This window comes from Martes martes (genome assembly GCF_963455335.1).
Source record: "Martes martes genome assembly, chromosome: 7".
Classification (NCBI taxonomy): Eukaryota; Metazoa; Chordata; class Mammalia; order Carnivora; family Mustelidae; genus Martes; species Martes martes.
The window spans coordinates 21,936,940-22,225,297 of record NC_137894.1 but is presented as its reverse complement, the minus strand read 5'-3'; positions in this window follow the sequence as shown (position 1 = coordinate 22,225,297).

The window sequence follows — 288,358 nt, the reverse complement described above, 5'->3', positions numbered from 1 at the left end:
GAGGGACTAAAACACAACCCCCCCCCAACAAACAAACAAACAAACCCAACAGTCACCATCCGATGATTAAAAAAAAAAAAAGAACAAAAGTGTATTTGAAAATAGAACTGGATATTTTTCTCTCAGATGGTTTTTGGACACATTCAGATAGATATCTTTTCAGTCACTTGCTTAAAATTTAGTGCATAGCATTATCAGATTATATGTCAGAGCAAAACAAAACCTTAACAATCCCCTCCACAAATATTGGAAGCCAGGCAAACCTAAATACCCATTTTCCAGAAACACAATTCAAATAGAAATATAAAGTGGTATTACACAAGCGAGATTGTAGTATTACATTTGAATGAGTAAGGGATAAGTGTTTACAATGAAAGTTGTAAGATCCCTACATCTGTCTGTAAATTTAAGTAAGTAGCTGCATGTATGTTATGTATGTTACATTTTTTTTTTACTTCTTAATGATGTTAAATTAATTTATAAAATCCCTTAAAGAAGTTCTATTCAAATTGGCTTAGGGTAATGAGTGTTTATATAAATTGAGTATTCCTCCAATTTTCAGAAATATAAAATGAATCAAATATATTTATGTGAACTTTAGTTGAGATAAACATTGGTAAACAAAGCTAGGTTTCAAAACATTTGGTCAAATAAAAATAGGTATGTCTTAGCATTATCACTATGAAATAAAATGCACATATAAAATTTCTTTCTACCTGAATTTAGTAATCAGCCAAGCTCATATTATCTCTAATAAGGTTTTAAGATTATGAAGCTATAAATCCAACTTTAAAAATGTACATTAAATAAGGTACTTGATGCATGGCAAACATAGTAGTAAATCAAAAAGAAAAAAAAAATAAGCATCATGTTTAAATTTCTAGGGTAATTTCTCCTGTGTTGTTGTCAACAGCACATTAAAAAGATTATCCACCATGACCAGGTGGGATTCATCCCTGGGTTACAAGGATGGTTCAACATTCGCAAATCAATCAATGTGATAGAACAAATCAATAAGAGAAGAGAGAAGAACCACATGGTCCTTTCAATTAATGCAGAAAAAGAATTTGACAAAATCCAGCATCTGTTCCTGATTAAAAAACTTCAAAGTATAGGGATAGAGGGAACATTCCTGAACCTCATCAAATCTATCTATGAAAGACCCACAGCAAATATCATTCTCAATGCGAAAAAGTTTGCAGCCTTCCCTTTGAGATCAGGAACACGACAAGGATGCCCACTCTCACCACTCTTGTTCAACATAGTATTAGAAGTCCTAGCAACAGCAATCAGACAACAAAGAGAAATAAAAGGTATCCAAATTGGCAAGGAAGAAGTCAAACTCTCTCTCTTCGCAGATGACATGATTCTTTATATGGAAAACCCAAAAGACTCCACCCCCAAACTACTAGAACTCATACAGCAATTCAGTAACATGGCAGGATACAAAGTCCATGTCCAGAAATCAGTGGCTTTCTTATACACTAACAATGAAAATACAGAAAGGCAAATTAGAGAATCTATTCCATTTACTATAACATCAAGAACCATAAGATACCTCGGAATAAACCTCACCAAAGAGGTGAAGGATCTGTACTCGAGGAACTACAGAACACTCATAAAAGAAATTGAAGAAGATACAAAAAGATGGAAGACCATTCCATGCTCTTGGATCGGAAGAATAAACATTGTTAAAATGTCTATACTGCTTAGAGCAATCTACACTTTTAATGCCATTCTGATCAAAATTCCACCGGTATTTTTCAAAGAGCTGGAGCAAATAATCCTAAAATTTGTATGGAATCAGAAGAGACCCCAAATTGCTAAGGAAATGTTGAAAAACAAAAATAAAACTGGCGCATCACGTTACCTAATTTCAAGCTTTACTACAAAGCTGTGATCACCAAGACAGCATGGTACTGGCATAAAAACAGACACATGGACCAGTGGAACAGAGTAGAGAGCCCAGATATGGACCCTCAACTCTATGGTCAAATAATCTTCGACAAAACAGGAAAAAATATCCAGTGGAAAAAAGACAGTCTCTTCAATAAATGGTACTGGGAAAACTGGACAACTGTATGTAGAAGAATGAAACTTGACCATTCTCTTACACCGTACACAAAGACAAACTTGAAATGCTGTTGATGTTGTTGTTTAATGCTTGCTTAATTTGTCAACAGGAACAATAACTCAAGATAATGACTACATTTTTTTGTTTAGCTCATGAAATTTTCATGACCTATTGACAAAAACAAGTGGATTAAAACAGATGTGAGTGGGATACAAGTTTATAGATGAACTTTTCTACAATGGTTATGTTTCACAATATGTCTAGTTAAAAATATTTTCAAAGCACATTTGGTGACTTAAAACCTGAAACCATACTAAGTTAAGGTAAATGTTGGATATTTAATAAATATCTAGATGAGTTCCAAATACAATAAAGTATTTAAATATTAATAATTAAAAATAAGTTTGTTTACTTTTGACATTTTATGTTATACAATATAGAGAAGCTAAATAAATGTATATGAGTCTGTTAATAAAGGTGAGATTTGTTCAATAAAAAGGCACATATCCCTAGGAAATATTGCAATGGTGTGTTCATAAATTTGCCACAAAAAAAACAGTATGTGGCAGACAGTTTTACAAACTGCTTTCTTTTTTTTTAAAGATTTTTATTTATTTATTTGACTGACAGAGATCACAAGTAGGCAGAGAGGCAGGCAGAGAGAGAGGAGGGAGCAGGCCCCCCGCCGAGCAGAGAGCCTGATGTGGGGCTCGATCCCAGGACCCTGGGATCATGACCTGAGCTGAAAGCAGAGGCTTTAACCCACTGAGCCACCCAGGTGCCCCCAAACTGCTTTCTTTAGGGGAGCCTAGTGGCTCAGTTGGTTAAGCAACTGCCTTTGGCCCGGGTCATGATCCTGGAGCCCTGGGATAGAGTCCCACATTGGGATCCCTGCTCTCCTTCTGACCTGTCCCCTCTCATGCAGTCTCTCTCTCAAATAAGTAAAATCTTCAAAACAAAAACAAACAAACAAAGAAAAAACCTGCTTCCTTTGTATGTTTCAATGTAACAGATGACTACTAGTTAAAAGTTGAATCAGTATTTGTAAATGGCATTACTAGGATTAACAATGATAAAGAAAATGTCTATGCAAAGGAAGTAAAGTTACTTTTTGATAATGAAAGTTATGAATGGTGTGATTTTGTTAAGGATAAAAGAGAATAAAGTTATCCTAATGTGGAATTATTGATTATTCCAGTATGAGAAAGATGAAAGGAGTAAGATAAAAATCAAATGCACATTTAAAAAACAGTTGCAGAATGCCTGTTGGAAAGTAGTATTGGAAAAGGAATCTTCTCTTGTGCAGTCAAAGTTGGCAATGATTAGATGGATATATTTTAAATTGTTTTGGGTTTCTTTTTACCTTTAATAGTATATTCTGATGAAAAATCACAATATAGTTCTCTCCCAAGGAAAACAACACAGTTCTCCTAGATTACTGATTATTTTGTTAATGGAAATTATGAAAATATTTCTCTTTAATTTTTATATTCTTTTTGTGAAACCAAGATTTTTGTATAAAAACAATTTCCTGTGCTTCAACTGGTCTTTATCAGGCCTTTGATTCCTTTAAAAAGGTTTATCTCAGGGTGCCTGGGTGGCTCAGTGAGTTAAAGCCTCTGCCTTTGGCTCAGGTCATGATCCCAGGGTCCTGGGATCGAGCCCTGCATCAGGCTCTCTGCTCAGCGGGGAGCCTGCTTCCTCCTCTCTCTCTCTGCCTGCTTCTCTGCCTACTTGTGATCTCTGTCTGTCAAATAAATTAAAAAATTTAAAAAAAAAGGTTTATCTCCTCAAAAGTTAAAAAAAATCAATTTTTAAAACTACATATCTTTATATTTTTGCCTTTGAAATCTTTTGTTACTTTGCTTAAATAGGTAACTATACTTTCACAGTAATCCCATTTAGTCATGGGTTCAGATATTTTGACAGGTATTGACAATTTCCCAAAATCAATTTTAATGTAGCATTTTTGCCCTCAAACAAGCAATGAAATTTCCCATAGGGTCCCTGTAAAATCCCAGAGGATTTGTCTCTCACCTGGAAAAAGGGAATGCTAACTAATGATGTTTATTTTGTACACAAATTACATGGGGAACATTGTCAAATAAAGTGCTGATAAACCTTCATAGGTTACATATGTGTCGCTTTATATTACTAAGACAGGCATTACAGAAATTATAATAATTTCTTTTTTATGTACAAAAGTGTTTTTTATTATTTATTTATTTATTTGTTTGTTTGTTTATTTATTATTTTATTTTATTTTTTCAGTGTTCCAAGATCCATTGTTTATGCACCACACCCAATTCTCCATGCAAAAGTGCCTTCCTTAATACCCACTACCAGGCTCACCTAACTCCCATCTCCTCCCTTCTAAAGCCCTCAGTTTGTTTCTCAGAGTACACAGTCTGTCATGGTTCATCTCTCCCTCCTATTTCCCCCAATGCACTTTTCCATTCCTTCTCCTAATGTCTTCCATGTTATTCCTTATGCTCCACAAATAAGTGCAACCATATGATATTTGACTCTCTCTGCTTGACTTATTTCACTCAGCATAATCTCCTCCAGTCCCGTCGATGTTGATTCAAAAGTTGGGTATTCATCATTTTTGATGGAGGCATAATATTCCATTGTATATGTGGACCATCAGAATAACATCAGATCTGTCTACAGACACCTGGCAAGCCAGAAAGGGCTGGCAAGACATATTCAGGGCACTAAATGAGATGAACATGCAGCCAAGAATACTTTTTCCAACAAGGATGACATTCAAAAATGGATGGAGAGATAAAGAGCTTCCAAGACCGGCAAAGAAAGAGTATGTGACCACCCACCAGCGCTACAAGAAATATTGAGGGGGGTTCTTTGAAAGGAGTGACATAGAATAGAATTTTACATAGACAATCTATAGAAACAAGGACTTCACAAGCAACATGATGTTGATAAAAACGTATCTTTCAATAATCACTCTCAACGTGAATGGACTAAATGCTCCCATAATACAGCACATGGTTGCAGACTGGATAAAACAACAGGACCCATCCCTATGCTGTCTACAAGAGACCCATTTTAAATCTAAGGATACATCCAGACTGGAAGTGAAGGGATGGAGAAGCATCTTTCATGACAATGGGCCCCAAAAGAAGGTGGGGATAGCGATTCTCACATCAGATAAATTAGATTTTAAATTAAAGACTGTAGTCAGAGATAAAGAAGGACACTACATCATCCTTAGAGGGTCTATTCACCAAGAAGATCTAACAATTATAAATATCTATGCCCCCAATCTGGGAGCAGTCAACAACATAAGACAACTGTTAATGAAGATAAAGAGTCATATTGATATGGATACATTAATAGTAGGGGATCATAACACACAACTCTCAGTAATAGATCATCCAAGCAGAAAATCAATAAAGAAACAAGAGCATTTAATGACACACTGGATCAGATGGACCTCCTAGATATATACAGAACTTTCCACCCTAAACACCAGAATACTCATTCTTCTTGAGTGCACATGGAAATTTCTCCAGAATAGATCACATACTGGGTCACAAATCAGGGCTGAACTGATACCACAAGATTGAGATTATTCCCTGCGTATTCTCAGACCACAATGCTTTGAAACTGGAACTCTACCACAAGAAAAAGATTGGAAGGAATTCAAACACTTGGAAACTAAAGACCACCCTGCTTAAGAATGTTTGAATCAAAGAGAAACTCAAAATCAAAGGGGAACTTAAACAATTCATGGAAACCAATGAGAATGAAGTGACTTCAGTCCAAAACCTGTGGGATACAGCAAAGGCAGTCCTGAGGGGAAAATGCATAGCCATCCAAGTCTCACTCTAAAAAAATTGAAAAATCCTGAATATACCAGTTCTCTTTACACCTTAAAGGACTGGAAAATGAACAACTAATTAAGCCAACCCCATGCACAAGAAGGAAAATAATCAAGATTAAAGCAGAGATCAATGAGTTAGAAACTGGAGATAAAACAGAACATATCAACGAAACTAGAAGCTGGTTCTTTGAAGACTATCATTCAGAATGGGAGAGATAAAGAGTTCCCAAGACTAACGAAAACTAGAGGAGTTCATGACCACTAAACCTCCCTGCAAGAAATATTATCTGAGTGGAAAGGAGAGACCAAAAGTGATAGTATAGAGAACAGAAACACAGAAGCAGTAAAAATGGATATTTATCTAAAGAATCAGTCAAGGAAATCACAAAATAAAAGCCTATAAAATATAACCATATATACCTAAAACATGGAGAGAAGATCAGAAAATGGGTTCAAACTTAAATAACTATCAAATTAATCTAGACGGGTACAAGCAGAAACGGTTTTGTTCAAACCAAGTGGTAACCATATGTCAAAAACCACTGAAAATATGCAAAGAATAAAGAAGAAAAAATTGGGGGCACCTGGGTGGCTCAGTTGGTTAAGCAACTGCCTTCTGCTCAGGTCATGATCCTGGAGTCCCAGGATCAAGTCCCACATCAGGCCCTCTGCCCCTCGCCCCTTCCATTCTCTCTCTCTCTCTCAAATAAATAAAATCTTTAAAAAAAAGAAGAAGAAAAAGTGCAAACATATCATTAACGAAAATCAGCAAAACATGAAACAGAGAAAGGCAAAAAAGGGTGAGGAAAACTTTCAGAAACAACCATTAAACAAATAATAAAACAAAAATAAATACATATCTATCCATAATTATTTTGAATGTAAATGGACTAAATGCTTCAATCAAAAGAAAGAGGATGACAGAATGGATTAAATAATCATCTAATGAACCCTAAAAGAGATGCATTTCAGACTTAACAACACCTGAACATTGAAAATGGGGGGACAGAGAAACATCTATCATGAAAATGGATGTGAAAAGAAATCTGGAGTAGAAATATTTATATAGGACAAAATAGACTTTAAAACAAAGATTGTAACAGGAGGAAAAGGACAATATATAATAATAAAGGGGACAATTGAACAAGGAGATATAACAATTATAAATATTTAAGCATCCAACATAGGAACACCATGTGTAAAACAGTTCATAACATAAAGAATATAATGGGGAGTAATACAATAATAGTAGGAGACTTTTAACATTCCAAGTACATCAATGGACAGATCATCTAAACACAAAATCAACAAGGAAATGATGCCTTTGAAGGACACACTGGAACAGATAGATTTAACAGACTGAAACTAAAAATCAACTATAAGAAAAAAAATGGAATGACCACAGAAACATGGAAGTTTAGCAACATGTTACTAAGCAATGAATGGGTCGATCAGTAAATAAAAGAAAGAAAAAAAGTTCATGTGAGTAAATGAAAATGAAACCACAATGGTCCAAAATCTTTGGGATGCAGCAAAAGTGGTCCTAGGAAATTGGAAGGGGAGATGAACCATGAGAGACTATGGACTCTGAAAAACAACCTGAGGGTTTTGAAGGGGCGGGGGGTGGGAGGTTAGGGGAGCCAGGTGGTGGGTATTATGGAGGGCATGTATTGCATGGAGCACTGGGTGTGGTGTATAAACAATGAATTCTGTTACACTGAACAGAAAGAAATAAAAAAAAAAAAGTGGTCCTAGGAAGGACATTTAAAGCAATACAGGCCTACCTCAAGAAGCAAGAAAAACCTTAAGCAAATTAACTTTACACATATTAGAGTTAGAAAATGAGCAACATACAGAACCTAAAACCATCTGCCGGAAGGAAATAGTAAATATTAGAGCAGAACTAAAAATTATAGAAAACAACAACAACAACAACAACAATAACAATAGAACAGATCAATGAACCAGGAACTGATCTTTTGGAAAATTAAAAAAAAAAAATGATAAACCTGTAACCTGACTTGCCACAAAAAGAGAAAAGACCCAAATAAAATCACAAATGAGAGAGGAGATATAACAACCAATGCCACAGAAATTTACAAAATTATAGAGATTATTATGAAAAACTATATGCCAAAAATGAGGCAACATAGAAAAAAACAGATTAATTCCTAGAAGCATATAAAATACCAAAATTGAAACTGGAAGAAAAAGAAAACTTGAATAGAATGTTGACAGGCAAAAAAAAAAATAATAATAAATAAATTAAATAAATCAGTAAACAAAAACCTCTCACCAAGACAGTTTAAAAATGTGAAATCTGCCAAACAGTAAAAGAAGAGTTAATACCTATTCTTTTCTTTTTTTAAAGATTTTATTTCTTTATCTGACAGAGAGAGAGATCTCAAGTAAGCAAGAGGCAGGCAGAGAGAAGGGGGGAAGCAGGCTTCCTGCTGAGCAGAGAGCCTGATGTGATGCGGAGCTTGATCCCAGGACCCTGAGATCATGACCTGAGCTGAAGGCAGAGGTTTAACCCACTGAGCCACCGAAGCACCCCAATAACTATTCTTTTCAAAATAGTCAAAAAAATGGAAAAGGGAGGAAAACATCCAAATTCATTCTATGAGGCCAGCATTACTCAAATAGCAAAACCAGGTAAAGATACCACTAAAAAAGAGATCTACAGGCCAATATCCCTGATGAACACAGATGCAAAAATCCTCAACAAAATACAAGCAAATAGATCCAACAATACATTTAAAAAAATCATTCGCTCCCCAAAAAGTGTGATTTATTCCTGGGCTGCAAGGGTCATTCAAAATTCACAATCTGGGTGCCTGGGTGATGCAGTGCATTAAGCCCCTGTCTTGGGCTCAGGTTATGGTCTCAGGGTCCTGATATCAAGCCCCACGTCTGGCTCTCTGCTCAGCAGGGAGTCTGCTTCCCCCTCTCTTTCTGCCTACCTCTCTGCCTACTTGTGATATCTCTCTGTCAAATAAATAAACAAAATCTTTTTAAAAAATTCACAAATCAATCAATGTAATACATCAATAAGAAAAAGGGTAAGAACTACATGATCATTTCAATAGATGCAGAAAAAAAATTTGACAAAGTACAACATCCATTTATAATATAAACCCTCAACAAAGTACCTTCAAAGGTAACATATTTCAACCAAACAAAGGCCATCTATGAAAAACCCAGAAGTAACATCATCCTAATGGGGAAAATCTGAGAGCTTTCCCTCTATGGTCAGGAAAAAATCAAACAAACAAACAAACAAACAAACAAATACAAGGATGCCTACACTCACCAGTTCTTTTTTTTCTTTTTCTTTTTTTTAAATTAACATATAATGTATTATTTGCCCAGGGGTACAGGTCTGTGAACCGTCAGGCTTACACACTTAACAGCACTCACCATAGCACATACCACCCCAATGTCCATAACCCAACTACCCTCTCCATACCCTCCTTCCCCCAGCAACCCTCAGTTTGTTTTGTGAGATTGAGTCTCTTACGGTTTGTCTCCCTCCCTATTCCATCTTGTTTCATTTTTCCTTCCCTACCCCTCAAGCCCTCTGCTTTTCCTCTTAAGTTCCTCATATCAGGGAGATCATATGATAATTGTCTTTCTCTGATTGACTTACTTCACTCAGCATAATACCCTCTAGTTCCATCCATGTCATTGCAAATGGAAAGATTTCATTTCTTTTGATGGCTGCATAGTATTCCGTTGTGTGTGTGTGTGTGTGTGTGTGTGTGTGTGTGTGTGTGTGTGTGTATCACTTCTTTATCCATTCATCTGTTGATGGAGATCTAGGTTCTTTCCATAGTTTGGCTATTGTGGACATTGCTGCTATAAACATCCGGGTACATGTGCCCCTTCAGATCACTACATTTGTATCTTTAGGGTAAATACTGAGTAGTGCAGTTGCTGGATCATAGGGTAGCTCTATTTTCTCTATTTTTTGAAGAACCTCCATGCTGTTTTCCAGAGTGGCTGCACGAACTTGCATTCCCACCAACAGTGTAGGAGAATTCCCCTTTCTCTGCATCCCTGCCAACATCTGTCGCTTCCTGACTTGTTAAGTTTAGCCATTCTGACTGGTGTGAGGTGGTATCTCATTGTGGTTTTGATCTGTATTTCCCTGATGCCGAGTGATGTGGAGCACTTTTTCATGTGTCTGTTGGCCATCTGGATGTCTTCTTAGCAGAAGTATCTATGTGGCGCCTGGGTGACACAGTCATTAAGCATCTGCCTTTGGCTCAGGTCATGATCCCGGGGTCCTGGGATCAAGCCCTGTATTGGGCTCCCTGCTTGGTGGAAGACCTGCTTCTCCCTCTCCCACTCCCCCTGCTTGTGTTCCCTCTCTCGCTGTCTTTTGACAGCTTTCTTTTGATGTCCATTAGCATGGTAAATTGTTTCCTCCCCCCTCATTTTAAATCTGAAGGTGTCTTTGAGTCTAAAATGAGTTTCATGTAGACAGCATATTAATGTTTTTTTTTTTTAATCCATTCTGATACCCTGTGTCTTTTGGTTGGGGCATGTAGCCCATTTACATTCAGGGTAACTATTGAAAGATAATAATTTAGTGCCATTGTGTTGCCTGTAAGGTGACTGTTACTGTATATTGTCTCTGTTCCTTTCTGGTCTACTACTTTTAGGCTCTCTCTTTGCTTAGAGGACCCCTTTTAATATTTCCTGTAGGGCTGTTTTGGTATTCACAATTTTTTTTTAGTTTTTGTTTGTCAGGGAAGCTTTTTATCTCTCCTTCTATTTTCAATAGCCTACCTGGATATAGTATTCTTGGCTGCATGTTTTTCTCATTTAGTGCTCTGCATATATCATGCCAATTCTTTCTGGCCTGCCAGGTCTCTGTGGCTATGTCTGCTGCCAATCTCCAATTTCTACCATTGTATGTTACAGAATTCTCCTGAGCTGCTTTCAAGATTTTCTCTTTGTCATTAAGACTTCTAAGTTTTACTATTAGATGAGGGGGTGTGGACCTATTTTTATTGATTTTGAGGGGGGGTTCTCTGTGCCTCCTGGATTTTGATGCTTGTTCCCCTTGCCATATTAGGGAAATTCTCTACTATAATTCACTCCAATATACCTTCTGCCACCCTCTCTGTTTCTTCTTCTTCTGGAATCTCAATTATTCTAATGTTGTTTCATTTTATGGTATCACTTATCTCTCAAATTCTCCCCTCATGGTCCAGTAGTTGTTTGTCTCTCTCTTGTTCAGCTTCCTTATTCTCTGCCATTTGGTCTTCTATATCACTAATTCTCTCTTCTCCCTCATTTATCTTAGCATTAAGAGCCTCCATTTTTTTATTGCACTTCATTAATAGCTTTATTGATTTCAGCTTGGTTAGATTTTACTTCTTTTATTTCTCCAGAAAAGGATTTTATTTCTCCAGAAATAAGCCCAGCTAACACCTTGATAATCGTTATTCTGAACTCTAGATCTGACATATTACCAATGTCCGTATTGATTAGGTCCCTAGCCTTCAGTACTGTCTCTTGTTCATGTGTGTGTGTGTGTGTGTGTGTTCAGTTTTTCTGCCTTGTCATTTCATCCAGAAAAGAATATATGAACAAGAGAATAAAATACTAAAAGAAAATGTATGCCTAGAAAAATGTACACTAACCAAATCAGAAGAGACCCTAAATTGGGGGTAGAAGAAAGGAGGTAAAAAAGAAATTTAAGTATATATATACTTAAGTGTATATATATATATGTATATATAATATATAATATATATATATACATATATACATATATATTTAGACTGCTGAATAGAACAAAGCCACCCACAGGATTTTGGGTGTATTTTGGTGTCTTAGAAGAAATTACCTCCCAAAATTTTAAAGAAAGAAAAGCTTATATATATCCAAAAATAAGGGTAAACATGATGAAGGGATGGGATATGATCGTAAAGATGAAAATTTAAAAAAAAATCTAAAAAAGGAATTGATAAATTGGTTGGAAAAAGAAAGAAAAGAAAAAGGTGGAGTGAATTTGCTCAGGCTGAAGACTAGAACAAAGCCCTGTGCTAGGTTTAGGGTATATTTTGATCTATTAGAAGAAATTGTATCCCAAATTTTTTTTAGAAAAACGAAAACCCCTATATGTAGACAAAAAGAAAGTTAGATACATTGAAGGATAAAATATGACTATAATAATGGAGGTTTAAAAATATTTTTTAAGAAAGTTATTGTTAAGATGCACTAGTTAAAAAACGTTAAAAGAGGAAAGAGGAAAGGTTAAAAAATTAGAGTAAGAAAAAATAAAATTAAAAAAAAATTAATTAACTTTGCAAGACTAAAGAATCATGGGGGAAAAGTCATGAATTCCATGCTTTGCTTTCCCCTAACTCTGGAATTCCGTTGTTCTCCTTGAATAGTGAGCTTGGTCTTGGCTGGATGTTCTTGCTGATCTTCTCGGGGAGAGGTCTGTTGATTTTCAAATTTCTTTGCCTGAGGCAGAATTGTACCATCTTTGCCTTGGGCTAAGTAATCTGCTTGGGTTTGCTCTGGGGAGTTTTGTTCACTGAACGCTTTCTTTAGAGCTCTGGAGGACAGGAATGAAAATGGTGGCCTCCCAATCTCTGACCTGGAGGAGCCGAGAGCTCAGGGCCCTACTCCTCAGTGTGCCCTTGGAGAAAAGCAGTCAATCACTCCCATCTCCCTGGTCTCTGGCTGCTCTCTGAGGTCACCTGGCCTGTGGCTGAGAATTTCAATCTCTAGCATACAGCCCCATTTGGAGTTTCCAAACAAACAATTTCCTGCCGTGCTCCTCTCCCAGTGGAGGAAGGTGGGTGCCCCACGATATGCCACTTGTGGGTTCCCTGCTCAAAGAGCAGTGGTCCAACTGTGCTGCAGATCACAGTTTAAGGTAACCCCAAGTTGAGAGCTCACGCCTCAACTCCTTCTCTGTAATCAGCTTCCCTGCTCTGATATCTGCAAGCTCTGCTACACTCAGACATCCCCAATCCTTCTGTGACCCTGCGGGACCTGAGACCAACTGTCCCTAGAAGGGCTCCACCCCTGCTTGGCCTCTGGAGCAATGTCTCTCAGTGGAGCAGACTTCTAAAAGTTTGGATTTTGTGCTCCATTGCTCCACTACTTGCCAGGAGCTTGTCCCTCCCCCCATGGTCTATCTTCCCATCACTTCGGATTCTCTTCTCCGCACATCCTACCTTTTAGAAGTGGTTGATTTTCTGTTTCTAGAATTGCTGCTCTTCTTCTCTTCGATCTCCTGTTGGGTTTGTAAGTATTTGAAATGGTTTGATAACTACCTAGCAGAACTCCTGTGATCTGATGTCATCTCAGTCTGCTACTCCTCTGCCATCTTGACTCTTCCCCCACCCAGACTCCACACTCACCAGTTTTATTTAACATAGTACTGTAGTACTGGAAGCCCCACCCACAGTGATTAAACAACAACAATAACAAATAAAGGCATCCAAATTGGTGCAAAAGAAGAAAACCTTTCATTATTTGAAGATGACATGATACTTTATATAGAAAATTCAAATGAATTAATAAAAAACATGCTAGAACTGATACACAAAGCTAAATAAAAGGCAAAGTTCATAATCGGTGAAGGTATTTGCAAATGACATATCCAATAAAAGCTTAATATCCAAAATATATAAAGAACAGACAAAACTGAACACCCCAAAACAAATAATCCTATTAAAAATGGAGAGAAGACATGAACAGACATTTCTCCAGGGAAGATAGATGACCAACAGACACATGAAAAGATGCTCAGTGTCTCTTGTAATCAGGGAAATGCAAATCAAAATGACAGTGCATTATCACCTCAGACCTGGTAGACTAGATGAGATGAAAATCCCAAGAAATGACAAGTGTTGGTGAGAATTTGGAGAAAAAGGAATCTGCTTGCTCTGTTGATGAGAATGAAACTGATGTAGCCACTGTAGAAAGAACTATGGAATTTCTTCAAAAATTTAAAAATAGAACTATCCTACCATCCTTCTATTACACTACTGAGAATTTACCCAAAGACTACCCCCCCAAAAAAATAACTAATTTAAAGGTTCAAAGGGATTCCTGAACCCTTATGTTTATAGCAGCATTATTTATAATAGTCAGGATATGGAAGCAGTCTAAGTGTCCACTGATTGATGCATGGAAAAAAAGACTTGGAGAATATTACTCAGCCATAAAAAAATGAAATCTTGCCATTTGCAATGATATTGATGGAGCTAGAAAGTCCAATAGAAAGTGAAATGAGTCAGTCAGAGAAAGACAAATACCATATGATTTCACTCATATATATAATTTAAGAAACAAAAAAAATTAGCAAAGATAAATGAGAGAAAGAGACAAACCAAAATATAGATGCTTAACTATAGAGAACATACTGATGGTTCCTAGAGGGGAAATGGTTTGGGGGATGGGTTAAATAGGTGATGGAGATTAAGGATTGCAACACCAGGTGTTGTATGGAATTGCTGAATCACTATATTTTACACATGAAACTAAGATGTCACTATGTTAACTAACTGGAATTAAACTAAAACCTTGAGAAAAAAAAAACTCTGATGAGGTCTGCCTTTGTTGAGCATTCACATAGGAAACAAAATCATGTTCTTTTGCCCACTGAGAGAGGTCCATCCGCAAATCTCCTCTTCGAGTTTATGTCACCAATTTTCCAACCATTTTCCTTTCAACTGTATGACCACTAAGCTAAAACATTGGTCCCAGCTCATAAATCAATACTTAATCATGCTTCTGGTCATTTCTACTTCTAGGAAAAGTGAACAACCGGGTTTACTGCGCCACATTCTTCCCACTGGAAAGTGTTCTCTTCACTATTGTTCATAAAAGATTTCCCAAAAGGGGCTGTGTGTTTAAAGCTTTCCACTCTTAGAGCCTACCTATGGTGCATAACCCACCACTAAACCAGGCCTATATCTATATTATCTACATCTATATCATATATCTGTATCTATCTATATCCATATCATCTATTTATATCTAAACAGCACCCATCAGCTGATTGAAGAAATTTCTCCTTGAGGCCATAAGTATTGGTTAGGAATGAGAAGGCAGTGTAGTAGAAGTAAGGGGGATAAGCATTTTGTCACTTCTTCCTATGACTTGTGTCCTCAGGGAGAGCTAGAGCCCAATCATGTAAATACCACTTTATTTTATTTTTTAATTTAAATTCAATTAGCCAAAGTATACTACATCTTTAGTTTTTGATACAATGTTCAATGATTCATTAGTTGCCTACAATGCCCAGGGCTCATCACATTATATTCCCTTCTTAATATCACTTTAAGTTCAAGTTTCAGTTTTGCAGTGCATAACCAATTTTATGATTTGCGGAATCCCATAATATCTACTATAGGCAGTTCTGATCACATGGTAATTTAGAGGCATGTGTCTAGTATTCAATCTCTTGTAGTTCCAGGAGCATGCCAAAAATTGTTTTTTTTCATGAGTAGAGTAGCTATTTGCGGATGATATCAGGATCTTGCTCCAATATCCTAAAATCCAGTTTTGTAATTTATTTATAAGGGCTGCCAAAGACTCCAAAGAATATCCCTGACAATAAAACTTTTAGAATGGCTCTGTTGGACTATATGGTACAAATGACAAAACACCCAGCACAAGAGTCTGGACCCATTTCAGCCTTTCTTTCATTCTGGAACCCATGCAAAATTGGAGCTTATTGGATCATTCAGCAAATGGACAGGAGCCACACCCAAATTAAGTTATCTCATATAACTAAAGAGGCCTACTGGGCATTGTACAACTTTGTTGGTTGTAGGAGGGGTCAGATTAAAATAAATAAAAATTTTTAAAAAGTTGGGCCATATTAAGAAACAAATATTCTCAGGGAAGATGGTAGAGTAAGAGGACACTAAACTCATCTTGTCCCACAGATACAACTATATAACACACACATCAGTGTAAATAATGCATAAAATGTCCCAATGACTGGCATAACAATATCCACAACTAAATGTAGAGAAGAGGACCACATTGAAAAGGATAGGAAGAGAGAAGATACAGTGGGGAACTAAATGGACCATGGGAAGGTCGGTGAGAGGGAAGGATCTACAGGCAAGGAGAAGGGAGAGAAACAGACTATCACACCAATTTGTCAAAGGAAATGTGCTTCCCCATAATATTTGACTTTGAAAACCAGATGTCCATCGACAGATGATGGCTCTAGAAGATGTGTTGTGTATATATATATTCTACAATGGACTATTCAGCCATCATAAAGAATGAAATCTTGCCATTTGCAGTGGCGTGTATATAACTAGAGGGTATTATGCTAAGTGAAATAAGTCATTCAGAGAAAAGATAAATACCATATGATTTCACTCATATGTAGAGAAACAAAACAGATGAACATAGAATAAGGGAAAGAAAAATAAAATAAGATTGAAAATTGAGAGAGATGCAAATCACAAGAGATGCTGAACTCCAGGAAATAAACTGAAGTTTGCTGGAAGGGAGGTGGGTGAAGGGATGGGTAATTGGGTGATGGACATTAAGGAAGGCACTTGAAGTAATGGCACTGGGTATTTGCAACTAATGAATCACTACATTTACCTCTGGTGAAAGAAAAAGAAAGAAAGGAAGGAAGGAAGGAAGAGGGAAAAGAAAGAAAAGAAAAGAAAAGAAAAGAAAAAAGAAAACCAGAAAGGCCAATTTCATGAGTTCTTGCAATCTGTGGGACTAAAAGCTTAGAATTTAAAAAATTATCAGGCTCAGGGCGCCTGGGTGGCTCAGAGGGTTAAACCTCTGCCTTTGGCTCAGGTCATGGTCTCAGGGTCCTGGGATCGAGCCCCGCATTGGGCTCTCTACTCAGTGGGGAGCCTGCTTCCCCCTCTTTCTCTGCCTGCCTCTCTGCCTACTTGTGATTTCTCTCTCGGTGTCAAATAAATAAATAAATAAATAAAATCTTAAAAAAAATTATCAGGCTCAATGATGGGAGAGCCAGGTTGGTGATAGGAAACTGAATCCCCATCCATTAAAAGGCAGTACAACAAACAGCCTAGAGAGATTCAGCATAAGAGCAGCAGTTTGAAAAATACCTGGGGTAGAGGAAGAGATATTTACCTATTTCAGAGCATATAACTCAGGAGCAGATTTCTTGGAGTCTCCTTCAGGAACAAAGGAGTTGGCAGGTGCTGTTTCCCTCTCCCACCCAGCAATATAAACCCACTGTGCTTAAATTTGCTACCCTCATTGCTTACAGTGCATCCCCCACACTAACCCATCTACTCCTCTTGTTATCCCTACCCCCTACTCCACTCCCCACTCCCACAACCCCTCCAGCCAGGCTTACTTCAGACCCAGCACCAACCCTGATACAAAATGTACCAACACCATGACCCCCATTTCTCAAGCCCTCAGTCCCAGTGGCAGTAATAACAGATATTATCTAGAAAATGACTGGCAATGCAAAACATGCTAAAAGCATCATCCCTGGCCCCGCATGTCTTGCAGATCTGCACAGACCAGTCTAGGTCCTAGTAGCAGTGACACATTCCTTCTCTCAGAGGTCATGTGCAAAAGTTGCACCACTCCAAAGTGATTCCTGCTCTGGGGAGAGGTAAAGATTACTACACACACCAGTCAGATGGCAGTCCCATCAGTGGGCTAGGGGCACACAGCTGGTATAATTGCAGGCCCCACTCACCAATGAAAGCTTCTCAGGGGACAACAGAAAATGCCCTGTACTTTGATGCTACTGTATCTCTGGCAAATATTTGGTCTGACTCAACAGAAGCCCAAGATGGTCCAAGATTGGTCCACTAACAACACAGGAACCAAGAACTGTCCACAAAAGGTATGGAAAACCATGGGAACAATAGGACTGAAGGAAAAAATGGCTTACCACAACAGCAAGGAGCACTCGACATACATAGAAACTTCACTTTAGTGCCAGGTTCCAGTGACCAGGGGACACTGCAGTGCAATGCAGGACACTATAGGACCTCTTCTTCATAAGGCTAGTAAGACATAAGACATAGCTGAATTTCCTAACACAGAGAAACTGACACAAAATGAGAAGGCAGAGGAATATGCTTGGAATGAAAGAACAAAAATCACAGCAATAAACCTAAGCAAACCAAAGTTAAGCAACATTCCTGATAGAGAATTGAAAGTAATGGTCATAAACATATTCAGTGGACTTGAAAAAAGAATGGAGGACATCAGTAAGACCCTTAACAGAGAGATTTAGAAATTAGAGATGAAGCAAACAATAAAGTAAAAAAAAAAAAAAAGACAACAACAACAAAACACTAGATGGAATACATAGCAAAGTAGGGAAAGCAAAGGAACAGCAACCTGGAAGACAGAATGGTTGGGAAAAATATGCAAAATGAAAATAGACTTATAGACCTCAGTGACTTCAGAAGGCACAACATTCACATTATAAGGCTCACAATAGAAGGAAAGAGAGGAGGCAGAAATAAAAATAAATAAATAAATAAATAACTGGGGTGCCTGGGTGCTCAGTCAGTTGGAGGTCTAACTCTTGGTTTCAGCTCAGGTAATGATCACAGGGTCCTGAGATCAAGCCCCACATTAGGTTCTGTGCTCAGTGGAGTGTTTGTTTCAAGAATCTCTCTCTCTATCCCTCCCTCACTTGTGTTCTCTCTCTCTCTCTCTCAAATAAATAAATCTAAAAAAAATTAACTGAAAATTTTCCTAAAAGTGGGGAAGGAAACAGAAATTAAGACCTAGGAGACACAGAGCCCACCCTCCCCCCCAAAAAAAAATCAAGTCAAGGAACTCCACACTGAGACACATAGTAATTAAAATGGAAAAATGTGGTGATAAAGAGATAATTTTAAAAGCAGCAAAAGGGGGGGTGCCTCGATGGCACCATTGGTTAAACATCTGACTCTCGGTTTTGGCTCAGGTCATGATCTCAGGATCTTGAGATGGAGCCCTATGTCAGGCTCAATATTCACCAGGGACACTGCTTGAGACTTTCTCCCCCTCCCTCTGTCCCCCACCATGCACACTCTCATTCTCTCTCTAAAATAAATAAATAAAATATTTTTTAATGAAAAGAAAAAAAAACCTAAAAGCAGCAAAAGGAAACAGTTAAAAACAAAGGGAACACTACAAAGATATGAGCAGATTCTTCAGCAGACATTCCAAAGGGGATGGCATAATATATTTAATGAAGGATAGTTGAAAGAAAAGCAGGCAGGAACAAGGGGCCCCCACCCTAAGAAGAAGATACCCTTAATAGGATTTTACACTACCCTGGAAGGGCCCTCCACCCTTTCCTGTGTGAACTATCTGATAGGTAGAATGAGGTCATGGACAAAAACCTGATTGGGTGACAGGCACCTTGAGTGTTAATCAGATTAAATCAGTCTGTAACATTCTCATAGACCCTCCTAGACTTAGAAACTCTGGTGGAAGCTCCCTGTTCAGCAGGGTGTCTTCTTCTCCCTCTCATTCTCCCTCTGCCCTTCTCCCTCTGCCCTTTCCCTTGCTAATGCTCACTCGCCCTTTCTTTCTCAAGTAAATAAATAAATAAAATCTTTTTAACAATAAATAAAATGCCTATACTACTCAAAGCAATCTATACATTCACAGCAATCCCTATCAAAATACAACCAGCTTTTTTCAGAACTAGAACAAACAATCCTAAAACTCGTATGGAAACCCAAAATAACCTGAGTAGCCAAAGCAATCTTGAAAAAGAAAAGCTAAGCTGGAGGCATCACAATTCTGGACTTCAAGTTATATTACAAAATAGTAGTTATCAATACAGTATGGTACTGGCACAGAAAGAGATACATAGATCATTGAAACAGAATAGAAGACCCAATAATAATCCCACAACTATTTCACCAACATAGCTTTGACAAAGGAGGAAACGATATCTTATGGGAAAAGGAGAGTGTCTTCAATGAGTGTTGTTGGGAAAACTGGACAGCAACATGCAAAAGAAAGAAACTGGACTACTTCTTATACCATCCACAGAAATAAATTTTAAATCAATGAAAGACCTAAATATAAGACAGGAAACCATCAAAATTCTAGAGCAGAACATAGGCAGTAACCACTTTGACATTGGCTGTAGCAATTTATTTCTAGTTATGTTTGCTAGGGCAAGGGAAACAAAACCAAAAATAAACATTTGGGACTTAATAAAGATAAAAAGCTTCTGCACAGCCAAGGAGCAAATCAACAAAATTAAAGAGTAGCCTTCAGAATCAGAGCAGATATTTGCAAGTAGACATATCTAACAAAGGTTTAGTATCCAAAATACATACAGAACTTATAAAACTCAGGAACCCAAAAATGAATAATCCTGGTAAAAAGTGGGCAGAAGATATGAATGGACATTTCTTCAAAGAAGGCATACAAGTGGCTAAGAGGCACATGAAAACTTTGTCAACATGACTCATAATCAGAGAAATACAAATGAAAACTACAATGAGAGATCACTTCACACCAGTCAGAATGGCTTAAATTAACACAGGAAACAACAGGTGTGGATATGAATGCAGAAAAGGGGGAACTCTCTTACACTGTTGATGCGAATGCAAATTGTGCAGTTTTGGAAACTGTGCAGTCTAGAAAACAGTATGGAGATTCCCCAAAAAGTTTATATGAGAATTACCCTATGACCCAGCAATTGCACTACTAGGAATTTACCCAAAGGATACCAAAATACTGATTTAAAGTAATAGATGCACCCCGATGTTGATAGCAACATTTTCAACTATAGTCAAATTATGGAAGCAGCCCAAGTGTCCATCAATATGGAAGATGTGGTGTGTGTGTGTGTATGTGTATATATATGCATATAAATATACCCATACATGATGAAATATTACTCTGCCATAAAAAGAATGAAATATTGCTATTTGCAAAGATATGGATGAAGCTAGAGTGTATTATGTTAAGTGAAATAAGTCAGAGAAAGATAAATACCACATGGTTTCACTCACATGTGGAATTTAAGAAATGAAACAGAACATAGTGGGGGAAAGAAAGGCAAACCAGAAAACTGACTCTTAACTACAGAGAACAAACTGAGGGTTACTGGAAGGGATGTGGGCAGGGATATGGGTTAAATGGGTGATAGGTATTAAGGAGGGCACTTGTTTTGAGCAATGGGTTTGTATATAAGTGATGAATCACTAATTTTATACCTGAAAGTAATATTACATTGTATGCTAACTAACTGGAGTTTAAACAAAAACTTGAAAAAGACAGTATATTAAAAAAAAAAAAACTTTTTTACAATGAAGGAAAGAATCAACAAAACTAAAAGACCACCTATGGAATGGGAGAATATATTTACAAATAACATATATGATAAAGGGTTAGTATCCAAAATAAATAAGGAACTGATTGAACTCTACACCCCCCAAAACAAATAATCCAATCTAAAAATGGGCAGAAGACATGAACAGACATTTTTTTTAAGGAAAAGACACATGAAAAGATGCTCAACATCACTCATCATCAGGGAAATGCAAATCAGAACTACAATGCAGTATCACCTTATGTGTGTTAGAAAGATTAAAATCAAAATCCCATGAAACATCAAGTATTGGTAAGGGAGAGGATAAAAAAGAACCCCTTGCACTCTTGGTGGGAATGTAAATATGTATAGCCATTGTGGATAACAACATGGACATTTTTAAATAATTAAAAAATAGAAATACTGTTATGATCCAGTGATTATAATCACTTCTTAAATTAGTATTAATACATTCTCTTTCTTACAGATCCAAGAAGAAGATGGCAGAAGAATAGGGAAACTGTCTCATCAGATCATTTGAATTCAGCAAGATATCTATCTAATCATTCTGAACACCTGTGAATTCAACCTGAGACCTAGGAAAATAATTGCTGCAATTCTACAGATAGAAAACAAACACTTTTTGCAAGGTAGGAAGTGCAAAAATGTGAATCTGAGGAGATATATCTGAAAATAAGCTGCCAGGGGGAGAGAACCTCTGTAAACCAGCTGTTGAAAATTGATACAGCAGCAAAGTGCAAAATCCACCTTTTAAAATCTGCTCCTGTAAGGCACATCCCTGTCTGAAAACTGCTCAAGTGGTGAAGCAGGGCAGACTCCTACGTGGGACATTGTTGTCTCAAGTTCCACAAGGTCACAGAAAGAATGGGGGTGCCTGAGTGCAGCAGAGTTCCCAAGCATTCGAACAGGTAAGTCTGCTACAATTAGCAAGCCAAGGAGTGGCGTCTCAGCTAGACATTGCCATAAAGCACAAACTATGGCAAGATCAGGCTACTGTTCTCCAAGCTGGGGCCCAGCAAGTAACAACCACTGAGACACCCTGCTCCTTCCCCCGGGGGGAGCAGCACAGGTGCATGCAGAATTGGGCAACTGCTCCTGGAGCAGGGCCCAGCAAGTGGGAGGGCTGAATTGGTGTGGGTGTGCACAGCAGGAATCTGCAAAGCTTGGGACACACAAAAGGGATTGACTACTTTTCCCTGAGGGTATATTGAAGAGTGGGGACAGTGATCATTCAGCTTCAAGGCTGGAGGTCAGGGCACTGCAATTTTTGTTTATTTATTTTTAATCCTCTAAATTTCCACAAAAAATTTTCAGGGAATAGAAGCCACACAGAGTAACCCGAAGCAGTCTACACTGAGTCTGGCCCCCTGACAAGGGGTTGTGCAACTCCACTGAGGCAAATATACCTGAGAATTGGTGCAACAATCTTCTCCTCTAGAAGATAAGCAGGAATACAGGACAAATATCAAGTTTATGAATCACACAGAAGCGAAAAATTCCTGCACTAGTAGAAAATAGTGTATAGAATTAGAAGTTTTCGGGGCGCCTGGGTGACTCCGTGGGTTAAAGCCTCTGCTTTCAGCTCCGGTCATGATCCCATAGTCCTGGGATCGAGCCCCACGTCAGGCTCTCTGCTCGGCGGGGAGCCTGCTTCCCCCTCTCTCTCTGCCTGCTTCTCTGCCTACTTGTGATCTCTGTCAAATAAATAAATAAAATCTTAAAAAAAAAGAATTAGAAGTTTTCTTTCATGAGTCTTTAGTCTTTCAGTTTAAAGTTTTCTTTTTCTTTTGTTTCCTTCTCAACTAGTTTCTTATTTTATCAACTCTTTTTTAAGTTTATGCTTGAATTTTTTAGTTTTAATTAAATTTAATTAAAATAGATTGCTCTAGGCAGTATAGATATTTTAAAAATGTTTATTCTTCTGATCGAAGAGCATGGAATGGTCTTCCATCTTTTTGTATCTTCTTCAATTTCTTTTATGAGTGTTCTGTAGTTCCTCGAGTACAGATCCTTCACCTCTTTGGTTAGGTTTATTCCGAAGTATCTTATGGCTCTTGGTGCTATAGTAAATGGAATCAATTCTCTAATTTGCCTTTCTGTATTTTCATTGTTAGTGTATAAGAAAGCCACTGATTTCTGTACACTGACTTTGTATCCTGCCACGTTACTGAATTGCTGTATGAGTTCTAGAAGTTTGGGGGTGGAGTCTTTTGGGTTTTCCATATAAAGAATCATGTCATCTGCGAAGAGAGAGAGTTTGACTTCTTCCTTGCCAATTTGGATATCTTTTATTTCTCTTCGTTGTCTGATTGCTGTTGCTAGGACTTCTAATACTATGTTGAAAAAGAGTGGGGAGAGTGGGCATCCTTGTCCTGTTCCTGATCTCAACGGGAAGGCTGCAAGCTTTTTCCCATTGAGGATATTTGCTGTGGGTCTTTCATAGATAGATTTGATGAAGTTCAGGAATGTTCCCTCTATCCCTATACTTTGAAGCGTTTTAATCAGGAATGGATGCTGGATTTTGTCAAAATTTAATTTGCATTTTATAGACATAATCTTCATTTATTAGCTTCCTTTTACTGTATTCAATTTAGTTATAAGAAAAAGGAAGAAAAACATATACATATACATAGTAAAGAAAGAAAAATATAAATGTATATGTTATGTATATGTACATGTGTGTGTATGTATATGTTTTTCTTTCTTCACAGATCTCTTTCTTTACGATGTGCAGATTTAGTGTCTTCTAACAAACAGACCTAAATACACCCAAGACCAAGTGGATCACCTTGTTTTGTCCACATCTGAGATTATATTCTCTTTTTTTCTCCTGTGTTGTTGTTGTTGTTGTTGTTGTTGTTTTGGTTTCTGGCCTCTCTGGATTTCTCTAGTGTTCATTTCACTGCAGTCTTGGTTGATATTTTAGATTTTTTTCTCCCAGTTGTCTATTCTTCTCTGTCAAAATGACTAGAAAGAGAAACTCACAATAAAAGGAATAACCAGAGATAATAATCTCTGCCATAGATCTAATTGATATGGATATGTTAACTGTTGCCTCTAGAATTTAGAATCTATTATAAAGTTAATAGCTGGACCTAAAAAAAAAAAAACCATAAAAGGCAGTAAAGAATGCCCTAGTGCAGAAATAAAATGTAATCAGGGTGAAATTAAAAATGCCTTAACTGAGATGCAGTCTAAAATTGTATGGAGCACTGGGTGTGGTGCATAAACAATGAATTCTGGAACACTGAAAAGAAATTAAAAAAATAAATAAAAATTTTAAAAAGTCTGATAGAAAACCAATAAAATTAGAATAAAATAAAGTGTATGTTCTAACAGCTAGTGTGAATGAGGGGAAAGAGTCAGTGACATAGAAGACAAAATGATGGAATGGAAGGAAGTTGAGGAAAATCACACTAAACACATCCATATTGAAATCAATAGTGGTGAACAAATTATGCTAATGAACATCAAAAGAAAGCTGGTGTAGCAATCCTTATATCAGATAAACTAGATTTTAAACTAAAGACAATAGTAAGGGATGAAGAAGGACGCTGTATCATACTTACAGGGTCTATCTATGAAGAAGATCTAACAATTATAAATATTTATGATCCTATCTTAGGAATAGCCAGTTATAGAAATCTATTAATAACAAAAGTAAAGAAACACATTGATAATGATACAATTATAATAAAGGACTTTAGCACCCCACTCACATACAGGTCACATATCAGGTCTCAAATGGTATCAAAAGATTGGGATCATTCTCTGCACATTTTCAGACCAATATGTTTTGAAACTTGAACTCAATCTAAAGGAGAAATTTGGAAGGAAATCAAATAGGGGGAGATTAAGGGCCATCTAAAGAATGAATTGGCCAACGTGGAAATTAAAGAAGAATTTTTTTTTAAAAAATCATGGAAACATTTTGAGTTTATCTTTGTGTATGGTGTAAGGGAATGGTCGAGTTTCATTCTTCTACATATAGCTGTCCAGTTTTCCCAGCACCATTTATTGAAGAGACTGTCTTTTTTCCACTGGATATTTTTTTCCTGTTTTGCCGAAGATTATTTGGCCATAGAGTTGAGGGTCCATATCTGGCCTCTCTACTCTGTTCCACTGGTCTGTGTGTCTGTTTTTATGCTAGTACCATGCTGTCTTGGTGATCACATCTTTGTAGTAAAGCTTGAAATCAGGTAACATATTTTTTGTTTGTTTGTTTGTTTTTCAACATTTCCTTAGCGATTTGGGGTCTCTTCTGATTCCATACAAATTTTAGGATTATTTGCTACAGCTCTTTGAAAAATACCAGTGGAATTTTGATCGGAATGGTATTAAAAGTATAGATTGCTCTAGGCAGTATAGACATTTTAACAATGTTTATTCTTCTGATCCAAGAGCATGGAATGGTCTTCCATCTTTTTGTATCTTCTTCAATTTCTTTTATGAGTGTTCTGTAGTTCCTCGAGTACAGATCCTTCACCTCTTTGGTTAGGTTTATTCCGAGGTATCTTATGGTTCTTGGTGCTATAGTAAATGGAATCGATTCTCTAATTTGCCTTTCTGTATTTTCATTGTTAGTGTATAAGAAAGCCACTGATTTCTGTACATTGACTTTGTATCCTGCCACGTTACTGAATTGCTGTATGAGTTCTAGAAGTTTGGGGGTGGAATCTTTTGGGTTTTCCATATAAAGAATCATGCCATCTGTGAAGAGAGAGAGTTTGACTTCTTCCTTGTCAATTTGGATACTAAAAGACCTCAATGTGAGACAGGAATCCATCAGAATCCTAGAGGAGAACATAGGCAGTAACATCTTTGATATCAGCCACAGCAAATTCTTTCAAGATATGTCTCCAAAGGTGATGGAAACGAAAGTGAAAATGAACTTTTGGGACTTCATCAAGATCAAAAGTTTCTGCACAATGAAGGAAACAGTCAATAAATCAAAGAGGCAACCCACGGAATGGGAGAAGATATTTGCAAAGGACAGTACAGACAAAAGGTTGATGTCCAGGATCTATAAAGAACTCCTCAAACTCAACATACACAAAACAGACAATCATATTTAAAAATGGGTAGAAGATATGAACAGACACTTCTCCAAGGAAGACATACAAATGGCAAACAGACACATGAAAAAAATGTTCATCATCACTAGCCATCAGGGAGATTCAAATTAAAATCACATTGAGTTACCACCTTACACCAGTTAGAATGGCCAAAATTAGCAAGACAGGAAACAACGTGTGTTAGAGAGGATATGGAGAAAGGCAACCCTCTTACACTGCTAGTGGGAATGCAAGTTGGTGCAGCCACTTTGGAAAACAGTGTGGAGATTCCTCGAGAAATTAAAAATAGAGCTACCCTATGACCCTGCAATTACACCACTGGGTATTTACCCCAAAGATACAGATGTAGTGAAAAGAAGGATCATATGTACCCCAATGTTTATAGCAGCAATGGTCATGGTTGCCAAACTGTGGAAAGAACCAAGATGCCCTTCAACGGATGAATGGATAAGGAAGATGTGGTCCATATACACTATGGAGTATTATGCCTCCATCAGAAAGGACGAATACCCAACTTTTGTAGCAACATGGACAGGACTGGAAGAGATTATGCTGAGTGAAATAAGTCAAGCAGAGAGAGTCACATATCATATGGTTTCACTTATTTGTGGAGCATAACAAATAATATGAAGGACAAGGGTAGATGGAGAGGAGAAGGGAGTTGAGGGAAATTGGAAGGGGAGGTGAACCATGAGAGACTATGGACTTTGAAAAACAACCTGAGGGTTTTGAAGGGGCAGGGGGTGGGAGGTTGGGGGAATCAGGTGGTGGGTATTAGGAAGGGCATGAATTGCATGGAGCACTGGGTGTGGTGAAAAAACAATAAATACTGTTACACTGAAAAGAAATAAAAAAACATGAAAACAAATGGAAATTAAAACAAACAAACAAACAAAAAACAGTTCAGAACTTTGGGATGTAGTGAAGGGAGTCCTTAGAGGGAATTACATAGTACAAACTTTTCCCAAGAAATTAGAAAAGCCTCAAATAGAGAAGATAAACTTACACCTAAAGGAGCTGAAGAAAGATGAGCAAATAAAGGCTAAACCAAGCAGGAGCAGAGGAATAATAAAGATTAGAGCAGAAATCAATGAAATAGAGATCAAAAGAAGAGTAGACATATCAACAAAACTAGCAACTGGTTCTTTGAAATAATTAATAAGATTGATAAGCCACTAGCCAGATTTATCAAAAAGAAAAGAGAAAGGAACCTACTTAATGAAGTGATGAATGAAAGGGGAGATAGCAAGACCAACACTGAAGAAATACAAAAAATTATAACAACATATTATGAGGAACTATAGGCCAACAAATAAGGCAATCTGGGAGAAATGGATGCATTCCTAGAAACTTATAAAGTACCAAAATTGAAACAGGAAGAAAGAGAAAACCTGAATAAACCCATAATCAGCAAGGAAATTGAAGCAGTAATCAAAAATCTCGCAACAGAGAGCGTAGGAGTCAAGATGGCAGAGGAGTAGCAGGCTGAGATGACACAAGGTAGCAAAATATCAGCTAGACAGTTTACGAAACCATTCGGAACACCTACAAGTCCAACAGGAGATCAAAGAGAAGAAGAGCAGCAATTCTAGAAACAGAAAGTCAACCACTTTCAAAAGGTAGGACCTGTTGAAAAGTGAATCCAAAGTGATGGGAAGATAGACTGCAGGGGGAGGGGCCAGCTTCCGGCAAGTGGTGGAGCAAAGGAGCACAAAGTCAGAACTTTTAAAAGTCTGTTCCACTGAAGGATATTGCTCCAGAGGCTAAACGGGGGTGAAGCCCATGTGGCGACAGTATGGTCTCAGGTCAAGCGGGGTCACAGAAGGATCAGGGGTGTCTGAGTGTCAAAGAGCTTGAAGGTATTAGAGTGGGGAAGCCAGCTACAGAGACAGAGCTGAGGAGTGAGCTCTCAACTCAGGGTTACCTTAAACTGTGATCTGTGGCAGAGTCAGACCACTGCTCTTTGAACAGGGACCCCACAAGTTCCAGGGAGACTCCCCTGGAAGAGTGCAGGGATCTGTTGGGTTTGAGACTCCAGGCAGGTCATGTGCCAGAGACAGAGAAGCTTGGTCACAGGCTGGGTGAACTCAGAGTGCGGCCAGAGGCCAGGGAGATGGGAGTGATTGAGTGCTTTTCTCCGAGGGCACACTGAGGAGTGGGCCCGAGCTCTCAACTCCTCCAGGCTGGAGATTGGGAGGCTACCATTTTCATTCCCATCCTCCAGAACTCTATGGAAAGCATTCAGGAAACAAAAGCTCCTGAAAGCGAACCCAAGCAGATTACTTAGTCCAGCCCCGGTAAGGGTGGTGTAATTCCACCTTGGGAAAAGACACTTGAGAATCACTACAACAGGCCCCTCCCCCAGAAGATCAGCAAGAAATCCAACCAAGAACAAGTTCACCTACCAAGGAGAACAGTGGAATTCCAGAGGAGGAGAAAGCAAAGTATGGAATTCATGGCTTTCTCTTCATGATTCTTTAGTCTTGCAAAGTTAATGCATTTTAAAATTTTTTTCTTATGCTTTTTTTTTTAACTTTTACTCTTTCCTCTTTTAACGTTGTTTAACTAGTTTATCTTAACAATACCTTTCATTAAAAAAATCTTTCTGAACCTTCATTATTATTTTTTGTATACACATAGGGTTTTTTCTTCTAAAAAAATTTGGGATACAACTTCTTGTAATAGATCAAAATATACTCTAAATCTAGCACAGGGCTTTGTTCTAGTCTCCAGGCTGAGCAAATTCTCTCCACTTTCTTTTTCTATATTCTCCAAACCAACTTATCAACTCATTTTTTAGAAATTAAAAAAAATCATCTTTATAGTCATATTCCACCCCTTCATCATGTTTACCCTTATACCTAATACCTTACCTTATACCTAATACCTAATATCTATATCTATATAAATATAGATATAGATATATAAATATACACATATATTTCATTCTTTAAAATTTTTGGGTGTAGTTTCTTCTAAGAGACCAAAATACTCCCAAAATTAAGTGGGTAACTCTGTTCTATTCACCAATCTAACATATATATTTTCTTTTTTATATTTTTTTCTTTCTTTTTTTTCTAAACTTCTTTTTACCCCCTCTCTGCCCCCATGATTTGGGGTCTCTTCTGAATTGGTTAAGACACATTTTCTTAGGGTCTTTGCCACCCTTTTACTATTTTATTCTCTCTTTCATATATTCTTATCTGGATAAAATGACAAGGTGGAAAAACTCACCATAAAAAAAAAAAAGACAAGAGGCGGTACTGAAGGCTAGGGACCTAATCAATACAGACATTGGTAATATGTCAGATCTAGAGTTCAGAATGACAATTCTCAAGGTGCTAGCTGGGTTGAAAAAGACATGGAAGATATTAGAGAAACACTGTCTGGAGAAATAAAAGCCATTTCTGGAGAAACAAAGGAACTAAAGTCTAAAGAAGCTGAAATCAAAAAAGCTATTAATGAGGTGCAATAAAAAAAAGGAGGCTCTTACTGCTAGGATAAATGAGGCAGAAGAGAGAATTAGTGATATAGAAGACGAAATGACAGAGAATAAAGAAGCTGAGCAAAAGAGAGACAACTACTGGATGACGAGGGGAGAATTTGAGAGATAAGTGATATTATAAGATGAAACAACATTAGAATAATTGGGATTCCAGAAGAAGAAGAAAGAGAGAGAGGGGCAGAAGGTATATTAGAGAACATTATTGTAGAGAATTTCCCTAATATGGCAAAGAGAACAAGCATCAAAATCCCGGAGGTGCAGAGAACCCCCCTCAAAATCAATAAAAATGGGTCCACACCCCCTCATCTAGTAATAAAATTTACAAGTCTTAGTGACAAAAAGAAAATTCTGAAAGCAGCCTGGGACAAGAAGTCTGTAACGTAACATACAATGGTAAAAATATTAGATTGGCAGCAGGCTTATTCACAGAGACCTGGCAGACCAGAAAGAATCGGCATGATATATTCAGAGCACTAAATGAGAAAAACATGCAGCCAAGAATACTATATCCAGCTAGGCTATCATTGAAAATAGAAGGAGAGATAAAAACCTTCCCAGACAAACAAAAATTAAAAGAATTTGTAAACACCAAACCAGCTCTACAGGAAATATTGAAAGGGGTCCTCTAAACAAAGAGAGAGCCTAAAAGTAGTAGATCAGAAAGGAACAGAGATGATATACAGTAATAGTCACCTTACAGGCAATACAATGGCACTAAATTCATATCTCTCAATAGTTACCCTGAATGTAAATGGCCTAAATGCCTCAATCAAAAGACGCAGGGTATCAGAATGGATAAAAAAAAAAAAAAACCCATCAATATGCTGTATACAAGAAACTCATTTGAGACCCAAAAACACCTCCAGATTTAAAGTGAAGAGGTGGAAAACAATTTACCATGATAATGGACATCAAAACAAACAAACAAACAAACAAACAGGAGTGGCAATCCTTAGATCAATTAGATTTTAAGTCAAATGCTATAGTAAGAGATGAGGAAGGACACTATATCATACTCAAAGGGTCTGTCCAACAAGAATATCTAATAATTTTAAATATCTATGCTGCTAACATGGGAGCAGCCAACTATATAAACCAATTAATTAAAAAAATCAAAGAAACACATCAACAATAATACAATAATAGTAGGGGATGTTAACACCCCCCTCGCTGAAATGGACAGATCATGCAAGCAAAAGATCAACAAGGAAATAAAGGCCTTAAATGACACACTGGACCAGATGGACATCACAGATATATTCAGAACATTCCATCCCAAAGCAACAGAATACACATTCTTCTCTAGTGCACATGGAACATCCTCCAGAATAGATCACATACTGGGTCATAAATCAGGTCTCAACCAGTATCAAAAGGTTGGTATCATTCCCTGCATATTTTCAGACCACAATGTTCTGAAGCTAGAACTCAATCACAAGAGGAAATTTGGAAAGAACGCAAATACATGGAGACTAAAGAGCATCCTTCTAAAGAATGAATGGGTCAGCCAGAAAATTAAAGAAGAACTGAAAAAATTCACAGAAACAAATGATAATGAAAACACAATGGTTCAAAATCTGTGGGACACAGCAAAGGCAGTCCTGAGAGGAAAATATATAGCAATACAAGTCTTTCTCAAGAAACAAGAAAGGTCTCAAATACACAACCTAGCCCTACACCTAAAGGAGTTGGAGAAAGAACAACAAAGAAAGCCTTAACCCAGCAGGAGAAGAAAAATAATAAAGATCAAAGCAGAAATCAATGAAATAGACACCAAAAATACAATAGAACAAATCAATGAAACTAGGAGCTGATTCTTTGAAAGAATTAATAAGATTGATAAGTCCCTGGCCAGACTTATCAAAAAGAAAAGAGAAAGGACCCAAATACATAAAATCATGAACAAAAGAGGAGAGATCACAACTCACACCAAAGAAATATAAACAATTATAAGAACATGTTAAGAGTAACTATAAGCCAGCAAATTTGACAATCTGGAAGAAATGATACATTCTTAGAGACCTATAAACTACCAAAACTGAACCAGGAAGAAATAGTAAACCTGAACATACCCATAACCAGTAAGTAGATTGAAGCAGTCATCAAAAATATCCCAACAAATAAGAGCCCAGGGCCAGACAGCTTCCCAGGGGAATTCTACCAAACATTTAAAGAAGAATTAATACATATTCTTCTGAAACTGATCAAAAAATTGAAATGGAAGGAAAACTTCCAAATTCATTTTATGAGTCCAGCATTACCCTGATCCTAAAACCAGACAAAGATCCAATCAAAAAAGAGAATTACAGACCAATATCCTTGATGAACACAGATGTGAATATTCTCAACAAAATACTAGCCAACAGGATCCAACAGTACATTAAAAGGATTCTTCACCACGTCCAAGTGGGATTTATCCAAGGACTACAAGGTTGTTTCAACATCTGCAAATTAGTCAATGTAATACAATACATTAATAAAAGAAAGAACAAGAACCATATGATACTCTTGCTAGATGCTGAAAAAGCTTTTGACAAAGTACAGCATCCTTTCCTGATCAACACTCTTCAAAGTGTAGGGATAGAAGGCACATACCTCAATATCATCAAAGCCATCTATGAAAAACCCACTGAAAATATCATTCTCAATGGAGAAAAACTGAGAGCTTTTCCACTAAGGTCAGGAACTCGGCAGGGATGTCCATTATCACCACTGCTATTCAATATAGTACTAGAAGTCCTAGCCTCAGCAATTAGACAAAAAAGGAAATTAAAGGCATCAGAATCACCAAAGAAGAAGTGAAACTATCACTCTTTGCAGATGATATGACATTATATGTGGAAAACCCAAAAGACTGCACTCTAAATCTGCTAGAACTTGTATAGGAATTCAGTAAAGTGTCAGGATATAAAATCAATGCACAGATTATCGGTTGCATTTCTTTACACCAACAATAGGATAGAAGAAAGAGAAATTAAGGAGTCAATCCCATTTACAATTGCACCCAAAACCATAAGATACCTAGGAATAAACCTAACCAAACAGGCAAAGAATCTATACTCATAAAACTATAAAGCACTCATGAAAGAAATTGAGGGAGACACAAAGAAATGGAAAAAAATGTTCTATGTTCATGGATTGGAAGAACACATATTGTGAAAATATCTATGCTACTTAAAGTAATCTACACATTTAATGCAATCCCTATCAAAGTCCCATCCATTTTTTCCCTAAAATTTATACAGAATCAGAAAAGACCTCAAATAGTCAGAGGAATATTGAAAAAGAAAGCCAAAGTTGGTGGCATCAGAATTCCAGACTTCAAGCTCTATTACAAAGCTGTCATCATCAAGTCAGTTGGTACTGGCATAAAAACAGACACATAGATCAATGGAACAGAATAAAGAACCCAGAAATAGACCCTCAACTCTATGGTCAATTAATCTTCGACAAAGCAGGAAAGAATGTCCAATGGAAAAAAGACAGCCTGTTCAACAAATGGTTTTGGGAAAATTGGACAGCCACATGCAGAAAAGTGAAACTGGACCATTTCCTTACACCACACACGAAAATAGACTCAAAATGGATGAAGGACCTCAATGTGAGAAAGTAATCCATCAAAAGGCTTGAGGAGAACACAGGCAGCAAACTCTTCGACCTCAGCCGCAGCAAATTCTTCCTAGGAACATCACCAAAGGCAAGAGAAACAAGGGCAAAAATGAACTAGTGGATTTCATCAAGATCAAAAGATTTTGCACAGCAAAGGAAACAGTTAACAAAACCAGAAGACAACTAACAGAATGGGAGAAGATATTTGCAAACAACATATCAGATAAAGGACTAGTATCCAAAATCTATAAAGAACTTATCAAACTCAACACCCAAAGAACAAATAATCCAATCAAGAAATGGGCAGAAGATATGAACAGACGTTTCTGCAAAGAAGACGTCCAGATGGCCAACAGACACATGAAAAAGTGCTCCACATCACTCGGCATCAGGGAAATACAAATCAAAACCACAATGAGATAACACCTCACACCAGTCAGAATGACTAAAATTGACAAGTGAGGAAATGACAGATGTTGGCAGGGATGTGGAGAAAGTGAACCCTCCTACACTGTTGGTGGGAATGCAAGCTGGTGCAACCACTCTGGAAAACAGCATGGAAGTTCCTCAAAAAGTTGAAAATAGAGCTACCCTATGGCCTGGCAATTGCACTACTGGGTATTTACCCTAACAATACACATGCAGTGATCCGAAGGGGCACGTGCACCTGAATGTTTATAGCAGCAATGTCCACAGTAGCCAAACTTTGGAAAGAACCTAGATCTCCATCAACAGATGAATGGATAAAGAGGAAGTGATTATATATATATATATATATACATATATATATGTATATATATGTGTATACATATACATATATATACACATATATATACATATATATATGTGTATATATATATATACTATGCAGCCATCAAAAGAAATGAAATCTTGACATTTCCAGTGACGTGGATGGAACTAGAGGGTATTATGCTTAGCGAAATAAGTCAAGCAGAGAAAGACAATTATCATATGATCTCCCTGATATGAGGAAGTTGAGAGGCAACGTGAGGAGTTTGGAGGTAGGAAAAGGATAAATGAAACAAGATGGGATCAGGAGGGAGACAAACCTAAGAGACTCTTAATATCACAAAACAAACTGAGTGTTGTCGGGGGAAGTTGATAGGAAGACGGTGGTGGGGTTATAAACACTGGTGAAGGTATGTGCTATGGTGAGTGCTGTGAAGTGTGTAAACCTGGAGATTCACAGACTTGTACCCCTGAGGCTAATAATACATTATATATTAATAAAAAATTAAAAAAAAAACTATTAAAAATATCTCCCAACAGACAAGATTCTAGGGCCAGATGACCTCCCAGAGGAATTCTACCAAATATTTATTTATTTACTTACTTACTTACTCACTTTTAAGGAATTTATTTATTTATTTGACAGAGAGAGAGAGAGATCACAAGTAAGCAGAGAGGCAGGCGGCGGGGGGGAAGCAGGCTCCCCACTGAGCAGAAAGCCTGAGGGGCTCTCTTTTGGTTGAGGGGCTCAGTCCCAGGACCCTGAGACCATGACCTGAGCCAAAAGCAGGGGCTTAACCCACTGAGCCACCCAGACACCCCTCTACAAAACATTTAAAGAAGAATTTATACTTATTCTTCTGAAGAGGTTTCAAAAAAATACTAATGGAACAAATGCTTCTAAACTCACTCTATGAGTCCAATATCACCTTGATCCACAAACCAGAAAAAGACCCCATCGAAAAGGAGATTTACAAAGCACTATCCCTTATGAACACAGATGACAAAATTCTCACCAGGATCCTAAACAATAGGATCCAACACTATACTAAAAGGATTATTCTCCACGACCAAGGGGGATTTGTTTCTGTGCTGCAAGGTTATTCAACACTCACAAATCAATCAGTGTGATACATTAATAAAAGAAAGGTCAAGAAGCATATGATTGTCTCAATTGATACAGAAAAATCAATTGACAAAATACAGTATTCTTTCTTGATTAAAACATTCTGCAGTGTAGAGTTAAGAGGGAGCGTACCTCAATATCATAAAAGCTATCTATGAAAAGCCCACAGCTAATATAATTTTCAATGTGAAAAAACTGACAACTTTTTTTCTTAGGTCAGGAATATGATGGGGATGCCTACTCTCACTACTGTTGGCCAACCTAGCATTAGAAGTCCTAGCCTCAGCATTCAGACAACAAACGAAATAAAAGGCATTCAAAATGGAAAAGAAGAAATTAAACTCTATTTTTAAATGATATATGTGTAAAACCCAAAAGACTCCACACCAAAATTGCTAGAACACATATAGGAATTTAGCTATGTGGCAGGATATAAAATCAAGGCAGAGTTCACTGCATTTTTATACACTAACAATGAGACAGATGAAAGATAAATTAAGTAATTGATCCCATTTACAACTGCACCCACCAAAAACCCTAAGATACATAGAAATACACCTAACAAAAAAGGTAAATAATCTGTACTCTAAAAACTACAGAAAACTTATGAAAGAAACTGAGGAAGACACAAAGAAATGAACAAAAAAAAAACAGTCCATGCTCATGGATTTGAAGAACACATGTTATTAAAATGTCTGTGCTATCCAGAGCAATCTACACATTTAATGCAATCCCTATGAATATACCCTTGACATTTTTCATAGAGCTGGAACAAGCAATCCTAAAATTTATATGCAACCAAAAAAGACCCCAAATAGCCAGAGGGATGTTGAAAAAGAAAACCAAAGCTGGTGGTATTACAGTGCTGATCTACAAGCTATATTACAGAGCTGTAATCATCAAGGCAGTATGGTACTGGCAAAAAAACGGACACAGAGATCAAGGGAACCCAGAGAGGGATCCTCAATTCTATGGTCAACTAATCCTCCCTAAGCAGTAAAGGACATCCAATGGAAAAAAAAAAATTTCTTCAAGAAATGGGGCTGGAAAAATTGGACAGCCACGTGTAGAAAATGAAACTGAACCTTTTTCTTGCACCATACCCAAAGATAAACTCAAAATGCACGAAAGACCTAAATGTGAGATAGAAATCGATCAAAATCCTAGAGGAGAACAAAGGAAGCAAACTCTTTGACTTTGGCCACATCAACTTCTTACTAGTCTTGTCTCGAAAGGAAGGTAAACAAATGCAAAAATGAACTATTGGGGCTTCATCAAGATAAAAAGTTTCTGCACAGCAAAAGAAATAGTTAACAAAACTAAAAGTCAACATGTGAGAGAAGATATTTGCAAATGATTTATCAGATAAAGAGCTTATATCCAAGATCTATAATGGACTTAGCAAACTCAACACCAAAAAAAAAAAAAAAAATCCAGTCAAGAAATGGACAGAAGACATGAGGAGACATTTCTCCAAAGAATTCCAAATGGCCAAGAAACCCATGAAAAATTGCTCCACTTCACTTGGCATGAGGGAAATGCAAATCAAAACCACAGTTATATACCACCTCACACCAGTCAGAATGGCTAAAATTAACAAAGCAGAATATAACAAATGTTGGCGAGGATGTGGAGAAAAGGGAGACCTCATACACTGTTGTTGGGAATGCAAGTTGGTACATACACTCTGGATAATGGTATGGAGATTCTGCAAGAAGCTAAAAATAGAGCTACCTTGACCCAGCAATTTTACTGCTATGTATTTACCCCAAACTTACAAATGTAGTGATCTGTTGGGGTACCTACACCCCAATATTAATAGCAGCAATGTCCACAATATCCAAATTTGGAAAGAGTCAAGATGTCCATTGACTGATGGATATATATATCTATATATCTATATATATGATGCCCATTGACTGATGGACATCTGTATATATATATAATTTACACACACACACACACACATATACACATATATATGTGTGTGTGTGTTTGTGTGTGTATACACACACACAATAGAATATTACTCAGATATGAAAAAGGATGAATACTTATCCTTACATCGATGTGGATGAAACTGGGGGGGTACTTTTACTTTAAGGTTTTATTTATGTATTTGACAGAGAGAGAGACAGTGAGAGATGGAACACAAGCTGGGGGAGTGGGAGAGGAAGAAGCAGGCTTCCTGCTGAGCAGAGAGCTTGATTCAGGGCTTGATCCCAGGACACTGGGATCATGACCTGAGCCGGAGGCAGATGCTTAATGACTGAGACACCCAGGCGCCCCGGGAACTGGAGAGTATTATGCTGAGTAAAATAAGTCAATCGAAGAAAGACAATTATCATAAAGTTTCACTCATGCAGATTGTAAGAGACAGTGCAGAGGATTCTTGGAGAAGGGAGGGAAAACTGAATAGGAAGTCATCAGAGAGAGAGAACAGTCTCGAGACACTCTTAAATATAGGAAACAAACTGAGGGTTGTTGGAGTGGATTAATTGGGGGGAGTGGATTAATTGGGTGATGGGCATTAAGGAAGGCACATGCTGTGATAAGCACTCGGAGTTATATGCAACTGATGAATTACTGAACTCTACATCTGAAACTAAGTATGCACCATAATGATGTTTTGAATTTATTTTTATTTTTATCATGTTATGCTAGTCAGCGTACAGTACATCATTAGTTTTTGATGAAGTGTACCATTTATTGAACTTAAATTAAAAAAAATAAATAGAGAAAAAATTTAATCCACCTGTGTACCTTCACACCAAATAGAAGTGTTGAATATGGATAAGGTGGTAATCATCACCCTTTCCTCTTGAATCTCCTGATTACGGCAAGTATCTCTGCAGTCCCTAATGTAATGTTTGGTATTTCTTTTGATTTACTGTCTTCCTGTTACCAGTAATTCTTTTTTTATTTCATTTTATTTTATTTTATTTCATTTCTTTTCTGTGTTCCAGCATTCATTGTTTACACACCACACCCAGTGCTCCATGCATTACATGCCCTCCATAATACCCACCACTAGGCTCACCCAACCCTCCACTCACTCCCCTCCAAAATGTTGTTTGTTTCTCAGGGTCCACAATCTCTCATGGTTTGTATCCCCCTCCAATTTCTCCCAATTCACTTCTCTGCCCCATCTTCCAATGTCCTGCATGTTATTCCTTATGCTCCACAAGTGAGTGAAACCATATGATACTTGATTCTCTCTGCTTGACTTATATCACTCAGAATAATTTATTCCAGTCCCATCTATGTTGATACAAAAGTCGGGTATTCATCCTTTATCTCCTTTATCCATTCATCTGTTGAAGGGCATCTTGGTTCTTTCCACAGTTTGGTGACTGTAGCCATTGCTGTAATGAGCATTGGGATACAGATGGCCCTTCTTTTCACTACATCTGTATCTTTGGGGTAAATACCCAGTGGTGTAATTGCAGGGTCATAGGGTAGCTCTATTTTTAATTTCTTAAGTTATCTCCACTCAGTTTTACAAAGTGGCTGCACCAACTTGCATTCCCACCAACAGTGTAAGAGGGTTCTCCTTTCTCCACATCCTCTCCAACACATGTTGTTTACTGTCTTGTTAATTTTGGCCATTCTAACTGGTGGAAGGTGGTATCTCAATATGCTTTTTATTTGAATCTCCCCGGTGGCTAGTGGTGATGAACATTTTTTGCATGTGTCTGTTAGCCATTTGGATGTCTTCTTTGGAGAACTGTTTGTTCATGTCTTCTGCCCATTTTTTGACCAATTATCTGTTTTGTGTGTGTTGAGTTTGAGGAGTTCTTTAGAGATCTTGGATATCAGCCCTTTGTCTGCACTGTCAGTTGTGAATATCTTCTCCCATTCTGTGGGTTGCCTCCTTGTTTTGTTGAATGTTTCCTTTGCTGTGCAGAAACTTTTGATCTTGATGAAGTCCCAAAAATTCATTTTTCCTTTTCTTTCCTTTGTCTTTGGAGAAGTTTCTTGAAAGAAGTTGCTGTGGCTGATATTGAAGAGGTTACTGCCTACATTCTTCTGTAGGATTCTGATGGATTCCTGCCTCACATTGAGGTCTTTTATCCATTTCGAATTTATCTTTGTGTATGGTGTAAGAGAATGGTTGAGTTTCATTCTTCTACACATAGCTGTCCAATTTCCCCAGCACCATTTATTGAAGAGACTGTCTTTTTTCCACTATATATTTTTTCCTGCTTTGTCGAAGATTATTTGACCATAGTGTTGAGAGTCCATATCTGGGCTCTCTACTCTGTTCCACTGGTCTATGTGTTTGTTTTTATGCCAGTACCTCGCTGTCTTGGTGATCACAGCTTTGTAGTAAAGATTGAAGACAGGCAACTTGATACCCCCAGTTTTGTTTTTCTTTTCCAACATTTCCTTAGAAATGCGGGGTCTCTTCTGGTTCCATACAAATTTTAGGATTGTTTGTTCCAGTTCCTTGAAGAATGCTGGTGGAATTTTGATTGCAAAAGCATTGAAAGTATAGACTGCTCTGGGCAGTACAGACATTTTAACAATGTTTATTCTTCTGATCCATTAGCATGGACTTGTCTTCCATCTTTTTGTGTCTTCTTCAATTTCTTTCATAATTGTTCTGTAGTTCCTCGAGTACAAATCCTTTACCTCTTTGGTTAGGTTAATTCCTAGGTATCTTATGGTTTATGGTGCTATAGTAAATGGAATTGATTCTCTAATTTCCCTTTCTGTATTTTCATTGTTAGTGTATAAGAAAGCCACTGATTTCTGTACATTGATTTTGTATCCTGCCACATTACTGAATTGCTGTATGAATTCTAGTAGTTTTGGGTTGGAGTCTTTTGGGGTTTCCCATATAAAGCATCATGTCACCTGCAAAGAGAGAGAGTTTGACTTCTTCATTGCCAATTTGAATACATTTTATTTTTTTTGTTGTCTGTTTTCTGTTGCTAGGACTTCTAGCACTATGTTGAACAAGAGTGGCGAGAGTGGGCATCCTTGTTGTGTTCCTGATCTCAAAGGGAAGGCTGTCAGTTTTTCCCCATTGAGGATGATATTCGCTGTGGGATTTTCATAGATAGATTTTATGAAGTTGAGGAATGTTCCCTCTATCCCTATCCTTTGAATCGTTTTATTCAGGAACGGATGCTGTATCTTGTCAAATGCTTTTTCTGCATCAATTGAGAGGACCATGTGGTTCTTCTCTCTTCTTTTATTGATTTGTTTTATCACATTGATTGATTTGTGAATGTTGAACCAACCATGCACCCCAGGGATAAATCCCACCCGGTCATGGTAGATAATCTTTTTAATGTATTCTTGGATCCTATTATCTAGGATCTTGTTGAGAATCTTAGCATCCATATTCATCAGGGATACTGCTCTGAAATTCTCCTTTTTTTAGTGGGGTCTTTGCCTGGTTTGGGGATCAGGGTAATGCTGGCTTCATAAAAATACTCTGAAGGTTTTCCTTCTGTTTCTATTTCTTGAAACAGCTTCAGGATAATAGGTATTATTTCTTCTTTGCATGTTGGGTAGAATTCTCCAGGGAATCCATCAGGTCCTCGGTTCTTGTTTTGTTGTTGTTGTTGGGAGGTTTTTGATCACTGTTTCAATCTTGTTACTAGATATTGGTCTATTCAGGTTGTCAATTTCTTCCTGATTCAGTTTTAGAAGTTTATAAGTTTCCAGGAATGCATCCATTTCGTCTAGATTGCTTGACTTATTGGCATATAACTGTTGATAATAAATTCTGATGATTGTTTCTAGTTTCTTGTTGTTAGTCATGATTTCTCCCTTTTCATTCATAATTTTATTATTTTGGGTCCTCCCTCTTTTCTTTTGGATTAGTTTGGGCAATGGTTTATTGACCTTACTGATTCTTTAAAAAAAAAATGCTTCTTTCATTGATGTTTTCTACTGTATCTCTAGATTCTATCTCATTGATCTCTGCTTTAATTTTGATTATTTACCCTTTTGTGTGTGTGGTTGGCTTAATTTGTTGTTGATTTTCCAGTTCTTCAAGTATAAAGTTAGCTGGTGTACTCATGATTTTTCCATTTTTTTAGGGAGGTTTGGATGGCTATGTATTTCCCTCTTGGTACTGCCTTTGCTGTATCCCATAGGTTTTGGACTGAAGTCACTTTATTCTCATTGATTTCCATGAATTGTTTGAGTTCTTTTTTGGTTCACTGGTTGATCCAAACATTCTTAAGCTGGGTGGTCTTTCGTTTCCATGTGTTTGAATTCCTTCCAAACTTTTTCTTGTGGTTGAGTTCCAGTTTCAAGGCATTATGGTCTGAGAAAATGCAGGAAATAATATCAATCTTTTGGTATCGGTTGAACCCCGATTTTTGACCCAGTTTGTGGTCTATTCTGGAGAAGGTTCCATGTGCACTAGAGAAGAATGTGTGTTCTGTTGTTTTAGGGTGGAATGTTCTGTATATATATATCTATGAGGCCCATCTGGTCTAATGTGTCATTCAATGCTCTTGTTTTTTTATTGATTTTCTGCTTGGATGTTCATCTATTACTGAGAGTGGCATGTTAAGATCCACTACTATTAATGTATTCATATCAATATGACTCTTTATCTTGATTAACAATTATCTTATGTAGTTGGCTGTCCCCATTTGGGGGGCATAAATATTTATAATTGTTAGATCTTCTTGGTGGATAGACCCTTTAAGAATGATGTAGTGTCCTTCTGTATCTCTGACTACAGTCTTCAGTTTACAATCTAATTTATATTATGTGAGAATTGCTACACCCACTTTTATTTTTAGTCCCATTGGCATGAAAGATGATCCTCCATCCCTTCACTTTCAGTCTGGAATAATACTTAGGTTCCAAACCTAAGTATGGGTTGTAGACAACCATATGGACAGGTCCTGTTTTATCCAATTTGCAACCCTGTGCCATTTTATGGGAGCATTTAGGCTGTTCACATTGAGAATAATTTTTGAAAAATCCTTTGTATTGACATCATGCTGCCTGTGAAGTCCTTGTTTTTATAGATGGTCTCTGTAAATTTCTGTTCATTGACACTCTTGGGTTCTTTCTTCTTCTATAGAACCCTCCTTAATATTTCCTGTAGTGCCAGCTTGGTGGTCACATACTCTTTTAAATCTTGCCAGACTTGGAAACTGTTTATCTCTCTATCCACTTTGAATGTCAGCCTTGCTGGATAAAGTATCCTTGGCTGCATGTTCTTCTCATTTAGTGCCCTGAATATGTCTTGCCAGTCCTTCTAGCTTGCCAGGTTTCTGTGGACAGGTCTGACTTTATTCTGACAGACCTTCCACTGTATGTAAGGAATATCTTCCCCCTAGCTGCTCTCAAGAGCCCCTGTCTAAAATTATTATTCATCAATTTCACAATGAGGTGTCTCAAGGTCTTTCTAGATTCTATGGTCTTGGGGGGAGATCTTTCTGTCTCTAGGACATGAATGTTGGTCCCATTCCCCAGACTGGAAAAATTTTCATGGAGAATTTATTCAGCTATATCCTCTAGTTTTCTTCCTTTCTATTCCCCCTCAGAGATCCCAATAATTCTGATGTTGGAACATTTCATGGTGTCATTTATTTCCCTAATTCTGTTTTCATGTCTCCTAAGCTGTCTGTTCCAGGCCTCCTCCTGATCCTTTTTCTCTATCATTTTATCCTATGGATAACTAATTCTATCTTCTGCCTCAGTTACCCTAGCTGTTAGAGAATTTAAATTAGATTGGATCTCATTGATAGCATTTTTAACTTCTTCCCAGGTGGCTTTCACTTCTGCCCTAATCGATTCCATGTTTTCATTTATGGTTTTCTCCAGCCTAGCCACTGCCTGGATAATTGTTACCCTGAATTCCCTTTCTGACATACTGTTTTTGTCCATATACAATGGCTCTGATGGTGAGGGCACAGTCTCTGAATTTTTCCTCTGTTGGGCATTCCTCCTTCTAGTAATTTTGGGGAGAGGTGGTTGAGGGAATGAGTAGCTGAATATATCAACTGTGATCCAGACAAGTTGCACCCTGGAATGCTTCTGAGCTATCAGAAGTTTCCACCAAAAAGAAAGAAAAAAGAAAAAAAAAAGGAGAGAGAGAGAAAGAGAGAGAGAGAAAAGAGAGAGAGAAGACCCAGCCAGAATGGGCCCCAAAGGTAAGGTTTATAAGGTATATAAACAAAAATAGACAAACGAAAAGACCAAAAAAAAAGTAAATGACAAGGAAAAAAAAAAAGAATCCAACCCAAATGAATCCCAAGTATAAGATTTATATAATACCATAACAGAAAGAAATACAGAGAAACACTGACAAAAGAAAAAGATCAGAGGGTGGTTATAAATCCTCAGTGTTGGGGAAGAAGGTTATTTTGATTCTTCCTGGGTGCATCTTGATATCTTTGTTAAAGGACTCAATTTTCCAGAGATAAAGGAAGATTAAAACTGGCTTATATAAAGGGGCATTATTGTTTAGGGAAAGAGGATAATTTGAAGTTTATATCTATATGTATATTAAAAAATAGAAAAGCAGGGGCATCTGGGTGGCTCAGTGGGTTAAAGTCTCTGCCTTCAGCTCAGGTCATGATCTCAGGGTCCTGGGATCGAGCCCCACATCAGGCTCTCCGCTCAGCGGGGAGCCTGCTTCCCTTCCTCTCTCTCTGCCTACCTCTCTACCTACTTGTGATCTCTGTCTGTCAAATGAATAAATAAAATCTTTAAAAAATAGAAAAGCAAAGGAAAAATGCAGGTATATGTATGAAAAAAAAGTTCAATTTAAAAGGTTAATATGGAATTTGTTGTATCGAACCTCTCGTGGTAATGGTATATGGATTAAAAACATTAAAAAGAATGAGAATATTGAGAACCAATTTAAAAATTCAAGTTGTATCTACAATATATACAGATTTTAGGGCAATACAGGGAGCTTAATATCTTCTTTTCCCCTGCTATTGGGACTTTACAGTTTTATGGGGACCCTGTGGTGGTTGTCCTCTAGTTTTTTTTTGGCTGGCTTTCTAGGGGAGGGTCCTGATGAGTTGTTTTTCAGTCAGTCTTGCTTAGGTTGAATCTTCCTGTTCCCTATCAAGGGGCTGGACTCTGTTGAAACCGGTTTTTCAGGGGTTTGTTCTCTGAAGTTTTTTGCTCTTTGGTGGCTTTTTGTGGCTTTTTGGAGGTTTAGTAGAAAGAAAACTGTGCCCAGACCTCCGTCTCAGAAAGAAGCCTCAGTCTGTTCCCCTCTGGGTGGTCCCGAACACACAGACTCCCTCTCTGCAAAATCTGCTGAGCCATCAACCTCACACAGGCAGTATATGCCCCCAGCCACCCTCTCAGGGGTGGTGCAAATTGCTCCTGCTTGTCTCTGCACCCTCGTGCTACTAAAATTGTGAGCAATATTGGTCCAGGGAGCCTGCTTCCAGTGGCTGCCTTTGCCAGGACTACATTCTCAAGCCCAGGCTGGGAGTGTTCAGACTCTTGGCCAGTCCTAGCATCCACAGGCTAGCGCCCGCACAGACCACTCTCAGGCGTGTGTGGGGAGCAGGCAAATTCAGCCCCCAGTCACGCAGTGTGTGTGCAGAGTGCAAAAGGCTTTGGTTCTAGAGAATGCCAGCTGGCACACACATCAGTCTCCCTCACATTTGGAGGGTGCCTAGCCCTGCGCTGGTGCAAGCCACAAAATGCCAGCAGCTCAGGGATCAGGGTATGGAGGCTTTGCTGCACTCTCTCTGGCACTGGTGGTCTCTGGCAGTGGCCATCCTGGGTCCCTGGGCTTAGGCTCGTGCCCATGACTGCTTGATTCCACCAGTTGGCCCTTAAGACCTTTTGCCCTTTTTGAGTGCTTTTAACCAGACTCGAAGTTAATGTTGGTCCCCAATCACAGGGCACTCTCACATTGGGGTAGTACTCTCCAAAGGATCACTTCCAGTGCCCCCCCTTCTGTTTATTCTCTGATATCAGTCCGATTCCCACTCGCTTTACCTCTTGACTGACATCTTCTGCCCCCTATAGAGATCCATAGGATCCTGAGATCCTATATCTCTGGCTGATTTCATGGATGTTCAGAGTGTTCTGGTAGATAATTAGCTCACTTTACGGGATTGGTTGAAGCAGGGTCTCTTACTTCTCCGCCATCTCCCCCCCTCTCCCTAGTTAGCAGTAATTCTAATGGATATCCTGTGGCTTTTCCCTGAAAATAACCATAGGTCAGGAAACAAACACGTTAATTCTTCCAGCTGCTAAGTATTCTACTCCAATTATGCATCCTTGAACTGGATTCAGGATAGGTTTAGTGACCTACTAGATTTACTCTGAGATATATCTGTGCTAAAACAACATAAAATCCTATAAACTTCATGCTCAGTGAATTACCACAGTGACATTTTGGCTTTCTTGGAAACAATGTCAGTTCAGAGCCAGTGCCTATCATTGAAAGACCTGATACATATCCTTCTGTCAATGCACAGTTACCTAGTAAAAAGCAGTAGGTCAATTTGGGGAAGTCTGTAAGAAACTATGAGTAACGGTATAAATTTTTGTTTTTGGATCCTTCCTCAAGGAGACTCGGTTTCCTGTTTACTCAAGTTTTGGGTCTGAAAACTTTTTAAGTTCAGGATTGATGGAAGAACTGAGACTCATTTTTATAATTCAATCAGGCTTTTCTCTCTTGACTTAGAGCTTACATGCTTAATCAAATCAAGGAAGAATTTAGTAAGCTTCCAGTCTTTTTCACTTCAATGAGCATTGTAATTACCCAACTCTAGTGGTATGTATGTGTCCAAACATTTGGATTTCTATAATAATTCTGATGTACACTAAAATAACTACACCCACCTTGACTTTCAAATAAGTGGAATCTAATTATTACCAGTGCATTTATATTTTCAAAATGAGTGGCTGTGGTTCCCATGGTGAGTTCTGGTCTACAGAGAAGATGAAACATGGAGCTCTGTAAGGATGCTGGAGTTCCATTCCCAAGTTAATATTTTCAAGTATGGTGAAAAATGTGTCTTTACCTGCTGCCCCAGCCCCAGAGTGGATGTGTAGGTCTAATATAATGTATCCACTTTAACATTCCAATCTCCCTAATCTTTTTAATATTTTTCTCTATTTTAAACCATGAGAGGTTAGGCATTTCCATTTTACTTAAGATGGATCAACTTTTGAGCCATGTTTCATCAATCACCTGACAAACTTGAAGGGCACATTCTAACTACCTGTGATGAAGGGTAGTTGGAAGAAAGGCAGGCCAGGACAAGGGCCCCTACCCTTAAGAGTAAACCACCCTTGGGGCACCTGGGTGGCTCAGTGGATTAAAGCCTCTGCCTTCAGCTCAGGTCATGGTCTCAGGGTCCTGGGATCGAGCCCTGCATGAGGCTCTCTGCTCAGCGGGGAGCCAGCTTCCTCCTCTCCCTGCCTGCCTCTCTGACTACTTGTAATCACTGTCTATCAAATAAATAAATGAAATCTTAAAAAAAAGAGTAAACCACCCTTAAAGTGATTTTACACCACCCAGAAAGGAGCCCTCTACCCTTTCCCATGTGATACATAGATGACAGAAACCTGATTGCATGGCAGGTGCAGGGAGGGTTAATCAGATTAACCATCAAGCCCACAAAAACCCCTAGACTTAGAAACTCCAGAGGCAACCCTCTTGGATCCCCTCCTTCTTCAGAAGCTTTGTACTATGACTCAATAAACTTTATTATTGCTCAATAAACTTTGCTTTGCTGCCCACCACTCTTCATCAGGTCTATCTCTTCATTATTAAAAGTGGCATGACCAAGAACTTCAGGCACAAAAGGAAAAGAAATCCTACAATAATAAGAAATATGGAGGAAATACCCATGACAATTACTGTTATCATCTCTGTAACTGGTCACCCAGTCATCTCTGGATTTGTAAGTACTTTTCTCTACTATGAGTTTTGTATTTCCTTTGACTCAGCAGCATCTCAGCTAATTCTGGTCCTTTACCTGACCCAAATTTTTAATTCCTAAAGCTTCTGGACCATTACTAGTCCTGTTTGTATTATTTGATTTGTTTTACATTGATCTTATTCTTAACTCATTCAAATATTAAGATAATGTCTAAATGATAGTCTGTATCCTAGACATATTCTTCCTCACCTCCATCATACAGCAGTAGTTGAATTTTATTTACTTCAGTAATAACACAGATTCTTTGATTCACCACACACTGGGCTCCTAAACTTTGCCCTAGACACAACTATCCATTGTAAAATCCTTAGCTAAGTCAGTTTAGCAAAAGTCTTTCTTTCTTCACATCTGATTACTGTCAATGTCTAATCACGTTTCTTATCCTTGACCTCGACCAGGTGGTGTCTGATCAGCCTGGCCTATCTTCTGTAAGAATCCTGTGAGTAGATTAGTCAAAAATTACATTAGCCTCGATGTTTCTTCTTAGTAATTTTTCATTCTCTGACATCTACCAGTCTTCATTGCTAAAAACTTCCACTTGCTCCTGACATACTTGGAATTGAACCCAATTCTATAACTAGGTCTCTTTTCCTCTATTGCAATAGTGTTGACTAGTATGTTTAATAAATGTCCACTCCCTCAGGACCATAACTGTGTACTTTTGAAACCTTTGCCTTCACTCCTATTTGATCAAGGATCCAATTGTGACTCTGACTTGAAAAACTGTTCCAAAAATGTCCCTTAAAGCTGATAGGGAAAATTTTGTTTCTAAAAATTTAGATTACAATGAGAAGATATTTTAGAGTCCCAAAGAGAGACTATTAGAGTGCTAAGTTTCTCTGGAAGATTCTAGGTGAGAGTCCACAGCAAGCACCTGTTTAAGAAGAAGGTTAGAGTGCCAAGCTAAAAGAAACTAAGTCAAAAGTCCCAAATGTCTCTTTTCTTACTCAAAGGTATCAATGATTAGGGACATGGGAGCTACTCAGTGTACTTAGAACCCTCTTCTTGAACCTTTGCTGAAAATATGTTTCACTAACTCTGCTTCCATGCTTGTTACCATGATTTTATGATTTTAAGGAAAATTTGGAACTTTAATGGCTTTTGAGGGAAATTTAATATCTATCCAAACTGGCTTCTCTAAAACTTCTTCCTTCTCATCACAGCTCTTCCTGTTTTCTCCCTTTACTGCTTTGGATATTACCTCCAGTTTCCTTGAATTGTTTGATACTGTCCCCTTTGGGCCCCCACCTCCACCATACCTCTGTTTAGTTTGCCACACTTTTCCCTGCCCACTTCAGCCCCTCAGCTCCTTAAATCAATTTGAGCTTTAGGTCTCCTACCTTTCCTTGAGGGATTTCAAAGGGCTAAGGCCCCCCAAAAGCAATAGCCTGTGGCTGAAAAGTGATCAAAAGGCTACTTTGAACAGAACTGGATGTTTTGTCCAATGTGATAGGTTTTGGAGACACCCAGAGAGCAGCTAAAAATCCTGTCAGCCACCAACGTTAAGTTGAGTCCAGAGACTTCATCAGATTATATATCAGAGCAAAAGAACATCTTAAAGGTCTCCTCTATAAATATTAATAAACAGGTAGCCATTCTTTGTGTCATGTCAGAACAATTTAGATGAAAAAGTCAAGTGGAGATTAACCAGTTTGATGATATCACTATATTTTACTGACACAAAGTTTTAGAATTAAAGCTGTAAGATCTCTGCATGCTTATATACATTTGTGTATGTGTATGTGTAATATGTACAGGTGATATATTTCTACTTATGGATGATATCACCAAATTACTTTATAAAATCCCATAAAGGAGTTCTGCTCACATAAGCTTAGAAATAAAATAGTCGGGGCACCTGGGTGGCTCAGTGGGTTAAGCCTCTGACTTCAGCTCGGGTCATGATCTCAGGGTCCTGGGATCGAGTCCCGCATCGGGCTCTCTGCTGGGCAGGGAGTCTGCTTCCTCCTCTCTCTCTCTCTGCCTGCCTCTCTGCCTACTTTTGTTCTCTCTCTGTCAAATAAATAAATATATATATATATATATATATATATATATATATATAAAAAGAAATAAAACAGTCCTTCTTTAAGTATTCCTAAATGTATATGAAATTTTATTTTATTTTTTGAAGAATAGTTTCTTTTTTTAAAATTATGTTCACTTAGTATAGTATGTACATATAGCACATCTTTAGTTTTTGACGTAGTGTTCAACGATTCATTAGTTGTCTATAACATCCAGTGCTCATCACAGCATGTGCCCTCCTTGATACCCATCAACCAGCACCCCCTCCCTTCTGTAACTCTCAGTTCGTTTCCCAGAATCCAGAATTTCTCATGGTTTGCCTCCCACTCTTATCTGAGGACCATAGGGGAAAGGAGGGAAAACTGAATGGGGAGAAATATATGAATTTTTTTTTAAATTTTATCCATTTATTTGACAGAGAGAAAGATCACAAGTAGGCAGAGAGGCAGGCAGAGAGAGAGGAGGGGAAGCAGGCTCCCTGCTGAGCAGAGAGCCTGATGCGGGGCTCGATCCCAGGACCCTGAGATCATGACCTGAGCTGAAGGCAGAGGTTTAACCCACTGAGCCACCCAGGTGTCCCAAGAAATATATGAAGTTTTAAAATGAATTTCTTTTTTAAAGTTCCTATTACCTGGAATAATCCTTGATAGATAAAACTAGATTTTAAAATCATTGGTGAAATAAAGAAGACATCACTTCAGAGTTGTCAGCATCAAATATAATGCAGCCACACAATTTCTTTCTATGTAGTTTTACTAGTCAAACTTAAGTCTAAATTATCCACACTAGATGTTTAGGATTATCACACTATAAATCCATCTTAAAAACAAATGTACAATACGGGCGCCCGGGTGGCTCAGTGGGTTAAGCCTCTGCCTTTGGCTCAGGTCATGATCTCAGGGTCCTGGGATAGAGCCCCGCATCGGGCTCTCTGCTCAGCAGGGAACCTGGTTCTCCCCTCTCTCTCTGCCTGCCCCTCTGCCTACTTGTGATCTCTCTCTCTGTCAAATAAATAAATAAAATCTTAAAAAGACACAAAAAAACCAAAAAAAACACAAATGTACAATAAAATGAGTTGCTTGATAATATAAAAAATAGAAGATATAGAGGGGGAGAAGCTGGGAAGATGGAAGAGTGAGAGGATTCTAAGCTCATTTTGAACGACAGATACAACTAAATAACATTCACATTAGTGTAAATAGCCCAGAAAAATGACCCAATGACTTACAGAAGAAACTCCATAACTAAATGTAGAGAAGAAGCCACATTGAAAAGCATAGGAAGGGTCCTAAATGGACCCAAAGGACTGTCCAAAATAGGGAAAGGAGGGATCTACAAGTGTGGAGAGAGAGGTCACAATCAGACTCTAACATCTGGGAGCCCACACAGGGAAGACAAATTCCCATAACATTTGGCCTTGAAAACCACAGGGGCTGAATTTTTTTTATTTTTTACAATCAGGAGAACTTAAAATCTGGAATTTTCAAAATCAGAAGTTTATGCTCTGGAACCCCATGAGTGTGAGAGGAAACTGACTCCCCACCCTTAAAGGAATACACTAAAAAACAGCCTACAGAAATACAGCATTAAAGCAGCAGAATCTTGAAAAACACCCTGGGCATATAGGAGGAAAAGTTGTTTACTAATCTCAGAATGTGTCCTGGAGGGACAGATTCTTTGGGACACACCTCTAGGAACAAAGGAAATGACAGGAAACATTTTCCACCCTTGCCCCCCAGTATTTTTTAAATTTAATTTATTTTTTTCAGTGTTTCAAGATTCATTGTTTATGCACCACACCATGCAACACGTGCCCTCCTTAATACCCACCACCAGGATCACCCATCCCCCCAACACCCTCCCCTCCAAAAATGTCAGTTGGTTTCATAGAGTCCACAGTCTCTCATGCTTTGTCTCCTCCTCCAATTTACCCAATCCACTTTTCCTTTCCTTCTCCTAATGTCCTCCATGTTATTCCTTATGTTCCACAATTAAGTGAAACCATATGATAATTGACTTTCTCTGCTTGACTTATTTCACTCAGCATAATCTCTTCCAGTCCCATGTTGATACAAAAGTTGGGTATTCATCCTTCCTGATGGCTGTGTAATATTCTGTTGTATACCAGGACCATATCTTCTTTATCCATTCATCTGTTGAAAGGTATCTTGGCTCTTTCCACAGTTTGGCGATCACAGCCATTGCTGCTATGAACATTGGTGGGCATATGGCTCTTCTTTTCAATACATCTGTATCTTTGGGGTGAATGTCAAGTAGTGCAATTGCTGGGCCATAGGGTAGCTCTATTTTTAATCTTTTGAGGAACCTCCACACTGTTTTCCAAAATGGCTGTACCAACTTGCATTCCCACCAACAGTGTAAGAAGCCAGAAGAATTTAACTGATACATTCAGAATATTCCATCTTAAAACAACAGAATACACATTCTTTTCACATGCACATGGGATGTTTTCCAGAATAGATCACAAAGTAGTCCACAAAACAAGTCTCAATGGATTAAAAAAATTTAAATCTTGCCACACATCTTCTCTGACCACAACAGTATGAAACAAAAAATCAAGCACAAGACAAAATCTGGGAAGACCACAAGTATATAGAGGTTACATAATGCTACTAAACAATAAATAGGTCAACCAAGAAATCAAAACAAAAAATTAAAAAAAAATTATGTAGTGACAAATGAAAAGTGAAAACACAATGATCCAAAATCATTGTGATGTAGCCAAAGTGCTTCTAAGCAATTTTTTTTAGCAACACAGACCTACCTAAAGAGCAAGAAAAACCTGAAATACGCAACCTAACCTTACATCTAAATAAAAGAACTAGAAAAGGAAGAACAGAAACAATCTCAAACTAGCAGAAGGAGGGAAATAATGAAGATTAGAGCATAAATAAATGAAATAGAACCTTAAAATACAATGGAACAGATTAATGAAACCAGGAGATGATTCTTTGAAAATACTAACAAAACTGATAAACCTTTAACCAGACTCATGAAAAAAAAAAGACTCAAATAAAATAAGAAATAAAAGAGGAGAAATAACAATAAACACCAATGAAATACAAACAATTATAAGAGAATATTATAAAAAATAATATGCCTACAGATTGGACAACCTGGAAGAAATAAATACATTTCTAGAAAAATATAGCTCCCCCAAACTGACACAGAAAGAAATAGTAAATTTGAACAGATCAATTATCTGCAATAAAAGTGGGTCAGTAATCAAAAAACTCCCAACAAACAAAGCCCATGATCAGACAGTTCACAGTTAAATTTTACTTAGCATTTAGAGTTAATACCTATTTTTCACAAACTATCCCCCCCCCAAAAAAAAATGGGATTCCTTCCAACTTCATTCTATGAGGCCAGGATTGCCCAGGATGCAATCAACGAAAATCTATACCTAGAATCAGTCTCTACTCCAATAAGGATAAAATTCTACCCCTTTCACAATAGAAACATTACAATGTAATTAACATGCTAGCAAGGTGTCTGAAAACACTCTGAAATGTGCTATATGAGGGACTCAGTGTTGCTATCCACTTATGGCTGATAAGACACCCAATATTGTTGAGTAGAAGTGCATGTCAATAAGCACATTCATAGCCTCCATTCCTGCCACCATGGTCTCACTGTTGATGAACCCACTGGGGAATAACAGCTGTGGTACAGAAAGAGGCTTACCAGTATCCACAGAATGTTTCCTTATATATACTTGATTATTGAAATCTTTCACTGCTGAAGTCAACACTTGGTAAGCATTCACATGTACACAAATATCTTAAATTTTCTCCTATTGAGATGTTTATCCACATACCTCTTCTCCAAATTTAATTGTCACCAATTTTCCAATCATATTCCTTTTAAGTCCCTGACCATCAAACCAAACGATTGATTACAGCCTAGAACTACTATGTAATCACACTTTAGGTCATTTCTCTTTCAAATAATATGAGCAACACAGTTGCTGTCTAAACTTCTGAACATTGGGATGATTTCCTTACTCCACTGTCTTTCAACAATGTCCTAGAGAGGGTATGTAGGACTGCAGTTCTCCACTTTCAGGTGATGTCTCCATGTGGTGCAGAACCATTTGTAAAATGGACCCACATCATTTTTACTCTGTCCACTAACTGTAGGAAACTCCACATTTTGGGATAGGTGTTGACTGTAGAGAGAAGAAAGTATAGCAGGAATATGAACAATGAGTCTTTGGGCCAATTCCTTATGTATCTTCTGCCTTCATGGCCTGTTCAGACTTAATTACGTATATGCCATTTCCACTCAATGTAGTATTTCTGTGGATGCCCAACTCTAAGAAATATTAGATAACCCTCAGTTCATGACAGGCAGCTCCAGTCATATGGTGATTTAGTGGCCTATGGAAAAGCACTCAGTAACTGATATAGCCCAGTAGCAAGATAAGAGTTGTTTTTCAAAAGGATTTTATCTTAGGCTAATAGTAGCACCTTGCTCTAAAATTATTAATCCCTGTGCTGTGATTCACCTATAGAGACTGCCAAAATCCTCAAAAATCATCTCTGTGAATGAGTGGAACTCAAGAAATATTAAATATGCTGGGTTATTGGCAGAACAGCTTACACAGCACATTGGAACTGTTGCAAAGTTTTCTTTCATTCTGGGCCAGATGAAAATAGTAGCTTCCTATTCCCTGGGTATATGGAATGAGCTAACACAGCCAAATGAGGTATATGTTTCTTCTAAAATCCAAAGATGTCCACTAAACACTGTGCCTCCTTCTTGGTTTTAGGAGGGACCAGATACAATTTACCCTTCATTTAAAAAAAGAATGTATCTGTGTAAACACCACATTTTTGGATCCCTAGAAATTTTCACAGAGGTAGAAGGCTCCTGAAGTTTAGTTGTATTTTTCCCTGCTCTCTGATATACACAAGCCTTACCACCGAGCTGAGAGTAGCTACTATTTCCTCTCACTAAGTCCTGTAGGGATAATGTCATCAATGAAATGAACCAGTACAATATTTTGTGGTAGAGAAAGGTGATCAACAACCTGCAAACAGAGAGTTGATATATCTTTAAGGTAGAACAGGGAAGATACATGGCTTGCTTTGTCAACTATAAGGAAACTGTTTCTGGTAGGGATTGTGATGGTGCATGCAGAAAAAGACATTTGTAAAAGTTGGGTATTCATCCTTTCTAATGGAGGCATATTACTCCCTTGTAGATATGGACCATATCTTCTTTATCCATTCATCTGTTGAAGGGTATCTTGGCTCTTTCCACAGTTTGGTGACTGTGGCCATTGCTGCTATGAACTTTCATATCTACATGGATGGGATTGGGGGAGATTATGCTGAGTGAAATAAGTCAAGCTGAGAGAGTCAATTATCATATGGTTTCACTTGCTTGTGGAGCATAAGGAATAACACGGAGAACATTGGGAGAAGGAGAGAAGTGAGTTGGGAGAAACTGGAGGGGGAGATGAACCGTGAGAGACTGTGGACTCTGAGAAACAAACTGAGGATTTTGGAGGGGAATGTGGTGGTGGAGTTGGGTAAGTCTGGTGGTGGGTATTAAGGAGGGCATGTATTGCATGGAGCACTGGGTGTGGTGCATAAAAAATGGATCTTGGAACACTGAAAAAGAATAAAATAAGATTATGATATTAAAAAAAAGAAAGTGAACACATAGTGGGAAACAAAAACAAACAAAAACAAAAGAAAGAAAAGAAGAAGAAGAAAAAAAAAAACTTTGCCAGATTAACAGCTACATACCTGGTACTAGGTTAAGTGTGAATTTGCTATATAAATAAAATACTCCTGGTACAGCCGCTGCAGTTAGAGTCATTCTTATGTTCATCTTTCAATAATCAATTGTCATTTATTTTCAATATATCTGTCTTCTGCCCAAGTCAAATAGAAGATTTGAAAGGGGGGACTTTTAGACATTGGCCTCTAAAGTCTGTTTTAGTTGTAAAGCTCTTAGAACATATCTAATTTGATGTACATCGTTCACAAATACAAATCCCAGCCAAAGCTTTAGTAATATAAACAATGTTTCCAACTATCACCTATTACAATAAGAATTATTTTATTGATGAAAATAACTATTTTTCCATAAATATGAGAATAATCACTGAGTTTTATATTCTGGAGGGACCAACTAGAAGGCCTGAAATTTTCCTTTTCAGTGGAGTCTTTGCCTGGTTTTGGGATCAGGGTAATGCTGGCTTCATAGAAAGAGTCTGGAAGTTTTCCTTCTTTTTCTATTTTTTTGTTTCTATATCCTTGGTGTTAGTCGTGATCTCTCACGTTCCATTCATAATTTTATTAATTTGGGCCTTATCTCTTTTCTTTTGTATTAGTTTGGCCAGTGGTTTTTCGATCTTATTGATTCTTTCAAAAAACCAGCTTCTATTTTTTTAATGTGTTCTATTTTATTTCTAGTTTCTATCTCATTGATCTCTGCTCTAATCTTATTTTCCTTCTTGTGTGAGGGTTTGGCTTAATTTATTGATTTTCCAATTCTTTAAGGTGAAAAGAGAGCTGGTGTATTCTGGATTTTTCAAATTTTTTTTGAGGGAGGCTTGGATGGCTATGTATTTCCCCCTTAGGAGTGTCTTTGCTGTATCCCAGGGGTTTTAGACCGAAGTGTCTTCATTCTCATTGTTTTTCATGAATTGTTTAAGTTCTTCTTTGATTTCCTGGTTGATTCCAACATTCTCACGCAGGGTTGTCTTCAGTTTCCAAGTGTTTGAGTTCCTTCCAAACTTTTTCTTGTGGTTGAGTTCCAGTTTCAAATTGTGGTCTGAGAATATGCAGGAAATAATCTTAATCTTTTGGTATCAATTGAGCCCTGATTTGTGACTCAGTATGTGGTCTCTTCTGGAGAATTCCATGTGAACTCAAGAAGAATGAGTATTCTGTTGTTTTAGGGTGGAATGTTCTATATACATCTAGGAGGTCAATATAGTGGAGGTCCAATGTGTCATTCAATGCTCTTGTTTCTTTCTTGATTTTCTGTTTGGATGATCTGTCTATTACTGAGAGTGGCATGTTAAGATCCCCTACTATTAATGTATTCACATCAATATGACTCTTTGTCTTGATTAACAATAGTCTTATGTAGTTGATTGCTCCATTATTGGGGGCATCAATATTTACAATTGTTAGATCTTCATGGTGGGTAGACCCTTTAAGAATGATGTAGTGTCCTTCTTAAGCTCTGACTGCAGTCTTTAGTTTAAAATCTAATTTATCTGATATGAGAATCATTACCCCAACTTCCTTTTGAGGTCCATTGGCATGAAAGATGATTCCCCATCCCTTCAGTTTCAGTCTGGATCTATCTTTAGTTTCCAAATGGGTCTCTTGTAGACAGCATATGGACGGGTCCTGTCATTTTATCCAATCTGCAATCCTGTGCTGTTTTATGGGAGTACTTAGACCATTCAGATTGAAAGTGATTATTGAAAGATACGTTTTTATTGTAATCATGTTGCCTCTGAAGTCCTTGTTTCTATAGATTGTCTCTAAATTTCTGTTGTATGTCACTCTTGGATCATACACTTCTGGATCTCTAAGGGGACAGAAGACATCAGTGGAGAGGTAAAGTGGATTGGGCACGCTCGGACTGATATTGGAGGGTAAACATAAGGGGTAGGGACCCACTGGAAAGTAATACACCAATATGAAAGTGTCCTGTGATTGGGGACCAACATTAACTTGGGGTCTGGTTAAAAGCACTCAAAAAGAGCAAAAGATCTTAAGGGGCAACCAGTGGAATCAGGCTGTCAAGGGCAGGGGCGTAAGGCCATGGACCCAGGACAGCCACCACCGGTGACCACCCATGCCAGAGAGAGTGTGGCAGATCCTCAATTCCTGGTTCCAGAACCCCCAGGGTTGTGTGGCTTGCACCACCGCTGGCTGGGCTCACTCCCAACCCCACATGAGGGAGTCTGATGTGGGTGCCAATCTACACTCTCTAGAGCTACAGCCTTTTGCACTCTGTGTGCAGCACATGACCTGGGTTTGACCAACTCTCCCCTGCTCCTGAGAAAGCTCCATGGGGATGCTAGCTGGCAGTCTCTAGGACCAGCAGAGGGTCTGAACGCTACCAGCCCAGGCCTGAAGAAACTCAGCACAATCTCTGGTTGGGACCCCTTGGTGGCAACATGTGCAACCATGAGGTCTGGACCCCAGAAAGCAGTCCCAGCAGAGGCAGCCACTGAAAGTGGGCTCCCTGGAACAATATCGCTTATGGTCTTAGTGGCATAGTGAGGCGACAAGCGGGTACTTCAGCGACCCCTGAGACAGTGGCTAGGGATGTGCACTGCATGCTGCATGGAGGTTGCAAGGTTTAGCTGAGTTTGGAGAGGGGGATTCTGTGTGTTCTGGACCACCCAGAGGGGAACAGACTGAGGCTGCTGTCTGAGGTGGAGGTCTGGGTACAGTTTGCTTTCCACTAAACCTCCAAAAAAATTGCAAAAAGCCACCAAAGAACAAAAAAGCTCCAGAGAACAAAAGCCTGAAAAACAGGTTTCCACAGAACCCAGCCCCTTGATGGGGCAGGAGGACTCAACCTAAGCAAACAAGACTGACTGAAAAATAATGCAGCTGGCCCCTCCCCAAGAAGGCAAGGCAAAAGAACGAGAGGACAACCATCACAGGGTTCCCATAAAACTGTAAAACCCCAGTATCAGAGGAAAACAATATATTAAGCTCCCTGTATTCCCCTAAAACCTGTATATTTCATAGATACAACTTTTATTTTTAGTTTGTCTCACTGTTCTTGTTCTTTTTAATGTTTTTAACCTACTTACCATTACAACTAGAGGTTTAATGCAATATATTCCATATATTGGAATATATTCCATATATTCCATAATAGCCTTTTAACTTGAACTTGAACTTTTTTCATACATATACCTGTGTTATTCTTTTTCTTTTATATATATATAAAAGTGTTTTGTAAATAGGGGTAGTATTGATTAGGGAAAGAGGATTACCTTGAAGAATATATATATATATATATATAAGCATATATATATATATATAAGCATATATATATAAGCATATATAAGCATATATGCATATATATAAGCATATATAAGCATATATATATACACACATACACATATATAAATATACACATATATATATAATATTCAAGGATTACCTTGAAGTTTGCATATATATATATATAATATATTCAATATATATATTATATTATATATATAATTATTATATATATTATATATATATTTTTATATAGAATATAATATTATATATTCAATATATATATAATATAATATAATATAATATATTTTATATATTATATAATATATATATTTTATATATTATATTATATTATATATAATATATATTGAATATAATATATATATATGTAAGCTTCAAGGTAATCCTTGAATATTTTATATATATATATATATATATATATATATATGCAAGCTTCAAGGTAATCCTTGAATATTTTTTTATATATACACATATATATTATATATATATTATATAACATATATAATTATTATATATATTATATATATTTTATATATAATATAATATTATATATTCAGTATATATATTATATTATATATAATATATATTGAATATAATATATATATATATGCAAGCTTCAAGGTAATCCTTGAATATTTTTTATATATATATATATGCAAGCTTCAAGGTAATCCTTGAATATTATATATATGTGTATATTTATATATGTGTATGTGTGTGTGTATATATATATATATATATATATATATATATATGTAAGCTTCAAGGTAATCCTCTTTCCCTAATCAATACTACCCCTATTTACAAACCACTTTTAATCTCCCTTTATCTCTGGAATGTTGAGTCCTTTATTTTTTTTTTTTTTATAATTAATTTTTTTTAATTTATTTTTATTTTGACAGAGAGATCACAAGTAGGCAGAGAGGAAGGCAGAGAGAGGGGGGGAAAGCAGGCTCCCCGCAGAGCAGAGAGCCCGATGCGGGGCTCGATCCCAGGACCCTGGGATCATGACCTGAGCTGAAGGCAGAGGCTTTAACCCACTGAGCCACCCAGGTGCCCCTGTTGAGTCCTTTAAAAAAGATATTGAGATACACCCAGAATCAAAATAACCTTCCTTGCCCACAATGAAGATTTATAACCATCCTCCCATCTTTTTCTTCTGTCAGTATTTCTGTGTATTTGTTTTGTTCTGGTATTATATAAATCTTATCCTTGGGATTCATTTTGGCTGGGTTCTTTTTGTCTCTTGTCATTTACTTTTGTTGGTCTTTTTGTTTGTCTGTTTTTGTTTGTACACCTTATAAATCCCACCTTTGGGGCCCATTCTGGCTGGGTCTTCTCTCTCTCTCTCTCTCTCTCTCTCTCTCCTCTCTCTCTCTCTCTGTCTCTTTCTATTTCTTTTTTCTTTGTTTTTGGTGGTGACTTCCGATTGCTCAGAAGTGTTCCAGGATGTACCTTGCCTGGATCATGGTTGATATATTCAGCTATACATCCCCTCAAATGCTTCTCACCAAAATGACTAGAAGGATGAACACCCAACAGAGGAATAATTCAGAGATGGTACCCTCTCCATTAGAATTATTGGGTATGGACATAAACTGTATGTCAGAAAGGGAATTCAGTTTAACAATTATCCTGGCAATGGCTAGTTGGAGAAAACTCTTACTGACAACATAGAATCTCTAAGGGCAGAAGTGAAACTCACCCAGGAAGGAGTTAAAAATGCTATTAGTGAGATCCAATCTAATCTAAATACTGTAACAGCTAGTGTAACCAAGGCAGAAGATAGAATTAGTGATCTAGAGGACAAACTGACAGAGAAAAAGGACAAGGAGGAGGCATGGAAGAAACAGCTTAGAAGCCACGAAAACAGAATTAAGGAAATAAATGATGACATGAAATGTTCCAACGTCAGAAGTATTGGGATCTCTGAGGGGGTGGAGAAAGAGAAAAGGCTAGGAGATATAATTGAACAAATTTCAATGAAAATTTCCCAATCTGGGAAATGGAACCAGCGTTCATGCCTAGAGGCAGAAAAAACATCCCCCAACATCAACGAAACTAGAACGACCTCGCGACCCTTGAATGTGAGACTGACAAATCATAATTTTAGACAAGAGCTCCTGAGGGCAGCTAGGGGGAAGAGTTACCTTTCGGACAGAGGAAGTTGCTTCAGAATAACATCAGAACCATCCACAGAAACCTGGCAAGCCAGAAATGGTTGTCAAGACATATTCAAGACACTAAATGAGAAGAACATGCAGCCAAGAATACTTTATCCAGCAAGGCTGACATTCAAAATGGATGGAGAGATAAAGAGCTTCTAAGACCGGCAAAGTTTAAAAGAATATATGAACACCAAGCTGGCTCTACAAGAAATATTAAGGGGGGTTCCATAAAAGAAGAAAGAGACCAAGTAGAAGGAAAAGGTATTTGTTTCATATTTGTTTACAAAACTATACTTTACCAAATCATTGTGTGTTACACATAGCTTAACTTAAGTTTTCATAGAAAGGTAACATGGGGGATAAGGAAGGAACCTTCATTTTATCTGGTCTCTGGAAATCAGTTAGTTATGAAATAATTCCAAACACATGCAAAATCAACTGGAGATCTGAGAAAAGACTTAATACAATTTCATAAATAGAAAAGTCACTGGTTTTTGCAAAGTAGGAGGTGCAGAAACATAAACCCAAGGCAATATATTGAAGATAAATCACGTTGGAGAGGCAACCTCCATAAGCCAGGTACCATAAAATGTGATAAGCATCAGGGCACAAAATTGGTACTTTAAGACGCTTGCCTGAGAGGTGCTTGGGAGGTGAAGCAGGACAGAATCCCAGGTGGGACAAAATCGTCTCAGGATCCCCAGGGGCATAAAAAGAACCAGGAGATCCCTGAGTGCAGCAGCAATGGAGCAGGGAAGCTGGTTGCAAAAAGAGACCAAGCACTGGTTTTCTTCTTGATGTTGCCAAGAAATGCTACACAATCAGTCTACTGCTGTCTGAGCAGGGGGCCAATAAAAGGCAGAACTGCAGCAAGGCCCCCTCCCTCTGCTGGCAGAAGTGGCATGGGTGTATACCCCAAGAGTCTGTAAAGTTTGGAAATTTGAAATAAGATTATGTTCCTGAGATAAAAATGTTCTGTCACAGGTTGGGTGAACACAGAGTCTGGACAGAGACAGGGAGACAAGAGTGATTGAATGCTTTTCTGACAGGACTCATTGAAGAATGGGGGCCATGAACTTTTAGTTCTAGGGCTAGAGATTGAGGCACTAGCATCTTCAACCTTCAAACTGGCTTCAGAGAAGCTTACACTTAGCCTGGCACCATAGCAAGGGGGCTGAAATTCCACACAGGCCATGACACCTGAAAATCAACACAACAGTTCCCTCTCCCAGAAGACTAGCGGAAAGTTCTGCCTAAACTAAGGTTACTGATCGTACAGAAATATAAAACTCCAGCCCTTGGGGGAAGAAGTATATAATACCCTTGCCATGTTCCTGTTCTCAAAGGGAAGGCTGTCAGCTTTTCCCCATTGAGGATGATATTTGCTGTGTTTTTTTCATAGATAGAAGCAAGATGCCCTTCAACGCATGAATGGATAAAGAAGATATGGTCCATACATACTGTGGAGTATTATGCCTCCATCAGAAAGGATGAATACCCAACTTTTGTATCAACATGGACAGGACTGGAAGAGATTATGCTAAGTGATATAAGTCAAGCATAGAGAGTCAATTATCATATGGTTTCACTTATTTGTGGAGAGTAAGGACTAACACGGAGGACATGGGGAGATGGAGAGAAGTGAGTTGGGTGAAATTGGAGGGGGAGATGAACCATGAGAGACTGTGGACTCTGAGAAACAAACTGAGGGTTTTGGAGGGGAGGGGGTGGGGGTTGGGTAAGCCTGGTGGTGGGTATTAAGGAAGGCACGTATTGCATGGAGCACTGGGTGTGGTGCATAAACAATGTATGTGGAGCACTGAAAAGAAAATAAAAATAAAAAAAGAAGTATACAGCATGAGTGTTTTTTTTTCTTATTATTCTTTAGTCATACAGTTTTATGTTTTATTTTCCTTTCTCAGCTATTTTCTCATTGTATCAATTATTTAACTCTTTTCAAATTTTCATATATATATCTTTGGCTTTCACTTATTGTATTCAACTTCTTTTTGTATATATGTAAGTTTTTTGTATTTTTTTTACCTGTTTTGTGATCTAGTTTCCTCTAATAAACAGAACACTATACATCCAGTAGTTTAGTGTTCTGTTCAACTTCTTGTTTGATTTTATTCTTATTTTTTTTATTTTCTTTCTTTTTTCTTTTTTTTTTATTTTGGTTTTTGTTCTTTTCTGATTTATGTAGTGTGTATTTTTTTCTGGTGTCACATTGTTATTTTTGTATTTTCTCTCTTTTTCTCCTACTCTCTTCTGGACATAATGACAAGATAGAATAACTCACCCTCCAAAACAGAACAAGAGGCAGTACTCACTAACAGGGATTTAATCAATATGGATATAAGTAAGATGTCAGAACTACAATTCAAAACAATGATTATAAAGATACTAGCTGGGCTTGAAAAAGTGTAGAAGACAAGAGAATCCCTTATGGGATAAATAAAAGAACAAAAATCTAATCAGGTAAAACAAAGGCTATTAGTGGGATGTGATAAAAAAACGGAGGCTATAACTGCTAGCATAAATAAGGCATAAGTTAAAGTCAATGATACAGAAGACAAAATGATGGAAAATAAGGAAGCTGAGAAAAAGAGAGATAAACAACTACTGGATCGTGAGGGGGGGATTTAGAGATCAGCCATACCAAAAAGCAAAACAATATTAGAATAACTGGGGACCCAAAGGAAGAAGAAAGAGGGAAATGGGCAGAATGTATATTTGAGCATTGGGTATTATATGCAACTGATGAATCATTGAACACTACATCTGAAACTAATGATGTACTATATGTTGGCTAATTGAATTGAAATTTTAAAAAAGAACATATATTTGACAAATTATAGCTGAGAACCTAATCTGGGGAAGAAAAGAGGCATTCAAATCCAGGAGGCACAGAGAATGCCCCTCAAAATCAGAAAAGGACAACATCTCGACATATAACAGTGAAGCTTGCAACTTCAGAGAGAAAGAAAATGCTGAAAGCAGCTTGGGACAGGTCCTTAACCTACAAGGGCAGAAACAAGACTTGAAGAAGACCTGCCCACAGAGACCTGGCAAGCCAGAAAAGACTGGTATGATATACTCAAGGTGCTAAATGACAAAAATATGAAGCCAAGAATACTTTACCTGGCAAGGCTGCCATTCAGAATAGAAGGAGAGATAAAGAGCTTCCAGGACAAACAGAAAGTAAAAGAATTTGTGATCACTAACCTAGTCCTTCAAGAAATAGTAAAGGGGATACTTTAAGTGAGGAGAAGGTGGTCCTAAGAGGTTAAGTATATACTAACACAAGCCTTTCTCAGTAAACAAGAAACGTCTCAAATATACAACCTAACCTTACACCTAAAGGGTCTGGAGAAAAAACAGCAAATAAAATCTAACTCCAGCAGAAGAAAAATAACAAAAAATTAGATCAGAAATCAATGAAATAGAAACCAAAATAATAGGAGACCATATCAACAAAACTATGAACTTGTTTGTTGAAAGAATTAATTAGATATATAAACCCCTAGCCAGATTTATTAAGAGAGAGAGAGAGAGAGAGAGAAGACACAAATAAATTATAAATGAAAAAGGAGAGATCAAAACTAACATTGAAAAAAAAATGAACAATTATAAGAATATATTATGAGCAAGCATATGCCAAAAAATAAGGCAATGTGGGAAAAACGGATACATTCCTAGAAATTTATAAGCTACCAAAACTGAATCAGGAAGAAAGGTAAAACCTGAACAGACCCATAACCAAGAGGGACTTTGAAGTAGTAATCAAAAATCTCCCAACAAACAGGATTCCAGGGCCAGATGACCTCCCAGGAGAATTCTGCCAAACACTTAAAGAAAAACTAATACTTACTCTTCTGAAGCTGTTTCAAAAAAATAGAAATGGGACAAATACTTCTAAACTCATTATACGAAGCCAACAACACCTTGATCCCAAAATCAGACAAAAACCCCACCAAAAAGAAGAATTACAGAACACTATCCCTGATGAACATAGATGCCAAAATTCTCACCAGGATACTAACCAACAGGATCCAGCAGTATACTAAAAGGATTGTTCACTATGACCAAGTTGGATTTATTTCTGGATTGCAAGGGTGATTCAACATTCACCAATCAATCAACATGATACATTAATAAAAGAAAGGAAAAATACCATATGATCCTCTCAATTGATGCGGAAAAAGCATTTGACAAAATACAACAACATTTCCTGATTAAAACTCTCTGCAGTATAAAGATAGAGGTAACAAATCTCAATATCATAAAAGCCATCTATGAAAAGCTCACCGTGAATATCATTCTCAAGAGGGAAAAACTGAAAGCTTTCCCCCTAAGGTCAGGAATATGACAGGGATGTACCCTCTCACCACTGTTGTTCAACATAGTATTAGAAGTCCTAAACTCAGCAATCAGACAACAGAAAGAAATAAAAGACATCCAAACTGGCAAAGAAGTCAAACTCTCACTCTATACAAATGACATGATTCTCTACATGGAAAACCCAAAAAACTTAAACCAAAATTTCTTGATCTCATAGAGGAATCTAGCAAAGTGGAAGGATATAAAATATATGCACAGGAACCAGCTGTATCTCACTAACAATGAGACAGAAGAAAGAAATTAAGGAGTCAATCCAATTTATAATTGCACCAAAAATCACAAGACCTAGGAATAAACCTAACCAAAAAAGGAAAGGATCTATACTCTGAAAGACACATCTTCAGAGGCAAACAAAAGTAAGAATGAACTAATGAGACTTCAAGATAAAACGCTTATGCATAGCAAAGGAAACCATTGTCAAAACTAAAAAAAAAAAATAATAATCTATGTAATGGGACAATATATTTGCACATGTTTTGTCAGATTAAGAGCTAGTATCCAAAATCTATAAAGAACTTGTCAAACTCAACACTCAAAAGACAATCCAGTAAAGAAATGGGCAGAAGACATGAATAGACATTTCTCCAGGGAAGGCAAACAAATGGTCAACTGACACATGAAATACTGCTCAACATCACTAGGCACCGGGGAAATGCAAATCAAATCCACAATAAGATACCATCTCATACCAGTCAGAATGGCTAAAGTTAACAACTCACAAACAATGGATATTGGGGAAGATGTGGAGAAATGGGACCCTCTTAAGCATGGTGGGAATGCAAACTGGTACAGCCACCATCGAAAACAGTATGGACATTCCTCAAGAAGTTAAAAAAGAGTTACCCTATGACCCAGGAATTGAACTCTTCGGTATTTATCCAAAGGATAAATGGTGATTTGAAGGGACACATTCACCCCAATGTTTCTAATAGCAATGTCCACAAAAGCCAAAATATAGAACGAGCCCAGGTGTCTATGAACAGATGAAATACAAAAAAAAAGTATGGTATATGTATACAATGGAATATTACTCAGCCATAAAGAAAAAAAATCAAGTCTTGTCATTTGCAACGATGTGGATGGAACTACAGGGTATTATGCTAAGGAAAATCAGTCAGTCAGGGAAAAAAAATACCGTATGATTTCACTTACATGTGGATCTTAAGAAACAAAACAGATGGCATAGGAGTTAGGGAGGAAAAATAAGATGAAATCAGAGAGATCTTAACACTAGGAAACAAACTGAGGATTGCTGGAGGGGAGTAAGGTGGAGGGTCGGGTAACTGGATCATGGGCACTAAGGAGGAGATGTAACCTAAAGAGCACTGGTTGCTATATGCCACTGTAGAAAAACATGTTAAGCAAACATTTTGTCTTATTTGGAAATAATCTAGATGTTAATGAATATCTATTATTCATGTTAACTTAGTGTAACAGTATATCTCTAAGGTTTCAGGTTACCAATAAAATTAGAGGAGGAAGTGTAAGATGGTGGAATTAGGGCCACCTGGGTGGCTCAGTGGGTTAAGCCTCTGACTTCAGCTCAGGTCATGGTCTCAGGGTCCTGGGATTGAGCTCCACATCAGGCTCTCTGCTCAGTGGGGAGCCTGCTTCGCCCCCTCTCTCTGCCTGCCTCTCTGCCTACTTGTGATCTCTCTGTCAAATAAATAAATAAATAAAATCTTTTTTAAAAAGATGGTGGAATTACAGGGGTGTCTTGAGCTTGCCTTTTCCCTCAAACACAGCTAGATTAACATCAAATCATTCTGAACGAGTAGGAAACTGATCTGGGGATAAGAAAACACTCTGCCGAATTGGGAGAGGACTATAGGGCTGATATGAAGTTCAGAGCTGTCAGTTGAGGGGGAGAAAAGCCATGTTGCCCCAAGGGGATGGGGCCCTTTTCACAGGACAATGTCAGGGAAAGAGGGAGAGATCAGGAAAGCGTGGTGTGTAGGTCTGACACAATAAGACATGGTCGGGGGAATCCCCTGGGTCACACTGGGAGAGATAGCTCCCCTTCCTGGAGTACATTTGGAAGAGGTTACTTTGCCTTTTCAAGGACAATGACCAGAAGGCACTGAGCAGCTGTTCAGCAGCAGGTGACAGAGGAGTGCTGAGGGCAGATAATGTGTTTGAAGCTTTTCCCTATGCATCACAATACTCTAGCCACTGTGTGCTTGTTGTGTGAATTTTGGGGAGGTAGAACAGTGCTAGGTGTACTGTGAGGCTTTCCTCCCAAGGAGGCGAATGGGTCTACACCTTGCCTGGCCTTCTAAGATTTATAATTTTGAGTCCTAGCTACTGGCCAGAGATAAAACACAGGAGAACTGTGACCCTGGGTATGTCAACAGCCAGGCACAGACTGGTTGAGGGAAGTAATCTGACAGCAGCCTAGGACACAGGAGAGGAGACTGTTTACCTTTCTGTGAGAGCCTCCTGAACAGTGGTGGCTGTGAGCTCCCCTCCCTGGGGAATGAGAGGGCACAGTGACGCCATCTTCCACCCACCCCACCCCCCAGGACAATAGTACTTCAGAGAGAAACACAGTGCTTCCAGTGGAGGGTAGAGTCACACCAAACCCTGCCTCCCTCCAAGGGGAGTAACCCCTATCCCCAACCCTCAACCTAGCAGGGGCATCTTTGCAAGAGCAGATCTGGATGTGAGCAAGAACAGTGGGCCTCTCCCTCAGAAGACCAACATGAGGCCCCCAGCATGTACCAAGTGTACTGATCATAGACAGCTCCAAAACATCAGCTTCAGTTGTGGTGGAAATAGGATGAAGCTTCCTTCCCATCACCTTTTTCCTTTTTCCTTGGTAACAGACTTATATATATTTTTTATTGGTTGGTTGCTTTGTTTCCCTTGTTTTTTGTTTTTGTTTTTAATCAGGCTTCCTTTTTTCCCCCTCCTTTCTATCTTATTCTTTGGAAACAGGCATATAGTTTTTTGGTATATCTGTTTGTTTGCTTTTTTGTTCCTTTTCCTTTCTATTTTCTTGGATCAGACTTTTTTTTTTTTAAATCAGGCTTATCTTAAACAAATCAAAGCACACCCAGTTAAAGTTCCAAACTCTCTTCACTGGAAGTGAGGATGAACTTTGCAGAGGACTAAACTGTGAGAAAGAGCAGTCAAAAATAACAGCAGGGGCACCTGGGTGGTTCAGTGGGTTATGCCTCTGCCTTCGGCTCAGGTCATGATCTCAGGGTTCTGGGATCAAGCCCCACATTGGGCTCTCTGCTCAGCAGTGAGCCTGCTTCCCCCACTCTCTCTGCCTGCCTCTCTGCCTACTTGTGATCTCTCCCTCTCTTCCTCTGTCAAATAAATACATACAATCTAAAAAAAAAAAAAACCAAGAAACAAAAATACAAAACATTAACAGCAGAGTGCACACAGCAAACACCAGAAATACCACCTGAAGTGCCAGTCCCTGATCAGTGTATGAACCCTTCTTAATATAGCATTACTCTCAAGAGCAGGAAACCTAACAAGTTTTTGTATGAAAATACGGAGGAATTCTCCCTAAAAGAAAGATCAAGAAGAAATCACAGCCAGAGATTTGCTCAAAACAGATATAAGCAATACATCTGAACAAGGATTTAGAGAAACAGTCATGAGAATACTAGCTGGTGGGGTGCCTGGGTGGCTCAGTGGGTTAAAGCCTCTGCCTTTGGCTCAGGTCATGATCCCAGGGTCCTGGGATCAAGCCCCACATCGGGCTCTCTGCTCAGCAGGGAGTCTGCTTCCCTTCCTCTCTCTGCCTGCCTCTCTGCCTACTTGTGATCTCTGTCTGTCAAATAAATAAATAAATAATCTTAAAAAAATAAAAAAAAAGAATACTAGCTGGGCTTGAAAGAAGTGTAGAAGACAACAGAGAAACCCTGGCTGCAGAGATAAAAAGCCTAAAAACCAGTCAGGTCAAAATAAATACTGCTAGAACTGAGATGCAAAACTGGCTGGATGTAATCAAAATGAGGATGGAAGGAACAGAGAATCAAACAGGTGATATACAAGTCACCAAAAAAGTTTGACAAACTATTATTAAGTAGATATTTTATGAATCATAATTATTGGTGAAAAATTCACTTATAAATTTTATCACACCTCTGTTTAATTCACTTGTACTTACCAATCATGTACAAATTGATCACAAAACTTTTTGAAGTAAATAAATCTAGTCACCACCCTAAGTTATTTTTCTTGTTGACAAATTAGGCATATGTAAAAATTACAAAAAAATAAACATTTAAACATATGGTTCTGATATCTTTATTTTTTTAAAAATTACCACTGTTTTTCACATGCATTATAAAATTCATTTTTATTGTACATTTCATTCTTAGTTTGGATTTATAGATTTATAATCTTAAACATATAGTAGAAATAATGAAAGGGTTTTTGACTACTAAACTTAGAAAAAAATATGTCTGCATTATATGCAATGCTGACAACTCTGAAAACAAGTTTCTGTTTTATCAAGTATTTTAAAAACTAGTTTTAACAGAGACTATCTCAGATCATGTAAACTTAAAAACATTACATTAGTTTATATATTGCTGAGAATTTTAAGAACACTTAATATAGGGGTGCCTGGGTGGCTCAGTGGGTTAAGCCTCTGCCTTCAGCTCAGATCATGATCTCAGGGTCCTAGGATCAAGCCCCACATCAGGCTCTGTGCTCAGCAGGGAGCCTGCTTCCTCCTCCTCTCATTCTCTCTCTGTCTGCCTCTCTGCCTACTTGTGATCCCTGTCTGTCAAATAAGTAAATAAAATCTTAAAAAAATAATAAAAAAGAAAACAATATATAGTAGAGCTCATTTATTTCTAACCAATTTGAATAGACTCTTTTAAGAGATGTTATAAATTAACCTGGAAATACTTTTTGGAGGTAGAAAAATGCCATGTATTCATAAAATACTTGAATAAATACCTAAATGTATATAAACAGACAGATATAAACAGATATTTTATACACTTCTATTTTTTTTAGTTAAGTTCAATTTAATTACCATATACATTATTATTAGTTTCAGAGTTAGAATTTACTGATTTGTCAGTTGCATACAACAGCCAGTGCTCATTACTTCAAATGCCCTCCTTAATGCCCATCACCCAATTACCCCACCCACCCTCTCCCCTCCCACCCTCTCCCCTCCAGCAACCCTCAGTTTGTTTCCTATAGGTAAATAGTCTCTTATGGTTTGCTTCCCTCTCTGTCTTCTTCTTGTTTTATTTTTCCTTTCCCTATGTTCAGCTGTTTTGTTTCTTAAATTGCACATATGAGCAAGATCATATGGTATTTGTCTTTCTCTGACTAACTTATTTTGCTTACCATAATACCCTCTAGTTTCATCTTATTCTAAAATTTTATCCATGACTCACTACAGCATAGTAACACTAACTTGTTTCATCTCTACTTTATATATTTATCTGAACTGCATTTCTGGCAAATGGAACAAGTAAAGATTACCTATTCACCAATATTTATGGAGGAGACATTTAAGATTTATTTTTCCCTGACATGTAACCTGAAGGAGGCTGTGGACCAAATTTTAAGCTAGTGATGTGGGAGACTTCTATTACCTCTCTGGAGATCTTCAAAACCAAACTGAGTGGACAAAACGTTCAGTTCTGTTCCAAATAGTTTTTGTTGTGTCTTCAGCCTCACTTGGTTGTTTCTGGAGGTCTTTAGTCCCTTGAGAGTCCTTGATAAAGAGGAGAGAACCTAAAATTCAAGTGATGTTAGGGAGATGAGGTGGTGAAGTGTGAGGGAAAAAGTCTGGCAAGCTGAACAGTGGGATAGTGGAGGTAGGGATTTGAAGGGGGACATATCAAAGGATTTAAGGGAACTGGAGGTAAGACACAAAGCAGTAAAAGGAGGAAACAGGAACAGAGGTGATGGGAACAGAAAGAAACCAGTTTGGGAAGACATTAAATTTCCCCCCAAAATAACTGAATTTCTGAATTGCCTTTAGTAAAACCAAGCCAACCAGAAATGAATTAAACAACACTGGCAAAGCACTATCTCACCAGGTGTTCAAGAAAAGGTTTCAGTCTGCTGAGAAACTCCTAAGTTCTTAGCTAATGGAAACTTTATACTTATGAACATAGAGTTTGGGGCTCCAATACAGCTTATGCTTCCCTATCTTCTATAAACAGAGAAACCTAACATTCTACCACAGCCTGTCATTCACTGGGACTCTAACCTACCTTCTAGAGTATACTCAATTCTTAAAAGTCAACATCTGTCCCTACCTGTTAAAGGGGACATTTGTCTGAGCCAGTGGTTTAGGTGTGAAACTCACAAGTGGATCCCTGATCAGTCAGTCAGGAGTGAAGACAAAGGCTTCAAAGGTGCATACTGAGGGTACTGGGGGAGTAGTCTGGGCTCTAATGATGAAACCAATCCTATCCAAGTCACAGCATGGTAACACTCAAAGAAAAAAAATAGATGACAACTACAGCAGGGGCAAGTAGGAATCTATAGCAAGGAACTTTTTGGAAGTCAATGAATGGAAAATTCTAAGGGGAAAATTAATGGAAAAGGAGTTTCTGGCTAAATTGACCTAATGGTATTCTTGCTGAAGATAAGGCAGTCTTATTAGATATCACCTGGTAGATGGTGGAAGATGAGAAACCTGATGGATACTGAGAGATCAGATATGGACGATGAAAGACCCTTGTGAAACTGATGAATTAGGGTTCTTGCTAAGATTTTTATAAGCAAGTATCCATATGGGCCTAGGAAAAACTTCAGGAGCCTGACTATAGTTTAACCAAGCAAATAATCTTAGTTGATATCAAAAAGGGAGTTTAACAGTTATTCCACAGTGGACATAAGTAAGAGTATGTCTGGAATACAGAACAGATCTTTTTTTTTTTAAGATTTTTATTTATTTATTTGACAGACAGAGATCACAAGTAGGCAGAGAGGCAGGCAGAGAGAGAGGAGGAAGTGGGCTCCCTGAGGAGCAGAGATCCCGATGTGGGGCTTGATCCCAGGACCCTGGGATAATGACCTGAGCCAGAGGCAGAGGCTTTAATCCACTGAGCCACCCAGGTGCCCCTGGAATACAGAACAGATCTTAAGAGTTTTCATGGATACCATGCCTTGTGATTAACGTCAATGGAAAACTACAATAACCTTATCCAAGCAACACTTGCAATGTATCAGCTTCTTCAGGAATAAAAGATGGGTCCACCTTATTTGTTAATGAACCATAATCAGCTGAGGAGCTTGCTGAAGCAAAGAAAATATAGAATTTTTAGGGGGAAAGGCAGTTATAAATACCAGCTTTAATTAAGTAACCAGTTACAGAAACAAGGGCTACAACTGTCATGAGTATTTCCTCCTTATGTTTATTTGAATATTTTTGCATATATATATATATATATGGTAAATATAATGTTATATATATATAGTATCAAGTAAATGTGTGTATATATATATATTTATATACATATATAAAGTAAATATCTTTGTTTTCTATGCTTTCTTATTTCCTTATCATGTAACATGAAATGTACTGGATTTATTTATTTTTTTTAAGATTTTATTTATTTATTAGACACACAGAGAGAGATCACAAGTAGGCAGAGAGGCAGGCAGAGAGAGAGGAGGAAGCAGGCTCCCCGCCGAATAGAGAGCCCGATGTGGGGCTCAATCCCAGGACCCTGAGATCATGACCTGAGCCGAAGGCAGAGGCTTAACCCACTGAGCTACCCAGGCTCCCGAAATGTACTGGATTTATATCATAGTAAGTATTGTTAATTTTGCACCACACTACTTGTTCCTAGATATCAAAGAGTGATCTTTACACTAGGACTTTACCTCTTCTTTTGGGGAGGAGTTAGTGTGTTTTTGTGTTTCTGTTTGTATGACGGATGGTTTTACAATGCTAGGCAGAATTATAACCTTGTTATTTCCTTTATATGGAGATTTATTATTATTATTATTATTATTATTATGGAGATTTATTATAGTTTAAGGCAATGCTTCTAGGCATCAAGTTGGCAAGGGGAGGGCTGTGAAGATTAATGTTATGTGTCAACCTTACTGGGTTATCCAGATACCTCATACATTATTCCTCTGTGTGTCTGTGAAAGTGTTTCTTCAAGGGATTAGCATTTGAATCAGGAGACTGAAATAGACCAAAAAGGCTGAGGAAGGGCAAATTCCCTCTCTTCTTGAGTTGGATGTATGCCTTTTCTTGCCCCAGGACATCAGAGTCCTTGGGTTTTTTTGGACACTGAGCTTTCACCAATGCCCCTTGGGTTCTCTGTTCTTTCATATTGGAATAAATTACACTAGTTATCCTGGTTCTCCAGCTCCTGATGGCAGATTGTGGGATGTCCTGATCTCCATAATTGCATAGATATTTACCTTTTTTTTCCATTTTCTTTTCTTTTCTTTTCAGTGTTCCAGTATTCATTGTTTATGCACCACACCCAGTGCTCCACGCAATACATGTCCTCCATAATACCCATAACCAGGCTCACCCAACCCCCCAACTGCCTCCCCTCCAACACCCTTTTATTTATATGTTGATATCTATATAACCTATATCTGTACCTTTTATTAGTCCTGTTTCTCTTGAAAACTGAATATTATATTTCACTGTAAAATGAAATGTTATATATTTCACAAGAGTAACAATAAAATATTCCAAATGTAAATCTCAACCTGAAATAAAAAAAAAAAACCTCTTCCAACAGTGAGAAGGCTCTTTTCTCTTAAGTAATCGAGGGTATGATAAAAGAAACATGCAGCCTGGGATATTATCTTGAATAAGTCACAGACATAATCTTTGTTTTATAAGTAGTTTACTCAAAGGTAAAAAAAAAAAATCTCCTATGAAGTTCAGACCAGTAATCTCAGAAACTTAATCATTTTAACAGAGAGAAAATAAAACTTTCAGTTTGTATCAATACATTATTGGACTCGTTTTAAAATGGATTTTATAGAGGGGGCAGCTAAAGTGGTGGTATAGTAAGAGGACCCTAGACTTGTCTCATCCTTTGAACATGCTCATTAAGTATCATATTATTCGGAATAATAAAGAAATAACCTGAGGACTGATGTAACAAACTGCACAACTAGAAGGAGAGAAGAAGTCACACTGAGGAAAGTAAGAAGCACAGAGATGTAGTTGCTGGGAGAAACATATCACAGGTGCTGCAGAGTGGAGGGAGCCCTGGTCATGGAGAAAGGTGAGAGGGAGTGGAACACACAGGGATAAGCACAAGGAGAACACTTCTCCAAGGCCATTGGTTGGGAAAATGAGAGGGGCTGATTTTTGTGAGTTTTTGCAACCAGCAGGGCTCAAAGATTGACATTTTAGAGGTCAGCAGGCTTGGCTGGAATAGAGACCTGAGGGCACTGCCCTACTCCTGGAGAGAGGGCACACAAGCAACCCTGGGACAGAGGGCACAATTTGAGGATAGCCTAAAGTATATGAGGGAGACACTGCTCTTCTTAGAGTGCATCTATGAGAAGTGGCATTGCCTTTCCAGGGACAAAAGAGTAATCAGGTGGCATTTCCCTCCTGTGTCTCTCAGCATAGGCACAGATACTTAGGTTAGCAAACTCAGGTCAGCTTAGGTCTGCAAAATCAGACACTGACTGTTTAGTCTGCTTTGCTCCAAAATCCATACCCATGGGCAACTGTAACTGGTGTACAGAAGTTACTGGTGTAACTGCCCTTCTTGGTAAAACTTGCATCAGTTTCAACATAGTGAGACCCTCTGACAGAAGGCAGCACAGGTCCCCCTACGCCAGGTCCTTGGGTTTGAAGTTTTAAAAGTCAGTAAGATTATCTGTGATAGAGTCCAAAGTGAACTGCACTGCTGCAGGCAGGCGAACAACCTGGAAAGAGATAGCATGAAAACAGTGATCTGAAAAATGCCTGGGATTCATGAGAGGAAATAATTTACTCTTCTGGGAGTGTTTCCCTGAGACCTGCAAGCATGGAAACCCCTCTCCATGAATAAAGAAGTGGGGTGGTACAATTTCCTTCCCCTGCACCTCTGCATAAACCAACTTTAGTAAGCAGCACAGTGCCAACACTGGCTGCATAATCTGCTTACATCCAGTCCTGCCCTCTGGTGCTCTGTTGGTACTGCTTTTAATGGGCTAATGTTCATAAGGCCCAGCACATAAGGGCCTCTCTCCAGACAGCCAGCAGAAACCTCTGCATGCACCACATCTCCCAACAATAGACTTCTGCAAGACTTCAGTTCTAATGGAAGTAGCATCAGGTCTCATTTAACAAGCCGACCAGACCATGCCTGGTTAAAACTCACCTCACTCTGCCTAAGGTCCAAACACTTCCCAGTGCAGGCAAGGACAGCCTCTGCAGACAATTGACCTGAAGCATAAAGCAGCCAAAACACAGTAGCAGAGTGTATGCAACACACACCAGAGACACTCTCTGAAGTGCCAGGCCCAGGACACTATATGACTTCTTCTTCATAAAACCATTATGCTTAGGAACAGGAAACACAACAGGCTTTTCTAACACAGAAAAGAAGACAGAGACCCACATAAAATGAAAAGGCAAAGAAATTCACCCCAAAATAAAGAACAAGAGAAGGTCACAGTCAGAGATCAAGTCAAAACAGATGTAAGTAATATGTCTGATGGAGAATTTAAAGCAACAAACATAAGGATACTAGCTGGGTTTAAGAAAAGCATGGAAGACATCAGGCAGACCCTTAACACAGAGGTAAAAGAGTTAAAAATCAGAAATGAAAAAAAAATGCAATAACTGAGATTTGAAACCATTGCATATAATGATCGCATGGATAGAAGAAGCAGTGAAACAAATAAGTGATATAGAAGATAGAATAATGGGAAGAAATCAGAAAGGGAGACAAACCATGAGAGACTCTGGACTCTGGGAAATAAACTGAGGGTTACAGAAGGGAGGGGTGGAGGAATGGGGTAACCAGGTGATGGGTACTAAGGAGGTCACGTGTTGTGATGAGCACTCGATGTTATAAGCAAGTAATGAATTAAACACACACACACACACACACACACACACACACACAGAGAGAATAACAGAAAATAATGAAGCTAAAGAAAAGAAAGAAAGAAGGATGGATCACAAGAGTAGACTTAGGGAACTCAGTGACTCTGTAAAGCATAACACTTGTATCATAGGAAGGGAGAGAAGAGAGAGAGGAAGAATAGAGAGAGAAAAGAGGAAAGAAGGTTTATGTGAATAAATAATAGATGGCAACTTCCCTAATATGGGAAAGGAAACAGAAATTAAATCCAGGAGGTACAGAGAACTCCCACCAAAATCCACAAAAGCAGATCCATACCAACTTATATTGTAATTAAATTTGGAAAATATGGGATAAAGAAAAAAAATCCTAAAAGCAGCAAGACAAAAAAGAAGTCCCTAACTTACAAAGGAAGACCCATAGGGCTACCTATACATCTCTTCACAGAAACATGGCAGTCCAGAATGGAATGGCAAGGCATATTTAACATGCTGAATACTGAAGACAAGAGTACTTTCTCCAGCAGAACTACCATTCAGAATAGAAGGAGAGATGAAGAGTTTCCAGACAAACAAAACCTAAAGGAGTTTGTGACCACTAAACCAGCCCTGCAAGAAATATTAATGGAGACTCTTGGAGTGGAAAGGAGATACAAAAAGTGACAAAGACTAGAAAAGAATACAGAAAATCTCCAAAAACATCAACAAAACAAAAAACAAAATGACACTAATTACATAGATATATATATATATATATATATCTATCAATAATTACTCTGAATGTTAGTGGACTAAATACTCCAATCAAAAGACATAAACCAAATGAATAAAAAATAAGAGTCATTTATGTTTCCTACAAAAGTCTCAATTTAAACCTAAAGACACCTGCAGACTGAAAGTGAAGATGGAGAAATATGTATATGCAAATGTCTTTCAAAAGAAAGCCAAAGTAGCTAAATGTAGACAAACTATGTTTTTCTCTCTTTTTTTCCCCCCAGGTTTTTAATTTAAATTCTAGTTAGTTAACCTATATGGCAAAATTGTTTCAGGTATAGAATTTGGTGATGTATCACTTACATATAACTTCCAGTGTTCATCACAAGTGCACTCCTTAATGGCCATCGCCCATTTAGCCCATCCTCTCAACCACCAGACTCCAGAAACCCTTAGTGTGTTCTCTGTAGTTAAGAATCTCTTTTGGTTTTGCTCCTTCTCTCTTTTTTTCTTCTTTCCCAAATGCTTATCTGTTTTGTTTCTTTGATTCCATATATGAGTGAAATCATATGGTATTTGTCTTTTTCTAACTGACTTATTCCACTTAGCGTAATACACTCTAGCTCCATCCATGCCATTGCAAATGGTAATATTTCATTCTTTTTCATAACTGAGTATTATTCCACTACCCCCCAACTTCTTTATCCACTCATCAGTTGAAGAATGTTTGCATTCTTTCAATAGTTTGGCTATTTTTGATACCACTGCTATAAACATTTGGGTGCATGTACCCCTTTGAATGTATTATTTTTTTTTTTTTTGTATCCTTAGTAGTACAATTGCTGGGTCATAGGGTAGTTCTATTTTTAACTTTTTTAAAAAGATGATTTATTTCACAGAGAAAGTGGGAGAGAGAGAACACACACACAGAGGGGAGGGGCAGAGGGAGAAAGAGTCTTAAGCAGACTCTGCACTGAACAAGGAGCCAGATGCAAGTCTTGATCTCATGATCCTGAGATCACAAAATGAGCTGAAACCAAGAGTCATTTACTCAACTGACTGTGCCACCCTGGATCAGACTGTCTTAACACTTATCAGAACATTTAATCCTGAAGCAACAAAATACACATTCCTTTCAAGTTCACCTGGGACAGTCTACAGAACTGATCACATACTAGGTCACTAATATGGCCTAAACAAGTACAAAAAAGATTGAAATAAGACTATGCATATTTTCTTGCCACAATACTATGAAACTTGAAGTCAATCATGAGAAAAAAATTGGAAATACCACAAATAGAGGGACGTTAAACAACATGCTACTAAACAATAAATGGGTCGACAGAAACTTAAAGAAGGATTTTTTTTTAATTGAAAAATCAATTGCAAGTATCTTCTCCCATTCCGTGGGTTGCCTCTTTGTTTTGTTGACAGTTTCCTTCGCTGTGCAGAAGCTTTTGATCTTGATGAAGTTCCAAAGTTCATTTTTGCTTTTGTTTCCATCGCCTTTGGAGACTTATCTTGAAATAAGTTGCTGTGGCTGATATCAAAGAGATTACTGCCTATGTTCTCCTCTAGGATTCTGATGAATTCCTGTCTTACATTGAGGTCTTTTATCCATTTCGAGTTTATCTTTGTGTACAGTGTAAGAGAATGGTCGAGTTTCATTCTTCCACATATAGCTGTCCAGTTTTCCCAGCACCATTTATTGAAGAGACTATCTTTTTTCCACTGGATATTTTTTCCTGTTTTGTCAAAGATTATTTGACCATAGAGTTGAGGGTCCATATCTGGGCTCTCTACTCTGTTCCACTGGTCTATGTGTCTGTTTTTATGCCAGTACCTCACTCTCTTGGTGATCACAGCTTTGTAGTAAAGCTTGAAATCAGGTAACGTGATGCCGCCCGTTATATTTTTGTTTTTCAACATTGCCTTAGCAATTTGGGGTCTCTTCTGATTCCATACAAATTTTAGGATTATTTGCTCCAGCTCTTTGAAAAATACCGGTGGAATTTTGATCAGAATGGCATTAAAAGTATAGATTGCTCTAGGCAGTATAGACATTTTAACAATGTTTATTCTTCCGATCCAAGAGCATGGAATGGTCTCCCATCTTTTTGTGTCTTTTTCAATTTCTTTTATGAGTGTTCTGTAGTTCCTCGAGTACAGATCCTTAACCTCTTTGGTTAGGTTTATTCTGAGGTATCTTACGGTTCTTGGTGCTATAGTAAATGGATATTTGAAAATGACAGTACAGACAAAAGGTTGATATCCAGGATCTATAAAGAACTCCTCAAACTCAACACATACAAAAACAGACAATCATATTAAAAAATGGGCAGAAGATATGAACAGACACTTCTCCAATGAAGACATACAAATGACTATGAGACACATGAAAAATGTTCATCATCACTAGCCATCAGGGAGATTCAAATCAAAACCACATTGAGATACCACCTTACACCAGTTAGAATGGCCAAAATTAGCAAGACAGGAAACAACGTGTGTTGGAGAGGATGTGGAGAAGGGAACCCTCTTACACTGTTGGTGGGTATGCAAGTTGGTGCAGCCACTTTGGAGAACAGTGTGGAGATTCCTCAAGAAATTAAAAATAGAGCTTCCCTATGACCCTACAATTGCACTACTGGGTATTTTCCCCAAAGATACAGATGTAGTGAAAAGAAGGGTCATCTGTACCCCAATGTTTATAGCAGCAAAGGCGATGGTCGCCAAGCCGTGGAAAGAACGAAGATGCCCTTCAACGGATGAATGGATAAGGAAGATGTGGTCCATATACACTATGGAGTATTATGCCTCCATCAGAAACGACAAATATCCAACTTTGGTATCAACATGGATGGGACTGGAAGAGATTATGCTGAGTGAAATAAGTCAAGCAGAGAGAGTCAATTATCATATGGTTTCACTTATTTGTGGAGCATAACAAATAATATAGAGGACAAGGGTAGATGGAGAGGAGAAGGGAGTTGAGGGAAATTGGAAGGGGAGGTGAACCATGAGAGACTATGGACTCTGAAAAACAACCTGAGGGTTTTGAAGGGGCAGGGGGGTGGGAGGTTGGGGGAACCAGGTGGTGGGTATTAGGGAGGGCACAGATTGCATGGAGCACTGGGTGTGGTGAAAAAAACAATGAATACTGTTATGCTGAAAAGAAATAAAAAATTAAAAAAAAAACAATAAATAAAAAAATAAAAAAAATTGAAAAATCAAAATGAAAACACAATAGTCCAAAACATCTGGGATTTAGCAAATGTATTCTTAGGAGGGAAGTGTATATAAATATAGTATACCTGAAAAATCAAGAAAAATCTGAGAGGGAGCAGTCAAGATGGCGGAGAAGTAGCAGGCTGAGACAACATTGGGTAGCAGGAGATCAGCTAGATAGCTTATCTAACCATTGTGAACACCTACAAAACCAACGGGAAATCAAAGAGAAGAAGAGCAACAATTTTAGAAACAGAAAATCGATCACTTTCTGAAAGGTAGGACCTGCGGAGAAGTGAATCCAAAGCGACGGGAAGATAGACCCCGGGGGGAGGGCCCGGCTCCCAGCAAGCTGCAGAGCAACGGAGCACAAAATCGGGACTTTTAAAAGTCTTCTCCACTGGGAGACATCGCTCCAGAGGCTAAACCGGGGGGAAACCCAGGTGGGGTCAGCATAACCCCAGGTCCCGCGGGGTCACAGAAGGACCGGGGGTGTCTGAGTGCCACAGAGTTTGCAGGTATTAGAGCAGGGAGGCCGGCTACAGTGACAAAGCCGAGGAGTGAGCTCTCAGCCTGGGGTTACCTTGTGCCAGTCGCAGGCTGGGTGGTCTCGGAGCGTGGCCAGAGGCCATGGAGACAGAAGCGACTGGGCACTTTTCTCCAGGTTCCAGCAATTGACTGCTTTCCTCAAGGCGTGACCGCAGGCCAGAGAGGCGGGGCGGTTGGGCGCTTTTCTCTGAGGGCACACTGAGGAGCGGAACCCCAAGCTCTCGGCTCTTCCTGGTGGAGAGATTGGGAGGCCGCCATCTTCATTCCCATCCTCCAGAACTCTACGGACAGCGCTCAGGGAACAAAAGCTCCCGAAAGCGAACCCGAGCAGATTACTTAGCCCGGCCCCTGGCAAGGGTGGTGCAATTCCGCCTGCGGCAAAGACACTTGAGAATCACTACAACAGGCCCCTCCCCCAGAAAATCAACAAGAAACCCATCCAAAACCAACTTCACTCACCAAGAACAGCGGAATTCCACAGCAGGAGAAATCAAATCTTATCTGGACAAAATGACAAGGCAGAAAAACTCACCTCAAAAAAAAGAACAAGAGGCTGTACCAAAGGCTGGAGACCTAATCAATACAGACATTGGTAACACGACAGATCTAGAGTTCAGAATGACAATTCTCAAGGTTCTAGCTGGGCTCGAAAAAGGCATAGAAGATATTAGAGAAACCCTCTCTGGAGAGATAAAAGCCCTTTCTGGAGAAATAAAAGAGCTAAAATCTAACCAAGTTGAAATAAAAAAAGCTATTAATGAGGTGCAATCAAAAATGGAAGCTCTCACTGCTAGGATAAATGAGGCAGAAGAAAGAATTAGTGACATAGAATACCAAATGACAGAGAATAAAGAAGTTGAGCAAAAGAGAGACAAACAAATACTGGACCACGAGGAGAGAATTCGAGAGATAAGCGACACCACAAGACGACACAACATTAGAATAATTGGGATTCCAGAAGAAGAAGAAAGAGAGAGGGGAGCAGAAGGTATATTGGAGGCAATTATTGGAGAGAATTTCCCTAATATGGCAAAGGGAACAAACATCAAAATCCAGGAGATGCTAAGAACGCCCCTCAAAATCAATAAAAATAGGTCCACACCTCGTCACCTGATAGTAAAATTTACAAGTCTTAGTGACAAAGAGAAAATCCTAAAAGCAGCCTGGGAAAAGAAGTCTGTAACATACAAGGGTAAAAACATTAGATTGGCAGCAGACCTATCCACAGAGACCTGGCAGGCCAGAAAGAACTAGCATGATATATTCAGAGCACTAAATGAGAAAAACATGCAGCCAAGAATACTATATCCGGCTAGGCTATCATTGAAAATAGAAGGAGAGATAAAAAGCTTCCAGGACAAACAAAAGCTGAAAGAATTTGCAAACACCAAACCAGCTCTACAGGAAATATGGAAAGGGGTCCTCTAAGCAAAGAGAGACCCTAAAAGTAGTAGATCAGAAAGAAACAGAGACAATATACAGTAACAGTCACCTTACAGGCAATACAATGGCACTAAATTCATATCTCTCCATAGTTACGCTGAATGTTAATGGGCTAAATGCCCCAATCAAAAGACACAGGGTATCAGAATGGATAAAAAACCAAAACCCATCAATATGCTGCCTACAAGAAACTCATTTTAGACCCGAAGACACCTCCAGATTTAAAGTGAGGGGCTGGAAAACAATGTACCATGCTAATGGACATCAGAAGAAAGCTGGGGTGGTAATCCTTATATCAGATCAATTAGATTTTAAGCCAAAGACTATAATAAGAGTTGAGGAAGGACACTATATCATACTCAAAGGGTCTGTCCAACAAGAAGACCTAACAATCTTAAATATCTATGCCCCTAACATGGGAGCAGCCAACTATATAAACCAATTAATAACACAATCAAAGAAATACATCAGCAGTAATACAATAATAGCAGGGGAGTTTAACACTCCCCTCACTGAAATGGACAGATCATCTAAGCAAAAGATCAACAAGGAAATAAAGGCCTTAAATGACACACTGGACCAGATGGACATCACAGATATATTCAGAACATTCCATCCCAAAGCAACAGAATATACATTGTTCTCTAGTGCACATGGAACATTCTCCAGAATAGACCACATCCTCGGTCATAAATCAGGTCTCAATCTGTACCAAAAGATTGAGATCATTCCCTGCATATTTTCAGACCACAATGCTCTGAAGCTAGAACTCAATCACAAGAGGAAATTTGGAAAGAACGCAAATACATGGGGACTAAACAGCATCCTTCTAAAAAATGAATGGGTCAACCAGGAAATTAAAGAAGAATTGAAAAAATTCACAGAAACAAATGATAATGAAAACACAACGGTTCAAAATCTGTGGGACACAGCAAAGGCAGTCCTGAGAGGAAAATATATAGCAATACAAGCCTTTCTCAAGAAACAAGAAAGGTCTCAAATACACAACCTAGCCCTACACCTTAAGGAGTTGGAGAAAGAACAACAAAGAAAGCCTTAACCCAACAGGAGAAGAGAAATCATAAAGATCAGAGCAGAAATCAATGAAATAGAAACTAAAAAAAAAAACAATAGAACAAATCAACAAAACTAGGAGCTGGTTCTTTGAAAGAATTAATAAAATTGACAAACCCCTGGCCAGACTTATCAAAAAGAAAAGAGAAAGGACCCAAATAAATAAAATCATGAATGAAAGAGGAGAGATCACAACCAACACCAAAGAAATACAAACAATTATAAGAACATACTACGAGCAACTCCACGCCAACAAATTTGACAATCTGGAAGAAATGGATACATTTCTAGAGACATATAAACTACCACAACTGAACCAGGAAGAAATAGATAACCTGAACAGACCCATAACCAGTAAGGAGATTGAAACAGTCATCAAAAATCTCCAAACAAACAAAAGTCCAGGACCAGACGGCTTCCCAGGGGAATTCTACCAAACATTTAAAGAAGAATTAATTCCTATTCTCCTGAAACTGTTCCAAAAAATAGAAATGGAAGGAAAACTTCCAAACTCATTCTATGAGGCCAGCATCACCTTGATCCCAAAACCAGACAAGGATCCCACCAAAAAAGAGAATTACAGACCAATATCCTTGATGAACACAGATGCGAAAATTCTCACCAAAATACTGGCCAATAGGATCCAACAGTACATTAAAAGGATTATTCACCAGGACCAAGTGGGATTTATTCCAGGGCTGTAAGTTTGGTTCAACATCCGCAAATCCATCAATGTGATACAATACATTAATAAAAGAAAGAGTAAGAACCATATGGTACTCTCAATAGATGCTGAAAAAGCATTTGACAAAGTGCAGCATCCCTTCCTGATTAAAACTCTTCAAAGTGTAGGGATAGAAGGCACATACCTCAATATTATCAAAGCCATCTATGAAAAACCCACCGCAAATATCATTCTCAATGGAGAAAAACTGAAAGCTTTTCTGCTAAGGTCAGGAACACGACAGGGATGTCCGTTATCAGCACTGCTATTCGACATAGTACTAGAAATCCTAGCCTCAGCAATCAGACAACAAACAGAAATTAAAGGCATCCAAATTGGCAAAGAAGAAGTCAAACTATCACTCTTTGCAGATGATATGATACTATATGTGGAAAACCCAAAAGCCTCCACTCCAAAACTGCTAGAACTTATACAGGAATTCAGTAAAGTGTCAGGATATAAAGTCAATCCACAGAAAACAGTCGCATTTCTTTACACTAACAACAAGACAGAAGAAAGAGAAATTGAGGAGTCAGTCCCATTTACAATCGCACCCAAAACCATAAGATACCTAGGAATAAATCTAACCAAAGAGGCAAAGAATCTATACTCAGAAAACTATAAAGCACTCATGAAAGAAATTGTGGAAGACACAAAGAAATGGAAAAATGTCCCATGCTCATGGATTGGAAGAACAAATATTGTGAAAATGTCTATTCTACCTAAAGCAACCTACACATTTAATGCAATCCCTATCAAAATCCCATCCATTTTTTAAAGAAATAGAACAAATAATCCTAAAATTTATATGGAACCAGAGAAGATCTCGAATAGGCAAAGGAATATTGAAAAAGAAAGCCAAAGTTGGTGGCATCACAATTCCAGAGTTCAAGCTCTATTAAATAGCTGTCATCATCAAGACAGTATGGTACTGGCACAAAAACAGACATATAGATCAATGGAACAGAATAGAGAGTCCAGAAATAGACCCTCAACTCTATGGTCAACTAATCTTTGACAAAGCAGGAAAGAATATCCAATGGAAAAAAGACAGCCTCTTCAACAAATGGTGCTGGGAAAATTTGACAGCCACATGCAGAAAAATGAAATTGGACTATTTCCTTACACCACACATGAAAATAGACTCAAAATGGATGAAGGACCTCAATGTGAGAAAGGAATCTATCCAAATCCTTGAGGAGAATGCAGGCAGCAACCTCTTTGACCTCAACCACAGCAACTTCTTCCTAGGAACATTGCCAAAGGCAACTGAAGCAAGGGCAAAAATGAACTATTGGGATTTCATCAAGATCAAAAGCTTTTGCAAAGCAAAGGAAACAGTTAACAAAACCAAAAGACAACTGACAGAATGGGAGAAGATATTTGCAAACGACATATCAGATAAAGGGCTAGTATCCAAAATCTATAAAGAGCTTATCAAACTCAATACCCAAAGAACAAATAATCCAGTCAAGAAATGGGAAGAGGACATGAACAGACATTTCTGCAAAGAAGACATCCAGATGGCTGACAGACACATGAAAAAATGCTCCACATCACTCGGCATCAGGGAAATACAAATCAAAACCACAATGAGATACCACCCCATGCCAGTCAGAACGGCTAAAAATAACAAGTCAGGAAATGACAGATGCTGGCGAGGATGCGGAGAGAGGGGAACCCTCCTACACTGCTGGTGGGAATGCAAGCTGGTGCAACCACTCTGGAAAACAGTGTGGAGGTTCCTCAAAAAACTGAAAATAGAGCTACCCTATGACCCAGCAATTGCACTACTGGGTATTTATCCTAAAGATACAAACGTGGTGCTCCAAAGGGGCATGTGCACCCGAATGTTTATAGCAGCAATGTCCACAATAGCCAAACTGTGGAAAGAACCTAGATGTCCATCAACAGATGAATGGATAAAGAAGAGGTGGTATATATACACAATGGAATACTATGCAGCCATCAAAAGACATGAAATCTTGCCATTTGTGACGACGTGGATGGAACTAGAGGGTATCATGCTTAGCGAAATAAGTCAATCGGAGAAAGACAACTATCATATGATCTCTTTGATATGAGGATGTGGAGATGCAATGCGGGAGGGTTGGGGGGAGGTAGGAAAATAAAAAATGAAAAGATGGTATTGGGAGGGAGACAAACCATAAAAGACTCGATCTCAAGAAACAGACTGAGGGTTGCTGGGGGGAGGGGGGACGGGAGAGGGTGGTGGGGAAATGGACATCGGGGAGGGTATGTGCTATGATGAGTGCTGTGAAATGTGTAAACCTGGCGATTCACACACCTGTACTCCTGGGGATAAAAATACATTATATGTTTATTTAAAAAAAAAAAGAAAAAGAAAAATCTGAAATGAACAACCTAATCTTATACCTAATGGAGTTAGAAGAACAACAAACAAAACCTAAAGCCAGCAGAAGAAAGGGGAACCTGGGTGACTCAGTCATTAAGCATCTGACTTCGGCTCAGGTCATGATCCCAGAGTCCTGGGATCGAGTCCTGCATTGGGCTCTCTGCTCAGCAGGAAGCCTGATTCTCCCTCTCGCACTACCCCTGTTTGTGTTCCCTCTCTCACTGTCTCTCTTTCTGTCAAATAATAAATAAAATCTTAAAAAAAGAAGAAAGAAAATAATAAAGATCAAAGCTGAAATAAAAGATAAAGTAACTAAGAAAACAGTGGAACAGATCAATGAAACCAGGAACTGGTTTGTTGAAAAAAATAATAAAATTGATAACCCCCTATCCAGACATAAAAAAAGAAAAGGAAATGGACCCAAATAAATAAAATAACAAATGATAGAGGAGAAATAATAACCAACAGCACAGAAAACAAAAAAAAATTATCCATTTGTCTGTTGAAGGGCACCTTGGCTCTTTCCACAATTTGGCGACCATGGCCATTTCTGCTATGAACATTGGGGTACATATAGCCCTTCTTTTCACTATATCTGTAAATCTGGGGTAAATACAAATGTCCAGGAGACACATGAAAAAATGTTCATCATCATTAGCCATCAGGGAAATTCAAATTAAAAAAAACACATTGAGGGCACCTGGGTGGCTCAGTGGTTAGGCCATTGCCTTCGGCTCAGGTCATGATCTCAGGGTCCTGGGATTGAGTCCCACATCAGGCTCTCTGCTCGGTGGGGAGCCTGCTCCCCCCCCACCACCTACTTGTGATCTCTCTGTGTCAAATAAATAAAATCTTAAAACAAAACAAAACAAAACATTGAGATACCACCTTACACCACTTGGAATGGCAAAAATTACCAAGGAAAAAAACAACAAATGTTGGATAGGCTGTGGAGAAAGGAGAACCCTCTTACACTGTTGGTGGGAATGCAGGTTGGTGCGGCCACTTTGGAAAACAGTGTGGAGGTTCCTTAAGAAATTAAAAATAAAGCTATCCTATGACCCAGCAATTACACTACTGGATATTTACCCCAAAGATACAGATGTAGTGAAAAGAACTGCCATATGCACCCCAACGTTCATAGCAGCAATGTCCACAGTAGCTAAACTGTGGAAAGAGCCACAATGCCCTTCAATGGATGAATGGATACAGAAGATGTGGTAGATATATAAAATGGAATATTACTCAGCCATCAGAAAGGATGAATACCCAACTTTTGCATCAACATGGATGGTACTGGAGATTATGCTGAGTGAAATAAGTCAAGAAGAGAAAGTCAATTATATGGTTTCATTTACCTGTGGAACTTAACGAATAACACGGAGGACATTAAGAGAAGGAATGGAAAAGTGAATTGGGGTAAATTGGAGGGGGAGATGAACCATGAGAGATTGTGGACTCCAAGAAACCAACAGGGTTTTAGAGAGTGGGGGAGCCTGGTGGTGCGCATTAAAGAGGGCATGTATTGCATGGAGCTCTGAGTGTTATACATAAACAATAAATCTTGGAACACTACATCAAAACCTAATGATGTGCTGCATGGTGCCTAACGTAACACAATAAAAATAATGAAAACAAAAAGGCAAATGGAATCCAACATTAAAATAAAATTAAAAGAATCATTCTCCACAGCCATGTGGAATATATTCCTGGACTGCAAATGTTGTCAATATTTGTAAATTAATCAACATTATATGCCATGTTAGTAAAAGGAAGGATAACATCTATGTGATCCTCTCAATAGATGCAGGAAAAACAAAACGAAACAAAACATTTGACAAGGTACAGCATCCATTCTTATAAAAACCCTCCACAAAGTAGGTTTACAGGAAACATACCTGAACATCATAAAGGACATATACAAAAGACCCATCATTCTCAATGGGGGGAAACTGAGAACTTCTCCCTTATGTGCAGGAACAAGAAAAGGATGTTCACTCTCATCATTGTTATTTAATTAGTAGTGGAAGTCTTAACCTCAGCATTCAGACAACAAGAAGAGATAAAGTGTAGCCAAATAAACAAGGAAGAATCCAAACTCCTTATTTGCAGATGACATGATACTGTATATACAAAACCAGAAAGACTCCATTAAAGAATTGCTATAAGTGATATACAAACTCAGTAAAGCCACATGATACAAAATCAATGTACATAATCTGTACACCAGTAATAAAGAAGCAGAACAAGAAATCAAGCAATCAGTCAATTTGCCATTGCACAAAAACCATAAAATACCTAGGAATAAACCTAATCTAAGAGGTAAAATATCTGTACTCTGCAAATTATAGAGCACATATTAAAAAATTGAAGATGACACCAAAAAATGGAAAAAAAATCCATGCCTATGGATTAGAAGAACAAACATAGTTAAAATGTCTATGCTACCCAAAGCAATCTACACATTTAATTTAATCCCTGTCAAAATGCCAACAATGTTTTCCACAGAGCTAATACAAACAATCCTAAAAGTTGTATGGAACCACAAAGGAATCCAAATACCCAAAGCAACCTTAAAAAATAAAAATAAAGCTGGAGGCACCACAGTTCTGGGCTTCAAGCTATATTCCAAGTCTGCAGTGATGAAGACAGTATAGTACTGGCATAAAAACAAACACATAGATCAATGGAACAGAATTAAAAAACCCAGAAATAAACCGAATATATATGGTCAACTAATCTTCAACAAAGCAGGAAAGAATAATGGAAAAAAGATAGTATCTTCAAGAAATGGTGTTGGGAAAACAGGAGAGTCACATGTAGAACAATGAAACTGGGCCACTTTATTACACCCTACACAAAAATAAATTCAAAATGTATGAAAGACCTAAATGCGAGATAGGACACCATCAAAATCCTAGAGGCAAACACAGGCAGCAATCTCTTTGATGTTGGCTGTAGCAAATACTTATTAGCCATGTCTGCTAGAGGCAAGAGAAATAAAAGCAAAAATGAACTATTAGGACTTCATCAAGTTAAAAAGCTTCTGCATGGTGAAGGAAACAATCAACAAAACTAAAATTCACCCTAAGGAATGAGAGTAGATATTTGCAAATGATATATCTAATAAAGGGTTAGTATCAAAAATCTATAAAACCTTATCAAACTCAAACCCCCAAAACCACAAATGATCTAGTTAAGAAATGGGCAGAAGACATGAATATATACTTTGCCAAAGAGGACATACAGATGGCTAATAGACATGAAAAGATGCTCAAAATTACTCATCATCAGGGAAAAACAAATCAAAACTACCATAAGATATCAACATACACCAGTGAGAATGACTAAAATTAGCAACACAGGAAATAACAGATGTTGGCAAAGATGCAGAGAAAGGGGAACACTCTTACACTGTTGGTGGGAATAAAAATTGGTGCAGCCACTCTGGAAAACAGTATGGAGGTTCCTCAAAAAGGTAAAAATGGAACTACCCTACTATTCAGCAATTGCACTATTAGGTATTTATCTAAAGTATACAAAAATTGTGATTTGAAGTGTTACATGCACCCTGATATTTATTGCAGCATTATAAACAATAGTCAAAAAATAATGGAAAGAGCTCAAATACCCATGCCAGGATGAATGGATAAAGAAGTGGTACATATTTACAATGGAATATTGCTCATACAGGAAAAAGAAAGGAATCTTGCCATTTTCAGCATTGTGGATGGAAAGTATTATGCTAAGAGAAATGAGTCAGTCAAGAAAGTCAAATACTGTATGATTTCACTCATTTGTGGAATTTAAGAAACAAAAAAGATGAGCACAGGGAAAAATAAAAAGTGAGGCAAACAGGAAACAGACTCTTGACTGTACAGAATTAACAAAGTTACTGGAGGGGTGGGGAATGGGTTAGGTTGCTGATAGGTATTAAGGAGGGCACTTGTTATGAGCACTGTGTGTTATATGTGTGTAATGAATCACTATATTCTACACCTGAAACTAACAATTACACTGTATGTTAAGCAACCAGAATTTAAATAAAAACGGGGAAAAAATAAATAAATAATTAGGAAGAATCTTATAAATGTATCCCTTTAATGTTAGCCAGATTTGACCTCACAGAACAAACTTATTTTCCCATAAACCTGCAACCTTCTATATCCATTCACGTTTTATACCATTCTTTTGTTTCTCTTTTCTCATTTAAAAAAAAATCTTATTTATTTATTTGAGAGAGAGAGCAGGTGAGCACTAAGCAGGGGACTGAGCAGAGGGAGAAGCAGACTCCTTGCTGACTAGGGAGCTCTACGTGGGGCTCGATCCTAGGTTACTGGGATTATGGCCCGAGCCAGAGACAGATGCTTAACCAACTGTACCACCCAGGCACCTCTCTTTTCTCATTTTTCTTAAGGACAAAATTACTCCTATTTTTTTTCCTGAAAAACAAACAAACAAAAACCAGATATCTCACATTCCTTTAATTCTTTTCATATTAAACACATTAAATTTGCTTCTCATACTCTGTATAACAGTTTTTCCTTCACTCCACTTCTAATAGATATGTTTTAATATATTGATTATAATTGTTAACCAATATAATATTTTTGGGTACAGAGAATCCTAGGAGGTAAACCTAGGTTTATTTTAATATAAACTGTCATATTACAATCAATGTAAATTGGTACATTACAATCAATGTAAATTGTCATATTCAGAATCTGCAGTACTTTACCAAATTTTGTGAATGTACCATTTCATAATCTCTAGAGGTATCATAAAATTCTCCATGTTTATTAACAAAAACTAATACATTTAACCTCTTTGTACCATACAAAAATAGGAAGCTAAAAGTATGTAAACTTAAACTTATGCTTAATAATAAATGTTTCATGACTTTAGTTTATCTAGGAATTATTTAGCTATTCAATGGGTATCTATTACTTATTTTGCAGAACTTTAAGGTTGTAAGTTACCAAAATATTTTGGAAAATATTTTTAAGCAGACATATTACAAAACACAATTATTGTTAAAATGAAGTTTGTCAGAATGACTCAATTTTATTAAAATTAATCTTATTATCTGTATGATATTAAACATCTAGTATTTATAATATTAGTTTATTTGGTTAGTAAATGGAAGTAGAATAGAAATGTATGCTTGCATTATATTTAATGTTCTCTGAGGATATATCTCTATTATTAAATCAACAATATCAAAGTAATCTTATTTATGTATAGAATTATTGAATCACTATATTGTATGCCTGAAACTAGTATAACACTGTATGTCAACTAACTGTAATTAAAATAAAAAACTTGAAAGAAAAAGTAGTCTTCAGCTCAGACCACAGGGGGAGGGAGGGAAAAACAATCAGGAAGAAATCAGAGAGGGAGACAAAGCATGAGAGATTCTGGACTCCAGGAAACAAACTGAGAGTTATAGAAAGGAGGTAGGAGGGAGGATGGGGTAACTGGGTGGTGGGTATTTAGGAGGGCATGTATTGTGGTGAACACTGGGTGTTACATGCAACTAATGAACTGTTGAACACTATATCAACAACTAATGATGTATTAAATGCTGGCTAACTGAACATAATTTAAAAAAAAATGTAGTCCTAGTTACCAAAGATTTACATAAACCATGTAAATTTTAAAACATTTGAGTTGAAGGATGCCTGCATGGCTCAGTCAGTTAAGTGTCTGGTTCTTGATTTTGGCTCAGGTCATATTTCAGGGTTGTGAGATCAAACCCTGTGTTGAGCTCCACACTCAGCACAGAATCTGCTCAAGATTCTCTCCCTCTCACCGTCCTTCCCTGTGCTCATGCTCTCTCTCAATAAATAAATAAATAAATAAATAAATAAAATATTTAAAAAATAAAATATTTTCAGTTGGTTCCTGTATTTTGGGATATATAAATATTTAGCTTATATATGTGTCTATCTCTCTGAGCCAATTATGATAGAACTCCCTTAAGGAATATTATATATAAATTCGACAGTATCATCAGAAGATCAAAAATCACACACACACACTCACAAATGCAAGGAGAGATTTTATGGTTTTCATTTTTAAAATATTAGCCATGAGCCAGGTATAAACATAATACATAACTCACTAGCTTTTATAGGAGTTGGTTCCCTCTTTTTTTTTTTTTTTGGTCCCATTTTATATTTTTATTGCAAATGTATTTATGCCAAATGGGGAATGTTAAAGGTTGTCTGTTCAATGAGAGGTTAAAGCTTTTTTTAAAAATTTATTTGATTGTTTTTAATGCTCCAAGATTCATTGTTTATGCACCACACCCAGTGCCCCATGCAATATGTGCCCTCCTTAATACCCGCCACCAGGTTAAAGCTTTTTACCAATAATTATGGAGAAGACTTTTAAAAGATATCCCTTGCTCTGACAGGTAATCTTACAGGGCTGTGGAATACATCTTAGGAGAGAGATTGGGGTGACACAGAACAGCTCTCTGGCCATCTCTAAAGCCTCTCTAACTGGATAAAATATCCATTCTGTTTCCAATTAGTTTTTTATTTTTATTTTTATTTTTTTATTTTTATTTTTATTTTTTTATTTTCAGCCTCAGGTAGTTGCTTTTTGGAGTCTGAGTTTTTGAGAGCCCCTTATAGGGCCAAGGGTCTAAAATTTCGGTGATTATAGGGACTTGAGGAGCTGGGGTCAGAGAAGAAATTTCTGGCAAGAATGAAGAGAGGGTTGGAGAAAGCAAGGCTTGAAGGAAGACATATGAAAGGATGTAAAGAATCTGAAAAAAAATGAGCAAAGGTGGTAAAAGGAGGAGTTGAGGTACTGGAAAGAGAGAGTCCTTAGAGGAGCCAGTGTGGGAGATCTTAAATTTCCCAAAGAAGCCCTCAAAGTTCCAAATTATTTTTAGTCAGTTAATGATATCAAAAAGAAGAGGTAGAGAGATTTAATGATGTAGTAGTATATTGTCACTTGGAGTTTAAGACAGGGGGGGAATGCAAGCTGGAACAGGCCCTCTGGAAAACAGGATGGTGTAAGAGTGGGTTAACATAAGTACAGCCATCTTAGCTTGGGCAGCCATCTCAGGCCCAAGGGCTGAACTTTCCCCTCCCTGCTTTAGTTCCAGGGACCCCCTCCCTGTTTTAGTTCCAAGAAAGTATCCCACTCTGCAACACCCTGGCTGAAGTTAATTAGCTTAAACCACCAGGATGGCTAGGTCGATGCAGCATGGGGACCAGATGTTGAAGAGAGCTTATCTTGCTAAACCACCAGGGGGGCGAAGCCAAAAGTATTTATGGTCCCTGAAGTGATGGAAAGTTACTGTGAGTTGGATGTTTTAAAAAAAAATGCATATAAACCCTTGGCTTTGAGTGCTCGGGGTCCTTGTTGAAACCCGCTGCGCCAGGCAGATACTTGGACCCCAGCTAGCTGGAAATAAACCTCGCTGTGTGACTTGCATTATCGAGAGTGTTCTCTGTCTAATTGAGGGGTGGTCGACTCTGTACCCTAACATTTGGAGGTCCCACCGAGATCTTACGACCCTCCACAGAGCGACAGACGACCCCCGATACCGAGGTTTGACTAAAGGAACCGTGGAAGGAGGATTGGCCACCTCCGAGAGGGGAGGACTGAAACAGGTCCTCAACCAGAGAGACTGAAACAGGTCTCTGCCCAGGTCCAAGAGGGGAGGACTGAAACAGGTCCTCGACCAGAGAGACTGAAACAGGTCTCTGCCCGGTCCCAATTGAGAATTCTCATGGGAAGGAAGGAGCGGGTTGTGACCCTGGAGGCTCCATTCCTGGAAGTCGAGGGATACATCCCCAACGAAAGGGTGCCAGAACGACGTCCACAGTGGATGCCGTTTGGAAGGCCAGGTAAGGATCCTGAATGTTGTGTGAGTGAGACGGCGCCTGTGGATGTGGTGTGGCTGACCAGCCGGTGGGTGTTAGAACTTGGTTCTGTGCTGTTTGTTAAATGTATAGGAATTTTGTCTGTTGCGCAGTTTGCTAAGTGTATGGGGCTTTGTCTTAGTGTGGACTGAGGCTGTGTGAGTGTGTTCTTGTTAATTGTCATTGGTTGTCTTTGTCTCGTCTCTTTGTTGCCTGGTGTGTTGCTCATCCCTAGGGGACCAAGAAAATCCCCACTGACGAGTGTCTCTAGGGGGCCGAGAATGGTAATAAGACCCAGAAACTTGATGCCCTCTCTGTGTTCCTGTTCTTATATAAAGCTGTCTCTCTTGGGCTCAGGACAGCCACCTAAGTCACCAGGACGGCTGCCAATCTTAAGACTCCTGTGTGAGGTTTCCTCCTGACTGATCTAATGTGATCCCCTCCACATCCCTGGTCTAGCCACTTCTGGCCGCGGGACCTCCATTGGGAGCCGGCCAAAACCAGTACCCAATTGAATTAAAACACAACCAGGGATTGTTTCCTAGGGAAGTTGGCTGTAAGGACCACATGTGTTGGAATTTCGCATAGACCATGATGGATTTCAGTCTTTACTGTTTCTTTTCAGGGTCTTCTACTAACTACTTAAAGCTATACCTTCATTGCTCATACCTAGGCCTTCACCACTCTACACCAGGACCCCAATCTAAGGGCCTTTTGCAGAATAAGCCTACTAGTAAACCCAGGTTGCTGGGGCATCCCCAGCAAAGGGAACTCTGACTTTATCACTGTATGTTCAGAATAAGCCTTCTAGTAAACCCAGGTTGCTGGGTCATCCCTAGCAAAGGGAACTCTGACTTTATCTCTCTATGTTCCTCCTAATAGATATGGGGGTTTCACCCTCACTCATTTCCCTTGTTAATGGCTATAACTGGAGCCAACTGGGGTTGGTCTAACTCGAGAAAGAGACTTTAAGGAATATTCCCAAGCAGCTGCTGAAACTACCTTTGTTTCAGGGACATTCCTTGCCCTCTCTGGCCTGACGTGGACTGCCTACCCCCTCCCCCTTGCTGGTGGGAAAACATAGCGTCTGCTCCTCTGTTGGAGTTGATAAGCTCTAAAACTGGGAATCCTTTCTCTGCCTTCTGGCAGCACTTTCTTTCTTCTGTCTCCCGCTTCTCATGTTTTTGCACCAACGTGCGTGCAGCCTGCATGACTAGCCTCTAGACCATCCACCATGGCTACTTCTCTCTTCACCATCAAGGAGCAAAAAGAGCACCCCCTGGACCTAACACCTCCCCACTCCAGATCCTCCCACCTGTGTCTCAGGTAAACATTCAAAGTGGAGTGGGCCCAGGCGGAACGTAAATCAGTATTTGAACTAAGTTAAGTTTGTTGGTTTAATTAAGATATACATGTCTTTTAAGTTATCAGCAGTAAACAGGAAACTTCATAATTTACAAAAGGTCAAATAAGCTCATGTTGTTTGTTAAAATCTGTTAGCAAAGAGATGACTGAACTGATGGGTAATTGTCTGTCTCAGAGTTTTAATGGGTAATTGCTAAAGTAGCTTTCAAAGTCTTTGCTAACCTGAAACTTTAAACCAAATGGGATAAAATGCTAGAGCGCTAGTTGCTAAAACTAGGTTTGTGCTTTTGAAATCTGTTAGTAAACATATTTTGTGCTTAACTGATTGATAAATTTGCCATCTAAGATATTTCTAAGAGTACAAAATTCTGCTAAGTGTGATTAAGACTGATGGAAATAAGGGAAACAACTCTGTAGAAAAGTAGGACATATGTAAAAAGGAGAGAAAAATATCAGATGTCTGATCCTGTTTGAATAAGAAAGAAAAACAGGCCTGAGGCCACTGTCTGAGCTAGATCCATTCATAAAGAATGGAAGGGGAGACCCAATGGGAGGAAATGTCCAACCTGTTTGAATCTGAAGATTGCCTGACTGTGTGAATGTGTCTGTATGGCTCCACCGCTTCGACTATGGAGTCTGAGCAGGCTGCACCCTGAGTCTCGCGGGGCGTCATATGGCATATGGCATAATGGCCATCTACTCCACAGAGTAGCCTGGCCCAGGGTTTATACGGACAGACCTTAGCTAAGATGCTCCTAAGTTCCCTCGAGGGACGCGAGAAGGACAGCATCTGAAAGATCCCCCTCCCTTTGTCTGTGATATCATTCACGATGGGAGGGAATCCCAGAAAACTCATATCTTAAGACTGCATGCTTAGGAACAAAAAGGAAAGACACTGGTATAGAAAAACTGGTTTTCTCTCTGTTTAAAAGGGCAAAGTGTTCTTAGGTTAATTGATCTCTTAAAAGAAAAAAAAAATGTAAATGGTTTTCTCTTTGCCTGCCCAGAGTTGTAAATGAGATGTCTTTGGCTCATAAGTCTCCCTTGATATGCTAAGTTGCTCAGGAAGTACTGCTAAACTAATGATAAACCTTGGGTTAGATTTGGGTAACTGCTATAGCTACTCTAGAGGTTCTATACATTTACTAGAGTTTAATGTTTTGATAACGGTCATCACTTGATATTTAACCATATCTATTCTGAGTTTTTGTCATTTGTAATTGTTTTAGTTCTCTTGTAAGATGAATTCCACCTTAAAGGAAATTCATATGGGAAGAATTTCAGGACAAATACAGGTCTTTGACATGTTAAAATCCTGAGAACTGAAATGGGTAAAAATTTACAGAAGTAAGGACTACATTCGGACTAAACCAGAATTAGTAACATGGGACTAAATGAACTAAACGATTATAGTGTTATGTCTCTTAATGTTTCGTCTTATTTTAAACATGACTGGTTCTGTAATGTTTACTCCTCTAGACTAGGGAAACCTTTTCTTAAGTTATCTGTAACTTACAGAGATGTAAAAGTATTCATTTGTAAACTAATCAAGGCATTCAACTTTTCTCTCTATCTGAACCCTCTGAAGCTCCTAAGGTCTCAGTAAGTATTCCTTCTTTTATGGCAATCAGTCATTTACATAAGTTCAAAAAGAATCTGTTCTCCTTGTAGCAGGACACTATTGGAAACACTGGTTATTTTACCAAGGCTTTGACTGGAATGTCATATTTGAGAAAGACATACATAGACTCAGATATGACCAGACAGCTCAAAGGAACTAAGGTTGACTTTATAAAACCTGAAGCGGTAAAGCCCTTTGGAACTGTTGGCCTGATACCTTGTTTACAGAGTTCCCAGCAGCCTCACCAGGTGAGTAAAGAATGTCACTTTCTGGTATGGGGCAGGAATCTCAGGATACTTTGGGCACCTCAGGAAGAGGAGTTCGCCCAAATCGACAGGTATTGCAGGCATGTCTGAAGGCAAGTATGTGGCTTGGCTTCTGGCCCAGAGAGGCTACTGAAAGTTCAACCTAGAGATTCCTTATAAGAAGTTCCAGCAAAGCAGATTCTAAAAGATCTATATGATCACTCACTGTTCTTGCTGAGCATATGTAAATAATTAGGCCAAGTTTGTTAAAACTGGACTTGTTTTTCAAATGAATTGGTCCTGACTTGGCTATCTCTAGAAATGAGGGTTGTTTTAGAGAGAAAAATTATGTTTTAGTAAAACACCTTTATGGATGTTAAATTCTAGATTTGATTGTCTTTAAATGTTTGTTTGCCTAAGCTAAACAACTTGAGGTAAACTTCAGAGAAGTTGCACGATGGCTCATTTAGATGATATTGCTTTTGCCAGTCAGTCAGCCCCAGATATAAGGAGGAAACCTCAAAAAATTAAAAGATTTAAAGGGAAAATCTGACTGAGTTAGTAAAAATAGCAAAAAAAAAAAAGTTTAACAACAGGGAAAATATGAACACAGATATGTGTTAGTTTTTGTGGATACCTTTTCAAGCTGAGTAGAAGCTTTTTCAGCCAAACATGAGATGGCAAGAGTAGTAGCCAAAAACTACTAAAAATAAATAATAATAATAATAATAATAATAATTCCTAGGTTTGGGTCGCCTCTCATGATCAGGTCAGACAACAGCCCTGCATTTGTGAGTTCAGTCTCACAGACATTGGCCAAGGCCATGGGCACTAATTAAAAACTACACTGTGCCTACCGGCCCCAGAACTCCAGATAAGTAATAAGAATAAACTGGACTCTTAAAGAAACCTTGACAAAGTTAATTCTGGAGACTGGCAATAAAAGGATTAATCTCCTTCCCTTCACCCTCCTTAAGACACAATATTAAATTAAATAATGCATGTGAGACTCCCCTTACCTCTTTTTTTTTAATTTTTTATTTATTTTCAGCGTAACAGTATTCATTGTTTTTTCACCACACCCAGTGCTCCATGCAATCTGTGCCCTCCCTAATACCCACCACCTGGTTCCCCCACCCTCCCACCCCGCCCCTTCAAAACCCTCAGGTTGTTTTTCAAAGTCCATAGTCTCTCATGGTTCACCTCCCCTTCCAATTTCCCTCAACTCCCTTCTCCTCTCCATCTACACTTGTCCTTCATATTATTTGTTATGCTCCACCAATAAGTGAAACCATATGATACTTGACTTTCTCTGTTTGACTTATTTCACTCAGCATAATCTCTTCCAGTCCTGTCCATGTTGCTACAAAAGTTGGGTATTCGTCCTTTCTGATGGAGGCATAATACTCCATAGTGTATATGGACCACATCTTCCTTATCCATTCATCCGTTGAAGGACATCTTGGTTCTTTCCACAGTTTGGCGACCGTGGCCATTGCTGCTATAAACATTGGGGTACAGATGTCCCCTTACCTCTTGACAAGTTTTCTCTTACTTGCCAGTAATCCTCTGTCATCAGAATATTGTTACAGATGATCCTTACCATGCACAGAGACTTCTTCACTGTCAGCGCTGGATTCAGCTGTCTCTGTCTTTCGTAACTCTGCTACATTCCTCAACTGATCAATGTTGACCCGAGTAGGTAGGGACAACTCTATGCCCCTATTCAGCAGGAAGAAGTTACAGAAGATGAGACCTTCCACCTTCAACAACCTTAAAAATTTAAGGGTCAAAATTGTTCAGGGGAAAATGTGGAGGCCAAGAAAATTAAGGCCATCCCACCTCAAGTTTAGCTGATGTGGGAAACAGATGCAGAAGAAAATCATTAAAATTCCTTACCTACTGATAAGGTCTTGAAACAGACAGAGTGGATCTCCCCTGGGGACTTAACTGCCCTCACCTTGAGGTTTTGCTAAGGACAATCCTAGCCTGATCTTGACTTCAGGGAACCTTTCAGACTCATGCAGGAGAGGGAACACAATTATAACATCAGACAAAAGCGGGTTCTTATTGATACCGCTCAAGGACGAGCACAAGGATTCTGGGCCTGCCCTGGCAATTTAAGAAATAACTGGAAGACCTGTGGTGGCTTAGAGAGTGTTTACTGTAAGAGCTAGAGTTGTGTGACCTCTAATGATGGGCCCCGGAAGTGGGCTGTCAGGAATCAGGATTTAGTTAATTTCACTTTCAGAGACCCCAACAACAGGGTACCCCAAGTGAGTGTATAATTTAACCAGGAGAAGGCAGAAAGGGAAAAGTCCTGGATGTCCGGAATGACTTAGGGTTTTCAGCTTGATATAGGCTGACTCTCCTGGGCCGGCCCTTACCCAAATGGACTGCTAACCATTAAACTGGTTATCCGTGAGGCACAGAAAAAACATGGCTCCTGTGGGTCCAAATCACGTATTGGCTCCTCCTGCCCCTACCAAGAACCCAGGTAGCAGGGACACTTTGAAAGGGACCATGAAACCCCAGAAAGTAATGGATGGTGGGTATGTTCTAGGACTGGCCTCACCCCATGCCTCTCGACCTTGATCCTTAATGCCACTAAGGAGTTCTGTGTCCTAGTGACTATGATGCCCCACATTATCTACCACCCCGAGGAAAGCATGTATTCCCACTGAGATCAAGGCCTGAGCCTAAGGAGTAAGAGAGAACCTTTCACTGCACTCACCATTGCTACCCTGTTCAGTTTGGGAGTAGCTGGGGCTGGAACCGGCATATCCTCCCTGCTCACTCAACAAGCAGGGATGTCATCCCTGAGAGCAGCCATTGATGAAGATATAGCAAGAATAGAGACCTCTATAAGTCATTTAGAAAAATCTCTCACCTCCCTGTCTGAGGTGGTACTCCAAAATAGAAGAGGGCTTGATTTGTTGTCCCTCCAACAAGGGGGACTATGTGCCGCATTAGGAGAAGAATGCTGCTTTTATGCCGACCATACTAGGGTAGTAAAAGAATCCATGGCTCAGGTGAGAGAAGGATAAGCCAAGAGGAAGAAGGAAAGGGAAGCACAGGAGAACTGGTTTGAGGCTTGGTTTAATAGGACCCCCTGGTTCACCACCCTAGTTTCTACCTTAGTTGGCCCATTTGTTTTGCTTGTGCTCATTCTCACTTTTGGCCCTTGCATTCTAAATAAGCTTATTAATTTTGTAAAAGATCATGTTAATACCGTCCAGCTCATGGTCTTAAGACAACAATATGAAAAGTTGCCCACTCCTGAGGGCCCCCACAACTGCCCTACAAATGAGCAAGATTCCTCATTATGAACAACTGAAAGGGGGGAATGTAAGAGTGGGTTAGCATAAGTACAGCCATTTTAGCTTGGGCAGCCATCTTTCCCCATTTCAGGGGAAAGCTGAACTTTCCCCTCCCTGCTTTAGTTCCAGGGACCCCCTCCCTGCTTTAGTTCCAGGGACCCCGTCCCTGTTTTAGTTCCAAGAAAGTATCCCACCCTGCAACACCCTGGCTGCAGCCAATCAGCTTAAACCACCAGGATGGCTAGGTCGATGTGGCACAGGGACCAGATGTTGAAGAGAGCTTATCTTGCTAAACCACCAGGGGGGTGCAAGCCAAAAGTATGTATGGTCCCTGAAGTGATGGAAAGTTACTGTGAGTTGGATGTTTTTTAAAAAAAAATGCATATAAACCCTTGGCTTTGAGTGCTCGGGGTCCTTGTTGAAACCCACTGCACCGGGCAGATACTTGGACCCCAGCTAGCTGGAAATAAACCTCACTGTGTGACTTGCATTATCAAGAGTGTTCTCTGTCTAATTGAGGGGTGGTTGACTCCGTACCCTAACAGATGGAAGCATGAGAAACTGTGTACTCTGAAAAACAAACTGAGGGTTTTGGAGGGGAGGGGGGTGAGGGCATAGGTGAGTAGTAGATATTAAGAAGGGCACGTATTGCATGGAGCACTGGGTGTGGTGCATAAACAATGAATCTTGGAACACTGGAAAAAAGAAAAACCTTAAAAGGTTTACTGTTCACTTTTAACCTTGTATCCCAAAAAGCAAGCTACTGCAGTGAATCATAAAAATGTTTCTTAAAAAATAAATAAAGCAGAGTCTTTATTGTGAGAAGGAAAGAAAATAAAGAAAACAGGATGGAGTTTCCTCAAGATGACAAAGATAAAGCTATCCTACAACCCAGCACTACTGGGTACAAAGATACAGATGTAGTGAAAAGAAGGGGCACATGCACCCCAATGTTCTTAGCAGCATTGTCCACAATAGTCAGATTGTGAAAGGAGCCAAGATGTCCTTCAAGAGAGAAATGGATAAAGAAGACGTGGTTCATATATATACAATGGACTATTACTCAATCATCAGAAAGGATTCATATCCACAGTGTGCATTGACATGGATAGAACTGGAGGGGATTATGCTAAGTGAAGTAAGTCAAGCAGAGAAAGACAATTATCACATGATTTCACTCATATGTGGAATAAAAGAAATAGTATAGAGGATCATAGAAGAAGGGAGGGAAATCCAAAGGCGGGGGGGAATTCAGAGAGGGAGATGAACCATAAGAGACTATGGACCCCGAGAAACAATCTGGGGGTTTCAGAGGGGAAGAAAGTGGGTACGAGGGGTAACACAGTAATGGGTCTTAAAGAGGATGCCTGTGGTGATGGGCACAGGGTATTTTACACAACTAATGAATTGTTGAACACTACATCAAAAACTAACGTTGTACTATATGTTGGCTAATTGAACATAATAAAAAAAAAGATGGGGAGGTGTTCCATCAATTGAGAAGTTTCCATTGGAGAAGCAGGATTAAGTTTAGAGAACAAAGAGACCTCAAAGAGAACCACCATTAAATAGCAAATGGCAGTTATCAAAACAACAAGAACTAACCAGTATTGCCATGTAAGTGGAAGAGAAGAAACCCATCTGTACCCATTGATGGAAATGTAATTTGGTGCAACCACTATGGGAAACAGTATAGAAGTCTGTCAAAAAATTAACAATAGAATTACCATAGAATCCAGCATTTCTCTACTGGGTATTTACATGAGGAAAATGCAATCACTATCTTGAAAATATATTTGTACACTCATATTTACTGCAGGATTATGCACAATAGCCAAGACATGGAAATCATCTATCTGTCCAATGACATAAACATAGACACACACACACAGTCATACACACAATGAAATAGTATTTACACCAAAAGGAGACCTTGCTCTTTGTGTTAACACGGATGGGGATTGAGGGCAGTATGTTAAGTGAAAAAAGTCAAACAGAGAAAGAAAAATATTTTATGATCCCATTTATACGTGAAATCTAAAATGAACAAACAAACAAATAAACTCATAGATGTAATCAATTGGTTGCCAGAGGTGGGGTGTTGGGAAAAGTGAAATGTCTGAAAGTAATCAAAAGGTAGAAATTTTCATTTATAAGATAGATAAATCATGAGGGTATAATATACCTCATGGTGACTACAGTTGACAATCTTGTATTGTATATCTGAAAGTCATTAAAATGCTTAATCTTAAAAGTTCCTATCAGGTACAATGCATTAATAAAAGAAAGAACAAGAACCATATGATACTCTCAATAGATGCTGAAAAAGCATTTGACAAAGAACAGCATCCCTTCCTGATCAAAACTCTTCAAAGTGTAGGGATAGAGGGCACATACCTCAATAGTATCAAAGCCATCTATGAAAAACCCACTGCAAATATCATTCTTAATAGAGAAAAATTGAGAGCTTTTCCACTAAGGTCAGGAACACGACAGGGATGTCCATTATCACCACTGCTATTCGACATAGTACTAGAAGTCCTAGCCTCAGCAATCAGACAGCAAAAAGAAATTAAAGGCATCCAAATCGGCAAAGAAGTGAAACTATCACTCTTTGCAGATGATATGACACTATCTGTGGAAAACCCAAAAGACTCCACTCCAAATCTGCTAGAACTTGTACAGGAATTTAGTGAAGTGTCAGGATATAAAATCAATGCACAGATATCAGTTGCATTTCTTTACACCAACAACAAGACAGAAGACAGAGAAATTAAGGAGTCAATCCCATTTACAACTGCACCCCAAACCACAAGATACCCAGGAATAAACCTAACCAAAGAGGCAAAGAATCTATACTCAGAAAACTAAAAGTACTCATGAAAGAAATTGAGGAAGACGCAAAGAAATGGGAAAAATGTTCCATGCTCATGGATTGGAAGAACAAATATTGTGAAAATGTCTATGCTACCTAAAGCAATCTACACATTTAATGCAATCCCTATCAAAATCCCATCCATTTTTTAAAAATTTATTTATTTGACAGACAGAGATGACAAGCAGTCAGAGAGGCAGGCAGAGAGAGAGGGGGGAAGCAGGGTCCCCGCTGAGCAGAGAGCCCGATGCGGGGCTCGATCCCAGGTCCCTGGGATCATGACCTGAGCTGAAGGCAGAGGCTTTAACCCACTGAGTCACCCAGGCGTCCCCCATCTATTTTTTTTCAAAGAAATGGAACAAATAATCCTAAAATTCATATGGAACCAGAAAAGTCCTCGAATAGCCAAAGGAATATTGAAAAAGAAAGCCGAAGCTGGTGGCATCACAATTCTGGACTTCAAGCTCTATTACAAAGCTGTCATCATCAAGGCATTGTAGTACTGGCACAAAAACAGACTCTAGATCAATGGAACAGAATACAGAGCCCAGAAATAGACCCTCAACTCTATGGTCAACCAATCTTTGACAAAGCAGGAAAGAATGTCTAATGGAAAAAAGACTGCCTCTTCAACAAATGGTGTTGGGAAAACTGGACAACCACATGCAGAAAAATGAAATTGGACCATTTCCTTACACCACACATGAAAATAGACTAAAAATTGATGAAGGACTTCAATGTGAGAAAGTAATCCATCAAAAGCCTTGAGGAGAACACAGGCATCAACCTCTTCGACCTCAGCCACAGCAACTTCTTCCTAGGAACATCGCCAAAGGAGGGAAGCAAGGGCAAAAATGAACTATTGGGACTTCATGAAGATCAAAAGCTTTTGCACAGCAAAGGAATCAGTTAGCAAAACCAAAAGACAACTGACTTGTGATACAAATGTAGTGATCCAAAGGGGCATGTGCACACGAATGTTTATAGCAGCAATGTCCACAATAGGCAAAGTATGGAAAGAACCCAGATGTCCATCAACAGATGAATGGATAAATAAGATGTAGTATATATACAATGTAATACTATCCAGCCATCAAAAGAAATTAAATCTTGCCATTTGCTATGATGTGGATGGAACTAGAGGGTATTATGTTTAGCGAAATAAGTCAATCAGAGAAAGACAACTATCATATGATCTCCCTGATATGAGGAAGTGGAGATGCAACGTGTGGAGTTTGAGGGGTAGGAAAAGAATAAATGAAACAAGATGGGATCAGGAGGGAGACAAACCATAAGAGACTCTTAATGTCACAAAACAAACTGAGAGGGGCTGGGGGGAGGGAGGTAGGGAGAGGGTGGTGGGTTTATGGACATTGGGGAGGGTATGTGCTATGGTGAGTGCTGTGAGGTATGTAAACCTGGCAATTCACAGACCGTACCCCTGGGGCTAATACATTATATGCTTATAAAAAATTTTAAAAAAATTTTAAAAAGTTCCTATCGCAAGAAAATCCTTTGTAAGATGGATGTTAATTAAATGTATTGCAGTAATCATTTCACTATATATAAATACATATATATACACACACATATCCATATATATACATATGTTTGTATGTGTGTATGTATATATATATACACACACATAGATATGTGCATATATCTTTATATATAGATAGATCTATATCTATACCTATATCATCTATATCTATATCTATGTATCTATATAAAATCATTATGTTATACACCTAAAACTAATATAATGTTATATGTCAATTAAAAACAACAACAAGAAAAAGACCAGGAAGACAAATTTTATTCTAGCTTAAGATTCAGGGTAGGAGCCCCACTCAAAACAACAAGGGGGTACAGCAAGGACTTCCATCCTAGCAGATACTTTTCATTAGAAGTCTGGGAGTCTAACATAGATAGTCTAGCAAGAAACTCCATTTCTGAGTTTTCTATTCTGTTCCATTGATCTATGTGTCTGTTTTTGTGCCAGTACCATACTATCTTAATGATTACAGCTTTGTAATAGAGTTTGAGGTCCAGAATTGTGATGCCACCAGCTTTGGTTTTCTTTTTCAATGTTCCTCTGGCTATTTGGGGCCTTTTCTTGTTTTACACAAATTTTAGTATTATTTGTTTCATTTCTGTGAAAAAGTTGATGGTATTTGGATAGGGATTGCATTGAATGTGTAGATTGCTCTAGGTAGCATGGACATTTTAACAGTATTCGTTATTCCAATCCATGAGCATAGAATGTTTTTCCATTTCTTTGTGTCTTCCTCAATTTCTTTGATGAGTATTCTATAGTTTTCTGAGTACAGACTCTTTGCCTCTTTGGTTAGACTTATTCCTGAGTATCTTATAGTTTTTGGTGCAGTTTTAAATGGGATGGACTCCTTAATTTGTCTTTCTTCTGTCTTGTTGTTGGTGTATAGAAATGTAACTGATTTCTGTGCATTGATTTTATATCCTGCCACTTTACTGAATTCCTGTATGAGTTCTATCAGTTTTGTGGTGGAATCTATTGGGGTTTCACATAAAGCATCACATCATAGAAGACATGAACAGACATTTCTGCAAGGAAGACATACAAATGGCTAACAGACACATGATAAAATGTTCATCATTAGCCATCAGGGAAATTCAAATCAAAACCACATTGAGATATCACCTTACATCAGTTAGAATGGCCCAAATTAACAAGACATTAAACAAGTGTTGGAGAGGATGTGGAGAAAGGGGAACCCTCTTACACTGTTGGTGGGAATGCAAGTTGGTGCAACCACGTTGGAAAACAGTGTGGAGATTCCTTAAGAATTCAAAAATAGAGCTACCGTATGACCCTGTAATTGCACTACTGGGTATTTACCCCACGGATATAGATGTAGTGAAAAGAAGGGCCATATGTACCCCAATGTTCCTAGCAGCAATGGCCACAGATGCCAGTCTGTGGAAAGAGCCAAGATCCCCTTCAAGAGACAAATAGATAAAGAAGCTTTGGTCTCTATATATAATGGAATATTATGCCTCCATCAGAAAGGATAAATACCAGCTTTTGTATCAACATGGGCAGGATTGGAGGAAATTATGCTGAGTGAAATAAATCAAGCAGAGAGACTCAATTATCATATGGTTTCACTTACTTGTGGAGCATAAGGAATAACAGGGAAGACATTAGGAGAAGGAAAGAAAAAATTGAATTGGGAGAAGTCAGAGGGGGAGATGAAGCATGAGAGACTGTGGACTCTGAGAAACAAACTGAGGGTTTTGGAGGGGAGGGTGTGGGGGGTTAGGTGATCCTGGTGGTGGGTATTAAGGAGGGCATGTATTGCATGGAGCACTGGGTGTGGTGCGCTAAACAATGAATCTTGAGGCACCTGGGTGGCCTCAAGGTTAAAGCCTCTCCCTTCGGCTCAGGTTATGATCCCAGGGTCCTGGGATCAAGCCCCACATCGGGCTCTCTGCTCAGTGGGGAGCCTGCTTCCTCCTCTCTCTCTGCCTGCCTCTCTGCCTACTTGTGATCTCTCTGTCAAATAAATAAATAAAATCTTTAAAAAAATAAACAATGAATCTTGGAATACTGAAAAAAAATAAAAATAAATAAATAAAATAAAACTCAACACTTCCCCAAACTTTAAAAAACAAAACAAAACACAATGAGATACCACCTCACACCAGTCAAAATGGTTAAAATTAACAAGTCAGGAAATGACAGATGTTGGTGAGGATGCCGAGAGAGGGGAACTCTCCTACACTGTTGGTGGGAATGCAAGCTGGTGCAGCCACTCTGGAAAACAGTATGGAGGTTCCACAAAAAGTTGAAAATAAAAGTACCTTACAGCCCAGCAATTGCACCCCAAAGATACAAATGTAGTGATCTGAAGGGACCTGCACCACAGTGTTATAACAGCAACATCCACAATAGCCAAACTATGGAAAGAGCCCAGATGTCCATTAAAAGATAAATGGATAAAGAAGATGTAATAAACACACACACACACACACACGCACGCACACACACATACACGATGGAATGTTATGTAGCCAGCAAAAAATTAAATCTTGCTATTTGCATGATATAGATGGAACTAGAGGGTATTAAGCTAGGTGAAATAAGTCAATTAGAGAAAGACAATTATCATATGATCTCACTGAGATGTGGAATTTGAGAAACAAGGCAGAGCGTCATAGGGGGAGAGGGAAAAAATGAAACAAGATGAAACCAGAGAGGGAGACAAACCATAAGAGACGCTCAATCCCAGGAAACAAACTGAAGATTGCTCAAGGAAAGGGGGTGGGAGGGATGGGGTAATTGGATGATGAACATTGGGGTGGGTAAGTGTTACTGTGAGCACTATGTATTGACTAAGACTGATGAATCACAAACCTGTATCTCTGAAACAAATAATCCATTATATGTTAATAATTAAAAAAAAGAAGTCTGGGAGTCACTTAGTTTCAGTATGTACTCAAAATTGTAAGAAACATAATATGTCCTCATCATGCTTCAACAGACATTTGTCCAGAGCGTTAGATCAGGACTTGGACTCACCACCATAACAGCAAGAAGTTTGAAAATGATACAGAGGTGTCTATGCAGCTGAGAAGTCCGTTTGTGATGTCTTAGGAGAGTCCAATGGTGCTTCCAATACAGATCCAAGCTGTGGAGCACATAACTATCAAAGATAACAAAGCCACACACTAGTTAAAGTATAAGGACATAATTTAATCACAAATATATGATTTGAACTCAAATTCTATTTGCTCAGAGGTGACTGGTCCTTTTTAAAGGAGAATGAAGGAGTATGGAGAGGGTGATGGGGACCTCAGCAGAGTCAGGGAAGTGAAAAATTACAAGAAGTAGAATCCATCTAGGTTTGTTATCTACACTTATCCCAAAGTTAGGCTCCTACCTTCTGACAGAGCCTGGGGAACTGGGACACTTATCAGGAGTTGGCTGCCACAAACAGCAAATTCTTTTGCTTGAATTTTCTCAGTCATGCACTCTAATCCCAGGGTGGGGGTGGGGTGAGGTGTGGGGAAGAAGTGGGGTTTCTAGGGTCATCCTAAGGATGCAGCTTGAGCTTTTAGAACCTAGGGCAGGTTTTGTTCAAGTCTCTAGGCCCAGTTTGTTAAGTTCAAGTAGGTACTAATTATCCTCGATATATAGAGTATTGCTCAAATACCTATATTAAGTTTGGCTAACTACTGCTACTTCATCCCCACAAGCAGCTGAAGACAATGCAGCAGGCAAGCTCTCTGCTGTGAGATAATGGAGAAAATCAGGAGGTTTGTGTCCAGAAATCAAAGAGCCTTTAAGAGGACAGAGGCAAAGCAGGACAGACACTCCAGGGAGAAAAGGCCTCTAAGAGGAGCGTCCTAGTGGACCGCGGCACCCAGGCGCCCCCTAACTGCGTCAACTCTGTGTTCCAGTGGGGTTTCTTTGGCTCCGCGACCCCTAAGTCTTTTACACAGCTTTGTTCCTAAGTCCGCTCTTAGCCTCCCATCTATGGACGTTAGAGGGCGCTGTGAGCTAGCTCTTCTGAATGTTCCTGTAGACGTACCCATCCAAAGCACACGCGCAAAACAACTAGGAGACCTGAGCCTGCGCTCAGAGGGAGGTCTGTGAAGCAAGGAGAAAAGGAAGCACACGGAAGCACACAGGGTCCCTGCCAGTCCACTAGCCTGGAAACCCTCTCTACCGCCTCTATCCTGGCTCCTCAAAAGCATTCCTGGTAATGTCCAGGCACCCGTCCAGTGGACTGGAACCATCCTCACTTGTTTTGATTGTCTTCCTGACAGGCAGACCTCATGGGCAGGGAATAACGTTTCAAGGAACAAGATACAGACGTTGGAAATTCTCCAACACTACATGCATTCCTTTGTGGGCTGCCCCCTGCATTACTTCTGATTTTCCTCTCTCACCTCCCCAATCTCATCATGCTCTGCCCTTCATGCTCCTGATATCCTCACAAATTACTGTTCCTGAAGGTCCTTTGAACCCACTGACTTCTTCACATGCCCTTGCCTGTGGTGAGGGAGGATACACTTCTTCTCCTCTCTGTCCTCCCCATTTTGCATCATTCATTGTGCCTTATACTTTCTCATACTCCGGCACTTCTTCCAAGAAGTCTTCTTCCTTGTGCATCCCATTGCAAGTCTGATTTCTTCTTCTGAGTTTCTAAGTACAGCTCTCCACCTACAGTTTAGTTTCTTGTTAAATTTTGGGAATTCCCACCTGGACTACAGTCTCAGAAAATACGGAAACTTCATTTATGTTAATCCCCCATAAGACCCCTGACATGTATTGGATTGGATACAGAATGACAAAGAAAATTTTCCTCTTATTGAAGTTTAAAATCCAATATGTCCATTTCAGTCTCTCACATGACACACCTCTAGTGTTTCTAGACTATAGAATTTTTTCAACTATAAACAGGATTGGAATCTGAAGACACTCCATCAGGTAGCACCACACGATAAAATCTTGCCTTTTGGCTGAAACTGCTTCTTCACAACCCATCACTGCATTAATAAATCACCACAATATGGATTCTTCTTCTCACCTCATTAGCACGCATTCTTTCTGAGTAAGGAATCTCACCTTGCTGAATCTAACTATTCATTCACCAAGAATCAGCTCAGCAACTCCTTTTATAAATCACTTCAAACATCAATTTTCTGTTTCATCAATTTTAACACACACATATTCTCACATTTTCCATCGTAGAGAGAGAGAGAGAGAGAGAGAGATAGATAAGGGGGAGAGAAAATTCTTATAGTTAACAATATCTCAGAAAGCACAGTGTCATTGCATGTACACACATAAATTTGGTCTGAAAATCCTTACGTTGGTATTTTCTAGTTAGATCACTAACATAAAATTCTGTAGAATGGAAGCCAGTGTCTTGGAGGAAAGTCTCGGGGACAAAGAAGGAGTGTTTTCTACTAAGAAATGTTACATCACAATCTCTATTAACAACATCAGGAGACATCACATTAAACATTAAGAGCATCAGTGACTCTGAGTCTAAACTTGAGCCTGAAGAATTGGATGCAGACTGTGCAGAAGCTTTTGAGAACCTAGTTAATTAGTTTCACCATATATATATATATATATATATATATATATATATATATATATATATGGTTTGTGAAGGGCTTTTTGATAAGTACAAACTCAGGATTATGACCATTATGATAACTTTCTTTCATTAAGGTACATCTTTAATTGATCATTCTTTGATCTGATGTTGTATGCTAAGTCCCACCCATTTGCAATCAAAGTGAAACTATGCAATATCGAACACATTCCTATTTGTATTACAACTGCTAGGTTTTTCATCTGTCTTCTTTTGTGGATTTTATTTGAATTATTCCTTCACCTAAACATTATTAATAAAAGCCCAAAACCTGGTGTACAGAAATCTTTCATCTAAGTTTGCAAAGCAAAGAACCAGAAAATTGTTGGGAAATAAATTTTTAAAAGATGAAAAATTTATTTCCCAACAGCAATGGCCACGGTCGCCAAACTGTGGAAAGAACCAAGATGCACTTCAATGGACGAATGGATAAGGAAGATGTGGTCCATATACACTATGGAGTATTATGCCTCCATCAGAAAGGACGAATACCCAACTTTTGTAGCAACATGGATGGAACTGGAAGAGATTATGCTGAATGAAATAAGTCAAGCAGAGAGAGTCAAGTATCATATGGTTTCACTTATTTGTGGAGCATAACAAATAATATAGAGGACAAGGGTAGATGGAGAGGAGAAGGGAGTTGAGGGAAATGGGAGGGGGAGGTGAACCATGAGAGACTATGGACTCTGAAAAACAACCTGAGGGTTTTGAAGGGGCGGGGCGTGGGAGGTTGGGGGAGCCAGGTGGTGGGTATTATGGAGGGCACGTATTGCATGGAACACTGGGTGTGGTCCAAAAACAATGAATACTGTTACGCTGAAAATAAAATAAAAAGGAATTTTTTTAAAAAGGTGAAAAATTCTAAGGGAGCTTCCACTTGAAATTTTGCAATCTATTAGCATGGTTTGGGCAACTGTCCTCCTGCATACTCAACCCAATGGAAAAGAACATAACATGTCCACTGAAGTACTTTAGGAAGTAAAAGAACAGATGCAAAGGGTAACAGTTACTAAAAATTTTAAGTACTGAAAATATTAAATTGAATTACCAGGGAAAAATGTTTAACATGTAAATAGCCTTTTGACTAGATCAAGTAAAGTGGGAACACATTACCATTCCTAGTGATGATAATGCTACTTTCCATAATTTACATAAATAAATTATGTAAATATAGGAAAAAAATTCTAATCCTGTAATTGTTCTTTTAGCTTTTTATGAAGAAGTAAAATAGATAATTATTCTAGTAATGATTCAAATATCAATAGTCTGTGCATTGCAAATGTGATGATAAAGATAATCATAAAGCTTGAATCAGCAGATTATTGAGTTTGAGCAAGCACATTCTGTTCACATTTTTTAACAAAATTTTGTTCCATAAGCTAATCATTTTATTTATATCTATGTATACATATGCGCACACATATATAGTATATTTGTTTTTATTTTTTTATAATATATTTGATCCCAGAAATGTTCCAGACTCCAACTGTAGGAGTGGTGATAAAGTGGTGATCAAAAAAGAATTACCAGTACTGCACTCTATTCTAATACATGTTCAGCTTCTATTGGTTTTCCGGTTACTTGTGTATAGTTGTGGAAATCCTCCTTGCTAGGTATTTTATGGTCCCCCAGTAAAAGTATTTATTCAGAGGTAAGTCAGACAGAGAGTGGCAAATACTACATGATATCTCTTGTATATGGAAACTTAAAAAGATGCATAGAAACAGTGAGTAGAATGGTGATAAGCAGAGGCTAGGGGTTGGGGGGGAAGGGATACTGGTCAAAGGGTACAAACTTGCTTTAAGAAGATGAATAAGTTCTGAGGATACAATATACAACAGAGTAATTACAGCTAACAATACTGTATTATATATTTAGAAGTTGCTAAGAAACTAGATCTTAAATTTTCTCATTACAGAAAATGAGTGATAATTATGTGAAGTGAAGTGAAGTGAAGTGAAGTGGTAGAAATGTTGAATGATGTTATTTATGGTAATAATAGTATTGCAATAATTGTATCAAATCAGCATATACAATGAGATATTACAATGTAATATCTCAAAAAATTAAGTTCCACTTCGAACTACCTTATAAAATCTCTTTGGAGGTAAGCTTGCAAGAGTGCCCTTTTGCCTCTTTAGCACTACAGTGGGATCAGACACCAAGCTGTAGGCACATCCTTCGTGGTTCCTGGCACCAAACAGGATGCTAAGCTGACATACAGGAATTTTCATAATTCATCGTGTTAATCCTCTTTCAGTTTACATAAGGATAAACTAAGAGTTCTGTGGTCTATTTCATTTACCTATCACATTCCTTCTCCCAGTGGAATGGAGCACAGATGTTTAATAGGCATAGATATTTTCAATTCAAGGTCATGGGTGGCAACACTGTTTCAGATACCAATATGTTGAATCTTCGTCCTTGAAAAGCCCAGATATCATATTTTTTAGAAGACTCTGGCCTCCCAGTCATTACCGTATGGAACTTTCTCCTCTATTTTAGAGTCTACCAAAGGACATTTTTGCCTATGGTTTAATGCTAGCCCAGACATGGTCTGTTATAATATGAGAACTGACACTCAGGGCCAGAGCCAAAGTTAGAGTCAACATAAGACCTCAGTTGTGCCCATGTAATGCATTGCTGTAGGATGGGAAGAACACGCAGGGAATAAAGGAAAAGACAAGAAAGAGAAAGAACTTTTAAAGAGCCAGTAACCATGCCAAGTGGTTTGTGATGACAATGATACTTAATGTTTAAAAATTAATTTAAGTGCGCCTGGGTGGCTCATTGGGTTAAGCACCTGCCTTCAGGACAGGTTGTGATCCCAGAGTCCTGGGATCCAGTTACACATCAGGCTCCCTGCTCAGTGGGAAGCCTGCTTCTCTGCCCTTCCCCTGGTTTGTTATCTCTCTCACTTTCTCTTGCTCTCAAATAAATAAAATCTTAAAAAAAATCTTAAAATCTTAAAAAAATAAAAAAAAAATCTAATATTTTATCGTGTCATTTATATGCCATTTCAGCTATTTAGGGTAGGATTCCAAGTAAGAGATGTAGATTTATTGATTAACTTATATTTTATTTATTTATTTGAAAGAGACAGACAGAGAGAGCAAAAGCAAAGCAGGAGGAGAGGCAGAGGGAGAAGGAGAAGCAGACTCCCTGTCAAGCTGGGAGCCTGACATGGGCTCGATCCCAGGACTTAGAAATCGTGACTTGAGCTGAAGGCAGATGCTTAACCATTTAAGCCACTGAGGTTCCACAAGATGTGGCTCTATTTAGTCTCAGTTTGTTCTTCTCTAACATATGGAAAATAAATATCATTGAGACTGTTCGAGGATTCAAACTATCAATGCATGTGAGAAATAACTAAAATCTTGATATTTATTAATTCATTACAGGCATTCAGCCCTGTTCAAAGTTGTTCTCATAAACTGTGTCACAGCATAAGTAAAGTGTTCCATGTTTTTGACTAAACATCAGCCATGTCTCTCCTGAAGAAATCCTCAACAGAAGCCACAATGAAATTAGTGCAGGGATAATTCTTACCTGGATAAGTGTCCCCTATGACTGTCACCTGTTTGAACATTTGAGCAGAATCCTTATGTCCTTCCTGAAAGTATACTGGAGGACTGGAGAAATGGGCTGGCTTTGCTTGCCCTAGGATTTTGCCATGCACATAAAAAATAAAATCGTTACTTCTGTATGTAACTGTTGCAATGTAGTGTTTTATACCTTGATACTTAAAACATGGCTTTGTAACACCTGGGTGATATTCCAAAAATGAGTATTCATGAGAAGCAATATCAGAGCACCCCCCCAACTTTTAAAAAATTTTATTTATTTATTTGAGAGAGAGAGAGAGCATGAGAAGAGGGAGAGGTCAGAGGGAGAAGCAGATTCACTGCTGAGGAGGGACTCAATGCAGGACTCAATGCTGGGACTCCAGGATCAGGACCTAGGCCAAAGGCAGTCACTTAACCAAATGAGTCACGCAGGTGCCCAATATGAGTCCTTTCCCAAAATTGTCTTCTCTCCTCAGCCTCTGTTCCTTTGTTCTGTCCTCTGGTTACTTGACCTCTTGTGGGTTAGGTGGGAAATAATTTTGCAGGTAGGATAGGTTTAGTTAGGTAAGAAAAACAGAGAGTAATGAAATGGCCAAAATGGGTTAATTTATTTCAAATGGTTAAGTTATTAAAAAGTTATAAAAGGGGTGATATTTTATAAATATCAAAATGTTTCTGAGTCCATAGAGGAAAATGAGTAAAAATCATGCCATGAAAAATTTTACTTTATTTTTTAAAGGATTTCATCTGCTTATTCATGAAAGACACATGGAGAAAGGCAGAGGCAGAGGGAGAAGCAGACTCCCCACAGAGCAGGGAGCCCGACGTGGGACTAAATCCCAGGACTCTGGGATCATGACCGGAGCCAAAGGCAGATGCTTAACCAGCTGAGCCACCCAGACACGCTTTATCTTATTTTCTAAAAGATTTATTTATTTTAGATTGAGAGAGAGCACAGTGCAGAAGGCTAAGGGAAAAAGAGAGAGAGTGTGAAGAAGACTCCATGCTGAGTGTGGAACCCCACATGGAACTCAGTCTCACAACCCTGAGATCACAACCGCTGGATACTCAACTGACTGTATCACCCAGGTGCCCTGACATAAGAAGATTTTAAAAGCAATTTGGCAATATCTAGCAATATTTTAAAGGAATACTTTCTGGCTCTAAGAATCTCTGCTACAAAAATATGCATTTTAGTATACATGTTAACTTTTATGTTTAAGGATGTTTGTTGCAACATTGTTTCTTGTATCAAACAACAATAACAACATAAAACTCTACCAGATATTGAAATATCAAGGAAAACTGGTAAACTGGAAAATCATTGTGGCCCATCAATACAATGAAATACCATGAAAACTTTTATTACAATTTTATTTTATTTTTAATTTTTTATTTATATAATTTTATTATTTATTTTATTACAATTTTATAGTGTGTATATATCAATGTATGAATGGATAAAGAAGACATGGCATACACCTGTACAATAGAATATCACTCAGCCACAAGAAGGAAATTCTGCCATTTGCGACAACTTGGATAAAACTTGACGGCATTATGCTCAGTGAAATCAGTCAGACAGAGAAAGACAAATACTGTAGGATATCCCTTTATATGTATTCTAAAAGCTGAATTCATAGAAAGGAGAGTGGAATTCATAGAGAGGAGAGTGGCTCTTTTTTTAAAAAAAGATTTTATTTATTTATTTATTTATTTGACAGACAGAGATGACAAGGGTCCTGGCATCGAGCCCCCTATCAGGCTCTCTGCTCAGCGGGGAGCCTGCTTCCCCCTCTCTCTCTGCCTGCCTCTCTGCCTACTTGAGAGTGGCTCTTAATAGGGGTTACAGCTTGGGAAAATTGGGTGCTGTTGGTCAAAATAGAAAACGTCTAGTTATACGATGAATATATTCTAGGAAACTAATGTACAACATTGAAATTAAGCTAACAAGTTGTATTATATAGTTGTAAGTTGCTAAGTGAGTAAATCTTTTTTTTTTTTTTAAGATTTTATTTACTTGCCAGAGAGAGGGAGAGAGAGAGAAAGTACACACAAGCAGGCAGAGAGGCAGGCAGAGGCAGCGAGAGAAGCAGGCTCCCTGCCGAGCAAGGAACCCGATGCGGGACTGGATCCCAGGACCCTGGGATCATGACCTGAGCCGAAGGCAGCGGCTTAACCAACTGAGCCACCCAGGCGTCCCAAATCTTTTGTTCTCACCACAAAAAAGGATATTACTGAGGTATTACCTAATGTTTTGATAATAATCATTTTGAAATATGTAAGTGTATCAAATCAGCACGTTGTATCCCTTAAACTTACATAATGTTATATGCCAATTATTTATCAATAAAACTGGAAAAATTTAAATTATTAAAAATACAAGTTTGCTAAAATATTACAAGTAGACAAACATACAAACATTAGGTGATAATTTCTCTCCCTTTCACTCAAATTCAATGTAATACTTTCACCTTCCAAATAATATTTAGTTAGTGTGCTTGGCTGGCTCAGTCTGTAGAGCATGCAACACTTGGTCTTGGGACCTTGAGTTCAAACACCACTCTGGGTATAGAGCTTACTTAAAAAAGTAATATTTAGCTAAAATCCCAATTTAGTGTGGCTGAAAAATTCTTTTGTGGCAAAAGCAAAAGTAGGAAAGGTGTTCTGGAAAAAACCAAACTTTTGTATTTAGCATTTTATCATTCATTACACAAAAATTCAAATTCAATTACCAGGACCCCAACAACTGGAGAGAAAATATATGAAAAATATGGAGAGGCAGTTAGAATATTAATTCATATATACATATATATATGTACATATATATATATATAGAGAGAGAGACCCCATATCTAAGCCCTGATCTCTATATCACACTTAGTAATTATATATACTAAGTAACTTAGTAACAAACATGTATATATATTGTTATAAACCATATATTGCTACACAGATGTTTATATATATTTACATATTTATCTACTGATATATATATATGCATATATATATAATCTGATTATATATAATTTGATCAGATCTACATAATCTACTTCTGGACCATTCCATGAGGAAGAAACAATGAGACAGAAAGACAGCTTTGTGAACTCTAACAAATGCTCACAATAAACTCATCATACTAATGAGTCTGAAAAAACTGAAAAGATATGAAAAGTTTATCCTTCAGGATATTTTATATTTAAAAATATGGGTTTTTAACTGTATACTTAGTGTCTTTACCTGTTTAATCGTTAAAACAATGTCCATTATGAAATTGTGTGTGTATGTGATCAAAGAAAAGCCCTATATGTAGAGTTCTGACACATACTATTCAATCAAAGTTTTATCTATAATCATTGTTCCTACCATTATTATGATCATAGGTGCATTCACATAAATGCAAACACACACATGTAAATGCACACCCAGAAATCCACCTTCAAAGAATCCACATGAGTATAAGTAGAGTATATCTTCTGGAAATAAATACACCAAGATTTTGATAGTGTACACCACTGAAAGGTGAGATCAGACACGATCTAGAATATATGCAGATTTCCAATGTCTACACCTGAGACTTCTACACTTATAAAATGAAATAAAAATCAATGAGGCAAAAGATTGTATGTGTATATATATATGTATATATACACACACACACATACATATATATGCATGAGTATAAAACTCGTGCATTAAATATATATATATTTAATGCATGAGTTTTTATAATTGTAAGTATCAGAAAAGTAAATTAGAAAAGATGTCTAAATATGATTACTCTTATTCTGTATTTTTCTGATTATATTCTGCTTGCTCCTTTTATTTTCTAAGATTTTATTTTTTTTTTTATTTGACAGACAGAGATCACAAGTAGGCAGAGAGACAGGCAGAGAGAGAGGGAGAGAGAGAGGGGGAAGCAGGCTCCCTGCTGAGCAGAGAGCCCGATGTGGGGCTCGATCCCAGGAGCCTGAGACCATGACCTGAGCCGAAGGCAGAGGCTTAACCCACTGAGCCACCCAGGTGCCCCGCTCCTTTTATTTTCTATGTACTTTCTACAACTTTGCAGAACTTCAAGGAATGCCAACTAACTTTCAAAAATGAAAGAAAGCATATGTCATTCTGTAAGTTTTACAGAACTGATTAAAAATAAGAAAAATTAAGTTTTTGAAGACAATATAGTAATCATAATCACAATAATAGCCAAATTTACAAGGCATCAATGAAGAGGCTTTAGGAATACCTTTGGGAGGAGACTATTAGTCTTAAAGTGTGGAGAGCCTGGAGTAGGGACCACTCTAAGGGCACATGGAAGACTAGAACACATAATTGTTACTGTTAATTTGTGAGGAAAGAGAAATAATAAAGAACAAGGAGTATATATAAAGGGGTACAATGAGAAGATGTTTGACAATTAACTGAATAGTGTAGACATAGCATATTCTGCACAAATATATGTTCAGGAAGTCAGGAATTTCACTCATTCATTCATTCATTTATGCAAACTCTATCCCTAATGTAGGGCTTGAACTCACCACCTTAAGATCAAGAGTCACATGTTCTAATGACTGAGCCAGCCAGGTGTCCCAAGTTCTGAATTTTAAATTTAGCTCCATGAAAGTTGACTTTAAAGTGCAAAGGTTCTGGGGCACCTTGGTGGCTCAGTTAAGTGTCTGCCTTCAGTTCAGGTCATGATTTCTAGGTCCTGGGATCGAGCCCTGCTGATCGAGTCACTGCTCAGCAGTGACTCTGCTCCTTTCTCTCTGCTCATTCTCTCTCTCAAATAAATAAAATCTTTTAAAGTGCTAAGTGTCCCTTTTCTAGCTGACAAAAATATATCCATTACATTTATCTCAAAATTTTGTAGATCAAACAACACATTTTAAAATTAGAATAAATAATATTGTATCATGTAAAATTCATCTAAATTTAAAATATAACATGAGACTCAGAGCAAAGTTTTCCTGCCCATTTTTGGTACCCACTAGGTGTATTACTTTGGAAAATTTTGGAAATATTAACATACACAACATTTTAAAAATCTGCATTTCATATTAAAAGTGGCATTCTCAGTGCAGCTGTGAGGCACAGTTGGCCGAGTGTGTCAGACTTGGTTTTGGCTCATGTCATGTTCTCAGGGTTGTGAGATTGAGCCCTGCCTTGGGCTCTATGAGCACAGTTTGCTTTAGATTCTCTCTCCCTCTCCCTCTGCCCCTAAACTCCTGAACATGCTCTCTCTCTCTAAAATAAATAAATAAATCTTAAAAAAGAAAGCTTCATATTTAAAAAATAAAAATATAAAAGTGACATTCTTTTTTTTAAAAGATTTTATTTATTTATTTGATAGAGAGATCACAAGTAGGCAGAGAGGCAGGCAGAGGGGGTGGGGGGAAGCAGTCTCCCCGCTGAGCAGAGAGCCTGATGCAGTGCTCTATCCCAGGACCCTGAGATCAGGACCTGAGCCGAAGGCAGAGGCTTAATCCACTGAGCCACCCAGGCACCCCATAAAAGTGACATTCTTATTCCTATAACAAATAAGTGATACTTGATATCATTATAGTAGACAAATATTTGAAATTTTAATAAGAACGCAAATATATTAAAACAGAATTGAAATACATAGAAACTAGAATGAAGATCTTGGGTTTCACATATTTTATGAGTATAAATGCTGATCTTTAAACATAAATAATTTTTTTTTGCCCCAAATTAAAATGGTGGAAAATGCTGCTTCCAAGGTTCTTTTCCCAGGTAATATGAGGTAAGCACATGCCACCCTGTTTCTTCCCCTGAATGTAGCTATGAACGTTGAATAAAATGTATGGAACAGCTATTTAAAGACTGGAAATAAACAGTGATGGGTAATCAAAGAAGAGCAATGGGTTGTGAAGTACTGTTAATTTGGTGGTGTGTTTTCTTTCTTCTCTCTTTTTTTTTCTCTCCCTCCCTCTTTCTTTTCTTTTTCTTTCTTTCTTCCTTTCTGTCTTTCTTGTCTTTCTTTCTCTCTCTCCCTTCCTTTCTTTCTCTCTCTTCCTTTCCTTCTCTCCCTTTCTTTCCCTTCCTTCCTTCCTACCTCCCTCCCTCCCTTCTTTCTTTTCTTTTATTTCTTTTTTTCTTCTTTTTTTCCCTTATCATGTATCTCCTGGCCTGGGATATGCATGTATCTCCTAGCCTCTACCTAACACATCTAGAATTCCGCAAGTAAACAGTGCAGTGCAGATAGAATGATATAGGAGAAGCCCTTATCTAACACTAATTTGAGAAAAGTAAAGGGAACTCCTAATGCTCAGAAAGTGAAGAATTTGCCTTCCCTCCCCCTCACTTTTTCCAATCTCTCCCAAGCCCTGAGGCCACTCTGTTGTCATGGTAACAGTGGCAGCTAAGGGAGCTCACCAGAACAAAAGTAAGAGTAAGGAAACTTTGCTCTCTCTTTAGAGAAGTTGCGGTCTGAGACAGTGGGGCCAACACATATTATTTTTATGTTTTCTTGCTCTGTGTTCTGACCATTTCAGCCCGGAATATGGTCTAAATCACGGCTTAAGGACTGAAAGGGGGAAACAGAAAGTACTGGGAGGTTGGGGGGGCGGTGGGGAGAGAGGAGCTTGAGAAAGGGACTCCTTAAAGTAGTACAAGAGTTCACAGGCTCACCGCCCCCTCTAACTCCTTAGTGTTGATTTCATTCAATTAACATACCAAAGACTGAAACTTCCCAGGCTCTAAACTAAACTCTGGGTGGTGTAAAGACTAGATAGTAAACAATTTTGGCTTTATGAAACATATTGTTTCTTTCAAAACTACTGAAATTTCTGATTGCAGCATGAAAGCAGCTACAGACAAATAAATGGGCATGCCCATTACATTAAAACTTCATTTATGTGCTCGCTTCGGCAGCACATATACATTAAAACTTCATTTATAAATACAGGTTTGGGGTAGAATTTACATCTTATACTATAAGTCACCAGAAATACGTAACACTGTACATTGCAGCACAAGGGTGAATGATATGGTCTCAGCAGACAAAATGATATTTTTGTGTTCTCACTCCAAAAATAATTGCTGTTTTAAAATTGTGAATGTGTTTTACCTTTGTTTTCTCATATGTATAATGGCTAAATTCATAGAAGAACTCCATGTACATTTTCTTAACTTTAATTTCCAAAAAAAGGGCAAAAAACAGCCTTTGAATAAATACGTGGTTGAATTAATATTATCCTTATATGTTGTGTACAATATATTAAACACATGTAAAGAAAAATTTTTGTGACATACAGTAATGTATTTTATGTATCTTACAAATATAACTTCAAAAAGGACACCAAATTTTGGAAAAATACTAATGGTGGTATTAATGGTAGTAATGCACTGCAGTGATTAATTTCTGGAATCAGGGGTACAGGTGGAAAGTTCTTAACTGTAAAAAATTAGAATTATTTTCCATTTTGTTTCTTTTCTGTTACTGACAAGGATTCTTTGCTTGACCAAACTTTACTCAGGATCCTGAACTTTCTCCTGGTCCCATGTGTGCACTTCCTTGTAAAATCTACTTTTAGCAAGAATTCCACAAGGTCACATTAACCAGGAACTCCTAACATAAATATTTGAACATCCTTGAACATTCTTAATTAGCTTCCTTATCTTCTACCACCCCCCAGCTTGTGTCCTTTGAGCTTGGCCTCTCTTCACAAAGAATCCTGTTAGGTTGATTCAGTGAGAACTCTGAAGTTTCATTGACTCCCCCCACCCTAGTTTTTGGCTATAAATCCCCATACTATATCCAAGAGTTGAGCCTAACTTATTTCTTCTACTGTAAAAACCAATCACAGTTGTCCTTATACCTATTGCAATGATCCTGAATAAAGCCTAACTTCCCATTTTTAACAAGGGTCATTGAATATTTTTCTTCAGCATTACAATTGGCATGTGTTCCCTTCTCAAAAAACCAGAATAGTCAACATAGCAAAATAAGTATACAATATTATAGAATAATAGAGTCAACTAATAAATTATAGCAGATCATGGCGCCTTAATGTTAGGATTCCCTCCCTTCCCCTTAACCTTCTCTAATATTGCTTAAATATTTCATTATAAAGAAAAAATGGCGGTAAAATAAAAATAATTTACAACAAAAATAAAACTTGACTTTTGGGATTGTATAAACTACAATGATGTTTACCATGAGCAAGATGATGATTAAGCTGCAAAATCAGAAACCACCTGTGTTAGAGAGTTTGGGGAATATTTTCTATGAAGAAAGAAGGAAGGAAGGAAGGAAAGAAGGGTGGGTGGGAGGGAGGAAGAAGGGTGAGTCAGAAGTGGTAGAATAGCATAGATGAACCAGAGGCAGTAGCAGTTATAGTATTGGAACTGAATGATCAGTTGTAAGATGACAGCTGGGGTAATGGAGTAAGTTAAGTCAGAATACAAAGAAAACCAAGGTTCAATAGATGTTTTAAAAGCCGTGAAACTTTTTCCCAACTTTGCACAAAAATTAAAAAAAAAAAAAAACCTTAAAAAGAATTTTATACTGCCCAGAGCAATCTATACTTTTAATGCCATTCCGATCAAAATTCCACCAGTATTTTTCAAAGAGCTGGAGCAAATAATACTAAAATTTGTATGGAATCAGAAGAGACCCCGAATTGCTAAGGAAATGTTGAAAAACAAAAATAAAACTGGTGGCATCACGTTACCTGATTTCAAGCTTTACTACAAAGCTGTGATCACCAAGACAGCATGGTACTGGCATAAAAACAGACACATGGACCAGTGGAACAGAGTAGAGAGCCCAGATATGGACCCTCAACTCTATGGTCAAATCATCTTTGACAAAACAGGAAAAAATATCCAGTGGAAAAAAGACAGTCTCTTCAATAAATGGTGCTGGGAAAACTGGACAGCTATATGTAGAAGAATGAAACTTGACCATTCTCTTACACCGTACACAAAGATAAACTCGAAATGGATAAAAGACCTCAACGTGAGACAGGAATCCATCAGAATCCTCGAGGAGAACATGGGGAGCAACCTCTTTGATATCAGCCACAGCAACTTCTTTCAAGATATGTCTCCAAAGGCAAAGGAAACAAAGGCAAAGATGAACTTTTGGGACTTCATCAAGATCAAAAGCTTCTGCATAGCAAAAGAAACAGTCATCAAAACAAAGAGGCAACCCACGGAATGGGAGAAGATATTTGCAAATGACAGGACAGATAAAAGGTTGATATCCAGGATCTATAAAGAACTCAAACTCAACACACACAAAACAGATAATCATATTAAAAAATGGGCAGAAGATATGAACAGACACTTCTCCAATGAAGACATACAAATGGCTACCAGACACATGAAAAAATGTTCATCATCACTAGCCATCAGGGAGATTCAAATCAAAACCACATTGAGATACCACCTTACACCAGTTAGAATGGCCAAAATTAGCAAGACAGGAAACAACGTGTGTTGGAGAGGATGTGGAGAAAGGGGAACCCTCTTACACTGTTGGTGGGAATGCAAACTGGTGCAGCCACTTTGGAGAACAGTGTGGAGATTCCTCAGGAAATTAAAAATAGATCTTCCCTATGACCCTGCAATTGCATTGCTGGGTATTTACCCCAAAGATACAGATGTAGTGAAAAGAAGGGCCATCTGTACCCCAATGTTTATAGCAGCAATGGCCACGGTCGCCAAACTGTGGAAAGAACCAAGATGCCCTTCAACGGATGAATGGATAAGAAAGATGTGGTCCATATACACTATGGAGTATTATGCCTCCATCAGAAAGGACGAATACCCAACTTTTGTAGCAACATGGACAGGACTGGAAGAGATTATGCTGAGTGAAATAAGTCAAACAGAGAAAGTCAAGTATCATATGGTTTCACTTATTGGTGGAGCATAACAAATAATATAGAGGACAAGGGTAGATGGAGAGGAGAAGGGAGTTGAGGGAAATTGGAAGGGGAGGTGAACCATGAGAGACTATGGACTCTGAAAAACAACCTGAGGGTTTTGAAGGGGCAGGGTGGGAGGGTGGGGGAACCAGGTGGTGGGTATTAGGGAGGGCACAGATTGCATGGAGCACTGGGTGTGGTGAAAAAACAATGAATACTGTTATGCTGAAAATAAAAAATTTAATTAAAAAAAAAGAATTTTATAATGGGCATATTGAGATTTTAGGACAGTTTAACTTTGAAACCCCTAAAGTCTTCTTATTTTAAAGGTATGTTACTGAAATAGTAAGAAAAAATTAAAGAATCAATGAAGAATCTTAAGGAAAATACATAAATGATTAAAATAATTATATCATTAAAAATCCTCAAGATCAGTAGCATTGAAAAATATTTAAACTTTGCAGATGGACGCAATAAAGGAAGTGTAAAGAAAGTATGAAATTATGGTTTTTGGTAATGCTTATATAATTATATTAGAAGAGGAAGAACGGACTGTGGAAACCTCACAGTATGTGGTTTCCACGGGGGTAGGGACAGAAAACCCGAGACTTATAGTCAAAGAGAAGAACCCAAACCAAGATACGAGTCTGGGGAGACTTTTTTTTTTTTTTTTAATGGGACGATAATGAATACTCTCATAAAGTCTTTGAGGTGAAGACAACAGATAGGAAATTCACGAAACTCCTTAAAGAAGAACCGACACAAAGAAGAGCACGGAAGCGGAAGCCAGCACAGAAAGGAGTGCGGCACCTGACAGTGCCGTGCCCAGTCGCCACAGAGCTTGCAAGATCGGCTTTTGGAGCCGCCGGAAAACCACGTGACCTTCCCACAGCGCACTGCGAGCAAGCCAGCCGCGCCGGACAATGGCGCATTTCCTGCCCGCAGTATCGGGGCCGGGACTCTTTTGATGTCCCTCTGTGCGCTAGGAGTCCGCAGCACGGGGTGACAGACTGCGTGGCTCTGTTGGGGAGCCTCGAACAAACACATCGGACCTATCAGAGTGGAAAATGTTTTAAAATATAATAACGTATCAAGGCTTTAGCCTATGAAATTACGCTCAACTATGGTGTGACTAAACAGGACAATAATGTTTGTAAATACACGTACACATTTTCAAGGATGAATGTAACGTAATGTGAAGTCAACCGACCTAGTTTTATATCAAATATGCTATTCATACATACATACATATACATACATACATACATATATGTATTTTTCCCCATGATAATCCTAAATGAAATCAATTTGACAGAATTCACATATCAATCCTTAACTTTTATGTTACTTGTAGAAAAATGTAAAGTGGATATGGGCCTGGCTTCCCTGTATCTTTATCCGGAATAATCATGAATAACCTTTTTTCCCCACAGCAATTATTATGCTTCACTTTTCAAATAAATATTTAAAAAATGCTGCTCAGTTGAACACAGGGACTTCTGGTTCCTGGATCCCAATCTTCACCGCCGCCCCCCCCCCCCCCCCGCCACCCCTTAACTTTTTATTCAGTTTGCTGCTGGCTTCCCATTTCTGTTGATGCTAGATGGCGCTCTGAGCCCAGGGGTCTCTGATTCCAAAAAAGAGTGTAGCACATACTTCTGAAATATGAGAAGGTGAGTTTAAGGCTTGAAAGTAACCTGTGTTTGGAGCTGAATTGCCTCTTACAGGAGGGGAGTTCGTGGTCTGACTTGGCACCTTTCACATGGAAGTCTAACTCGATCAAGAGAAGGCTGTACCCTGTAAACACTAAGGGTTTGTGTCTGTTTTTCCTGGAATTTAGGCTTTTTTTTTTTTTTTATGTCATACTTTTCCTTTGCCTAGTCTTTCTCTAAACCCCATAAATTTTGTTATTCAAATTTACAAGTCTCCCAAATTCTCATTTTATAATTACACTGTTCCTAGTAAGCAGATCCCATAGTAGCCCCATGAAATGTGAAAAACTATAAAATCCAAAGTAACAGAATAAAATACGCCCCCCAAAACTACCCCAAGCATATATTTGCAGTTTTATTCAAGTGTACTGAAATTGCTACATTCCATGTGCTTTCTCACATCATTTGTCTTTTATACATACCCTGGTCCCTACCTGAATACACTTTCTTTTGTGGCTTCCCTAGCTCTCACTTCAATGCTTTTCTGCTTTTATTCTTTAGTCAATCATAGAATGTTTCTTCAGAAAATCTTCAGTGACTACTTAAATTAGGGTTGCATGATAGTACATTTTGTGTGTTGCAACAGAGTAATGCACAGTCCCTACTACAGCATATGTAATCTTATTTCCATTCTTTATTCGAATCTCCACTTGCCTGATGTCTCAAGTAAAAAGAGAAAATTTATATTGGTTCTTCATTTGTCCATTCTTCAGATGTAGCAAAATACATGCCCATGTTTATCACTCAATTTCCTTACTTTATAAAACTGACTGGGTCAAAATCAATTGTCTTCCTATATTCCAATAATGAATAAATGAATATTGAGGTTAAAATTATAATTTTACAATAACAACATTATGACAGGGATAAATCTGACAAAATATGTGAACAGTTTGTACTCTGAATATTACATAATACTGATAAGATTAATACAAAATATTTAAGCAAATGTAGAAATAGTCCAATCTCATGGATTGGAAGGGTCGATACTTTTAAGATGACGATTATTGCATATTTATCTAAGTCTTTTTTACACAATCTCCAATCCATATCTCATTATTATTTTTTGTAGAAATTGACAAGTGGATTCTAAAATTTATGTAGGGAAGTAAAGGACTTAGAAAGCCAAATTAACTCAGAAAATAAGGAGCAATGTTAGAGGACTCATACGATTTATTTCAAGACTTGATGTAAAGGAAAGTTGATATAAAGATATTTAAGTAAATGGAACATCAATGCATCTGGAAGTAAACCTATAGGTATCTGGTCTGTAGGTTTTTGATAAATGTGCTAAGTGAAGTTAATGGAGAAAGGACAGTATTTGCAATAAATAGTGCTAAAACATTGGAGCATCCATATGCCAACAACAACAAAATGGAGACATCAAATTGTATTCTGGGCACTCAAAATTTATCATAGGTCTAAATATAAAACCTTAAGATATAAGATATCTAAAAGAAAACATAGCAGGTAACTGTGATCTTGGGATAAGCAAAAAACTCATGGGTAGGAAATAAATGTTAAAAACCACAAAAATGGGTAAATTATATTTAATCAATATTAAAAATAGTTCTATTTTTGAAAGACTGTTAATACAATGACTAGAGGTACCAAAAACTTAAAATATTTTCAATACATAATTGATATGAATCTTGTATCAAGAATATGTGTGTGAGGGGGTGCCTGGGTGGCTCAGTGGGTTAAAGCCTCTACCTTCAGCTCAGGTCATGATTCCAGGGTCCTGGGATAGAGCCCCCAATCTGGCTCTCTGCTCAGCAGGGAGCCTACTTCCCCCTCTCTCTCTGCCTACCTCTCTGCCTATTCGTGATTTCTCTATCAAATAAACAAATAAAATTTAAAAAAGAATATGTGTGTGTCTATATACATATATATGTTTTAGTAACAACAATAGTATGTACTATGAATTTTAAAAACAATAAAACAAGAAGCACAATTTTTTAAAGCAGTAATATTGATACTAAAGCAGAGCTGGCAAATGAGCCCATGAAAATACACTACACACCACTGTCATCAGACAGATGTGAATTAAAACCACGATGAGATACCACTATCCATCTACTAGGATAATTTTTAAAGTTAAAAACATACTGTCAATATCAAATGCTAGGAAAGATGGCCTTTAAACAGGTGATTAAATTAAAATGAGACCAATGGGGTAGGGCCCTTATCTACCCTGACTGGTGTCCTTTTAAGAAGAAGATAAAAAAAGGGACAGGCAAAGAAATATCAGGGATGCTGACACAGAAAGACCACATGAGGATACATTAAGAAGGCAGTCATCTGCAGGACAAAAGAAGGTCCTCAGAAGAAACCAACATTTCAATACCTTGATGTTGGACCTCTAGTCTCCACAATAGTGAGAAAATAAATTTCTTTGCTTTAAACCATCCAGTCTGGTATTTTATTGTGGAAGATCTAGCAAATTAATGCATTGTTCTAATAACTAACTCAGCCATTATCTTACTTTAGAAACTGACTCCTTGACCAGCTGATTTTGAAAATTTAGTTATTAAGGATGGATATTTCTGTCTGAGCTATAAACTCCAGTCTTCATACACGAATCAATGTATTTCATTCATGAATTAATTCAACATCTAAGTGTTTTCACCAGGGAGGTCAGAGAAAATATCTTAGGGGTTATATAAGTGAAAGGTCAAATAGAATTCTCTGATGTCAAAGGGCTTACGTTCTAGTTCTTGTGTTCCAGGTGCTAAGTATAAAAGTCATAAACGTGGTGGTCTCATCTACTAGTAACAGGATAAATGGAAATAAGCTTTCAAGAAGCATCCCTGCGACTTCCTAACATCATAGAGGAGTCAATAACGAGGTACCACCCCCATTATACATGCTTTTGTTTTCATTATCTTTTGAGTTTATCTTGTTATTCATCTATAAGAACCCTAGGTTCTGTTGTTGCTTTTGTTTTCATCTAACTGCTAACTTGCTTTGCCAAATTGAACCACTGAACCTAAGCTCTTCATAGCTGATATCAATAGGTGACAATATGATTTAAAAAAATAAAATGTAAGGGGTGCCTGGGTGGCTCAGTGGATTAAAGCCTCTGCCTTCAGCTCAGGTCATGATCCCACGTCCTGGGATTGAGCCCCACATTGGGCTCTCTGCTTGGCAGGGAGCCTGGTTCCTCTTCTCTCTTTGACTGCCTCTCTGCCTACTTGTGATCCATGTCTGTCAAATAAATAAATACATAATCTTAAAAAATCAAATGTAAAAGTATGTAATTGTGGTATAATACACACAATATAATCTTTACCATATTACTGGTCAGTGTACAGCTCAGTACAATTAAGTACATTCACACTGATAATCTCTAAAACTCCTTTCATCTTGTGAAAATGAAACTGTATGCCCATTAAACAACAACCCCCAATTATCCCCCCCAACTACTAGAAACTACCATTCTACCTTCTTTATAAATCTATGAATTTTACTACTCTAGGTACCTTGAGTAAGTAGATTCTTTCTACATTTATCTTTTTGTGATGAAGTTATTTCACTTAGCCTAATGTCCTCAAGGTTCATTCGTTTTGCAGCACATTTCAGAATTTCCTTCTTTTGAAGGTTGACTAATATCCCATTGTATGTATATATTACATTTGTTTATCTGTTTATCTGTTGATGGACACTTTGGTTGCTCCCATTGGTTGTTGAGAGTAATGCCACAGTGAACGTTAGTGTATAAATGTTTCTTCAAGGCTCTGCTTTCAGTTTTTTTTTTTTTTAAGGTACATACCCAAAAATGGAATTGTGGGATAATATGATAATTCTATTTTGAATTTTTTGAGGACTCACCATACTCTTTTCCATAGCAGTTGTACCATTTTTACATTTCCATCCACAGTGAATAAGGACTCTAATTTTTCCATATCCTCATGAACACTTGATGTTTTCTGTTTTGATTTCATTTTTTAGAAGCCATCCTAGTAGGTGTAGGGTGGTATTTCATCAGGGTTTTGATTGGCATTTCCCTGCTGATTACTGATGTTGAGTATCTTTCCATGTACTTGCTGGCCATTTGCATATGATTTTTGGAGAACTATCTCTTGCAAATATTTGCTCCTATTCCATAGGTTGCCTTGTCAGTCTATTGATTGTGTCTTTGGATGCACAGGAATTGTTAACATTTATATACTCCAATTTATCTGTATTTATTTTGTTACCTGTGTTTTTAGTTCATATCCAAGAAATCACTGCCAAATCCAGTATTTAAGCTGTCCCAATATGTTTTCTTCAAAGACTTTTATAGTTTCCAGATCTTACTTGTAGGTCTTTGATCCATTTTGAGTTGTTTTTGTATATGGTATAAAGTAAAGGTCCCACTTTATATTTTGCATGTGGATATCCCATTTTTCTAACACCATTTGCTGAAGATTGTCCTTCCCCCAGGGAAGGGGGGAACTCTTGTCAAAATAATTTGACCATACATAAATGGTTTAAATCTGAGTTCTCTCTTCTGCTCCATTGTTCTACATGACTGTCTGTATGCTAGAACCACACTGTTTTAATTATTGCACTTTTTAATAAGTTTTGAAATCAGAAACTATGAGACCTTCAACTTTGTCTTTTTTCAGGATTATTTTGCACTATTTAGGATATATTGAGACTGCATATGAATTCTGGGATGCAATGTTGGTTTTGATACTGATAAAATTATCTTCTTGACTAAACTCTAGTTCTCTCTAAGCCTTCTCAACTGGGCCTAAACCTTGGCCAAAAAACCTGTAGACTCTCAGTATAAATGATTTTGTCCATCCCCTTACACGTACATTAAAAAAAAAAATACTATCAGAGTTTCTAACAGCTCACTCCCTAGGGTGATTTAAATTTGCCAAAATAATTTACTGTTTGTTCTAACCAACACTTGACAATAGGTCCCTGATCCTTTTATTAAACATTTACTAAAAAGACAAAATTGTGAGTTCTCTCTGTGTCCCTCTGAGATACATACGTGTGTCTCTTTCAATTCAGAGGCATCTTTCTCAAGAACATAAACCTACTATCTTGAAATGAAATTAGGAAAGATAGCACCTCTTTCAGTCCCTGTGGGGGGATAGAATCTTAACTTTAATAGTTGTCAGCTAACAGACACAGCTGGCATAATCACATTTACACCTACTAACCCTTTGTCACTTTTCACTTCCCTGACTCCACTAAACCACCACTCACCTCCATTCCTTTTCCCTCATTCTCTCTTTAAAATGCCTACTCTTCCCTGTACAAATAAATGTTGGACCATCTTTCCTATTGCAATAGTATATTATTGATTAAAATCTGCCCTTACTACTTTATGTAGTGTCCAATTCTGTGTATTTCTTCAACATAGCACTATATTGCGTTTTTTAGAGGGAGGAGAACACATGGATCTCATATTTCACTTAAAAATCTTAGCATTTCAGTAAACACCACATGATAGTTTATTTACTATTATAGCCTATAACTTGAGGCCCTTCCCCATATAGGGGTTATTCTGAGAGTAGTTGTGTCATCAACCCAAAGAGAAGATACCAAGGCCACTTTTCAACATGGTGTTCAAAGAAAGGGCTACTAGAAGACAAGAGAATGAAATTAAGAGCCTTGGAGTAATAGCCTCAGAGGAAGGCAAACAAAACATTTAAAATTCCAGATTTTTTGCTACTTACATGCTGCTGGAAGTGTGTTTTCATACTGAGGAGTAGTATTTGTCAAATCTGGTTGCCTGAGCTGAATTCCCAATTCTGCCATTTTCTGCGTGGTTTTGTTTAAGTTTCTTAGCCTGTATATTCCTCTGATTTCTGATCTGTAAAATAGCAATGAGAGTTCTGATAAGATATTTTAAAACTTAGAGGTGATAATATATTTGGATATTAAAACTATGACTAATATATACTGGTATCTGTATTGTCAAACCTGATTCTAGAAACTCTAGAATGTTCCCACTGCCGGACTGCTAGATATGAATACTAGGTATTAAAGTAGCTTCTGTTTCCTGAAAGTAAATGCAAACCACACTCTGGCAGTCAGTTTTATAAGCGGGCATCACAAATCAAATTCCCCATGTCTGCATTCCCTTCTGACTGTACATCTAGAATCAAGCAGTAAGTTCTAGCCAATTTGAAGGTTGGTAAAGAACATACATCCTTTGTTCTATATGGCTTTTTCTTTCTGCACAGCTCCTCACCAATTTAATAAACATCTCTTCTCAAAAAATAATAACAAGTATTTTTGAGAATAATTATATATTAGTTACTGTTATTAACATATTCAATTCACACATATCTCTATGAGGTGATCATTGTTGTTATTACCATGGAACATATAACAAAATTAGGTATTTAATAACTTACTGGCAGTCTTTGATCTAGTAAGTGATAAAAACAGGAATGCCTCAGTCAATTCCCCAGATTTGTTACCAGTTTTTTACAAACAGGCACATCTTAGGATAATACAAAACTGAAAATAGTATTTCATATGTGATACTACATTCTGCCTTCAGTGGCCTAAAACACTCCTCAGATGCAGAAGAGGAAAGTAGGACAGTCACTGCATATTGGTTCACTCAGGATCTAGCTCACTACATTTTATCAAACCATCCTCCAAGTCTAGTGATAAGAAAAGATGACAACCATGACAGTTACCATGCAGATAGTGTTGCTATGTGCATCATTACTCCACTGAGATATGGGTCACAAAACTATGGGAACTGTGAAAAAAAAGGCAAAGACACAAGGAAAAGTCATGTGAACTTGGCCCTCAATGCGTTAATCCTCCTGACTGCAAAAAGATAGAGGTCTTTACATGTCATAGCTAATTTGTGACAAGCCCAAGGATGAAGAGTTATACATTAGAGATAAAGGAAATGATGTGTATAAGTAGGCTGAACTACCACAACGACCCTAATCTGCCTTTCCTATGATTTCTTGTTATGTGTGGCCAAGAAACTTACAATAATTATTATGAAATAAGTCCAGTAGAGTTTTCTATTTACAAGGTCAAAACAAAATTATCATCAAAATACAGAGTAATCAGTAAGGTTTATTACCTCTATTTATTTCTCCCCAAATCCTCCAGTTTCCTTTAAATTTGGGAATCATCCCTGCCTTTTGCTATATAAACACCACATTCTATATAGTTTGCATGAAACAGTGGATTGTTCTCCACATGCAGGAAAAATTAAGTTTAATGGTGACAGGATTAAATGGAGTGAAGATGAGACACAATTTTTTGACTGTGATAAGGCATTTAAATTCTCTGTATAGAGTACTGGTGTCCAGTATTGGCATCTTGGCTGCAGATATACATTTTGGAGCAAAATATCCATAAGATATCATGATTTTGCTTCACTTTTTGATCACATCTCATAAACCTAGAACAAATGCCCCCCCCCTCCACTGCCAAGAATAGTTCTTAGACATTTAAATCAAGAACTTTATTACTTGCACAGCAGAAATATTGAGTCTCAAAGATGTACCCTGTGAGGAGGCTTCCTTCATAAGAGAATGTGTTCCTTTCAACATGTGTGCTTTCCACATTTCAGGCATTAAATAAATCTTTGTCTCCTTGTTGGACCCCTGCATTGTTTCTACCCTCTTCTTGCTTTTGTATCTCTTAGTGGTTTGGGGTGAGGAATTCCCTATTCAACCCAGCTCAAGGAATCCCATCTGCACTCTCCAGGACACTCATCAGCCTATTCACAAACAATGTCACAGATGTGTCAAAGATTTCAGCTTCAAAAAATGAACACTAATGTATTGGCTAAATAATAGAAAGATGGATAAATATTTGATAAAGTCAACAAAATGATAATTTTAAATAATCACAAACATGAATATTTAATATTATGTTAATTGATAAAATATTACAATTCCATCCATAAAAGATCATATTACAAAAGTATGTGCTTCCTTGAACAAATGTACATACACACATTTTGAGCAGCATTTTTTATTTCATTGAAAACAATTTTAGTATCCTCTCATCAAAGAGTAGGAAAAGAATACATATCTATATTATGGACCAGGAATATAAATAAACATCATACAGACATTTAAAAAAGATGACGTGTAAGTAATCACAGGCTCCAACTAAGGTCTACAGCTTTTGGATAAGGAGGGAAAAAAAAAACAATATTACAAAATTCATACTTGCCCAGTAAAGAAGTGTCTGGTTTCTGCATTCAGAGTTGGAATCTTAGTATTCTGTGTACACAAATAAATGCCTTTGTGAATCTTTCACAATTAGAACAAATTAAGCCATATGCTAAAATATTCACAGCACTTTTTTACAGCATGAGACTCAAAATTTCTGAAAAACACTCAAATAGTGAAAATATCACATCTGTTTTTCCATAAAAAAATCAATTTAGTAAAGAGTAATGCTTGAAAATAATAAAATAATTGAAAAAATGGTTTCAAAATTATTGAAAAATGATTATGGTTGCATTTTGAAAACAAGAATGAAAATTATACACAATACAAAAATATGAATCTGGTTATATATGATGTTTATGTGATTTTTTATGAGAATTTACACATCTTAAGAATATTTCCATGACAAACAAAATGCAAGAACAAATATCACAAAACAAGGCCTAAAGCAACAACGCACAGCAAGCAACATGATTTCTGAACAAATTCAGAGGGAGAACAAGGAACAGCTAGCCTCGCCTGCACAGCAGACCCCGCAGAGAAGTCCTCAGATCAGCGTCGCCCGCTGGGGCCCAGCCCTTGCTGGGCGAGGTAAGGAGATGGACCGCTTCTACTATGTCACCTGCGCTTGCGCAGGAGCTCTCGGGAACGCCACTCCTGGGGCTCCCGCCACCGCTGGCTGTTGCTGGCGCGAAGAGTGGAAAGTCCCAGAGACTGAAAAAAGCAAAAGCAGGGCGGGGGCGGAGAAGAGGCGTGCCATTGAACAAATTCAGAGGTGGTACTAAAACATGAAAGTGGGAATGGTGTTGGGGAGATTTCCTAGGATTTACAAGGAATTTAGAGACACTATAGTCAACAGCAGTACATAATCTACTATCACATCCTGTCTGGGGGAAAAAATCTTCTGTAAATGTTTTGGGGAACAGTTGGAGAAATTTTCATATGGAACAGAATCATGACCTAAGGAACTATCCCCTTAATTTTTGATGGGACGATTTAGGTATTGTGGTTATAGAAGAATTTATTTTGTAAAAATGCAGGCAGAAATTTCATGATGCTTTATAGACTTTAAAATTGCTTCACACTTAGATATATAATAAATTTACTATAGAAATATGCTACTAATTTTGGATCAAGGTGGTTGGATATAGGTGTTCATTTTTCTATTCCTTTTACTTTTCTAAAAAAAAATCAAATTTCATTATACATTTAAACTTTATAAATTCAAGAAAGAAGTTGTGTGCCAAATCATATACTAAAATGATAGATACTAGAATTAAAATGATAAAGGTGTCAGAGCACCATGTATTGAATAACAATTTATTTCGCTTAAATACGTACCAACTTTCTAGAAAATAATTTTGAAATAGATCCCTTCTCTGCGCAGTCGCAAACCAGGTTTATCCTCACCAGTCTGAGACTGCTCTTGGCTCCAGTGTGTGGACACCAGATGGCGTAGTGAGATGCCAGATCAGAACATTTAAATCAATGCATCCCATATACACAGTTAAAGTGAGTGAGGGGGAAAGAGCCTGCACTCAGGTGTGGTGTGGAATAGAAACAGAAAGGTAAACAGGAGCACTCAGGGTCCTTGCCATTAGGGAAGCATGTGAGCTCTCTCTTCTTCCTGCATCCTTGCTCCTTCCTAAGACTAGATCCCCACTTGGCAATTTCCAGGGACATGTTCAGTGGACAGGAACCATCCTCACTTGTTCTTTCTGACAGGAAAACCTCTGGGCTGCAGGTAACACTTCAAGGGACAAGATTTGTACATTGAAAATTCCTCAACACAGCATGAATTCCTCTGTAGACTGCCCAGCATCACTTATTGTTTTTCCTCTCTCACTTGCCTAGTCCTACCATGCTCTGCTCTTCCTGTTCCTGGCATCCTTATAGATTATGGTTCTCAGAGGCCCTTTAAATCCATGGGTCTCTTCCCATTCCCTTGCTTATGGTGAGGACATGTTGGTACAAAAAAATAGAGGTAAGAATTTCTTCTTTTTCTTTTTGTAAACAATACAAAAAAGATGAGAGCGCAGTGATGTTAAATACTAAAAAGGAAAAATATCAGTCTTGTATTCAGTACAAAGCAATTCTTTTTTCAAAAACAAAGGAAAATAAAAAAATTTTTCATGTATGTTTAAGCTGAAAGAATTCATCATTCATTACCGGAATTGTTAAATTTCCAGCAGAAGGAACAAAATAGATGGTGGGAATGTATATCTACACCAAGGAATGAAGGGCATAGGAAATTGTAAGCACATGAGTAAATATATAATATATATTTTCTTATTTAAATATAGGCATATAATTTACAGTTCAGACAAAATAATCATAACACAATGTGGGGTTATTTGTGCAAAAGTCAAATGTGTTACAATAAGTTCATACATCTTGGAAATTGAGAAATGAAATTATAGTATTTTAAGGCTTTTATACATTATATTAAGTGGTATAACATCATTGGAAGATAAACTTTGAAGTTAAACGTGTTTACCATACTAAATCAACCACAATAATAATTTAAAAAGTTACAGATGAATAGTCAGTAAAGAAGAAAAAGTGGAATCATTAGATATACAATATTATCGCAAACAAGGCAGATAAGATCAAGTGATCAAAGAATACATGTGGCAAATAGAAAATAATGATCCATTTTAACTTAAGTATATTAATAATAATTTCAAATATAAAGGGTGTAAATCAATAAACTCAAAGACACATTGTGGGATTTGACATAAACACAAGAGCCAACTATAAGATGCCTGAAGAAATGTATTTCAAATATAAAGGTATAAGTAGGGAAAAACTAAAAGTAGAGACAAATATACACTATTCTAACAAGAATCAAAAGATATTTTTAATGGCAGCATTAGTATCATTGAAAACTGTTATACTGAAAACATACCATCAGGGAAAAAGAAGGTTATTTCACAAGTTCTTTTTTTTTAAGTAGGCTCTGCACCCAACATGGGGCTTGAATTCTCCACCCGAGGTCAAGAGTCACATGCTCTACTTATTGAACTAGCTAGGTGCTCCCAAAAAGGTTATTTCATAGTAATAATTTATCAGTTTATCAGTAGGACCTAGTAATCCTAATCCTTCATTTAACAAATAGCAACTTTTCAAAATGCCAACTAAAACAATCAGATAATACCTCAAGGAGAAATGCACAAATCCAAAATCACATTTGGAAACTCGAATAGTCCTCACTATATAGTAGAAAAGGAGAAAAAAAATCAGGAAGGATATAGAATATTTTTAAAAAGATTTTATTTACTCATTTGACAGAGAGAGGGTGCATAAGCAGGGGAGTAACAGGCAGAGAGAGAGGGGGAGAAGAAGACTCCCTGCTGAGCAGGGTGCCTGGGATCCTGTGATCATGACCTGAGCCCAAAGCGGAAGCTTAAACAACTGAGCCACCCAGATGCCCCGAATATTTGAACAATACTATCAATTAAATTAATCATTTATATATTTATTTGCTTTACTCAACAATAACAGAGTACATATTCCTCTCAAGTAGAGTTTGTATGCCTTGATTCTTTTAAATTTATTTATTTATTTAGTTAGTTAGTTATCTATTTTTTTGGTACCAGAATATGACCTATTGTGGTAAGTGTTCCATGTTCACTTGAGAGGAACATGGAACACTTGCCAAGATAGGACATATTCTGGGACAAAAACAAAAACAAAAGACAAAACAAAAACCAAATAAATTTAAAAGAATCAAGGCATACAAACTCTAACACTCATTCTTGATCAAATCTATCATAAAAGTAGAGCTCAAACTACAAAGAAAGTAATTTTCTCAATCTGATAAAAAAAGTTTACAAAACCTATGGCTGATATCAAATATAATGGTAAAAGACCGAAATGAGCCAAAGATGTCCCACTCTCAGCCTTTTTTAGAAAACTACTAGATGTTTTAGCTTTGGAAATCAAGCAAAAAGAAATAAAATGAAAGTCATGGTGGTAGAAAAAAGAAGTAAATTATTTTGTAGATGATATGTAGGCAATCTCAAAGAATCTACCAAGGAATTCCTAGAATTTAGAAGTGAATTTAGAGAGTTATCATGTATAATGTCAACACAGTGAATTGATAATTGGAAATTCAAATTGAAAACTCAATATCATAAACAATAATCAGATATTAGAAAAAAACCTTGGCTATAAGTCTAAACCTATGTGGGATCTTTAGCTGAAAATTACAGAACACTAATAAAAAAAATCAAACAAGATCAAAATAAGTGGAAAGGGATACCTTATTCATATAATGAAAGACTCAACATAGAAAAGATGCCAATACTTCAAGTTGGTATATAGATGTAAAAAAATTCCTATGCAAGTCCCAGCAAGCTTTTTGGGTAATCATTAGCAAGCATAATTTAATTGTTATTGAAAAGGCAAAAGTAAGTAAAATAGCTAAAATAATTTTGAAAAAGAACAATGAAATTGGAGGAATCACACAACCTGATTTTTTAAAGTTTTTTTTAAATTTAAATTACAATATACAGTGTAATACACTGTAAAATAGCTAAAATAATTTTGAAAAAAACAATAAATTGGAGGAATCACACAACCTGATTTTTTAAAGTTTTTTTTGAAGTTTTATTTATTTTATTTATTTTTATTTTTATTTTATTTTATTTTATTTTTATTTTCAGCATAACAGTATTCATTGTTTTTGCACCACACCAAGTTTTTTTTTTTAATTTAAATTACAATATACAGTGTAATATTAGTTTCAGGTGTATAATATAGTGATCAACACTTCTGTATAACACCTGGTGCTCATCACAGCAAGTTCACTCCTTATTCCCTATTACCTATTTACCCCATCCCCTCCACCGACCTCCCTCAGGTACCTATCAGTTTGTCCACTAACTAAGAGTCTGTTTCTTGTTTTGCCTCTCTTTCTAGCTCCATCCACTTCATCGTAAATGGCAAGGTTTCATTCTTTTTTTTTTTTAACAGCTAAGGAATATCCTATTGTATATATACACAACACTTATTTTTCTTTTTCTTTTTTTTTTTTAAGATTTTACTTATTTATTTGTCAGAGAGAGAGAGGGAGAGAGAGTGAGCAAGCACAGGCAGAGTGGCAGGCAGAGGCTGAGGGAGAAGCAGGCTCCCTGCCGAGGAAGGAGTCCGATGTGGGACTCAATCTCAGGCTGCTGGGATCATGACCTGAGCTGAAGGCAGCCTCTTAACCAACTGAGCCACCCAGGCGTCCCTACACACCACTTCTTAATCCATTCCTCAGTCGACAGACACTTAGGCTATTTCTATAATTTGGCTATTGTAAATAATGCTGCTATAAACATTGGGGTGAATATATCACTTTGAACCAGTACATTTGTATTCCTTGTGCAAATACCTACTAAGGCAATTCCTGGATGATAAGGTAGTTTATTTTTAACTTTTTCAGAAAACTCCATACTGTTTTCCAGAGTGGCTGCACCAGTTTGCATATCCACCAAGAGGGCATCCTCACCAACATCTGTTGTTTCCTGTATTGTTGATTTCAGCCATTCTGACAGCCATTCTGGTATGAGTTGATATTTAATAAGTAGTTTTGATTTGTATTTTCCCAATGATGAGTCATGTTGACCATCTTTTCGTGACTCTGTTGGCCATCTGTACGTCTTCTTTGGAAAAGTGTCTATTTATGTCTTCTGTCTATTTCTTAATTATATTATTCATTTTTAGGGTGTTGAATTTTGTAAGTTCTTTATGTATTTTGTATACTAACCCTTTATCAGATAGGTCATTTGCAAATATCTTCTCCCATTCTATAGGTTGCCTTTCAGTTTTGTTGATTGTCTAGTTAGCTGGACAGAAGCTTTTTATTTTGATGGAGTCCCAATAGGTTTTTTTTTTTTTCTTTTGTTTCCCTTGCATGAAGAGACATATCTAGAAAAAAGTTGTTATGACCAATTGTCAAAGAGATTACTTCCTGTGTTTTCCTCTAGGAATTTAATGGTTTCATGTCTCACATTTAGGTCTGTAATCCATTTTGAGTTTATTTTTCACAGAACCTCATTTTAGAACTTAGTTTATAGCTACAGTAATCAAGACACTGTGACATTGGTGAAAGAATAGAAATATATATCAGTGGAACTGAATTAAGTTAATAAATGCAATAATAACCAAAATATTTTTAAGCAAAACATTTTTTGACAAAGTTTACAAAAGAGATACGGTGGAGATCTAAGTTTTAAAGCAGATGGTTTTTGTTCTATATGCAGCACGCACACACACACAAACACCCACAGGCACAGTGTTCCTCAATTCATACTGTGCGTTATGCAAAATGAAACTCGAATGGACTGTTTATCTAAATTTAAAATGTAAAAGTATAAAATTTTCCGAAGAGGAGAATGTTTGTGGACCTTTGTTTAGAAAAAGAGAAATTTGATGTGGCACCAAAAGCACAGTCTATAAAAGAAAAAAAAAATGGGGATGGCTGGGTGGCTCAGTCAGTGAGGCATCTGCCTTCAACTCAGGTCATGATCTCAGGGGCCTGGGATCAAGCCCTATGTCAGGCTCCCTATTCAGCGGGGAGTCTGTTTCTCCCTCTCTCCCTCTCTCAAGTAAAATAAATAAAATAATTTATTTTTTAGTTTAAATTTTTTTTCAGTGTTCCAAGATTCATTGTTTATGCACCACACCCAGTGCTCCATGCAATACGTGCCCTCCTTAATACCCACCACCAGGCTCACCCATCCCATCAACCCCCTCCCTTCCAAAACCCTCAGTTTGTTTCTCAAAATCAGTCTCTTATGGTTCATCTCCCCCTCTGATTTCCCCCAATTCACTTTTCCTTTCCTTCTCCTGTCCTGCATGTTATTCCTTATTCCCCACAAGCAAGTGAAACCATATGATAATCGGCTTTCTCTGCTTGACTTATTTCACTCAGCATAATCTCTGATTACTCAAAAAATGAGAAATAGAGCTACCCTATGATCCTGCAATTGCACTACTGGGTATTTACCCCAAAGATACAGATGTAGTCAAAAGAAGGGCCATATGTATCCCAATGATCATATCAGCAATGCCTATAATCACCAAACTGTGGAAAGAGCCAAGATGCCTTTCAACAGACAAATGGATAAAGAAGATATGGTCCATACATACAATGGGATATTACTCAGTCATCAGAAAGGATGAATACCCAACTTTTATATCAACATGGAGAGGACTGGAGGAGATTATGCTGAGTGAAATAAAAACTTTTAAAAAAGAAAAAAAATGACATATTGGACTTCTTCAGAATTAATAACTTTTGCTCTGTGAAAGACACTGTTATGAGATTGAAAAGTCAATGTACAGAATGGGTGAAAATATTCACAAAGGCATGTGTGATAAAAGATAGGTAGGAGAAAAAAAAGAACTCTCTAAAAAATAGTAAGAAAAAACTTTTAAAAAATCTAATTAAATAATGGGAAAGTCATGAACAGTGTACCAAAGAGAAGAGAAGTTAAGTACATGAAAGATATTCAACATCCTTAGCTATTAGGGAAATTTTGAATTAAAGTCACCATGGGATACTACTATACATACTAAAATTCCTAAAATATATATATTTTTAAAATGAAAGTAACAACACCATACACAAAAATAAAATCAAAATAGATTAAACACCTCAATGTGGGACCTGAAACCATAAACATCCTAGAGGAAAATACAGGCCATAATTTGTTTGACATCAGCTGTAGCAATATTTTTTAAACAATATGTCTTCTCAGGCAAGGCAAACAAAATAAATTATTGGGACCACATCAAAAATAAAAATCTTTTGTATAGCAAAAGAAACCATCAGCAAAGTAAAAGGGAAACTATTGAATGGTAGAATTTATTTGCAAATAATATATCTGATAAGATAGTAATCTCCAAAATTATATAAAGAACTTAACACTAAAATAAAACAATCTGATTAAAAAATGGGCAGAGTATGCTGAGTGAAATAAGTCAAGCAGAGAGAGTCAGTTATCGTATGGTTTTGCTTATTTGTGGAGCATAAGAAATACATGGAGGACATGGGGAGATGGAGAGGAGAAGGGAGTTAGGGGAAATTGGAGGGGAAGATGAACCATGAGAAACTGTGCACTCTGAAAAACAATCTGAGGGTTTTGGAGGGGAAGGGGGTGGAAGGTTGGGTGAGCCTGGTGGTGAGTATTATGGAGGGCATGTATTGCATAGAGCACTGGGTGTGATGCATAAACAATGAATTCTGGAACACTGAAAAGAAATTTAAAAAATAAATACTTTTTAAAAATGGGCAGAGTAATATAGAATTGCTCAATCATGGTATTGCACACCTGAAATTAATTTAAGACATTGTTAATTACACTTAAGCAAAAATATATGGACAGAGGTTCTGAGTAGATGTTCTCCCAGAGATGACATACATATGGCCAATAGACACATCCACAGATGCTCAACATCACTAATCATCAGGGAAATGCAAATCAAAATCACAATGAGATATTATCTTACACCTGTCAGAATGGCAGAATCAAAAATAAAAGGAACAAGAAGTGTTGGCACAGATGAGGAAAAGGAATACTTGTGCATTGTTGTTGGTAATGCAAACTGGTGCAGCCACTGTGGAAAATACTTTGGAGTTTCCTCAAAAAATTAAAAATAGAAATACCATATGAGGTATTAATTCTACTACCAGGGATTTACTCCACCTCAAAAAAACTAAAGAAAAAAAGATGTATGTACCTCTATTATTGCAGCACAATTTACAATAGCCAAGGTATGGAAACAACCTAAGTATCCATCAATAAAGAAATGAATAAATATAAATATTATATATGTGAATATAATGGAATTTATTTTATATACTTAGACATAAAAAGAATGAGATCTTGCCATTGTGACCACAAGGATGGACCTAAAGGGTATTATGCTAAGTGAAATAAGTCAGACAAAGACAAATACCATATGACTTCACTCATGTAGAATCTACAAAACAAAACAAAGGGATAAACAAACAAAAAGCAGAACCTGATATATAAATAGAAAAAATACACTGATGTTTGCCAGATGGAAGGGGGTGGAGGGATGGACAAAGTGAGTGAGGTGGAGTGGGAGACAGAGGCTTCAAGTTATGGAATCAATAAGTCATGGGAATAAAATACAGTATAGGGAATATAGTCAGTAATATTGTAATAGCATTGTGTGGTGACAGATGATAGCTACACTTGTGGTGAGCATAACATATAGAGAAGTTGAATCACTATGTTGTACACCTGAACTAATCAACATTGTGTGTCAACTATGCTCAAATAAAAAAAATAAAAATGAGACAGTACTGAGTGGTATTAGGAATATATAATTGTACAGCTACTCTGGTAAACAGTTTTGCAGTTTCTAATAAGGTTAAAAACATACGTATTATATGCTTCAGCAATGTCAGTAATGGAAATACACCCTGGAGAAGTGAAAACTAATGTTCACACAAAAACATGTACATGATTGTTCATAGCAGCTTCTTCATAATTTCTAAAAACAGGAAATAACTCAAATATTCTTCCATAGGTGAAGGGATAATCCAACAAGAACATACCAATACAATGGGATACTACTCATCAATATAAATGAATATACTATTGATACGTGCATAGCTTGGATGGATTTCAAAGCATTAGTCTGAGTGAAAACATGCCAATCTCAAAAGGCAACTTTCCCTAGCATTAAAATTTATGTATTATTGAAATTATAAAATTATAGGTATGGGAAAGAGATCAGGGGAGGAGAGGGATTAAGGATGGGAGAGGGTGCTACAATCACCAAAAATTATGCAAAAGTAATTTGGAGGGTGATGGAAAAGTTATGTATCCTGAATGTGATGGCTGTTACACAAATATATCTGTATGATAAAATTCCACAGACATATATACAAAGAAAGAGTGCATATAAAAATGGGTGAAATCTAGGGTGCCTGGCTGACTCAGTCAGTACAGCATGCGACTCTCGATCTCATGATTGCCAAGTTTGAGCCTCATGTTGGGTGTGGAGATTACTCAAAAATAAGGTCTTCTAAAAAAAAAAAAAGTGAGTGAAATCCAAAAAAAATTAAAATTTAAAATTTAATTTAAAATATGCTGAAACCTGAAAAAGCTGTGTAGTTTAGATAATACCAAGGTCAATTCTCGGTTTTGATAACCATACTATAACTTTACGTTTTCATTGGTGGACCTGAAAAAAAGGTACATGAGAACCCTGTCTTTATGATCTATCATGTGTACCATGCTTAAATGTATCTTACATTTCCGTTTTGCTTACCAGGTTCCCAGCAAGAGCCAACATGTTTTGTATACTCTTTAATTCTTTAATACACTGGGTGTTACACACAACTAATTAATCATTGAACACTACATCAAAAACTAATGGTGTACTGTATGGTGGCTAACTTAACATAATAAAAAATAAAAGTAAATTTAAAAGAGAAAAAAAATCTTTAGTATTTACCGTTAAGTGAACTAAACTTATACTTTGGGCAGGATAAAGCTTTAAAAAAAACATTTTATTTATTTATTTGAGAGAGAGAAAGAGCCAGAGAGAGAACACAAATGGAGGAGAGGGACAGATGCAGAAGTAGACTGCCCACTGAGCAGGGAGCCCGATGTGGGACTTGATCCTGGGACTCTGGGATGGTAACCTGAGCCAAAGGCAAGATGCTTAATTGGCTGAGCCACCCAGGTACTCCAGGATAAAGCTTTTGAGATACCAATTAGCAACATAGCCTTTGATACCAAAGTTTGCATTTTTAGTTTGGCAAAACTGAAGCTTATAGTATTACTCTTGGGAATTTTGCTCATCCCAGTGAGTCATTGGGACTCATTTTGTAGGCTGCCACTTATGAACACATTTAAGCATTTTTTTCAGACAGGAACTACTGAGATGTGTCTGTTCAACCATGCCCAGGGCCAAGTTAGAGATAAAGCAATACTTATGTATAGTACCCCCAAAATGGAATGTTACATGAAGGAAAACGATGCAATAAGAAATAGAGAGTAACAAGGCACACAAAGAATTTATACAAAATTTGTAAGGATGTCACTGTTGAATATTTAAATTGAGTTTGGTTGTATTTATTGTTTGGGCCAATATCATAGTTCCTCTGCAAAAAGCATGACCTTCAGTAAAATGCTTTCAGTCTTAGTATTGCTTCTCTAAGTTGATTTTTTGAATGTTTACATATTTCTTGTTTTTATCTTTAAGATATGAGGTTTAAGTGCATGTAACTATTAAGATAGTGGTTAAATAATTGTTAAATTAAGTCTATATTTACAAAGTGGTCCAAATCCTTTTTCATGAAATATGTCATGCAACATCTAATTGTTAAAGCTCTGATTCAACATAGATTCTTTCCATGAGAAAACTCTAAGCCCTTGTGCTAAACCCACAACTCAAATGGCAGGTATGTAAATGGAACAAGTGTCTTTCACACTGGGCAAGTGATCCATATACAGGCTATCTGAAGAGGTGCAACAGTTACCCCTACTGATTTTCTTATCTCTTTCTCCATAATTGGAGTCATATGAAGGCCTTGATATTGAAGATGGTAGAAAAGAAAACTCGAAGGAGGCCAAGACTGTCAGGGCATTCCTGAGCTTCTATAATAGTCCTTGTTTGCTTACAATGAAGTGAGTTTTTGATGCAATAAAAATAAATCCTCATTGCATATAGAAGAAACGAGTTTTTCTTTAATACTAGAATTTTTTTCTTCTCTACCTTTTATTTTTTATTATGTTACGTTAGTCATCATACAATATGTCATCGGTTTTTGATGTAGTGTTTCCAGATTCATTGTTTATATATAACACCCAGTGCTCCATGCAGTAAGACCTTAATGTGAGACAGGAATCCATCAAAATCCTAGAGGAGAACATAGGCAATAACCTCTTCAACATCAGCCACAGCAACTTCTTTCAAGACACGTCTCCAAAGACAAAGGGAATAATACTAGAATTCTTAAAATACGGTGAGTTAATTTTCATATCTGGGCAGCACTTATACCAAACTCCTACACAAAGGCCTTCCAGAATATCTTGCCCAGTGGTTCTCATAGCACCTTTGTACTTTGCTTTCTCTCTGCTCTCTTTTATGGTTTATTGTCCCTTTTGGTTTGGTTCACAAATCATGTCATTCCAAAAAACTTCACTGAAGCAATGGGAAATGTTTAGTTAAAGGCAGCAGATAGTATTGAAATAACTTCTAAAGCAAAATGTAAAATTATGTACTCTAATTTGTAAATGAGATACAAAATATTTCTCATATCATATATATTCGAACTCTACAGGAATATGTATATTATAGCAGAAAATAATACAATTTGGATGATGGTTTGTTATGATGTAGTAAGATTCCAGAGAAGCACACAATTTGACCTGGAAATTAAAGCTCTACAAATATATCCAAAATATATAAGGGCCTGTAGTGTAGATAAATGTAGAGGTTAGGTGTATTCCAGGACTGTGTCTTTTGGCAAACAAATAAAAACCAAAACATTTCCTTCCCCCAATGGAAACAAACTGAATAGTGTATATACCTATAAAAGAGTAATGGATGAACTGGTCAACAAATTATGGTGAATTTTTACAACAGAATCAATACAAACGTTTGAGATAAATAACTAATTACTGAATATTTAACACTTCCACAGTATGGGACGAAAGGACAAAATGTTTATGCCTACACAGTGGTGAGGAGGATGGTGGTGTAGAGAGAACAAGGGTGATAGCATTCCAATTGCATCACTTAATACCTATGTAATCTATCACCAGTTACACTACCTACCTCATCCTTAGGGTCCTCTCCAATGAAATGGCATAATGATAATACATGCCATGTACTTTGTACTAACGTACATGTACTAATGATAATACATGCCATGATAATACATGCCATGCACTAATAAGCATAGATCCAAAAAAAGAGACATCAAAGTATGGATATTGATGGTTACAAATTGCAGAGGAGTCAGAAAGTAGATGGTAGTCATTAATTATATATCTTATTTAGGTATAATTTAAATTTCTAACAATAAAATTCCTTTCTTCAAAAATTAGAAAGTTAACACAGCAAAGCATGTATGCACATAGTTCTAAATATTCTATAAAAGAAAATTATAAAGCTATAAAAATAAGAGTTGAAATTAAATACCGAATACCATATCAGGAATTTCATGTTACAGGATTTTCCCCTGATTCTGTTTCTCACTTGTCTTTGTTAATGGTCTTCCATAATAATTTTTGGAATACAGAAGACCAAACAGGTAAATTCCAAATAACTTATAACATACAGGAAAGAAAACAGACCTAGACTTGTTTTGTTTGAGGTTCTAGTGAACGTTTCCACAATAGATACAGAAGCCTGAGCTAGGATATAGCACTGGAAGAACGAAGTACGGTAAACCTGAAACAAATATCTGAACTCCAGTATTTCAAGATGAAATTAAGGGATATTGGTTAAGAGGAGGAGAGCTGTGCATTAGGGGAGGCTTAAAAGTACAAAGCTACTTAGAAATTAATTAATCGAATATTTTAAAGTTGTTTTAAATAAAAATAAAATTGAACTTAAAAGACTAAAAGTTTTCAACTGGAAGCAAAATTTTATACTGGCAATAATCACAAGATTTGGGGGATACTGCGTTAAATTCTGAAATTAACTTGGTTCCTGGAACCATGGGAGTGGACAAATAGGCGCGCAAAACACTAATCAGTACCCAAGCCTAAAAGGATCTTAAGTAATGTTGGCTTCCCATTAAACAAAACGAAACAAAACAAAAACCCACCGCCAATAAATCTAAACTAAAACATTTGAAAAAAAATATGGCCAACTGAATTAAGGTAAAGAAAAACGGAAAGCACTATTAAAAGGAACACCATAATCTTTATGTACGTACTTTCATATTAATATAAAACAACGGACATTAAAAACACACTTTAACATTTTTTAGGAAAAGCCAATTCCCGCATAGGCTGAAAATCAAACAAAATCTGGGGGACCGAACAGCTAAGAAGGAATCAGCCATTGAATACCCAGCGCTTTAAAGCGTCCGTGTCTCCCCGCCGCGAACGACCAATGGGAAGTCCCTGGTTTAGAGCCTTAAACCTGAACGGACCGGAAGAGGCCCAGGAGACGGAAGCCCAGAGGGACAGAGACACTGCACCTAATCCCATCCACCAATACCGCGCAGACGCTCCTGAGTTTGGCCTTTTCGAACTGCCGTCTTCGTCGCGAGTCACGTGACGTTCCCACTGTGCTCAGCCAGTCAGGCAGCAACGCGGACCAAGACGTTTTTTCTTGTGGCGGTTTTTAGTAGCGCGCGTTGATTGTCCCGGTCCTGGTACTAACGGAGTTGCTCCGCGGAGACCAGGGGCTCTCGTAGTGTTCACTCCAGGCTATTCGTAAGTCAGGAAATACGAACAAAACCAAAAACAGTTCCAGAACGCTCTGTTACCCCACAATTGATTTCCACGTCCTCGCTGTTTTTCAGCACCAAATTTAAATGTAAAAGCGTAAACTTTTTTTTTTTTTCCTTCTTTTAACCGTTGCTTGGAGGACAAAGCACTTCAGGTCGCTTTGTCAAAGAAATAAATGGTTTAGAGTTTCTGTAGCTATATTCTTACAGGTCAATTCTGAAATTCTGAATTTGGAATGTTACAAAGTAGCCCGTGCCTTAAGATAAATGTTGAGGCAAACTTCCCGGAATCAACCAAAGCATACTAAGAAGCAAATACTCCAAAATGGTAAAAATAGCACGGTCTCACATCTTCAAGGGGACTCTCATACCTGTCTTTCACTGAATATATTTTCTTTTAAATACTAGACTTAATAAAAATGAACTTTTAATTAAAATTCACAATGTAGAAGATGAAAAATTCAAACTTTTTGACAATATCGGCCATTCATTCATAAAATAACTTTAGATTTTCAATGTTTTGCTATAAATATACATAAGTCCCAGATAAAATGAAGTTTTAAATGAAAATTAAAATATTTTCCTAATGTAAATTCTCAAATCTCGAAATGATAAACTTAAATATTTACAATTTTTTCTGTTACTGTTGATATCATGTTTAGGTATAATAGGGGGAGTAGGATTTCAAATAAATAAACATTTAGAAAATGTTTGCTATACCCATAGTGTAGCATTCAGTGTAAACTCAGAACACAAACTGACTCAAAATTAAAAAGGAAAGAAAAAACAAGCATATTTTAAGCATATATTAAGTCATAAGAACAGGGTTTTGTTTGTTTGTTTTAGAAAACAAAACAAGATACATAAAAATAATGAAAAATATATCCCTCCACCCCCAAAAACTTAAATAGGCTAATAATAGAAGCCATGTTAGCTTGATTAGGGAACAAATGAATTGCTAATAATCAGGTTTGAGAACTGCATATTTGATACTTTTATATTTTAAAGGAGGATATATATATCGCTGCAGTTTTTTTTTTTTGACCCATCCATTCTGTCTTTACTGAGTATGACATTTATGATGATGTTCTCCACAGCATTTTTCCAAAAATAGTGAAAAGTAGAAATAATATATGTATCAATGTAGCATAGACAAATTAATGGGTATACATAATTTGTAATACAAAATGCTAACAAAAATAATGTAGCTAGCTATCTAGTGATATAAAAAAGCGTATGGCATACTACAAAAGTTATTTTTGGACAACAAAATGTGAATATCACATACATATATAATTATATTAAATATATATATTTGTACATACTAAATATATAGAAATATGTATACTAAGTAGATATATATAGATAAATATTCAATTGATATATTTGTAAATGTTATAAAATCTGATATCTATATTTATATCTATATATCCAACTCTATATAAGTAGTTATATATTGTGTCTAACATAGTTGTAAACATCCTAAAATATCTGGATGCATAAGCAAATTTAAAAAGCAGTATGAAATTAAATAGGGAAAACAAAGGAATACTTTGTATAAATTCTGAAATTTTTAACTTGTCAGCTTCTGTAATTTTTAAGTATTTTCAGTAATCTATTGATTTTGTAATTTAAAGTATTCTAGCCCTCTCTCTGTTGAAGTCCATCATCAGTGGTTCCTTACCGTTTGCTCTTTTTAGGACTCTAATGTCTCTCCTCACACTAATTACCAAAATACTCAGTACCAGCTGGGAGCCTGGGTTCTCAGCAATTTAGTTTTTTCCTGCTCCCATACTTTCATTTTTGGATGACAGATGGCGCTCTAACATGGGTCTTTGATAGCTACACACAGCTCTAATGTTGACACTTTACATATGAATAAAGTGAATTTTAATTAGGAAAATGGGGTTGTTCTCGGGGCTTACACGTTTCTTTTGAGAACAGTATATTGATGTAAAATTTTAAAAGCAGGTTTTAAGGGTTTTAGCAACAGGCGAGAATAAGACATTCTACATGTGCTGAGAAAGGGTTGCAAAATAAACTCTCCTCTAACTACTGACTGGAAGGGTTGGAGAGTGCTTTTTCTTATAATCTAGCATTTTTTTCTGGGCTCAAGACCTCTCCCAAAGTTTGAAGCCCCAGAAACATTAATAAACAGTGAGTCTGGGGATAAAAAGATTTTTTTTGTGTGTGACACATCATGGTTGGAATAGGCAAAAAGGGCCAAAGCAGTGGATTAGGTATTAGAAAATTTTGAGAAATCATAAACAAAACAAAACAAAACATACATTTAAAATGAAATACTTGAAATGAGAAGGTCAGTTACCAATGGGGGAAAAAATGTTTGAATTCCAAATTCCCTAAGCCAACAATTTTAAAACTGTGAATAAAATATTTTAAGTCATTTCACGTTACTACATTTCCAAGAGTTTGTGGGCTTATAGAAGCCCCTGCCTCATGATATTACAAATGAATTTTTAACTCCTTGGTACCTCACAAGTGCTGGTGAAGAAAGGATAATAGAAAAATATAACATTGAATACAAAACATGTATGTATGAAAAAGCCATATTTTATAAATAGGATATTTCAAATAAGAAAAGCAAGCACTAAAGAGGTTTTTTGTTTGTTTGTTTGTTTTTTGTTTTGTTTTGTTTTACAAAAAATAATGTTGGAGTAAGGAAATGCTTGAAAATACATGGAAACATGCCAAAGGGCATGGAAGCCAGCCTGAAGGAAGCAAATTTGGGAAAATAAATGCATCAAAATAAGTAAGAGTTGTATCATATCCCAAAACAACATAAGCATCCATGAATCCTTACTTAGACTCATTTACGTCAATATCCTGTCCTCAAAAGTAATGTGTGAGTCCTGAAACAACTCCATTTTTTTAGTTAAAATTCACCTAATAAGTCTGCACTTACATAAATAATTTGATAAATAAACATACAGGGAAATAAGACAAATATGAAGAAGAGTCCTGAATAACTTATGTAGATATTCCCCTCCCAAGCTAGTAGAGCAGTAACTCAAAACTCTTTAAGTGCTGGCTGTTCATACTGGCTTGCTTTAAAAAAAAAAAAAAAAGTAAATTTTGAGAAACCCGACAATTACCACCTCAGCCAGATATTGATATTCAAGGTCAATATCCACAGTGCTGTTATCTTGATAGTATGTACCATTGATATGAAGTGATTAAAATGGTACTTTTCCACTGTTCTCTCCCTCCCCAAAACACACAGACTCAATTTAATTATGAGAAAAGCATCAAATAAATCCCATTTGAGGGACATTATACAAAATACTTGCCCAGTGGATCTCAAAAGTGTCAAAGTCATTAATAACTAATAAATTCTGAGAAGATTTCACAGCCTCTTCTATCCTAAGGAGACATGACAAGAAATGTACCATAGTATCCTGGCTGGAATCCAGGAACAGATAAATCAGATTAGGTGAACACTAAGGAAACTTGAGTAAAGTACAACTTTTAGTTAACAAGAATGTATTCATATTGGTTCACTAATTATAAGAAACATACCATACTTATGTAAAATGTTAACAATAAAGGGGGACCTGGGTGCCTCAGTCAATTGAGCATCTCTTGATTTCAACTCAGATCATGATCTCACGGTTGTGAGTTTGAGTCTCACATTGGGCTTCATGCCAAGTGCAGAGTCTGCTCATCCTTCTTCCTCACCATCCTCTCTAATAAATAAATAAAAATAAACTCTTTAGGAATGGCTGGGTCACTCAGTCAGTTAAGCATCTGCCTTCAGCTCAGGTCATGGTCCCAGGGTCCTGGAATCAAGTCCTGCATTGGGTTCCTTGCTTGGTGGGGACCGGCTTCTTCTTCTGCCTGCCACTGCCCCTGCTTGTGTGGCCTCTCTCCCTGACAAATAAACATATTTAAAAAAAACTTCAAAAAATAAAGTTTTAAACATTTATTTGAAAATGTTAATAATAAGGAAACTGTATGTGAGACTACAATAGAAACTTTGAATAAGAATATAGGAACTCTCTGTACTATCTATTATATACTGTTTCTGTAAATTTGAAACAATTAAAAAAATAAAGATAGGAATGGATTTGAACCCAGTGAGTAAAATGAGAGTCATTAATTCAAACAGATATAAAGAATGAATGAACGAATGAATGAGAAGGGGAAATTCTTTCTGACATTAAGGATACTGGGTAACAACTAAATAAGGAATGATAAAGTAGGGATGCGGAGTCATCAAAGTAAGCATCATCAATATAAGTACAAATCAACATTATATGTTTCCTGAAATGATGCTTTGGGAAGAACTCAATATCATTTCAATAACATTCTTGCTAAAAATGTATAACATAAATCTAACCATGGGGCAACATCAGACAAACACAAACTAAGAGAAGTATTTTACAAAATAACTGACTTGGATGTTTCAAAAACATAAAAGTCATGAATCACAAAGAAACACTGAAGAATTACTCTAGACAAAAAGAAACTAAAAATACATGAAAATGGAACAGAACCTGTAATCCTGAATCCCAAAATAATAATTGTAAAGGACATAGTTGAGATAATTGACAAAATTTGAACATAGATTTTAGAGTGGGTAATAACATTTAATCAATCCTAAATATCCTGAACTATGATTGATAAGAGAATGTCAGTATTATTTGAAAGGCATTCTAAAGTACTTAGGTTTGAAAGAACATGCTCTGTCTCACTTATTTTTAAGTCGTTTGGAAATAAAAATTCAAAAATAAAATAAAATAATGCCAATGCCTTCTGCCCCCCAAAAAGGAGTGCAAATGTATTAAGTTCCAATATTGTGCATAATGTCTATGATAACTATCCAGAAAAGGAGTAGCCAAGGTTCTGGAATGAATGGCAGATTAAGTTACCATTGTCATTAACTAGTATGGCTGGCTAATTCCCACTATGACTGAAGAAATACTTGTGAAATGAAAGATAACATCAAATAGTTAGAATGTTGTTGAGTGTCCCCAGAATATAATAAATCTCTGGTTTTCAACTGAATGGAAGAAATGAGCAATTTTTATTGTTACTCATTATTTCCTCTTTGACTTCAATATCTCAGTTTTGAACAAAATTTGAAGAAAATGTTTTGAAGGGTCATCATATTATTCATGGTTTTCCCACTCTAAACATAGATATCTACCTCAGGTGCTTGATGTTGGAGTTCTCAGCTGGACCCATCCATCTACCAACTGCATCACCAGGACTCTGGCCAGGACAGGAATAGAGCCTGGCATGTATTTTAAAGTCATAGAAATGCATTGGAGATTACCATGTGCCCTCTGACTGCCATGAATCATGAATAGATTCTGTGATTACTTTCCATGTGGTTGACAATATATTTAGAGTGATTTTGAGTTAGAATTTTGAAAATTATCTGTCCTTCACAGCTGTGGAAAGCTATATTATAAAATACAATGAGTAATTGTACAGATTGTACTCACATCTAAGCCTCTGTCCTATTCTGGGTGGGTTTTCCCCTCACTCCATCAAAACAAATCTTTTAAACATCCTTGTGGATACTCTTGCTGTTAAAACTGGAGATGACCCATGAGGACTGTGGACTCTGAGAAACAAACTGAGGGTTTTGGAAGGGAGGTGGATGTGGGGATGGGTGAGCCTGGTGGTGGGTATTAAGGAGGTCACGTATTGCATGGAGCAATGAGAGTGGTGCATAAACAGTGAATCTTGGAACACTGAAAAAAATAAAATTAAGATGTTAAAAAAAACTGGTGGACATTGCCCACTGTTCATTTTCTTTTATTACTCATCTTCATTCAAGTGTTTATAAACCCCTTTGTTTTTAAGTAACCTCTGTTTCTGACCCTGCATTCTCCTTATTTCCCACAGAACACTCTGATTCATACAATTCTGTCTCATTTATTGGTTCCTTCTCCAGTGTTCATAAACTTAAAATGCAGTAATCCTTAAGCAATGGTGGTGGGCCCTCCATATTATCCTTTTCCAGGTGTGCCAAATGTGCTGCAACAATTTGACTCCTTACATCCAAGTTATTGGGTAGTCCCTAGCTACACTAACTCTGGGGGATGGCCACATGCATTGTTTTCGCCAACAAGAACATCTCAAATGTGACACAAGAGATGCAGGAAAAGTACTTGCGCGTTGGAGCTTGCCTTCTCGTAATGCACTTAAAAATACCATAATTATATTTAAAAGGCTGGGATAGCCTGATAATGATGAGGGACATATTGCCAAATCCTCCCTGTCACCTAACTTGCCACCAAGCCAAACTTTGCATGCTTAGATGATTCCAGGCTAGACCAATCAGCTGCAGTTGAGGTGTCCCAAATTGGAAGAACCACTGAAATGACACATGATGTTCTTTTAAGCCACAAAATTTGGGGGTTAGATTGATACGCACCAAAGCTAACCAATACATAGGGACTTAGAAATGTGGTGGTACTGTAACAAAAATATAAAGCACCAGCTTTGTAGTGGAGAAGCACGTACAAACTGAAAATGCAGTGAATAAACTGTTAAGGAAAACTGGAAAAAGAGGAGCAAACTTCTTGGGCATCGAGGATGGAAAAATGGCAAGGAAATAGTAATCACAGCTTTTAAAAATGGAGATCCATGGCATATCATGGTAAAAAAAGTGGTAAAACTATTGCCAGTGGTAAATTCAATGATCTATCTAATGATTTTATGTATACTGGAAAGATGATTTCCAGGTAGAATCGTTCACATGTCAATTGGCTTCTTGTAGTTAAGTGTGATAAGGTGCAACAAAGGAGACAGTTGAACTAAAAAATGAGCTGATGAAAGCAAAATTTGGGAGACACACAAAAGTAAACAGAACATGGTGAATTGGAAAATAAAACTATTTCTGACTCACAATCTCAAGTAATGAAGTTAGTTTAAATAATAAATGATTATTCTTTTAAGACTCTAAATTTGGACATTAAGTTGGCTTTCTATGTAAGTATGTGACTCCGTGCTTTTATCTCCAGCCCAGATGTCTTATGACTCCACATGTACATATCCTACAGCTAACTTGTAATCTACTTGAATTTTCACAGATTTTTTTTCTATATATAAAAAGAAATTGAACCCCACCACATCCTCCTGAAACATACTCTCATTTCACTGTTCTACATCTCAGTAAATTGTTATTCTTATAATAAACTGGTGTCTTAGGCCAAAAGCCTCGGTTACCCTCCATATTTCTTGATGATTCACTCTCACCCACTCTCCTCTGCCGAATTCTATCTTACTTACATTGAAATATATAACCCAAATACATGAATTTTTCATCACTAAGATAATTCAAGCAACTTTATCTCTTGCTTGGATTACTGAAAAAACCTATCAATAGCAGGAAAATATTTTGGGATACTAATCTATTTTATTCTTTCTCATATTTTCCCTTCATTTTCTCCATTCAAGGATATAATCATATCTCTGCATGTTAAATTAGTGGTAGATTCAGCAGGCCTCAAATCTGTTATATTCTTCAAGTCTTCTCAGCTTGTTTCCCAAAACCCACACCCTACATGGGAGACAGGGTTTAATGGTAAAGCAAAAATACCTCAGCCAAAAGCAGGGAGAAAGGTTAAGCTACTTCATCCACCAGACTGGAAAGAGTGTTTTGTGGGCTGAGACGAAAGAATGACTGGAAGAGGAGAGCAGAATAGATACTGGAAAGCAGAAGGGGCTCGGGCTCACTCTTCCCTCGATTCACTGGAGGCAGGACAACATCTTATGGTGAAAAAGACTCTGCGGTGACTGGAAGTAAGAATTGCAGGGAACACAGATTTAAGGTCCATACAAACCAGGAGAATGTCTTCATTATGTTGACCCTTTCTGTTTGCTTGTGTCCTAATGGGCATGCAAGAGTCTGTCCCCAAATCATGTTAACATGAAGGCATAGGCATGGCTGACCAATTGGAACAAAACAAAGTAGCACAACAACAGAAATCAATTTCCATGTTTGAGAAGACCCTCTGAACCCCTCTGCATTTCTTTTTTCTTATATATGCCTTTTATAGGCCCAGGTGTGTAGACATAGGTCTGGGCAAGAGAGTTCCTAGGACAGCAGAAGTAACTGTTAAGCCTACTAGGAAATAAAATATTGTCTAGCTCCTATTCTTGCCTACATGTAAGAGGATTCAAAAGGTTTGAGTATCAGTTTGAAAAATGTATCTGATTTTCTAAGTCACTGCTTTCACTCAAATGTGTATCGGAAATCCTTAAACCTCTTTCAACTTTTAACTCACCCATGGTCACATTATTGCTTAGTCCTCACTCCAAATTCAACCTCAGGATCCCCTCCATCCTTTCATGATGTTTGGACAGGCATCTAGCAGGAAAACTGAGACAAAATGTACAGTGCCATATTTAAGTCTTTTTCTCAGCTAAATGATCAGGAAATAGGTGATTTACCATTAGCAGCTTAGAAGGAGGAATAGAGAGTCAGTGAGAAGACTTAAAAAAATCATCTCTTCTTAAAAGCTCCCCCTCAAATTCTTACTTAGGACACAGCCATGAGGGACATGGGGATCAGTGAGGGTGCCCTATTGCACCAATAAAACAGAGCATTGTCCCAGAAATGGCAGATACCAGCTTAGTTTGGGCAGGCAAGGAGAGGAAACGCCTCAGAGTCGGATCTTGGAAACTAGTTAATCCTCAGTGAAAAATGCCTCATTTTCCTTGGGCTGTTTCCACCACCGTGTCTCAGCACTCTGCCCAAGTTCCTAGCACAGTACATGTACCAGGACCACTCAGAGGGCCCACTCCCATTTTGATGGGACTGAGTCCAGCTGATAATTTGCATTTCTAACAATTTAGAGGTGCTGCTGCTGGTGGTATGGAAAGCACGCTCTGAGAACCATTCATTGTTCAACCACCCATGGATTCTTGAAATATAGCCTCAAGGTGAGAGAGAGGCAGATAAGGAGCGGGACTCAGTGAGGTGAGACTTCTTCGGGCCTGCTCACCTCCAATCTGTCAAAGTGCCCAAACTTTCTTCATGCAGCTGTTCTATTTCCAAAATTAAGGTTTGTTACTTGACTCTAATCCTCCTCTAGTGACCTGCATAGTTCATTTCCAATTCCCAATACCCCAGTGAGATGTTAGAGAATAGAAAGGGGCAATACTTGTATAGTTCGGCTGTGTCTGTTGATGCAGTAACATGTCACAAAATGAACACTTGGGGGCTGTAAGCTCCAGCACAGGGAGGAGCAGGAGAGAATGACAGGCCAACACCCCTCACTAACTCCCCCGCCCTGCCCTCGAGCTTTCTGGAAGGTGCCAAACCAGCGCAGCCGCAAAGCAGTCTCCGCAGTGCTGTAAAAAGAGTGCGCATGCGCCAGGAAGCCCCCTCCCTCGTGAAGTCGGCTCTGCAGTGGATCAAGAGTGCGCATGCGCAAGGAAAGCCCCTTCCTGCGTGAAGCAGACCCCTGCAGTGCAGTGAAAAAAGTGCGCAAGCGCCAGGAGGCCCCCTCCCTTTCAGGGCTGTGAGCTGGTCTCTACCCATCTCCACCCACCTCCTCTTCCAGGTGATTGACACTAGAGTTGGCCTAAGGGATGAAGAGCTGCAGAATGGTGGTCCTAGGAGGCTGTTTTCCAAATACAAATGCGACATCAACATTTAGTGTACTGCGACATAACTTAGACGCCACTCCCTGTCCCCAGTCCGATAGAGTTCAGAATAGGGAAGTGAGCTAACAGTGGGCTGGGGTCAGATGAGCTCAGATTTCTAGAAATCAGGGGTCTCTTACAGAGATTCTCAGTTCACTCTGATTTCTTCAAAACTCTTCACCCTTGCAGCCTTCAGATGGCATGTTCCGAAGTCCAAAACTAACCTTTGCGCTTTCTCTGCTTCCTAAATCATAGGCTATCATTGTTAAACAGTTTTTTAAACTCTACACACCTATACCAATGAGGTGCAGAGCTTCTTCCAAATTCTATTGCACAAGTATAGGGAGTGAGGATAGTAGCGGAGAAGAGGGCCTAATAAATTTGATGTTCTGTAAAGAGGAGGTGAGTCCATTTGGAACCAGATATCTAAAGCAGAGGAGAGAGAGGTGGAGAGAGCACGTACCCCTGCTGGCCCCTCCCCCACATCTGCCCTCAAAGTCTCACCCTGCCCTTCACTATGCCTTTGTTCTCAGGCTAAGAACCACATTTCCCAAACAGACTCGTGTTTAAACATTCTGGTCTCATACTGGCCAATATTACAAACCATCAGCATCCTCCCCCAAGACAGAGCCCTATATAGACAAGACAACTTTGGGCAGCAGAGTTCTGGGATAGCACAGCAAAGTTTTTATTTCTAATATTAGCTCAACACTTCCTAAGGTACAGCATTTTTTTCATAGACATTAAAGATTGTCTGAACATATTATCCCTTCACCTTCTATCAGGAGCTTACATAACCTCACAGTTCTATCAGACTGAAGAGTAGGTAGACATAACATGACACGTAGGTGAAACCTGGTTAGAGTACTAACATCTCTCATTTGGGTGACTGTAGTATTCTCTAAACATGTCTTCCTGCTTCTTCCTGTTGCCTTCCTCCAGCCCATAATCATCAATACAGCAGGATGACTCAGACTTGTACAGCCTCTGTTCAAACCCCTGCAATGGCTGCTCACTGCACTCAGTGGAAAGTCAGTGGAAGGCAGAGTATCCTAATCACTATGAATGGCTATGAATGTCCCTTCTGACTTCAGCTGAGCTCCAGCCACACTGCCCCCCTTTCCATTCCCCTGACAAATGAGCTCTCTTGGAGGTCTTTTGCTTTCTTCTTAGAACAACCCCCACTCTGCTCCTGCTTGATTAACTCTTTCACTTCCTTCAAATCTCTCCTCCAAATTTTCCTTATCTGAATCCTTTCCCAACCACTGTATTCACTTTTGAAATTTGGACCTCCTAACCAAGCACTCTCTAGTAATCTTACTTTGATACTTTTGTCTTTTTGCTCAATGCATTATTGCCTTCTTACCCCCTATATAATTTATTGGACATGCTATATAAATATGTAAATAATAATTGTAAACTTCTCTAGAACAAGGAGCTTTGTTTTTTTTTTTACACTGATGTATTTTAAGGCCCTTGGACAGTGTTCAATATATAGTAGGTATTCAATAAATATTTCTTAAATAAACAAATGAATGAATGAGTATTTTGGTCTTAGGAGTAAGACACACAATGAAATGACAGTTTAGGAACCATGAGGTTAGTGGGAAAAATAAAAATAGTGAGAAAAAGGGACATAGCAAAATTATTAGGCTTATAAATAGTCTTTCTAAACCCTCTCTTGAGTTTTGAGCAAAAGGATAATGTCAGCACAATGAAGATGTTGTATGGAAGCAAGAAAGTACAGGCACCAGAAAGTTCCAGAATAGAGAGATGCCCTTTTACTGCTGCTGTGTTCGTCCTGCCTCAGTAAACTGATCCACAAGTCGCTCGCCAAGCTTGCTTCCCTAGAACAAAATGTGTACACATTTGGGCATGAAACTTGTTTTCCCTGGAAGGCTTCGATTTCACAATTAGTGGCCTCAGTCTGAATATTTCAGTCTCTACTTGTCTGAATCACATAGTCTGTCCTCAGAAGTCCACCCTTGTCCCTTAGCCAAGGAGGGCTTCGAGGGATTAGCTGCCTAGAATGAGCAAGGAGACTGGCAGGAGTCACTGTTCCCTTTTTGAGATCAGGGCACGGCTATCCTGGAGCCTCTGTTCTGTTCATGTGACCTCAGAAAAGCCTCTTCTGGGGTAGATATTTTTAATATCTTGCAAAATGTGAAATGTGCTTACACTCAGAACTATTTTATTTTTTCTGTAAATAGACTTAAAAAGAAGAAGAAGAAGAAGAAGAAACATAAGAATATCCACTGAAACATTGTTTGTGATAGTGGGAAAATTAGAGATGATCTTATTATCTATAAATAGGTGACTCACCAAAAAAAGGTGAATCTAATACTGGAAATCATACATCTGACATAATATGGAAAATTGTCTGGTATTGTAAAATATCAATTCCAAAATTAATTAAAAGCAACATGTGTATATAGGTAGGAATTTTTGGTGTATTTGTATAAGCATCATCCTCTTTGTAGATGCTGGCCAGTTTGTAACAGTGACTGTTTCTATTAAGTTAAATGTGGGGGGAATTTGGCAAAGTACTCATTAATATATTTATACACCCTAGAATGTTTGAATGTTTGCAGTAACTATGAATTATTTTTGTTATTTCCAAGTTCCTGCTCCACTGACCTCCTTAATCACTATGTTCTCAGCTCTCTGCACCTTTTCCGAGTTTTTTCTTGCCCCGTCCCCCCAATTCAAAACCATTTTTCCCTGCAGTTCTTGGGAATTTTTTGAAGTAGTTTGCTTTTTGCCCAGGAGTCCCGGTTTTGAATGCCAGGTGGCGCTGTAATCTGATTGGTAGAGACCATCCTAACAGATGCCTCAAGTGAGAATGAAGATCATATTAAGGCAGAATTTTCTTTTTTTTTCCTTTCCTTTTCTTTCTTTCTTTCTTTTTCTTTTTATTTTTTTACATATAACACCTAGTGCTAATTGCAATACGTGTCCTTCTTATATGCCCATCATTGGGACCACTACATCAAAAACTAATGAAATATTGTATGGTGACTAACATAACATAACAATAACAAATAAATAAATAAATTCAGAAATAAATAAATAAATAGCAGCAAATTTGGATATGCTTGGGATTTGTTTATCGGGATCCATTAGGTTGGAATCTACAGAAATAAGCCAAAAGGGGAAATTCATGAGGGATGTGCTGTCAAATTTTACACTCAAAAAGCTTTCCTCTTCCAAAAACAAAACAAAAAAACTAAATAAACAAAAAAAGATACTTGAGATAATAGGTTTTAAATGAAAAGAATGATCAATTTGAAAAACATTCCCTCCGATTGTAATGATTTTCATTATAATGAAAAGCTTCATTATACTGTAGCTGATTTTACTCGATGGAAAAAAACCTGTTTTAAGCATTTTTGTTTTTTTAGTAGAACTTCTGCCTGTTGGTACCTGCAAAAATCTCAATTTAGAGTTTTTCTAATTGATTACTTCTGAAGAAACTGAAAATCTGAATGATGAGTTAGAGGGAAACATTTTAAATTTATGTTCAAGTGTACACAGAAACATATTCAAAAGGCAATGAGAAAAACCGGTGAATTATATAAAAATTCAAATCACAGCCCCATGTGATAGAATTAAACATGTTTATCGGCAATTTGTATATCCATGTTGCTATTCGGCAACAATGTCAGCAAACCACTGGATATTCGCCAGACATCAGGGTCACGAGGAAGCTGAAATTCTGGAAGCAAACGATGTCAAATGAGAACAGGCAAATCATTATGTTTTCCAAATGTTTTATTATTCTGTATGATTGTAAGGAAGTTTTATTTTTTAAAAAAAATCTTTAAAAGTTAAAGAAATTAAACTAGAGATTAAGAATAGAGGACATTAACAGTGACAGATTTTTTTAATCTTTGTCACTTTTTTGTCACTTTTATCTGCAGGAAGTTTAAGTTATATTAGAACATTTGTGAAATAAATATTTCTAATCAACTGAAGTGTAACAGAATTTTCAGAATATATAATATATTCCTCATATTCAATAGTAGACATGTAGATGCATTTTTTAATATAGAACAGTTTTATGCTCACATTCACCAAAATAAACATTAGCCAAATATTTTTAAAATATGAGTTTGAGGGTCACTGTATCATTATCGGTGCCTGGTTCTCCCACCTCTCCAGTGTCACCCTAGTATAGAGATATCTACCATAGGGACTTGCTGCTATTTAGGTTTCCAGCTGGACCTATCTATCCACGAAGCCCACCCTGGGCCCCTTGCAATGGCTAGAATAGAGATGGTATGGTATGTCTTTAAAGCCACCGAAATATGTCAGAGGTTTCCAATATGCTCCCTCAGGACTGTAGGGAGTTAGGAGGAGAATATTCGCTTATGGTTAGTACGTTTCTTACCAGGAATCTGCTTTGGAAATGATGTTCTGAGGCCTCTCAGAAGGAAGACAGGGTCAGGAGAGGGAAGCGGACCCCCCCTTATACGGTGACAGAGCATTCACTTTCCAGTTTGCTTTTAAGAGGTTTTCTTTCTTATCTTTCCACCCAAGGACTCTTACCAAGGTCTCTGCTAACCTTCATGTTGTTAAATCTAAGGGACATGCATCACTGCCCTGGAGACCTCACTACGGCCTCTGCCCACCCAGAAGCTTTTATCCTCTAACCCCAACACACTCCTAGTCTTCTAGACAGGACTTTTTCAGTCTCTTTTCCTTGCGTTTTCATGGCTCTGATTTTTTTTTTAACTGTCCTGTACAAAGTCATATTCCTGTCTGAGTTAATCATTTATCCTTTGTCAAACCCCAACTTCTTTTTCTTTTCTTACTGGTAAACCTTCTGCTGAGTTTCCCTCAGAGCCTACATCAGGACCCTGCTTAGCCCATGTGGAAACCCAAATTCAGTTCTATGCAGGCAGATTTCTCTTGGGCAAATTGAGGGTAATTAGCAAGAGCCACACTTTGTCTTTGATGATAAGAACAGAAAATGAATTCGCTACCATGAGCTCAGGGGAGGGGTAGGAGGCAGGCAGGGGAGAAAACACCAACACTCCACCTCTGGAGCCCCCTCTGCTCCCTCCCCCGCCAGAACTGGCGCAGGCGCAGAGGCTACCCCTGCATTGCACCAAGGCAACTGCGCAGGCTCCAGAAGGACCGCTCCCTGCACAGAGGGTGGGGGCTGGGTGCCCTCTGCTCCCCTTGGCAACACTTTTTCTTGAATCCTGACGTGTGCTTTATTGAAGGGGTGGGGAGGCTGCAGGAAAATGGCTTTGAAAGCCAGATTTCCTCAGACAGATGCAATTAGAACCTTCTGGATTATACCAGCCTGAGTTTGACACCCACCAGCAGTCCCTCCAACTCCCATCCCTGTCTGTGCCCCTCTAATTTGGGCCTTTGGTCAGAGAGGAATGGAAGTGATCAGGTGCAGATACCGGATTTTTGTTTGTTTGTTTTGCTGTTCAGTTAATTTGGCCTTCCAGAATCATCTCACCATCCATCATTTAAGTACTCTAATGAAAGAGACAGATGTGCTTACTTTCCATAATTATCAAGTGGGTTTTTTGTTGTTGTTGTTTTGTGTTTTGTGTTTTTGTTTTTGTTTTGTTTTGTTTTTTGTTTTTGTACTTTTTTTTACCCTTTGTGACTACAGTATCCCTTTCAGGTATACATGGTGAGGGTACTCACTGAATGACAAGGGGGAGAATCCTCTCTGGCTTTCTGTGCTGATGGCACATTAAAAACACTTTATGGAAGGACAGTGACATGATGAGGGGAGGTATGGCAGAGATTACAGGAGCTTCTGAGATGCTGGTAATGTTGTTTATCTAGATCTGGGTGCTAGATACACAGGTGTGTTCACCTTGTTAAAAATGATTAAAGTTACATTTACAACATGCATCTTTTAATAGTTTTCTTAAAATAAAATCAAAAGCAAATGCACCAACAAAAAACAAACAAAATCAAGAAACAGACAAGCAAAAAACTTAGAGGTCATGAGTTCAGGCAGAGGGACAGGCCAGTAAAGACAAACACACACACACACACACACATACACACACATGCACACACAAACACACACCCCACAGATACATGGACACACACACAGTTACATGCACATACACACAGAGACATGTGCTTCATCACCCTCAACTGACCCTCCCCCAGACATCAGTATGGTGCCTAGGCAAGGGTGTGTGTAAGATTCTCAATTTTGCATCAAGAAAATATGTTCTTGACCAAGATTTCTCCTAGCATGTAGAGCTCCCTTCCTCATTCCTTCAGCCTGCCTACCACTGACCATGCACCCTTCCTCCTCTTTGTCACCAGGTACAGGATAGGGTACTAAGTTTTTCAGACATCCTCAGTTTAGAACATTCTGGTTTCTACCTAGCCACTTCATGCAGTACTCTGTCTTCTGCATCCCATCGGAGATCCCAGCAGGGTAAGGCTTCTGGATCAAGAGCTTTGAGTGAGAAGTGGGGCTGATAGCAGTAAAGCTCACACTTCACCCAAAACCTTCATACCTGAGACCATGCTTTGTTTTTCAGGGTGCCTGAAGCAAATCATTAGGCCTCTTAGTTAATACTGTCACAATCGTCATCCTGGCCTTTCCACAGATCATATCCTCAGTCAGTTTGTGGGGTTTCTGTGTATTGTCTTGGCTTTTGTGTGTGCATCACATTTTCCTGTTCCTTCTGATGTTGAATAATTTTGGACTGTTTCCTAGACAATTTGAATGATACATCATAAACAATCTTGATTGTGGTGTTTTTCTGAATAGTACATCTACATATGTATCTTTTTAAGGCAGGCTGTTAATTTGGTGGAACAGTAACTACAAAGTCCATCTCCCCTGCTACCGGGGAGGGGGGGGAGCCTGGGTTCAGGTCTATGCTGGATTGCTTAGAGTCTTTACTGTGAGCCTATTTCAGGGATCATCCAGAGAGTTATGCAGAGAGTATGAGCAGGATTTAGCCCTCCTCTCTCTGACTTTTCTTTTTTTTTTCCTGAAACTGCCTCTTCATTCTCTAGCTTATATGAGTGTCCTAAACTCTAGCCTCTGATTTTTCATGCCAGTAAAACAGCTGGTTTGGTTTTTCCTCTGGAATTTTAGCTTCCCTTCATGGGAAGGGACTTCGAACTTCCCTCTGGCTAAAAACCATAAAACAATGGGGAACTTATCCACCACTGTATCCCCATAACCAAGTGTTGACTCCCCTCTAGTATCTGACTTTGATTGCTCTTCAGTGATTTCAAAGAGTTGTTTTTACATTTTATCTTATATTTCTATGTAAAAATTATTTCTCTCAATGATAGAGAACAAATTGAGGGTTGCTGGAGGGGAGGTGGGCAGGGTATGGGCTAAATGGATGATGGGGATGAAGGAGGTCACTTGTGATGGGCATCAGGTGATGTATGAAAGTGCTGAATCACTAAATTCTACTCCTGAAACCAATATAACACTGCATTTTAACTAATTAGAATTTAAGTAAAGTCTTGAAACAAAACAAACAAAAAAGAAAACATCATTAAAAAAGGGAAAATAAAATAAAATTGTTTATATTATAAATTTCAAGGAATATATTTAAAGTGTTTAACATTATAATTCAATATTATAACAATATTGTATTATTAATAAAACATTAATATTTGCATTAATATACTGATACATGATTAATATGAAATTATATATTATATTTTATATATATAATATATATTATATATATGTATATGTGTATATATATACACACACACACACACACACACACACACACACTTAAATACTTAAACCAAATATATTTATTTAGTTTTTGTTATCTGCAGGAGGATTGTTCCAATAGGAGATATTTGGCCATGGCCTGAAACATAACCTCAAGTTAGTTTTTTTGTTTGTTTGTTTGTTTAAGTAGGCGCTATGACCAGCAAGTAGCCCAATGTAGGGCTTGAACTCACAACCCTAAGATCAAGACCCAAGCTGAGATAAAGAGCCAGACATTTAACTGACTGAGCCACCAAGGCACTCCTCAAGTTGGTTTACTTGAAACATACTAGGAGAAGCACACAGACTGCTCCAAATCCCTAGACTTAAATAAATTCAGGAAAGACAGATTAAGAACATTTCTGTGAATACATCTCAGGGCCTCCCACTACATAGAGATACCAGAAAATTGCGTTTCAGATACCATGACTTTTGGTGTGGAGCATGCAGAGGAAGGAGAAGAAGGGTAGTAGGGAGGCACAAAGGCTTATAAAACCAAAATAGTGCCTCCCCTTGCACCCATCTAAAAGAAGGACATAGGAGAAATGAACAACCTGGAGAGGGGCAGAGAAAAGGTGTGGGCTCCAAAGACAGTGCTCCCACACAGAGGATTGCCTGCTCACCCTGTACACTCATACGTGCTCTTTCGCCAATGTGGTCTGAGGAATGAAACCTCAGGTTCATAGGACTGCCCACCTTTATGAAGAACATAAAATTTTCTTCTTTGCTTTAATAAACAAAATGATACAGCACATTTCCGAACAGTATTCCTAGCTTTGCAGAGCCCTCTTCAGGGAGCTGGGGACCTGGAATGAGGAAAGAAACAGACAGGAAGCACAGTTCTTTTTTTTTTTTTTCCCCCTTAGAGATTGCTGTTCTTTCCATTTAGCCCTCATAAAGTATCTACACTCTCCAAGTGCTGACCTCACTCCTCGGGAAAATGCAGCATCAATTCTATTCAAGGCTTAAATTGTGGATTTTTTTTTTGAATTTTATTTAGTAAGAATTTTGTTTCCACAGTACCTTATGTTCTTTTATTGTGTCATTCCTATTCTCTTTCATCATAATGTGCAATGTGCTTTCTATTGAACTGGCACCCTCCCTAAGGATGTCATACAGCAAGGGTGCCCTCTATGTCCAATTAGCACATAAAGAAGATAAAGAGGGTAGAATCTGGATCTGAAGCCATGCTTTTATTTGATAAAGGAGTGATTAGACAGGCAGAGACTGAAGACCAGTGAGGGAGGTTGGTTCTATGTTATGAGGGGACATTAGTGGACCCATAGTGGTTACTATGCAAGTCCTCAAACAACAACTGGCATTTTGTGCAGACTCCAGAAACATCCTGGGACATGTAAGATGCCATCCACCCCGACATCTCTTTAAGCCATATTGTAGTGATTTGCCCCAAATCAAACTTCAAATATACTCTAATTTCTTATAACAGATTACATATTAGGATTTATTGGATCTTATTGATCATAGTATCTAGGACTTGAAGTCTGAAATAATGAAATATAGCTGTAGGACCACACAGTTCAAAGAAGTATAATCATATTTTTTTGCCACCAAAATTATCCTAAAAATCATCTAGAACTCCAAGTGTTATCCCAGTCAAAACCTCATATCATGAACCAATCACTCACTGTCTACTTCAGGATCCCCTGTTACCTATGTAACAGGAGCTTCAAGTAGCCAGAGTTACCGGTTGTGAAGCAAAACAGTTTCCATAGAATCCTCAGTCCCTACAGTGTCAGAACATAAACCAACAGAAAAGCAGCTGACAGGGAACACTGCTCACATTTCTCGATCTGGGCAAAGCTTTCTAAGATACATCTGTTTTTTAAATTCTGTCTTTATGAAGCCATTAATCACCTCCAAGGTCTTAACTTACTCGTTGCCAATTTCCAGGCTCTTTTTTCTCCACTTATTAGGCCACAAAAATACTGAGGTTAATTTTAGGAAAAGGAAAGTCTGCACCCCAATAAAATAACAGTACCATATAACCCAATAAAACAACAATACTACATATTTAAATCTGTACAGATAATTAGTGTGCAAAGTGGGCCACATAAATGAAATGATAATAAATGTAAGCTTGTGCTTTTAGATTAAAAATGCAAATCAGTATAACCAATTTGGATGGACGAATAGGCAGGAAGGAAAAACAGTAGTGGAGCTCCTATGTACCTATCATTCATGTCTCTTCTAACTGCTTGATGTGGCTTTCATCAGAGATATACAGATGCTAGGAAGGTGCTCATACAACTCCATAAAGATGCACTTGCTCCTAAAAGATCCTTCCCAAATGGCCTGTTGCCTCTCATTTTGCCCCTCTTCCCTATATACCTAGTAAGAACTTAATTCCTAGGAACAAAACACACACTTGCAGGCCTGGGTGACATATTTCTGCTGAAAGGCCAAGTATAAAAATTCTATACATTATATGATCAATTGTATTCTTGCACACAGCACTCTCAGCACTCCATATTCGAATCTATGTTTCAACTCCCTGACTATCCCATTGAGTTACATGTTTATCCTTAGATCCTAGATCAGTTAACTCTATAGTAACTTGAAATCAGTGTGAATCCTCTAGCTTTTATTCCCCCCCCAAATTGTTGTGACTTCTCTAGTTTCTTTGCATTTCCAAACAAATTTGAGAATCAGACTGTTATTTTCTGCAAAAAGCCTGCTGTTCATTTGTTTTGCTTCTTAAATTCCACATCTTAGTGAAATCAGATGGTATTTGTCTTTCTCTGACTGATTTATTTAACTTCTCATAATAATCTCTAAGCCCATCCATGTTGTTGCAAATGGCAAGATTTCACTTTCTTATGACTGAATGTATACTGATAGGTGTGAGGTGATATCTCATAATAGCAAAGGGAAAAAAAGGAAGAGAGAGAGAAAGAGAGGCAAACCAAGAAACAGAGTCTTAACCATAATGAACAAACTGGTGATTACCAAAATGGAGGGGGGTGGAGGGATGTGTCAAATAGGTGGTGGGGATTAAGGAGTGCATTTGTGATGAGCACTGGTTGTTGTATGAAGCATTGGATCACTGTATTGTGCACCTGAAACTCTATGCTAAATAATTGGAATTTAAATAAAAACTTTAGAAAAAATCTTCCTTTTATTTTGATTTGGTTTGTGTTTTATCTATATATTCTCTTGAAGAGAACTTCATATTTTAACAATATTGAGTCTTTCTGTCCATGAACCTGCTATATGTTTCCATTTATTTAGATTCTTTAAATGTTCACGGCAGTGTTTTATAGTGCTCAGTGCCAAAATCTTGTGACTATTTTGTTAAAATGTATCCTGATTTCATGTGTTTTTTTCCCTGCTATTATAAGTGGTGTTTTTCCTAAAATTTTATTTTCAAATTGCTTAGTGGTAGTAAATAAGAGATACAATTAAGTTTTCTATTTTGACCTTGTGCACCGCACCTTCCCTGCTTAATTCTAGTGGATATTTTGTAGATTTCTTAGGAATATATATATATATATATATATATGCTATCATATCATCTGTGTATAAAAATTAAGAGCATTTATAATATCCATTTTAAATTTCTTATCTGTTAATACCATTGTTTCTTGGTCTATTTTGACTGATGCATTTTTCTCCTAGTTATTGTTCACATTTTCCGGCTTCCTAGCATATTTAGCAATATTGAGTGAATACTGAATATTGTGAATGTTACAGTGTTGTTATCTGGATTCTGTTTGGCTTTACTCTGACAGGCAATTAAGTAATTTGTAAATCATCTCAATCATTTTGAAGCTTGTTTAAGGCATTTTTAGGGCAGATCTGGAGTTACTTTCACTCTATGAGAGTTTGATCCTATTATTAATGATCTTGATCCAATTATTAATGAGTGGTCTTTTGGGGTTGCCCCTGAAAGTCTTTTCATTAAATGAAGTCATTCCAATCTGCCTGGTCTGCACTGGAATGTTCTCCACCTCTGCATGATGGTTAGGAGTTGTTCATGTTACAGCTCATGGTTGCTCTTTGCCCACATACTCATGGATTAGCAACAGACTTAATGGGACCATTATGCAGATTTATGGAACTTTTTCCTACATATTTTTCTTTCTTTTGTTACTGTATGCCGTAAATCCCAGCCATCTCACCCCTGTGAGTGCTGACCTCTGCCCTCCCTTATCAGAGTGATTGTACTGTCGGTTGGGATGCCCCTTTCTTTCTTCCTTGCCATTGGAAAATGCCTCCAGGCACAGACTGGATCAAATGTTTGTTTATTTTCCTCTCTAGGATTAAGTTGTAAATTCCCTGCTTCTAATGTTTAAAAACAATTGTTTCACATTTTTTCCAGTTATCTGATTGTTTACGACAGGGAAGTATGTTCAGTCCATGCTTTGGCTTAATGGCAAGAAACAAATATCCTATCATCCTGTCCATTCTCTTCAATCTACCAGAGGTAATATTGAGAGCACCTGCTACCCACTATGAACAAGGCACACAATCTGGAATCTGAAAAGACCCCTCCAAATGAAGAGGTAACATCATTTCTTGTAACTCCAACATGCCAAGGTTTTATCAATTCAAGAACAACCTCTCTTATTAACCCTAATTTTAATATTTTATCTTATCTGTTGTTGTATTGCCCAATATAATCTATCTTTAATTTGTATGGCTTTGTAGAAGCCTAAAATGAGAAATATGGGTAGCAGGGAATACAAATCATTTTATTTTGTTCTGGGTAGTGAGAGTTTATTTATTCAGTCTTTTTAAATATTTTATTTATTTATTTGTCAGAGAGAGAGAAAGCGAGCAAACACAAGCAGGGGGAGCAGCAGGCAGAGGGAGAAGCAGGCTTTCCGCTGAGCAGGGAGCCCAATGCAGGGCTCAATCTCAGGACCCTGGAATCATGACCTGAAGGTAGATGCTTCACCAACTGAGCCACCCAGGCATCCCTGGGTAGTGATAGTTTAGACAAAGTTTCCTTCACTGTTCTGAAATACTTTCACTCTTCCAGGTCCTCTATAAGTCTACATAGAACTGAAGCATCCTGTTCATTCAAAGTTAACATAATGGGGTCAACAGAATGTGGTATATACAAATAATGGAATAGTATTTGGCCATAAAAAAGTAAAGGAGTGATACATGTTACAATATGGAAAAACCTCAAAAGCATCAAATGCTAAGTGAAAGAAGTCCATCACAAAATACCATGTATTACATGACTTAATTTGTTTGAATTGTCCAGAATAGGTAAATCTGTAGATACAGAATATAGACTAGGGTTTGTGATTTTGCAGTGATGAAAATGTCTTAAAATGGACTATTTTTTAAAGATTTATTTTTTTTTTCAGTGCTCCAAGATTCATTGTTTATGCGCCACACCTAGTGCTCCATGGAATATGTGCCCTCCTTAATACCCACCACCAGGTTCGCCCATCCCCCCCACCTCTAAAACCCTCAGTTTGTTTCTCAGAGTCCACAGTCTCTCATGCTTCATCTCTCCCTCTGATTTCTCCTAATTCACTTTTCCTTTCCTTCTTCTAATGTCCTCCATGTTATTCCTTATGCTCCAGAAGTAAGTGAAACCAAATGATAATTGACTTTCTCTGCTTGACTTAATTAATTCAGCATAATCTCCTCCAGTCCCATTCATGTTGATACAAAAGTTGGGTATTCATCCTTTCTAATGGCTGAGTAATATTCCATTGTATATATGGACCATATCTTCTTTATCCATTCATCTGTTGAAGGGTATCATAGTTTTTTCTACAGTTTGACAACTGTGGACATTGCTGCTATGAACATTGGGGTATATATGGTCCTTCTTTTCACTATATCTCTATCTTTGGGGTAAATACCCAGTAGTGCAATTGCAGGGTCATAGGGTAGCTCTATTTTTAATTTTTTAAAAAAAAAATTATTTATTTATTTATTTGACAGACAGAGATCACAAGTAGGCAGAGAGGCAGCAGAGAGAGAGGAGGAAGCAGGCTCCCTGCTGAGCAGAGTGCCTGATGTGGGGCTCAATCCCAGGACCCTGAGATCATGATCTGAGCCGAAGGCAGAGACTTTAACCCACTGAGCCACCCAGGCACCCATCTATTTTTAATTTTTTTGAGGGATCTCCATGCTGTTTTCCAAAGTGGCTTCACCAATTTTGCATTTCCACCAAAAGTGTGAGAGGGTTCCCCTTTCTCCACATTCTCTCCAACATTTGTTGTTTTCTGTCTTGTTAATCTTTGCCATTCTAACTGGTATAAGGTGGTATCTCAGTGTGGCTTTGATTTTAATTTTCCTGATTGCTAATGATGATGAATATTTTTTCATGTGTCCTTTAGCCATTTGTATGTCTCCATTGGAGAAGTTCTATTCATGTCTTCTGCCCATTTCTTGACATGATTATCTATTTTTTGGGTGTTGAGTTTGAGGAGTTCTTTAGAGATCTTGGATATTAGGTTTTGTCTGTAGTGTCATTTGCAAATATCTTCTCCCATTTCCCGGGTTGCCTCTTTCTTTTGTTGACTGTTTCCTTTGTTGTGCCAAAGCTTTTGATCTTGATGAAGTCCCAAAAGTTCTCTTTGCCTTTGTTTCCTTTGCTTTTGGAGACCTGTCTTGAAAGAAGTTGCTAAAATTGACTATTGTAGTGGTTGCACATAGCTATGACCATACTAAAAATGATGGCATTATATGTTTCAAATGGGTGAACTAAATGCTATGTGAATTGTATCTCAATGAAAGTGTTTAAAAATATATAAAATTGGCCTTCATGAGCCAATACCAGAGTACTGAACTCAAAGTTCAATTCCCCAGGTGTGACATGAGCATAAATAGGTTATGTAAGACAATTTCCTATATATAAATATAAATATATATAATAAATAATAATATATAATTATTAAAATAATATACATCATGATGTAATTGTGTTCTACTCTATTACTATAGAAGGCTTATTTTAATATTATATTAATAAATAACAAATATATTTAAGGTATATATAATATGTAATAAATAATTCATAAATGCATAATAAGTAATGCATACATATATGATAAACATATAATATTATGTATTTATATATATAATATATTATTATATAATAAATATTTATTTAGGTATATATATCACATATATGCATCATATATATATATATGAATATACGTATCATATGGTTTTCTGTGTGTGTGTGTGTGCACGTGTGTGTGTGTGTGTGTTACAGGAAAATAGCCCTTTAGAAACAGGTGTACTCAGGGCCTGTGTGTGTGGCATTGGCAATGTTTAATGTGGCAAATATATATGAGGCAAATGTGGCAATTGGTGATATAGAGGGGCTGGTAGGAAAATAAAAATATACCTTTCCATGCAGTGATTCAGAAGAGGACAAAGGCTGAGTAAAGATCTTGAACAGAACCATGGAGATGTACTCCTTGGGCTGAGGATGCTACTTGTTCAATTCATTATTACCTTTTTTTCTTTCCTAGCCTATCTAAAACTTTGTATAAGAGTGGGACCTTCTCACATATTATACTGGGCTCTACGACTCCCTGTCTTTCTGTCACTAGTTTGAGTTTGTCTTTTCCACAGTTTTACACAAGTGGAACCACAGTATATGATCTATTCTAGGCTCTTTTGTTGGACATATGTCTTTAACAGTCATGTATGCTGTGGTATATGTCAGTAACATTTCCTTTTTATTGTGGACTTGTACTCTGTTTTATAGAAACATCACCATGTGTTTATCTCTTTACCTATTGAAGGACATTTGGGTTGTGCCTGGATTGGGGCTAATATAAATAATAATGCTTAAGTAATATTTAAATAATAACTTAAATTTTAATTTAAATAATATTAATATTTATATTAAAACTTAAATAATATTTTTAAAAAGTCTTTCCGTAGATATATTTTAATTTCTACTGAATACATAACTGGGACTTGGTTTGCCAATTCCAACTGTTAAGTGTATGTCTAACTTCATAAGAAACTGACAAATTATTTTTGAAAATAATCGTACTTAATGGTTGTTTTCATTCCTGAAGAGACATAATGATTAACTATCTTAAGAACTCAGTAAAATTCTCACTTATATGCTTCTAATAAGATCACTGTACCAGGATCCATACCCACAATCACTTTTGAGAATTTTCCAATTAGCCATTTCTTTGTGTTCTCATCCATGGGGCTTTCTCTTTCAACATAAAAGGGAGGGAAGGGGTATATTTAGTCTCTCAGGAACACAAAGGAGGAAGACAACAACTTTTTGACATTTTTGGAAAGGTATGTTAAGCAATCAGTGGATTTTATTGACCATTTTCTTTAAAAAATAATTTAAATTTCATTTCTGTTCCCACATTTTTTCCTCATTTCAAATCAGTCTTCTCTTACCTGATCTCTTTTTTATGGTATTTTACTAACTTTAGGCAATAGCTGCCAACTTCAGAACTAAGATTCTATTTCCACAAGTCTTTCCTTCAAGCTGCTGGCTCAGGAAGCATGTGGTTTACCTCATAACTTAGTGAGGACAGCTGGGTAACTCTATATTTTGTCACCATCAAAGATAGATTATCATATTTCTAGTCTCAAATATCAGTTTCTGTACTGCATACTAGCAACTGCTAAGCTAATATCAAATGTTTTAGTTTTATTGTTATTGTAACCTGCTGATTCTTTGATACTTACATTTGGTTAGACTATGTTATATTGTGGTAACAAACTTAAGCCAAAGCATCAGTGGTTTAACACAGTCTTAGTTTTGTTTTTTTTGTTGTTGTTGTTTTGTTTTTGTTTTTTTTTAACGTACTCATGGTACACATACCACATATGTTGGTAGATGCCTTTCCTCCACATAGTCTCTCAGGGACTCAGGCAACTAGAGCTATGGCCTTCATGCATTGTTTTTGTTGTGGGATTTTATCTCACACAGTGAAAATATGGAGGTTTATATGGAAAGATTTATTTCCCTACCCTACCTCATTTTCCTTCAAACTCTGGTCAACAAATAGGCTATCTTTTATTAAATCAAACTTAGTCCAAAATTTGTTTCAATCCATGGGAACAGCTGATCAGTAAAAATGAATGGACATGTATTTTAGAAGCATCATTTGTAGAAATTACAAAACAAAAATTACAGACTGATGTCAATAAATTCAGAAGTTTTCATGTCAACAGAAAGGAAGTTTTCCAGCAAAGTGATGGCAAGTGGTCATAATCACAAAAGTCCCACAGAAACAGATGTATAAATACATAGGATAAACTGGTGGTTAACAGAGGAGAAGGGGGGTAGGAGGATGGGTGAAATAGGTAAAGGAGATTAAGAGGTACAAACTTCTGGTTATAAAATAAGCAAGGTACAGGGGTGACAAATACTATAGGAAACATAGTCAATTATGTAAGTGTAATAACATTGTATGATAACAGATTGTAACTACACTTATGATAGTGAGCCTTGTGTAACGTACATAATTATTTTTTAAAGATTTTATTTATTAATTTGACAGACGGAGATCACAAGCAGGCAGAGAAGCAGGCATAGAGAGAGGAGGAAGCAGGCTCCCTGCTGAGCAGAGAGCCCAATGTGGGGCTTGATCCCAGGACCCTGGGATCATGACCTGAGCTGAAGGCAGAGGCTTTAAACCACTGAGCCACCCAGGAGCCCCTGTAATGTACATAATTATTGAATACTATGTTGTGCACTTTTTAAAATGATATTATTTATTCATTTGGGAGAGATACTGAGACAGCACAAGCAGGCAGAGAGGCAGAGGGAGAGGGAGAAGCAGACACCCTCCTGAGCTGGGAGCCCAACATGGGGCTCAATCCCAGGACCTGGAGATCATGACCTGAGCTGAGGGCAGAGGTTTAACCATCTGAGACACTAAGGTGGCCCATGTACACCTTAAACTAATATAACATGGTATGTTAACTATATTAAGATAATACATTTTTTTTCAAATAGAAAAAAATCACACAGTACACCAATAATGAAGTATAAGCTATAAGGAGATCTTACTGGATGAGGATGACCAGTATTAATCAGCTCACAGAGATTGACCTGAACTATGGTAGTCTCAAAATAAAACAAACAAACAAACAAATCTTAAAATTTCCAACATTCTCAAAAAATTTTTTTTCAAACATTCTCACATCTTTTGACCAAAACACAAAATAATAATTATAGTTTTTATTTCTGTGTTCTATTTGTGTCTTGTCGGGATTAGATGATCAAATACAGATATACAGCAAATATCACCAAAATCAGGGATGATTATCATTTTATTCTCCATGAATTTACCTCCTTCTTCCAAGTATTTATTTAGATAACTTAGGCAAAAATCCATGCACAATCAGTTACAGTGTCTCAAATTGTGAAATATCAGGGGTTTTCCTTTATTTAACATTTCTACCAGAGAAACATGCAGCTCTTTCCAAACTTGTGGTGGTTGTGAAAATTCACTATATATGCTTTGACATTATTTCACCTAAGAGGTAGAGTTTATCTTGCCTCCCCTCAAAAGGGGTTTCCTTGTGAGTGCTTCAACTAATGGTGGATGGCAAGGATGCTATGTGACTTGTGGGTCAAGATCCCAGAAGGCTCATTGCTCCACTTTGTACACTGGAACACTTTTGAAATTTACGTGACCATGTAAAATGTCCAACTAGGTTTTCCTGCTCTGAGGAATACCAAGCTACGTGGAGAACTCCTGTTTAATGTCCTACATGAGCCCGGTGTTTGTATTATCCCTGCTAAGACACTACATATATGAGTGAAAGAGCTGCTGGATAATTTGTCCCCCCTCCATTGTTTGAATCTCCAGTTATTTGTGTCTTTGCATTTCAGGTCCCAGACATTATGAATCAAAGAGAAGTCTCCCCTAGTATGCCACAGAATCCATGAACATAACAAAATGGTGGTTCTTTTATCCTACTAAATTTTTGAAGGTTTGTTATACACACCACGTTCTTATGGAACACACCTCATATTCAAGAGTTACATGTGGCCAATTTGTCATGAAGAGAATCATGCTACTTTCTGTATAAAAGTTCTTTCTGCAAGTGTCCTAGGAAGATAAAGAAAAAAAAATTAATGTAATATTGTATAAAACAGAACGGAAGAAATCAGAGAGGGAGACAAACAGTGAGAAACTCTGGACTCCAGGAAACAAAGTGAGGGTTACAGAAAGGAGGAATTGGAGGAATGGGGTAACTGGGTGATGGATATTGCAGAGGGCAGGTGTTGTGATGAGCATTGTATGTTACATGCAACTAATGAATTGTTGAACACTACATCAAAAATTAATAATGTATTATATGTTGGCTAACTGAACATAATAAAAAAAAAAGTATGGAGTTTCCTCAAAAAGTAAAAAATAAAGCTGCCCTTTGATTCAGCAATTGCACTACTAAGTATTTACCCAAAGGATACAAACATGGTGATTCAAAGGGAGACCTGCACACCAACGTTTACAGCAGCATTGTCCACAATAGCCAATATATGGAAAAAGCCCAGATGTTCATCAAATGATGAATGGATAAAGATGTGGGGCACACACACACACACACACACACACACACACACACACCATGGAATATTATTGAACCATCAAAAGGAATGAAATCTTGCTATTTGCAACAACATGGATGGAACTAGAGGGTATTATGCTAAGTAAAATAAGTCAGTCAGAGAAAGAAAATGCCATATGATTTCACTTATACAAGGAATTTAAGAAAAAAAAACAAATAAACATAGGGGAAGGGATGGAAAAATAAAATAAGATGAAAACAGAGAGTGAGGCAAACCATAAGAGACTATTAAAATAGGAAACATGCTGAAGGTTGCTAGAGGGGAGGTGGGTGAGGGAATAGGGTAATGGAATGATGGGCAATAAGGAGAGAACTTGAAATAATGAGGACTGTGTGTTGTATGAAGCTTATGGATCACTAAATTCTACCTCTGATACTAACAATACAGTGTATGTTAATTAAGTTGATTTTTTAAAAGTTTTTACTTATTCATTTTGACAGACAGAGATCACAAGCAGGCAGAGAGGCAGGCAGAGAGAGAGGAAGGGAAGCAGGCTCCCCACCGTGCAGAGAGCCTGATGTGGGGCTTGATCCCAGGACCCTGGGATCATGACCTGAGCCAAAGGCAGAGGCTTTAACCCACTGAGCCACCCAGGTGTCCCAATTAAATTGATTTTAAATAAAAGAAGAGACTTTCCCTTCAATGGATGAATGGATAAGGAAGTTGTGGTCCATATACACTATGGAGTATTATGCCTCCATTAGAAAGGACGAATACCCAACTTTTGTAGCAACATGGACAGGACTGGAAGAGATTATGCTGAGTGAAGTAAGTCAAACAGAGAGAGAGTCAAGTATCATATGGTTTCACTTATTTGTGGAGCATAACAAATAATATAGAGGACAGGGGTAGATGGAGAGGAGAAGGGAGTTGAGGGAAATTGGAAGGGGAGGTGAACCATGAGAGACTATGGACTCTGAAAAACAACCTGAGGGTTTTGAAGGGGTGGGGGGTGGGAGGTTGGGGGAATGAGGTGGTGGGTATTAGGGAGGGCACGGATTGCATGGAGCACTGGGTGTGGTGAAAAAACAATGAATACTGTTACGCTGAAAATAAAGAAAAAATTTAAAAAAAAGGAATTTGTATCATTATAAAAAAAATTCAGCCTTCCAATTTAATCTACTTCTCTAATAATAGACCATGAGACTTAATAACAGAATATGAGACCCTTTTCTCATTTAAGTTAAAATAGACTAAGAAACCCTTAGAGATAGACCCTGGAAAGAGACCTTCAATCTCAGTGAACACCCATCAGGATTTGCAAAGGGCTTTCAAAATGTCTCTGTAATAGTCCTGATTTTCCTACTGCCAGTTTTAATTTGATGTGGAACTGAGACCTACACTAATATGAACCTGGAGAGATTTCCTCACCAAGCACATAACTAAAATATTCTGGCTTGGAGTATTCAAGCTACAGTAGACTTGATGCACATCTTAGCTTCCAAATGTCTTTTAAAGAAGAAAGTGGCTGTCAGATAGCAAAGCTCAGATTTCGGCGATCAGAACTGCTGTACTTATTATTTGAGTATAATTAACAGACAGTGTTATATTAGTTTCAGGTGTACAATATAATGATTCAACAATTCTTTGTGTTGCTCAGTCCTCATGATGATTAGTGTACTCTGAATCTCCTACACTTATTTCACCCATCCTCTCTTCTGGCAAGCCCCAGTTTTTTCTCCATATTTAAGTCTGGTTTTTGTTTGTTTGTTTATCTCTTTTCTTCTTTGTATATTTTATTCCTTAAGTTCTACATATGGATGGAGCCATGTGGTCTTTGCTTTCTCTGATGGACTTATATTTTACTTAGCATTATACCCTCTAGGCTCATCCAGTTGTTGCTAATGTCAAGGTCTTGTTCTTTTTTATGGCTGAATAATATTCCATTGTATAAATGTACCACATATTCCTTATTGGTTCATCTATGGATGGGCACCTGGGTTCCTCCCATATCTAGGTAATTTTAATAATGCTGCAATAAACATGGTGGTACGTATGTCTTTTCAAATTAGTGTTTTCATTTTCTTTGGATTAAATACTCAATAGTGGAATTACTGGACTGTATGGTAATTTTTTAAAAGATTTTATTTTTTTATTTGTCAGAGAGAGAGAGAGAGAGAGAAACCAGGAGAAGCAGGCAGAGGAAGAAGCAGGGTCTCCACTGAGCAGGGAGGCTGATACAGAACATGATCCTGGGACCCTGGGATCATGGTCTGAGCTGAAGGCAGACACTTAACCACCTGAGCCACACAGATGTCCCTATGGTAGTTCTATTTTTAATTTTTTTGAGGACCCGCCATACTGTTTTCTATACTAACTGTGCCGATTTATATTCCCACACCTTTTTGAGCTATTTATTATGTTCTCTTGAGCTAAGTGTCTATTTTGGTGCCAGTACCATATTGTTTTGATTACTAAGCTTTGTATATCTTGTTATATTTTTTATTCATATTTCCTTGTATCTTCTGACTTCCACAGGTCTTTAATCATTCACTTGATATTGCAACTGTAAATGATCAGCCACATTGATTCATATGTTTCTAGGAACTTCTCCTTCCACTATATCTACACTATGGACTCCTGCCCATTCCATCTGAGGTGGCCCATAGTTACAGGTGGGAGGTTTAGGAGTAGAAACACTTCTTTGAAGTTTTTTGAATAATTTACTGCAGTAAGAGTTATGTGAACAACTCTTTACAAGTTATGGTACTAAAGAAAATCCCAAAACATTAAAAAATGGCCAAAAAGTTGATAGACATTTCTTTGAAGAAACTACACAAATGGTTAATAAACACAAAAAAGTGTTCAATATTACTATCAGGGGAATGCAAGTCAAAACCACAATGAGATACCACCTCTCACTTATTACAGAAAATAACAAGTATTGATGAGGTTTCGGGAGAAAATGAAGCTCTTGTGCACTGTTGGTGAGGGCGATAAATGGTGCAACCACTAGGAAAACAGTGTGGCAAGGTATTTTGATAGGTGGAAGAAGCTAGTCACAAAAGTTCATATATTTCATGATTATATCTATGTGAAATTTCCAGAATACTAAATCCATAGAGACAGAAAGTAGATTGCTCAAGACTGAGGAGGATGAGGGACACAGAGGTAAAAGCCAAAAATTATGTGTTTTTTTGGTTATTGTTGTAAATATTCTGTTTTTTTTTTTAAATTCTATTCTAAATTGATTGTGGTAATGGTTTCACAACTCTGTGAATATACTTAAAGTTGCATAATTGTGTACTCTAAGCAGGTACCTTGTACAGTATGTGAATTATATCTCAATAAAGCTTTCATAAAGAGAAAAGGAAAGGGGAAAAAAAGGAGCCAGGGTTAATGTGGCTGGGGGGGCAGGGAGAGGCCACAACTAGGTCACAGCTCTCCTCCCACTGTACCCCAGTTTCTGCAAACAGAAAGAGAACTACTTGGTTTTCTCAGAAATACCTGCAGACCTTTTTCAGTCCAGACAGAAGCTAACTTCTCTTCCTCTCGACTCTCACATACTATCTTCTACCTAATAGTGCCTATTACCAGTTTTATTCTTAGTAACCAAAATATGTACAAAAAGCTGTTTCATCAGAGTCACCTATTTATTTGAATACTATCTGCATGTTTAAAGTTCTACCCTGTATTATGATAAATCATGGAGCATGTCTTCAGCAGCCTATTTCCACCCTAATCATAAAAAAGGCCCCTAGCAAACAGCTGTTTATCATGGACAGAAAGGCTGTAAGGATACAGCTTGGCCTTCTATGGCCAGAACAGCTCTTTATGTGTTTTTTCATGATGTCATCTGCAGGCTTTGTTGCTTGCCTAATATGCAGCTTTATATAAGGGCATGGGTGAGGCCATTTATTATCAGAGTGCCTATCCTCATACCATTTTCACTTATACAGGGAATCTTAGCCCCCTTAAGCCAAAAGGAAAATGTGAAAAAAGGAAGAGGAAGAAGGAACTCATGGTTTTATGTCAGGCAATGTTCTGTTCTTTCTCAAGGCAATAAGGCAAAAATATCTAGGAAGAAGGAAGAGTTTTGTTGGAGGGATAGCAGGAAAGCCAGGAAGTCTGCTTCTGTACCATGAAAATATTGAGGGTATGCATATCTTGCGGGCATTCAGGCTTTACAAAATCTTTCCAGGGTCTCAGCCCATCATAACTGTTGTTACTTTTGCCCTTAGAAAGGACATACACAAAGTAAGTAGACTGAAGACCACATTTTCCTAAAAAGTACAATTTTAAACATCCCATGAAGTATGTGGCCTGATGACTAGCATCTACCTCTGGGTCCCATCCTAGCATATTTCTGATGGATGGAGTTTCATCCTATAGAGGTCACTACAAATAAACCTTTGAATAGACCAAATGGTCTGAATTCTGTTGCTTACATATTTCAGGCTTAATGGAGTATGTTCATTCTGCTAAACTTTCGAATTATCCATTGCCATATCCAATTTGCTTTTAATTCCACATTTACAAAATAGATGGTTAAGTAATAATCGATAAGATTTTTAATAATGCAATCAGAGTTATGTGAACAACTCTTTACAAGTTATGGTACTAAAGAAAATCCCAAAACATTAAGAAATGGCCAAAAAGTTGATAGACATTTCTTTTTTTTATTATTTTTATTTTTTTATTTTTTTTTATTTTCAGCATAACAGTATTCATTGTTTTTGCACCACACCCAGTGCTCCCTAATACCCACCACCTGGTTTCCCCAATCTCCTACCCCCTGCCCCTTCAAAGCCCTCAGGTTGTTTTTCAGAGTCTGTAGTCTCTCATGGTTCACCTCCCCTTCCAATTTCTCTCAACTCCCTTCTCCTCTCCATCTCCCCATGTCCTCCATGTTATTTGTTATGCTCCACAAATAACTGAAACCATATGATACTTGACTCTCTCTGCTTGACTTATTTCACTCAGCATAATCTCTTCCATGTTGCTACAAAAGTTGGGTATTCATCCTTTCTGATGGAGGCATAATACTCCATAGTGTATATGGGCCACATCTTCCTTCTCCATTCATCTGTTGAAGGGCATCTTGGTTCTTTCCACAGTTTGGTGACCGTGGCCATTGCTGCTATAAACATTGGGGTACAGATGGCCCTTCTTTCCACTACATCTGTATCTTTGGAGTAAATACCCAGTAGTGCAATTGCAGGGTCATAGTGAAGCTCTATTTTTAATTTCTTGAGGAATCTCCACACTGTTCTCCAAAGTGGCTGCACCAACTTGCATTCCCACCAACAGTGTAAGAGGGTTCCCCTTTCTCCACATCCTCTCCAACACACGTTGTTTCCTGACTTGCTAATTTTGGCCATTCTAACTGGTGTCAGGTGGTATCTCAATGTGGTTTTAATTTGAATCTCCCTGATGGCTAGTGATGATGAACATTTTTTCATGTGTCTGGTCGCCATTTGTATGCCTTCACTGGAGAAGTGTCTGTTCATATCTTCTGCCCATTTTTTTGATATGATTATCTGTTTTGTGTGTGTTGAGTTTGAGAAGTTCTTTATAGATCCTGGATAGCAACCTTTTGTCTGTACTGTCATTTGCAAATATCTTCTCCCATTCTGTGGGTTGCCTCTTTGTTTTGTTGACTATTTACTTTGCTGTGCAGAAGCTTTTGATCTTGATGAAGTCCCAAAAGTTCATTTTCACTTTTGTTTCCTTTGCCTTTGGAGACATATCTTGAAAGAAGTTGTTGTGGCTGATATCGAAGAGGTTACTGCCTATGTTCTCCTCTAGGATTCTGATGGATTCCTGCCTCACGTTGAGGTCTTTTATCCATTTCAAGTTTATCTTTGTGTACGGTTTAAGAGAATGGTCAAGTTTCATTCTTCTACATATAGCTGTGCAGTTTTCCCAGCACCATTTATTGAAGAGACTGATGAATATGGATGCTAAGATTCTCAACAAGATCCTAGCAAACAGGATCCAACAGCACATTAAAAAAATTATCCACCATGACCGGGTGGGATTCATCCCTGGGTTACAAGGGTGGCTCAACATTTGCAAATCAATCAATGTGATAGAACAAATCAATAAGAGAAGAGAGAAGAATCACATGGTCCTCTCAATTGATGCAGAAAAAGCTTTTGACAAAATCCAGCATCCGTTCCTGATTAAAACACTTCAAAATATAGGGATAGAGGGAACATTCTTGAACTTCATAAAATCTATCTATGAAAGACCCACAGCAAATATCATCCTCAATGGGAAAAAGCTTGCAGCCCTCCCGTTGAGATCAGGAACACGACGAGGATACCCACTCTCACCACTCTTGTTCAACATAGTATTAGAAGTCCTAGCAATAGCAATCAGAAAACAAAGAGAAATAAAATGTATCCAAATTGGCAATGAAGAAGTCAAACTCTCTCTCTTCACAGATGACATGATTCTTTATATGGAAAACCCAAAAGACTCCACCCCCAAACTACCAGAACTCATACAGCAATTCAGTAACGTGGCAGGATACAAAGTCAATGTACAGAAATCAGTGGCTTTCTTATACACTAACAATGAAAATACAGAACGAGAAATTAGAAAATCGATTCCATTTACTATAGCACAAAGAACCATAAGATACCTGGGAATAAACCTAACCAAAGAGGCAAAGGATCTGTACTCAAGGAACTACAGAACACTCATGAAAGAAATTGAAGAAGACACAAAAAGATGGAAGACCATTCCATGCTCTTGGATCAGAAGAATAAACATTGTTAAAATGTCTATACTGCCTAGAGCAATCTATACTTTTAATGCCATTCCGATCAAAATTCCACCGGTATTTTTCAAAGAGATGGAGCAAATAATCCTAAAATTTGTATGGAATCAGAAGAGACCCCGAATTACTAAGGAAATGTTGAAAAACAAAAATAAAACTGGCGGCATCACATTACCTGATTTCAAGCTTTACTACAAAGCTGTGATCACTAAGACAGCATGGTACTTGCATAAAAACAGTGGAACAGAGTAGAGGGGCCAGATATGGACCCTCAACTCTACAGTCAAATAATCTTCGACAAAACAGGAAAAAATATCCAGTGGAAAAAAGACAGTCTCTTTGATAGACATTTCTTTAAAGAAACTACACAAATGGTTAATAAGCCCAAAAATTGTTCAATATTACTATCACAGGAATGTAAGTCAAAACCACAATGAGATATTCACTTATTACAGAAAATAACAAGTATTGTTGAGGTTTTGGGAGAAACTGGAGCTCTTGTGCACAGAAGCCAAGATCTACACAGCAGCACAAACACCAAACCAACATTCAGAAAAAAAGGAGAGAGCAATATAAATAGCAAATAAAAGGAAAAACATTTATGCACATTACATCAAGCTAGATAAAACCAGATCATGTTAATGGATGCATAGAATACAAATTTTACCTATAGAAGAATAAAGATAAAAATTACAGTGGACTTCATTCACAAACAATTCAAGCAAGAAATGAATGAAGTAAAATCTTTAAAGTTTTAAAGAAAAAATAATGTAGAATTCCATATACCACTAAATAACCCATTCAAAATTAAGTAGAGAAGAAGCATTCTGGATTATAGACTGAGAACATTTGAAAATCTGTTCCTTCATAATAGCAATGAGAATTTATCAAAATAAACCTTTTCAGGGGGCACCTGGGTGGCTCAGTGGGTTAAAGCCTCTACCTTTGGCTCAGGTCATGATCCCAGGGTCCTGGGATCAAGCCCCACATTGGGCTCTCTGCTCAGCAGGGAGCCTGCTTCCTCCTCTCTCTCTGCCTGCTTCTCTGCCTACTTGTGATCTCTGTCTGTCAAATAAATAAATAAAATATTTTAAAAAATAAATAAAATAAACCTTTTCAGAATTTTGGAAATTAACCAAGGATTTGTAATAATGGAAGAAGGATTTGTTTAAAAAATGTATTAATCTCAGTAAGAACAATAAATCTGTCATTCTAACATGCCCTATTCCCATTTACTCCTCCTAAGCTGCACAGTAGCCTTGAAATTGAGCAGCTCTGCAACAAATGAAGCTGTGAAAATCAGCGTTCTGGCAGCCACTGGAGGGTAAGAATGAGTTTTAAACTTTACCCAAAACTGCATTCCTAGGTAACTGTCACTATTTTATCAGACAGGTCCCTGGAAAATACCCATCCACAGGGATTAACTTTATTTGATGTGAACAAAAGCTAGAGAGAATACCCTATTGCTAGGGTTTTTTTTTTGTTGTTGTTGTTGTTATATCAGAAATAAAAAACAATGTTAGTTTTATACTGCACACGCCCGAGTTGACAAATGAGTTGACATTTGGGGCAACTAAGGGCTGACCAAAACTTAAAAATAAAATCTGGGAAATGAAATAGGATAATTTGGAAAGGTTCATCAAATTCTTAGTGATCCAAAAGGACATGTGCATGTACAGGGCAATATGTATACTCAGAAAAGACTTGAAAAAGCCTTATATATCACTTGTGACTAACCTTGAAGCTCTGCACAAACAGAAGTGAAAGGGTAAAAACTCAGGGGATGAAGGTGTGTCCCAACACCTGCACAAAGCCCATTAGAAAAAGCTGGAAAATTTATTGGTTAAGTCATTTAATGAGTCTCTGTCCAATCATTAGATAAACACTTAGTTAAACAACAGAGACTGTACAGTCACCCATGACAAATAACACACACTCTATAGAACCAGTTCAGGGGGACCTGGTGGGGGGGTGCTCATTCAGTTAGGTGTATGCCTTAACCTTTGGTCATGATCCCAGTGTTCTGTGATCGAGTCCTGTGTTGGACTCCCTACATAGCAGGGAGTCTGCCTCTCCCTCTCCCCTTGCTCCTCTCCTTGCTCATGCTCTCCTTCTCTGTCAAATAAATAAATGAAATCTTAAAAAAAAAATAACCCATTCAGGAAAGTCACTAAATAAACAGTAGCGACAACAAATATTAACAACAATAACAATGAGAAGGGTTATAATTTCCAGTGTTGTCACATGTTACTTAGTTTTTCATAATAACAAAAAATAATACAAATGAAGAAAAAGGGAAGTATGTACCATGCACAAAACAAAAAGCAGAAAATAAAGACTGTCTCTCCCAGAGCAATCCTAGATGTTAGACTTAGTAGACAAATGTATAAAATCAGCTGCTATACTTATTTCAGATTTGAAGGAAAACATGGGGAAATAATTAAAATATGACAAGTGTATGTCATCGACTAAAAATATCAATAAAAGTAATTGTTTTAAAAATGGAATTTGTAGGGGCTCCTGGGTAGCTCAGTTAGTTAAGTGTCCAACTCAATTTTGGCTCAGGTCATGATATCAGGGTTGTGAGATTGGGTCACAGTGTCAGGTGCCATACTCAGCCAGAAACCTACTTAAGATTCTCTCTCTTCTCCTCTGCCGCCCCCCCCCCCCCAATTTGCATGTCCTCTCTCTCTGTCATTCTAAATAAATAAATCAATCAGGGTGTAATGAATAATGACACAATTTGTATGACAATAATAGTACAGGAGACAGAGGGAGGGGCAAGATGGCAGAGGAGTAGGAGATCTAAATTTCTTCTGGTCCCAGGAATTCAGCTAGATAGTTATCAAACCATTCTGAACACCTACAAACTCAACAGGAGATCAAAGACAAGAATAGCAGCAATTCTACAAACAGAAAAGCCACCACTTTCTGTAAGGTAGGATGTGCAGAGAAGTGAATCTGAGGCAATATTTGGAAAGGTAGACCATGGCCAGAGGGAGTCTCCATCATCCAGCTACTGGCAAGTGATAGAGCAGCAGAACACAAAATCAGAACTTTTAGAAGTCTGTACTGCTAATGGATGTTGCCCCAGTGACTAAGCAGAGGGTGAAACCCTCACTGTGACAGTGTGGTCTCAGGACCTACAGGATCACAGAAAGACAGGGGGTTCCTGAGAGTGGCAGAGCTCCCAAGTACCCGAGGAGGGAAGCCAGGTGCAAAGACAGAGCCAAGGATCGGGCTTGCATCTCAGTGTTGCATAAACCATGATCCATGCACAATCAGGCCACTGCTCTTCCAGCAGGGGACACAATAGCAGTAGATCTGGGGAGACTCTCTGCTTCCCCTGGGAGGAGTGGTTTGGGAACACACCACAAGAATCTGCTGGGTTTGGAAACCAAATGGGTTCACATGCCAGAGATAGAAAAATGCTCGGTCACAGTCTGGGTGAACAAAGAGTGTGACCAGAGACTAGGGACACAGGAGTGATTAAATGCTTTTCTATGAGGGCTCACTGAGGAGTGGGGCCCTGAATTCTCAGCTCCGATGGTGCCAGAGATTGGGAGTCACCATTTTCATTCTTGTCCTCCAAAGCTGAATGGAAAGCTTTCAGGAAACAAAAGCTCCAGAGAGCAATCTGGGGCAGATTGCTTAGCCTGGCCCCTGGCAAGGGTGGTGCAATTCTGCCTCTCACAAAGACATTTGAGAATCACTGCAACAGGTCCCCTCCCTCAGAAGATCAGCAAGAACATCCAGCCAAGACCAAGTTTACCAATCAATGAGAAGCAAAATGCCAGCACAAGGGGAAAACAGCACATAGAATTCATGGTTTTTCTCCCATGATTCTTTAGTCTCTCAAAATTTACTCTTTTTGAATTTTCTTTATTTTTTGTCTTTTTATTTTTTTTAAATTTTCTTCTTTCCTTTTCCAATTAACATCTTATTAGTTCCATGTTTATAATCTTTTTAAAAAATTTTTCATTCTACAGCCATAAAGGGAACAATCATCCAAATCCAGAAGGCACAGACAACCCCACTCAAAATCAATAAAAATAAGTCAACACTACAACAACTAATAGTAAAATTTACAAATCTCAGAGACAAAGAGGAAATTCCAAAAGTAGCTTGGGACAAGAGGTCTGTAACATATAATGGTAGAAATCTTAGATTGCAAGCAGACCTATCTACAGAGACCTGGAAGGCCAGAAAGGACTGGCATGATATTTTCAGGGCATTAAATGAGAAAAAAATATGCAGCCAAGAATACTCTATCCAGCTAGGTTGTCAATGAAAATAAAAGGAGAGATAAAAAGCTTCCAGAACAAACAAAAGCTAAAAGAACTTGTGAATGAGCCCTATAGGAAATATTGAAAGGGGTCCTCTAAGCAAAGAGAAAGCCTAAAAGTAACATAGACCAGAAAGGAACAGAGACAATATATAGAGACAGTCACCCTACAGGCAATACTATGACAATAAATTCATATTTTCAATAATTACCCTGAATGTAGATGGGCTAAATGCCCCAATCAAAAGACACAGGTTATCAGATTGGATAAGAAAAATAAGACCCATCAATATGCTATCCACAAGAGACTCATTTTAGACCCAAATACACCTCCAGATTTAAAGTGAGGGTGTGGAAAACCATTTACCATGCTAATGGACCTCAAAAGAAGGCTGGGGTGGCAATTCTTATTTCAGACAAATTAGACTTTAAACCAAAGACTATAATAAGAGATGAGGAAGAACGCTATATCATATTTAAAGGGCCTGTGCAATAAGAAGTTCTAACAATTGTAATTATTTATGCCCATAACATGGGAGCAGCCAATTATATAAGCCAATTAATAACAAAGTCAAAGAAACACATCAACAATAATACAGTAACTGTATGGAGCTTCAACATCTCTCTCACTGGAATTGATAGACCATCTAAGCAAAAGATCAACAAGGAAATAAAGACTTTAAATGACATACTGAACCAGGTGGACTTCACAGATATATTTCAGACCATTCCATCCCAAAGCAACAGAATACACATGCTTCTCTAATGCACATGGAACATTATCCAGAATATATAATTTCCTGGATCACAAATCAGGTCTCAAATGTTACCAAAAGATTGGGATCATTCCCTGCATATTTTCAGACCACAGTGTTTTGAAACACAGACTCAATCAGAAGAGGAAAGTTGGAAAGAACTAAAATACATGGAGGCTAAAGAACATCCTACCAAAGAAGGAATGGGCCAAGAATTTAAAAAAATAATGGAAACAAATGAAAATGAAATCACACTGCCCAAAATCTTTAGGATGCTGCAAAGGTGGTCCTAAGAGGAAAGTATATAGCAATACAAGCCTTTCTTTAAGAAACAAGAAAGGTCTCAAAAACACAACCTAACCCTACACCTAAAGGAGCTGGACAAAGAATAACAAATAAAGCCTAAATCCAGCAGAAGAAGAGAAATAATACAGATCAGAGCAGAAATCAATGAAATAGAAACCAAAAGAACAGTAGAACTGATTCACAAAACTAGGAGCTGGTTCCTTGAAAGAATCAATAAGATTGCTAAACCCCTAGCCAGACTTAATAAAAAAAAAAAAAAAAGAGAGAGAGAGATAGAGAGAGAGAGAGAGAGAGAGAGGACTCAAATTAATGAAATCATGAAAAAAGAGGAGATATCACAATCAACACTGAAGAAATATAAACAATTAGAGTAACATATTATGAACAACTATATGCCAACAACCTAGACTATCTGGAAGAAATGGATGCATTACTAGAGATGTATAAACTACCAAAACTGAACCAGGAAGAAATAGAAAACCTGAACAGACCCATAACCAGTAAGGAAATTGAAGTAGTAATCAAAAATCACCCAACAAACAAGAGTCCAGGGCCAGATGGTTTCCCAGGGGAATTCTACCAAATATTTAAAGAATAATACCAATTCTCCTGAAACTGTTCCAAAAAATAAAAAAAATAAAAATGGAAAGAAAACTCCCAAACTCATTTTATAAGGCCAGCATTACCTTGATCCCAATACCAGACAAGGACTCCATCACAAAGGAGATTTACAAACCAATATCCCTGATGAACATAGATGCAAAAATTCTCAATAATATACTAACCAATAGGACCCAACAGTACCTTAAAAGGATCATTTACCACAACCAAGCGGGATTTATTCCTGGGCTCTAAGGTTGGTTCAACATCCACAAATCAATCAATGTGATACAATACATTAATAAAAGAAAGAACAAGAACCATGTGATACTCCAATAGGTGCAGAAAAATGCATTTGACAAAGTACCTCATCATTCCTTGATTAAATCTATTCATAGTGTAGGGATTAAAGGGTACATACCTCAATATCATAAAAGCCATCTATGAAAAGCCCACAGCAAATATCATTCTCAATGGGGAAAACTGAGAGCTTTGCCTCTAAGGTCAGGAACATAGCAGGGATGTCCACTATCACCACTGCTATTCAGCATAGTACTAGAAGTCCTAGCCTCAGCAATCAGACAACAAAAAAAAATAAAAGGCATCCAAATCAGCAAAGAAGTCAAACTCTCACTCTTTGCAGATGATATGATAATTTATGTGGAAAACCCAAAGTCTCCACCACAAAACTGCTAGAACTCATACAGGAATTCAGTAAAATATCACCAACAATAAGACAGAAGAAAGAGGAATTAAGGAGTCGATCCCATTTACAATTGCACCCAAAACCATAAGATACCTAGGAATAAATCTAACCAAAGAGGCAAAGAATCTGTACTCAGAAAACTACAGAATACTCATGAAAGAAATTGAGGAAGTTACAAAGAAGTGGAAAAAAAAATGTTCCATGCTCATGGATTGGAAGAACCAATATTGTGAAAATGTCTATGATACCTAGAGCAATCTACACATTTAATGCAATCCTTACCCAAATACCATCAACTTTTTTCATAGAAATGAAACAAATAATCCTAAAATTTGTATGGAACCAGAAAGGCCCTGAATAGCCAGACGAATGCTGAAAAAGAAAACCAAAGCAATCGGCATCACAATTCAAGACCTCATGCTCTATTACAAAGCTGTAATCACCTAGACAGTATGGTACTGACACAAAAACAGACACAGAGATCAATGGAACAGAATAGAGAGCCCAGAAATGGACCCTCAACTCTATGGTCAACTAATCTTCGACAAAGAAGGAAATAATATCCAATGGCAAAAAGACAATCTTTTTACCAAATGGTGTTGGAAAATTGGTCAGCCCACGTGTAGAAAAATGAAAATGCCCATTTCCTTACACCACACCAAAATAGAACCAAAATGGATGAAAGATCTAAATCTGATACAGGAATCCATAAAAAAATCCTTGAGGTGAACACGGCAACCTCTTCGACCTCAGCTGCAGCAACTTCGTCCTAGAAACGTCGCCAAGAGCAAGAGAAGGATAAAAATGAACTTTCGGGACTTCATCAAAATAAAAAGCTTTTATACAGCAAATGAAAAACAAAATCAAAGAAACAACTGACAAAATGGGAGAAGATATTTGCAAATGGCATATCAGATAAAGGGCTAGTATCCAAAATCTATAAAGAACTAACTCACCAAACTCAACACCCAAAGATCAAATAATCCAATCAAGAAATGGGCAGAAGACATGAATGGACATTTCTGCAAAGAAGACATCCAAATGGCCAACAGACACATGAAAAAGTGCTCCACATCACTATGCATCAGAGAAATAAAAATCAAAACCTCAGTGAGTTACCACCTCGCACCAGTCAGAATGGCTAAAGTAAGAAGTGAAGAAATGACAGATGTTGGTGAGGATATGGAGAAAGGGGAATCCTCCTACACTGTTGGTGGGAATGCAAGCTAGTGCAGCCACTCTGGAAAACAGTATGGAGGTTCCTAAAATGTTGAAAATAGAGCTACTCAGCAATTGCACTACTGGTAATTTACCCCAAAATACAAATGTAGTGATCTGAAGAGGCATGTGCACCTCAACGTTTATAGCAGCAATGCCTATAGGAAACAAACTGATGTTTGCTGGAGGGGAGGTGGGTTCAGGATGGGGTAATTGGGTGATGAGCATTCAGAAGGGCACATGATGTGATGAGCACTGGGTATTACATGTAACTGATGGATTGTTGAACACTACATCTGAAAATAATGATGTACTATATGTTGGCTAGTTGAATTTAAATTAAAAAAATGAAAATCATATGAAAATGTAAGGAATTCAAAATAAATAAAACATTCCTGAAAAAGAACAAAATTTGAAGTACCAACTCACAACTTTCCTACTTTGAAAACCCACATAAAATCTACAATAATAAGAATAATAAATTGTGGTACTGCGATAAAGATAGATGTGCAGATATGTGGAACAGAACTGATTGTGCAAAAAAGAATCCTTATGTTTTTGCCAGTTTTTTTTAAATTTGTGAAGACAATTTAATGTGAATTTTTAATGTGAATTTTTTTAATGTGAATAATTTTTAATGTGAATTTTTAAAAAGTTTTTATTTAAATTCCAATTAGTTAACATACGTGTAATATTAGTTTATTGTGTAGAATTTAGTGATTCATGACTTACATATAACACCCAGTGCTCATAGAAGTGCCCTCCTTAATACCCATCACCCATTTAACCCCTCCCCCTACTTATCACCCCTCCAGCAACCCTCAGTTTGTTCTCTATACTTAAGGGTCTGTTTTATGGTTTGCCTCTCTTCCCCCACTTACATTCACCTGTTTTCTTTCTTATATTCCATATGTCAGTGAAATCACATGGTATTTGTCTTTCTTTGACACTTAGCATAATATTCTCTAGGTCCATCTGTTTCATTGCAAATAACAAGATTTCATTATTCTTTATGGCTGAATAATATTCCATTGTGTATTTATACCACATCTTTTTTATCCATTCATCAGTCAGTGGACACTTGGGATGCTTCCATAATATGGCTGTTGTAGATAATACTACTATAAACATCAAGGTGCATGTATATCTTTGAATTAATACTTTTGTATCCTTTAGGTAAATACCTGGTAATGTAATTGATAGATTTTAGGGTAGTTCTATTTTTTAATTTTTTAAAAAAGATTTTACCCATTTATTTGAGATAGAGAGAGAGCATGAGTGAAGGGGAGGAGCAGAGGGAGAGGCTGAGCAGGGAGCCCGAAGAGGTTTTTGATCCCAGGACCCTGGGATCATGGCCTGAGCTGAAGGCAGATGCTTAACTGACTGAGCCACCCAGGTGCCCCTATTTTTAACTTTTTGAGGAAACTATAATGTTTTCCAGAGGGACTGAACCAGTTTGTAGTCCCATCAGCAGAGTAGGAGGTTTCCTCTTTCTCCTGATCCTTCTTGTCAATACCTTTGTTTCTTCTGTTGTAGAGTTTAATCATTCTGATAGTTGTGAGTTGATACCTCATTGTAGTGTTGATTTGTATTTCCCTGATGATCAGCAATGTTGAGCGTCTTTTCATATGTCTGGTAGCCATCTGGATGTCTTCTTTGGGATAATATCTATTAATATCTTCTGCCAATTTTTAATTGGATTATTCATTTTCTGGGTGTTGAGTTTGATAATTTCTTTATGTACTTTGTTTATTAACTGTAGTTGTATGTATATTTCTGGTTTTTTTCCTGTCCTATTGATCTATGTGCCTATTTTTGTGCCAATACCATACTGTCTTGATCACTACAGCTTTGTAATATAACTTGAAGTCCAGATTCTGATGATTCCACTGTGCTTCATTTTTACAAGGTTACTTTGGCTATTTAGGATTTTTTTTTGCAGTTCCATACAAATTTAAGGATTTTTTATTCTAGCTCTATGAAAAATGCTGTTGCTATTTTTATGGGGATTGCATTAAATGTGTAGATTGCTTTGGGTAGTATAGACATTTTAACAAAATTTGTTGTTCTAATGCATGAACATGGAATGTCTTTCCATTTCCTTGTGTCATCTCCAATTTATTTCATCAGTATTTTAGTGTTTTCAGAGTACAGGCCTTTCACCATTTGGGTAGGTTTATTCTTAGGTATCTTATTGTTTTTGTTGCAATTTTACATGGGATTGATTCCTTGAGTTCCTTTCTGCTGCTTCATTATTGCTTTATAGAAATGGAAGATTTCTGAGCACTGATTTTGTATTCTGCAACATTACTGAATTTATTTATCAGTTCTAGCAGTTTTGTTTTATGGAGTGTTTCAGATTTTTATGTAGAGTATTATTTCAACTGCAAAATAGAAACTATTTTCCTTCTTTATTGATTATTTGGATAATTTTTATTTCTTATTTTTGTCTGATTGCTGTGGCTAGGACTTCCAGTATGATGTTAAATAACAGTGTTGAGAGTGGACATCCATATCTTATTCCTGACTGTACAGGAAAAGCTTGGGTTTTTCCCTATTGAGGATGATATTAGCAGTTTTTTTTTTCATTTATGGCTCTTATTATGTTGATTTACATTTTCTCTAAACATACTTGGTTGAGGGTTTTTATCATGAATAGATGTTGTATTGCGTTAAATGCTTTTTCTGTATCTATCAAAATGATCATATGAGTCTTATCCTTTCTCTTATTAATGTGGTGTGTCGCGCTGATTGTTTTCCAAATATTGAACCACCCTTGCAACACAGAAGTAAATGCCACTTGATTGTGGGGAATGATTTTTTTTTTTTCTTGGATTGGGTTTGCTAGTATTTTATTGAGAATTTTTGTATCCATGTTCATCTGGGATATTGGCCTATAGTTTTCTCTTTTAGTGGAGTCTTTATCTGGTTTTGGTACCAGAATAATGTTAGCCTCATAGAATGAATTTGGAAGTTTAACTTCCTTTTTAAATGATTTCTAATAGTCTTAGAGGAAAAAGTATTGACTCTTCTTTAAATGTTTCATAGAGGGGCGCCTGGGTGGCTCAGGTTTCCTGGTTGATTTCCTGTTTAGATGATCTGTCCATTGATGTAAATGGGGTGCTAAATTCCCTACTATTATTGCAATTAGTTCTTTTATGTTTGTTTTTATTTTATATATTTGGGTGCTCCCATGTTGGGTGCATAAACGTTTACAATTTTGAGAACTGCTTATTTGTCCCTTTTATTATGATATATGCTCTTCTTTGTCTCATGTTACTGTCTTTGTTTTAAACTCTAGTTTGTCAGATATAAGTATTGCTACTCCGGTTTTCTTTTGACAACCATTTGCATGATAGTATTTCTCCATCCCCTCACTTTCAATCTGCAGGTATTTTTAGATCTAAAATGAGTCTCTGAGGTGACTGGGCAACTCAGCTGGTTAAGTGTCTGCTTCCAGCTCAGGTCATGATCCCAGAGTCCCAGGATGGAGCCCCATGTTGGGCTCCCTGCTCAGCAGGAAGTCTGCTTCTCCCTCTTTCTGCCCTCCCCCTGCTCCTTCTCTCTCTTTCTCTCTCTGTCTGTCTCTCTTTCCTTGCTCACTCTATCAAATAAATAAAATCTTTTAAGAAAGAGCTGATATGCCCTTTAACAGATGAATGGATAAAGAAGATGTGGCCCATATATACAATGGAATATTACTCAGCCATCAGAAAGGACAAATGCCCAACTTTTGAACCAACACGGATGGGACTAGGGAGACTATACTGAGTGGAATAAGTCAAGCAGAGAAAGTTAATTATCATATGATTTCAGTTACTTGAGGAACATACGGAATAACATGGAGGAGATTCGGAGAAGGAAAGGAAAAGTGAATTGGGGGAAATCAGAGTGGGATATGAATCATGAGAGACTGTGGACTTTAAGAAACAAGATGAGGGTTTTAGAGAGGAGGATGGTGGCAGATGGGTGAGCCTGGTGGTGGGTTTTAAGGAGGGCATGCATTTCATGAAGCCCAGGGTGTTGAACATAAACAATGGATCCTAGAACACTGCATCAAAAACTACTGATGTATTTTATGCTGACTAACATAACACAATACAAGAATATTTTAAAAAGGTAAAAATAAGTAAAAAAAAAAAGAAAGAAAATATGTCTCCTATAGACAACACAGAGGTGGGTCTTGTTTTTTATGCCTTCTGATATCCTGTGTGTTTTGGTAGGAGCATTTAGTCCAAAGTAATAATTGATATATAGGTACTTATTCCTAACTTTTTACTTGGTTTTTGTTGTTGTTGCTTTTGTTTCTGGAGACTTTCTCTGATCCTTTCTTGTATTAGTCACTTGTGGTCTCTCCTTTCCACTCAAAGAGTCCCCTTTAAGCCCCTTTTAATATTTCTTTCTTTTTTTTAATTTTCTTTTCTATTCTCTTTTCTCTCTTTCTCTCTTTCTTTTTTTTTTTTTTTATTTTATTTTGGAGAGGGAGAGATGGGGGGAGGGGCTGAGCGAAAGTAAGAGAGAATCTTATGCAGGCTCCACACTGGACAGGGAACCCAATATGGGGTTTGATCTCACGACCCCAAGGTAATGACCTGAGCCAAAATCAAGAGTCAGTCACTTAAGTGACTGAGCATTTCAAGTGCCTCACCCACTTTAATACTTCTTGAAGGGATGTTATAGTGGTCACAAACTCCTTTAATTTTTGTCAGGGAAAGTCTTTATCTCTCCTTCTATTCTGAATGATAGTCTTGCTAGAGTATTTTTTGTTGGAAATTTTTCTCATTCAGCATTTTGAATATGTTATACTACTCTCTTCTGACTTGCCAAGTTTCAGTTGAGAAATCTCCAGCTAGCATTATGGGTCTTTCCCTGTAATTTGAGGACTTCTTTTGTTTTGCTGATTTTAAGATTTTTTCCTTTATCAATATATTTTGAAGATGTAATTATTATATGTATTGGTGTTGGCTGGCTTTTTTTAAATTTTAATGGTCATTCTTCATGCCCCCTGGATCTGGATGTCTGTTTTCTTCCCCAGATTAGGGAACTTCTCAGCTGTTATTTCTTCAAATAAATTTTCTGACCCCCTTTCTCTCTCTTCATCTTCTGGGACTTCTATGATATGATATGAATTTTATTATGTTTGATGGAGTTGCTGATTTCTCTAAATGTATTCTCATGTTGTGTAATTATTCTATCTTTCTTTTTTCAGCTTTATTATTTTCTATTATTTTGTCCTCTACATCACTAATTCATTCCTCTGCTTCCTCCAGCCTGGTGTTCATTGCACCAAGTCTGTTTCCAGTCTTGGCAATTGCATTCTTCATCTCTGATTTTTTAAAACTCTTTTACCTGTTTTAAGGGTCTTATGGTTTTCTTCTATTCTTTTCTCAAGAACAGTGAATATCCTAATTATTGTTTGCCTTCAATTCTCCATGGGGCATGTTATTTACATCTGTTTTACTTAGTTCTCTGGCCATGGGCTTATCTTGGTCTTTCATTTGTGATAAATTCCTCCATCTTGACATTTTGTCTAAGTGTCTGCCTTCTTAGAAAAGCCAGTTAGGCCTCCTGTTCCTGGAAATAATGGTCATATGAAGAAAAGGTCATGGTATTTGTGTCTCTGGTGTGAGCTATGCACACTGCTGTTATGTTTTTTTTTTTTTTTCTGTTATATCCTTCATGCCATTTGTCACGAGGTTCTTCTTGCCTTTTGTGGGCAATATTTGGTCCCTAGCTGAATATGGTGAGTTTTCACTAGGTGTGCCCTGATCTGCTTATGAATTTAGCTGTGACACTACTTTCAGCAAAACTGAGGCCCTGTAGAACTCTCTGGTGGGGAGATGTGGCATGGGCAGGGTTTGTGCTGGTATCCTTGGGGAAGACCTCTTGTCTCTGAGACTGAGTCTAGCTTGGCTGAGGAGAATCTTTTTTTTTTCTTTTTAAAGATTTTATTTATTTATTTGACAGAGAGAGAGCACAAGTAGACAGAGAGGCAGGCAGAGAGAGTGAGAGAGAAGCAGGTTCCCTGCTGAGCAGAGAGTCCGATGCAGGACTCTATCCCAGGACCCTGAGATCATGACCCAAGCCAAAGGCAGTGGCCCAAACCACTGAGCCACCCAGGTGCCCCTGAGGAGAGTCTTGATAGAGCATAGAGGAGAGTGGAGCTTGGTGTAAGGAAGTTAGGCAGCAAGTGTCAGCACTGCATTGCTTCCTGCAGGTGGAGCTGTTTATGCTGAAGGCAAAGGAGGAAATGGCTCTGGACAGCTCCTTTGTGCCTGGGTAACAGGTGTCTTCATGCATGCTGCCTTTCAGGGTACATGCTCACAGAAAAGTGAATAATCTCCCCACTGTGTTCCCCAGACATTCTTAAGATTATCGTTTCCATGTTGTCTACCCTTGGGTAGTGCCTTCTCTCTGGGAGCAACACAGTACCCTCTTGGCTCTTTTCCAGCCAAGGCCATTGACCTTTACAACTCCAGACAGTAAGCCCTGCTGGTTGCAAGAACATATCACTTTGCACCAGTTAGAATGGCCAAAATTAACAAAACAGTAAACAACAAGTGTTGGAGAAGATGTGGAGAAAGGGGAACCCTCTTACACTGTTGCTGGGAATGTAAGTTGGTGCAACCACTTTGGAAAACAGTGTGGAGATTCCTCAAAAAATTAAAAATAGACCTACCCTATGACCCTGCAATTGCACTACTGGATATTTACACCAAAGATACAGATGTGGTGAAAAGAAGAGCCATCTGTAGCCCAATGTTCATAGCAGCAATGGCCACAGTCCCCAAACTGTGGAAAGAGCCATGATGCCTTTCAACAGACAAACGGAAAAAAAGATATGGTCCATATATATACAATGCAGTATTATGCTTCCATTGGAAAGGATAAATACCCAACTTTTGTATCAACATGGACAGGACTGGAGGAGATTATGCTGAGTGAAATAAGTCAAGCAGAGATAATCAATTATTATATGGTTTCACTTACTTGTGGATCATAAGGAATAACATGGAGAACATTGGGAGTAGAGGAGAAGGGAGTTGGGGGAAATCGGAGGGGAAGATGAACCATGAGAAACTGTGGACTCTGAGAAACAAACTAAGGGTTTTGGAGGGGAGGGGGTGAGTGGATGGGTAAGCCTCGTGGTGGGTATTAAGGAGGGCACATATTGCATGGAGCACTGGGTGTGATGCATAAACAATGGATCTTGGAACACTGAAAAAAATAAAATAAAGTTTATTTTATTTTATTAAAAATAAAATAAAATATTTTATTAAAAATAAAATAAAATATTTTATTAAAAATAAAATAAAATAAAGAAATTTAAAATAAAAAGTTTTATTTTGGTACCAGATTAAAAACCCAAAAAACAAAACAAACACAATAACTAAATAAATAAAACAAAACAAAACAAAACTCTTGGGCTCAGAGGATAAATGGACTTGTGGGGAGAAAACAGGAAAGCAGCTTCTCTTTTCCACCTACCATTTCTAACACAGGTGCACCTGCTTCAGAGGACCACCTCAAGTTCCAGGGACTCTCTGGATCTTTCTTTTTCTCCATAATGCCCACCATTACTCTGTCACAGCTCAAGTCTCAGCAGCCACTTCTTCAAAAATAGGCACCTGTGTCTCATATATCCCACTTTTGTACACCCTCTGGCCATGTATTTGAATAATGTAACTAGTAGTTTTTGTTTTGTTTTGTTTTGTTTATTTATTTATTTATTTTTAAGACATGGCTTCTGGACTTTAGAAGGCAACACTGAGAAATGTCAGTGACGGGAAACATTAACCACATTTATGTATTCAGGAGAGTGTTTTCCTGATACAGGATTTCCTTCTTCAAGTTTTCAAAAGACCATCAAACCCTTGTAAAAACCTGTGATAGTTAATTTCTTTCTATTTGGCAGACTCCATCACAAATTCATGGGGTGTGTATAGTTTCTTGACATTCATATAGTGGATTTATTTGACATTGTGAAGTATGAAAGCCACAGAATAGCTATGGTCATGATAATAGGTGGTCTGGGTGCAAAAAAAGAAAGTTTATAAACATGATGTTTTAGGCAGTCCCTGCTTACTTACATTCACTTGAAAGTGAAACTTTAGATATCTGGTATTTGTCAGAAGAAGGAAAGTGAATAATTATGTGTTGTTCACAGATGGAGAAAACCTGGTAGGAAAAAAAAAAAGAAAGTAAAAGACAAGAAAAGAACAAGCAGGGGTGCCTGGGTGGCTCAGTGGGTTAAAGCCTCTGCCTTCGGCTCAGGTCATGATCCCAGGGTCCTGGAATCGAGCCCCACATCAGGCTCTCTGCTCAGCAGGAAACCTGTTTCCCTTCCTCTCTCTCTGACTGCCTCTCTGCCTACTTGTGATCTTTGTCTATCAAATAAATAAATAAAATCTTAAAAAAAAAAGAAAGAAAAGAAAAGAGAAGCATGATACCACATACTCCATGCAGTGTCTAAGAGATGGACACAGGCTGAATGACAAGTGCAAATGTGCTGGCTAAACAAAGATCCTCCCAGAAGAGATCATATGCTTATCCCTTACACAGCTCCCTTTTCACAGACTTCAGCATGCCCGCCAGGTAGCACCAGATTTGTTTCGAGGATTCATGTTTAGAAAGCCATGGGACTGCATACTATAGTCCCATGAATATTTAAAAAATCAAAGTTCTTACACTTATGTCCATAACTCATGGGGTATATTCTCCATATCACATTTAGGCCTTCAGTGGCAAAACTAGCACCTGGGGCCTAGAGACCTGGAGTAAGAGTTAAAGCTGACCTGTATCCAACTACTGAGATCAAAATAGCTGTTATTTAGGTACTTCTATTTGAAGCATTTGAAATTCAATAAACTTTCTCTCCCCCAAGCTCAAACTTTATTATTTAAGAAAGGACAAGCTCATTTAAATTCCACATCTTAAAACATGGAGGGTTATCCCATTCATTTTGCTTTATTTTGAATTATTGTAACAGCTAAATGACTTGTCAAATCCTCCTTCCTTCATCTCAATGTACAAATTATAATCATGTACGTTCACATGATGTATACTGTGAACATCATTCCTCACCAAACTCTTCACTAAATCAAAACCCAAACCAAAACCAAACAAAAACCCAAAAGCCAGGGGCGCCTGGGTGGCTCAGTGGGTTAAAGCCGCTGCCTTCGGCTCAGGTCATGATCCTGGCGTCCTGGGATCAAGCCCCACATCGGGCTCTCTGTTCAGCAGGGAGCCTGCTTCCTCCCTTCTCTCTCCGCCTGCCTCTCTGCCTACTTGTGATCTGTCTGTCAAATAAATAAATAAAATCTTTAAAAAAAAAAAAAACCCAAAAGCCAGAGTGGCAGACCATAAGGAAGTCACAGCTATATCTGGACAAGGAGTGACTCAACTCATAAGTGACAAATAGAAGAACAAATCAATGAGCCCTAAATGCTTAGAATTAAGGTAAAACAGGAGATAGACACAGATAGAATTGCACTGACATGAGGTCCACAGGCACAGATGACACAGTGCTGAGCACAAAGTCCTCAAAAACTACTCTGATAGCCTGCATGATATCATTTCTCACAATCTATTAAGCCACTTGTGACCTTACTTCATAGAGACTGGTCTGGCCACCAGAATTCTTGGAAAAAAATGCCATTTCAAACATCATTAAGACTCAGAACACATCATGAGGCAAGAACCCATTATCCTATCTTGATACTCTAGGTTGAACAAATTATGGGGTCTAGTGGATGCATGACTCATATATTTGACATCAGGACTGGCTGTTCATTTAATTCAGCCTTCCTGGAGCTAGAAACTCTGGGTACAATTTCCGTGAACATCCTAAATCATGAATTAGATGAACTAACACCAAAGCCTATTTCAATTTCAAAAGTAGAATCGGTCAGAGTAGCAAGTACACTGAGAAAAAAAAAATATGAAGACCAGAGTACATCTGCTTAATTGCTTAGAAATCATAAAGTGATGTCTATGATCACAATTCATCTGATTAGAAGGAGGACTAAAAAAGGAAAAAAAAAGATGTATATGCAGTTGTTATGGATCGAAGAATTAAATTTGCCACTCACAGAGAAGATTGCTCATTTTTCTAAGATTTTGATAGAAATTCTCAAGATAAAGCTTCTTCTAAGTTTTTAGAAAACTATTGTTCCAGCAAAAACCTCCAGCTAAATCTTGGCTACTTTTATCTTCCTTCTCAGTGGATTAATTGAGCCACAGTTTAGAAAATTATCTCTCCATATATAACCTAGGAATTTCAGTAGTTCATCAAAAACTCAAATTGCTAATAATCAGGTAGAATGCAAATGGAGTTGTCCAACTTACACAAAACAAAATTTAAGTATGTTTCCTCAGTAATAGACCAGAATGCAACAGATGAGTCACCATAATTTTAAACTGAGAAATAGGCAGTCACAGGGAAAAATAGTATATTGCACTGATGCTAGAACATGCACACACATCTTGCAAATAGAGATTCAACTTAGAACTGGTACTGTACAAACACTATTGGCTGAAAGGCAATCATAATGATGCTGTCATTGTGTGCACATGCATGAAACTTGGTCTAAAAACTTCGATTGACACCTCTGGGAATGTTAACTGCATCAAAACTTGCAGATTTAGTGTCAATAGGTTGGAAGATAATCTTAGAAAGAGAAGTTTAAGACTTTTTCAAGAAATATGGCATCCGTAAAGCTCCTGCTTAGCACAGTTGATGATAATGTGAGGAAAATCAGACAAGATGAGTTGAAAAGTGAGTCAGAGGAATTTGACTCTGAGTGGGAGAAATTTAAGAAATACCTTTGTCATCTAAGAGCTTGTATTTTTCATCTCTTCTAATCATAAAAGTGAAAGAAGATAAATATCCACATCTATGTAAGTTAAAGAGAGTTTTTTTCAATAATTAAAAGATAAAATTCTAAGTGAAAAGAAACATCTGTGCCATAGTTTGTCACTGGTTTTATTCCTTCCTTGTGACATTCACAGCAATAATGCATCTTGCATTTGATACGAGTCAATTTTGTAATTACTTAGAAAAAGCTCTCCGTATTAGCAAATACTTACTTAGTCATGCTTATAGACTTGGTTTTAGTCTATATACTTTATGTATTGCTAATTTATTTAATCTCCACATTTCAAGAAATAGGCACTACTATGAGTCCCAAGTTCCAGTTTCAAATCTCAGCTAAACTCCTATAAGAAAAGGAAAAAAAAAAAAAAAGAAGAATCTCAAGTATGACTCATTCCATCTCAAGTCTTTCCATCAACTCTGTGAGAATATTTTTTTTCTCTTCTACATCTAATTTAAGAAATTTTACCCTACCTTAATGTCATGAAATTATTTACCTAAATTAGGTTGTAGTTTCTGTATTAAATTGTTTTTAATTTTAAGTGTATAATGCATATGGAATTCATTTTGCGTATAATGTAAGGTCAAAGACCAAATTTTATTTAAGTCCGTGGCTATTCAATATGTTCAATCATTTATTGGAAAGTCTGTCTTTCCTCCATTGATCTTTCTTATAAATTATTTGTTTTTATATGCATATATCTACTTTTGAGCTCTCTTGTCTTTGATTCATTTATTTCTCTATATTTGTGAAAATACCACACTGAGAAAGCCAGGCTATATTCCAATCCTTATCTGTTCCCCTCTGTGGAGGAGGTCCCAGCCAGAGTGTGGCACCAAGAATTCCTTCTAGAGTGAGGAATAGCCCACAGTGCTCACAGTATCCCCCTTCTGTTACCTCCCCTACTGATTGCTACTGAGCTCTGTACTCAGCAACAAAGGCTTTACAGACAGATTTGAAAACCACTTTTTAAAAAAGATTATTTATTTATTTATTTATTTGACAGAGAGAGAGAGAGAGAGAACACAAGTAGGCAGAAAGGCAGGCAGAGAGAAAGGGGGAAAGCAGGCTCCCTGCTTAGCAGAGAGCCCGCCCAATGTGGGGCTCGATCCCAGGACCCTGAGATAATGAACTGAGCTGAAGGCAGAGGCTTAACCCACTGAGCCAACCAGGCGCCTCGAAAACCACTTTTTTTTTTTTAAAGATTTTATTTATTTATTTATTTGACAGACAGAGATCACAAGTAGGCAGAGAGGCAGGCAGAGAGAGAGTAGGAAGCAGGCTCCCCGCTAAGCAGAGAGCCTGATGTGGGGCTCGATCCCAGGACGCTGGGATCATGACCTGAGCCGAAGGCAGAGGCTTTAACCCACTGAGCCACCCAGGCGCCCCCAAAAACCACTTTTAGTAGAAGGCACCAACTTAAAAAATCCTGAATCTTGGAACATTACATCAAAAACTAATGATGTACTGTATGGTAGCTAACATAACATCATCATCATCATCATCATATAAAATAAATCTATGCTCATAAAAAAATCCTGATGTATATTTGAAGGCTCTAGTTTGTATCATGTAAATTATACAGTGTTCCTTCAGGAGTCTGTCTTCTTGTCATTCCTAGAAAAGGATTCAATAAAAATGAAGCCAAAAATGAGGAATTACATTAAATGAGAATGTGACTCACATCTCTGCAATTTGAAGAGCTGATTCTAGGCGGAATCCAGTCTGCTCAGGGGTCTTCAGGAAGTCCTCTTATGCTTCCAGACCCTTAATTCACACCTTATAAAAATCATTCTTTATTTCCTGGTAAGATCTCACCTTCAGACATCTTTATGTAGGTCCCAAATCTCAGTGCTATAACACATGGAAGGGGAAGTTAGGATCTGAGCACACACACATTCATATAGGCCATATTTTGTTCTTATTCCACAGAGGAAAGATAGCAAATAGCCCCCAAACACACATGAGCTTAGTGAAGGAAGAAGGAACCAGCAAGGACAAAGCAATTAAAAGTTCCCCCTCAACGTGCATTTACCCAGTATTCCCTTACACAATAGAAGTTAGGATACAGACGCAAACCTCCTGACCCTGTGCCAATACAAGTACTCATGGACCACAAAGCTCCACCCAAGTGCCAAAGTCAGAAGTGGGTCTTATTTTCCACCTCTCAGTTGACCTGTGGCATCCCCATTTCATAAAAATAATCTACATAGTTAATAACTCAGATATCTCATACTATCACAAAATTCAATTTCACATGCCTTGGATGAGGTGTGGTCAAATCTCATGCTTATCCAACTGCTTTAATCCTGAACATTGCCCATGGGACCTCTGGTGATAAGATGTGTGGAGTGAGGATTTGGTTTCCAGAGACATCCCCCCCCAGTTATGTCTTTAAGCAGAGTTGGCTGCCTATAGTGCTGTCAGTGTCATCTTTTGTATATAAGGGCATAGCAACACCAGTTTTTATCTCGTCTTTCTTCAAACTAATTTCTAAATTCCATATCTAAAATACCAATATTAAGAATTTGTCTTTGACCTCCACATCACAACCAGGGACCTTTATATTTCACCCCTTGTCCCAAACCATCACAAATATGTATTTCATTAAATCTAAGAAGTCACCGACTTCAAATACACCATTATTTTATGTAGCATTAAGGAAAAAAAAAAGATCATAGCCAATTAAATAATGACCCAATTCTAAGATTTTCCTGATTTAGAGATGTTAAAATGTGAAAATTGTGCATATTTAAAAAAATAAATATTTCAGAATAAAGTCAGGATTTGGTGAAGTGAGGCAATAAAATTGGAAAGATATTTATATTGATAAGGGAGTTAACATTGCTGATCATAAACCACATACAATGAATAAATATATGAGAAAAAAATGTCAACTCATCTTCTCAAGATGTACTCAGCCTTTTTTACAACCATGGAAATCCTTTGTTTACCAAGAAGAATGTGCAGGCCCCATTAACATTCCTCCTAGCCAAGAATGAGAAGGGGTCAGCAGTGACCAATGAGTTCCTTTTCAATTCTGGACCAGAGACTAGTAAGTGCACAATGAAGAAGGGACTATGTGCATATATAAGAGCACAGGCCACTGAAGGGGGGATTGACATGGCCTCTACTCCCAAGCTCTTGAGAGATTAGCTTACTCTTTTTTTTGTTTGTTTATTTTGTTTTTGTTCTTGTTTTTGTTTTTTAAGAAATGATGAGTGTGTAGGTGCCATGGAGAATCATAGGAGGCCCATGAACATCAAGAGAGCCCTTTTGTTAGAAAGAATTATAGATTTTTCTCATGTCTCCCTACTCTTTTACATTTGCCTTATACCTGGTTCTTTTACCCTCTGGGAAAATATAACATGATTATGAGTCTCTAATAGATTTCCCTGGTAGAGTCCATCTCACAACATGACTTCAGCAGCTACAGCAGCCTCCTAAACAGATAAGGATTATGGAAATCGAGACTGGACATGAAGAGCTGGGCTAGCAGGAGAAGGTCTCATATTTCAAAGATCAGGTTTCCTCAGGCACAGTTGTTCTCTTCAGAAATCCTCTAGTCTCCTCTCTGTCTTCTGAACCCTTTTCCACACACTGTTGAACCTATGACTGTGTTTCTCTTTCATTCATATAGTAATAAATTATTAGGGTTACTTTTTTTTTTAACTCCACATCTTTGAAGCACCCCTAGCACCTTTGAAGAACCTTTCCTAGAGCTCCAAGTTACTTGAGAGAGGGGTCAGAGATGGGCATAAAAAGGAAACTTCTGAGAAGTTTATCCTGATGATTGTTTCTACAGTAAAAAGCTGAAACACAGATCTTGAGAAACTATGGGCTCAGACAAAAGGAGAAAAAGTAGGAGGAAAATTAAACCTACCACACCTGACATCCACAACCCCTTTCTGCAGGCAGCCAAAGTTGGGAGGAACCTGGTATCAAGAATGTATCACAGAAAACCAGGAAAAAATATCCATATGATCTTCTCCAGCCCAGAGAATTGCAGGAGTGTCATGGAGACACAATTTGCATAGACACCTGAACACCAGCCACAACCAAAGGTTTCAACTTAAAAAAAAAAAAAAAATTCTGGGCACCTGGGTGGCTCAGCTGGTTTAGGAGCTGCCTTTGGCTCAAGTCATGATCTCAGGTTTTGGGGTCAAGCCCTTTGTCCAGATCCCTGGTTGGTGGGGAGTCTGCTTCTCCCTCTCCCTCTCCCTCTGCCTCTCCTCACTGCACATGCTTGCTTTTTCTCTCTCTAATAAAGAAATAAAATCTTTAAAAAATAAAAAACCCTGTCAGCAGCTGTTGTTTCTTGTGTTGTTGATTTTAGCCATTATGACAGGTGTGAAGTGATATCTCATTTTGGTTTTGATTTGTATTTCCCTGATAATCAGAGATGTTGAGCATCTTTTCATGTGTCTATTGGCCATCTGGATGTCTTCTTTGGGAAAATGTCTATTCACATATTCTGCACAATTTTTAATTGGATCATTCATTTTCTTGGTTGTTGAGTCTGAGAAGTTCTTTATATATTTTGGGTATTAACTATTTATCATATATGTCATTTGCAAATGCCTTCTCTCATTTTGTAGGCTGCTTTTAGTTTTGTTGATTGTTTCCTTCACTGTGTAGAAGACTTTTATTTTGATGAAGTCCCAATAGTTTATTTTTTTGCTTTTGTTTCCCTTGCCTCAGGAGATAGCGAGTAAGAAGTTGATAAGGGTGATGTCAGAGAGATTACTTCTTGTGTTCTTCTCTTGGATTTTTAATGGTTTCATTTCTCACATTTAAGTCTCCAATCCATTTTGATTTTTTTTTTCATATGGTGCAAGAAAGTGGCCCAGATTAATTCTTTTGCATATTGCTGTGCAGTTTTTGAGGGTATTAAGGACAGGGAACCCTCTTGCTCTGTTGGTGAGAATGCCAATTGGTGTTGCCACTCTGTAAAATACTATGGAGTTTCCTCAGAAAGTTAAGAATAGAACTACACTATGATCCAGCAATTGTATTACTAATTCTGTAGGATACATAAATACTGATTCAAAGGGGCACATGTACCCCCAATATTTATAGGAGCATTATCAACAATTGTAAAATGATGAAAAAGCCCAATGTCCATCAGCTGATGAATGGATAAAGAGTATGTTGTGTGTATATATAATGGTATATTACTCAGCCATAAAAATAATGAAATCTTGTCACTTGTAATGATATGGCTGGAACTAGAGAGCATTATACTAAGTGAAATAAGTCAAACAGATAAAGACAAATACTATATGATTTCACTTATTTGTGGAATTTAGGAAACAAAACAAATGAATATGGGGAAAGAAAAGAGAGAAGGAGGTAACTAATAAAGAGACTCAGTTATAGAGAATAAACTGATGGTTATCTGAGGGATGGTGGATGGGAGGATGGGTGAAATAGGTGATGGGGATTAAGGAGTGCACTTGTGATGAGCACTGGATGTTGTATGGAAGCAGTGAATCACTATATTGTATATCTGAAATTAATATTACACTGTTAACTAACTGGAATTTAAATAAAAACTTGAAAAAATAAACACTGGGAAGTTTAAGTAAAAATAAAATCCTGTTTCTTGTTTGAACATTATTTTCCATCTACAGTAGCTTATCCACAGCCATAGACAAATTGTGATTTAAGGAAAAAGCATCCTGGAATAAAGAATGAGGATGAATGGTAGAGCAGCTCAGATTTGTGATTAGAAAAGCTCCAAAACAGATATACTATCCACACAGGTTTCTGGAAAACCCCTCATCACTCACAGACATTTTTTTTCCTCTTATAAGATTGCATTTAAATATACATCTATCAAGATTTAGTTTTTCACTCTCTATTTTTAGTGTGAATCCTCACAGACCTACCCAAAACAATGTTTGACAAGTACATGTGGACTGGAGACCATTGATCTGAGTGTAGTACCCTGGCCAGCCCTATTTGTTTTCTCTACAAGGTGATGAGAATAAAAACTGAAGGGATGAGCTTAGGGAAGAAAGGAAGGCAAGTGTCACATTCTCCATATCACTGTTCTTCAAGTAAGCCCCAAAGAATACAAACAGAAAACATAGAAACAATATAGGACCTCCATCAAGACTCTGAAAAAAAACATTCAACAGCACAGAAGGCTACCAGTTATTTCCTTCCCTTTCCAACTGCCTGTCACTAGCTCTGTTCTCAGAAAATGAATCTGTAGGATTATAAGTGCATGTAATATGCACTTATACTATAAGTGAATCCAATTGAAAGCCCTGAACACTCAGAAACCAAATAACAAATATGCCATTCCCAAACACTTCACAGATGAAGTTTCTGGATGATAGAGATCCAGAATGAGAAATGTACAAAGTTTGGGAACAGTAATGGCCATGAAGAGAGGTGTACGAGTGAGGGTCCTAATCTTTCTCATTCAATGCTTAGGAAATATGTTGGCTGCACCCAGCTTTTAACTTAAGCACCTTTATTTTTTAATCTATATCTTGAATTAACTTTAGAGATTTCATTATTATATTCTGATAAACCCTTCTGATCAGGAGACTTATGTGTTACCACAGTGAAGCCTATCCTATCCTCAGTAATAAGACGGATTTAGAATTCAGCAGAGTTTGGGGACCTAAAAGGAGACAAAATTCAGTGAGAATATATAAAATGGCAAAACATTTACATCAAGTGAGAGAGATGAACAGTCATGTAGAAAGATAATGGCAAAAACAAAAAACCCCACAAACGAGCAGACAGAAATAAACTAGCTTCTCTCCATCTTCCTATATTTCTCCCATATATGTTGTAAACACAAACACCGGCACCATGGAGACAAGATAGAGGCACTATCTAGCCTTGCACTGAAAATAGAGAGCAAGAAGATACTTTGTCCCCATTAAATAAGACTACATATTGATTAAACCTTAGAGAGCTCTGTGCTTTTCATGTTCTTCTTCAAGGTTTGATTCATCATCCATAGCCTACCTCAACGAATGAGAGAACCACTTGGTGAACTTGGGGGAAATATAAATTCCTGAGCCCCCACCCAGAGTTTCCAATTCATCAGGACTGTTGTGGGTTCCAATAATTTGTTTCAATTCCAGGCTTTTTTTAAAATTAATTTTATTTTATTTTTATTTTATTTATTTTTTTAAAAATTTCATTTCAGTGTTCCAAGATTCATTGTTTATATACTACACCAAGTGCTCTAGGCTTATCTACTGGCCAAATACTATTCTTTTTTTTTTTTTTTTTTGTACTATACAGTTTTTTTTTTAATTTCTTTTCAGCGTAACAGTATTCATTGTTTTTGCACCACACTCAGTGATCCATGCAATATGTGCCCTCCTTAATACCCACCACCTGGCTCCCCCAACCTCCCCCCCACCCCTTCAAGACCCTCAGGTTGTTTTTCAGAGTCCTCACTTTAGTTTCTAATTAGTTCTTCAGTGCTCAAACCGTGCATGACATCCCTCCTAGTCCTCCACAAAGCTTCCCTGCAGCATAGTCACAATAGGGGAGGTTGGAGTTAGAGGAAGGGATGATAGTTGGCAGAACCATGCTGACAATTGTTTGAGAAGCGACTCCATACAAAACAATAAAAGCAGAGTGAGATTGGGGACTGCATTTAAAAGAGAAGGAGGTTCTCTGAGCAGTATGTCAATACAAGGGCATAAGACCCAAAGGTTTTATTGTGCACCAACCTCCAAACCGAGTTAAAAGTTACCTTTAAAATTATAGAGGAAGGAGAAATGCTCAATTACCTCTTATTTCCCTAACCGATTTATTGCCATGTGTAGTAATATTGGCCTAGACAACACAAGTCTCAGAAGATAGCCATTTCAAACATGCACACATGCATTAGATCAACATTTGAAGCCAGATCTCAAGGTCACATCCCCACCCTGTAGCAAAGAAAGGATTCTGGGGATTAGAAGCCTGGAAGGAGGAATGTAGCTGACAAGGCACACAGCTCATATTTCTGTATCTGGAATTGTTAGTTCTCTCTACTCAAACTTTATGAAGGCCCTTTCCACCCCTGGACAGTCTTGTGTGAAACTCCCGGCACAGGCTCACCCAAAATACTAAATAGGAATCATTCAGATAACTCTAGGTTATTTTTCCCCTCAACATTTATAATGTAGACCCCATATCTCATTCTAAACCATAATATCCCAGAGTGAGATGTAAGCAAAGATGTTGAGAACAGAGCAGAACATTTAATGCTGAGCAGAAATACTGCTAAAGTGGCATATCATTATGTGGCAGCTCCCAACCCAGTGAACACAGAGGAATATGCTGCAGGAAGATATAGACAAAACACTTCTGTGGATGGAAATCAGAGGATAAGAAATGTATCAGTAAATTCCCAGAATCATACAACCTACCCAATTTGAATCATTAAGAATTAGAAAATCCAGAAGCATGTGGGCGGCTATCAGTTAAGCATCTACTCTTGGTTTCATCTCAGGTCGTAATCTCACAGTCGTGGGATCAAGCCCTTAATCAGGCTCTGCACTCAGTGTGGAGTATGGGTAAAATCTTTAAACAATGAAATAGAAAATCTACACAAACTAACAATAAGTTAGAGAACTGAATCAGTGACCAAAACTTCCAAGGAAAGAAAAGCTTACGTATTGCATGGAGCACTGGGTGTGATGCATTAACAATGAATCTTGGAACACTGAAAAAAATAAAATAAAGTTTAAAAAAAGAAAGAAAGAAAGAAAAGTTCAGAACAGGATGGCTCCATGGGTGAATTCTACCAAACATTTTGAGAAGAATTAACACTAATCTTCCAATTCTTTAAAAAAACTGAAGAGGAAGAAACACTCCTAAACTCATTTTACAAGGCCAGAATAACTGATACCAAAGTTAGATAAGAACACTATAAGGAAAGAAAAAAGCAAGCCAATATTCCTGATGAATGGTAGGTATAAAAATTCTCAAGAAAAGCCACTAGCAGGGGCACCTGGGTGGCTCAGTGGGTTAAGCCTCTGCCTTAAGCTCAGGTCATGATCTCAGGGTCCTGGGATTGAGCCCCGCATCAGACTCTCTGCTCGGCGGGGATCCTACTTCCCCCTTTCTCTCTGTCTGCTGCTCTGCCTACTTGTGATCTCTCTCTCTCTCTCTGTCAAATAAATAAAAAAAAGTAAAAAAATAAATAAAAAAATAAAAGAAAAGCCACTAGCAAACTGACTTCAACATCACATTAAAAGAATCATATACCATGATCAAGTGGGATTTATCCCTGTGATGCAGGGATGGTTCAACATATGCAAGTCAGTAAATGTGATACATCATCTTAATAGAAAGATAAAAACCATATGATCATGTCAATTGATGTAGAAAAAGTATTTGAAAAAGTTCAATATTATTTTATGATTAATGTCCCCCAGATTGGTATACAATGAATGTACCTCAACATAATTAAGGTCACATATGACAAGCCTACAGCTAATATCATGTGCAATGGTGAAAGCTTTTTCTGTAAGATTAAGAACAAGATGAGAGTGTCTATTCTCACTACTCCTATCAACATAGTGCTGTAGATCCTATACAGAGTAATTAAGCAAGAAAAAGAAATAAAAAAAATCCAAATCAGAAAAGAAGAAGCCAAATTGCCTTTGTTTGCAGATGACATGATCTTGTATATAGACAATCCTAAAGTCTTCACACACACACACACACACACACACACCAGTTAAAACTAATAAATTTAAATTTAATAGTTTCAGGAGGCAAAATCAGCATGTAAATATTAATTATGTGTCTATACACTAAGTATTAACTATATGAAAAAGAAATAAAACAGTATTACTTACAATAACATTAAAAAACATTAGAAATCAGAGAGGGAGACAAACCATTATAGACTCTGGACTCTGGGAAACAAACTAAGTGTTACAGAAGGGAGGGGAGTGGGGAAATGGGGTAGCCAGGTGATGGGTATTGAGGGTGCACGTTTTGATGAGCACTGGGTGTTATGCACAACTAATGAATCATTGAGCACTACATCAAAAACATGTTGGCTAACTAAACATAATTAAAAAATAGAATAATTTATTTTTCCTAAAATAAAAAACACACAGAAACTTAAACAAACAAAAACAATATAATATTCCGGAATATATTTAACCAAGGAGGTAAAAAATCTCTGCACTGACAATTATAATACACTGATGAGTGAAACTGAGGAAGGCACAAATAAATGGAAAGGTATTCCAAGACCATGAATCAAAAAAGTCAATATTCTTAAAATGTCCAAACACCCAAAGTCAATATAACGCAACCCATATCAAAATTTCAAAGGTATTGCATGGAGCACTGGGTGTGGTGAAAAAACAACGAATACTGTTACGCTGAAAAGAAATAAAAAATTTAAAAAAAAATTCCATTGTAGTTAAAAAAAAATTTCAAAGGTATTTATCACAGAAAGGGAAAAGTCATTCTAAAATTAGTATGGAGGGGTGCCTGGGTGGCTCAGTGGATTAAAGCCTCTGCCTTCAGCTCAGGTCGTGATCTCAGGGTCCTGGGATCGAGGCTGCATCGGGCTCTCTGCTCAGTGGGGAGCCTGCTTCCCCCCTCTCTCTGCCTGGCTTTCTGCCTACTTGTTATCTCTCTCTCTCTCTCTTTCTCTCTTTCTGCCTGCCTCTCTGCCAACTGTGATCTCTATCAAATAAATAAATAAACTCTTTAAAAAAAATTGAAAATTTAACTACTATATGATCAAACAATTCCACTCAGGTATATATCTGAAGGAAATAAAATTGATTTCTCAAAGGGATATCACCCTAATTTTGTTTATTCCAGCATCATTCACAATAGCAAGAACATGGAAACAACCTTTGTCTATCAACAGATAAATTGAAAAAGAAAATGTGGTATATATACAATAGAATATTATTCAGCCATAAAAAGGAAAGAAACCTTGTCATTTGCAACAACATGGATGAACTTTGAGGGCTTGAAGCTAAGCAAAATGATCCAGACAGGGAAAGATAAATACTGCATGCTCCCACTTATACATAGAATCTTATAAAGCCAAAGTCATAGAAACAGAGAGTAGAATGGTGTTGTCACGGGCTGGATTGTTTGGAGGAATGGGGAGATGTTGGTTCAAGATTACATACATCCAGTTGTAAGATAAAGAAGTTCCAGAGTTGTAATTTAGAGTAGGGTGGCTACAGTTATAACAATACTGTACTGTATACCAGAAAGTTGCTAAGAAGAGTTGATCATAAGTGTTCTTACCACACACACACACACACACACACACACACACACACACACACAGACACGAGTAATCATATATGGTGATAAAAGTGTTAATAATCTCCCAATACACATATGTGCATCAAATAATCACATTTTATACCTTAAACTAACACAACGTTATATGCCAATTATGTCTTAGGGGAAGAAATGCATCTGGGGGAGAAATGCATCTGAGATGGAATATTGCTCATATTTCTCAGATCTGGGCACAAATTCCTAACTTTCAGCTTCCTCTAGACGCTAGAAATACCTAAGAAACTAGCACTCACCTCAAAGTTCAATTCATTCCAGTTCTTTTGACATTGACTCTTAGGGTAGCACCCACATCTAAAACAGGGACCCCCTTCAATCTTTAGAAATCTCAGAAACCAGTCCTTATGTCTCAGCAGGGACTGTTTTGAGGTCACCAAATGGTGGTCAAGCCAGCATGGGGCCATTTACAGGAATAGGCAGAGGAAAGAATGGCAAAGAAGCATTTCTTTCCTGCTATCCCACACCTGCAATGCCTCCATTCATTCCTTGCACCAGGAAGGAAATTATAGGTAAGAGGAGGATCCTTTATGCTTTCAACTACTGTAGACTCCCACAAAATTCCTCCCAGTAATGTGGATTGCCTTCCAGGATGCCCTATGTGCCTTTTCTTACCCTCTTGCCCAAACCCCTTGTGGATGCTTGATACCAGCTTTATTCTTTATTCCTCAGCACTTAAAAAAGGGCATACTCCTGGGAGCCTTCATGTTAAAGAAAACCGTAGTGTTCTTGAGGAAATACAGACTTATCTGCTCTACTCTCTCCAAGGGGACTGTTACCATGATCTGTTCTTAGGGACCAATTCTGCATCTGTGAATTTCACAATGTTTCCACCCAGGGGTCCCGTTATAAATTTCTGAACGTGCTCTTTCAGAAGAGTCTGCGACACCACACAGCATGTCCTAAGTAGTATAGCATGTTGCTTCCAACCCCCTGCCTTGAAATCATTTCCAAGGTTTAGCAGCTTGGCTTGGGTAATGAGGCTGACAACAACTATGTTCTCATAAACTCCCCAAAGACGCTTCACCGCCCCCACCACAAGCTCACGACAGCCACCTAGTTAATCACACGCCTTCGCACATATGCATTCAGTAGGCAGAGACCCAGCAGGTATGGGGACAAGGCATCAGCAAGCAAAGTGCGTAAATCTGAGCAGAGTCACGTTTTAGCCCGTTACCATAGCAACAGAAAGTAGAAAACAGGCAATCAAGGATAATAAGCCCCGTGGGCAGGCGAACCTGTGAGAGCAAGTTAAGCCCCCATTCTTCCTTTTCTCCCTTTTTCCACCCCCATCATCTCTCTGGAATATAAACAAGCATCAAACCCCAGTAAAGAGGGCTCTTCAGAGCTCCATGACAACTGCCCTCCCTTCATCCTGCCTTCCCCCACTAGCCTGGAGACACTACCTTTTTGCAAAACCCCTCCATCTCAAACAATCTGGTGACAATATGGCCACTTCAGGACACCCAATCCCTGAGCCTCACCAGAAGGGACTCCTGAAGGTCAGTGACCTGGACAGTGAGGAATGCAGCAAATCAGAGCAGAGGCTAGACAAGCTAAACTCAGAACAATGCTGTTCTTTCTTCCCTTCTTTCCCCCAATTATTTATTTTGAATAATTTCAAACCCACAGGAAAGTTGAAAAGATAGTAAGTAAACCACCGTCATATCCTCACCTAAATTCACCAGTTGTTAACAATTTCCCTTGTTAAAATTCCATCTATACATCTATTTATCTATGTATCTATGGGTCTGTGTATTTACCATAGTTGTTTACTATGTAACAATGATGATATTATCACATCTAAGAAAATTTAGACTTATTCAGTAATACTTAAGATGTAGTCCATTTTAAATTTTCTGTTTGTTTCCAAAATGTCTTTTACAGCTTTTAATTCTTATTTTTATTTTTTGGACTCAAAATGCAAACAAAGCACACGCCTTCCATTTGGTTGTCTTGTCTCTTCTATTTTCATTTTATTTTTTTTGTCTTGTCTCTTTTGATCTATCATAATTACCTCCCTTCCACCAACACACAAATGCACCTTTTTAAATGACATTATTTGTTTTTCAAAAATCCAGGACAATTGTCTTGTGCAATATTCAACATTCTGGATTTCCAACTATTTCCCCCTCAGGATTAGATTCAAGTTAGGTTGCCACACCATCAGAGATGCTGGATTTAATCACTGCCTGGCTTTGCACACACTTTTTTTTTTTCCTTTTAGAAAAAGAAAATGCCTTGGGGTATGATGGCTTGAGACCTAACACAACTATCCCGATACCTAATAGCCTTTCACCTGGTGATTATAGGCTTGACAGAGAATCTGCTTGAATCAGATATTACAAAGGGTGGGGGTTCCTAAATGCTAATTTTCTACTTCTATCACTCCTGCGATTATTACCTAGCAAAAGAAAGAAGAACTCTTCCCTAAAAAATCTCATTATCTATCAGCTTACTTACCTACCTATCTTCTGTTATCTATCTGTCTATCATCATCTATCATCTATCTTCATCTATTTATCATCTATCATCTGCCTACTTATAATTTATCTCTCTCTATTGCTTTATATCTTTATTGAAATAAAATCTAAAAATCTAAAAGCAGCATATATTTAAATTGTATAGTATGATGAGCATTTACATATGTATAAACCCATGAAACCATCTCTATAGTCATCTGGACTATAGTGAAACCACCTTGACTGTAGTCAAGATAACATTGTCATCACCTCCCCAAAATTCTGGTGACCTTTTGTAATCTCACACTCCTCCCTCCAATATCAATAGGTAAACTCTTTCATCCACTTTAGATTAGTGTTAAATTTTTGGAATTCTATATACATAAAATAATACAGCATGTATTCTTTAATGCCTAGCTTCGTTACTCAGCATAATAATTTTGAGAGTCAATTATAGTGTATGTTATTGATAGGTTGATCCTGCTGTTTCTTTTTTATTGCTGTTTAGTATTCACTGTCTTTCAAAAATTTATAGTTTAAAATAATTTCAGATTTACAAAACATTTGCAAAAACAGATGAAGAATTCCCATAAACTCTTCCCCCTGCTTTCCCTAATGTTAACATTTTATATTCTGTGGAATGCTTATCAAAACTGAGACTATTTGCAGATAACATGACACTATACATGGAAAATACTAAAGACTCCAACAAAAAACTACTAGAAGCAGTAAATGAATTCAGTAAAGTTCCAGGATACAAATAATTTTGAAGTTTTTATTTAAATTTCAACTTGTTAACATATAGTGTAATATTAGTTTCAGGTGCACAATATACTGATTCAACACTTTGATATAACACCAAGTGCTCATCACAGCCAGTGCAATGCAGGATACAAAATAAATACCCAAACATAAGTAGCATTTGTATACACTAATAAGTAAACAACAGAATTTTTGAGAAAATGACACAATTTACAATTGCAGCAAAAGTATTAAAATACCTATGAATAAACTTAACTAAGAAAGTAGAAGTGTACTCCATAAACTTTAAAACATTTATGAGGTTTGGGGCACTTGGATGGCTCAGTGGGTTAAGCCTCTGCCTTCAGCTCAGGTCATGATCTTGGGGTCCTGGGACCAAGCCCCGCATTGGGCTCTCTGCTCAGTGGGGAGCCTGCTTCCCTCTCTCTCTCTCTCTGCTTGCTGCTCTGCCTGCTTGTGATCTCTCTCTCTTTGTCAAATGAATAAATAAAATATTTTTTAAAAATTTATAAAACAGGGGCGCCTGGGTGGCTCAGTGGGTTAAAGCCTCTGCCTTCGGCTCAGGTCATGATCCCAGGGTCCTGGGATCGAGCCCCACATCAGGATCTCTGCTCTGTGGAGAGCCTGCTTTCTCCTCTCTCTCTGCCTGCCTCTCTGCCTACTTGTGATCTCTGTCTGTCAAATAAATAAATAAAATCTTTAAAAAAATTTATGAAACAAATTGAAGATGTCTCAAACAAATGTAAAAATATTCCATTATCATGGATTGGAAGAATGAATATTGTTAAAATGCCCATATTACCCTAAGCAATCTACAGATTCAATGCAATCCCTATCAAAGCACGTACTGCATGGAGCACTAGGTGTGATACATAAACAATGAATCTTGGAACACTACATAAAAAACTAATTAAAAACACATTATTAAATTATGTGACTAACATAATAAACAAACAAACAGTAACAACAACAACAAAAAACAAAATACCAATGGCATTCTTCACAAAACTAGGAAAAAAAAATCCTAAAATTTGTGTAGAACTATAAAAGACCCCAAATAGGCAAAACAATAATGAGAAATAAGAACCAAGCAGGAGGCATCACAGTTCCAGATTTTAAGATCTACTACAAATCTGTAGTAAGTAAAACAGTATGATACTGGCACAAAAATTAGACATATATCAATGGAACAGAATAGAGACCACAGAACCAAACCCATAATTATATGGTCAATTAACTGATGACAGTGGAGGCAAAACTAAATAATGGGGAAAAGACACTCTCTTCAATAAATGATGCTGGAAAAAAATGGTACTGAAAAAACTGCACAGCTACACATAAAATAAAACTGAACCACTTTCTAACACTATACACAAAAATAACTCAAAATGGAATAAAGACCTAATTGTGAGACTTGAAACCACAAAATTCCTGGAAAAAGCCATAGGCAATAGCTTTTCTTACATCAGCCATAGTAGTATTTTTATAGATATGTTTCCTCAGGTAAGGGAAACAGAAACAAAAGTAGACTATTTGGACTACATCAAAACAAATAGATTTTGCACAGCAAAAAGAAACCATCAACAAAACAGAAAGGCAGTCTACCAAACAGGGGGAGATATTTATAAACCATACATTCAACAAAATGTTAGTATTCAAAATATATAAGTTCTACAACTCAACCTCAAAAAAGTCCCCAAACAATCCCATTAAAATGAGCATAGAATCCAAATAAGGCATTCCAATGGCCAACAGACACATGAAAAGACAATAAATGTCACTAATAATCAGGGAAATGCAAATCAAAATCACAATGAGATATAACCTTACACCTGTCAGAATAGCAAGTATCAAAAAGACAAAATTACACTAAGTGAAATAAGTCAAGCAGAGAAAGTCAATTATCATATAGTTTCACTTACTTGTGGAGCATAAGGAATAACATGGAGAACATTAGGAGAAGTGAATTGGAAGAAATTAGAGGGGGAGATGAACCATGAGAGACTGTGGACTCTGAGAAACAAACTGAGGGTTTTGGAGGGGAGGGTGTGGGGGTTTAGGTGAGCCTGGTGGTGGGTATTAAGAAGGGCACATATTGCGTGGAGCACTGGGTGTGATACATAAACAATGAATCTTGGAACACTGAAAAAATAAAATTTAAAAAAAAATTCTTATTCTCTGAAAAACAACAACAACAACAAAAATAACAAGTATTGTTAAGGAAGTGAAGAAAAAGGAACACTTTTCCACTGTTGGTGGGAATGTAAACTGATATATCCACTATGGAAAACAGTATGGAGGTTTCTCAAAAAATTAAAAAAAGAAGTACTATTTGATGCAATAATTTCACTATTAGGTATTTATCAAAAGAATAAAAATATTAATTGAAAAACATATATGCACCACTATTTTTATTGCAACATTATTTACCATTGCCAATATATGAAAGCAATCTAGGTTTCAGTCAATAGACAAATGGATAAGGAAGATATGGCAAACACACAAATGCAAATATACACACAATGGAATATTACACATCCATAAAGGATAAGATTCTGTCAATGGAGATAACATGGATGGACCTAAAGAGTATTGTGTTAAGTGAGGTAAGTCAGACTAAGAAACACAAATACTTTATAATTTCATCCATAAGTGGAGTCTAAAATAAATAAGGAGATAAGCAAACAAAAAGCAGAATCATACCTATAAATACAGAGAACAAACTGATGGTTGCCAGAGGGGCAGGGGTTTGGGAATGCAAACAGGAGGTAAAGCCTTCCAGTTATGCAGTGAAGAAGTCACAGGGATAAGACACAAAACAAAGAATATAGCCAATAATATACTAATGATGTATGGAGACAGATGGCAGCTACACTTGTGGTGACCACAGCATAGTGTATGAACTTGCCATACTGCTATTTCGCACACTTGAAACTAATGTAGCATTGTATGTCAACTATACTAAAAAACATATATATTAAAAAAATGCAGCAAAATATTGAAAAAAAATATTTAGGTCCCTTGCCCTTTGTTTTGTTTATTTACCCGTTTATATTGAATTAAGTATTTTAGATATTTTATTCTGTTTTGCTTTGTTTATTGCTTTTTAAAATTATGCTCAATTAGCCAACATATAGTAAATCATTAGTTTTTGACATAGTGTTCAGTGATTCATTAGTTGTGTATAACACCTAGTCTTCATCACATCACATGCCCTCCATAAAACGTATTACCCGTTTACCCCATCCCCTCACCCACTTCCCTTCTGTAACCCTCAGTTTGTTTCCCAGAGTCCAGAGTTTCCCATGGTTTGTCTCCCTCTCTTATTTCTTCCCTTTCAGTTTTCCCTCCCTTCCCCTGTGGTCCTCTATGCTAGTCATTATGTTCCACATATGAGTGAAACCATATGATAATTTTCTTTCTCTGATTGACTTACTTAATTTAATATAATGCCCTCCGATTCCATCCATGTTGATGCAAATGGTGGGTATTCTTCCTTTCTGATGGCTAATATTCATTGTATATATGAACCATATCTTCTTTATCCATCCATCCATTAAAAGGCATCTAAGCTCCTTCCTTTAGATATTTTGGATATTAACTTCTTTTTTTTTTCCACAAAGATGTTGCTATTATTTTTTATTCCTCCTATGCTTGTGATATGATGATGTGTTTATTTCTAGCTTATTCATGTTCTTTTTTTCTTTGAAACTGGAACTCAATCACAAGAAAAATTTGGAAGAAATTCAAACACTTGGAGGCTAAAGACCATCCTGCTTAAGGATGTGTGGGTCAACCAGGAGGTCAAAGAACTTAAACAATTCATGGAAACCAGTAAGACTGAAAACACACTAATCCAAAACCTATGGGATAGTGAAAAGGCAATCCTAAGGGGGAAATACAAAGCCATCCAAGCCTCACTCAAAAAAATAGAAAAATCCCAAATTCACCAACTAACTTTACATCTTAAAAACCTGGAGAAAAAACAACAAATGAAGTATAAGCCTTGCAAAAGAAGAGAAATAATTAAGATGAGAGAAGAGATCAATGAATTAGAAACCAGGAATACAGTAGAGCAGATCAATGAAACTAGAAGCTGGTTCTTTGAAAGAATTAATAAGATCAATAAATCACTGGCCGGACTTATCCAAAAGAAGAGATAGAACCCCAAAAAGGGAGAAATCACAACTAACACCAAGGGAATAGAAACAATTATTAGAAATTTTTATCAACAACTATATGCCAATGAATTAAGCAACCTGGAAGAAATGGATGCCTTCCTGGAAACCTATATACTACCAAGACTGACAGGAAGTAATTGACAGCCTGAATAGACCAATAACCAGTAACGAGATTGAAGCAGTGATCAAAAACATTCCAAAAAACAAGAGTGCAGGACCTAACAGATTCCCTGGGGTATTCTACTAAGCATTCAAAGAAGAAATAATACCAATTCTCCTGAAGCTGTTTCAAAAAAACAGAAACAGAAGGAAACTTCCAGACTCATTCTATGTGGCCTACATAACCTTGATCCCAAAACCAGGCAAAGACCCCATCAAACACAGAGGACACGGGAGAAGGAGAGGAGAAGGGAGTTGGGGGAAATCAGAGGAGGAGACAAGCCATGAGAGCCTGTGGACTCTGAGAAGCAAACCTGAGGATTTGGGAGGGGAGGGGGTTGGCAGGTTGGGTGAGCCTGGTGGTGGGTATTAAGGAGGGCATGTATTGAATGGAGCACTGTGTGTGTTGCATAAGCAATGAATCTTGGAACACTGAAAAAATAAAATTAAACTAAAAAAGGATAAAAGGAGAATTTTAGACCAATATCCCTGATGAATATGGATGCCAAAATTCTCAACAAGTTCCCAGCTAATAGGATCCAATAGAACATTAAAAGAATTATCCATCACGACTAGGTAGGATTTATCCCTGGGATACAAGGTTCGACATTCCAAATCAATCAATGTGATACAACACATTAATAAGAAGAGGAAGAAGAACCATATGGTCCTCTCAATTGATGCAGAAAAAACATTGGACAAAATACAGCATCCTTTCCTGATTAAAACTCTTCAGAGTGTAGGGATAGAGGGAACATTCCTCAAATTCACAAAATCCATTTATGAAAAACTCACAGCGAATATCATTCTCAATGGGGAAAAGCTGACAGCCTTCTCTTAGAGATTAGGAACACGACAAAGATGCCCACTCTCACCACTGTTGTTCAACATAGTGCTAGGAGTCCTAGCAACAGCAATCAGACAACAAAGAGAAATAAAAGGTATTCAAATTGGCAAAGAAGAAGTCAAACTCTCTTGGCAGATGACATGACACTTTATGTGGAAAACCCAAAAGACTCCACCCCTAAATTGCTAGAACTCATACAGCAATTCAGCAATGTGGCAAGATACAAAATCAAAGCACAGAAATCAGTTGTTTTCCTATACACTAACAATGTAACCGTAGAAAGAGGAATTAGGGAATTGATTCCATTTACGATAGCACAAAACCCCGTAAGATACCTTGTAATAAACCTAACCAAAGAGGTGCAGGATCTATACTCAAGGAACTACAGAACACTCATGAAAGAAATTGGAGACACAAAAAGATGGAATCCATAGTCGTGGATCAGAAGAATATTGTTAAAACGTCTATGCTGCCCAGAGCAATCTTTACTTTCAGTGCTATCCCAATCAAAATATGAGTGGCATTTTTCAAAGTGCTGATAATAAGTTCCTATCAGATAATGGTTTGCAAATATTTTCTCTCACTCCGTATGTTGTTTTTTCACTCTATTGATTTTTTTCTTCAAAGAAACATACAAGGACTGACAGGTATGTGAAAAGTTGTTCAATATCACTAATCATCAGAAAAATGTAGATTAAAACCACAGTGAAGGATGCCTGGGTTGCTCAATCAGTTAAGTGTCTGTTTTTAGCTCAGGTCATGGTCCCAAGGTCCTGGGATCCAGTCTCACTTTGGGCTCCTTGCTTGGCAGGGAGCCTGCTTCTCCCCCAACTTGCTGCTCCCCCTGCTTGTGTGTTCTCTCTCTCTCTCTCTCTGACAAATAAATAAATAAAATATCTAAAAACAAAAACCAAAACCACAATGAGCTATCACTCCACACTGTTTGAATGGATATTATCAAAAGACAAGAGATAACAAATGCCAGTGAGAATGTAAAGAAACAAGAATCCTAGTACACTGTTGGTGGGAATGTGGTACAGCCGTTATGGAAAATGGAAAACAGATTAGGTATCCCTCAAAAAATTAAAAATAAAACTTCTGTATTATTCCACAATCCCACCTCTGGGTATATATGCAAAGGAAGTGAAATCAGTATCTTTTTAAAAAATATTTTATTTATTTATTAGAGAGAGAGAAAAAAAGCATGAGCAGGGAAGAGGGGCAGAGGGGAACAAGAAGCATACTCCGTGCTGAGCAGAGAGCCTGATGTGGGATTCTATCCCAGGACCCTGGGATCATGGCCTGAACAAAAGACTGATACTTAACCAGCTAAGCCACCCAGGTGCCCCTGAAATCGGTATCTTTAAGACATATCTGTACTCTCATGCTTATTTTTACATCATTCACAACAATAAAAATATAGAAATTGTCTTTGACACTTCATTGATTGGAAGACACTTAGATACTTAGACTGGGTCTAACCCCATTATGTCCATGTTGTCACACAGGCAGAATGTCCTTTTTTAAGGCTCAATCAATAGCATTCCATTGTATGTATATTTGCTGGTGTGTTTACATATGCACATATAAACACACAATGGAGTAACATTCTATTCATATGTATAATATGTTCACACACAAATAAACACAGAACAGAATACTATTCAGCCTTAAAAAAGAAGGACACCCTGCCATGTGTGACAATGTTGATGAATCTGGAAGATATTAAGCTAAATGAAATAGTCTAGACACAAACAGGCACATAATGTATCATCTCACTTACATGTGGAGTCCAAAAACATTAAACTCATGGAAGCAGAGTAGAATGGCGGTTGCCAGGATGTGAGGAAAATGGAAGATGTGGTCAGTACACTATGGTTATGGGTTTTGGAGATGGATACCACTGAAGTGAGGTGCCCTTCTCATCCCATTAAATCACACAAGGGGCACATGATATTATTGTGACCTATTACTAGTGATGTGAACGTTGATAACTTGGTTAAGATGGTGTCTCCCAGTTTACTCCACTGTAGAGTTATTAGTTTTCACTTTCCATACTTAGTAGAAACACTACATTCAAAGGAAGAGAATTAATTCTGGAGGAGGGAATATCTACAATTATAGTTTGGAATTCTTCCGTAAAGTTTATTTATCCCTTCTCTACTATTTAATATTTATTATCTCTAGATATTTATTATCTCTATTTACTGTAACTACTTACTATCTCTACTATTTAAATATTCTATACTATTTGTGTGTGCAATCATTAATTTTAAAATATCATTATGGGGCTCCTGGGTGGTTCAGTTGGTTAAGTGGCTGCTTTCGGATCAAGTCATAATCCCAGGGTCCTGGGATTGAGCCCCATAGCGGGCACCCTGCTCCATGGGGAGCCTGCTTCTGTCTCTTCTCTGCCTGTTGCTCCACATGCTTGTATTCTCTCTCTCTCTCTCTCTCTCTCTCTCTCTCTCTCTCTCTCTGTCAAATAAATAAAGAAAATCTTTAGAAAATAAATAAAATATCATTATGGATTCATGGGTATTTATTTTATTCTATATTTAATTATTTTGTTGCTAAAATTGTTCCAGCTTTGGTCATTTGGAGCTCTTTTAGTCTGCTTTTATGTCTTTTTTTTTTTCATTTTCTTACTTTCTGGCCTATAGTATGCTTCAGGTCCACCCTGTATTTTTCCTGTCCCAGCCTTAGAATCTGCTAAAGCCCTGGTTTCTTTATTGGGCAACAGAGCCTAGAAACCACCATCTAGACATTGTATATGCTCATTGCTACTAGACTTTTGTTGCTTCTAGGCCCTCTTGGTGAACAAAATCAGAAAATAAAACATATGCTTCCTCAGTTTTATTCACCCAGTTTTGTAAAAATGCTAGTCCCACCAAATTCTTCATTTTCCTTCATAAAACCACATTACAACCATTCCATATCTTAAACTAGAAATTAACAAAGTAAATTCCCTCTTCATATTTAACCAGAGATAGTAACATTCTACTTCAAAATGAAATCCTCATGATTGCATTACAGATAGGCTAAGAAATAAGTGGAATTGGACAGCTTTAGTGAGACAAATAAGAGTCTGTGTTGTTAAAAAGGATACAAAGTGGCTGACCCAAGAGAGATGAATGACCACACAGGCTACCCAGCTTTAGCAGCCTTGCCCTTCAAAAACCCCATATACACTGTACACTATGAAGAGCACGGCTACACTGGAGACACATTACATAGTGCATAGAGTATAGTGTGGAGGTTCCAGGAAACTATCCTGGCTTATCATATTTCTTTTACCTCATACTCCCAGAAGAACTCTGTGATTACCTCCCCTATTATTCTCAGGAACAAAATGCAAAAAATTGGGAAGGTGAATCCCAAATGTCTAAAGACAGAAAATATTTGGAATATTTGGGCCTTTCTTTATGCACAACATGCACTGTATCCTCACCATTTTATTCATGCTTTTTAGTCCCCAAGGTTTGTGGGACTTGAAGGCCGGGATGAAGGGATGCTAATGCTTCTTGGGATTATATTAGGCAGTATTCTTTTCTTTTCTCACTTGTTTTGATGTGCAAATCTAAGGCTTTCAATGCACACCCCTGAAACCACAGTTTTTAAAAGCTCCAGAGGTCACATCTTGCAATATCAAATAATTTGTGTTTTATACTTATATCTGGAATATGGGGAATATCACCCAAAGTCCTAGACAAAGGAGTTATATGTTGATAGGAAAGCAGGTAAACAGAGCAAGGCAGTTACCATGGGTAGGTGTGTCAATGTCAACAAGTACATGCACAATAGCAAAATTCCCCAGAAAACATGAGCTTTGGGTATGCATGGGAGGGGGAGGGCCAGCTCAGGTGTGGAAGACAATAGACATATAACCTTATTCTCCCACCCCCATAATTTGATCTATCAGAGAGGTACAAGTTGAAATGAAGAGGCTAGAGGGACAGCAAAGAATTTGCTAATGGAAGATGCTATTACCTGGCAAAATGAATTTTTGCTCCCTTCTTTCCCCCACTGTGTGCTCACACATGATTGGGTACTACCACTCCTCTTCCCTGACTGTCCCAACCTGCTTTGATTTTCACTGGACACCACATTTCCCCAGGTATCTTCTCAGACACAGTTGCCAACTGTGGCTTGAATCCAACCATACTGGGCAACATGGCCTATCATCACTTCAGCCCAAACCAAAGGCTGGACCTAGGGTAACGAGAGCAGCTGGTGAGGGCATAGCTCATGTTTCTGAGATCAGGAAGACCATTCCTTAGGTGCTGTTGTTCAGGCCATTTGGCCACCAGGAACCCCTCTGGCTCTCTGAGATCTTACCTCATCCCTGGTCAACTTTCACAGGATTTTCCATTCCTTGTCTTAAATAGATCATGGGCAGCTGTTCTTGTCATTTTATTCTCTATGTTGCTTAACTCATTGCCAAGCCTCATGTTCATCATTACTTTAGACACTATGAGAAATGTCAGCGTGTGCTGGGTAGGAACACAGAATCAGCTTTGCGATCATCTGAGCCCAAATTCTGATTCTGGCTTTCATTGGCTATGTGACTCTGTGAAAATCATTTACCTCTCTCTACTATTATTTCAACTGGAAAGTGGGGAAAATAATAACACTTATACCATAGTGTTCTAATGATGCTTACATGAGTTATTATACAAACTCCTAAGAAGAGCACTATGTGTCTCAAAAATGTTATGGGTTATGGAAGTGCTGGGAACTTACTAACAGCTGGCATGGTTCACAAGCCTCTCCAAATCCCAGAGCTGCCCAGGTATAGGAAAGGAAGGAGGTATGATACTGCAGGCTAATATGTTCAGGCCCCATAGGAACTAATCATGAAATACTAAAGACGAGAAAATGTCATCCAAAGGGAAGGAATGTTTCCCCAGGGTGTATGTTTGAGGGCAGATACATATTTTGAAAATACTTCCTCTCCTATAAGATCTCACAACTAATCATGTGAAACTAAGGAAACATAAGCTTATATCCAATACCTAAATTGTGAATTGTTGGGGCATGGCTAATAATTTTTTCACTGAACAATTCCAAAGTCAGTTCCAAATTCCAGCTCCCCAAAACACGTTAAGTTGGAAAAAGCATGCCCAGAAGGAGGTGGAGGTAGGCAGAAGAGATGGAGATAAATATATTTGAGAATGAATCTGACAGGAAGCATTTTCAACTTCTATTTTTTTAAAGATTTTATTTATTAATTTGTCAGAGAGAGAGAACACGCACACGCAGGGGAAGCAGCGGCAGAGAGAGAAGCAGACTTGTTTCAACTTCTTATTCATGGTTCCATTAATTCTTTTGCCTCCATAACTTCCATATGGCAATGAGTACCACTTAAGTCACAGATAGAGTAAAGAATGCTGTATTGACCCATGAATGTTGTTTTGTCCTCATTAAGTCATGTCAGGTTCCAGAGCACTGCCTACTGGCTTCCTCTTTACCCCACCCCCTACCCTGCTACTTGTAGTTCTCCAGCTATCATCTCTTTATCTTCAACAACCAACCAAACAAACAAAAAGAGCCAAAAATATAGACATACTCTCAAATGCATGTGCATGTCTTGTACTGAAATGATAAGTATATAGTCCCAATATTTTAAAAAAATATTATATATATATATATACATATATATACACATATATATAATAACTTTCAAACACACACACAAATACTTTTTTAAAATATTTTATTTATTCTCAGCGTAACAGTATTCATTGTTTTTTTTTTTTAATTTTTTATTTATTTTCAGCGTAACAGTATTCATTGTTTTTTCACCACACCCAGTGCTCCATGCAATCTGTGCCCTCCCTAATACCCACCACCTGGTTCCCCCACCCTCCCACCCCCCGCCCCTTCAAAACCCTCAGGTTGTTTTTCAGAGTCCATAGTCTCTCATGGTTCACCTCCCCTTCCAACTTCCCTCAACTCCCTTCTCCTCTCCATCTACCCTTGTCCTCTATATTATTTGTTATGCTCCACAAATAAGTGAAACCATATGATACTTGACTCTCTCTGCTTGACTTATTTCACTCAGCATAATCTCTTCCAGTCCTGTCCATGTTGCTACAAAAGTTGGGTATTCGTCCTTTCTGATGGAGGCATAATACTCCATAGTGTATATGGACTACATCTCCCTTATCCATTCATCCATTGAAGGGCATCTTGGTTCTGTCCACAAGAGGCAACGCACGGAATGGGAGAAGATATTTGCAAATGACAGCACAGACAAAAGGTTGATATCCAGGATCTATAAAGAACTCCTCAAACTCAACACACACAAAACAGACAATCATATTAAAAAATGGGCAGAAGATATGAACAGACACTTCTCCAATGAAGACATACAAATGGCTACCAGACACATGAAAATATGTTCATCATCACTAGCCGTCAGGGAGATTCAAATAAAAGCCACATTGAGATACCACCTTACACTAGGTAGAATGTCCAAAATTAGCAAGACAGTACACAACATGTGTTGGAGAGGATGTGGAGAAAGGGGAACCCTCTTGCACTGTTAGTGGGAATGCAAGTTGGTGCAGCCACTTTGGAAAACAGTGTGGAGATTCCTTGAGAAATTAAAAATAGAACTACCCTATGACCCTGCCATTTCATTACTGGGTATTTACCCCAAAGATACAGATGTAGTGAAATGAGGGGCCATCTGTACCCCAATGTTCATAGCAGCAATGGCCACAATTGCCAAACTGTGGAAAGAACAAAGATGCCCTTCAATGGATGAATGAGTAAAGAAGGTATAGTTCATATACACTACGGAGTATTATGCCTCCATCAGAAAGGATGAATACCCAACTTTTGTTTCAACATGGTCAGGACTGGAAGAGATTATGCTGAGTGAAATAAGTCAAACAGAGAAAGTCAGTTATCATATGGTTTCACTTATTTGTGAAGCATAAGGCATAACATGTAGGTCATGGATAGATGGAGAGGAGAAGTGAGTTGGGGGGAATTGGAGGGTGAGATGAACCATGAGAGACTGTGGACTCTGAGAAACAAACTGAGTGTTTTGGAGGAGAGAGGGGTGGGAGGTTGGGAGAGCCTGGTGGTGGTTATTATGGAGGGCACATATTGCATGGAGCACTGGTGTGGTGCATAAACAATGAATTCTGGAATACTGAAAAGAAATAAAAAATAAATAAATAATTGAACAAGAGAAAAAAAAAAATAGATGAACGCCCTGAATGTGAGATCGGAATCCATCAAAATCCTAGAGGCAAACACAGGCAGCAAACTCTTCAAACTTGGCCACAGCAAATTCTTGCTAGACATGTCTCCAAAGGCAAGGGAAACAAAAAGGCAAAAATGAACTATTGGGACTTCACCAAGATAAAAATCTTTTGCACAGCAAAAGAAATAGTTGACAAAACCAAAAGACAACTTATGGAATGGGGGAAGATATTTGCCAATGTCTTATCAGATAAAGGACTAGTATCCAAGATCTATAAAGAACTTGCCAAACTTAACACCAAAAGAATTAATAATCTAGTCAAGAAATGGGCAGAAGACATGAACATTTCTCCAAGGAAGATATCCAAATGTCCTCCGTGTCATTCCTTATGTTGCACAGGTGAAATCATATGATAATTGACTCTCTCTGCTTGACTTATTTCACTCAGCATAACCTCCTCTGGTCCCATCTATGTTGGTGCAAAAGTTGGATGTTCATCATTTTTGATGGCTAAGTAATATCCCATTGTATATATGGACCACACTTTCCTTATCCATTCATCTGTTGAAGGGCATCTCAGAGAAGGAATGGGAAAATGAAGGGGGGCAAGAATCAGAGAGTGAGAGGAATCATGAAAGACTGTGGACTCTGAGAAACAAACTGAGGGTTTTAGGGGGGAGTGGTTAGGGGGAGGGGTTTGCCGGTGATGGGTATTAAGGAGGGCACATATTGCATGGAGCACTGGGCATTATATGTAAACAACGAATCTTGTAACACTACATTAAAAATATGAGGTACAGAATGGTGACTAACATAACATAATAAAAAATAATAATAATTTAAAAAAAAGAAGACATCCCAAAGAGCTGGAGCAAATAATACTAAAATTTGTATGGAATCAGAAGAGACCCCGAATTGCTAAGGAAATGTTGAAAAACAAAAATAAAACTGGTGGCATCACGTTACCTGATTTCAAGCTTTACTACAAAGCTGTGATCACCAAGACAGCATGGTACTGGCATAAAAACAGACACATGGGCCAGTGGAACAGAGTAGAGAGCCCAGATATGGACCCTCAACTCTATGGTCAAATAATCTTTGACAAAACAGGAAAAAATATCCAGTGGAAAAAAGATAGTCTCTTCAATAAATGGTGCTGGGAAAACTGGACAGCTATATGTAGAAGAATGAAACTTGACCATTCTCTTACACCGTACACAAAGATAAACTCGAAATGGATAAAAGACCTCAACGTGAGACAGGAATCCATCAGAATCCTCGAGGAGAACATAGGCAGTAACCTCTTTGATATCAGCCACAGCAACTTCTTTCAAGATATGTCTCCAAAGGCAGGGACGCCTGGGTGGCTCAGTTGGTTGAGCGGCTGCCTTCGGCTCAGGTCATGATCCCAGCGTCCTGGAATCGAGTCCCACATCGGGCTCCTTGCTCTGCAGGGAGCCTGCTTCTCCCTCTGCCACTCTGTCTGCCTGTGCTCACTCTCTCTCTCTCTCTGACAAATAAATAAATAAAATCTTTAAAAAAAAAAAAAAAAAAGATATGTCTCCAAAGGCAAAGGAAACAAAGGCAAAGATGAACTTTTGGGACTTCATCAAGATCAAAAGCTTCTGCATAGCAAAAGAAACAGTCATCAAAACAAAGAGGCAACCCACGGAATGGGAGAAGATATTTGCAAATGACAGTACAGATAAAAGGTTGATATCCAGGATCTATAAAGAACTCCTCAAACTCAACACACACAAAACAGATAATCATATTAAAAAATGGGCAGAAGATATGAACAGACACTTCTCCAATGAAGACATACAAATGGCTACCAGACACATGAAAAAATGTTCATCATCACTAGCCATCAGGGAGATTCAAATCAAAACCACATTGAGATACCACCTTACACCAGTTAGAATGGCCAAAATTAGCAAGACAGGAAACAACGTGTGTTGGAGAGGATGTGGAGAAAGGGGAACCCTCTTACACTGTTGGTGGGAATGCAAACTGGTGCAGCCACTTTGGAGAACAGTGTGGAGATTCCTCAGGAAATTAAAAATAGATCTTCCCTATGACCCTGCAATTGCACTGCTGGGTATTTACCCCAAAGATACAGATGTAGTGAAAAGAAGGGCCATCTGTACCCCAATGTTTATAGCAGCAATGGCCACGGTCGCCAAAGTGTGGAAAGAACCAAGATGCCCTTCAACGGATGAATGGATAAGGAAGATGTGGTCCATATACACTATGGAGTATTATGCCTCCATCAGAAAGGACGAATACCCAACTTTTGTAGCAACATGGACAGGACTGGAAGAGATTATGCTGAGTGAAATAAGTCAAACAGAGAAAGTCAAGTATCATATGGTTTCACTTATTGGTGGAGCATAACAAATAATATAGAGGACAAGGGTAGATGGAGAGGAGAAGGGAGTTGAGGGAAATTGGAAGGGGAGGTGAACCATGAGAGACTATGGACTCTGAAAAACAACCTGAGGGTTTTGAAGGGGCGGGGTGGGAGGGTGGGGGAACCAGGTGGTGGGTATTAGGGAGGGCACAGATTGCATGGATCACTGGGTGTGGTGAAAAAACAATGAATACTGTTACGCTGAAAATAAATAAAAAATTAAAAACAAATAATAAAAGTGGACAGCTAAGAATAAATACTGGAGATAATTTCCTTGCATTATTAAAAAAATAAATATTTTAAAATAAAAAAGTTAAAAAAAATTTAATTAAAAAAAAAAAAGAAGACATCCAAATGGCCAGCAGACACATGAAAAAATGCTCCACATCACTTGGAATTGGGGTAATATAAATCAAAACCTCAATGAGATACCACCTCACACAAGTCAGAATGGCTAAAATTAAGTCAGGAAATAACAGATGATGGAGAGGATATGTAGAAAGGAAAACCCTCTTACTCTGCTGGTAAAAATGCAAACTGGTACAGCCACTCTGGAAAACAGTATGAAGAAGAAAGTTAAAAACAGAGCTACTACACTATCCAGCAATTTCATTGCTAGATATTTACAAAAAGATACAAACATAGTTGTCTGAAGAGGTACCTGTACCCCAAAGTTTATAGCAGCAATGTCCACAATAGCCAAACTATGGAAAGAGCTCAGATGTCCATTGACAGAGGAATGGATAAAGAAGTAGTGTGTGTGTGTGTGTGTGTGTGTGTGTGTGTGTGTGTGATAGAATAATTAAAAATAAATCTGTTCATTTAATTGTTGCTCTTTCTGGCTTCTTTCAAGATTTTCATATAAATATATATTTTTCCCTTCAAGCATTATTTCTGCAATATTGCTTTGACCTCCCCTAGTCCTCTCTGTTCCACTTTAAATATCCTAATTCCAAATGTGTTAGATACTTTCACTGTGTTCTAGAGGTATCAAATATAAATGTTCATTTATTTACTTTTATTACTTATTTTTACATATTTGCTAATGGTCCATCTTCTTACTTTTTACTTGATAATTCAAACTGTTATACTATATATGGTGTTATTAATTTTAGCTATGATATCTTTTATTTCTGTAATTTTTGAGTATTTTATGCATTCCTCCCCTTGAAAATGCCTCACATTTTTATCATTTATATTTTTCTCCATTTTAATAGACATATTAATTAGAATTAAGGATATTAACCTACCAATTTCCTTGGTATTTATAGAAAAAATTTCCAGTTTAAAATATTATGCTGTATAGAAAAGTACCTATTAGAAGTGTCAATCATTTCCAAATATTAACCATGAAAGTAGCTACTCTAATACTAATGAGTTTTTTATGGAAAAGACATAAGCTGCATTTTCATGTATATATGCATGTATATATAGATATATATTTCAAAATACTAGTGAATGACATTTTAAACAGACATGGCTGAGAAACAGACTGCAACATCTGGATGCATATCAAGAGTAATGTGCTTATGCCACTTTTTCAGTGTTCAGAAAGCTCATTGAAAAATGGTGTCAGAATGGGAAAAGTGAAGTGGGGGAAATCGGAGGGAGAGATGAACAATGAGAGACTGTGGACTCTGAGAAACAAACTGAGGATTTTGGAAGGTGGGCTGATGGGTGAGCCTGGTGGTACGTATTAAAGAGGGCATATATTGGGACGCCTGGGTAGCTCAGTTGGTTGAGCGGCTGCCTTCGGCTCGGGTCATGATCCCAGCATCCTGGGATCGAGTCCCACATCGGGCTCCTTGCTCCGCAGGGAGCCTGCTTCTCCCTCTGCCACTCTGTCTGCCTGTGCTCTCTCTCTCTCTCTCTCTCTGACAAATAAATAAATAAAATCTTTAAAAAAAAAAAAAGAGGGCATATATTGCATGGAGCACTGGGTGTGGTGCATAAACAATGAATCTTGGAACACTGAAGAAGTAAAACAAAATTAAATAAAATTGCTCACTTAAAAATAAATAGAATACTCTGTTCCACTGGTCCATGTGTCTGTTTTTATGCCAGTACCATGCTGTCTTGGTGATCACAGCTTTGTAGTAAAGCTTGAAATCAGGTAACGTGATGCCACCAGTTTTATTTTTGTTTTTCAACATTTCCTTAGCAATTCGGGGTCTCTTCTGATTCCATACAAATTTTAGTATTATTTGCTCCAGCTCTTTGAAAAATACTGGTGGAATTTTGATTGGAATGGCATTAAAAGTATAGATTGCTCCAGTGGAACAGAGTAGAGAGCCCAGATATGGACCCTCAACTCTATGGTCAAATAATCTTTGACAAAACAGGAAAAAATATCCAGTGGAAAAAAGACAGTCTCTTCAATAAATGGTGCTGGGAAAACTGGACAGCTATATGTAGAAGAATGAAACTTGACCATTCTCTTACACCGTACACAAAGATAAACTCGAAATGGATAAAAGACCTCAACGTGAGACAGGAATCCATCAGAATCCTCGAGGAGAACATAGGCAGCAACCTCTTTGATATCAGCCACAGCAACTTCTTTCAAGATATGTCTCCAAAGGAAACAAAGGCAAAGATGAACTTCTGGGACTTCATCAAGATCAAAAGCTTCTGCATAGCAAAAGAAACAGTCATCAAAACAAAGAGGCAACCCACGGAATGGGAGAAGATATTTGCAAATGACAGTACAGATAAAAGGTTGATATCCAGGATCTATAAAGAACTCCTCAAACTCAACACACACAAAACAGATAATCATATTAAAAAATGGGCAGAAGATATGAACAGACACTTCTCCAATGAAGACATACAAATGGCTACCAGACACATGAAAAAATGTTCATCATCACTAGCCATCAGGGAGATTCAAATCAAAACCACATTGAGATACCACCTTACACCAGTTAGAATGGCCAAAATTAGCAAGACAGGAAACAACGTGTGTTGGAGAGGATGTGGAGAAAGGGGAACCCTCTTACACTGTTGGTGGGAATGCAAACTGGTGCAGCCACTTTGGAGAACAGTGTGGAGATTCCTCAGGAAATTAAAAATAGATCTTCCCTATGACCCTGCAATTGCACTGCTGGGTATTTACCCCAAAGATACAGATGTAGTGAAAAGAAGGGCCATCTGTACCCCAATGTTTATAGCAGCAATGTTCACGGTCGCCAAAGTGTGGAAAGAACCAAGATGCCCTTCAACGGATGAATGGATAAGGAAGATGTGGTCCATATACACTATGGAGTATTATGCCTCCATCAGAAAGGACGAATACCCAACTTTTGTAGCAACATGGACAGGACTGGAAGAGATTATGCTGAGTGAAATAAGTCAAACAGAGAAAGTCAAGTATCATATGGTTTCACTTATTGGTGGAGCATAACAAATAATATAGAGGACAAGGGTAGATGGAGAGGAGAAGGGAGTTGAGGGAAATTGGAAGGGGAGGTGAACCATGAGAGACTATGGACTCTGAAAAACAACCTGAGGGTTTTGAAGGGGCGGGGTGGGAGGGTGGGGGAACCAGGTGGTGGGTATTGGGGAGGGCACGGATTGCATGGAGCACTGGGTGTGGTGAAAAAACAATGAATACTCTTACGCTGAAAATAAATAAAAAATTTAAAAAAAAAGGTAAAAAGAAAAAAAATAAATAGAATAAAATCTACTGTACTTACACACACAATCAGCCAATTAAAACTACCTGAAATTAAAAAAAAAAAAAGAATGGGCCAACTCAAGCTATCACTATTTTTCCAAATTTGCAGGTTAAAATAACTTCTATGAGACAATTTTCTAAGTTAGAGAAAAAATGATCACCAAATACCTTGCTGGAGACTACCCCACCTGCCTTTCTGGAAAGAGGCAAACCTGACTATGGGCAGAAAGAATGTTCATGTTGCAAATAAAATGCTCTGTAGACTCCAATCAGAACCATGAGACCTTCCTTTACCCTTCCCCATAAATGCCCTCTTATGTGTTTGTTTCCACTCTTTCTTTTTAATAGTTAGATATGGACAAATAGATCTGAACATTGCTTTGAATGAACCACTTTTTTAAAAAACTCTGGCCCCAGTTTTACACGTTTGGGCTTGTAAAAGTGTGAATCACATAACATGTCCTCAGCAGCTGCCCTACCCTAAAGCCAGAAAATGCTTCTAGGAATGAACACACGGAATGAAGAGAAAGACTAAGAGGACACAGCGATACATGGTGGGGCTAAGTGTTCTTCATAAGGCATAGCCCTTTTGTTCATGAGAATTTGCTAATGGTTCTTATTTTTCTCAGCCATTAGTTTACTCTGTGCAATTCCGCATTTCATGAAATTTTTAAATTTGCCTTTATCAGAGTGTTTTTGCGCACACTAATGACACCTTAATCAGGGACTGGCTTAATGATTTCAAAGCCCAGTGACTATAGTGCATGTTGACAGGGAAACAGGTAGTAACAGTGAGTAAATGTTGTCACATTTTATTCTATCTCCATAGAAACAAGATAGAAAAAGGTCTATTAGGATACATCGTTTCCAGCAAGGGAGAAAAGAAAATGAGATGCTCCTTGCTTCTTTCCATATGTCCTTAAGTCTCATTTCTACCCCTTTACTCTAGGAAAAAAAAATGTGGGGAGCATAGGTACAAAGCAATCTATTTATTACACAAATAATGTCATGTAGGCTCTGTGAAGATGTCTCAAGATTAGGTCCTTCTTTCTTGTCTTCTTATATAACAGAAGACTGTATTATCAGCACCAATTATTGATTCTCACTTTCTTTTTTTTTATTTTATTTATTTTCAGCGTAACAGTATTCATTGTTTTTTCACCACACCCAGTGCTCCATGCAATCTGTGCCCTCCTTAATACCCACCACCTGGTTCCCCCAACCTCCCACCTCCCGCCCCTTCATTATGTTATTGCCCCATCCGATATGTAGACATGGGACTTGCTTTTGGAATGTTAGCAGAAATGATGAATGTCACACCCAAGCTTAAACCTAAGAGTTCTTACACGCTTCTGTGGTTGTTTTTGTTCCTCCTGTCACCCAAATGGCATGTCCTTCAACCTGAATGTTAGAAACATGACCCACATCAGACATGCAGTCACTCTTTCTGTGAATAAAATAATATTTGTAATTATGAATACCAGAGTCTTTGAAATCATTTTTTTTTAATTTATTTTCAGCATAACAGTATTCATTGTTTTTTCACCACACCCAGTGCTCCATGCAATCCGTGCCCTCCCTAATACCATTTCTTACTATAGCAATAACTTAGTGAAAACTAGGAAAGAAAGAAATCAGCACCAGTTATGAGGTGCCACCAGAAGAAACCACTAAAAGATTCTCCGGTTTGTAACTCCAAACCATAGGCAGTTACAAAGTTGTTACTGATGCCTAGAAAATGGAGTGAGCCATGTTTTCATTAATAAAATATTTCCTAAAGCTTCTGTTTGTGATAAGTTGTTATAAGTTTATAGGCTTAGGCAGAGATTGGGAATGTGAAGCTAAGCAGCATAATTTGGCTGTTACTGGTCACTTTAAAATATATTATATGAAAGGGAAAATTTCAGAAAATAACCTGTGAATTTGACAGCAAGATTGAAAGATGGAATGGTTTAGCCTATCTAAAAAATGAAAGGTGAAACTGAAAAACAAAGGTCAAAATTCAGTGTTAGAGCAAAGACCGAATCAAGAGTGTGGCCTTACACCCTTTGTTACAACCTCTGAATTGATTAAAGGAACTTTTAATCAACAATTTTAATTGCTGTCTCAGGGAACAAAAAAGACTTTTTTGGAGAACTGACCACCTTAAATAACATCAATTTACTTCACACTACTTTAAGCCACAAGTGGAGCATGTCTTGGGGAAAGAAAAAAAAAAAAAGTTTTGGGTGTTAGTTACCAGCGTACTGGAATTATACAGAATAAATGCTAAACTTGTTTGGAGAGAGCTGTACTGTCAAAGAGCCACCAGTCTGTATTAAAATACCCTGTGGCTATCTGAGACGTAAAGTGATCTCTGGGCCCCCAATAATCTTCTTGCCCCCAAAGAGGAAATATTTTTAATGCCCTATGCCAATGTGGCCAAAGAGGTTGATGGAGAATTGTGAACTCCTCAGAAGGTAGAACCAAGAATCACAGACAAGAAAAACCTGTTTCAATGGAGCAGACACTGGGACTTAATGAAAGAAGACTCTACCAATTAGCTATTGGGAGTAGAAGGATTTCAGAATTCTTACAGTGAAGTTGAGTGCCGCCTAATCTTCCCCTTTTGGAAGGAGATTGTTTATTGAGATAAACCTGCCCCAACATTTTATGCTGATTATATGCTGGGCAGACAGCCCATTTTCTTTTAATATTTCTGTGTAACTAAGAGTCAATATAATCTAGAATGTTATTATGAGATCCAGAATTTTATGATAGTGTGATTAGATGACACTTTGGAGAATAGAGAAGGGAGTGAATACTGCAGACTCAAGGGAAGGAAGTAATATTTGTAATAAGGGTTGGATTATGGTAGATTCCACTGTTGAATTCAATTGTTCCTTCCCCACCTCATTGCAAAACGGATATATCTGTCTCATAGAAATTGCACTTGGCCACAGCACTGTCTTGGGAATATTATTTGAGGTGATGAATACCACATCCCCCTAGATACTTCATCCATCCAAGAATGTGTGATTACCTTTATTTTTACTAGATAAATGTGATGTGTATTTAGTATGGGTTACAGAAGATATATAAAGGAAAACTGTAGTTGACCACTACTGATAGGTACATGAGCAATATATAAATGTTTTTTATTTTAAGTTCAGTGAAATTTGATAGGTCTTTGCTATTGCAGTATAATATAATGAAAGCCAACTAATATAAGTGCTTTATACTTCATTGTTTCAGCTTTATTTTCAGGAACAAAATCTCAGAAAAAGGGACCTTAGCACCTCTTTTTGTCATACAGCCCAAGTTTCAGACATCTAGATCTTTCTGCAAATCTGCAAGTCATGGAGGTTTTTTGGTTTGTTTGTTTTGTTTTATTCTTAAGGAAAAAAAAGGGTGGTGAGAAATCCTATGTAATTTGCCTTATGTGAGGGGTGGCCTTGCATACTATATCTGAACTACAGGGGTCTGAGGAAGGAACGTGTGTGTTGGGGTCTGGCAGGATATGGGTTCTGAACTAGGTGAGAAGGCATAGAGAAAAAAAAAGTGTAACCACTATAGGAGAATGGGTACCTATTATAGATAAAGTAAATAAGTGAATTTTAAAGGATATTGGAAACCAGGATTTCACTCTCAGAGAATGGACTTTCACACATTCCAAACCTTCCAAGGACACTGTCCTTGAATATTTTTCTCACCTTGTTGGGGCTCCCACACCCTGTACTGGACCACCACAACTACTTCCAAAGTCTCTTTCTCCCATACCATGCATAGTCTACCTTCCCTATCACAACCTTCCTCACACTTTTCCATGCATCAAGGAGAAGATTTAGGTACATGGGATCACCCAGCCATACCCATAGTTAGTGAGTTCTGGAAAGAACCCTGTTTCTCACTCTAAGTTCTCCAAGCACTCTCCTAGATATCTGCTACCAATTTTCTTCACTCATGAGTTTAAAAATATAACATTTTAACAAAGTTAACCAGGTTATGCAAGAAATATACAATTAAATATTTTGATTTTTATTAGCTTACACTTGATTAGCTCATATGTCTCAGAAGGCTAAAATGAGAATTGTGTGCACAAGAATTCCAAATAATTTATGTAGGTGCTCTACCCTGTAGGAGAGGAACATGACTCCCTACTCTTTAAGTGTGAGCTGCCCAAAGTGACTTCTTTCCAGTGATTACAGTATGGAAAGGGGATTAAAAGAGTAACTGCTGTGGAAAACCTGAAAACACTACCAGGTGTCAATGTCAATATCAATAGTAATAAATTACATTGATGATATATGATCTTAATATGTTGTGAAGGAAATGGCACATTACCTTTGCAGTGTTCCTCCCCAAACCCATAACACCAGTATAATCATGAGGAAAACATCATGTAAATCCTGATAGAGGGGAAAATACAAAATACCTGACCAGTACTCCTAAAAAAATGTCAAAGTCATAAAAAATTGAAAAACTATCACAGCCAAAAGGAACCTAAGGAGACATGATGACTAACTATGATGTGGTGGCCTGAATGAGATCCTGGGGGGAGGGGGAAGACAATAGGTATAAACTAAGGTAATATCAATAAACATGTTTTATTAATACTGTATCAGTATTGGTTCATTACTTATGACAAAGGTAACATAATAATTTAAGATGTTAACAATAGGGAAAACTCGGTATGTGGTATTTGAGAACTCTCTATACTATTTTTGCACATTTTTGTTAAATCTAAAGCAAACAACAAACTGAGGGTTGCTGGAGTGGAGGGGGGTGGGAGGGATGGAATATGTGCTATGGTGAGTGCTCTGAATTGTGTAAGACTGATGAATCACAAACCTGTACCCCTGAAACAAATAATGCATTATATGTTATAAAAAAATCTAAAGAAAACAGTCACATTCCCTCATCTTTCCCTCAATTGGAGCACGCAAAGCACAGCAAGGGGAAATGCTCCTGAAAAACCCTCCAGCATGGGGAGGTACCTCTTTTCACCCCACCGAACTGTGAAAGAGGCAAGGAAGGAAAAAAGATGCTATGGTTATCAAAAAGAGTGAGCAGGCAACATGAAGACCTCTCCCAGCCGAGCTCAAAAGCCACCTGTCTCCTACAATGCAAGTTATCTATCAAAGGTTTTCAGAATCATAATTCCATGCGTTTTTTCCTGAAAATAGTTTTTAATAAAAAGACACCAATTCATAGACTCTTTGCACTGCCCTGACATACACAGCCAGTTATGAGAACTTTATTCCTGTCACTCTGCCTCTTAGTGATTCTGAAAATTGACAATAGGAACAATAAGTTGGATCAGGACTTGACTCACAGATTGTACACCTGAAAGAACTAAAAAAAAAAAAAAAAGAACAAATGAGACCAAAGTATAAGAAAGGAAATTAGAAAGATCATAGCAGAAATACATAACACAGAGATGAAAAAAAATAACCAATAAAACAAAATCTGGTTCTATGAAAAGATAAACAAAATTGATAACCCATATGTAGACTCATAAAGAAAAAAGATTCAAATGAAATCAGAAATGAAGGACAAGTAGCAACTGACACCAAAGGAAAAAAAATTAATTATAAGACTACATAAATTGTATGCTAAAAAATGGGACAACCAAGAAGAAATGGATAAATTCCTATGAACATACAAACTTGCAAAATTGAATCACAGAGAAATGGAAAATCTGAAAAGACTAATCACTAATAATGAAATTGAATTGGCAATAAAAAACTATAAAAAATAATAAAAAGTCCAAGGACACATGGATTCATAGGCAAACTCTACTAAACATTTAAACAAAACTTGATACCTTTGTTGTGCAGAAGCTTTTGATCTTGATGAAGTAAGTCCCCAAATTTCATTTTTACTTTTGTTTCCTTTGCTTTGGAGACATGTCTTAAAAGAAGTTGTTGTGGCTGATGTTGAAGAGGTTACTGCCTGTGTTCTCCTCTAGGATTTTGATAGATTCCTTCCTCATGTTAAGATCTTTTATCCATTTCAAGTTTATCTTGGTGTATGGTGTAAGAGATAGATGGTCAAGTTTCATTCTTCTATACATAGCTGTCCAGTTTTCCCAGCACCATTTATAGAAGAGACTGTCTTTTTTCCACTGTATATTTTTCCCGTTTTGTTGAAGATTATATGACCATAGAGTCGTGGGTTCATATCTGGACTCTCTACTCTGTTCTGCTGGTCTGTGTGTCTGTTTTTGTGCCAGCATCAAGCTGTCTTGGTGAACACAGCTTTGTAGTAAAGCTTGAAATCAGTAAACAAAATAAAGAGGCAACCCAGGGAATGGGAGAAGATATTTGCAAACTACAGAAAAAGGGCTGATATCCAAGATCTATGAAGAATTCCTCAAACTCAACACTCAAAAAACAGACAGTCATGACAAAAGATGGGCAGAAGCCATGAACAGACACTTCTCCAAAGAAGACATATAAACGGCTAACAGACACATGAAAAAATGTTCATTATCATTAGCCATCAGGGAAATTAAAATCAAAACCACACTGAGGGGACACCTGGGTGTTTCAGTGGGTTAAGCCTCTGCCTTCAGCTCAGGTCATGATCTCAGGGTCCTGGGACCGAACCCTGCACCGGGCTCTCCCCTCAGCAGAGAGCCTGCCTCCCTCACCCCCCCCGCCTGCCTCTCTGCCTACATGTGATCTCTCTCTCTCTGTCAAATAAATAAATTTAAAAAAAAACATACTGAGATACCACCCTAACTAGTCAGAATGGCCACAATTAACAAGAGAGTAAACAACAAATGTTGGAGAGGATGTGGAGAAGGGGATCCCTCTTAAACTATTGGTGGGGATGCAAGTTGGTGCTGGAACTTTGGAAAACAGTGTGGAGATTCCTCAAAAGATTAAAAATAGAGCTACCCTATGACCCTGCCATTGCACTACTGGGTATTTACCACAAAGATACAGATGCAGTGAAAAGAAGGGCCATCTGTGCCCCAATATTCATAGCACCAATGGCCACAATCACCAAACTGTGGGAAGAACCAAGATGCCCTTCAACAAACTCATGGATAAAGAAGACTTGGTTCATATATACAATGGGATACTTACTCCGCCATCAGAAAGGATGAATACATAACTTTTGTATCAACATGGACAGAACTGGAGGAGATTATGCTGAGCGAAATAAATCAAGCAGAGAGAGTCAATTATCATATGGTTTTACTTACTTGTGGAGCATAAGAAATAACATGGAGGGCTTTAGGAGAAGGAAAGGAAAACTGAATTGGACAAAATCAGAGGGGGAAATGAAGCGTGAGTTACTGTGGACTCTGAGAAACAAACTGAGGGTTTTGGAACAGAGGGAGGTGTTGGGATGGGTGAGCCTGGTGGTGGGTATTATGGAAGGCACGTATTGCATGGAGCACTGGGTGTGGTGCATAAAAAAACAAATTTTGGAACACTAAAAAGATAGAATAAAATTTAAAAAAAAGAAATTATTGACATAAAAATTGTTTAATAAATATTTTCCTAGTTCAGTGTCATGAAGATGTTCTCTACATCTTCATTATGTCTAGAAGTTTGTTTTTATTTTAGCTTTCACTCTTAGGACCCTAACACATCTGGATCTATTATATATGGTGTGACCTGGAGTGGGCAGATACATTTTTTATGTGTATATTGATGTATATTGAAAGACTTTAGTACTTCACTTCTGTTCTCTTGCCAGACAGTTGCTTAAAATTAGATGCAGAAATAGGGATTAAAGTAAACTCAAATCCTTTCCTCCAGGAACTCCATCAGATTCTCAAAGTGAGTATCTCTGAAAGACCCACACTCAGCCCTGATGGGAGTAGAGGGGATGAATGCAACCATTGTGAAACACACCTAAATCCCTCTCCATAGGATAGCCACGTTCCAGAGAGAAGGACTTCATTTGAACACAAATAAACCCTACCCACGCTAGGAACAGGGAACTATTCTCCTCTCCAGCCCCCTCAAGTCTTTCTGTCTCACCTAAGAGAAAAACAAAACAAAACGAACACCGTATCAAAACAGGACCCGCAGAAATAGATTTAAAATGCCATAACCAACAAAGGGAGTACAAATTAGGTCACAAAGTTGAGGGAAGATTTACTACTAGAAGAGGGATATAAACATTTTGTGAAGGCCACAGCTCTGAAACACAAGCAAACCAAAAGCTTGATATTTACTCAAGATCATAGAATATTCACCCTCTTTCAGACCTTATGACCACAACAAGGCAGCCCCAATATAATGAAGTGGATTACAGCTGAAACAGCTGCAAGATACAAATGTTCTAAGTAGTAAGACACAGGGAATCCCCAGAGCTAAAAAAGGAGACAAAAACAAAGTCATAAAGGAATTTGAAGCTTCTGGTACCTATAGTTACAACAAACATTAAACAAAACACAACTTATGGCCAAATTAACACAAAACCTCAAACGAAAGTCGTTACTTCATTTTCTAATAGTTGATATAACATGTCTAGTTTTCAAAACAAAAGTCCATGCTATAATGAGAAAAAACACAGGCTGCATAAACAATTTAATTATCTGAACCAGACTCAGAAATGACACAGATGTTGAAATTACCAGACAAGGAATATAAAATTGCTATCCTTAATACAGTAAGGGTTCTAACAGAAAAGTAAAGAATGTGCAAGAAGAGATGGTCAATGTAAGCAGAGATATGAAGATTCTAAGAAAGGTATCAAAAGAAAATACTGGATATAGCAAACACAGTAACAGATATGAAGAATGTCTTTGACAGGCTTTTGACACCCCTGAGGAAAGAATTAGTGAACTCAAATGTAAGTTAATAGACACCTTCCAATTGAAATGCAAAATGAAAAAAGAATGAATAACAACAGAAAAGAAAACAGAACATTCAGAAAATGTTTGACAGTAGCAAAGGAGATAATAATATGTGCAGAAAAAAATTAAAAACGCCACGAAAATTCTACTAGAAGAAAAAAATGAATTCTATAGAGTTACAGGTTACTAAATCAATATACAGAGACATCTGCATTTCCGTACACTAATAACAGAGTAGCAGAAACAAATTAAGAAAATAATCCTATTAATAATTGCATTAAAAAGAACAAAATATCTAGGAATAATTTAACCAAGGAGGTGTACTCTGAGAACTGTAAGACATTGACATAAGAAATGGAGATGACACAAATAAGCGGAAAGGTTTGAATCTGAATTGAAAGAATTAATATTCTTTCAATTGAAAGTCCTGAAAGAATTATATTGTTAAAACGTGTAAACTACCCAATGCAATCACCAGATTCAGTGCAATCCCTATGAAAATACCAGTAGTAGTTTTCACAGAACTAGATCAAATAATCCTAAAATCTGCATGGATCCCCAAAAGACCCTTAACAACCAAAGCAATCTTGAGAAAGGACAAAGCTGAAAGTATTCTGATTCTAGATTTCAAGATATACCATAAAACTACAGCAATAAAAACACTACAGTACCAGCAAAAAATAAACACATAGCTCAATGGAACAGATTAGAGCCCAGAAATACATCCACCTTTTTTATGGTCAATTCCTCTCCAACAGGTAAGACTACATAATGGGGATAAAACAGAGTCTTCAATAAATGGGTGTTGGGCAGCCAAAGAATGAAACAGGACCACTCTCTTACACCATTACAAAAATAAACTGAAAAGGTTAAAAACATAAATGTCAGGCCTGAAACCATAAAAGTCCTAAAAGAAAATATGGTACTAATCTATTGGATATCAGCCTTAGCAATATTTTTCTGGATGTGTCTCCAGTCTAGGGAAACAAAACCAAAATAAGCAATTGGGACTATATAAAAATAAAAATATGTTGCACACTATCAACAAAACAAAAAAGCAATCTATTGAATGGGAAATGGTATTTGCAAGTGATATATCTGACAAGGGGTTAATATCTAAACTATATACAAAACTCAGATCTATAAAGAATTATCAAATTCAACACCCAAAAAACAAATAATCCAGCCAAGACATGGGCAGAAGACATGAATACACACTTCTGCAAAGAAGGCATACAAATGGCCAACAGACACATGAAAAATGTTCCACATCACTTGTCATCAGGGAAATACAAATCAAACCCTCAATGAGATACCAGGCCACACCAGTCAGAATGGCTAAAATTAACAAGATAAGAAATAACAAATGAGGATGTGGAGAAAGGGGACCCCTCTTACACTATTGGTGGGAATACAAGTTGGTAGGGCCACTTGGGAAAACAGTAAGAGGTTCCTCAAAAAGTTAAAAATAGAGCTACCCTATGACTCAGCAATTGCACTACTAGGTATTTATCCCAAAGATACAAATGCAGTGATCTGAAGGGGCACATGCACCCCAATGTTTATAGCAGCAATCTCCACAAAGCCAAACTGTGGAAGAAGCTGAGATGTCCATCTACAGATTAATGGGTAAAGAAGATATGATAAATATGTGTGTGTGTGTGTGTGTGTGTGTGTGTGTATATATATATATATATATATATATATATATAAAAAACTAAGCCATCAGAAAGGATGAATACTTACCATTTACATCAACATGGATGGAACTGAAGGGTATTGTACCGAGTGAAATAAGTCAATCATAAAAGGAAAATTATCATATGATTTCACTCATATGTGGAATTTAAGAAATAGTGCAGAAGATCATAGGGTAACAGTTGGAAAACTGAGTGGGAATCTATCACAGATGGATTGCAGAGGGAGACAAACCATGAGGGACTTAAATATAGGAAACAAACTGGGGGGTGCTTGAGGAGAAATGGGTGGGGGTGTAGGGTAATTGGGAGATGGGGATCAAGGAAGGCACATGATATGATGAACATTAGGTATTATACACACTTAATGAATTACTGAACATTACATCTGAAACTAATGATGCACTATATGTTGGCTAACTGAATCTAAATAAAAAACAAATAAATATGATGAAAATATACATGAACCTATTTAAATCAACATTAAAAAACAAATAACCCATTTTTTTCTTTCACGATTTTATCTAAATGCAATGTATCTCAAATATAATGTAGTATTAATTTCAGGGTAGAATATAGTGATTCATCAGTTGCATCCAACACCCAGTGCTCATTACAACAGCCCTCTTTATTGCCCATAACCCAATTGTCCCATCCCCCCGACCACATCCCTTCCAGAAATTCTCATTTTCTTCCCTGTATTTAAGAGTCTCTTATGACTTGCTTCCCTCTGTGTACTTATCTTATTATTCTTTTCCTTGCCTTACCCGATGTTCACCTGTTTTATTTCTTAAATTCCACATACAAGCGAAATCGTAAGGTAGTTGTCTTTCTCTGACTGACTTATTTCACTTAGCATGATACCCTCTAGTTCAATCCATGTCATTGCAAACGACAAAGTTTCATTCTTTTTGATAGTGGAGTAATATTACATTGTATATTTATACTTCATCTGCTTTATCAATTCATCAGTAGATAGCCAACAAACAATCTAATTTAAAAGATGAACAGGGACCCTGACTAGATATTTTTCCAAAGAAGACAAATGTATGTTGAACAAACACATGAGAAGATGCTTGATATTATTAATCATAAGGAAAACACGAATTAAACCCACAATGATATATTACTTGAACCAGTCAGAATGGCTATTAAAAAAAAAGAGATAAAAAGAGAAGGAAAGAAAGAGGGAAAGAAGGAAGGAAAGGAAGAAGGAAAGAAAGAAAGAAAAAGGGAAGAATGCACAAATGTTTGTAAGGATATGGGGGGAAAAAACAATATCTTGTGCATTGCTATTTAAAATATAAATTGGTGCAGCCACTATGGAAAAAATATGTAGGTACCACAAAAAATTAAGTATAGAAATGTCATACTAATCAGTACTTCCACTTCTGGGTAGTTATCCAAAGAAAATGAAAACAATTTGGAAAGATATATACACCCCCATGTTTATTTCAGTATTATTTACAATTGCCATGATATGGAATAAATCTAAGTGTCCATTGATAGATGACTGGGTAAAGAAGATGTGACATACATATACAATGAAATATTGGTCATAAAAAATGAAATATCCCCATTGTGACCAGATGGATGAATCTGGGGATTATTATGCTAAGTGAAATAACTTAGACTAAGATAGACAAATACTATATGGTTTCACTTATATGTGGAATTAAAAAATAAAACAAAAGCAAAAAAAAAAAAAAAAACAACAACAACAAACTTAAACAGAAAACATGGGCAGTTTCCAGAAGGAAGTGGCAGGGAGGATAGGTGAAATAGGTGAAGGGAATTAAGAGGTACAAACTTCTAGTTATAAAATAAATAATAAATCACAGGGTTAAAAAGTATAGCATAAGGAATATAATCAATAATATTGTATAACTGTATGGTGACAGAAGGTAACACATATTGTGATGGGCATTTTGTAACATACATAATTGTCAAATCACTACGTAGCATTGTCAACTATACTCTAATTTTTGAAGTATAGTTAAAATAATTAAATATATATAATAAAATTTAAAAACTATGTGACAATATGGAAAGGTATAACCTACTCATAACTGTAATATCAGAATGATAAGAAAGAGAATAATATGTATTTCAGGGTGCCTGGATGGCTCAGTGGGTTAAAGCCTCTGCCTTCAGGGGCACTTGGGTGGCTCAGTGGTTTAAAGCTTCTGCCTTCAGCTCAGATCATGATCCCAGGGTCCTGGGATTGAGTCCAGCACTGGGCTCTCTGCTCAGCAGGGAGCCTGCTTCCCTCTCTCTCTGCCTGCCTCTCTGCCTACTTGTGATCTCTGTCTGTCAAATAAATAAATAAAATCTTTTAAAAAATAAAGAATAATACGTATTTGAAGTAAAAACAAAACAAAACAAACAACAATTAAAAAACCAAACAAACAAACAAGCAAAAACTTTACCTAAAAAAAGAACAAGGATAGGGATTACAGTGAAAACAACCAAACATTTGTTTGCTTGTTTGTTTGAAAATTTCTGGCTAGGGTAACTAATAAAAAAGAGAGAATATATAAGTGAACAATATCACAGATGAAAGAAAGGAAATCACTACTGATTCCATGGCTGTTAAAAAGATAATAAAGTCATACAATAATGAATTCTAGGGGCACCTGGGTGGCTCAGTGGGTTGAGCGTCTGCCTTCAGCTCAGATCATGATCCCGGGGTCCTGGGATTGAGCCCTCCAACGGGCTCTCTTCTCAGCAGGGAGCCTGCTTCCCGTCTCTCTCTCTGCTTGCCTCTCTGCCTACTTGTGATCTCTGTCTGTCAAATAAATAATAAATAAAATCTTAAAAAAAAGAATTCTATGCCCTCAAATTTGATAATTTAGATGAAATGGGTTAATTACTTGAAAGGCACAACAATGAAAAGTTCATCTAGGATAGATAACTTGAGTAGTCTTATATATATATTAATAAAATAACTTGATAATTAAAATATCCCCAAAAAGAAAACACAGTTTTAGTGATGAATTCTAACATTTAAAAAAGAAATAATACCAAAGTTTTACAATAACTTCCCCAAAATAGAACCAGTGGGAGCACTTCCCAGATCTTTTTATTTGGCCAGTATTTTACTAATACCAAAACCAGAAAAATACACTGTGAGAATTGAAAACTAAAGATGATATATCTCCCATGAACATAGATGCAAATATCCTTAACAAAATGTTAAGCAGTGTATAAAGAAGAATATATAGCATGACCAAGGCAGATTAATTCAATGTAAGACTGGTTTGAAAACCAATCAATGTAATTCATCATATTAACAGACTGAATAAGAAAAATGCAATCATATCAATAGAAGCATAAAAAGTATTTGACAAGGACACCCAGGTGGTTGAGTCGATTAAGTGTCTGCCCTCAGCTCAGGACATGATCCCAGAGTCCTGGGATCAAGCCCTGCATCAGGCTCCCCGTTCAGTGGGAAGCGTGGTTCTCCCACTCACATTCCCCCTGCTTGTGTTCCTTCTCTCACTGTTTCTCTTGTCTGTCAAATAAATAAATAAAATATAAAAAAAAGTATTTGACAAAATTCAATACTTATTCATAATAAAAACTCTAAAAAGAAAACTAGGACTAGAAGAAATTTTCTATTAATGGGCATATATGAAAAAAATCTACATCTAAAATCTAAATCTAACATATAATGGTGAAGGATTGAATGCTTTCTCCTTATAATCAGGAGCAAAGCCAGTATGTCTCCCTTACCACTCTTCTTCAGCACTATACTGGCTGTCATAGCTAGTGTAATAAGACAAAAAGAAATAAAAGGCATACAGATGAAAAAGGAATAAATAGAGATATTTTAATCACAGATGACATAATTGTGTAGAAATTCTCAAAGTATTTACAAGAAAGCTTCTAGTACTAATAAGTAACATAAAAAGCTGCAGGATACACTGCTTTCCTGTAAATCAAAAATTAACTATTGGAACTTGAAATTTGAAAAATAAATTTACAATAACACCAAAAAGTGAAATACAAATATGTACAGGATTTTTATCCATAAGAGTAATGAAAGAAATCAAGTAAAATCTAAGTAAATGGAGAGAAATTCACTAGTGATGGTTTGAAATACTTATTATTGCTAAAATGTGAATCCTTCCCATCTTGAGCTATATACTCACTGGAATCCCGATCAAAACCTCAAAGAGTCAATTTGTAGATATCAATCAACTGATTACAAAATGCTTATGAAAACACAAAGGACCTAGAATAGCTAAAACAAAACCGAAGAAAAACAAAGTTGGAGGACTGACACTACCGGATTCAAAACTTAATATTAACCTCCAGTAATCAAGACAGTATGGTACTGGCCAAAGAAACAAACAAAAAACAAAAACGAAAACAAAAAAGCCCCAATAAACAAAGAAACCAAAACAAACACAACCAAAAAAGTAAAAACAATAACAAAAATAGATGAATATAACAGAATAGAAAGCCCAGGAAAAACCCATGCAAATATAGTCTACTGAGGTTTGTCACAAAGGCAATCCAATGGACAAAGAATATTTTTCAACAAATAGTGCTAGAACAATTGAACATCCATATGTTAAAAGATAAACCTACACAAAAATCTTATACCAAGCAAAAATATATTCAAAATCGAACATAGACCTATTGCAAAACTATACAAATTATAAAATAATACACTGGAGAAAAGCTAGGTGACTTAGGGTTTGGTGATGAGTTTTAAATATGACATCAAAAGCATGTTTCATGAAATAAAAATTTGATAAATTGGACTTTATTAAAATTTAAAACCACTTTGCAAAAAAAAAACACTTAAGACAACGACAAATCAATCCTCATACTGGCTGCAAAACACATATTAAATAAAGTACTTATATACAAAATATGCAGAGATCACTTAAAATTCAAAAAGAATAAATCTAACAACCCAAATAAAAATAGGCAAAAGATTAAACAGACGTCTCATCAAAAAGATATGCAGATAGAATATAAGAACATAAAAAATGCTCAGCATCATCTGTCATTCAGGAATTACAAATTAAAATAGCAATGAGATACAATTACATCTATTCAAAGGCTAAATTCCAAACAACTGACAAAACCATTTGTGGGTGAAGATTCAGAGCACAGGATCATTCATTTATTGTTGACATGAAAGCAGAAGGGCACAGACACTTTGAAAGATAGTCTGGCAGTGTCTCACAAAGCTAACCATAGCATTCCCATACAGTGAACATACCCATATATTTGACCAGTTGATTTGAAAACTGACATCCATAGAAATCCTGCACATTTATTTTAAAGGTTTCATTTATTCATTTGACAGACAGAGATCACGAGTAGGCAGAGAAGCAGGCAGAGAGGAGGAAGCAGGCTCCCTGCTGAGCAGAGAGCCCAATGCGGGGCTCGATCCCAGGACCCTGGGATCATGACCTGAGCCGAAGGCAGAGGCTTTAACCCACTGAGCCACCCAGGCGCCCCCTGCACATTTTTTTACATAAAATTTTTACATAAACTTTTCTCATAATCAGTAGAAACTGAAAGTAATTAAAATGGTCACTCAATAGGTGAATGACTAAACAAGCTGTGGTATATCCTTGTAATGGAATATTATTCAGTGATTAAAAAGAAATGGGGTATCAAGTTCTGCAAAAACATAGAGGAATCTTAAATGTATATCGCCAAGTGAAAGAATCAACTCAGAAAGGACTGCCTGTTTCATAATTGCATTTATATAACATTTTGGAAAAGACAAAACTATGGAGAGGGTAAACAGATCCACGATGCCAGGGGTTGGGAGAGGTGTACTATTGAGTAGGTGAAATACAGGGGATTATTTTTCAGGGCAGTGGAACTATTCTGTATGACACCGCAATAGTGAATATATAACACTTTGCATTTTTTTTCTTAAAGATTGTATTTATTTATTTGACAGAGAGAGATCACAAGTAGGCAGAGAGGCAGGCAGAGAGAGACAGAGGAGGAAGCAGCCTCCCTGCCCAAGCAGAGAGCCTGATGTGGGACTCCATCCCAGGACCCTGGGATCATGACCTGAGCCGAAGGCAGAGGCTTAACCCACTGAGCCACCCAGGCGCCCCTGATCATTTTTTGATTTAAGGAAAATTACTCCTCAGATGAAGACTAATGCATGCTCTTAAGCCAGCACACTCTCTACCCTCTTGTGGAGTTACCGTCATCTTTATCTCAAAGAGAAACTTGCACAGATTCCTCTGAAAGAGGCCCAGTGTAAACATTCATATATCTAGAAGTGCTCAGCGCCCTATTCCTGCCCTCAGTCTGACAGAGCTACCGGGAATAAGGGGGTTAACTGAGGAGGGAGGTCAACAGGAAACAAAGCTCAAATTGATCCTCACCCTCTCATACTTTCAATTACATTTTGTGAAATACCAGTTGTTTCGTTATTCGGTATCATAATTCCAAGTTGATGAGTTCTGTAAAATTTTGAATTTATTTTACGTCTAAATTGGAGATGCGCAAACTCATTCCGAATCTCAGGCCACTAGTTAAGTGAATACGACAGCGATCACAAGAACTGCGCAATTCTGATGAAGTGTTTACATCTGGAGCGGTAAGTGCAAAATGGTATATTAATAATCATGACGCCAATAAGAGGGAAAGAGGAGAGAGAGAGAGAGAGAGCAGGGAGATGACGACAAACGAACAGCTTCCTCCCCTCTCCTACGCAAACAACCCCAACCAAGAGCTCATTGCTGGCGCAAGAGCCTACCAGTCTCTGACTGCAATGCAGAAAGGAGTGCGCAAGCACATTCCCAGAAGACCCCTCCCAACACTGAGAGACTCAGGCCCCCACCCTTCCCCCTCTGCCGCTGCAAACACAAGTGGTTCCTCAGTCAGGAGCTTTGTTCTCAGAAACGGAGCCTTTTAGTCATAGGCCTGAAATCAGCTTTTACTCAAGAGTCCCAATTTCAAACATTCAAGCTTTACTACCCTGATGAACACAGCAAATGTTAAAAAAAAAAAAAAGTCCCTTCTAGCAGACTAATCACCTTTGTCATCAAAAGGACAAAAGAGAAACACCTGCACGGATATGACACTGGGCTGAGACAAACTACCTACTATGGCCTCTCCTTGGATAATTATGTAGAATATCATTAACACCCTGTACCAGTCCTGAGCTAGGCATGCTTCTGGGTATGGAGAGGTAAAGTGGGGGAAAGGTTTTCATTGAGCACAATTTGCATTACTCATATTAGGGCCACCTAAAGCTATGTTTTTCTTTCTTTTTTTCTTTTCTTTCGAGTTGTTCTTGAAGTCACCCTTGGCTTTATGAAGTTCTTAACTCACCTCTTGTTGAATTCCATCTGCCTTTTAATTCCACATCTTAAACCATAGATGATCAGGGCTTCTCCATTCATCCACACCTGAATCGAAGACCCCCAATATTCCATCCCAAATGTCCACACCCACAGTTGCATTTGGATGGGGAACAGATGGGCAGAAAAGCAATTTATTTGGAGCCACTGAAGGCTGTCTTCATAGTAATAGAAAATGGCTGATGAACGGCTGTCAGCCTAAAGGAGAGAATGGCGGGTTAGAGGGTAGGCAGAGCATTAGCCCTCTGTATCTCCCTACGATTCCCACCCCTGCTTCTGCTGTGACCCTAAAGGAGACACAAGCACAATGAAGAACTTGCCAGGCATCAAAGAGAGTGCAAGGCCGGAAGCCCCCTCCTCTCAACGGGAGGGCTCACCGCTTGCCCCTCCCTCCTGCACAGCTCCCTCCCAGCTGTCTGTCCACACATTTGTTCTCAGAAACAAAGCTCTCACAGGCAGAGACCTGCACTCCAGATTTCCGGAGAATACCTCCAATCCTAAACATTCTATTCAGAGTCTTGTCAAACAGTCAGGGATAACACATCTGAAGTACATCCCGGCCTGTTAGCAGCAACAGAATGTTGAGTTTGGGAAACGTGAAATAATGAGTGTGACTGCACTATTTCAGAAATCTCGGTGGAGCTACCTGAAGCTTTAATGATTTATTCATTCAGTCTTCACTGAGACTCTTCTCCCCTTTACATTCTTAATTTGTATTGTCCAGCCCCAGCTTTAAGAGACTTGCTCTCTGAAGCCAGAGATTCTCAAGGTTTTTGTTAACCTTTTGTTCCACATAGGAACCAGAGATCCCTTTAGACCTTTCTGTAGCTGATCAGCAAATTAGGGCAACTTAAGTGGAGGCAATTTAAGTCGGAACAGTTGTAGAATATAAAATAGATGATTAGGGCTCTTGTGTCCAGGAAGAAGAATAGGTGGGGAGGGTCAGAATGGAGAAACAACACAGCCAGCATCTTCCTCAGCCCTCATACTCCTCCCCCAACAGTTTGCCCCTGTGAAAGAAGAAAAGAGCACAGGCACAAAGAGGACCCCTTATGTACAAAGCCCAGCAGGGAGACCCCTGTTGCATAAAGAAGACTTCCCCTTGTCTTCTTCGCCCACACCATACCCCTTGCTGCCAGCAGCTGGTTCTCATGCACAACCTCTCCAGACACACAGTCTGGACACCGCATTCTCTAAAGTGCCACAATTTCAAGTATTCTGCATTGGTTTATTCATGTCGGGTGTCTTTTGAATTCTACACAATCATTTTATCTAGGACTTGAGTGTGAAATAAAGCTAATAGAGAAGTAGTGGACATTTTTGAAATGGAAACGACTTTTCCAAACTTAGCAAATGTTTTGTTCTATTTGATATTGTTTCAGTCCTCTGAGCTGTTACTACTCAGTTTGTGAAATTAAAATCTCCTTTCCATTTCCAGCTTTACATGGTCTGTAGCATATCTACTCTAGGGGACCCAATTAACCTACGTTGGAACTCAGCACCCACAAGTATTTAAGAAATTCAGAAAAACTGAGTCAGTCATTTGAGGCCAAATTCATGCTTCTCTGTAAGAGACATACTACACAATTTGTCTGTCAAAACCTCAAATTTAGAATCAAGGAGAGTAGGGTTAGTTAGGGAGGGAGAACAAAAAACATGCCCACATTCCCATACCTCTCTGTCCTACCCCCACTTCTATAAGGAACTGATACAAAAGAGAAGCCAGTGCTCCTAGAAGGCTCTCCTGAGGTCAGAGAGTTCCCTTTTGTCCCCCTCTCCTCCCCTAGGCTCTCCTGAACACTCTGAGACTGGTGATTTTGTCTTTACAAATAATGCCCGTACAGAACGTGCCATTATACCAGATTTCCCTTGGATCCCCTAATTATAATCATTTTGCCTTGTACCTAGCCACAAATCCATTCTCCATACCCTAGCAATAAGGAATGCAGCCAAGAGCACAAAGCACAAATTTATGAAGGTAAGCCATTGCTACCTGTTTTTCTCTTTGGTTTTTATAATGCGTTCTTATGCTGTCAAGCTCTTAACCCACTCCTTGTCAAAGCCCTACAGCCTTTTCATTCTGTGTTAAACATCCACCCATGCACCCACCCACACACAAAGACACACAAGCATGCAGAATATGAGGACTTAATTTTTTCTTCTACACATACATCAGCGATCTTAGTTGTCTCTTTCAAATCCCAGGGACCTGCAATTACATGTAGGAAGATTAGTGGGATGACAGAATGAGGTAATTCTTGACAAGTAAAGCTTAGTCTAGTCTCTTCAGTAAGACACCAAAAAGTAGCTCATCAAATACAGAGTGCTCAGAGAAATGGAGTAGCAGACAGAAAAGGTCAAGATCCATCCAGTGCCCCTGCGAATACTATTGCTGAATACTAAGAGGCATTTGCACAGGGTGAGACTCTGTAAGGAGGTACAAAGAGATGATGGAAAGCTGTAACTTGAAAAAGTCCCAGAGTTCAGAACGGAGTATGAGATGTTTTTGTTATGACCAAGCAAACTAGTCTTCATCAGGCACCTGGGACATTAAGTAAAGATACCAGAAAGGGCATACATTAATTATAGTGATATGCCATCCCTAGAATAAAGCTACTCTACATCTGCCACAGCAAAGAAGCAGGAAAATAAGATCTACAACTAGGAGAAAAGTCACTTAAAATAAACAGAGTTAGAAATTATAGGGGTGATGGAATCAGCAAACAATGAAATAAGAAACCACATTTTAAACCTATGTTGCAATTTGAACATAAAAGAAAAAAATGGAACTTTAGAGCTGGGAAGTACAACTGAAGTGAAAATCTCACAGGACAAGCTAAAGATTGCTGAAAAAAAACGACAAGAGTAGTGAAAGATATTATAATAAAAATATCCAAACACAGGAATAGAGATTAAAAAAAAAAAACAGAGATATATGGGACTATGAGTGAAAAGACGTCATACAGAGTGGGAGAGAGTATTTGCAAACTACCTATCTGATAAGGGGTTAATATGAAAATATATAAGGAAGTCATACAACACAATATTTAAAAAACAAATTAATTTTAAAAATGGGCAAAGGTATAACTTGATATTTTTTTGAAGGTCAATATCCAAATGACCAACAGGTACATGAGAATGTGCCCAACATCACTGATCATTTAATTTGAAAAGCAAAATAACACCATGAGGTGCCATCACCTCACACCTACTGTCATGCCTATTACCAAAAGGCAACTGATACAAAATATTGTCAGTAATGTGGAGAAAAGGGAACCCTCATGCAATGTTGGTGGGAATATAAACTGGTGCAGCCACTATGGAAGACAACGTGGAGGTCCTTAAAAATTAAAATAAAAGTACTGTATGATTCAGCAATTCTACTTCTTTTATTCTTTTAAAGATTTTATTTATTTATTTGACAGACAGAAATCACAAGTAGGCAGAGAGGCAGGCAGAGAGAGGGGGGGAGGCAGGGAGCCCAGTGCAGGGCTCGATCCCAGGACCCTGAGATCATGACCTGAGCTGAAGGCAGAGGCTTTAACCCACTGAGCCACCCAGGCGCCCCTCAGCAATTCTACTTCTTGGTGTATATCTGAAGGATAAGAAATCACTTTCTTAAAGAGATGTCTGCACTCCCATGTTTATTACAGTATTATTTATTATAGTCAAGTCATGGAAACAACCTATGTGTCTATCAATGGATGATGGATATATATAATGGAATATACATAATAGAATATTATTCAGTCATAAAAAGAAGAAAAACCTGCCATATATGACAACATGGATGGATCCTGAGATCATTATACTAAGTGAAATAAGCCAGAGAAAGGCAACTACTGTGTGATATCACTTATACATGAAATCTAAAGGAAAAACAAACAACCCCCCCCCCCAAATTACAAAAAACAAAAACAAAAACAAACCAAACACACTCAGAGAAACAAAGAACACATTGGATGTTTCCATTATCTAAGAAATTATGGGTATTTCAGGTTTCAAGACTTATTCCCTCCAGTAATAGGGTCAATTCCAATTAAGGTTCAATACCAAACCAGTAATTCTTTCTCAAATGGTTTTAATATACCACCATGTCTGGGAATCAGAATCCAACAATCACCGTATTTTGTCATAAATTTTAGTTTGCATAAATGTGAATTAAACCTACATTCAAATTGTATTTGATGTAGATCATAGTGGTACAAAAGCATTGCTTAAGCCACCACTTTTTGCAGTGTGAACATAATTTACCACTGATCAGGCTCCTATTTTAATATGTCTTTCTGGGTAGTTTTATGGATGGGAGTTAGCAATATTCTCAGATTAGAATATGTGCCATCCAAAGTCCTGATTGCTTTGCTGGACTAGCATCCCTGGAGATTGGGAGTCAGTTTCTCACTTTTTTTTTTTTTTCAATTCAAGCCTGTATTTATTTTTTTTTCCATTTTTAAAATTTTTTATTTATTTTTCTTCTTTTCAGTGTTCCAGAATTCATTGTTTATGCACCACACCCAGTGCTCCATGCAATACATGCCCTCCATAATACCCAACACCAGGCTCACCCAACCTCCCACCCCCCACCCCTACAAAACCCTCAGTTTGTTTCTCAGAGTCCAGTCTCTCATGGTTAGTCTCCCACTCCAATTTCCCCCAACTTCCTTCTCCTCTCCATCTCCCCATGTCCTACGTGTTATTCCTTATGCTTCACAAATAAGCAAAACCATATAATAATTGACTCTCTCTGTTTGACCTATTTCACTCAGCATAATCTCTTCCAGTCCCGTCCATGTTGATACAAAAGTTGGGTATTCATCCTTTCTGATGGAGGCATAATATTCCATAGTATATATGGACCATATTTTCTTTAGCCATTCATTCCTTGAAGAGCACCTTGGCTCTTTCCAGAGTTTGACCAGGTGGGATTTATCCATGGGATGTGGGGATGGTTCAACATTTGCAAATCAATCAATGTGATAGAACAAATCTATAAAAGAAGAGAGAAGAACCACATGGTCCTCTCAATTGATGCAGAAAAAGCATTTGACAAGATACAGCATCCATTCCTGATTAAAACACTTCAAAGTATAGGGATAGAGGGAACATTCCTGAAATTCATAAAATCTATCTATGAAAGACCCACAGCAAATATCATCCTCAATGGGAAAAAGCTCGCAGCCTTCCCATTGAGATCAGGAACACGACAAGGATGTCCACTTTCACCACTCTTGTTCAACATAGTGTTAGAAGTCTTAGCAACAGCAATCAGGCAACAAAGAGAAATAAAAGGTATTCAAATTGGCAATGAAGAAGTCAAACCCTCTCTCTTCACAGATGACATGATACTTTATATGGAAAACCGAAAAGACACCACCCTGAAACTACTAGAACTCATACAATTCAGTAATGTGGGAGGATACAAAATCAATACACAGAAATCAGTTGCTTTCTTATACACTAACAATGAAAATACAGAAAGGGAAATTAGAGAATCAATTACTTTTACTATAGCACCAAGAAACATAAGAAACCTGGGAATAAACCTAACCAAAGAGGTAAAGGGTCTATACTCGAGGAATTACAGAACACTCCTGAAAGAAATTGAAAAAGACACAAAAAGATGGAAGACCAGTCCATGTTCATGGATCGGAAGAATAAACATTGTTAAAATATCCATACTGCCTAGAGCAAACTATACTTTCAATGCCATCCTGATCAACATTCCACTGGTATTTTTCAAAGAGTGGGAACAAACAATCCTAAAATTTGTATGGAACTAGAAGAGACCCGCATTTCTAAGGAAATGTTGGAAAAGAAAAACAAAACTGGTGGTATCACATTGCCTGACTTCAAGCTTTACTACAAAGCTGTGATCACCCAGACATCATGGTACTGGCCCAAAAACAGATACATAGACCAGTGGAACAGAGTAGAGAGCCCAGATATGGACCCTCAACTTTATGGTCAACTAATCTTTGAAAAAGCAGGAAAAAATATACAGTTGAAAAAAGACAGTCTCTTCAATAAATGATGCAGGGAAAATTGGACAACTGTGTGTAGAAGAATGAAACTCGACCATTATCTTATACCATACACAAAGATAAACTCAAAATAGATAAAAGACCTCAACATGAGGCAGGAATCCATCAGAATTCTAGAGGAGAACATAGATAGTAACTTCTTCAACATTGGCCACAGTAACTTCTTTCAAGATATGTCTCCAACAGCAAAGAAAACAAAAGTGAAAATGAACTTTTGGGACTTCATCAAGATCAAAAGCTTCTGCACAGCAAAGGAAACAGTCAACAAAACAAGGAGGCAACCCACAGAATGGAAGAAGATATTCGCAAATAACAGTACAGACAAAGGGCTGATACCCAAGATCTAGAAAGAACTCCCCAAACTCAATGCCCTCAAAACAGATAATCACATAAAAAACTGGGCAGAAGGCATGAACAGACACTTCTCCAAAGAAGATATCCAAATGGCTAACAGACCCGTGAAAAAAATTATCATAATCACTAGCCATCAGGGAGATTCAAATAAAAGCCACATTGAGATCCCACCTTACACCAGTCAGAATGGCCACAATTAGCAAGACAGTGAACAACATGTGTTGGAGATGGTGTGGAGAAAGGGGAACCCTCTTACACTGTTGATGGGAATGCAAGTTGGTGCAGCCACTTTGGAAAACAGTGTGGAGATTCCTTAAGAAATTAAAAATAGAGCTACCTTATGACCCTGCAATTGCACTAATGAGTATTTATCCCAAAGATACAGATGTAGTGAGAAGAATGGCCATCTCTACCCCAATGTTCATAGCAGCAATGAAAGGGAGAGATCACAACTAACATCAAGGAAATAGAAACAGTCATCAGAAATTATTATCGACACATGGACCAGTGGAACAGAGTAGAGAGCCCAGATATGGACCCTCAACTCTATGGTCAAATAATCTTTGACAAAACAGGAAAAAATATCCAGTGGAAAAAAGACAGTCTCTTCAATAAATGGTGCTGGGAAAACTGGACAGCTATATGTAGAAGAATGAAACTTGACCATTCTCTTACACCGTACACAAAGATAAACTCGAAATGGATAAAAGACCTCAACGTGAGACAGGAATCCATCAGAATCCTCGAGGAGAACATAGGCAGTAACCTCTTTGATATCAGCCACAGCAACTTCTTTCAAGATATGTCTCCAAAGGCGAAGGAAACAAAGGCAAAGATGAACTTCTGGGACTTCATCAAGATAAAAAGCTTCTGCACAGCAAAAGAAACAGTCATCAAAACAAAGAGGCAACCCACGGAATGGGAGAAGATATTTGCAAATGACAGTACAGATAAAAGGTTGATATCCAGGATCTATAAAGAACTCCTCAAACTCAACACACACAAAACAGATAATCATATTAAAAAATGGGCAGAAGATATGAACAGACACTTCTCCAATGAAGACATACAAATGGCTACCAGACACATGAAAAAATGTTCATCATCACTAGCCATCAGGGAGATTCAAATCAAAACCACATTGAGATACCACCTTACACCAGTTAGAATGGCCAAAATTAGCAAGACAGGAAACAACGTGTGTTGGAGAGGATGTGGAGAAAGGGGAACCCTCTTACACTGTTGGTGGGAATGCAAACTGGTGCAGCCACTTTGGAGAACAGTGTGGAGATTCCTCAGGAAATTAAAAATAGATCTTCCCTATGACCCTGCAATTGCACTGCTGGGTATTTACCCCAAAGATACAGATGTAGTGAAAAGAAGGGCCATCTGTACCCCAATGTTTATAGCAGCAATGGCCACGGTCGCCAAACTGTGGAAAGAACCAAGATGCCCTTCAACGGATGAATGGATAAGGAAGATGTGGTCCATATACACTATGGAGTATTATGCCTCCATCAGAAAGGACGAATACCCAACTTTTGTAGCAACATGGACAGGACTGGAAGAGATTATGCTGAGTGAAATAAGTCAAACAGAGAAAGTCAAGTATCATATGGTTTCACTTATTGGTGGAGCATAACAAATAATATAGAGGACAAGGGTAGATGGAGAGGAGAAGGGAGTTGAGGGAAATTGGAAGGGGAGGTGAACCATGAGAGACTATGGACTCTGAAAAACAACCTGAGGGTTTTGAAGGGGCGGGGTGGGAGGGTGGGGGAACCAGGTGGTGGGTATTAGGGAGGGCACAGATTGCATGGAGCACTGGGTGTGGTGAAAAAACAATGAATACTGTTACGCTGAAAATAAATAAAAAATTTAAAAAAAAAAGAAATTATTATCAATATACCAATAAGTTAAGCAACCTAGATGAAATGAATGCATTCCTAGAAACCTATGAACTTCCAAAACTGAATCAGGAAGAAATTGATGACCTGAATAGACCAATATCTAGTAACGAGATTGAAGCAGTGATCAGAAACCTCCCAAAAAAACAAGAGCCCAGGACCTGATGGATTCCCTGGGGGATTCTACCAAACATTCAAAGAAGAAATAATACCTATTCTCCTGAAGCTGTTTCAAATAATTGAAGCAGAAGGGAAACTTCCAGACTCTGTACGAAGCCAGCATTACCCTGATCCCCAAAAAAGGCAAATACCCCACCAAAAAGGGGAATTTCAGACCAATACCCCTGATGAATATGGATGCTAAAATTCTCAACAAGATCCTAGCAAATAGGATCCAACAGTACATTAAAAAGAGTATCCATGAGGTCTATACTTAAATTCTAGTTGTTTAACATAAAATGTAATATTGGTTTTAGAAGTAGAATTTAGTGATTAATCACTTATATATAACACCCAGTGGACATCACCAGTACCCTCCTTAATACTCCTCACCCATTTAGCTCATCAACCCACACCCCCCTCCATCAACCTTCAGTTTGTTCTCTATAGCTAAGAGTCTCTTATGGCTTGCCTCCCCCTCTTTTCTTCCCTTCCCTTATGTTCATCTGTTTTGTTTCTTAAACTCCCCATATGAGTGAAATCATATTGCATTTGTCTTTCTCTGACTTACTTAATTTGCTTAACATAATACACTCTAGCTCCATCCATATCATTGCATATGGGAAGATTTCATTCTTTTTGTTGGTTGAGTAATATTTCTTTATATACATATACATATTACTGATTTTTAAAAATATTTTATCTATTTATTTAGAGACAGTATAGGTAGGGAGAAGGGGAGAGGGAGAAAAAGAATCGTAAGGAGACTCCATGCTGAGTATGGATCCCAGCATGGGGTTTGGCCTCATGAACTTGAGACCATATCCCAACCCGAAATCAAGAGTCAGAAGCTTAAGCAACTGAGGCACCTAGGTGCCCCTATAATGCATCTTCTTTAACCATTCTTTAGTCAATGGAGATTTGGGCTCTTTCTGTCATTTGGTTATTGTTGATAAAGCTGCTATAAATATCAGGGAGCATGTGCCCCTCCAAATCTGTATTTTTGTATCCTTTTGGTACATACCTAGGAATGGAATTTCTGCATCTTAGGGTAGTGCTTTTAACTTTTTCAGGAACCTCCATACTCTTACAGACTGGCTGCACAGTTTTGTCTCCCATCAAAAGTGTAAGAGCATTCTCCCTTTTCCACATCTTTGCCAACATCTGTTGTTTCCTGTATTGTTAATTTTAGCCCTTGTGACAGGTGTCAAGTGATATCTTGTTGTACCTTTAATTTGTAGTTCCCTGATGATGAATGATGTTGAACATCCTTTCATGAGTCTGTTAGCCATCTGCAGGTCTTCTTTGGAAAAATTTCAATTGATGTCTTCTGCCCATTTTTAACTGATTTTTTTGCTTTTTTGGGTGTTGTGTTTGATAAGTTCTTTATAAATTGCGGATACTAACCCTTTATCAGATATGTCACTTGCAAATAAATTCTCCCAGTCCTCAGGTTACCTTTTGGGATTTTTTTATTGTTTCCTTCACTGTGCAGAAGCTCTTTAGCTTGATGGAGTCCCAATACTTCATTTTCACTTTTGCTTCCCTTGACACCAGAAATGTGCATAATAAGAAATTACTATGGCCTATGTCAAAAGGTTGCTGGCTGTGTTCTCCTCTAGTGATAATGTCTATACTTCCCAAACCAATCTACACACTTAATGCAATCCTTATCAAAACACTACCAACATTTTTTGCAGAGCTGGAATAAATAATCCTAAAATGCATATGGAAGCAAAAAAAAAAAAAATCCCAAAATAACCAAAGCAGCATTGGAAAAGCATAGAAGGGCTGGAGGCATTACAATTCCAGACTTCAAGCTATATTATAAAGTTGTAGTTATCAAGACAATATGGTAGTGGCACGAAAACAGACACAAAGATCAATGGTACAGAATAGAAAACTCAGAAGAAGTAGACCTACAACTATATGGTCAATTAATTTTAAGACAGTGTGTTCAATGAATGGTGTTGTGAAAACAGGACAGCAACATGCAAAATTAAAAAAAAAGAGGAACAACTTTCTTACAACAGTCACAGAAATAAATTCAAAATGGATGAAAACCTAAATGTGAGACAGGAAGCCATAAAAATCTTATAGGTTTCTCATTCTTATTTTTTGCCTTCTAGCTTTAAAAATCCCTCTAAACTAGAGTAAACAGAATGAATTTGTTTAAAACTCTTCAAAGTTGGGTCCAGTGAAGCACCCCATTTGTTTACCTGACCCTAATAGTACTACAGTAAGACCTTTGCAATGACCACCTCATTGTCTGCTTTATTCATCAATCCCTGAACAATCATTTAAAGGTTTCCATCCTTTTGGAACAAGTCCCTTAATTATTCTCTTCCTCCATTTTTTTTTTGTGGAAAATTTTATTAGCTATGAAAGGCCCATAAAGAGCCAGTGAGATCAGAAAACAAGAAAGAAAGAAAGAGAGAAAGAAATAAAGAAAGAGAAAGAAAGAAAAAGGTATAGCATTTCAGAATGTTGCCTTACTTCCCAGCAGTAAGCTTACATGATATGCCCATGTGAAAGAAAACTCTTGATTATTGCATTATCATGACTTGGGTAAGGATATTATTAAATGGATGGACATACCCATCATCCTAAAGCCAATCCAGCATGGCTTTCATACACAGCATATCAGCCACCTAATCTGAAAAATAACACCAGGGGAGAGAGTAAAATTTCCTAAGAGTGAACAAACCTTAAAGTGTTTTTTCTCAGTATATCAGACTAGCTGTTCACTCAGCATTAACCTACTCTGTGTTTACATAATGTACAGCCATCAGTGATTGTTGAATAGTAAGCTGGGGTTCTGCATCAACCCCAGTATGCTCCTCCATAGGGCAACATTAGAAATAAAGCAGACAACTGAAAAAATAAAATAACATTAAAAAAATAAAAATGATGTAGGCATAATACTCCATAGTATATATCGACCACATCTTTTTTATCCATCTGTCTGTTGAAGGGTATCTTGGTTCTTGGCCTCCATCAGAAAGGATCAATATCCAACTTTTGTATCAACATGGATTGGGACTGGAAGAGATTATGTTGACTGAAATAAGTCAAGCAGAGAGAGTCAATTATCATGTGGTTTTGCTTATTTGTGGAGCATAAGGAATAACACAGAAGGGGTGCCTGGGTGGCTCAGTGGGTTAAGCCTCTGCCTTCAGCTCAGGTCATAATCTCAGGGTCCTGGAATCGAGGCCCACATCAGGGTCTCTGCTCAGCAGGTGACCTGCTTCCCCCTCTCTCTCTCTGCCTGCCTCTCTGCCTTCTTGTGATCTCTGTCTGACAAATAAATAAATAAAATCTTTAAAAAAAGGAATAACACAGAGGTCATGGGGAGATGGAGAGGAGAAGGGAGTTGGGGGATATTGGAGGGGGGAGACTAACCATGACAGACTGGACTCTGAGAAACAAACTGAGGGTTATGTAGGGGTGGGGGGTGGGAGGTTGGGTGAGCCTGGTGATGGGTATTATGGGGGGCACATATTGCATGGAGCACTGGGTGTGGTGCATACATAATGAATTCTGGAACACTGAAAATAAATTTTAAAAAATAATTAAAAATTTAAAAAAGAAAAAAAGAAAAAGAAAAAGAAAAAATAAAGCAGACAGATTTCTTTCTTTTGTTTTCTCCTTCCTTCCTTCCTTTCTTCCTCCTTTTCCTTACTTTCTTTCCTTTTCCATTTTCTTCCCTTTCCTTTCTAGCTCTCTTCACCCCTCTTTCCCTCCTTCCTTCCCCCCTCTCTCTTTCTTTCTTTCTTCTTTCCTCCTATCTATCAAATGAGATTACTGCTTCACATTGAATCCCTTATTTTCGATAGTTTCTTGGTTTTGAGACCCCAGATCCACTACATTACCTTCTTGGTGACCAGAGGTTATTCTAGAATAATTTCCCATTTGTTGACTACCTTTAGGCTTGTGGCTATAGCTAAGACCATCCAAAGTCCAAGCTTAGTACAGGTCCAGATTCTGCTCAACAATCTCCTCTACTTAATTTTAAATGTTTAATTTATTTACTTGAGAGAAGGGAGAGAGAGGGAGGGAGAGAGACAGAGCAAGCACAAGTTGGTAGGGGAGGTGCAGAGGGAGAGGGAGAAACAGGCTCCCAACTGAGCAGGGACCTCAGGGCTTGATTCCAGGACACAGAGATCACAACATGAGCAGAAGGCAGATGCTTAAGTGACTGAGCCACCCATGTGATCCCCCCTCTAGTTAATTTTAGCTTTCACCAATAAAAATTACCAGGGTTTTATATAATTTAGATTTTTTTTAAAGATTTTATTTATTTATTTATTTGACAGACAGAGATCAAAGTAGGCAGAGAGGCAGGCAGAGAGAGAGGAGGAAGCAGGCTCCCCGCTGAGCAGAGAGCCTGATGCGGGGCTCGATCCCAGGACCCTGAGATCATGACCTGAGCTGAAAGCAGAGGCTTTAATCCCCTGAGCCACCCAGGCACCCTATAATTTAGATTTTTAAACTTAGTTTGCATTGCCTTAGGTATCCAGTGAGCCAACTTTTAAGCAGTTGATTCTATCATTTTTTTTTTAATTGGAAAACATTCTTTTTTTTTCCCCCTAATTCCTGTTAGCAACATTTTACCTCCAGTAAGTGATCACAACAGAGCTGCTACCTCATTATGGGTGATCTGGTAGCCACTCATGCATCTAATGTTTGCTATCCCTTGCTTATTTCTACAGCCTTTTCCCAAACAATACTTCCACCACGGTTCAGTCAGTCAGAGCCATTCTTGTGAATCCCTCCTTCAGTAAAAATTTGAAAACTGGGTTCCAGATGCAACCCCCTGTACTGATGATTCACTAAGACTCACAGGACCCAATAAAGTTATTATACTCACAGTATGGTTTATTACAGTGAAAGTAAACATTAAAATCAGAAAAAGGAATAGGTGCATGGGATGAAGTCCAAAAGGACAAATGCAAGCTTTCAGTTGTCCTCTCCTAGTGGAGTCACCTGATATGCTTAATTCTCCCAGCAACAATGTGTGACAGTATGTGTGAATTGTTGTCATCATGAAAAGTTCAACTGAACCTGGTTGTCTGGAGTTTTTCTTGAAGGTCATTGACAGAGGCATGTAGCTCCTGCATGTCTAACCGCAACTACTGGAACTCCAGTCCCCCTGACCAAAGTAAGGAACTCACCATAAGTCACATAGTTAACATAAATTATCTGATGAAACTGGTGCTATGGGTGTCAAGGCCTCCATACAAAAACACTCCCATCAGGTGAGATATCTCAAGGGCTTAGAGATCATCTTCCAGGCCCAGGCCCAGGGTCAGTCATGAAGACAGGTCTTAGAATTATTCAGGTCTGAACAGCCCAGGACTATTGAGTTAGCCCTTTCATGCCTGCTCTTTAACTGATATTGCAAAACCATACTTACCATTTTTAAGGAGTGCATGCATTGTGATGAGCACGCAGTGTTATAGATAACTAATGAATCATTGAACACTACATCAAAAATTAATGATGTACTATACAGTGGCTAACTGAACATAATAAAAACAAATAAAAACAGAAACAGAAAGTTAAAGAAATATAAAAGCAAATAAATTTACAAATCAATTTTCCTCATGAGCATAAAAAACAAAAATATATAATAAAATAGAAATGGAAGTGGGTGGGGGGATGGGTTAAATAGGTGATTGGAATTAAAGAGTACACTTAGGGGCACCTGGGTGGCTCAGTGGGTTAAGCCTCTGCCTTCGGCTCAGGTCATGATCTCAGGGTCCTGGGATCAAGCCCCGCATCGGGCTCTCTGCTCAGCAGGGAGCCTGCTTCCCCCCTCTCTCTGCCTGCCTCTCTGCCTACTTGTGATCTCTGTCTGTCAAATAAATAAGTAAAATCTTTAAAAAAAATAAAAAATAAAGAGTACACTTATTGGGATGAATACCTGGTATTGTACGGAAGTGTTGAATCACTATATTGCACACTAATATTACACTGTATGTTGACTGAAATTTAAACAAAAAATTTAAAAATATATTAATAAATTGAATCCAGAAATATTTAAAATGTCTGATACATAAGGAACAAATAGAATTTATCTCTGAAATGTAAGCTTGATTGCACACATAACAATCAATCAATGTAATTTACCATGTAAATATAAGAAATGAGAAGAATTATATAATCATCTCAGTAGATGCAGGGAATTCATAGGACTAATCAGACCCATTTATGATAAAACTTTTCAACAATCTAGGAATAGAAGAGAACTTTCTCAACTTGATAAAAAACATCTTTGAAAAGCCTACACATAGCATCATACTTAAGAGACACAAATTGAATGTTTTCTTCTTTAGAAAAGAAGAGCAGCAAGGATGCCCTCTCTTACCACTTCTATTCAGCAGTGTATTCTAAGGCCCTAATCACTGCAATCAAGAAGTAAAAGTAAATAAAATCTGTGCAGATTATGATTTAACAGGTAAAACTGCCTTTTTTATGTAGAAGAAATGTTTATCTCTGTAGAGGGCCTTTTCAGAGCAATCTACAAAAACTACAAAAAATCTCCAAAAAATTAATAAGTTTAGCAAGTTTGTGTGATCAGAAAACATACAAAAATTTTACATCTATATATTAACATTGCAAAATTGAAAAGCATCATTTAAAATAACATGTAGAATGACATTAACATATCTTTTTAAAATTTTATAATAAATGGAAAAAATATGTGAAGAGTTCTATATCAAAACCCACAATTCATTGCTAGGATAAACTCAAGATGACCTAAATAAGTTCATGATTTTAAGACTCAGTTTTACCAAGATGTCAAGATTCTGAAATAGATCTAAAGTTTCAACATAATCCAAAATAAGTCCTAGTGGGTTCTTTTTGGGGGAGGAAATTTTCAAACTATTTCTAAAATCTACACAAAAGTACTAATTTATATGGAATAGCTAAACATATTTGAAAACTTAAAGTGCTATAGTAATTGAGTGTGTTACATGCCTAAGGATAGATATATAGATTTTAATAAATCAGGATACATCCAGCAATAGACCCACACCTGTATGGTCAATTGATTGTTGACAAAGATGCCAAGTTAACTCAATAGAATAAGACTAATCTTTTCAACAAATTATTCTGGAAAAACAACAAGAGATAAACCTCAAATGTTTTTCTTCTACCATACACAAGTGACTTAAGATAATCTGAGCCCTAAATGTAAGAAATAAAACTATAAAATTGGGAGAAGTCAGAGAAATAAATCAACAGACAGGAAGAAATAATGTGTAACATTACCTCACCCTTAATGTTCACCAGTAAATCAAACCCAGAAGGGGCCCCGGAGCTTGAAGGACATGCATGCCTAGAGTTTGCAGATTCCTGGCAGAACTTTACTGCACAGTGCTGCTCCTTCTCACATTCCAACAGCTTGGGCCCACTTTAACCTAGAAGTAAAGTTTTCACAGATGGACTTGGGTAACAGATTTCTTGGGAGAATCTCAGTTTTAAATTGAATAATGTCCACTCCAAAATATTTGTCCAAGTCCTGAACTCCTAATACCTGTGAGGGTGACCTTATTTGGAAATAAGGTTTTTGCTGATATAATTAAGTTAAAGATAGGGTATAAAATAATCCCATATGAGATTTAAAGAAAAAAAAAAACCCTGCAGTTACTGGCATGAAAGGTGAAATGGTATTTAAAACATAGAAACACAGGAAGAAGGCAATGTGAAGAGGGAAGCAGAGATAGAAGTGCTAGAGCTGAAAGCCAAGGAAAGCAAGGATTGCTGGCAACAACAAGAAGTTAGGAGAGAGGCAAGAGAGGATTATACCCCAGAACCCTGGAAAGAAACCACCCTGCCTAAATCTAGATTTTGGAACCTTGATCTACAGAACTATGAAAGCATACATTTCTGTTATTTTTGCAAAGTTTTTTGTAATTTGCTATACAAACCAAAAAATTATATACAAAATAAATTTATATGGATTTCCTGAAAACTGCTCACCTTATAAAGAGTTCTTAGCCCTATCAAATTCCAACTTCTTTTTCTTTATTATTATTATTATTATTATTATGCTATGTCAATCACTATATAGTATGTTATTAATTTTTGATGTAATGTTCCAAGATTTATTGTTTGCCTATAACACACAGTGCTCCATGCAATATGAGACTGACGCGCTACCTACTGCGCTAACGAGGCACCTGCTCCATGCAATATGTATCCTCCCTAATACCCATGATGATGTCAACCCTTCCCCCACCCCCTTCCCTCTAAAACCCTCAGTTTGTTTCTCAGAGTCCACAATTTCTCATGGTTCATCTCCCCTTCAGATTCCCCCCTTCATTCTTCCCTTCCTTCTCCTAATGTCCTCCATGCTATTCCTTATGTTCCCCAAGTAAGTGAAATTAAAAATAGAGCTACACAACCTCTTTTTCATTGTACGTCTCAACTCATGTTTAATAAGATGGTGTTGGATGTTGTGTTTGCTAAATTCTTTACATATTTATTTAAGATCTTTATATACTAACATTTTATCAGATAAGTCATTTGAAATTATTTTCTCCCCTATTCTGAAGGTTGCCTTTTAGTTTTGTTGATTGTTTCCTTTGCTATGCAGAGGCCTTTAATTTCATGAAGTCCCAATAGTTTATTTTTACTTTTGTTTTCTTTACACTGGAGATATATCTAGCAAGAAAGTGCTGCAGCCAATGTCAAAGAGGTTACTCCCTGAGTTCTCCTGGGTTTATAATGGTTTCCTGTCCCACATTTCAGTCTTTAATCCACTTAGAATTTGTTTTCTATATGGTGTAAGAAAGTGGTTCACTTTCACTCTTTTGCATGTTGCTGTCCAGTTTTCCCAATGCCATTTGTTGAAAAGACTGACTTTTTTTTTCCATTGGCTATTCTTTCCTCTCTGTTGAAGATTAATAGACCACATAGTTGTGGATTCATTTCTGGGTTTTCTGTTCTATTCTTTTGATCCATGTGTCTATTTTTGTACCAGTACCATATAGCTTGATCACTACAGAACCAAAAAAAAAAAAAAAGCCAATAAATCCGTTAAAAAATGGGCAGAAGACACAAATTGAATTTTTCCAAAGAAGACAACAGATGACCAACAAACACATGAAAAGCTGCTCAACATTGCTGATCATCAGGGAAATACAAATTAAAACAACAATGAAATATTACCTTACACCTGTCAGAATGGCTAAAATTTACAAAACAGAGAACAACAGGTGTTGCCAAGGATGCAGAGAAAGGGGAACCCTCTTACATTGTTGGTGGGGATGCAAACTGATGCAGCCACTCTGGAAAACAGTATGGAGGTTCCTCAAAAAGTTAAAATTGGAACTCCCCTATAAACCACTACTGGGTATTTAACCAAAAGATACAAAAATACTAATTCAGAGGGATACACATACCCCAATGTTTATAGCAGTTTTATCAACAATAGCCAAATGATGGAAAAAGCCAAAATGTCCATCAAATGATGAATGGATTAAAAAGTGGGGTGTGTGTGTGTGTGTAATTACTCAGCCACCAAAAATAATGAAATCTTGCCACTTGCAGTGATGTGGAATGAATATAGGAGGAAAAAAGAGAATTACTAAGAAATAGACTCTTTTTTAAAATTTTCTAGACTTTTTATTTGGTGGGGTTAGATAATTTCCTAAACACAGCTGGTCATTATTATGATTATTAGTTATACTATTATTATTAGTTATCATACAGTAGTTAATTAGTTTTTGATGTAGTGAACCATGATTCATTGTTTGCATATAACATTCAGTGCTCATTGCCATATGTGCCTCCTTAATTCCCATAACTGGGCTAATCCATCCTCCCACACTCCTCCCCTCTGAAAACCTTGGTTTGTTTGCCATAGTCCACAGTCTTTCATAGTTTGTCTCCCCCTCTGATTCCCCCTTCATTTTTCCCTTCCTTCCCCTAACATCCTCAATGCTATTCCTTATGCTCCACAAATAGGTGAAACTATACAATAATTGTCTCTCTGTTTGACTTATTTCACTTAGCATAATCCCCTCCAGTTCCATCCATGTCAATGCAAATGTCGGGTATTCATCTTTCTGATGGCTGAGTAATATTCTATTGTATATATGGACCACATCTTCTTTATCCATTCATCTGTTGAAGGGCATCTTGGTTTCTTCCACAGTTTGGCCATTGTGGACAATGCTGCTATGAACATTGGGGTCTTAACTTCAGAGAACAAGGTGATGGTTATCAGAAGTGAGTTGGGTGGTATAGATTAAATAGGTGATGGGGATTAAGAAGCACACTTGTGATAAGCACTGGGTATTGTATGTAACTGTTGAATCACTAAATTCTACACCTGAGATGAATATTAAACTGTATTTTAACTAACTGGAATTTAAATAAAAACTTGAGAAAAAAAAGAAAAAGAAACCTAACTGTTGTACATACTGTACTAATAATTACATAGTCACCTTCTATGTTTTTTCTTCCTTATGATATTTTAATAACATTTACTTTTCTCTAGCTTACTTTACTGTAAGAAACGGTCAGGGCCCCTGGGTGGCTCAGTGGGTTAAACCTCTGCCTTTGGCTCAGGTCATGGTCTCAGGGTTCTTGGATCCAGCCCTGCATCAGGATCTCTGCTCAGTAGGGAGCCTGCTTCCCACCATCTCTCTTCTGCCTCTCTGCCTACTATTATTCCAAATAAATAAATGAAAAATCTAAAAAAAAGTATATAATATGCACAAAACAAAAAATGTGTTAATTGACTGTTTTTGTTATCATTAAGGCTTCCAGTCATTATTAGGTTATTTGCAGTTAATTTTGGGGGGAATCAAAATTATACATGGATTTTTTACTGCATGGGATTCAGTGTCCCTAATCCCCATGAGGTTCAGGGGACAACTGTATTGCAAAGTTGGAACCCTTATAAATTGCTGATGGGAATATAAAGTGGTACTGCCACATTGGAAAGCAATCTGACCATACCTAAAAATGTTAAACCTAAAATTACCCTATGATTAACAATTCCACTCCTAGGTATATGCTCAAAAGAATGTAAAACTGGCACTGAAAGTAATACATGTACACAAATGTTCATAGAAGCACTATTCAAAACAGCCAAAAGATGGAAACTACTCAAATGTAAATCAGCTGAGAAATACATAAGAAGATATGGTAGGGCCTAGACATATAATGGAATATCCTTTAGTAGAGAAAAAGAGGAATGAAGTATAAAATACTGATACATGATACAACATGGTAAATGAATCTTGAGAACATTATGCTACCTGAAAGATGGTAGACACAAAATACACAAAAGGTCACATATTGTATGATTCCACTTATATAAAATGTCCAGAATATGCAAACCCTAAAGGTAAAAAGCAGATCAGTGGTACCCAGGGTTCTTGGTGTAGTAGGGAATAAATAGTGACTAGGCATAGACACATAGTTTATTTGGGGGGTAATGAAAATGTGCTGGGATTGGATACTCGTGTTGGTTGCAAAATCTTGTGGAAATACTAAATAATACTGAATTGTACACTTTAAAATGGTAAATTTTATGGAATGTGAGTTATATCTCAATAAACAAGAGTGTGTGATTTTGTAGAGAAATAGACACATTGACTAATGGAAGAGAATATAGAACTCCAAAACACTTCCTCATAAATATGGTCATCTGATTTTTGACAATATAACAAAAGTAACTCAATGAATAAATAAAAGTATTTTCAACTAACAGTACTAGATGAATTGAATGTCCCTTGACAAAGCAATCAACCTTGAGTTCTCAAAATATTACCTCAAAATGGATCACAGACATAAATGTAAAATATATGCATAAAATTTTAGAAAATGCGTAAAAGAGAAATTTCAAGATATACAACAATGGTAACAAAAAGACTAAAAACAAAATCCATAACAGGAGAAGTTGATGAACTGGACTTCACTAACATTACTTTTTTTTTTTTTCCTCTGTGAAAGACTCTGTTAAGATCATGAAAAGAAACTACATACGGGGCAGACATATTTGTAAACCATGTATTTGATAAAGAACTTAACCCAGAATATATAACAACTCCCAAAATCCAACAGAAAAAAAAGAAAAAAAAAACACTAAGAAGACTGGGCAAAAGACATAAATAAACATTTAATGAAAAAGGATATACAGATGGCAAATAAGTTCATGAAAATATGGTCAACATTACAATCAGGAAAATGCAAGTTAAATTCAAAATGAGGTGTACATGTCAGAATAGCTAAAACAAGAAAAAAAAAAGTACAATGCAAAATGCTGGCTAATATGTGGAGAAGCTGGATCATTCTCATTTTATTGGTGGAAATTCAAAATTGTATAGCTACTCTAGAAACAGGGAGTTTATTTAAAATTTAAATATATAACTACTATAATAACCAGAAATTGCATTATTCCACAAATAAGTGAAAGGAATAACATGGAGGACATGGGGAGATAGAGAGGAGAAGTGAGTTGGGGGAAATTGGAGAGGAAGATGAACCATGAGAGACTGTGGACTCTGAGAAGCAAACTGAGGGTTTTGGAGGGGAGAGAGAGGTGGGGGTTTGGGTGAGGCTGGTGGTGGGTATTATGCAGGGCACATATTGCATGGGGCCCTGGGTGTGGTGCATAAACAAGGAATTCTGGAACACTGAAAAGAAATATAAAAAATCAAAAAAATTTAAAAATTAAAAAATAAAAAGAGAAAAAAAACCAAAATCATTAAAAAAAAAGACTCTTAAATACAGAGAGCAAACTTGTGGGGAGCTCGGTAGGGGGATGGGTGAAATAAAGAGAATTAAGAGTACATTTAATGTGATGAGCACTAAATAATGTATAGAATTGCTGAATCATTATACTACACACCTGAAACTAATATAAAATTATATGTTAATTATACTTCAATAAAAATATAAAGTGGTGGCTGAACCATAAAAAAAAAAGAAATTACATTCTTGGACATTATCCCAAAGATATGAGAACTGTATGTTTACACAAGACCTATGAATATCTAGAACATATTTATTTATAATAAGCCAACAACTGGAAAAACAAGCAAACAAGCAAAACTAGATGCCCTTCAACCAGTGCCTTATTAAACAAACCAGGATGCATCTAAACCATGGAATGCTATTCAGAAAAAAAAGGAGCTAAATACATTATTAAGTGTTTATTTAAGTTCCATTTAGTAAACATAGAGTGTAATATTAGTTTCAAGTGAACAATATAGTGATTCAACACTTCCATACAACACCCAGTGTTCATCACAACTGCCTCCTTAATCCCTATCGCCTATTTAACCTATTTATCCCCCACCCAATGACCCTCTTGTTTTTGATAGCTCAGAATCTGTTTCTTGACTTATTATACTTAGCATAATACTTTGTAGCTCCATCCACATTATTGCAAATGGCAAGATTTCATTCTTTTTATGGCTAATAGTCCATTGGACTATACGTATAGTCCACATATACATTGTTATTTTGATCAGGGTTGCATTAATTTTGAAGATTGCTTTTAGTAGTATAGACAATTTCTGCACCGTGCCCCACCCCTTCCATGAACATGGATTTTCGTGTAATTGTAAATGGGATTGATTTCTTAAATTCTCTTTCTGCTCCTTCATTATTAGCGTGTAGAAATGGAACAGATTTCTGAACATTGATTTTTATATCCTGGAACTTTAAGTGAATTCATTTGTCAGTTCTACCAGTTTTCTGGTGGAATATTTAAGATTTTCTATACAGAGTATCATGTCATTTGCAAATAGTGAATTTTTTACTTTTTCCTTGCTGAGTTGGATGCTGTTTATTTCTTTTTGTTGTCTGATTGCTGGAGCTAATACTTCCAGTACTACATTAAATAACAAGGGAGAGGGTGGACATCCCTGTCTTATTCCTGACCATTGAGGAAAAGGTTTCAATTTCTTTCTATTGAGGATGTTATTAGCTGTGGTAGTTTTGTATATGGCCTCTATTATTGTTGTTGAGGTATGTTCTTTATATCCATACTTTGTGGAGGGTTTTTATCATGAATGGAAATTGTACTTTGTCATATGCTTTTTCTGCATCAATTGAGAGGATCATATGGTTCTTACCTTTTCTTGTATTAATGCAGGGTATCACATTGATTGATCTGCAAATATAGAACCATACTTGTAACAGAGGAATAAATCCCGCATGATAGTGGTGAATATTTTTAATGCATTGTTGGATTCAGTTTGCTAGTATTTTATTGAGAATTTCTGCACCTATGTTCATTGGGGATATTGGCTTATAGTTCTCTCTCTCTCTCTCTTTTTTTTAGCAGTCTTTACCTGGCTTTAGTATCAGGGTAATGCTGGCTTCAGAGAATGAATTTGGATGTTTTTCTCATTTTCTATTTTTTTGGAATAGTTTGAGAAGAAAAGGAATTAAGTCTTCTTTAAATGTTTGGTAGAATTCTCCTGTGAAAACCATCTGGCCCTGCACTTTTGTTTGTTGGAAGTCTTTTGATTAATGATTCATTTTCTTTGCCAATTACCAGTCTGTTCAAGTTTTCTATTTCTTCCTCTTTCAGTTTTGGCAGTTTACATGTTTCTATGAATTTATCCATTTCTTCCAGTTGTCCCATTTGTTGGCATTTAGTTTTTTGTAAAGTCCTCTTATCATTGTTTGTATCTATCTGGTGTTGCTTGTTATTTCTCCTCTCTCATTTGTGATTTTATTTATTTGGTTCCTTTCTCTGTTCTTTATTAAGTCTGATTAAGGACTTATCAATTTTATTAATTTTTTTCAAAGAACCAGTTCCTGATTTCATGACCAGTTGTATTTTATTAGTCTTTATATAATTTATTACTCCTATAATATTTATTATTCCCTTACCTCTGCTGAATTTAGCTTCATTTGTTGTTTCTTTTCTAGCTCATTTGCATGTAATGTTAAGTTCTTTATTTGAGATTTTTCTTGTTTCTTAAGGTAGTCCTATATTGCTATATACCTCCCTGTTAGAACTGCTTTGCAGCATCGCAGAGATTTTGGATCAGTGTGTTTTCATTTTCATTTGTTGCCATGTGCTTTTTTATTTCTTATTTGATTTCCTGTTTGTTCCATTCATGGTCTGTAGCATAATATTTAACTGCCAGTTATCTGTGGTCTTTCCTGATTTTGCCTTGGCTTATTTCTAGTTTCATAGCATTGTAGTCAGAAAAGGTGCATGGTATGACTTCAGCATTTTTGTATTTGTTCAGGCCTGTTTTGTGACCTGGTATGTGATCTACTCTGAAGAATGCCCCATATGCACTTAAAAAGAAAGTGTATTCTGCTGCTTTAGGATGGAATGTTCTGAATATATCTGTTAAGCTTATCTGGTCCAGTGTGTCATTCAAAGCCATTGTGCCCTTGTTTATTTTTCGTTTAGATAATCTTACATTGATATAAGTGGGGTGTTGAAGTCCCCTACTATTATTGTATTTTGATCAATTAGCTCTTTTATGTTTAATTGTTTTATATACTTAGGTGCTCCAATAGTGCATAAATATTTATAATTGGTATATATTCTTGTTTGATATTCCCCCTTTATGATATAGTCCTCTTCTTTGTCTCTTGTCACAGTCTTTTTTTTTAAAGTCTGCTTTGTCCAATATATGTATTGATACACTTCTTTTTTTAATTTTTTTATTTTTTTAAAGATTTTATTTATTTATTTGACAGATGGAGATCACAAGTAGGCAGAGAAGCAGGCAGAGAGTGAGGAAGGGAAGCAGGCTCCTTGTGGAGCAGATAGCCTGATGCGGGGCTCGATCCCAGGACCCTAGGATCATGACCTGAGCTGAAGGCAGAGGCTTTAACCCACTGAGCCACCCAGGTGCCCCTTGATACTCTTCTTTTTGCCATCTTTCTTCATATCCTCCCTTACAATCTGCAGTTGTCTTTAGGTCTAAATAAAATAAAATAAAGTAAATAAAACAAAATAAAATAGTTTCTTGTAGGAGTCATAAAGATGGATTTCTTTTTACTCATTCTGACCCTCTATGTCTTTTGATTATTTCATGTAGTACATTTACATCCAAATTAATTATTGAAAAATATGTATTTGTGTCATTTTATTACTCATTTTTTATTGTTTCTGGAAATTTTCTCTGATCCTTTTTTCAATTTGTCATTTTTGGTCTCTCATTTCCAATCAAAAAGCCCCCTTTAATATGACTTGAAAGGCTGTTTAAGTGGTCATGAACTCCTTTAGTTTTTGTTTGTCTGGGAAGCTCTTTATCATTCCTAGGTGAATCTAGAAGACATTATTCTTTTTTTAAAATAAATATTTCTTTTTTCCCTTAGCATAACCTCCTCCAGTCCCATCCATGTTGATGCAAAAGTTCGGTATTCGTCCTTTCTGGTGGCTGAGTAATATTCCATTGTGTATACGGACCACATCTTTTTTATCCATTTGTCTGTTGAAGGACATCTTGGCTCTTTCCACAGTTTGGCTATTGCAGACATTGCTGCTATGAACATTGGGGTGCCTATGGCCCTTCTTTTCACTACATCTGTATCTTTGGGGTAAATAACCAGTCAGACAATTGATAGGTCATAAGGAGATTATGCTAAGCAAAATAAGTCAAACAGAGAAAGTCAATCATATGGTTTCACTTACTTGTGGAGCATAAGGAATAGCATTGAGGACATTAGGAGAAGAAAGGGAAAAATGAAGGGGGGAAATCGGCTTGAGAGATAAACTATAAAAGACTATGGACTCTGGGAAACAAACTGAGGGGTTTAGAAGGGGGAGGGGCTAGAGGGATAGGTGAGCCTGGTGTTGGGTATTAAGGAAGGCATGGATTGCATGGAGCACTGGGTGTTATATGTAAACAATGAATCATGGAACATACATCAAAACCTAATGATGGTGACTAACATAACACAATAAAAAATTAATAAAAATATTTATTTTTAAAATGTATTTTATTTTATTACTTTTCAGCTTTATGTATTCATTTGACAGAGAGAGAGAGCACAGCAGGGGAAACAGCAAGCAGAGGGAAAGGGAGAAGCAGGCTCACTGATCAGGGAACCCAATGCAGGGCTCAATGCCAGGACCCTGGGATCATGACCTGAGCTGAAGGTAGACACTTAATGACTGGGCCACCCAGGCACCTCTAGAAAACATTATTCTGTGTGAAATAAGCCAGACACATAAGGAGAGATATTCCATGATTCCAATTTTATAAAGTATATAAAATAGTCAAACTCTTAGAAACAAAGAATAAAATGGTGGTTGCCAGGGACTGAGGGAAAGGGTGAATGCAGAGTTGTTATTCAATGATTATAAAGTTTCAGTTGTATACAATCAATAAGTTCTAGATACCTGCTGTATAGTACTTATAATTAGCACTATGGTATCGAAAACATTAAAGTATGTTAAGAGGCTAAATATCATGTTAAGTGTTCTTACCATATATGTCTGCACACAGACACATGCATAAAATGCAAAAGGACATATTTACATTTTTGGAGGTAACTGATGTTTAATATCTTAATTGTGGTGATGTCATTATGAATGTGTGCTTATGTACAAATCATTGAGATGTATACATTCCATGTGTGCATTTTTTGTTTATCAATTTCACCTCAATAAATCTTAAAAAGATGGTACAGAAGTTCTAACAAGGAAAAGAATATATAACTCTCAGAGCACTAAATGGCATTAGTTTATATAGGGAAAAAGAACTAAGTCCATCACCATCAACAATGACAAAACAAAACAAAAAAGAAATATTGCAATAAATATTACAGAGACACTGTTGCTTTCTCCATTAATCAAGTGTTTTAGTGAGTATAATAATAAAGAAGTAATTATTAATGAAATTATATGAGCAGTTATGCTTCAAATTACACACACACATAGTGAAATGTAGATAATTTGAACCTTGTTAATAATTAAACTAAAGCAAAGATTCCAATTTATAATCATTAAATTAAGAAAAATTTTCATTCCTTAAATGCAAAATTGCTTTACATGATAATTTGTGATTTGTATGTCTTGTAGCAAAGTGACATAATAATATACAACATGGGTTAGTGGAGTCGAGCCATTACATTTGGAAAGCAGCTGACACCATTATCAAACACCAGAAAATATTTTCTCTTTTCCCCGCTGACACTGGATAAGATAGATAAAATTTATCTTACAATGAAATCAGTCAAAAGAAAAATAACAATGCATACTCAGGCCCTCAATGTAATATCATTTAAAACAACCCTGAATAATTGGAAACAACCTATGTTTCTAACAACAGTGTATAATAATTAATTGAATAATGTTTTTTTCACTCATGAATCCACATGTTGTCTAGAAAAATAATTAGTGTTCTCTCACAGTCAGGAAAGGGCTTGTGAAATTACTGCTAGGTGAAAATCAGAAAAGAAATTATATAGTGCTATAATTTCAACTACTGAAGAAACATTTATTCATATGCAAAAAGGACTAACCAGGCACACAAACAATATTATAGCATGTATTATAATTGTGGCATTGAAATTCATTTGATGGGGGAAGATAGGATAATAGAAGAGGTTGAGGAGCAAGGGAAGAAAATCAGTCCTTAAGCAATAAATGAGTAGAGTGGAAACTGTTGCCAGGGAGACTGGTTACTAGGCTCCTGAAATAGCATAAATGAGAGTTGATGAAATTCTAAGCCAAGGCAGAGGCTGCAGGGATAAAGGGAAAGGAAATATTGAGGTTACTATTTTTTTAAAAAGAAAGACCATATCATAAAGGAGAATATTTTTATTCAAAAAAAAAGAAGAAAATAAATCTTAAATGGACCTTCTGACTATTAGAGCAGATTGAAATATTAGTTACTATTTGTTAATTACCTAACAGTGCCAGGAAATTACCTCTTGTTATCTTTTTATGTAGCCTGTATTGTTTCCATCTGAATCACCATTTTAAAGAGGAGAAAACTGAGGTGGACAGAGTTAAGTGTTTTGTACCACATCACATAACCAGTGAGTGGGAGATCTAGAATTCCTACCAGATATCAGACCCTACCTTAGACCTCAAACTACATTCCTAATGCTTTGACAATGGAGGTGAGAGATACAGACCTGGACCAAACCTGAAAGCCATCAATCTCTCTCTCTTTCTTTCTCTCTCATTCTTTTCAATTCTTCTTTTGTTAACCATCTTGCTAGAATCCTTTATTTTCTTCATGCTTGTTACTTTGCTATTCTGGAGACTGAGGTTTGCAGCATTTGTGGAAGGTGAACAGTTAAGAGGCTTACAGGGATGAAGGCTTATGAGTTGACTCCCAGATTAAAGTAAAAAAGATAAGCGAGATCAAGTTCACCCTTCAAGTAATTGTTGGGGATGGGTGAGTTGAGGAGTATGGGAAGGTGATGGTGGATCTAAAGAAATATCCAAAGGTATATCTGGTCCCTCTCCCATCATGAGGGGAAAAGCACAAGTCCTGGTCCTTTTTGTGGTCCACACCTGGGTAGAGACTGGCAGAAGAGAAAGAGAACTGGATGAATGCTATTAGGCAAATTAAAAAAGAGCACAGAAAGCAGGGATTGCACTACAGTGAGTAATGTGTGATGAGCAGAGAGTAATGGAAAAAAAAAATTGGAAAGTGAAAAGAGGCACTGCACCCCACAAAAACGCTGCAAAGATGACTGCATGAGAATTCTCCAAAATCCAAAATGGTTGGATTACAGCCATGAGGTTATAGGAATTTTTTTCATTTCTGTATTACTCAAAGTTTGTAATAAAATTTATACTATTTTTATAAAATTGAATTAAAACCCAGTGAACTTGTTTGTTCCATTTTGTCAGCTCTTCATGGGACACAAACAGCATTTCCTTGATCCCCATATGCACTCAGGACCTTACCTGTTTCCTTGAACTGATAACCTTGTCACAGCTTTCTCTGTTCACTATGTGTTCTTTTAATGTTTTGAGTAGATACCCTCATGAGGTATTAATCAAGGTTCTTTCCTAAGAAAATTATTTGTAGGGTCAAAATGTTGCCCAAAGTTTGTGTACCTTGCTTAACTCTATATCTGAGTTGATAAGTATCCCAGATTAGCCCATCTATAAATGAGTAGAAAGAATCACAGCAAGAGGCTGATGATTTACAAATAAAATGGTGATAAAGGTAATAGGCAGAAAAAGGAAAAAAAAAAACAGAAAAGAGAGAATTTGTCTCATCTGTGTCAATTAGTAGTTATTTCTTGACCTTATCAACAAGTAAAAGACAAAAAAGGGCAGAAACATCTTTTTTTTAAGAGTTTATTTATAGGAAATGTTGAAAAACAAAAATAAAACTGGCGGCATCACGTTACCTGATTTCAAGCTTTACTACAAAGCTGTGATCACCAAGACAGCATGGTACTGGCATAAAAACAGACACATAGACCAGTGGAACAGAGTAGAGAGCCCAGATATGGACCCTCAACTCTATGGTCAAATAATCTTTGACAAAACAGGAAAAGATATCCAGTGGAAAAAAGACAGTCTCTTCAATAAATGGTGCTGGGAAAACTGGACAGCTATATGTAGAAAAATGAAACTCGACCATTCTCTTACATCATACACAAAGATAAACTCGAAATGGATAAAAGACCTCAACGTGAGACAGGAATCTATCAGAATCCTAGAGGAGAACATAGGCAGTAACCTCTTTGATATCAGCCACAGCAACTTCTTTCAAGATATGTCTCCAAAGGCGATGGAAACAAAAACGAAAATGAACTTTTGGGATTTCATCAAGATCAAAAGCTTCTGACAGAGAGATCACAAGTAGGCAGAGAGGCAGGCAGAGAGAGAGGAGGAAGCAGGCTCCCTGCTGAGCAGAGATCCCAATGCAGGGCTTGATCCCAGTACCCTGGGATCATGACCTGAGATGAAGGCAGAGACTTTAACCCACTGAGCCACCCAGATGCCCCCAGAAACATCTTTTTAAAAGTAATTTAGAAACAGCAAATCTTGAAAACAATAGGAATATTCCCCAAAAATATAATAGTAGAAGCACCATGCAACCCAATAATTCCTCTGCTAGGTATATATCTGAAAGAAAAAGAAAAAACATGAATTTCCAAAGACAGATGTACCCCTATGTTTATTACAACGTTATTTACTATAACCAGTGTATGGAAGCAATCTAGGTGTCCATCGATGGATAAACGGATAAAGAAGAAATGTGTGTGTGCATGTGAAAGCATTTGTGTGTATGTGTGTGCGTGTGTGCGTGTGTGTGTAAAATACACATTAAAATATTACTCAGCCATAAAAAATGAATGAAATCATGCCATTTATGACAACATGGATGGATATAGAGGGTATTATGATAAGTGAAATAAGTCAGACAGAAAAAAGACAAATACTACATGATTTCACTTGTATGTGTAATCTTAAAAAAATGAACAAACAAACAAACAAACAAACAAAACCAGAAATAGACTCATAAATACAAATAGTAAAATAGTGGCTACCAGAGATGAGGTAGGTGATAGGAAATGGAAATAGGTGAAGAAGCTTGAGAGGGAAAAACATCCAGTTATAAAATATATAAGCTTCAAGTTTCAGAAAAACTCTATATATTATAGGATGGTCAATCTCATCAACCTAAGCATTATCAAATACATTTAAATTTAAAAGCTGAGTTACCAGTGTACAGCATTAATGAATGTGTGGGGAAATATACATTAATGGACTCCTGTGGGGAGCTCCATACTTGTGGAAATGTATGTGAAGGCAATTTGGCCATGTGCAAACAATATATAATTATATTTTAACACAGCATTCTCATTTCTAAAAGTATGTAGATAAAGTACTCAAAAATAAGAACAAATTTCTTGGTGACTAATGCTAGCAAAATCCTAAGTTTCTCCATAAGAAATTTTTAAAAAATTATATGCCTAATTAATATATCAGAATATTGAGTATTCCTTAAAGTGTATGAGATATATAAGTAGCATAAAACATATAAATATATTATCTCTCAAATAAATAAATCAATCCTTAAAAATAAAAAATGATATTTATTATATTTTGCTTAAGGAACACTTGAAATAAAAAGTAAATTAGTCTAAATTGACTATTGAGTTGTATAATAATCAAAAATTATGTTCCTGTAGATTTTTTTGACAAAGTCTACCAATAGAGACAGCATCAAAATTTGGTATGTTAAACATATGGTGCATAAAACTTCCTGGGCATGCAGAGAGTAGTCAAAATGAGAAGAATCAACACTATTTTTGTAATGTGAAGATTCTTTACTAACATAAACAATTTACTTAAGAACTCCTTGCTCTGTGACTCAGAATTTGGGTCACAAAATAAATTATGTAAAATATGACATCATATATACAACACATGCAGGGAGGAGTACAAATGAAGTTCTTTTATAATATGTTGAACCTTAAGCAAATATCAATTTAATATAGATTGCTACATATTTAGGATGCTATATAAACCCTCATGGTAACCACAAACCAAAAGCCTATAATAGATACACAAAGAAATAAAGAGAAATTAATCCAAGCATAACACTAACGGGAAACATCAATCAAAAAGGAAGAGCACAAAAGAGGAAGAAGGTAATAGAGAAGTAGAAAAAAACAACCAGAAAACAATGACCAAAAGGGTAATAAGTACATATTTATTAATAATTACTTTAAATGTAAATAGTTTAAATGCCTCAAATGACAAAATGACTGAGTGCACACAAAAAAACAAGACACAATGATTTGTTGCCTATAAATGACTTACATCAAGCCTAAATATTCATACAGACTGTTAGTGAAGGAATGGAAAAAAAGATATTCCATGCAAATTAAAGTGGAAAAAAAAAATCCAGGGTAATGATAAGTAAAATAGACTTTAAAACAAAGACTGTTACAGGAGACAATGAAAGCTATTATATAATGATAAAAGGATTGATGCAACAAGAGAATATAACAATTGTAAATATCTATGCATCCAGGATAGTAGTGCCAAAATGCATAAAGCAAATATTGACAGACATGAAAGGGGAAATTTACAGCAATGTAATGATATAAGAGAAATTTAATACCCCATTTACATTAATGAATACATAATCCAGACAGAAAATCAATAAGGAGACAGTGACCTTGAATGGCACATTAAATCAGATGGACTTAACTGGTATGTACAGAACATGAAAGAAACTCTTTAACTATGGAAACAAACAGGATCGCTGGAGGGGGGTGGGAGGATGGGTTAAGCAGGTGATGGGCATTAAAGAGGCACTTGAAATAATGAGCACTGGATGCTACATGCAACTGATGAGTCACTAAATTCTATCTCTGAAATTAAGAATACAGTATATGTTAATTAAATAGAATTTAAACAAAAATTTAATTTAAAAACAGCAGGATACACATTCTTTTCAAGTGCACATGAAACATATCTTAAAATAGATTATATATTAAGCCACAAAACAAGTCTCAATAAATTTAAGAAGATTGAAATTCTATCAAGCATCTTTTTCTGACCACATGGTGTAAAACTAAAAATCAATTATGAGGAAAAAAAAACTGGAAAAAAAAACAGAAACACATGGATGCTAAACAGCATGCTACTCAACAAATGGGCCAAAAAGAAACCAAAGATAAAATTTTAAAAAAATTGGAGACTAATAAAAACGGGAAAACAATGGTTCAAAATATTTGAGACACAGTAAAAACTGTTCTACAAGGGATGTTTATAGCGATGAAGCCCTAACTCTAAAAACAAGAAAAATCTCAACTAAACAACCTAACCTTACACCTAAAGGAACTACAGAGGACAACAACAATAAAAAAAACCTTAAAGACTAAAATTAGCAGTATGAAGGAAATAGTAAAGATCAGAGTGGAAATAAATGAAACACACACACAGCACACACACGAAAAGATCAACAAAACCAAGAGATGATTTTTGAAAAGATAAACAAAATTGATAGTTAGCCAAACTCATCAAGGAAAAAATAGAGAAGACTCAAATAAATAAAATCAGAAATGAAAGAGAAGTAACACCTCCACAGAAATATAAATAATTATAAGAAATTACTACAAAAAATTGCAGATCAGCAGATTGGACAACCTAGAAGAAATGGACAAATTTCTAGAAATATACAATCTCCCAAACTGAATCGAGGAGAAATACAAAATTTGAGTAGACCAATTACTAGTAATGACATTAAATCTGCAAGCTGAGGGTTTTTGAGGGGAGGGCGTAGAGGTTTGGGTGAGCCTGGTGGTGGGTGTTAAGGAGGGCATGTATTGCATGGAGCACTGGGTGTGGTGCATAAACATTACATCTTGGAACACTGAAACAATAAAATAATTTTTTTAAAAAAAGATAAAAAGCTTCTGAATTGTGAATGATATAAATATCAAAACTAGAAGGCAAACTTCAAGATGAGAGAAGATATTTTCAAATGACATATCTGATAAAGGGTAAGTATACAAAATCTATAAAGAGCTTCTCAAACCCAGCCTTCCCCCCAAAATAATCCAGTTAAGTAATGGACAGAAGACAAGAGTAGACATTTTCCAAAGAAGACATACAGATGGCTAGCATACACGTGAAAATTTTTTCAAGATTATTCACTACCAGGGAAATACAAGCCAAAACTGCAATGGAGCATCACCGCACACCAGTTAAAATGGCTAAAATTAACAGCACAGTAAACAACAGGTATTGCCAAGGATGAAGAGAAAGGGGAATCTTTTACATTGTTGGGAATGCAAACTGTAGAAGTCACTCAGGAAAACAGTATGGAAGCTCCTCCAAAAGTTAAAAATAGAACTACCCTATGATCCAGCAATTGCACTATTAGGTATTTACCCAAAGGATACAAAAGTACTGATTTGAAGGGACACTATACTCTCTGATGTTTGTAGCAGCATTATCAACAATAGCCAAATGATGAGGAGAGCCCAAATGCCCATCCACTGATAAATGGATAGAGAAGAGGTGATTATATATATATATATATATATATATATATATATACACACACACACACACACATATATATATATACACATATGTGTATATATATATGCAATTTAATATTACTCAGCCATAAAAAAGAATGGAATATTGTCATTTGCAAAAACACGGGTGGAGCTGGAGAGTATTACACTAAGTGAAATAAGTCAGTCAGAGAAAGACAAATACCATATGATTTCACACATATATGGAATTTAAGAAACAAAACAGATGAACATAGGGGAAAAAAGAGAAGCAAACCAGAAAACAGACTCTTGTCTATAGAGAAAAAATTTAGGTTTACCAGAGGGAAGGTGGGTGGAGGGATGGATTAAATGGGTGATGGGGATTAGGGAGTGCACTTGTGATGAGCACTGTGTTGTATGTAAGTAGTGAATTGCTATTTTCTACACCTGAAAATAATGTTATACTTTATGTTAACTAACTGGAATTTAAATAAAAACTTGAAAAAAGTAATATTATAATAATTTTGTATGGTGACAGATAGTAGATAGATTATTGTGGTGACCATTTCACAATGCATATAAATATTGAATCACCATGTTGTATACCTGAAACTAATGCAATATTGCATGTCAATAAAAAAGAATAGTGTCAGCTTTTAAAAAATAAATGCACACACACACACACACACACACATATACACAAGCACATGCATGCACACACGAAACATTGAAGCCAACCTAAAAGAGCTTGCAAGGGCCAGATGTGGAATACTTTGAACACAAAAATATATTACACTAGTGTTAGGTTATAACCCAACAGACAAAAATAAGCATCTGTAAGTCCATACTGACATAAAAACATGATTGAAAAATATATGAAAAGAAAAGACAAATATTAAGTCACAGAAGAATTCCAATTAATGAACATAGAACTGAGGGCAATAGAAAATCCCCATCAGAGAGAGTCAATTATCATACAGTTTCACTTGTTTGTGGAGCATAAGAAATAATACCGAGGACATGGGGAGATGGAGAGGAGAAGGGAATTGGGGGAAATTGGAGGGGGAGACAAACCATGAAAGACTGTGGACTCTGAGGAACTAACTGAGGGTTTTGGAGAGAAGGGAGTTGGGAGGTTGGGTGAGCCTGGTGGTGGGTATTATGGAGGGCATGTATTGCATGGAGCACTGGGTGTGGTGCATAAACAATGAATTCTGGAACACTGAAAAGAAATTTAAAAAATAAATAAAAATTTAAAAAGAGAAAATCCCATGGGACTGGAAGAGATTATGCTGAGTGAAATAAGTCAAGCAGAGAGAGTCAATTATCATATGGTTTCGCTTATTTGTGGAGCATAAGGAATAACATGGAGGACATAGGGAGATGGAGAGGAGAAGTGAGTTGGAGGAAATTGGTGGGGGACACGAACCATGAGAGACTGTGGACTCT